Here is a 273499-nt window from a genome sequence, read left to right as displayed (position 1 = left end):
TCACCCACAATTACCCTCACCCACCTTCACCCTCACCCACCTTCACCCTCACCCACCCTCACTCACCTTCACCCTCACCCACCCTCAACCTCACCCACCCTCACCCACCTTCACCCTCACCCACCCTCACTTACCTTCACCCTCACCCACCTTCACCCTCACCCACCTTTACCCTCACCCACCTTCACCCTCACCCACAATTGCCCTCACCCACCTTCACCCTCACCCACCTTCACCCTCACCTTCACCTTCACCCACCCTCACCCACCCTCACTCAGCTTCACCCTCACCCACCTTCACCCTCACCCACCCTCACCCACCCTCACTCAGCTTCACCCTCACCCACCTTCACCCTCACCCACCATTGCCCTCACCCACCTTCACCCTCACCCACCCACACTCACTCACCCTCACACTCACCCACAGTCACCCACCCTCACCCTCACCCACCCTCACCCTCACCCACCCTCATCCACCTTCACCCTCACCTACCCTCACCCTCACCCACCTTGACCCTCACCCACCCTCACCCACTCTCACCCACCTTCACCCTCACATACCCTCACCCACTCTCATCCATCCTCACCCTCACCCACTCTCACCCACCTTCACCCTCTCATACCCTCACCATCACCCACCTTCACCCTCACTCATCTTCACCCTCACCCACCCTCACACGCACCCATCCTTATCCACCCTCACCCACCCTCACTCTCATCCACCCTCACCCACCCTCACCCACTCTCACCCACCTTCACCCTCACATACCCTCACCCTCACCCACTCTCATCCATCCTCACCCTCACCCACTCTCACCCACCTTCACCCTCTCATACCCTCACCATCACCCACCTTCACCCTCACTCATCTTCACCCTCACCCACCCTCACATGCACCCATCCTTATCCACCCTCACCCACCCTCACTCTCATCCACCCTCACCCACCCTCATCCCTCACACTCACCCATCCTTATACTCACCCACCCTCATCCACTCTCACACTCACCCACCCTCACCCTGCTCCCACTCTCATCCCCAACCACACCCTCACGAAGGAGCCACATTCCCGGCCTGTCAGGTTGGGTTATATAGTGAGCTGCGAGATGATAATGATCACAGAAACGTTCCCTCACACACACTCCCCACTACCACCCAACCCACCAAATGGCAGGAGCAGCATGCTCCACAGCCTGAATTCCCACTTTAACTCTGTATTTTGAACACTGCTGTGCGCAATTAGCTGCTGCGTTTCACCCGCAAAATATAGTCCGTTCACTTTACAGTATATTGAATACGTGATAAGGCGCTATAATATATGCAAGGATTATTATTAATATGATTATTTTGGGGTAAGGAGCCAGGCAACAAAGCTGGGAATGAGAGGGAGGAATGGGATGGGGAGGGGAAGCTGCCTGAGGTGCTGAGGGAGGCCATTCACAAGGCAATTATACAGTCACTACGCACTGAGCTTTATTTTGTGACTTTAATCTTCCATTAAAATAATTGGGGAATTATCTCAAGCCAGATGATTTCAGAGAAGATTTGGGGATTAATGACCAGTGAAGTTGTAACCATGATGATGCTGTGATATCCACCATGTAGAGCTCTCACACCCAGCGTCACAGAGAGAGTCCACACATAGCGTCACAGAGAGAGTCACAGAGAGTCACAGAGAGAGTCACAGAGAGCGTCATAAAGAGAGTTACACACAGTGTCACAGAGAGCGTCACAGAGAGCGTCACAGAGAGAATTATAGAGAGAATCACACACAGCGTCACACACAGTATCACAGAGAGAGTCACACTCAACTGCTGTTAACCTTGAAAGCCAAAGCCTTAATGGGTAGGATGGACTTAGCTGGACAAGCAGAATATCAACAGCAACACACAATCCGAGGTCCCCAAGCTTTGGATTTTGACAACCTGCGTGTAATACTGTCTGTAATTAGGTAAGGAGGATGCATCCCTCCAGGGAGAGAGAGGAAGCGCGAGAGAGAGAGAGTGCTCATTCCAATTAAAGGCGCACGAAAATTTCCACGTGTAGGTGGCAGACATAGAACTCTGTCTAGTTTGAAAACTTGTAAGGAGAATGAGGAGTGTTTATCAGAAAGACCTGGAGCCTCAGTGAGACAGGACCCATGACTCCCTGCTGTGAGCCCAAGGCTGGTGCTTTGAGCGAGCAATCGCAGCTGGAACACTTCCAGCTCAGCCGCGGTTAAAGATTCATGGCTGCCCCGCCTTCCTTCTCAGTGAGGCTTTATCGCTTCTGACAACGACGCGGAAACAAACACAGAATCCTTCAAACTACAGAGAGCGAAGGACATCAGAGGGTTACAGCCGAACCTTCCAGATTCCGAGAATCAAAAGAGTAATCCTAAAATACCGAAGAGTTATAATAATAAGAATATTTGATATTGCGCCTAATCATGTCGTTGACACATCTCAACGCACTTCACAGGATATAGTGTAAGTGCCAATGTATTTTGTGGGCGAAACGCGGTAGCCAGTTACACACAGCAATGTCCCACAAATAACCATGGAGTAAGCGACTGATTTTATTTAGGGGATTGTTGGCCAGGACACCGGGAGACAGAAACTGCCTTCTGTTTTCGAATAGCGCCACAGGATCTTTAACATCCACCTGAACAGGTAAACGGGAGGGATTGATATTGCTGTCTGGCAAGCTTTCCCGCTGCTTGTCCAGCTCAGTTTAACATCTCATACGAAGGACGGGGAAGATAAGTTTGCGGGGATATGGGGGAAGAGCGCAGGGGAGTGGGGTTGATCAGGGCTATGCGGAGAGAGTTGGAGAGTGTGGTTGATCAGGGCTATGGGGAGAGAGTGGGGGCGTGGGGTTGATTTGGAAGCTCTTTTCAAAGAGCAGCACAGACACCATGGGCCGAATGGCCTCCTTCTGTGCTGCATAATTCTATGATTCGATGATAGCATCTCTGACAATCTCAGATCCCCAGGAATGCCCTGGAACATCATCTTAGACTAGGTGATTCCAAGCCCCAACATGAGGCTTGAACCCACAACATTCTGATTCTGTGAGAGTGCTACATTGACTTTATACGGACGAGGAGAGGTCTGAAGGTGCACGGTTTTAATGCACTGCACTCCATTTTATTTTACGCCCGGCTTCAATAATGTAGCGTTTCTTGGGAGCTTGGTTACTTTGACGTGTGTAAGAGTAGATGTGAGGTCAGGGCTGAGAGAATCTGATTTGATTTATTGGGATTTGGACCTGATTCGCACTCTGAATTGATGAGTTTTTGTCGAGTTGATGGAGAGAAACGATTTCCATTTGGTGAGTCAGTGACAAAAAGGACATCAATTCAAAGGGAGAGATTAGGAGGAATATAACACAGAGAGTTGTGAGGTTGTAGCATGTCCTGACGGGTGCGGTGGTCGAGGTAAGATTCATATTAGTTTTCAAGAGGGATCAAGACAGATATATATAAACCTGAGTCATTTACAGGGGTTTGGGGAACATAAGTAACCTTCTGTTTGTCATAATAATAATCCTTGCATTTATACAGCCTTGTCCTGCCATCAAAGATGTGATAAGTATCACATGCGAGGATTACTATTATTATTAAGCATTGAAATAAAAACAGAAGTTGTTGGGAACGCACAGCAGGTCAGGCAGCATCTATGGAGAGAGGAATATTAGTTAACATTTCAGGTCAATAACCTTTCGTCAGAACTGACCTTCCTTTTGCCTTTTGTATTAAGCATTGAGTCTGGCTGCAGCAGAGGTTCCAGAGAGCTTTAAAAGGTGGGTAAATAATAATAAAATAATGACAACAATAATAATAAAAGGGTCTAATAGATCGCTCTCTCAGAGTAGCATAGATGTGATGGCCTTTTGGCTGAAACCCTTCCCAATCCATTTCCTGCTGTCAACATCACTATCCCCAAATCCCTTCGTCTCACCCCCTCCCTTGCCTCCTTCAAAGTTTTCTCTAGACCTTCCACTTTGATCGCACCTCCGGTCATCCTCCCATCACCTCCTTACCCTACCCTCTACCTCTCTTGAGTCCCGCCCGCTCTCAAGTCCGAACCCTTAACTGTCCAGCGCTTTGGGACGTTCTCCTGACATGAAAGGCGCTGTGTAAATGTCATTTGTGTTGTTGATATTGTTAGGAAAGGCCGGGGGGTGGGGGGGGGCCCTCCAAGTCCTGTGAGTGAGTGAGCAAATCTCTCCAAACCTGGCCTTCTGTGATGGTCTTAAATCCACTGACACTGAATTCCTCTACAACGGGCCAAATGGCCTCCTCGCCCTGCCCTGGCTGTCGTTTCACCCAGTCAGGACAACACAACGCAATTTACATTTAGATTAGAGCCTTTCACGTCGGGAGGATGTCTCAGAGTAAAGCCAGGCAGCGTGAGTGACAGCTGCTGCAGGTACATCGCCAGGTCTGGTGTTGTCTCTCGGACATTGTTATAAATAACAAGCCTTTTCCACAAAGGTTTGAAGATGTGTGTTTTTGTCTCAGGCTTTGGCTGCAGAGATACTGAGTTTCAGAACCTGGCAATTGTCAACCAGGTGCGCTCTCTGTATATTATCTCTGTGCTGCTTTGGGCTGATCAGACAACTTAGTGAACACCGCCCTCTGAGATCCACTCACAATAATATTCCTTGTGTTTAATCCAGTGCCCTTAATGTCACAAGGGTCTGCTGGCAAGTGGTTGGTGACTGTGTTTTAGTAGGCAAACACAAGAGTCAATTCACACACAGTAAGGACCTCACACACAGCAGTGAAGAATAATAATAATCCTTGCATTTGATACAGAGCCTTATCATATCTTCGAGTCGTCTCAAAGCGCTTCACAGAATATACTATAAAGCAAATTGACTGTATATTTTGTGGGCAAAACTCGGCAGCCAATTGCGCACAGACGAAATTATCACGCCCGGAAAAGTGATTCGCCAATCGACTAACAACTGGGTTCCGACTTACTGCTAGGTAAACACAGGAGGACTTACTGTTAGGTATGTGGAGTAAGGAAACTTAGCCAACGTTTTGCCCTGTCCAGGAATCAAACCCAAGTCCTCTCACTTGCGAGGTGAGTGCTCTAACCACCACGCTACTGCACATTAATGGAGGGGATAGTTGGTTAAGACACCGGGTGAGAGAAACTCCCTTCGCTTTTTTAAAGAACCGCAGGATCTTTAAAGTCCATGTGAACAGCCATAGAAGGAGATCTTGGTTTAACATTTCATCCAAAGGACAAAGCCTCCAACAATCAGTGCTTCCCCCCGGCAGTGAGCTGAAGCGTCAGCCTAGACTGTGAGCCTGAAGTCCCCGTGATGGAGCTTGAACCCACAACCTTCTGACTCAGAGGTGAGAGTGCTCCCGACGACATTCACCAACAACATTTGTATAGCGACTTTCACATCAGGAGGGCGTCCCAAGGCGCTGGACAGTGTAGAGCATATCAGACCTGAGCTGCGGTCGGGGGGGGAGAAGGGAGGGGAGGGGAAGGGGGGTGGCCGATGGCATGGTCAAAGAAGAGGGTTTTGAGGCAGGACTTGAAGGAGGCTAAGGAGGAGGCGAGGAGGAGTGATTGGAGGATGGAATTCCAGAGGTTGGGGTGAAGGCTTTCCCACCAATGGTGGGGTGGGTGGGTCGGGGGTTGTGGAGATGCCGGAGCCAGCTGAGTGGAGGGAGTGGGTGGGTTGGTAGGGGGTAAGGAGGTCGTAGAGGTAGGGTGGGGTGGAGTCATGGAGGGCTTTGTAGGTGAGGACCAGGATCTTGAACTGGATCCTCTGAAGGATAGGGAGCCAGTGGAGTCGGGTGAGAATGGGGGAGATGGGGTCACGGAGTTTGGTGCGGGAGAGGACACGGGCTGCAGAGTTCTGGATTATCTGCAGCCTGTGGAGGGAGGAGTTGAGAAGGCCATTAAATTAAATCATTCAGATGAGACATTAAACCCTGTTTAGGTGCCTTAGCACAAAATGGCCTCCGGGTTTGCATCCCGGCAAATCACTGACAGATCTTTTGACGTTACGGGTGCTGGATAACAGGCGAAGAGTATTATTATTATTAATTTGTCAGTTTTTTGCCTGTCACTTAAACTGTTAACGCCAATGTTTTAACCTGTTGCATTTTCTCTCCACTTTACACAACCTATTAATGTCAGTTTCAAAAGAGCGTTCTATCCTTATAAATCCCTGTTGCCACCAGCACTCGATTTATATTGATTTACACCAGGGAAGAGGTAATTTATTTTATGTTTGCAATAGCTGGACATTCTGCAAACACTTTAGCAAGAGTGACATTCATATTGACTCTGGTACAGTGGAGAGAGACGTGTAACAGCCGTGTTTGTCAGAGTGTTTGCCTGTGCAGTAAACCATGTCTTGATGCTCAACTGTCATGCATTAACTGCAGCTTGACCACCCGTGAGACCCCAACAGCAAAACGTGGCCAATAATAATAATATCCTTGCATTTGATACAGAGTCTTGTCATGTCGTTGAGACTCAACTGCATCACAGGATGTACTGCAAAATGTAGTGACTGTATAACGAAAGTGGCTGAAGAAACAAGGCAGTTATGATTATGTTTGCAGCAGGTTCTTGTGTTAATTAGCACAAGAAGTGAGATAAGGAATGTCGCAAATTTGCTCCTGTGGCTTGGCATTCTGGAGAGAGACCGGGAGCCGGAGCCCTGGCTGGTTCCTGCCTCCAACAAGTCACTTCCCGAGAGCCTATTGTCCACATTTGTGTTTGTACATGGTTTTTATGACAGTAATAGTCTAACCAGCAGGTAGATTTAGTGTCTCATCTGAGGCATGGCACCTCTGACAATGCAGACAGTGTCTCAGGATGTTCCTCTTTAACCATGCCTTGAACCACACTCTCACCCCATCTCCCCTACCCTCTAACCCTCTTGATTGTAACCCCCAGCTCGGGTGCAAACCCTTAACTCTTTGGCTCCTTCGGGATGTCCTTCCGACTTGAAAGGTGCTGTAAATGTAATTTGTTGTGGTTGTTGTTGCTCCTCCCGGAACCTCGCTGGAGTGTCAGCCTGGCTGGTGGGCTCAGACACCTCCCGTCCCAGGTCTCTGTGACAGGAAAGGCACCTTAGCCTCAGCCAAGGATCCCTGGTCAGACTTGGCTCAGGCACCTGGTGTCTGGAACGTTTTGGCAACAGAACGTGAATCATGTTTGTTGGAACAAGCAATTAGTTAATTCGAGCAACCAGGACGCTTAAATCCACACACATTGCTTGTCACTCTTTAATGTATTCAGATGGATGGTTATTACCATCATAATTAGTTCTTGCAGATTTCAGTCATCGATTTTGTTGCTTTGAAGCAAAGGCTTGGCACAAGTAAACCTGCGATTGTTGCTCAAATGAATTTAGGGAGGTCCAACCTTTTGGCTGGATTCTGTATTTGAGAAAAGTTTGAAAAATAAATATATAAATCTATGTGCAAGGACGGTGGAGGGAGGAGAGAGTGAGCAAGATCTTAAAGTGAGCTGGCACCGGCCTTGATAGGCCGAATGGCCTCCCTCCCTCTATGCTGTAAAATTGTTGGATTCTATGGTGTGAAATTTGTGACATTTCTTAATTATCACAAGGGATGTGATGGTGATAACCCCTGCTACTGTAATCTCTGCTAATGATGCCTTGAAGACGTGATAAGGTGCTATATCAAATGCAAGGATTATTATCATTATTATTAATAACACCAGTGTGGGTTACAGCTCCCGGGGAAAGCTGCCTCCAAGACGATGGTAGCGAAGGCTGACGTCCGTCACCCAGTTGATAATAATAATAATAATCCTTGCATTTGATATAGCGCTTTTCACCGTCGGGAGGACGTCCCAAAGCGCTTCACAGAACACACTGTAAAGTGAATTGACTGTATATTTGTGGGCGAACGCGGCAGCCAATTGCGCACAGCAATGTCCCACAAACAGTCGTAGGTTGACAATGACCAATTTATTATTGTTTTTGGTTTTGGAGGGATTATTATTAGGGCTCTGTGTGGAGTAAGGAAACTTGCCCGAGGTTTCGCCCTGTGCCTGGAAATGAACTCAGGTCTCTCACTTGCAAAGTGAGTGCTCTAACCACTGAGCTACAGGACTCCAATCACCATCTCCAATCACCAGTTGATCACCATCAACTGAAAACATCTGTAAGACATCGAACTCTGACCTTTGGCATCAGCTTCCCTCCCCCCACCATCCACACCACCAGAGCGGACCCTGGCGTCCCTGCTTGAGCTGTGGCAGTTAAACAGTTAACCAATGAACTTCTGCAACAGCAGCAGCATTGAGACATGGTAAGACATGAGTGAGGTGTCAGCTCTGACCAGCTGAGTGTTGTACATTCACAATTCCTGACATTCGGACACGGACTGACAACACTCTGCTGGAGACTGAGTGATTTGTTAGCTTTTAGCCAGTGAATGTTATACCTGAGGGACACTCTCTTTTCTCTCGCTCTCTCTCTCGCTCTGTCTCTCGCTCTCTCTCGCTCTCCACCAGCCCTCTGCAGGTTACATGTTGGCAATAAGGAGTTTATTTATTTTGCAGGTTGTTATGTTCTCATGGCTTGGGTTTTAAGCTGTCGGGACCATGGTTCTCACCAGCCTGTGGGAGTTGTCCACTCCAAGCAGTATTCACATTCTGTGCTTTGACATCCATTCTCTGGATTTATCACAAACCGCACACCATCCATCGGTGGCTGCTCATATTCTCCCCCAATCTAAATTCACCCCCGATAATTCATTTCATTTTGATTACTGATTGCATCGTGTCATCAAGTTGTCAACCCGGCTCAGTTGATCTCAACCCTCACCACACCTCTGAGTCAGAGTTTGTGGGTTCAAGATCCACGTAATGACTTTGAGCTCACGATCTAGGCTGACGCTCCAGTGTAATGCTGGGGGTAGTGCCGAATTGTCGGAGGTGCCATCGTTGAATTAAGACATTAAACCGAGGTCCAGTCTACCTGTTCAGGTGGACATTGAAGATCCCACGGCACTATTGGAAAAGAGAAGGGAGTTTCCCTTTCCTGGTGTCCTGGCCAACAATCCCCCCAAAATAAAATCGGTTGCTCACTCCGTGGCTGTTTGTGGGACATTGCTGTATTTGTCGACAAAACACACAGGCACTATACTCCGTAAGTTCGGTTTGCTTTGAGACATCCTCCTGACGTGAAAGACACTATATCAAATGCAATTACTGTTTTATTGTAATTCATTTAAGAGGAAGAGAAAAAGGCGGGAAATGAGTTGAAGCAAGGATGTGCCGCAACGGTAATAAAGTGGGAAACAGATGGATGGGCTTGTTCTTGATCACATGATGTCCGAATGGTCAGATATTTATATAAGAATCATTGGCACCTAACAGGAGCTGGAATAAATTTGATGCGAAAGACAGGAATTGGCTGCCGATAAATCTCTAGAGCTTTCTGCATCCATAGTCCTGCTGGCTGTAACAACATGCCAGGCATCAAGCTGGGCACTCGTGAAATCTCAGTCCTTCTCAGGTTTCCGGCAATCACAACGGACATCAAAGACAGAGATTTTTTCCAACAAAAATCACTGAAATCACTAAAAACATTTCACTTTGTTAAAAATATTCCCCCGGCACTAGACTCCAAATGTCACCATTCTGCCACAATCAGCAGTCGCTACAACCAAAATCCTTCGCTTCAAACAAATCAGAATTTATTTTTCTGCAGCGCTTCAAAAACAGTCTCAAATCGCTTCGCTGGGAATTATTGTTAAGGGTAGTGATTGTATTAGGAGGCTAAAAAGGGGCAGCCATTTGTGCACAGCAATGCCTCAGTCTGGCTCAGTTGGTAGCGCTCTCACTTTGAGGTAGAAGGTTGTGAGGTCAAGCTCTATGTCAGCAGCTTTGAGCTCACAGTCTCGGCTGACCCTCCAGTGCAGTGCTGGGGGGAGAGTTGCATTGTTAGAGATGAGCCATTAAATCCTTTCAGATGAGCCATTATAACAAGGCTCCGTCTGGGCCTGTTCAGGTGTACATTAAAGATCCTGGAAAAAANGGAGGGAGTTTCTTCTGGTGTCCTGCCCAACAATCCTCAGATAAAATTGATCATTTACTGTTCACTTCATGCTGCATGCAAATTGGCTGCCCCGTTTACCGGCAAATGCACAGTCACCACACTTTACAGTAAATCCTGTGAAGTAAGTTAAGACCTTACGACAGTCATAGAATCACAGAGTTAAAGAATATTCCAGCAGCACAGAAGGAGGCCATTCAGCCCATCGTGCCTGTGCCAGCTCTTTGCCAGTTGCCGGCTACTCAATCAGTCCCACTCTCCCACTTTTTCCCTGTACCTCTGCAAATGTTTCCTCTTCAAGCACCTGTCTTATTCCATTTGAAAGTTGTTATTGAATCTGTTTCCACCACACCTTTCAGGCCCGTGCATTGCAGACTGTAACAACACTCTGTGTAAAAATATTTATTTTCATCTCCCCTCTGGTTCTTTTGTTCTTTTGTACTCAACTCCAGCCAAGAGATATCGATCGCCCAGATTTATTCAACATTCATTAGACCGAGACTCTCCCCTCCCCCCACCACCTCACCATTCCCCAACCCCGAGCACAACATTAATAGTCGTTCACACAACATACAGCGGGAATAAAGGATTTAGCCTTGAGCAAAGTTCCTGACAACTGCAGTGCAAAGCGATGGTTGGATTCAGGCTGACTTGGGAGCTATTAGACCACAGATCAGCAACCACTCCAACCATTAACAAGCCAAGTGCTGGAGGCCCCTAAATTCCCTCTCGTCTCAGCCTGAGAAACCATTATCAAAATTTAAGGCGTGGGTTTGTGGAAAAATTCTTAAATCCAGCGGCAATTTGTCAGCCTGTTACCTCGTGGTGAAACCATTTGAAATGGTGAAACCATTATGTTAATCGCGGTCAAGAGAAATAACACTTATTTTCACACGGTGAGGTTGCGAGAGATTGCCAGCCACGACACCAGCAGAACTTCCCTCCTCTTTCCCAATAGAGCCACGGGATCATTAACATCCGCTCGGTTTAACATCTCTTCCAAAGGACGGCACCTCCAACAAAGCAGCATAGGCTCCCCCCAGCACTGAACTAGAGCATCAGCCTAGACTGTTGGGTCAATGTCCTGAGGTGGGTCTTGAACCTATGACCTCCTGACTCGGAGGCGCGAAAGCAAGCGACTGACTCACAGGTTGACATCTACAAGGCTTTAGAGGTAAAATCACTAATTTCAAAAGCTCTTTGAATGTCTGAAATAACCTCTATTATTCATAGAGAGCTTTGAAGAGCTCACCGCAGGAGAACCAGGTGTACTCAAGTGAAATTCTATAATGATACAGGTTTGATTTAGACTTTGGAATTACTCAAAGCTTTTTGCAGCTGCCCTTCGAGAATAGAGAGCCTGAAATATTCTCAATTACCACATCAAACCAACACAGCGCTCAGCACAGTCTGCAGTCAAGCTAAACATGGGCGAGGAGGGAGAGAGAGACCGTGTGGGGAATGGGGGAAGGTGTGCGTGTGTGTGTGTGTGTCAGTGTGTGTGTTTGTATGAGAGTGTGTGTATGTGTGTTCATGTCAGTGTGTATGTGTGTGTGTGTCAGTGTGTGTCAGCGTGGGTGGGTGTCAGTGTGTATGTGTAAGTGTGTGTGTCTATGTATGTGTGTGTGTGTGTGTGTGTCAGTGTCGTCCTCCCAATGTGAAAGGCGCTCTATAAATGTAATTTTGTTGTGTTTGTGTGTATCAGTGTGTGTGTCAATGTGTGTATGTATCTGTGTATATGTCAGTGTGTGTGTGTGTCAGTGTGTGTGTGTGCTCTTGTTCTGTTTATTATTTATTCCCGGAGATCATTACAATACTGAGGTTAAGTCCATTCAGAAGCACGGATTTGGGTGCAGTTTTTATAGGATTTCTCAGCAAGAAACAGGAGCATCAGTAATCCAGGTCTTCCCGGTCTTGCTGGAAAATTGGGGAGAAAACAGTAGCGTTTGTCAGAACAAAACAAACCAGGTTCTGCAGGTTATTGTTGCACCAAAAAATCATCAGGTTCTTGGCATCAATCACTGTCTGTCACCACAACGAGGTAGAGATTCACCTGGAAAATTCTGTGAAATCAGGGATGTGGAGAGGGGGTAAGTTCTGCTGACGTCAACATACTCCGCTCACTGAGTGACTGGAGACCGACAATTTGTCTCCAGCTCCTGGGTTTCTGATGTCACTCACACTCACGCTCACACTCCACTCACACTCACGTTCACACTCACGCTCGCACTCACACTCACGATCACACACACTCACACTCACGATCACACTCACTCACACTCACGTTCACACTCACGCTCACACTCACGATCACACACACGATCACACTCACTCACACTCACATTCACGCTCACACTCACGTTCTCACTCATGCTCACACTCACGCTCACACTCACACTCACGATCACACTCACTCATGCCCACACTCACGCTCACACTCACACTCATGCTCACACTCACTCTCATGCTCACGCTCACACTCGTGTTCCCACTCAGCTCCCTGTGGCTCGGGGCTGTAATCAGCCCTCCCCACAGCCTGTCTGAGTCACACACACACACTGATACATTGACACCCACACTGACATACACACTGACACACACATTGATAAACACACTGACACACACACACACACACACACACACTGTCATACACACATTGACACACGCACATTGATACACACACACTGACACACACACACACACACTGATACACACACACACATTGACACACACTAATGCACACACTGACACTAACACACACTGAAACTCACACATACACAATGACACACATTGACACACACAACACATACACACTGACACACACATACTGACACACACACGTACACATATTGACACCCACACCCACACACTGACACACACATACTGACACAGACACACTGACACACCCACACACTGATACACACACAAACTGAAACACACACATGCAGACACTGACACACAAACTGACACACACAACCCACACACACGGACACTAACACACATGACGGATGAAGTGATTGACCAACTGACAAAGACTATATCACAAAAGATATTGCACATTTGCCTCAAAAACCTACGTCAGGCTCCAGAATGTCCCAACATTAGCAAACAAGCAATGCTTCACATCAAAGCCAATTCATGTGCTCATCTGCTGTTTTTTAATCTCTCTGTACATTGTAATCATTATATAAGCCTTATATTTCACATCACATTGTTGAGACGGCTCAAAGAGTTTCACAGGATGTAGTGTATCAGACTGTAGTAATAAATCTTACCCAACATTTTTCATGAAGAAAAAAATCTCAAACACTGTGGGTACCGAATAATGAGCGTTGCCATTTGAGTAGTGCGATCTCCAGCTGTTGTGTGAATACTAAACAGGGTGTGTGTTACCTGCCCAGCCTATACCTTCTGAAACTCAGACCACCTCTATGCTCCTGTAAAGCGTAGTGACTGTGCGTTTTGGAATTGAACGAGGCAGCCCACAAGCAGCCGTGAAGTCAATGCTAAAATTGATTTGGGGGATTGTTGGCCAGGACACGAAGATGGAAGAAACACCCTTCTCTTTCCCAAGATCTGTAACACCCACCTGAACAGTGGACAGCACCTCCAACAATGAGGCATTCCCCCCAACGCCCGCCCCCCCACCTCAGCACTGCATTGGAGTGTCTGTCAGCCTCGACTGTCAGCTCAACTTGTTGAGTTGGAGGTGAGATTATTGATGGTGCCCCTGTCCTACACAGTACACAGCTCCCCCATCCTCGCCAGACCCAACTGGCTCTGCCCCCATTTCCATCCACCACCCTCCCTCCCGAGGATCACTTCATCTTATATATCTTCATCCCCAATCCCCTCTGTACCTTTTTTTCTCACCTCTCTTCCAACTCGGGGCTAAACCACTCATCCCTGGCTCCCTCCCTCCTGCCCGCCATCTGTCACTATGCCCCCTGCCATGCTCTTTCCTATGGCTCCATTATTGCCGCAAGTTTTGAACCATTCCCTTTGTTGTTGTGCTGTAGGCCCCGCTTCAAGGCTAAGCTCTGTGAAAGGGAAAAACAGTGTCTGTTTTCTCCTTGCCAAATATCCACACAGCGAGATCTGGCTCTGAAATCTCTCACTCGCTCCAGTATTCAGTGCAAATGAGCCTGCTTTGCTCCAGGAGTCACTGGCCTGCACCAGGCTTGGCTGAGTCACTCTCATCACAAGCTGAATAGCAGTGAGACTGGCAGAAAATAATTCTTACCAAACAGTTTTCACAAAGAAAAAAAACTTCTACCGAAGCAACGTGTGCTCTGAAGAATGAAACGTTGCCTTTTGGGTGTTGCTGACCACCAAACTGTGTGTGAATAGTAAGCGGGGGTTGTGTTTCCTAGGAGTTCTGTAGCATGTTGGTTACAGAGAGCGGGAGGACCCGGGTTCAATTCCCGGGCAGGGTGGGACCTTAGGCAAGTTTCTTTACTCCACACACCTGTTTACCTACCAGTAAGTAGGAACCTGGTTGTTAGTCGATTGGTAGATCGCTTTCTGGGGGTAATAATCTCTTCAAAAAATAATAATCTGGTCACTCAATCCACGACTGTTTGTGGGACGCTGCTGTGCACAATTGGCTGCCACGTTTCACCCACAAAATATACAGTCAATTCACTTTACAGTATATTCTGTGAAGAGCTTTGAGACATCTCAAAGACATAATAAGGCGCTGTATCAAATCCAAGGATTATTATTATACTCTTAACATGGTGACGGAGTTCCACTTCTGTCAGACACCCGGACTGACCAGAAGTGAAATGTGAAGAAAACCAGTGTGTTGCAGCACAGAGCAGACTGAGCACCAGGTCTCTGTACTGGAACACACTGGGATCTATCTGATGATTGTAAATGATTAATCTTCTGGAGATGCCAGCAGTGACAGGAGAGGGTTTTGTGCCTGCTGAACTGATGGAGGTGATGGGTGAAGACGGGTTTCACGACAGGCTGAACATTGCGGTACTTTGCTGGTGACTCTCAGGCACTTATGGTGTCAGAAACAGATTTGAAATGAATACAGCCCCAGTTTTATGAGAATCACCAAGCGTGGCCTGACCTGAAATGGGAAACTTGGCTGCAGAGCAGAGCAGTTGCATTCAAGGCTTTGTCCAATGACATTAGAAATTAAATCAGTTTCAGTCAGGAAGAAAAAGGGGATCTCAGCCTATTACCCACAGTCAAGCTCATCGGGCGTTCACAAAGCCCTGCTCGCAGTCACAGTCAGTCAGCCGGAGTCAGTCCTGCCTTACACTGCTCAGAACTACAATGTACCCACCTACAGCTCCACAGCCTCACTCCATTCCTGAGCTCAGCCCTCATCGAGTGAGGGGACGAGAAGAGTGTGGGGACAGGGGTCATATCAGAGAGAAGAGTCATGTCCACAGTTACCCCACCACCACACCCCAATCCCAGGTCGGGTCACAGGTTGTTAACACAAAATACACAGTCACTCCACTTTACAGTATATTCTGTGAAGCGTTTTGAGAAGTCTCGAAGATGTGGTAAGGCGCTATATCAAATGCAAGGATTATTATTATTATTAGACATGCATACACTAGAGAGAGGCAAGGCTTGAAGGGGATAAGGCGAGGTGATGGGACTGGACTGATTGCTTGCTCTAAGAGCCAGTGCAGACTCAATGGGCCAATTGGCCTCCTCCTGCGCTGTAGACTTCCAGGTTTCCAAGTTTCTAATCTCACTAATGCTTCACACACCACGTGAGATTGTTTTGATGTGAAATCTAATTTAGTTAATGGAACGCTCTTCAGAAATGACAGTAATTGTGTGCAGCATTCAAACCAGTCATCGAGATCGAATGAATTGGAGGATAACCTTTATACCCAGGTCAGGTGGCATTATGCAGCGTGATCAGTGCCTTCTGCGTGCAAGTCACGAAACAACAGCATTGCTTGGTTACTGACTGAGATTGACGCTCTGTCACTGATTTCCCTGCGCTGATATCAAGCAAAAGAAAATTTCAATATTGATCTGCCCAAGTCTCACTTGTGATGTTTTTCGCCCACAGAACACGCAGTCACTACAACAACAACAACAACAAGATTCCATTTATAGAGCGCCTTTCATGTCAAGGCGCTGTACAGTTGGGTCAGGACCCGAGCAGTGGGGGGAAATGGTCAGGGTGAGGGGAGAGAAGGGAGGGGGCGAGGAGGGGGGAAATGGTCAGGGTGAGGGGAGGGAATGGAGGCAGTGAGGAGGGGGTAGAGAGTTGAGAGGGGAGCTGAAGGCACGGTCAAAGAGAAAGGTCTTGAGACCGGCCTTGAAGGAGCAAAGGGAGGAAGCGGCGAAGGCACTGGGGGATATAGTTCCAGAGCCTCGGGGCTGAGAGGCTGAAGGCCCGGCCACCGATGGTAGGGCGGTTGGGGCGGGGGATGTGGAGCAGACCGGAGCCAGAGGAACGGAGGGTATGGGCAGGTAGGTAGGGGGATAGTAGGTTGGAGAGGTAGGAGGGAGCGAGGCCATGAATGGCCTTGTAGGTGAGGATGACGATCTTGAATTTACAGTTTACAATATATTCTTTGAGACGTCTGGATGATATCATAGGAGGCTATATCAAATGCAAGGATTATTATTATTATCAGTGCGGCCTCACAGTCCAACATTTCACCTCACATTTAAGTTATAACAACAATAATAATCCTTGCATTTGATATAGCAGTTTAACACAGCTTTGAGACGTCTCACAGCGCTTCACAGAATATACTGTAACGTGAGTTGACTGTATATTTTTGGGCAAAATGCGGCAGCCAATTGCGCACAGCAGCGTCCCACAAACAGTCGTGGATTAAAGTGAGCAATTTATTATGATTTATTTTTTGAAGGAATTATTAACCTCAGAAAAGCGATCCGCCAATTGACTAACATCCGGGATCCTACTTACTGCTAGGTAAACAGAGGCGTTCGGAGTAAGGAAACTTGCCCAACATTTCACCCTGCCGGGAATGAAACCCGGGTTTCTTGCTTGCAAGACGAGTGCTCTAACCGCTGAGTTGACAGAAATGGGAATTTGGGGTGGGGTGGGTGTGGGGGGATTCAAGCCACAGCTGAACCTGAACGGACCTCACAGTCAGAGGTGCTACCCTTCAGATGAGACGTTAAACCAAGGCGCATTCGTCTTTGTCCATTCGGGTGGACATTAAAGATGTCATTAAAGATGACATTAAAGATCCTGTGGCACTGTTGGAAAAGAGAAGGGAGTTTCTCTCTCTCTCTCTCTCTCTCTCTCTCTCGGTGTCGTGGCTGACAATCCCCGAAATAGAATTGTTTCCCCCACTTTAATGGCTGTGTGTGAGACACTGCTGTGTGCAAACTGTCTGTCTCCAGATAAAATGGACCTGTAGCTGAGACACATTGACGATATTGGGGCTATAAAAATCTGAGTGCCTTTTCTGTACGAGCGGAGAGTTCCAGCGTCGTTGCAACATGACCCGACTCTGTGCATTGCTCGTGCGTCGGGTTGGGACATGTTGCAACGAGAGTGTGAGCGAGAGAGAGAGAGAGAGAGAGAAAAAGAGAGAGAGTGAGAGAGAGAACAAGCGAGCGAGCGAGAGAGCAAGAGAGAGAGGGAGAGAGAGCAAAGGATCATGTGAGGAGCCAGTGAACTATGTGTAGAGTACAGATTTACTCGGGCCACAAATTGCCATCATTTTCACTTCACCATGAACGGGTGCACAGGGACGTGCAAGTGTTTATCAGCCGCACACACACGAGATGAGGTCACATAACAGAGCAGGCAGGCTGCAGAATTCCTTCCCTCAGTCTTTTCCTCCGTGCACAATTGGCCGCCGTGTTTCACCCACAAAAAGACCGTCACTACACTTTACACTGTATTCTGTGAAGCGCTTTTAGAGGTACCTCAAAGATATAGGCACCTCCCTATCTCTCCGACCTCCTCACTCCCCAATCCACCACCCGGCACCTCCGCTCAACTGGCCCCGGCTCCTGCTCATCCCTCGCACCTTCACTCATTTTAATACGCTTAATCTTGGTGATGGGATTCTCTGTGTGTCTGTGACTGAACCCCAAAAAAAATTCATCTTTGAACTGAAGTATCCCCTCTCCTACACCCCTCTATTCCTCCAACCAGCCCTATACAAAGGGGGGAATTTGTGACATTTCACGCAAGATTGATGATAATTATCACATTGGATGAAATATATTCTGTAATAGAATTTCAGCCAATAACTAGACCTTTTTTGTTCAAATGAACCAGCTTCCTCACATACATGATGGAGAAGGAAATAGAGGGGTGTGGGAGAGGGGAATAGAGGGGTGTAAAAGAGAGAAATAGACGGGTATGGTTACAGATGAGGGAATTTTTTGTTTGGTCTGACACATGGGGAAACCCATCACCAAACTTGAGAGCATCTAAACTAAACTGCCAATTGAATGCATCGCACTGATATGGAAATCCCAGAGATAGATTGTTGGAATAGAATGCGCACTCCTTTCCTGGAGGGACACATCCTGCTTACCTACTTAACCTGGAGTGTTAGGTGCAGGTTGGCAAGAGCTTGAGTTGGGTGGGGGTCTCTAGGCTGTGCGTTGGGAAACTGCCAGTTAAAACTACATAGCTTGTCATTGAGAGCATTCTGCTATTGATCTTCTGATGACTAGGGGTCATTTTATATGGATCAGGAAGGACATCCCCCACCCACCCCACACCATTGGCCTTAGTGCCCGCTCTTGCTAATCATATTATATTCAAGAAGGTCCACCTGAACAGACACAGATGGAGCCGCGGTTTAACCTGGTTTAAAACTGTGAATCAAATCTCAAGTGTCGTTATTTTTCAGATCTAATCAACAAATGGGAAACTAAAGTGTAATTAGCTGGAATAGAGTGATGGGGGTGAAGCTGTTTCTGTAACTAACAAATTTTTGTGCTTGTGGAATCTGCTGTCATGTTCATAAATCTGCTGAGTCCATCACCAACAGCTTCACACCGGCCATCTCATTACCCTTCACCTTCACAGTGTTCACTTCCCGACGTCAGAGCGAAAATCACAAAGTCCCGTAGCCAACTATCTCCCCAAAAAGGGCTCGGGATTGCTGGGGGTGTCGATTTGTGTGTCTGTTTGTGTATGTATGTGTTTGTGTGTGTGTATGTTTGTTTGTGTGTGTGTTTGTGCATGTGTGTGTTTGTGTATGTATGTGTTTGTGTGTGTTTGTGTATGTGTGTTTGTGTGTTTGTGTAGGTGTGTTTGTGTATGTGTGCGTTTGTGTGTGTTTGTGTATGTGTGTGTTTGTGTGTGTGTGCGTTGTGTGTGGTGGGGCGAGGTTGGAGCCAATAAGCATAAAACATCCACGCATTTAAAAGTTGCCTGGCTTAAACGGAACTTCATAAATCAGCTACGAGGGATGTTAATGATAATAATAATCCTTGCATTGGATACAGCGCCTCATCACGTCGTTGAGACATCTTAAAGTGCTTCGCAGGATACACTGTAAAGTGGAGTGACCGTATATATTTTGTGGATGGTAAGCATCAGGAACCATTCAGGGCTGGGGCCCAGGTGGGAAATTTCCCGATTCCCCGTATTTACCCAGTCTGCCCTGTCAGTGTCGCGGAAACAATTCCAGGGCGAAGGCGAATTTGCGATGCGTAATGTGATATCATGGGGTAGGGAACTTGCCACCATTTTGCTTCACTTACGTAACAACAAGAGGTTGCTGAATACTTCTCTGTCCTCTGGAGAATGGTTTTTCCAACAACCAGCAGCATTTTATCCTGAAAAGGGGGGGGGGGGGGTTAGATTTTTTGGGGAAGGGATGAGAAACTCAATGTTTCATAACACATTCCATACGCAGCGTGGATTCATGTGGTGTGAGTGTTACACAATCTGTTGGGAAACGTAACGCTTTTTTTCACCCCTCCATCATCATGGCCGTTGAGTTTGGAGCCATCTTCGGTGCCGCCATCTTGGAGTTCCACTCAAAACCTTGCGGGAAAAGGCTTCAGTTACGCTCTCTCACTCTCTCCTGAGGCTCCTCTGAAACTCTGTAACCACCATCCCCCATCTCCTCCTCCCCGTTCCATCAAAGTGAAGTGGCTGCTATTTTGGTCCTGAGGGGAATCCAAGACGGCTACACTTGAGATCTTGGAAGTGTTTTTTTTTTGGGGGGGAATCCATTGTGCTGAAGCCTAGAGTGGGGTGGGGTGGGGGGGGCAGTCTTTAACATTATGGGGCTGAAAACTCATGCAGGTGTATCTAAAATTGGATTAGCCCAACTGATATTTTAGAATTCTAAAAATGCAGCCAATACTTGTCCTGTGGACCTGCTGTAGAGGTTGGTGTGGGGGTGGGGGGGGAGTGGGTGTGAGGTTCTTGGTTGACATCTTACGTTTATGAAGCCATATCGTTATCACTAATTAAGGAACACAAAAGTCCTGGGCACCCTTAGGAACGGAGCCAAAGCCAGTCTGGGTCCACCACGCTTGCTCAGACAATGAACGATAGAGCTTTGTAGTAAGTACAAGGATAATTCCGAAGTTCAAATGATGTCACAAATCTTCAGTGGAGCATTTATACAGCGACTGTTGAACCTAAATTTATTAACTAGCAATTAATAAATAGCAGTTAATGATGATTAACTGCCCATTGCTCTGTTCATTACCACAGTGAGGAATGAACTCAGCAACAGGTCCCACCACCTTACTATACGCTCCTCCCCTGAGAATCTTGTGTTCTCATTAAACAGCCGCCACAGTTTTGCGTTATTTCTTGACCGATTTCTAAATTAAGAAATCCAAGTTGGGTTACTGATAGTCGCTCCAAATAATAATAATAATATTCATAATAATCCTTGCATTTGATCTAGCGCCTCATCACGTCGTTGAGATTTGGGGTTCAAGCTCCATGTCGGAATTTTGATTGCACAGTCCAAGCTTTGATCTGCTCCAGTGCAGTGTTGGGGGAAGAGCTGAATTATCAGAGGCACCGGCCTTCAGATAAGAAGTTAATGCTGTCAAAGATTCCCTGGAAAAATTGGAAAATAAAGGAGAGTTTGCAATCCTCCATATCAATTGAACATTTCACCGGGTGCCTGTGAGAAATCCCTGTGTGCAAAATATGTGTTGTTGTGTTTGCCGACAGGAACAGGCTGATGCTGATGCAGGGCTGATTTTGAGACAATTTGACATGATAAAAGTGTAATAAAAACAAGCTGTTTCTTCTGTTACACTCAAAAGGAAGGGAATAGAATGGAAGCTTACAAGGATCGAAACTGTGGATTGAGGTCAAGCAAAAAGTGCGATCTTTGCTGAGGGGATAAGTATCTGAGGAATAAGTGCTTTGAAGCTGTGAGGGTTACCTTCTAACCTGGAGAGAATAAAGACTCTCCAGGCCTGAGCCGTGCTGCTAAACCAACATCTCAAGCCGTCTTCACTTCAACAAAAGTGCACCTTAAGTTAGCGGTCACGGTTTACCGCAGCCCCGTTGCTGTCTTGGCTAAAAATAATGGCGGCGGGGACACAAGACCATTTTGCTAACGGCCTTTGATAGGGCGCACATAAAGTGGAAACAAAAATAACTTGTGTTTATATAGCGCCTTTCACACTGGTAGCATCCCGGAGCGCTTGACAGTGGCGGAGTTTGACCCTGAGCCAGGAAGAGAGGGAGGGGGGAGGTGACCGTAAGCATGATCGAAAAGGAAGGTCTTTAGGGAGGGATGGTGAAAGTGGGGAGAGAAGGGGGCAAGGCGGGGGGATTGAAAGAGAGAGTTCCAGAACTTGAGAAGCATCTTAACATGATTGTTTTTAAAAGCAAATGTAGAAACCAATTTGTTGTCAACGAGATTTCCCCCAAATTCCCTCAAAGTGAATGATGAACTTGGAGGATTTTCAGATAGAACACCAGGAGAAACTGCATTCTCTTTACCAATAGTGTCATGGGATCCTCAATGTCAGTCCCTCCAAGTCCTGCCAATGAGCCATCAACAGTGCCCTGGAGTACTGCAGACCCTCACCAGATTCACAAACCAAACTAGAGACCGCCACAGAGGGTGGACTCAATTCCAACATTCTCCCAGGTCACCTGGGAGCCATATTTGACTCCACACTAGATGGAAAGAGAGTAGAACAAGAGGAAAAGAGAAAGGCAGAATACAGCAGATGTTGTAAATCTGAAATAAAAAAAATTAAGTGGCTGGGAACACACAGCAGGTCAGGCAGCATCTGTCGAGAGTGAAAAATGAGTTAAAGTTTCAGGTCAATGACCTTTCGTTAGAACAAGAGGAGACAGGTTTAGAGTTGCAAAGGTTCAATTTCAAGACAGACACCAGGAAGTGTTTCTTTACCCAGAGGGGAATTAACGACTGGAACAGATTGATATGGAGAGAGATTAAGGCCAGGACACTGGATTCATTTGAAAAGCAGCTCGATGCTGTGATGGGAAAACGCTAGGGTGGCAAGTCTGGAGGGATGAGATCAGATTAAAGTGACCAATTTTTTTTTGAAGGAATTATTACCCCACGGAAAAGTGATCCACCAATTGACTAACAACCGGGTTCATACTTACTGCTAGGTAAACAGAGGCATGTAGAGTTTCGCGCTGCCCGGGAATTGAACCCAGGTCTCTCGCTTGCGAGGCGAGTGCTCTAACCACTGAGCTACAGTCACCTCGTTGCTTGATCCTGGATTTTGCAGAGGAAGTCCCTCTGCTCCATCCCAAGGAGCTTGGAACCAGAGAGGAGAATTGCTTGGACAGATGTCTTTAAGACCGCAAACTATGGCTAATGCTGAGTTCATCTCCAGGTCATCGTAAGCATTGCACATATTTTTTTCAGACCCGATTAAAAGTAACCAGCCAAGCGTAGATATCTGTAAACACATTAAACACAGTCCTGTCGGTATAATAAATGAGCATGATTAGTTTGTAATTCTCTTTTTATTACCACTTTGAATGTTGTTCCATCATATGATCAAAACCCAGTGATCTCTCTCACAGAACCGTGGCTTCCCTAGGTAATGGGTTTGTCAAATTGGTCTCAAAGCTCTTAACAGTTTAGAGAGAATTGTTCAAAACCATCAGCAATTAATGCTTTGGCATCTTCTGATACGATTGAGGACGTTGTTCCTCTATTTCCCTGATATACCTAGCAGTAAGGAGGAACCCGGTTGTTAGTCGATTGATGGATCGCTTTCCAGGGGTAATTATCCCTTCAAAAAAAATGTGGCCACTCAATCCACGACTGTTTGTGGGACATGACTATGTTCAATTTGCTGCCGCATTTTGTTCACAAGATATGTAGTGAATTCACTTTGCAGTTTATTCTATGAAGTGCTTTCAGACATTTCAATGCTGTGATAAGGTGCTATATCAAATGCCAGGATTATTACTATATTATTATGTATGAATGGTCTAATCTTACTGTTACTTTGATATATGTAATATACAATATAGGGTTAAACCATCCATAACAGTGAACTTCTGATAGCTCATCACTCCAAAGGAAAAGTTATTCTGAGCAGCAAGTTAGGCGTATGTATAAATGCATAAATAAATGCGGCCGAGATATTGCCAACACGATGACTTAAGTGGTAGTGATACGTTAAGTCAGAGTTCAGTTATCAGGAATTTACTATATTAGGGTAATTTAAGCGGTTTGAGATGTTCCCCCCAATGTGAAAGGTGCTCCATAATAATAATCCTTGCATTTTCTGCATTTTATAAATGCATTATAAATGTAAATTGTAAATTGTACTGTATATACAATACTATCTCAAGTATTTTGATTTTGATTTCAAGATCCTCATCCTCACCTATAAGGCCATTCACGGCCTCGCTCCCTCCTACCTCTCTGACCTACTATCCCCCTACCTACCTGCCCGTACCTTCCGTTCCTCCGGCTCCGGTCTGCTCCATGTCCCCCGCCCCAATCGCCCTACCATCGGTGGTCGGGCCTTCAGCCTCTCAGCCCCGAGGCTCTGGAACTCTATCCCCCAGTGCCTTCGCCGCTTCCTCCCTCTCCTCCTTCAAGGCCGGTCTCAAAACCTTCCTCTTTGACTGAGCCTTCAGCTCCCCTCTCGACTATCTTCCCCCTCCTCGCTCCCTCCCTTCCCTCCCCTCACCCTGACCATTTCCCCCCCAATGCTCGGGTCATGACCCAACTGTGCAGCGCCTTGGGACGTCCTCTGACGTGAAAGGCGCTTTATAAATGGAATCTTGTTGTTGTTGTTGTTGTTGTTATCTCACTACTGTCCTGATATATTAACGGTCTAATCCTGGCAAGAATGGGGGTGATGGGCCTATGGAGCCTAGTGTAGACAGGATACAAGAGGTGGAGTCCGTGAAGTTGTGGAGAGAGGAGTTGGTGAGGCCGGTGAACAGGGGGTTGCATTAAATTGCAATAATAAAAATAATAATTTGATCACTTTGTGGGACGCTGCTGTGTGCAATTGGCTGTTGCGATTCGCCCACAAAAATACAGTCAATCCACTTGGCAGTATATATTTTGTGAAGCGCTTTGAGATGTCTCGAAGACGTGATAATTATTATTATTATCATCATTATTTATTATTATTGGATCTGAGGCAGTGATGGAGTGATGAGTGATGGATTATTTGGGGTTTAACACCTCATCTGTAGGGCAGCACCTCTGACAAAGTAGTCCTTGCTCCTCCAACCTCTGCCCTGCAGGTTTCAGCCTGACCTGACAGCTCATGTCCTGATATGAGCTTAGGATCTCATTGACGTTCTAACCTCACACAGTGAGAGCTGTGTGACTGAGCCACGCTGCCATCTTTCACCATGTGTGAACGGCCAGAGATTGATGAGATCACTGGTTTCCTTTGCTATTAACTATGATGTGAGTAAGGAGGTGTTTGAAGATTTATAAACAATTTGTAATTTTGCAAACTGTCTTGGATAATGTGTTGCCATCGCTTCAGGAAAACAGTACAAGAAAATGAAAATTACATTGTGGCCAGCCATTTGTTTCAGCTGCTGACTACAAAGCATGTTACCTCTGTAACTTCTTGTGTTAAACAGAGTTTAATACTGTATAGAGATACATAGAATTACATAGACAGCGTTAAATAGAGAAACATGGAGTTCTCATCGAGCAACTTTTTTACATAGTTACATAGAGATACACAGAGATAATAATAATCCTTGCATTTGGTATAACGCCTTATCATGCTGTTGAGACAACAACAACAACCACAACAAAATTACATTTATAGACCGCCTTTCACGTCCCAAGGCACTGGACAGTCAGGGGTCAGGACCCGAGCATGGGGGAGGGGTGAGGGCAACTGAAGGTACGGTCGAAGAGAAGGGTCTTGAGACCGATCTTGAAGGAGGTGAGGGAGGAAGCGAGGCAAAGGGACCATGGGATGGAGTTCCAGAGTATGGGGACAGAGAGGCTGAAAGCCCGGCCACCGATGGTAGGGCGGGTCGAGCGGGAGACATGGAGCAGCTGGAGCCTGATGAACGGAGGGAGCGGGCAGGTTGGTAGGGAGTCAGCAGGTCAGAGAGGTAGGAGGGGGCGAGGCCATTGATGGCCTTGAAAGTGACGACGAGGATCTTGAACTCGATCCTCTGGGGGATGGGGAGCCAGTGGAGTTGGGCGAGGGTGGGAGTGATGGGGTCACGGAGGCTGGTGCGTGAGAGTACATGAGCTGCAGAGTTTTGGATGATCTGCAGCGTGTGAACGGAAGAGTTGGGAAGGCCGATGAGGAGGGAGTTCCTGTAATCGAGCCTTGAGGTGACGAAGGTGTGGGTGAGGGTTTGGGCAGCCTGAGGGGTGAGGCAGTGGCAGAGTCTGGCAATGTTGCGGAGGTGGTGGTAGGCAGTGCCGGTCATGGTGTGGATGTTGGGGAGAAAGGACATTTCAGGGTCAAACAAGACACCCAGGTTCCTGACCGGCTTAGTGAGGTTGAGTGTGCGGCCGATGGAGGCTGATGCTGCCAGTGCCCAGGGTGCGGAGGCGCTAGTGCGAGCCAAGCAGGAGGGCCTCGTCTTGCTGACATTGAGTTGGAGATGTCGCAAAGCGCTTCACAGGATACACTGTAAAGTGAATTGACTGTATGTTTTGTGGCGAACAACATAGATAGTAACATAGAGAACATACATAGTGACATAGAGTTAATAGTGACACAGCACAGAAACAGACCATTCAGCCCAACTAATTAATGCCAATGTTTATATTCCACTCCATGCCTCTATTCTCCTCTCCTATACCCCTCCATTCCCCTCTCTACACCCCTCTATTCCCCTCTCCTACACCCCTCTATTCCCCTCTCCTACACCCCTCTATCCCCCTCTCCTACACCCCTCTATCCTTCCTCTTCATTTATGCATCAGACTTTCTCTTAAATACATTGATACTATTCCCTTCAACTACAGTTTCTGGCAGTGCATTCCACATTCTCACCATCCTCTGTGTGAAGAAGTTCCTCCTGTAAACCCCCTATTAGCTCTGCTACCAGCTCGCTTGTATTTATACCCTCTAGTTATGGGCTCAGTAATCAGTACTGTTCTCGTACAGAGACTTTCACATACGATGAGCATCTCAAAGTGCTGCACATAGATGACAGGAATCAGAAAAGAAAGGGGTTTAAGCATTTAGTGCAAAGGAGATATGTTTATCTGAGGGTTTTGAAGATGGTCAGAGTAGGCACAGTGTGAAGGGATTTGGTGCTGCCGAGATCGAGGCATAGTGGCTGAAGACTCAGTGGGTCAGTGGTAGAGGGGAGTTGGAAACATTCAAAAGGGAATGGGATAAGCAACCGAGCTTCTAACCAACAACAGCAACAAAATTACATTTGTTTAGCGCCTCTCACATCAGGAGGATTTCCCAAAGCGCTGGACAGTCAGAGTTTCAGACCCGAGCTGGGGGTCAGGATTGGGGAGGGTGGAGGGCGGGGGGGAAGCTGGGAGATTGATAGCACAGTCGAAGAGGAGGGTCTTGAGATGGGTCTTGAAGGAGGGAAGGGGCGAGAAGGAGGGACTGGGGGATGCACTTTCCTCTCCTACACCCCTCTGAAGAGACCGATACAGTCTGGAATTAGATAAGCAGGATGTGGCCCTCCAGGGAGAGAGAGAGTGCACATTCCATCCCAACAATCTATCTCTGGGATTTCCATGTGTAGATTGGATGCCTGGAAATCTCAGCTTGGTTTGGATACTTTTAAGCAATGGTGATGGGTTTCCGAGAGTCGAGGCATGATCCAGCCAGCGAGCCAACGAGCTAACCATCATCTCTGGTTTCCCAGCCTGTAATGCAGTGTTTACTAACACCCCATGTGGTGTGGAGCACAGGGTATTTCCCTCTCAATGCTCCCATCATTCATCGTAATGAGCATTGAAATAATGTCACAGCACATTACTGAGCGGCGTTGGGACTGACAGGGGAAAAGACAACAGTTGAGTCAGGAGCCAGACGAAAACTGACATTTTGTGTGTCTGACTGTATCAAACAGCAGGACTCCAAGTGATCTCTTAGATAACTAGCACGGCACCAAACATCAAGATCTACTGTATTCACAGTCTTGGATTGTCACAGTGACGTAACATTGATTATTTTCTTAATGAAGCAAAGTGTTTGGAACAGCTGTCTCTGTGTCCAGGAGAGATTTTCAAGCTCTCCGTTTACAATCTGTAAGAGAACACTGGGTTACTTTGAAAAATAACTTTACCCTTTTTCCCCACCCCATTAACCCCATACCAGCCCCAGGATCTGTTATAATCTCATCTCTCTCAATGCCGCAGCAGACAGTGAGCGATGGAAGAAGTGAATTTATAGCTTTACGGCATTTTCTAAATGTCTTAACATGGTTCACGAGTAATTATTGTCAGGTGTAATGACTGTAGTGATAAGGCGCTGTATCAAATGCAAGGATTATTATTAATAATATTATTGTTGTAGGAGAGCTGCCGTCTTTTAGATGAGACACTAAACCAAGGCCCCTGTCTGTGCTCCATCTCCCCCATTTTCGCCCAACTTCATTGGCTCCCTATCCTTCAGAGGATCCAGTTCAAGATCCTGGTCCTCACATACCAAGCCCTCCATGGCCTCGCCCCACCCTACCTCTGTGACCTCCTAACCCCCTACCAACCCGCCCGTTCCCTCCGCTCAGCCAGCTCTGGCTGCTCCACGTCCCTTGACCCACCTGCCCCACCATTGGTGGAGAGCCTTCAGCCACTCTGCCCCCAACCTCTGGAATTCCATTCCCCAGTCACTCCGCCTCTCCTTAGCCTCCTTCAAGTCCCACCTCAAAACCCTGCTCTTCGACCATGCCATCGGCCATCCTCCTTCCCCTCCCCTCCCTTCTCCCCCCCTCACCCCAGCTCAGGTCTGAAATGCTGTACACTGTCCAGCGCCTTGGGACGTCCTCTCAACATGAAAGCCGCCATACAAATGTAATGTTGTTGTTGTTGTTGCTGTTGTGCCTGTTCAGATGGATGTTAAGGAGTGCGCGACACTGTTTTAAAGGAGAAGTAAGTTTCCCTCCCTGTGTCTTAACTGACAATCCACCAGATAAATAGTCAAGCATCTCCAGGCTGCTTGTGAGACCTTGCTGTAGGCAAAGTAGCTGCCACATTCCTTTCAATGGCTGACATACCAGCCTATACAATATATAAATAGTCGCTATTAATTACTGTGAAGTGCTTGGAGATGTTCTGACAGGATAAAGAGCTATAAAAACGCTCTTGCTTTGAATGCTGAGTAGACCAGAGCTGTGTGGTCAACTACAGCAGGAACTGGCTGAGAGTCAGATCAAACTCATTTATCCCGGGAGACTTCACTGCCAACAGCCTGGTCTGGATTTAAACCCAGCTCCCAGCACTGCCCGCTCACAGTGCTACTCAGCAGAGTCTGGCTCCAGTTAATCACTGGCACCCTGGTCAACGAAGATATCAATAAGAAGTTTATAATTGAAATCGCACACAGCTAGTGCTGAGCCCAGTTCTCATATCATTGAGTGTTTCTGTTAATGTCACAGGTGCATGAACAGAGTTTAAAATCTCCCACCTCAGCCCCGTCACAGACACAATCTACCTGGAGATTCGCGTTTCCTCTTGGGGCTCTCTAGCGCTTTTCCCATCGATAGACGTCTCTCTGTCATGTCGAGGGTTTGGCTTCAATCGTCAGTTTGATGTAGTTGGTAATTATAAAAATAATCCTTGATTACGGCGCCTTATTACATCATCTTCTGGCTCAAACGCAAGAGTGCTACAACTGAGCCAGGCTGTGGGTTCAAATCCTAGCTCACAGTCTAGGCTGACATACCAGCGCAGTGCTGTGGGAGTAGAGAGGTTACGTGTGTCGTTCAGATGAGATATTAAACCGAGGCCCTGTCTGTAGCTGCTCAGGTGGATGTTAAAAATTCTGTGGTGCTATTCAAAGAGAGAGAGGAGTTTCTCCTATTGTCCTACTCAACAATTTCCCAAATTAAATCACTCACTTCAGGGCGAAATGTTGGGCAAGTTTCCCCAGCAGTAAGTAGGAACTCGATTGTTAGTCGGTTGGCGGATCGCTTTTCCAGGGATAGTAATCCCTCAGAAAATGATAATAATTTGGTCACTTCAATCCACGCCTGGTTGTGGGATACTGCTGTGCACAATTGGCTGCCATGTTTCGCCCACAAAATGTACACTCAATTTGCTTTAGAGTGTATTCTGTGAAGTGCTTTGAGACATCTAGAAAACGTCATAAGCGCTATATCAAATGCAAGGATTATTATTTATTTTGTGGCATGATGTGTGCAAATTGGCTGCCACGTTCACCTATAGTAAACACTCTGTCAATATACTTCATCGTAAATCCTGTGAAGAGCTTTGAGAAGTTTTGATGACATGATGAGGCACTGTATCAAATGTAAGGATTATCATCATTATTATTCTGACTGTGCGGGTAACATTTCACAAAACGTATCTTTTTGGCCAAGTTTCCACCTCTCGTTCCCCTTTCTCACCCGCTTTGAGACTCCCTCCTGGTGTGTAAATGTGAAGAGTAACGTTTTTCACGGTGACTAGAAATTGGCAAATTCAGTAGCAGCTTTGAAATTGTTTTCCTGCAGCTCTTAGAAGAAGCTTACAGAAAACTGGCTCCAATATTAATAAAAAAAATTATTAGAAAATTTAAGAACATGCCAAATCCTCGATGCTCTGAAAGGCTTCATTAATGGAGTAAATCTGGACCCTGGTGTTTTCCTCTCCACTAGAGCAGGGACTGGTGTGCCGGAGACTGGGGAACATTCACTGTCACTTACAGGACAAATCAATTCAATGAACTGTTCTGATCAATTATTTTAATTGCAATCCAGTTACACTGAATTGAATAATTAATTATTTTAAAGCTGTTTATACTCCTGCGATAATTTACTTGTATATCTCAGTGAGAGAGCAAGAGAGATTCCTGACGTTTCATTGGATCCCATTATGTCTTGTGCTCCTCAACTCAACTGACTCCATACTCAGGGCCCCTCCTCATTATTCTCATCTCTATCATGAAGAAGACCCTTGAGCCTAATCCATAATCCCTCCAGTACACTTGACTAGCACCTCCCACCCCCCCCCCCCCCCCGGCCCCCCCCAGCCCCCACTCTATCCCCACCACCCACAAGATGGAGCTGCTATTTAGATGAGTCCAGTATCCTGATCCCAAGATTGTCCTTACACCAGCCACCCGCTGCCATCTACCTCCATGAGCTTTGTGCTTGTGCCCCCCTGCCTCTCACTGAGCCAGCAAACAGCTGTGAGACTTGCTGGAAACATCTGCCTTTTCCTTACAGCTGCCAATTGCAAATTGCTGAGAGCAGTGACACGCTGCATTTCAGGACATGATACCAGTTGGCACTCGCTGGTCATGGAGATGTGTGGGTATGTGTGAGGGGGGTGGAGGGGAGAGGGGGGAATGGAGTTTGGGGGGAAGGGCAGTGTGTGTGTGTGTGTGTGTGTATGTGGGGCGGGCTGGGGGGAGGCGTGGAGATGACATTGGAGTAAAAGCCAGCCTGGTTTTCACATCCTAAAGAGTGATCCAGAGAATCCTGCGATCAATACAAAACGTCTAAACCTGCGGTGGCCAACACAGAGCCCACAGGCTGAAATGAACACTCTCCCGAGTCTGAGTAGGTCTGTGGTCGTTTGGTCTTGTGTTTTCTAGGTTTTTCTTGATTGAGTCAACGTGCCATGAATCAGGAAATACTCAACGAAGAAAATGTAAGTTGTTGTCTAGCCAAACAGGTCAGTCACCACAGGTCTAAACCTGCAGCCAATGGCATGGCACTGCCTTCACTGTTCGGTGTGACTGACCGGCCTGTGCCACCACCAGACCTCACAGAATGAGTCGCGCTGGTACCAAGCTTTGCTTTCTGTTTTCACTGTGTGTGGATCATGTTAATGAGCCTTACATTCCATTCCCCTCAAGCCGAGGTGACGGGAGGTGAGGAGGCTGAGATCAAGACATGAGCGTGGATTTGAACCAAGGCGAGGGTGCGACCCAGATTGACTTGGTTGATCTCTTGGGTGAGCAGGATGGCTTTGAGCTGAGCTCAGAGCTTGAGATGTATCTAACCTCTTGTCCATAAGTACGCATTGACTGGGGTTAAAAGAAGCTCTGCTGAAAGGGCCAGAGATATGCAAAGTGAACCTTACCCCTCAATCAATTCCAACTAATTACACATGCTTCTCTTTCTGAAACAGATAAAACGCAGCATGACAGAGAGAACGGTACAAAGACTATAATTATTACCACGGCTGCTGCTGTTTGTAAAAATAAAACCAATTTGCTGACATTTATTTGGGGCCAAGCGCGTGCAAGTCAACTTTCTGTCTCTTTTTTAACTTTTTTTACTCCCGGCGATTTAAAAAAACACAATCTGCTTTCATGTGGGCGGACACGGCAACATCGAAGATCTCAAAGTACTTTGCAATGAATTGCTGTCAAGTGTAGTGCCTGTGTAATAGTAGACTGTGTAATTATAGTCACCCAGCGTGAAGGGCGCTATATAAATGCAAGTTGTTATTGTTGTGGAAAAACTCGGTGGTAGACGTGTCATTAGAAAACTATTCCTTGCAATTGATCCAACGCCTTTCATGTTGGAAGGACGTCTCAAAGCGCTTCCCAGGAATAATGTAAAGTTCAGTGACTGTGTGTTTTGTAGGTGAAACGCGGCAACCAATTTGCAAGCAGCCACGTCCTAAAGCAGCCATGGAGTGATTATCAAAGGACACCGAGGGAAACTTCCCTTTTCTAATAATGTCCACCTGAACAAAACACATAGGCCCTTGGTTTAACGTCTTATCCAAAGAACAGAGGCTCCGTGTAGTATATTGGAATGTCAGCCTGGACTGCGTGAGTCTAAAGTCCCAATGTGGGCTTTGAACCCACATCCTTGCACGTAGCAACTGAACTGTTGGCCAGGAAACTGGGAGAAACCCCTTTCTCTATTAATCATGGTGATGGTTTAAAACATTTTTGTCTTTAAAAGCAACAAAAAAGGTTTTCTATCAGGCGGCTGGCGTCACCAGTGGGTAGGCAGGGCAGAGGTCAAGGCACTGAATCCCGAGCAGGTGACAGAGAGAGAGAGATGGAGCAAGGAGCCTCCTCACTCTGTGTGTAATTGCCCTGGTCTGTGTGTGAGAGCTGGCACACCAGGGGCTGTGTTACACTCTGGGCTGTCAGGAGGTGAGTGGATCCCAGGTCCAAGAAATACACAGTCAATTCACTTTATGGTCTATCATATGATGTGCTTTGAGACGTGATGTGATAAGGCGCGATATCAAATGCAAGGATTATTATTACGCTGCACTGTCCTTGGCTGGGCCACGCCGGGGGTGGTGGGGGTGTGGTTACACAGCAAGATTGGTTACTTCCAGGCTTTGCTGAACAGTTCCTGTCCCCTTCCCCCCCTCTCTCCCCCATTTCCCCTCCCGGGCATCGTTAACCGCCTACTGCTGCCCGGGTGACTGACACACTCAACTGGAGAACTGGCTATTGGGTTATTTGACTGTGGTGATGGCAATCCTGAGCCCGACCAAAAGCAATCCCTCAGACCCATTTACCTACCTTTTCCCCAGATTCCTATGGCTGACTTTTTTAGCTATTTGTCCAGGTCCCGCTTGAAGTCCAATATGGATTCTGCTCAATCACTGCTCCTGGCAGGCCATTCCATATCCTAACTGCTCTCTGCGTGTGAAAAATCTTCTCCTAACCTCCCCAATTGCTCGTTTACTATAAATTAATGCCCTCTAGTTGCTGACTCACCGATCAGTGGAAATAATTTCCACCCTATTGACTCTGGTTTACCATTACCTATTTGGAGTTATATTCGAAACCCCTATTTATAAAACCTCAGATACCATTAGTGTTTTTGACAGCTTTGTCCACCTGCCATCCCACCTTTAAGGATTTATATCTTATAATAATTATAATAATCCTTGCATTTGATATAGCGCTTTTACATGTTCTAGACATCTCAAAGCGCCTTACAGAATATGCTGTAAAGTAAATTGACCATATATTTGTGGGCTAAATGCGGCAGCTAATTACGCACAGCAGTGTCCCACAAACAGTCGTGGATTCAAAATTACCAATTTATTATTGTTTTTTGTTTGGGAGAGATTATTATCAGGCGTGTGGAATAAGGAAACTTGCCCAAGGTTTTGCCCTGCCGGGAATTGAACCCAGGTGTCTCGCTTACAAAGCGAGTGCTCTAACCACTGAGCTACAAGACTTAAAGCACTCCAGGACGCTATCTTACATGAAGGAAGCTATATAAATGCAAGTTGTTGTTGTTATCTACATTAACTACCTTCCCCCCCCCCCCACCACCACCCTCCCGGCCCTTTACTCTTTCATTCCTTTTAATATTTTACCCCAACATATACTTGTTCTCCTTTTTATTCCTCCCAAAGTGTATAAGCTCACATTTTGGGAGAGAAAATTATTTTGTCAAGACAAGACTTGCCATTAAGAACTCCATGCTGAGTGTCTTCAATCAACCCATGCTTTGATGCCTTTAAACAAAGGGAGGGAGTGAGCGAGTTGGAGGGACTCGGGATGGAGTTCCAGAGAATGGAGGCAGAATAGCTGAAAGCCCACCCGCTGATGGAGGCTGGGTAGGACAAGGGAGATGAAGCAGGTCGGTGCTCGTTGAGCGAAGGGAAAGGCCGGGTTGATGTGGTTGCAGGGTTAGAATGGATTGGGGGATCTCTTCACCTCTGACCCTGGTCAGGCCCCCTGCTCCAGTTGGTCAGTGCGCACCAGCAAAGACACAATGATAATAATAACAAAAATCTTTGCATTTGATATCGTGCCTTATCACGTCTTCGAGACGTCTCAAAGAATATACTGTAAATTCTCTGAATTCTGGAACGGTTCCCATTGATTGGAAGATTGCAAACGTAACACCACTATTTAAGAAGGGTGGGAGAGAAAAGATGGGGAACTATAGACCAGTTAGTCTGACATCAGTGGGAGGGAAAATTCTTGAGTCCTTAATTAAAGATGTCGTTATGGGATTCCTGGAAGACCATAACAAGAATAGGCAGAGTCAACATGGCTTTACAACAGGGAAGTCATGCTTAACTAATATTTTAGAGTTTTTTGAAGATGTATCTGCAGGTTAGAGAGGGGGGAATCAGTAGATGTAGTATATTTAGATTTTAAAAAGGCATTTGACAAAGTGCCTCACAAAAGGCTATTGCACACGGTTAAGGCCCACGGGTTTAATGGGAACATATTAGCATAGATTGAAGAGTAGCTAACGGGTAGAAAACAGAGAGTAGGGATAAACGGGTCATTCTCGAATTGGCAGGAGGTGACTAGTGGAGTGCCACAAGGATCAGTGCTTGGGCCTCAGCTATTTACAATTTACATCAATGATCCAGACGCGGACATTGAATGTAACGTATCTAAATTTTCAGATGACACTAAACTCGGTGGGAGAGTGAGCTCTGAGGATGATGCAAAAAGATTGCAACGGGATATAGATAGGCTTGGGGGGTGGGCGAGTAGGTGGCAGATGGAATTTAATGTGGGGAAGTGTGAAGTTATTCACCGAGGTAGAAAAATAGAAAAACAGATTATTTTCTAGAGAAGGAGAGATTAGATAGTGTTAGTGTTCAGAGGGATTTGGGTGTCCGTGTACACCAGTCTCAAAAAGTTAGTTTGCAGGTGCAGCAGCAACTAAGAAGGCGAACGGCACATTAGCGTTCATTGCCAAAGGTTTAGAGTACAAGAGTAGGGAAGTCTCGCTGCAACTGTACAGGGCCTTGGTGAGACCGCACCGAGAGTATTGTGTGCAGTTTTGGTTTCCTTATTTAAAAAAGGACGTACTTGCCCTCGAGGGGGTGCAGCGTAGATTCACTCGGTTGGACTGACCTATGAGGATAGGCTGAATAAACTGGGGCTGTATTCTCTAGAGTACAGAAGAATTAGGGGGATCTTATTGAAACATATAAGATTCTTAAAGGGCTGAATAAAGTAGACACTGAGGGTCTGTTTCCCCGGTGGGAGAATCTATAACCAGGGGTCACAGTCTGAAAATTAAGGGTCAGCCTTTTAGAACAGAGTTGAGGAAACAGAAGGCTGTAGATGCTCAGTCCTTGATCATCTTCAAGGCTGAGACTGATAGATTTTTTTAAAAATAGAGGAATTAGGGGATATGGGGACAGGGCAGGTAATTGGAGTTAAGTCAGAAGATCAGCCATGATCTTATCAAATGGCGGGTCACAGGCTCGAGGGGCCGAATGGCCTACTCCTACTCCTAATTCTTATGAATTGACTGTATATTTTGTGGGTGAAACAGTCGTGGATTGAAGTGACCAATTCATTTTTTTTAAGGAATTATTACCCCCAGAAAAGTGATCCTCCAATCGACTAACAACCGGGTTCCTACTTACTGCTGGTGAAAGTTGCCTAACATTTTGGCATGCCAGGAATCAAACCCAGGTCTCTTGATTGTGAGGTGAGTGCTCTAACCACTGAGCTACGGGACTTCACAGATGGGCTGAATGGTCTCCTTTTGTGCCATAAGTGTTATAGGATTCTCCTGACAGGGCCTCTATTCACAACCTCTGCAGCTTCGGGACATTGAGTGACCTTGAATTCAGTGCGAATTTCTTTCGCTCTCTTGCTCTGAAGCTAAAGAAGGCTATTAAGAGGCAGGTCTTTCCCAGCTCCATAAAAACAAGTTGAGAGAGCTATTAAAGAGAGTTATATGAGGCCAATTATTCAATTACTTCTCTTCTCGCTCTTCCTCCTGCTGAAACCTCTCGTCTTTTCCTGGCAGCTTACCCACGTGGTGAGCTGTCCCTGATCTCCCCCCTCCATTCCTACCCCCCCCCCCCCCCACCCAGGGATGGACGGAACAACACAGGAATGCAACATGAAAAAAGACCAAGGTCCATCCAGTTATCTAGTTTGCCTTCTACCATCCTGCCAGTCACATGCACGTGTCAAATCCTACCGCTCCGTCCTCGCCTCCGCTAAATTGTCGTTCTACTCCAAGACAAGGCTAAGGACAACCCCAGGCTCCTCTTCTCTATCACGAGCCAATTTCTCCGCCCACCCTCTCACACCTCACCCATCCTCACCTCAAATGCCAACTGTGAGGCCATACTGGACTTCCTCGAGGGAATCCGCTCAGCTACCTCCGCCACTGCATCTGCTACCCCCTCCCCATCTCCTCCTCCCACCCTAGCCCCTCCACATCTTTGAACCCTTCTCTCCCTCCTCTTTCATTAACACTATAGTGTTATAACCCATATGAAACCCACCACCAGCTCCCTCGGCCCTATCCCTACCCCACTCCTTACCCCATCCCTCAACACTCGAACCCATCCCTAACCCACTCCTTACCTTCCAGCTCCACCTTCTTGCTCCTCTACTCACTGACATCGTTAACCTCTCCCTGTCTGCTGGTACTGGTACTGTTTCCACCCCTTTAAAAACACTATCATCACTCCTATCCTTAAAAAACCCTCCCTGAACTCTTTACTCCCAAACTACTGCCCCATCTCCAACCTCCCTTAACCAAGGTCCTGGAATGAGTTGTTGCTTCTCAGCTTCTCTCCTTCCTCTCCCACCCCCGCCTCTTCCTTCACGAGCCCCTCCAATCGGGCTTCCGTGCCATCCACAGCACAGAAACCACCCTGGTCAAAGTGACAAATGACATTCTGTCCATCTGTGACCAGAGCTCTCTCTGCCTCCTCGTCCTCCTTGATGTATCTGCTGCTTTTGACACCGTTGACCACTCTACCCTCAACCAGTGTCTCTCCTTTCACCTCAATCTCCACGGCGTTGTCCTTGATTGGTTCAGATCGTACCTCTCACGCTGCTTGCACTTCATCTCCTCAAACGGCTTCTCTTCCATCCCCCGCACTGTCTTGTGTGTCGTTCCTCAGCGCTCTGTCCTTGGTCCCCTCCTCTTCAACATCTATATGCTCCCTCTTGGTGACATCATCCGCAGACATGGGGTCAACTTCCACATGTATGTGGATGACACCCAACTGTACCTCTCTGCCTCCATCCTTGAATTCCAGGACCACTGCTGTCCTGACAGAATGTCTGTCAGATATTGAGTACTGGATAAACGTCAACAAGACCGAGGCTCCTGATTGGCTCCCATCAGCGTCTCCTCACCTCAGACGCTGACAACATCACTATCCATGGTTGCACACTCCACTTTACTAAGCCAGTCCGGAATCTTGGAGTCTTGTTTGACCCTCAACTATCCTTTCTAGCCCACATCTGCACCATGACCTTCCCCCACATCTGCAACCTCGCCCGGCTCTGACGCTGTCTCACACCACAGGCCACCAAAACCCTCATATATGCCTTCATTACATCGAGGCTCGACTGTGCAAACTCACTGCTTGTCGGCCTCCCCAACTCCTCCCTCCACAGGCTGCAGATCATCCAGAACTCTGCAGCCCGTGTCCTCTCCTGCAAGAGGCTCCACGACCCTATCACCCCCATCCTCGCCCGACTCCACTGGCTTCCCATCACACAGAGGATACAGTTCAAGATCCTGGTCCTCAACTTCAAAGCTCTCCACGGTCTTGCTCCCCCCTATCTCTCTGACCTCCTCACCCCCTACCATCCTGTTCGCTCCGTCCGCTCAGCGGGCTCCGGCCTGCTTCACATCCTCCGCCTCGCTCTGCCATTCTGTACCCACCCTCTGGAACTCCATCCCGCAGTCCATCCATTTCGCCCCCTCCCTTGCCACCTTCAAGACCCACCTCAAGACCCTACTCTTCGACCGTGCTTTCGATCTCCCTGCTTCCCCCCCCTGCCCTCCATTCTTCCCCACCCCGACCCCCAGCTCGGTCCGTAACTCTGTCTGTCCAGCGCCTTGGGACGTCCTCCCGACGTGAAAGGTGCTTTACAAATGTAATTTTGTTGTTGTTGTTCCCCTGAAGGAAAACTAATTTGCATTTGAAAAAATTGACACTTTCTGCTACCACAGTCTCCCAAGGAAGCTGTTCCTTAGATTATTTGAATCAGATTCTGCCCTGATTTTAGAATCCTATGTTTACAGTGCAGAAGGAAGGAGGCCATTCAACCCATTGTGTCTGTTCTGGTGCTCGCTCCCCACTGGAGCTCTCTACTCTAATCCCATTCCCCTGTTTATTAATACATTGTAAGCAGTATTTATGAGTCTTCCTAAATTGCTGCATCTGCCCCTTTCTGCATTGCGTAAATTCCTGGGCTTAATTCTCATTGAAAAAACACATCAAAATCCAACACTCTTCTTGTTCTTTTTTCAGAAACAATAAAACATTGATGCGGTTTATATGAGTCTGAAACCCATGAGAAAAAGATTCCATTTTGCTCTTTAAGAATTCATAACCCTCAGGTGGACGCCTGTCTCCCTTCAGTCTTGCAAATCTTCAATCTTCCCCTTTGCTTTTATTTCAAATAAGAGGGAGCCAGAACGGCCTTGATATCTCCAGCACTTTAGAGGCTGTGGGATTGTCAGCACATTAATTGGGTTCGGAAGCATCACGCGGTTTTACTGCTTCAGCAAGTGGTAATTTTCTCTGCCAATAACCTAGGCAGGTTAGAGTCAGCCAGCCTTGTGCCGGGTGTCAGCCTGGCTCAGCGGGTTTCTGGCTCGCCCCTGGCTCAGGATGTTATGCGTCAAGAGTTGAGCTTGCTTGACGATGACAACTTGCACTTGCACAGCGCCCCTCACGCAGGCCAGCGTCCCAGAGCTGGTTGCAGAACACAATGTTAAGCCGTGGGGAGACGGGGGAGGTGACCGTAGGCACTGGTCAAAGAGGAAGGTCTTCAGGTACAATCTGAAGATGGGGGAGGAAGGGGGCGAGGAGGGGGTTAGAGGAAGAGTGTTCCAAAGTTTCGTGGCACAGAGGCTGAAAGTGTGGCCACCAGTGGTGGAACGTGGACACAGGAGACATGCTGGAGGCAGGAGCCAAATCCCCAGCGACCCTCCTGTGGGTGTGATGAAGTCCTGCCTGCCTTTCTTAAGCGGATATTGTACAGAGTGGAAGAGAGGCAGACAGCTTGCCTCTCCTCACCCTGATGACATCACCAGTCAGCTGTGCTTTGAGATGTCCTCCCTACATGTAATTATATAAATTGTGTTGCATCTTCTTTTTCGCACAAGACTGTTTCCAACACGCGGCAAAACCCATGGCCATGTTTAAGAGTCTCCGCTCTAGGTGCGGCCTGACCAGCACACGATACAGTTTGAAAATGATTTTTCTGGGGATCTGAACTGAACCGATTTGGCAACACTCTATAGAGCCCAGTATTTGCCTTGTTTAGCGCTACCCACACTGTTTTGAGCGACAAGTCAACCCAACACCCTGAGATCTCTTCCAGGCTCCTCCATTCTACCCATCAGTGGAGTATCTGTGTCTCCTATTCTTACTCTCAATCTGCATTACCTCTCCTCCCAGGGTCCTGAACCCCTATAATAATAATAATCATAATAATAATCCTTGCATTTGATATAACGCCTTATCACATCTTTGAGACATTTCCAAGTGCTTCACAGGATATACTGTAAAGTGTAGTGACTGTATATTTGTTGGGCGAAACGCATTGTCCTGGCTCGGCCCACTCCGCAGCAAGGCGATGGTTCTCTGGAGCTTTGCCAAATGCAATGAGGCACCAAAACAATGAGGACATGTGATCATCTAATCGAGGGACATTTTACAGAGAGCCCGTAGTTTAGAACGTTTCAGGGGAAAGAATTGATTTATTTTTTGTCTCAAATCAAAATTCGGTGGGATGTTAATGCTATGTGATAATCAGGGAGATAAAACGACAAGTTAGCTCTCCGCTAGAGCAAGGAGTTCAGCCGCCAGAGGGGAAAGGCACGGTGAACCAGCTTCCTGCTCTGACAACAGCCCGAGCAAACCCCAATTCAAACCTGAGACAAAAAGAGAACGATTCTGAATGAACGGCAATTAGCATTCCACTCTGTCATTGCTGTTTTCATATAGCTTCAAACCCAGTGCGGTGTGATCAGTGTGTTCCATCCCCAATCAGTTGCCGCTCATAAAAACCACTTAGTTTCACTTTGTTTCCCTTATAATAACCAAACATACTACAATCATCTTTCATTCATATCTCCCCCTCCCCAAATGTGAGGCTTAATATTTTATTATTTGAGCCATGCCCGGTGATCGAGAATATCACCAATATCCCATGATATACAGGGTCATTGCCTTAAGTCAGATTGGCTCACACAGACTCTCGTCTCAGGTAGTGGAGGACTTCATTCATCTCTTCACTCTCAGTTGTGGAACTTAATTCCGACTAATGCGAAATTGCCTGCAGAGTTATAAATAGGGAGTGGGCTGAGAAAAAAACATTGCTACTTCAGCTGAGAAGACAAGGGCTCTACAGGTTCAACCTCACAACAAATCCCATCACCGGCATGTAGCCTTTTTTTTGTTCAAACCACAAATCAAAGCCACATTATTAACTGTAATCGAAAGGCTTTATGTTAGTCCACCTCCTGGCCAAATGGGTTTAACTATTGTGGATGTATTACAGCAGTGAGAGTGTGTGTGTGTGTGTATTGGGGCTGTGAGCTTCACATTATCAGTGTGAGCCATTTAACGTAAAACTTGTATCTCCACTGGATGGGGGGTGGGGAGGGTGGGAGGGAAATACGAGGCTCGATAGCAATCTGATAATATACTTTAATCTTTTCATCTTTAATCTTATTAAGATGTGTATTTGGCCGATACCTCTCCCAGCCAACCGATGTATCCTTCAGCCTGGCTCGGTCACCTGCGCTCTCGTCTCTGGGTCAGAAGGTTGGCAAGTCCACGGCTTACAATCCAACAACAACAACTTTCATTTATACAGAGCCCCTCATGCAGGGTAGCGTCCTGGACAGTGGCAGAGCACGACACCGAGCCGGGGGGTGGGGGGGGTGGGGGTGGGTGGTGACTGTAGGCACCGTCGAGGAGGAAGGCCTTCAGGTACGACCTGAATGTGAGGAAGGACGGGGCAAGGCAGAGGGATAGAGGAAGAGAGTTCCAGAGTTTCAAGGCGTAATGGTTGAAAACGCAGCCAATGGTGGGGCGGAGGCCACGAGGGACATGCAGGAGGCCGGAGCCAGTCGAGTGGAGGCATCGGGTAGTGGGTCCAGGCTGATGTTCCGGTGCAGTGCTGGTGGGACACACTGCATTGTCGGAGGTGCCGTGTTTTAGATGAGACGTCAAACTGAGGTGAGGGCTGCACCTGTTCAGGTGGACATTGAAGATTCATAGATTCATAAAATGTTACGGCACAGAAGGAGGCCATTCGGCCCATCGAGTCTGTGCGGCTCTTTGACAGAGCGTTACTTTCACTAACCCCAATCACCAGCTTTCTCCCCATAACTCTGCAAACCCGTCCTCCCCCGATACCTATCCAGTTCTCTCTTAAAAGCTGTTATCGAATCGGACTTCACTACCCTTTCGGGCGGATCATTCCAAATTCCAACAACTCGCTGAGTGAAAACATTTCTTCTAACTTCTCCTCTGCTTCTTTTGGTAGATATCTTAAGATATCACAAAACTAATTGGAAAAGAGAAGGGAGTTTCTCTTTCTCCAGTCTCTCCAGATTTCCTGGCCAACAATCGCCCAGATAAATCGCTCATGCAACTTTATGAGCAAAATGGCCACCAGTCTTGCCTATAAAAAGTCACTGAATTTAAAGGTCATTATTGCAAAGTGATTTGAGATATCTCGACATGATAATGTGCTATAAAAATGCAAGTTCTTTGCTGTGCCTATTATTCATCTCTGAGACTTGGCGTTCCATATTGCGATGAGATTTGCCTCCGGGGGTGTGAGAAGGTGACAGCCCAGTGAGGGGGGCAGGAAGGGAGGATGCTTTTGAACTCAGACTCAAAAAAAACAGTAGTCCAGAGGTTTAGGTTCAAAATGAACTCAGCAGCTATGTGTTTGAATGGACGGGCTGGATCTCAGAGACACACAGGAGGTAAGATGTCACCCAATCTTTCTGTGAAATACTTAGAAACATCCTCACAATGTGAAAGGCAGAAGATCAAATGTGTGGATTCATATTAATAATTATAATCCTTGCATTTGATATAGCGCCTTATCACGTCTGCGAGACTTCTCAAAGTGCTTCACAGAATACACTGTAGAGTGAATTGGCTGTGTATTTTGTGGGCAAAATGTGGCAGCAATTTGTGTACAGCAGCGTCCCACAAACAGTCGTGAATTGAGTGACCAAATTATTATTGCTTTTTTTCAAATTGATCATTCACCTCATGGCTATTTGTGTTTTTTAGCTGTCATGTTTTAGGAAATTGGTTATAAAATGACTGCAAGCCAAAGCCCTAACACATAGGGTGGTCCTAGCTTGGTAAGCAATGGAAAAGATTGTCAGACAGTGATATCAATGGCAAGCTATGCGGTTTTAGTTGATTAGGCTCTAGTAGTTACCCCAACAACAACAACAACAACAACAAGATTCCATTTATAAAGCGCCTTTCATGTCAGGAGGACGTCCCAAGGCGCTGTACAGTTAGGTCAGTACCCGAGCAGGGGGAAATGGTCAGGGTGAGGGGAGGGAAGGGAGGGAGCGAGGAGGGGGGAAATGGTGAGGGGAGGGAAGGGAGGGAGCGAGGAGGGGGAAGAGAGTCGAGAGGGGAGCTGAAGGCTGAAGGTCAAAGAGAAAGGTCTTGAGACTGGCCTTGAAGAAGGAGAGGGAGGAAGCGGCGAAGGCACTGGGGGATGGAGTTCCAGAGCCTGGGGGCTGAGAGGCTGAAGGCCCGACCACCGATGGTAGGGCGATTGGGGCGGTGGACGTGGAGCAGACCGGAGCCAGAGGAACGGAGGGTACGGGCAGGTAGGTAGAGGGATAGTAGGTCAGAGAGGTAGGAGGGAGTGAGGCCGTGAATGGCCTTATAGGAGAGGATGAGGATCTTGAAATCAATCCTCTGGGGGATGGGGAGCCAGTGGAGGCGAGCGAGGGTGAGGGCGAGGGCGGGGGCGGGGGCGAAGGTGGGTGTGATGTGGTCCCGAAGACAGTACACGAGCTGCAGAGTTCTGGATGACCTGCTGTGTGGAGGGAGGTGGCGGGAAGGCCGGCGAGGAGAGAGTTCCCATAGTCCAGCCTTGAGGTGACAAAGGCGTGAACCAGGGTTTCAGCCGCGTGAGGGGTGAGGTAGTGCCGTAGTCTGGCGATGTTCCGGAGGTGATGGAAGGCGGTGCCAGTTGTGGTGCGGATGTGAGGGAGAAAGGACAGCTCAGGATCGAACAGAACCCCGAGGTTCCTGATGGCTTTGAGAGGTGGAGAGTGCGGCCGTGGAGCTGATGGTGTCGGCGCCTGAGGTGCGGAGGCGCTGACGTGAGCCAATCAGGAAGGCCTCGGTTTTTCGCACGTTGAGCTGAAGAAAGTTGTCTCTCGTCCAAGACTCGATGTCGGACAGACAGCTGTCAGGACATCGGTGGTCATGGAGTTGAGAGTAGAGGAGGAAAGGTAGAGTTGGGTGTCATCCGCATACATGTGGAAGTTAACGCCATGTCTGCGGATGATGTCACCACAGGGGGAGCATATAGAGGGTGAAGAGGAGGGGACTGAGGACAGAGCCCTGAGGGACACCACATGAGACAGTACGGGGGGTGGAGGAGAAGCCATTTGCGGAGACAAAGTGAAGACTCACACTCCGCAGTCCCCAAGCCTTGGCTCTTGTCAACCTGTGTCTAATACTTTCTAGAATTAGGTAAGCAGGATGTGTCCCTCCAGGGAGCGAAAGCGCATTCCATTCCAATGAATATCTCTGGGATTTCCATGTGTAGGTGGGATGCATGGAAACCTCTGCTTGGCTTGGATACTCGTAAGCGATGTGGTGATGTGTTGTCAGACACACGGCTGACCAAAATAGATGTAAACAGAGACTGATGTTTATCCAGAAATTGGGATGGTGGAAAATAGACCCTGTTTACTCTGTGTCCAAATTTACACACAAAGCCTGTGGCTGTTCTCTCTGAACAAATTTTCATTTCAAATAAGATTGGACGCTGACTGCGAGCGACCACAATCCCGCCGATAATGGAATGTGCTGACATTTCCTACACGGTTGTTGACCTGTGATGCACCAGCCATTGCTGTAAAAAATTGTGCAAGTTTCAACTTACTAAATTATATATTTCTGTTCTGCATAAGAGCCCGAGCCAAAGCTTTAATACTGCATAAACACAATAATTCATTATTAGTGGAATGTCACGGGAACTGCTGTGTGTGGTCTGAAGATCACTACCAATAGGAAATATAAAAAAAAACATGTAAGATTTGTAATGGGAATGGGTCGCTGTTAACCCCTTCAGCACCCACTGAATAATAATAATAATAATAATGATAGACCTTGCATTTGATACAGCGCCTTATCGCGTCTTCTAGACGTCGCAAAGCGCTTCACAGAATAGACTGTAAAGTGAATTGACTGTATATTTTGCGGGCGAAACGCAGCAGCGTCCCACAAACAGTCATGGATTCAGTGAGCAATTTATTATTATCTTTTTTTTGCACAAATTATTAACCCCGGAAAAGCAATCCGCCAATCGACTAACAACCAGGTTCCTACTTGCTGCTAGGTAAACAGAGGCGTGTGGAGTAAGGAAACTTGCCCAACGTTTCTCCCGGCCGGGAATCAAACCCAGTTCTCGCGCCTTGCGAGGCGAGTGCTCTAACTAGTAAACTACAGGACTCCACAGTTCCACAAAAGATTGCAGACACAGTCAGTACATTCAGTCATAATATGTCATTTGTAACCACTCACAGGGAATTGCAGTGCGAAGTAGTAACTGTGTATTTGTAGAAAATGTGGTGGCAACCAATTTATCCCACAAATAGCCATGAGGTGGGCAACCAATCTGTTGGCATTGCACTAGAGAGTAACTACCTGGGAAAAGCTTGAGAAATGAACATTCGTTTCTTTCTTTTTCTTTCCCTCCCTCCCTCCTCTTATTCAAGACCTACCTCTTTGACCGCACTTTCGGTCATCTTTCACTTACCCTCCCCACCCCCTTCCCAGCTCCCACCCCCAGCTCAGGTGCCCAGGCAGTTCTGTTAAGGGCTTTTGTTCAGACATCTGCCTGACGTGAAAGGTGCTGTATAAATTATTTTCCTATCTTTCTCTCTTTTTCTGTCTCTTTTTTCTTTCCCCATTTCTCTCTCAATTTCTTTTTCTCTCTCCTCTTCTCTTTTCCTATCGCTCTCTCTGTCTCTGTCTCTCTCTCTCTCTCTCTCTCTCTTTCCTCCCCAGTAGTTTAGGATGCATTATGTACCTTGAGGTTTGATGTCCTCGGTCTAGCCTATAAACTCTGCTCCTCGATCACTGATGGCCATGTACATACCCACAGAGTCTGGTGTTGCACTAAACCAGACAGACGAAAAGATCACAGATTGGAATCTCGCTCAATGCTAAACTACTTTTTCTCAACAAGTTGAAGTGGGAGCACCATTAGACATGAGCAAATACTGGACCTGTGAGATGACAACAACTGATAGCTATGTGCCAGCCTGGCTCAGTTGCTAGCACTTTTACCTCTGAGTCAGAAGGTTGTGGGTTCAACCCCCCGACGTTGGGACATTGAGCTCATAACCTAAGCTGACACTCCAGTGCTGTGCTGGGGGAATGCTGCAAAATCAGAGATGCCATCTTTCAGATGAGACGCTAAACCAAGGTCCCGTTTGCGCCTGTCCAAGTGGACCTTAAAGATCCTCTGATTCAAAAAGAGAAGGGAGTTTCTCTCTCCTGGTTTCCTGGCTAACAATTCCATAGAAAAAAATTGACATTCACCTGATGGTTGGTTGGGAGACATTGTCGAGCGCTAATTGGTTGCGACATTTTCAGTAAGAAGAGGAAATGCTAGACGAACAATCACAGTACATCGCTGTGAGAAGTCTTCCTGACATATTACAGCAAATGCGAGGATTTTTATTTACTGTCAGGAGCACTGGGGCCAGGCTCAGTTGGAATGATCGGCTGACGAGGATGAGCAGACTGTAACTCTGCCCAGCCTGGCTCAGTGCACAACACTGTGTGTCTGAGCGAGGGGGGAGGAGGTGGGGAGCTGTCTATGTCTCACACCTTGCACTCTATGTGTCCAGGTGCCCATCAGGAGAAGAAAGAAGCAAATAAACAAAATGCATTTTAATCTCACAAAAACTCTTTGTGTTAATGGCACCTGCCTCCCGAGACAGCCCCATTCTGAAGGCAAACAATGAGCTAATCACAGTCAGCAGCAGATCCAGCCACAGCACTGAGCTGCCAGATACTGAGTTATCTACAGAAATCAGGAGATCAAGTCAATAACTCCCGTCAACGACACTTCCCTATCTCCTCCCCACTACAGCCCCCATCCCCTACCCCCATCAGCCTCCTCCTACCCTCTAACCGTCATCCCCCTCCCCCCTTATAGTAAATCCACAGTAAATCCTGTGAACTATTTGAAACATTCTCCTGACGTGAATGCACGGATTATTATTTAGTAGTATTGGTAATGAAGAGACTAACGGGACCATTTAGGGACAGACAGGGCCTGTGGAAAAGCAGGAGGCTTCAGCTGGTGATGGATGGAGACCAGATAGCTCAGCACATTTCCACAGCCACTTCCTCGGGAATTAGTTCCACCATTTCAACCTTTTCTTTTATGCAACAGTTAAACTCCAGTCAAAAAAAATCAATTTCCAATTCCATTTTAACTGTAACAACTTCAAAGACAAAATTAAAAAGGAATGTCCAGGAAATTACTTTTTTAAAACTCTACAAATTGTCAGCTCTAATTTATATAATAACACCTGCACTCAACGCTGCACCTAAAATATCTGAATGCCTCCAGGCACTTTAACGGCAATCGCTAGTGAGTGAATTTTTTTGGGTCTGACACATTGGGGAAACTCATCAACGTGCTTAAAAGAATGAAAGTCCCATACATCCCAAACTAAACGTGGAAATTCTCAAGATGTTTCATGGACTGGAATGCACATTATCTCCCTGGAGGGAATGCATTCTGTTTACCTAATCCCAGGGAGTATTTGGTGCAGGTTGACAAGAGCCAAGTTTTAGGGATCCCCCGAATTGGAGTCTAACCAGCAAAATCCACATCGAGAGTGCTGTCTGGCAAGCTTTTCCGCTGCTTATCCAACTAAAACTATCCTACCCATTAGGGCTTTCTTTGGCTTGCAGGGTTAACAGGAGCTGAGTGGGATGACTCCCTGCCCCCAGTGACTTAGTCTGCCCTTTAAGGTCCTGCCAATGAACCAGACTGGGCTGGGCTGTCATCAACGGTACCCTGGAATACCACGGAACCCGCCTGGACTGGAGACTGTCACAGAGGGTGAACTTGAATCTGACAATTCATTGCCAAACGGTCACCATTCTAGCTCCTAGGAGAGAGTGTAGTGACTGTAGACAAACGTTGTGGCTAATTTGCAAGCAATAACATTTTACAAACGAAAGGCAACCACAGCGTTTATTTAGTGCCCTCTATGCAGGAAAATGTCTTGGAGCACGGCACAGCTGCAGATTCAGATGATGAGAATGATCAATTTCATCTTGGGGATTGTCGGCCAGGACACCTGGAGACAGAAACTCCCTTCTCTTTTCCAATCGCGTTGTTTGATCTTTAAGCTCCACCTAATTTAGCATTGAGCAGGATTCCGATCTGTGATCTTTCAGTCTAACATCCACCTGAACGGCCTCAAATAACAGTTTGGTTTTATTGTCTAATTAACAACAACAAATAATACTTGTATAGCGCCCTTCAGGTCGGAAAGACATTCCAGGAAACATCTGACGCATGTCACCTTTGACAATACTGTACTCCCCCCAGCACTGCACTGGAATATCAGCCTAGACTGTGAGCTCAAAAACCCACAACTTTCTGACCCAGATAACTACCAATAGAGCTGAACTGACTCACCATATTTTGAGGAAAACCTTTTGGAAATCTGTTAGCACAGTTGGGTGGTTTCAGGCATGTAATCTTGGAGCCAGTTCAGCTCCAAGAAAACTCCACCTTCTCCCCCCTCCCCCCATATTGCCCCAAAGTAAGGTAGTCACATTGTATTGGAATGAGCAGAATTCCCCTGACATTGAGTTTCTGATGGCAAAAGACTTTTAAATTAATAATAATAATACAGTGCCTTATCACGTCTTCAAGGTGTCTCAAAGCGCTTCACAGGATGCACTGTGAAGTGAATTATCTGTAATTTTGTGGAGCGGATTTAGTGAATTGATTCTTGGGGGGAAAAAATTCCTGTATAAAGCCCACGAGGGATTAAAATGCTGAGCATAGCCAAGAAGCAGCTGAACCAACACATCAGCAAAGTCCCAGGTTCAATCTCTGAGCTCATCTGGGTTAGAAATTAGCTTTGGCTCTTGCTCATGATCGCTCCCAGTGGCCACTGTGTGATGGCACAGATGGTCACTGAGACACCACCACCACCCCGATCAGATCCAAAATCATGGAGAATCCTTAAATCTGGTCTGAATTTGGAAGCAGCTTTCTTGAGAAGGGCAGCAAATAAACAGCTTCCAGATTAAGAACTGAATTTAAGAAGGTTCAACTAATCTTGGCCATCTTAATTTAAATTGAAGCGCTCACCAGGCGCTCTGTGCACTCAATCCCTGTGAGTCAGGGGGGGGGAAACAAAATTGAGAATTCGAGTGGAAGTGGAGCAGGTCATAAAGTGATCTTTCACTCGGGGGTCAGCGGACACAACCAGGGCGGTGAGATGGACATGTTATGGGCAGAAAAAACTTGTTGAATATCATTAGTTGGGGATAGTTTCAGTCAGTGAGACTCACACTACAAAACCCATAATAGTAATAATAATAATAACAATCCTTGCATTTGATACAGCGTCTTATCACGTCTTCGAGATGTCTCGAAGCACTTCACAGGATACACTGTAAAGTGTAGCGACTGTATGTTTTGTGGATGAAATGTCTCAATTTTGTTGTTGTTGTTGTGAGTGATTGGCTGCTGCTTTCCGGCCACAAAATATACAATAGTCAATTCACTTTACAGGATATTCTGTGAAGCGCTTTGAGATGAATCCCAGGCATGATAAGGCGCCGTATCAAAGAATTATTATTATTATTACTTTCAGACCCAAAGCAACGTCTCAGAGGGACTTTATAGAGGTGTGTAAGAGAGTAAACAGGAGCGAGAAAGTAAACCTGAGATGGTCAAACAAGCAGGTACTGAGTCATGGGTGTGAGGGGCAATTTGAGGAGAGGGATCAGGAAGTATTTCATTACCCAGAGGGGAATTAACCTCTGTTATGTGTGATGGGAAGGCTCAGGGAGTGACTGTGGGAGGATGAGATCCAATGCGCTAAAGGACTTCTTCATCCAAATTAATCCTGGGATCTGCTGTTATTTGTAATTGCCACAACTTTGTGCTAATTAGACCCAACATGCAAATGAGTTCCTTTAGAGAACATAAAACTGTTGGTTTGTACTTCCTATCTCCTCGCGGGTACAATCATCGGAGCTCTCAAGGGCAGAATAATGAATTAGGTTAATTAGGAGTCATTTGTATATGCAAAGGTAAAAAGAGAGGACGTTTTTAAATATCTCAATGAAGTCAAACACAATAGTATTAGGGATAAACTGGTTACAAATTGAGTTAACTTTATTCCAAATGAGATTAGCTGAGACTTGAGTCACACTGACAATTTGTAGGTTACCAGCCAGTCATTCAGATCAGTTTGTGTCTCCTCCTCACTGCTTTTGGTCCCTCCCGTTACATAATAATAATCCTTGTGTTCGAGACAGTGTCTTTCATGTCAGGAGCACATTTCAAAGTGATCCATATGATTTACTGTAACATGAAGTGCCTGTATATTTTGTAGACCAAGGCGGCAGGTAAGTTGCCCACAAAAAACAATCACCACATTTAATAGTAATTAGGCACTTTTAGACAATTCGGTGATACGGTGCTGTAACAGCAAATATTCCTTCTTTCTTTAAAACCCAGGTGGAAGGGAGGATGAGGGGAAGTAAGTACAAGGGTTTGATGCTATCAGGGATGAAATACAAGTGGAATAAAGCAAACGCCAGGTCAGAGAGCTCAGTCCCATGACTGTTAATAGCCAGAGGCTCCCCCAGAAGTCTACCAAGGTTAATAGTGAATTTGTCTTAACGGTAACAGACCTTAACTTGGTGCTTAGGGTCACATCACTTCACATGCACGTCTAGCATAGCTTTGAACACCTTGAGGAACCTCTTTGATTTAAGCAGCAACGCCTCCCCCAGCTTCTCCCATCCCTCTTCCAGCTTGAGTTCACAGCCAGCATTGCTTTGAGACGTCCTCCTGACATGAAAGGCGCTGAATAAATGCAAATTGTATTATATTGTATAACCCAATCAAGCCTGTAACCCAAACACTGCACTAACAAGGATCCAACAATGTGTCAGCCTGGCTTAGCCGGAGGTCCTCTGGCTTCTGAATCAGAAGATTGTAGGGTCAAGTTCCACAACAGGGACTTGGAACTATAATATCATCTATCTATAATGATGCTCCAGTGTGGTGTAGAGGGAGCGCTGTATTATCGGAAGTGCAGTTCCTCTGGATGAAATATTTAACCGAGGTCCCGTCTGCCTGTTCAGATGGATGTTAAAGATCCTGCGGCTCTATTAGAAAAAGAAGGGAGTTTCTCTCTCCCCGTATCCTGGCCAACCTTCCCAAATAAAATTGCTCACTCACCCTCACGGCTGTTTGTGGGATGTTGTTATGTGCAACTGGATTGTCTTGTTTGCCTCCAAGGTAAATCCTGTGAAGTGCTTTGAGATGTCGTCCCAATGTGAAAGGCACTGTATTGAATGTAAGGATTATTATTATTATTATTATTATACACTGACAGACTTCCACGGAAGCCGCTTCCCCTGGTTTGGGATAATAATAATAATAATAATAAATAATAATCCTTGCATTTGGATACTACGCCTTATCACATCTTTGAGACATCTCAAAGCACTTCACAGGTACACTGTAAAGGGAATTAACTGTGTGTTTTGTGGGCTTAACGAGGAATGCTTGAAATCAGGAGCAGAATCAGATCACAGTTAGACCTGGGTGGTAACTGTCCTTAGTGTTCACATTCACCCTGTGTATAAAGATGGTGCAGGAACAATGAGGAAAGATTCTGTTGGGTTTGACCCTTCCAACTCTATCCCATCAGCGATGCCTACAAGCTCCACCGAACTTCACATTAGTTCTCCTCAGTCTGGCTTTTCCCGAAACAACTTATTTCATGAGAGAGAAAAAAAAACACATTTCTTCCCACCTTGGAAACAGCATTCCTTTTTTTTACATTGATTTGAATTTCTACAGATGATGTTGAGGTTTATTTTAATTTGTCTTTTTTTCCCCCCATTTTCATCAAGGTTTTCGGAGTACAAAAATGGCCGCCCTTTGGCACGTGAAGTAAACCATTACTCACAAGTCAACGACAACAACAACTTGCATTTTCACACAGCGGCACTCACTCAGGAAGCGTCCCAGAATACTTGATAGTGGCGGAGCTTGACGCCGAGCCGGTGGGGTGGGGGGGGGCAGTGCGGGGGATTGTGTGGGCAGTGAGTGGGGGAGGTAACCATAGACATGGTTGAATAGGAAGGTCTTCAGGCACGACCTTGAAGGTGAGGACGAAAGGGGCAAGCCAGAGGGGTAGAGGAAGAATGCTGCAGAGTTTCGGGGCGTATTGGCTGAAAGCACAACTACTAATGGTGGGATGAAGAGCACGAGTTACATGCAGTTACAGCGCCTTATCAAGGTGGTGGGAGTTGCTCAGCCCCAGACAATGTGACTGACACGATTTAGCAACGTTTTCCGTGGAGTTCATGAATTTCTTTCTGAATTATCTCCCCCACTGATTCAGGAGGAAGGGCATGTGCTTCGGAATACTGTGGTGTTTTCTGAACAAAAACTAAACACGTTCGTCCATTTTGCCTCCAGGGATTGTGTGATCTTTCGGTGTTTTGCTGTTGCCTCCTGTCTTTACATGTACAATACTTACCAGCTCTGGACTGTGTTTGTAAATCAGTTGATTGTTACAGTTAAAGAGCGGATTATTCCCCGTAAACCATTAATCCTGGTTATTACTAGAGACCTGAACAATAGAGAGCAACAAAATAAACCCAGCATTTCACATCATTAAAAAGAATACGACTGATCTCACTCTCTCTCTCCCCCAGCCTGGACCTCAGTCACTCTCACGTCCAGCCCATTCAGAGTGTGAGTGACCGATCCACAGACAGTGGACAGTGACAATTAAGTCAGAAGGTTGTGGGCTCGAGCCTCAAGTTGGGGCCTGAGCTCACTGGGCAAAGTGGGCCCTGCTCATGAGATATTAAACTGAGGTCCCCTCTGTACAGGTGACAACAAATCAGTCATTTTCCCCACTTTTAACAGCCTGTCAGAAGGGCTGAGAAGGGGTTGAGGAGAGGTGGAATACTCCAGGGGGTTGTCAGGGGACAGTTCCTTCTTAAAATTCACACTCAAAGCCGGATCAATACAATTTGCAATTAGTCAAAAGGGAACAGGATAATAAGAGGATCAGTCAACACACTGAGGGATTTATAAAGGAAATTAGATTAATAAAGGAAAGAGTTCAGATAAAGAGATGAAAGGCGTGAGCTATCTGTGCCGAGAATGGCTGATTGTAACATTAAAGCAGACAGGCTGGAGGCCGCACACCATGTGTGGGCAGTGGGCAGTTGCAGTGCCAGTGCATGGCACGTGGTACATAACACAGTCTAGGCTGACACTCCAGTGCAGTGGGGGAAGCGCTGCATAATCAGAGGTGCTGTCTTTTGGATGAGACATTAAACCAAGGTCCCACCTGTGCCTGTTCCAGTGGATGTTAAAGATCCTGTGACACTATTCAAAAAGAGAAGAGTACAGAATGCAAGGGTTATTATTATTATTATAAACTTGATATCTACAGATTCCCATTTTATAACAAATAAAATAATAATATATTCAAACCACTGGCAACAAATCCCACCTACAGGTTTCCGCAGGGAAGGGGATTGTAAACCAGGACACTGGGAGAAACTCCATTCTCTTTCCAATTAGGTCACAGGATTATTGACATCCTCCTGCATTGTGGAAAATCAGTTTCAACACCACAAATAGTGAATAGTTTTAACTTCTCATACAAAGGATTTCCTGCCTGGACTATGAGATCAAATTCCCTGATATAGGGGTTCAAACCCACAACCTCCTGACCTAGAGGCGAGTGAGCGAGCGACCAAACCAGGCTGCAAGAGGCTCAGTAACTAATAATAATAATAATAATCATTCTTACCTTTGATATAGTGCCTTATCACATCATTGAGACATCTCAAAGCGCTTGACAGGATATATGGCAGAGTGAATTGACTTTATATGTTGTGGGCAAAACGCAGCAGCCAATTGCGCACAGCAGTGTCCCACAAACAGTTGTGGATTGAATGACTAAATTATTATTATCGCCCTGAGAGGCGCCGAGCGAAGGAATGTGAGGCTGAGAGCCGAGATGGAGCTGTGAACAAATACAGATTTTGTAGCATCTTGTGACTTGGAAAAATCTCATATCTTTGCAGTAATTAGATTGTGTATTTGTGAGGGAACGTGGCAGCCATTTTGCACACAATACAGTCTCAAACCAACCATGGAGTGAGTGGCTGATGTTTATATCTGGGGGATTGTTGGCCAGGACACTGCAAGAGAGAGAGAAAAACTCCCTTACCCACAGAAAGCGATCCGACAATCGACTAACAACCAGGTTCCTCCTTCCTGCCAGCTAAAGAGAAGCGTGCGGAGGAAGGAAACTTGCCTAAGGTTTCGCCGTGCTCAGGAAACTAGGAACTTTCAACAGAATTATTATATTTGCTTTGTTTTATTTTATAACGTGTTTTTATTTATTTATGGATAGAAAAAAAGTCCACCCTGAGTGTGTCTGTGAGTGTGTGTGTAGGGTGGGGGGCTGAGGTGGAATCAAATTCAATTTACATGGGGGTGGAGGAATACATTAAAATTGGATGCCAAATTTCATCCACAATGTACAATCAATTCACTTTACAGTGTATCCTGTGAAGCGCGTTGAGGCATCTCAAAGACGTGATAAGGCGCTATATCAAACCCAGGATTATCATTATCATCATTATAAAATCGATGGATCTAAATTTGCTAGATTTAGATAAATTTGAGACAAAATAAAATAAATATAAAGTTCTTTTCAGGAAACGCCAATCCCCACCTCCCCCCACCAAAAAACATTTTTTTTTGCATTTTGTTTCTGGGGGGGGGGAGGGGGGGGAGAGGGGGTAATTGGCGAGTCCTGAAAGGATTAAATAATTACAGCTTTGCCTGTGTTGGGACCATTAGCATTCTTATGGTCTGCAAAGCGCTTTGAGGGGGAGGGTGTCTAGAGGACGTGATAAGGCGCTATCCGATGTGAAAGGCACTATATAATAATAATAATAATAATAATCCTTGCATTTGATATAGCGCTTTTCACGTCGGGAGGACGTCCCAAAGCGCTTCACAGAACACACTGTAAAGTGAATTGACTGTATATTTGTGGGCGAACGCGGCAGCCAATTGCGCACAGCAATGTCCCACAAACAGTGTATGTATATATATAAAAAAATATATAAAAATTATATGAATGTAATGTTGTTGTCGTCGTTAAATCAAATCCGAGGATTATTCTAAGGATCAGTATTATATGATCCGCCTTGAACCAAAAGTAGATGGTGCATTGGTGGTGTGGAAAGAGTTAATATTTTGAAGGGAGACACAGAGAGAGAGAGAGAGAGAGGGAGAGCTGCACTGGGAAAATCGGCTTAAACACCACAAATAGTGAATCGTTTTCAGAACTGGGGCTGTCAGTGAGGATTAGACAGGTTCACTACTGAAACACACAGAGAGAGAGAGAGAGAGAGGCTGAGAGGAGAGGAGAGGAGAGAGGGAGAGAGAGAGAGAGAGTAAAGGGGGAGAGATTTTGCCTGAAATGTGACATCTTATCCTCATCCTCATCTGCAGGTTCCTACCTGAACACATGGATGTGTCCCCCAAAAAATTAACTTGATTTTTTTAATTGTTATTCCCCTCCCCATCCACCCTCACTCCATCTCCACCCCCACCACCAGCCCCTGAAGAAATCTGTCTGTGATTGTATTGGAGTTGCTGTGGGGGATTGGCATTGAGTTGCAGCGATGTCAGTGTGTGGCGTGTGGTTTGGGATGTCACTGGACCATGTGTGGAGGGAGGAGAAGACTGACTGAGTTTGGAAATTGTCAGCAATTAAAATGAACTGGAAAGAGAGTCACTTACTGCTGCTCACTCTGCTTGATGTGGCTCTGGGTAAGTCTCCCTCTCTGTCTGTGTCTGACTGTCTGTCTGTACCTGTGGGTGGGGGGGGGGGGGGGGGTATGTACAGCTATAGGAGAGTGTTGGGGATTAAATACCCCGAATGCACACATTAGTGGAACAGCACAAAGTGTGTGTGTCTATTTTTTTCTCTCTCTCTCTCCTGGTACAGCAGTTCATCCTTTCACAATTGCATTGACTGTACGGTGTAGTGACTGTGCGTTCTGCCGGGGGATTCAATGCAGTAGAATCTCCATCCAGCATAACCTGTGCTCAGTCCGTTAACTCCAAATTCTCTCTCTCGCTCTGTTTCTCCCCATCCCTCGCTCTCTCTCTCTCCCCACACATCTCTCTCTGTCTTTTCCTCTCTGTCTGTATCATTGTGTTCATCTCACCATCCACAGTATTCTTTGTAATGAGTTAGTTCTATTTGCCCTGAATTTGTTGATGGATTTTATCACTGATGAATACTGGACTGTGTGTGTGAGAGAGAGTGTACACTGTCCTTTGCTGTGTGGATGAGGAGTGAGAGATGAGAGTGAAATTAACCCTTTGAGAGTCTGGTCACTCCGAACATTAGGATTCAGGCAGCCCTCAGCCTGTAATAGTCCACATTATAGTCTAACACAGACTGGGATACTGACTCCCAGTCACAGGATAAGTCCAGTGATGAGCAGTTCTGATAACAAACACCAGACCTCTTCATCATAATCCCCCTGACTCCTGTCTCCAGCCTCCAATGAGGGGGGGTTAATCTCTGATTGTATGAGATAAGGAGGGTGGGTGTGCCAGGGCTGGCGGACGGTGTGCCAGGGCTTGGGGGTGGGGTGGGGGTACGATTTTGCACTGCATGGTAAATACATCAAATGCCCGTCTTTGTTCACAACAGCCTGACTCACCCACTCACACTCTCGGCTCCGTGAGACACGAAAGATCTCATTAAAAGGCACTATTGTAAAAGAGAAGGTGTCCTGGCTGACAATCTCCCAGATGCAACCGGTTGTTTACTTCGGGTTGCTTGGGGGACATTGCTGTGCGCAAACTGGATGTGCTCCCGACGTGAAAGGCGCTGTACAAATGTAATTTGTTGTTTGTTGTTGTTGACAGCTGTGTTAGTCAAATTTGCCAGTCACTACACCTGACGGAAATTTGCCTGTGAAAAGCTTTGAGTTGATGGCACTAAATCAGATGTTGGATTGATATATTATTTATTATTATTATTATTATGACGAATCTTTCGATTCCATAATGCGTGGTCAGTGAATCCCTACTGAGTGACACAAAGATTCTCACAGAGCTGAGCGGGTTCTCAGTGGAGCGAGAGAGGAACATTACTCTGGGTTATAATAACCATATATCAGTGTTTATTATAATAATAATCCTTATCGTGTCTCTGTGTATTCACAGAATACACTGGAAAATGAATTGACTGTACATTTTGTGGGCAAAACGCAGCAGCCAATTGCGCACAGCAGCGTCCCACAAATAGTTGTGGATTGAATGACCAAATTATTATTATCGCCCTGAGAGGCGCCGAGCGAGGGAATGTGAGGCTGAGAGCTGAGATGGAGCTGTGAACAAATACAGATTTTGTAGCATCTTGTGACTTGGAAAAATCTCATATATCTTTGCAGTAATTAGATTGTGTATTTGTGAGGGAACGTGGCAGCCATTTTGCACACAATACAGTCTCAAACCAACCATGGAGTGAGTGGCTGATGTTTATATCTGGGGGATTGTTGGCCAGGACACTGCAAGAGAGGGAGATAGTGTTATGGGTCTTTATCAGATGAATCTTGGTTCTATTGGTACCTTCCTTGGTAAGTGTTCAGAGCATGCCATTCGGTGTGAATATAATATATAAATACAAGTTGTTGTTGTTGGAAAAGAGAAAAGGTCATGGCCAATATTCCCCCCAGCTATCAGTCACTGAGGGAACCTTGCTGGGCACAAAACAGCTGCTGCATTTGCCGACTCAAAGCACAGTCACTACACTGGGCGGCAGGTACCTTTGAACCACCTTGAGATGCTCTGATGTGATAGGACGCTGTAAAAATGCAATGGTTTTCCGATGAAACCATTTGGTGCTGGTGGCATTGTGTTCAGATCAACAATAATCCGTACATTTTATCAGCGATATGCACATCAGGAGGGCTTCACAGAGCACTTCACAGGAGTGTTTTTTCTTGGCGAGTCGGGTGTCTGAGATGTGCAGAAACCCATCACTACTCTTAGGATTATCCCAACCAAGCTGAGAATTCCATGCAGCCCATCTACATGTAGAAATCCCAGAGATAGATTGTTGGGATGGAATCCGCTCTCTCACTCCCTGAAGGGACACATCCTGCTTACCTAATTCCGGAGAGTAATAGGCGCAAGCTGGCAAGAGCCAAGGCTTGGGGACCCCCAGAGTGTGCATTGGGGTAATTGCTGGAGTCTAACCAGTTAAACCCACACATAGCTTGCCATTGATATCACTGCCTGGCCAGCTTTCCGCTGCTAGTCCAGCTAGGACCACCCTCCCCGTTAGGGCTTTGGCTGCAGGTTAACGGGAGCTGAGGGGGAGGATTCCCTGCCCCCAGTGACTGGTCTGCCCTTCCTGGTCCTGTTGATGACCCGGGCTGGGCTTTGCTGTCATCAGCAGTGCCCTGAAGTAAAGTGCAGTGACTGTGTGTATTGTAGAGAAATTGATAAAGAGTGGGATAAAGATCCCGGTTTGGGAAAGGGATAGGAGGCTCCAGAGCCAGGCAGAGACTGACAGGAAGATCCCGCAACAGCAGCTGGATTGTTCTTGTGGGAAAATGTCGGGAAGGGCTGGAGAACGATGATGAGAGAGCAGGGCACCCCCACCTAATCCCTTTACAGCTACAGTACATTTAGAGCTGCTTAAGATTCCTTCGGCCTCTGCGTTGATTCCCCAGGTTCCCCATGCTCTCAGCTTCGGCCGTGTGATCATCAGTGAGAGAGATGTTGTGGTCACCTTTATTGTCAGCCTCACACTGAGGGCATAAGCCCCCGAGACCCCCGGTAAGGGGTGTGCAGGTGAGCGGCAGGGGCAGAGTTGAACACTGGTGTCACTAACCCATGAAAACAGCAGCTTTTTCAGAAGTTTCCCCTCTATCGCAGACCCTGTGCCCGGGTTACATAAATCCAGCATTTTGTTAAACTCTTGTTCACTCGTTGTTACCTCGTGACCAGGTTTGATGATGCACAGCTCGCTGCTCTCCCCAGGTATACTGTCCACAACCTCCGCAACTGTGCCCCCCCTCCCCCCCGCCCTACACCAACTCCGTACGCCATCCTTGCCATCCTTGTTATCATTGCCATCCTTGCCAGTCACCGGCTCCCAGCGCCTCCTCCTCACCCCCTCACACCTCCCTGTCTCTGTGACCTCCCATCCCCTCCCCCGCCCTCCGCTTAGCTAACTCAGACTTGCTGCACATGACCACCCCCCACAACCCGCCCCCGCCCCCGCTCCCGCCAACCACTTCCTCGCCCCACGCCTTGCCCCCCCAGCTTCACACTCCCGCCCTGCCTCGCCCCCACCCACTCAGCTTATCCCCCTGCCTCGCCCCCTCCCTTCCAGGCCTCACCCCCCCCCCCCACCCTCCACACACACACACACACACATGAACACACAGGGGCCCAGGTGTTGCCCCCATTGTGTGCGTAAGCCTCTGTCCCTGGGGAGGGTGGGGCAGGGAGACAAAGATCAGGTGGGTGAGTGTGTGGGGGTGGGGGCTGATACTGGCTGATACCTATGTGTCTGTGTGTCATGTGTGTCAGGGTCAGGCGTGTGTGTGTAGACAGGTGGCGTGATCACACTCACTGATGTGTGCGGTGCGTGTGCTGTGGCCCAGCACGGGTTAGTGACACCAGGAAATGAAAGTTAAGTGAAGCTGATCCATCAGCCCGACACACACGGCACTGCAGCAACACGAACATTACATTTCATCTCAAAGCAATTTTACTGTCTGTCAGCGAACAACACACACACTCGCCCTCACACCAGCCCCTGAACCCCACCACAGCCAACCCCCATCACAGGAACAACAGGAGAAGGCCATTCAGCCCATCGAGCCCGCACCACCTGTTTATGGGCTTGTATTAACAATAATATTATTGAGTCACCGATACGTCTCAGAGCACTTCGCAGGAGTCACGGTAAAGCACTCTTAGACCCTACCCCCGCCTGAGGAGCCTGATATGAACATCATCGTTATGAAGTGTGTTTTGGCACCAGATCTTTGAATCCCATTACCTCGCCTTTGCTTCCCACCCTCTCAATCCAAGCTTTTCCTGATCCCCAGGCTCTCTGTATCTCACTATGCTGTGACCGTATGTTCTGCCCCCACCCCATTTTGCCTCCCCCTTCACTGCTCTTGGGGTGAGGACACAGTTACTAGTCTCTCTCTCTCTCTCACTTTCTCTGACCACCAGAGCTCGACTGATGGGTGACATCCCCTGAGTTTGGATCCTGGGGAAGAGAGCTCAGCGATGTAGCCAGTCACACAGCCTGATCAAGGTCAGCCTTTAGCCTTCACCACGAAGGCAGAGGGAGATGTGAGGAGGGGACACTTGACACTTAGCCAGCCTTAAACAAGCGCTAAGGATAACTGCCCTCGGTGTAATCTGGGGCCCAGGAATAGGAGTGACCCACTCAGCCCCTCAAGCCTGTTCCACCAGTGAGGCCATCCAATCATTTGGTTGGTTGTGAAGACAGGCTTCATTGTCCTTTGACAACTTTGGTGGGGGTCTGTGGTGGGGGTCTGTGGTGGGGGTCTGTGGTGGGGTTGTGTGGTGGGGGTGTGTGGTGGGGGTATGTGGTGGGGGGGTGTGGTGGGGGGCTGTGGTGGGGGGAGTGTTGGGGTTTATCTGCAGGGGGGATCGTTTGTTCCCTTGAGGAACGTGATTTGATGAAGCCTGTCCTCTTACACTCAAACAAAAGTAAAATGATTTTTTTTGAAGAATAAGTTGAATGAATTAAACATCTGACATCGCATTAAATTGAAATAATACAAAATATTCCCGCAGGTTAGCCTTTAATATTTCAGCGTCTACACAGCCCGGCCTGGCTCTTACTTGAATCTAAAACTGCTCCGGACATTTCGTTTGAGTTTCACATTGATAGAGTCATTCAACCTGGCTCAATCAGTGGTTTTCTACACATCAGCCACCCACACTCATTCCATTCTCCTGCTTGCCTCCCCCCCCCCCACACCCCGCCTTTATTAATAATAATAGTATTACTTGCAGGAGATGTTCCTTGGTTGAGACGAGGTCCCGTCTGCCTGTTCAGGCAGACGTTAAAGATCCCTCGCACTACTCAAAAAGAGAAGGGAGTTTCTCTCTTCCGGTTTCCTGGCCAACAATCCCCCCAAATAAAATGACTCACTTCACGGCTGTTCGGAAATGGACTTTACCAAATGTGTACCAACTGACTACCGCGTTACCCCACACAATACATAGTCACTACACTTCGCAGTCACAGGAGACATCTTCCTGACGTGATAGACGTGATATCAGATGCAATAGTAATAATAATCTTTACGTTCGATATAGCTCCTTATCACATCATTGAGTCGTCTCAAAGCGCTTCACAGGATATATTGTAAAGTGAATTTTGTGTATACTTTGTGAGCGAAATGTGGCCGCATTACTCAATCCACAACCGTTTGTAGGACACTGCTGTGCACAATTGGCTGCTGTGTTTTGCTCATCACATGCAGTCAATCCACTTTATAGTATATTCCTTGAAGCACTTTGAGATGTCTCAACAACGTGATAATGCAAGGATTATTATTATTATATATATTCTCCTGCCTCCCCCATTAATCTCTCTGTGTTTACCTTCAATTTATGCCTCGCTTTGTCACTTAATCGTCAACCAGTGGACATAAATATTGGGAAAAAATAGCTTTTTAATATTCAAGATTCCTGTGCTGCAGATTCCCCTGTGCAAAGAATCTCAACAGCTTACAGCATCTTTCGCCTCAAATAAAACCTCATCGGGGGTTCGCTCCTCACATGAAGTAGGAACCCCGTTGTTAGTCGATTGGCGGATCGCTTTTCCGGGAGTAATAATCCCTTCAAAAAATAAAGCTAATAAATTGGTCACTCAATCCACGACTGTTTGTAGGACGCTGCTGTGCTCAATTGCCTGCCACGTTTCACCCAAAACACAGAGTCGTATAGTTACACTATATTCAGTGAAGCGCTTTGAAACATCTTGAAGATATTTATGTTCTGTGTCTCTGTTCTGTGTCCTTGTCTGTGTCTGTGTCTGTCTTGTTCTGTGTCCGTGGTGTCTGTGTCTCTGTCTGTGTCCATGTCTCTGTCTGTATCACTCTCTGTATCGCTGTCTGTATTGCTGTCTGTCTCCATCTGTGTCTCGGTCTGTGTACCTGTCCTGTGTCTCTGTGATGTTCAGAGTGTCCAGACATCCCTCAGTTTGGAACTGTTTTGACTGTAAGTTTCTCTGAAAGCTGCAGAAAAAAACGGCTTTAAAGTGACAAACATCAGAGTTCATCAAGTTGCACAATTCCGGACTACCGGAAACATTATAGAAAGAGTGGAGTCCTGTAGAGCACTCATCTTGCAAGCGAGAGACCTGGGTTCAATTCCCAGCAGGGTAAAACCTTGGGCAAGTTTCCTTATTCCACACGCCTGATAATAATCCCTGCAAAACAAAGCAATAATAAATTGGTCACTTTAATCCAAAACTGTTTGTGGGACGCTGCTGTGCACAATTGGCTGCCGCATTTCACCCACAAAATATACAGTCAAGTCACTTTACAGCATATTCTGTAAAGTGCTTTGAGACGTCTCGAAGACGTGAGTAGTGCTATATAAATGCAAGGATTATTATTATTAAAGAGGCTGGAAGAGGCTGGACCCCAAGGATGGGGGCAATGGAGAGAAGAGGACCCTAACCCTCTCTCTCTATCTCATATCTTGTCGTGGAGTCCAGTAGCTCAGTGGTTAGAGCACTCGCTTTGCAAGTGAGAGACCTGAGTTCAATTCCAGGCAGAGGGCGAAACCTTGGGCAAGTTTCCTTACTCCACACAGAGCCTAATAATAATCCCTCCAAAACCAAAAACAATAATAAATTGGTCATTTTCAATCTACAACTGTTTGTGGGACATTGCTGTGCGCAATTGGCTGCCGCGTTTGCCCACAAATATACAGTCAATTCACTTTACAGTGTGTTCTGTGAAGCGCTTTGGGACGTCCTCCCGACGTGAAAAGCGCTATATCAAATGCAAGGATTATTATTATTAGTCGATTCGCAGATCACTTTTCTGGGGATAATAATCCTTAAAAAAAAATTTGGTCACTCAATCCACACGTGGAACACTGCTGTGTGCAATTGGTTGCCACGTTTTGCCCACAAAATATACAGTCACTACACTTTACAGTATATTCTGTGAAGTACTTTGAGGAGGCTTGAAGACGTAATATGGCGCTATATCAAATGCAAGGATTATCTGGTTGCCGACAACAGAGAGCAGTGATGTGAAAAAATGGGGTGTTTTATCTCTGAATATTTTCCATGGATATTTGAAATTTTCTGCACGATCATGAGCTCAGGGTCTTAGACCTGTTGTTTGTTTGTTTTTGTGACTGAGGTGAGGGGAAGATGGCTGCTTGTGAAGCCCTTTCTGATCTCCTAACAGTTCATTATTTCGCCTCGTTTGGCAGCAAATCTGAAATGTTTAAATAATAAACCCGACGAACATCCATAAAACTGGGTGAGAACGAGATGATTTTCATAAATATTAAACAGGCCACATCAATTCCAATTACGTTCAAGATCTCGATAATATTTCTAATGTGATTTGCTTTTCAGCCCGGCTCCGTCTCTCATGGTCTGGTCTCTGTGTCAGGCGGTTGTGCATGTGAGATGCTGAGATTGCACAGACCAGGCTGACGCTTCAGTGCAGCACTGGGGGAGAGATAAGGTGCTTTGTCCCGAGTACCGACATAATAATTTGGTCGCTCAATCCACTACCGTATTTGTGGGACGCTGCTGTGCGCAATTGGCTGCCGCATTTCATCCACAAAATATACAGTCAATTCAATTTACAGTGTATCCTGTGAAGTGCTTTGAGACGTCTCGAAGACGTGATAAGGCGCTGTGTCAAATGCAAAGGATTATTATTATATTTTTATTCTGTGCTGTCTGCCCACTCAGGAGCACATTAAAGATCCCACAATCGCTTTGGCAAAAAGATGAAGGAATTTCTCACTTGTGTCCCATCCAGATTCATTTATAATTATAATAATAATAATAATCCTTGAAGTTGATACAGATTCTTTGAGACGTCTCAAAGTGCTCCACAGAATATACTTCAATGTGAATTGACTATATATTTTGTGGCTGAAACGTGGCAGCCAATTGCGCACAGCAGTGTCCCACACTGCTGAGTGATCAAATTATTCTATTTATTTATTTATTTTGAAGGAATTATTATCCCGGAAAAGCAATCTGCCAATCAACTAACAGCCGGGTTCCTACTTACTGCAAGGTTAACAGAGGCGTGTGTGTGGAGTAACAAAACTTGCCTAACGTTTCGCCCTGCCTGGGAATCGAATCCAGGTCCTCTCGTTCTGAAGCGAGTGCTCTAACCAATACACTACAGGACTCCACATTTGCTACGGTTCTCCCCCTCTCTGCTCCGCCCTGTCTTTACCAACTTATTTATGTACATCGATAGGGATTAATAAAGTCCCTTTGCTTTTCCGGTCTTTTTCATATTTTACCATCTAACATATATTTGTTCCTCTTATTCTTCCTTCCAATCAGCTAATTTGTCTTTGTCCCACGAAGGTACTTTACAATCTTCTTCACTGTTTAGTTACACTCCCTATTTTTGTGTTAAACTTAGAAACTGTGCCCCTCCTTGCCTAGCCCAGTCCCTGCCCAGTCTTTTCCCCCAATCCCTTCCCCCCAGTGACCCTCCTTGCTCTGCCTTGCCCCCATTAAAGCCCATTTGCCTTGAAGAGTCCTGCTAACCTCTGGAGTTGTTGGTGAGAGATTAATATGTATAAAATATTCATACGATTCAGACAGAAACTCTCTGCTATCAGCCAACGAGCCAATTAGGCAGTTAGATTTTTTTAGGAAGCTGCTGTAAAAAGAGAGGCGTGCGGTTTTAGGAACCTAATTGTGTTGTATTAAGAGGCTCAGGTATTAAGAGGTACTTGTGTGGAGACAGGGAGAGAGCGTTCACACTGGAGTCGAGATCAGATTACAATCGCTAGAGGCAAGTAGAGTGACCACCAGCCATTAGAGTCCTATAGTTTAGTGATTAGATAAACCAAGAGTCCTGTTGCTCAGTGGTTAGAGCACTCGTCTCGCAAGCGAGAGAACCTGGGTTTGTTTCCCAGGCGGGGTGAAACATTGGACAAGTTTTGCTACTCCACACGCCTCTGTTTATCCAGCAGGAAGTAGGAACCCGGTTGGATCGCTTTTCTGGGGGTAATAATCCCTTCAAGAAAAGATAAAAAGAAAAATAATTTGGTCACTCATTCCACGACTGTTTGTGGGACGCTGCTGTGCGCAATTGGCTGCTGCGTTCCGCCCATAAAATATACAGTCAATTCACTTGACAGTATATTCTGTGAAGCACTTTGTGATGCCTAGAAGACGTGATTAAGGCGCTATTGCCTCTGTTTACTTAGCAGTAAGTAGGAACCCAGTTGTTGGTCGATTGGCGGTTCACTTTTCGGCGGTAATAATCCCTCCCCCTCAAAAAATAATAATTGTTCACTCAATCCACAACTGATGTGGAACACTTCTGTGGGCGTTTCACCCACAAAAAGCACAGTCAATCCATTTTCCAATCTATTTTGTGAAGTGCTTTGAGATGTCTCAATGCTGTGATGAAGCGCTATATCAAACATAAGGATTATTATTATGATTATTATTGTTATTTTGAAAATCCCACATCTCATCTTTACAGAGGACGACTGGTCTCCTCCACAGAGAGGGAATTTCTTTGGAGCTGTGGTTGACACAGCTGCTGGCTGTGCTGTGACTGTTGCTGAGTTAACAAGCCTGTGCTCTCTCTCTCTCTCTCTGTGTTGGTATCGCAGGCTATCTGACTGTCAACATTGAGCCGATCTCCCCTGTGGTGGTGGGTGAGGCTGTGACGTTGAAATGCAACTTCAAAACAGACGGGAGGCTACGGGAGATTGTCTGGTACAAGGTAAGTGGCTCAAACCCCGGGACACTGGGCTGCCAGACTCAGCTGAGTGCCTGAGGACAGACAGTGGTGTGAGGAGATACACCCAACAACAACAGCAAGAAATTACAGGTGTAGAGCGCCTTTGGGACCTCCCAATGTGAAAAGCGCTACACGCGTGTAATTCTCTTGCTGCTGTCATGTCGGGAGGATGTGCCAAGGTGCTGGACAGTCGTGCAGGACATGGTGGGGGGGTTTAATGAGCAGATGCTGTTGATGTGTTGGCATTTCTCCCGACTCTGGCTAATTGTCAAGTCTCCGTCCTTTGGAAAGAGTTTCTGATTGAAAGCACCATGCGGGCGGTGGGGGCGGGGGAGTGGGGGTTGGGTGGGCATGTGGGTGGGCTGGGCATGTGGGTGGGCTGGGGGAAGAAATTGTCGGTAATTTTAATTGAATTACCATGGCTCATCTGCCCTGCTGATCGTGCTGATCACTGGCTGCTCACAGCACTCAGTGGCCTGCCTGCCGTGGGCGCAGGAGCAGAGCTCGGTGTGGCAGTCCCCCAGGATTCCCCCACCACCCCCAGCCCAGCCCAGCTCCCCCCCAACCCTGCCCCCTGCCCTGTGGCCCCTGCTCCCTGTCCCCCCCCCCGGTCCCTTCCCCCTGCCCCCTGGCCCCTGTGACCTGCCCCCTGCCCCATGTGCCCTGCCTATACCAATTTCCTGGTCACTCACTCGACCAGAGTGGGATCCTGAGGAAAACATGTCAATATTACTTGGCACCGAGGGGTCAGTGGGGTGGGTTCTGGTAGCAAAGAGCACTGGTACTGCACGAATGTGTGTGTGTGCGGTGTTTTCTGGGGGTCCAACGGATGCGCACTCTCTCCCTTGGCGGATGCATCTTGCTTACCTAATTCCGGATAGTATTAGGCACAGATTGGCAAAAGCCAAGGCTTGTGGACTCAGAGTGTGCGTTGGGGTAACTGCTAAAACTGGTTGGATTCCAGCATTTGCCATTAAGAGCACTATCTGGCAAGCTTTCCCTCTGCTGTGGTTAATTATAATAGACCACCTCAAACTGTTTCAAAGTATTTACTATAAAGTGTAGTGACTGTGTGTTTTATAAACTGCCCATAAAAAGTCATGAAGTGAGTGATTGATTTTATATGGAGGATTCTTGACCAGGACACCAGGAGAAACTGCTTACACTTTTTGAATGGTGCCACGGGATCTTTAATGTCCAGCTGACCAGGGAGACAAGACCTCGGTTTATCATTGTAATTACATTTGATACAACATCTCTCAAGTCAGGAGGACGTCTCAAAGTGCTTTGCAGGATCCACTGTAAATTGCAACGACTGAGTATTTAGACGGTAAATGGTTTAACATCTCATCTGAAGGATAGCACCTCTGTCAATGCAGCGCTCCCCCAACACTGCACTAGACTGGCCTAGACTGTGAGCCCAAAGTCCCTGACTGTGGGAGCTTGAACCCACAACCTTCTGATCCCTGAGGCGAGGATGTGAGCGGCTGAACCGAGCTGACCCAACAAGCATTAAAGGCCAGTGATAAACGACAGCAACACAAATGTAATTTGAGCCTTGAAGGAAGGAGGGGGTTGGCGAGGTACATTATAGCACAATGATGGACAGTTTGGTCGCTGCGTGTGTGAAAACCCTCTGTAAAGGAGTGCAATAGCCAACAGGCTCCGCTTGTGAGATATTACCTGCAGAATCCGCCACGCTTGTCAAAGGCAAACTCTTTCATTGGACTGATGAGGGAGAATTGAAGTGCTGATCAATGCTTAGACTAACTATATACTGCAGCCAACCACACCAATTATCCTGTGCCCTACAGTCTGTTACAGAGAGCTGGGGAGGAACGGAAGGAAACCGCAACAGGCAAAAAAAGGAAGGAGGAGCATAAGGACCTGGCTTTAAATAAAACTGAGTGGAAGATAAAGATCTGAAGCATTTTCAATATAAACCCCTCAGTGCGGTGAGACCCATGCACAGAGCAGCCCTCATTAGCATCTACATACATGTTTCTAGAAGTTGGCTCGCAATCCGTTTTAAGAATATATGTCAGGCTGTCAGACGTTTGTAGGTTCAAGCCCCAAATCGAGGACTTTGAGCTCTAAGCTGACGCTCTGGTGCAGTGACCTGTGTCCTGCACCCTGCCACTTGCTACATTGTCAGAGGTCCCGTCCTCCAAAAGAGATTAAACTGAGCTCCCATTTGCCTGTTCAGGTGGATGTTGAAGATCCCATGGCACTATTCGATAAGAGAAGAGAGTGTCTCTCTCAGTGTCCTGGCCGACAATCCCCCAATAAAATTGATCACTCACTCCATGGCTGATTGCAGGATATTGTTGTGTGCAAATTGCCTGCCACATTCCGCCACAAAATACACAGTCATTCCACTTTACAGTAAACCCTGTGAACCACTTTGAGATGTCCTCCTGATGTAAATGGCGTTGTATCAAATGCAGGATAACTGTAAGAAGAGAATGGCTGACCAGGTAGCGGGAATAAGTACAGTCCCTTAAAACTATTGAATCGTTTTGTTTCCTTATTCTGGGCATGTTGTATAGAATAAGGAGGGTTCAGGACCTTGTTTTTTCAGTGTCTTGTGCAGAGAATTTTTACAATGCGGAAGGGTGCTATTTGACCCATCGTGTTTGTGCTGGTGCTCGCTTCCCCACTGGAGCTCTCTCCTCTAATCTCATTCCCTGCTCTCTCCCTCTCTATGGTTCTCTGGACACCGGGAGAAACTCCCTTGTTCTTTTCAAACAGCGCCATGGGGTTTATACCATCCACCTGTTCTACCATCCCAACTGCACTGGGCAGCAGCCTAGACCATGAGCTCAGACATGAATCAGAAATACAAAACCATCCCCTTATGTGGAGTCCTGTAGCTCAGTGGTTAGAGCACTCACCTCGCAAGCGAGAGACCTTGGTTTCATTCCCTGCAGGGAGAAATGATGGGCAAGTTTCCTTACTCCACACACCTGTTTACTTAACAGTAAGTAGGAACCCGGTTGTTAGTTGATTGGGAGAATCACTTTTCCAAGGATAATAGATTACAAATAATTATAAGAAATTGTCCACTCAATCCACGACTGTTTGTGGGACACTGCTGTATGCAATTGGCTGCCGCGTTTCGCCCACAAATATACAGTCAACTCACTTTTCCAGTATAGTATGTAAAGCGTTTCGAAATGTCTCGAAGACGTAAGGCGCTATATCAAATACAAGGATTATTATGCCCACTCTTGTCGCCGGCTACTCCCTTTCACCCACAACATTCTCTCTCTCTCTCGCTCTTCCCAATCCAGGCATCTCTGCCACTCAGCCTGTCTATCCCATCCCTGAAATCTCTAACTCTGTTGTGGATGGAAATGAATTGAGGCATTATCCACCCACTGGCCTATTCCACATGGCCTCAGTGTGGGTGGGGAGGAGGAGGAATCCTATCTAATCTCCGGTCTCACTGGCTCGAATGCATTAATCTCTGCTTCAGCTCTGATGGTCCGAGTCGAATATTGACCTCATCCGCCTCTCATCATATTAAAGATTTGGATTATCCCCAGAGAATGGAAATCAGAGGCTGTGGGAGCCACGTGCTTCACAAAACCTTCTCACACTCATCTGCTTAGTGATGTCAGTCTGAGAGGTGGGCAGCAAGGGTCAGTCAGTCATTACCAGCCTGTGCTCACAGTGTAACTCACATTCATACTGTGTAACTCACACTGACTGTTGTGTAATTCACACTAGTGCGTAACAAGTTCGTCCCTTCAACCCATTTGTGATCACATAATGCTAGATCCCCCCTCCTCCCCCACCCCCAACCCCCACCACACCATCCTCCCATTACAGCATCCAGCTGTTTCCTAAATGAGCCTGACCCCCACTCAACAACAACCACAACGAATACTTATACAGCACCCTTCACAAAGGATAACGTTCTGAGTGCTGGAGTTTGGAGTGGGTTTGGGCGCTGAACGAAGGGGGAAGACGGGGGGGGCGAGGTGACCATAGATGCACTCGAAGAGGGAGGTTTTAATAATAATAATAATCATTGCATTTGATATAGTGCCTTATCACGTTGTCGAGACGTCTCAAAGCACTTCACAGAATATACTGTAAAGTGAATTGACTGGATATTTTGTGGGCAAAAAGCAGCAGCCAATTGCGCACAGCAGCGTCCCACAAACAGTCACTGACTGAAGTGACCAATTCATTATTTTTTTTTAAGGAGTTATTATCCCCGGAAAAGCGATCCGCCAATTGACTAACAACCGGGTTCCTACTTACTGCTGAGTAAACAGAGGAGTGTGGAGTAAGCAAACTTGCCCAACCTTTCGCCCTGCCCGGGAATCAAACCCTGTTCTCTCACTTGCGAGGCAAGTGCTGTAACCTTTGAGGTACAGGACCTCACAGGTGGGATTTAATGAGAGATAAAGAGGGGGCGAGGCAGAGTGACTGAGGCAAGGAGTTCCAATTCTCCCATTGAACCCCTCCATTCTCAGGCATTCCTCATGTCCCTCTTTCCCACCATCAATAGCTGAGCTTTCAGCCACTGTGGACGTTATCAAACTGAAAGTGAAAATCGTGTATCTCAGTGATTGGTCCCCAAAGTCTTGGCCTCGGTCACCCTCCCCACTAACCCCAACACAGACCAGGAACTCCTACCTTAGATTCTCAGGCATTCTTGCATTTGATAAAGCTCTTTATCGCATCGTTGAGGTGTCTCAAAGTGCTTCACGGAATATACTGTAAAGTGAATTGAATTGGGAGTGATGGGGTCACGGAGCCTGGTGCGTGAGAGTACATGAGCTGCAGAGTTTTGGATGATCTGCAGGTTGTGAAGGGAAGAGTTGGGAAGGCCGATGAGGAGGAAATTTCCGTAATCGAGTCTTGAGGTGACGAATGTGTGGGAGAGAGTTTGGGCAGCCTGAGGGGTGAGGCAGTGGCGGAGTCTGGCAATGTTGCGGAGGTGGTGGTAGGCAGTGCCGGTCATGGTGCGGATGTGGGGGAGAAAGGACAGTTCAGGGTCAAACAAGACACCCAGGTTCCTGACCGGCTTAGTGAGGTTGAGTGTGCAGCCGTGGAGGCTGATGCTGCCAGTGCCCAGGGTGCGGAGGCGCTGGCGTGAGCCAATCAGGAGAGCCTCGGTTTTGCTGACATTGAGTTGGAGAAAGTTGGCCCTCATCCAGGACTTGATGTCGGACAGGCAGTCGGTCAGGACTCCAGTAGTCCTGGAGTTGAGGGTGGAGACAGAGAGGTAGAGTTGGGTACCATCCGCATACATGTGGAAATTTATCCCATGTCTGCGGATGATGTCACCAAGGGGGAGCAAGTAGAGGGTGAAGAGGAGGGAACCGAAGACAGAGCCCTGAGGAACACCGCACAAGACAGTGCGGGGGTTGGAGGAGAAGCCATTTGCTGCGACGAAGTGGAGGCGGTGTGAAAGGTAGGATCTGAACCAGTCAAGGACATAACCTTAGAGGTTGAGGTGGGAGGAGAGGCGGTGGAGGAGGATTGAATGGTCCACAGTGTCAAAGGTCGCGGAGAGGACAAGGAGGCAGAGGGAGCCCTGGTCGCACATGGTCAAGATGTCATTTGTGACCTTGACCGGAGCAGTTTCCGTGCTGTGGGCAGCAGACTCTCGGCTCTCTCAAGGACCTTGGATAGGAAGGGGAGGTGCAAACTGCTCTTGGTGATGGCCCAGTCAATAACTGTTCCTTCACACACAATACACAAACACACACATCATCAGTGTTATTCAAAAGATTACATCCAGCTGCTTGCTGCCCAGAGATCCAGGCTTAAGGCACTCTGTCACATGATCCCGGGTCAATTAAACTGGTTTCCTGATTTTAACCGCAAAAATTCATAGCTCACCAGAGTCACAGAAGATGTTGATAGGAGCCGAAGAATATGGCTTCCAACTTGTCGCTATTTAGTTGTAGGAAGTTTGCGCTCATTCAAGCGCTGATGTCTGTCTGACAAGCTGTCAGAACGTCGGGGGAGCTGGAGTCACAACTGGAGGAGGAGAAGTAGAGTTGTGCGTCCTCCACATACATGTGGAAGTTGACCCCATGTCTGCGGATGACATCGCCATGATGGGGCATGTAGATGAGGAAGACGAGGGGGGCCAAGGAAGGAGCCCTGGTCACACAGCTAACCGGGGGGGGGGGGGGGGGGGGGGGGGGGGTGCGGGAGGAGAAACCTTTTGAAGAGCCCTAGATAGAATTTGGGTTGGGGTTAGCTAGGCCTGTTTTGTCTCTTGCTAGTTTGTGTGTGAGGATCAGATCATCAGGGTCCTGGGGAGGGTTTGAGCCTGGATCTCCCGGGTCAGCGTTATTGGGATAAAGATTCCAGAGGAAGAAGGCAGCAGATGCGGCCTGTCAACTTGGCCTTTCTCGGCATGTCATCAGCACAGGGATGTGAAGCGTGGTCAGAAAAGAATTTTGTGCTAAAAATAATCTAATGGAATCAATTACCAGAAGTGAAAGATGCTCCCGTCACACACAGCCTGGCTACCTCAAGAGAGACAGAACCAGAGGTGATGGAGAGGTCTCAATGGGCAGCCTGATGACTGGGAAATGGGAACTCCAAAGGCCTCTGCTGAAGTAACACATGAGAGACTCTGTAAGCGAAGTGGGTGTCAGATGTCAGCCTGACTCTCTCTCACCTCTGAGTCAGTAGACTCAGTAAAGTCCCATATTGCTACTTTGAGCTCACTGTCTAGGCTGATGTTCCAGGACAGTGCTGGGGGGGCATTGCATTCTCATAGGAATCATCCTTCAGATGAGATGTTAAACCAAGGCCTGATCAGTTGTGTGTTTTGAGGGCCAACATAGCAGCTAAGTTACACACAGCAAGGTCCCACGAACAGCCATGGAATACATCAACAATTTTATTTGTGAGATTGTTGGCCAGGACACTGGGAGAGAGAAACTCCCTTTCTCTATTCGAATAGCACCATGGGATCTTTAATGCTCTGCTAATGTGGGTGAATTTCAATGAGGAGTGGAATATAAACTGAGGGAAAATCTCCCAGTCTTTCTATGAAATAATGGTAGTAGAGGTTGGGTGGGAGTTGGGGAGTATGGCGGCAGAGTATCAGTGGAGGGGTAGGGTGTGTGTGTGTGTGGGAGCCCGTGTGTGGGGTGGGCAGAGTGTGTGTGTGGAGAGGAGCGTGTGTGGAGTGGGGAGTGTGTGTGGAGGGGGGGCAGCGCGTGTGTAGGGGGAGTGTATGTGTGTTTGGGTGGGCATGTGTGTGTGGGGGTGGGGAGCATATGGGGGTGTGGGGAACGTGAGATGTCCTGAATCACAATCGGGGGAGACATGAAGCCAGTGAGGAGCAATGGTGACATGGCTGTGTTTAGTGGAGATGACACACAGATGGAGGGCGGATAGGTTTGTGAGTGGCGGCCTGGCTGGGCCGGGCTGTGATGAGTGTGAGGTGATAACAAAGATGGAACATCTTTGAACTGAAAAGATTTGTGTCTTTGTAACAGAGATGACACACAACTGGCTGGGATCTAGCTGCGGTTTCATAGGCATTTGGTACAGATTTGAACTGCTGTCATCTGCTGCCCCCCTCCCACCTCCTCACCATTAGATCCACCTCCAAACTTAAAGGCCCCAAATTTACATCCCCCTTTCTCACCAATAAACACACCCCAAGGGGGAAGGAGGAGCTAAGGTGAGAAGCCTGGTTGTAACCCTGGAGCCTCTGAGGTTGGAAATGTATCTAATCTTCTCTGTCAAGTAGAATTAAGATCATTGGATGGAGTCAGGCTCCATTAGTCATCGCAGACCAATCTGCAAAGAGCTGTGGTTACAACGTTCCTATTTAATGCATTTAACTACAACCCTAATCCAATGTTAATGGGCTGGGTTGAACTCACAGACAGGGAACCATTCTTAATCTCGTCTTGATTGTATTTGGAGCCCAGCGTGTGCTTGTACCTTCAGCCTCTTTGCCCTCATGCTTTGGAAATTCATCCCAGAAACTCCTTCACCTGCCCCCACTGCTTCTTTTGACCACGCCATTTGTCACCCTCCTACCCGCATCCTCCCTGACCTCCAACCCTCTTGATCCCAACCCCAAGCTCGGGTGCAAATTCTTGACTGTCCAGCGCCTTGGGATGTCCTCCCAATGCGGAAGGCGCTGTGTAAACGCAATTTGCTGTTGTTTAAACGTTTGGGACGCTATCTTGGGTGAGGGACTCTATATAAATGCAAGTTGTTGTTGTACCAAACGTTGTCAACTCCATCACTAGCCATCACCCCATTGTATCAATAACCATAAATAATACATTTATACTGAGCCTTTCAAGAAAGTATTTCCTGGGATGTACTGTAAAGTGTAATGACTGTGTGTATGTAGAAGAATGTGGCAGGCAATCTACACACAGCCATGAAATGAGTGAACAATTTTATTTGGAGGATTTTAAACCAGGACACGAGGAAAAACTCCCTGTAAAGTGAATTGACTGTGTATTTTGTGGGCGAAAGGTGTCAGCGAATTGTCCACGGCAGTGTCCCACAAACAGTTGGGGATTGAGTTACCAAAATTTTTTTGAAGGAATTATTACCCTGGGGAAAATGAGACCAGGGAGAGAGATTGTAGAATTGAGAGTCAGCTCAATAACTGACTGGGGCTGGGTTTGATGGAACACAGAAGAGGATCTAATTGAAGACTTCAGAATTCTGAAAGGTTTGAGAGGATGTATTGAGAGATTATGACTGCTGGTTGGCAAATGGGTAACAAGGGGCCAAAGACTCAGGCTCGCTGTTGCAAATTGGAGTTTGAAGCAATCTCTCCACATAGCGAGATATTTGCACGCTTTGCTCTAAGTGGCTATTGAGATGAAATTCCAGCAACATTTAAACGGAATTGGATAAGTGTTTAAAGAGGGACATTATAAAAGGGCATGAGAGGATTGTGGGAGAGCCGACACCAGTACTTACTCAGGGAAAGGATGGAGGAGTGGGGCTGAATGGCCTCTTTTTGTACTGTAATTTCTACGACTAGCATATGGGCCGCGTTTCACCCACAAAATATACAGTCAATTCACTTTACACTATATTCTGTGAAACCCTATGAGACGTCTCAAAGATGTGATAAGGCACTATATCAAATGCAAGGATTATTATTATTATTACTATATTTTTAAGGCACCTCAACATTCCTTGATCTGATTCCAAGGGGCATCGCTCAACATACTGGGGAGAAATATTGTGGTCCGTGATTATCACAAGGTTCAAAATTTATCCTATATTTTGGGCCCAGGACTTAACAGGAGAATGGCTGCTCCCCTCCAGCCAAAATCACCATCATGGATTTATCCACTTCATTGGTTTAATCTCAGCTGCTGCAGTGATATTTTAACTTCCGCTCACTTTGTTCTGGAATTATTTTGCAGCCATTATCTGGCACAATCGCGTTTCCCATAGCCCTGATTAAAGACTTTTCAGCTAAATATCATCACCAATAAGCTTTAGGTAGAGTGGAGCTCCTCTGAGGGCAACACTAAGCTGGGGGGAGTGGGGGAGGAAAGGGAGGTTAGAGGTGTTGACCAAGGAGAGAGGTGTTTACAGGGGGTTTAAAGCTGGGGAGAAAATAATAATAATAATAATCCGTGCATTTGATATAGCACGTTATCACATTGTTGAGACGTCTCAAAGCGCTTCACAGAATATACTACAAAATAATGATAAAAATGATCAATGTATTTGATACACGTGATCAAAACTTCACAGGATTCTGTGTAAAGTGTAGTGGCTGTGTATGTGGTGAACGCAGCGCCAATTCGCACATGGCAACATCCTCATAAACAGCCACAAAGGCAGTGAGGGAGTGATTTTATCTGGGGGATTGTCGGCCAGGACCCCGGGAAAGAGAGAGAGAGAGATCGAGAGAAGGCACGAGACAAAGCGTTTTTGTTGGAAACGTTTTGCTTCTACTACCTCAGGTTTTGATATAGTTATCAGTGGGACAGTTTTAAGGAGATCACGAGAATAATAATACTAATAATCCTTGCATTTGATACAGCACCTTATCACAACTTCAAAACGTCTCAAAGCGCTTCACAGGATACACTGTAAAGTGAATTGACTGTATATTTAGAAGGAAGATATGTGACCTGAGCTCTAACAGGAAGCAGATTGCTCCTGGTTGGAGAGGTTAGAGTTGTGCAATCGTGCTCTGGCAACATCTGCCTGTATTTCATTTCAAACATTACATACCCCCTCGCCTCTAATCTCACCAGGCCGACCGATAATTCTAACCCATTTGGGTCATGCAAGCCTGCAGCAGAGAATCTGGCAGGCATGTTACTTGTTACTTGTGCAGTCCTATAGCTTAGTGGTTAGAGCACTCGCCCCGCTGGCTAGCGTGAGTCCCTGTGTTCGATTCTAGGGCTGGGTGAAACATTACACTACTTTTCCTGCTCCACACTCCTCTGTTTACCTAGCAGTAATAATAACAACAACAAAATGATATAGGAACCTGGTTCTTAGTTGATTGGTGGATTGTTTTTCTGGAGGTAATAATCTCTCCAAAAAAAAGTGAAAAATAATAATAATTTGGTCACTCAATCCACTCCTGTGCGCAATTGGCTTCCACGTTTCACCCACAAAGTATACAGTCAATCTGCTTTGCAGAATACTTTGAGACGTCTCAAAGACGTGATAAGACGCTGTATTAAATGCAAGGATTTTTATTATTATTATCATAATTGTTACAACTCGAGTTCGTGCCACACGGGAGACAGAGGAGATGGTGTTGAAAGGATTGCGGTTTTATTTCTGTAATTGAAATGTTTTGAGCGTTATTTCCTCTTCATTGCAATTTCTCTTCCCTATCAGACAACTCCAGTAAATAAATAGCTTCTTCCTCAGATATCCCCAGGCAGCAATTCGCGAACGGCGTCACTGACAATGAAATAGATACATAGCGTTTCCAATCCAACTGCCAGTTATCTTAACCTGCCTCTATCCCTGAGGAACCCTCAGGGACAGAGGCAGGTTAAGATAACTAGCAGTCGGATTGTGAAATGCTTAGATTTGAGAGATTAGTCTGTGAGTCCCGCGATTTTAGCTCACAATCCAGGCTCATGCTCGGTCCCAGCATTTTGTTTTGGGGTCAGCCGGGTATCTGACACAATCGGAAACCCATCGCCGTTGCTTAAGAGTCTCCAAACCAAGCTGAGAATTCCATGCCTCCCACCTCCCATAGATAAAATCATTGGAATGGAATGCTCTCTCTCCCTGGAGGGACACATCCTGCTTACCTAATCCTGGAAAATATTAGGCACAGGTTGGCAAGAGCCAGGGCTCTGGGGAGGGGGAAGCCCAGAGTGTGCATCAGGGGCGGGTGGGGGGTAACTGCTGGAGTTGAACCCGCTGGACTTACGACTCGCTGGTAACAAATTTATTTTCACATCCTACCATGTTAGAGAGCTGTTCGGAGGCAAGAGAATGAGGACAGGGTCCAGAGAACCTCTGTTACACGCCGTGATTACAAAATCTAATTTATTGAGACAAAAGCTGTTTTATCTGTACGTTAATAGAAGTTTAAAACGGCTTTGAATTAAGCATCAGAGGAGGACATTTCCATTACTTAGAGTTTAGACTTTAATGAGGCGTGAAACTGACTGGCTTCTGTGGATGAGCAATTAACTGATTAGGATTTACACATGTGATGATCCGCTCTTGGCTTTCGCAGATTCCCATCACTTGGCCCGGGCTGTCGTACAATCCCTCCCCCCCCCAGGCCTGCTTCAAGACCCGCGCCTTACCCGCCCCACCATTGGAGGGCGGGGTCTTCAGCCTCTCTGCCTCCACCCTCTGGAAGTCCGTCCCACAGCCCCTCCGCCTCGGCCCCTCCCTTGCCTCCTTCAAGGCCCGTCTCTGAACCCTCCTCTTCGACTGTACCTTCGGTCGCCCTTTCACCCTCTACCCACAGCCCAGCTTGGCTCTTCAGCAGCATCTGGAAGAGTAGAGCAAACCATGGGGTGTAGGAGAGGGGAAGAGAGGGAGGGGTGTAGAGAGGGGAAGAGAGGGGTGTCGGAGAGGGGAATAAAGGGGTGTAGAGAGGGGAAGAGAGGGGTGTAGGAGAGAGGAAGAAACGGGTGTAGAGAGGGAAAGAGAGGGGTGTAGAGAGGGCAAGAGAGGGGTGTAGAGAGGGGAAGAGAGGGGTGTAGAGAGGGGAAGAGAGAGGTGTAGGAGAGGGGAAGAGAGGGGTGTAGAGAGGGGAATAGAGGTGTGTAGGAGAAGGGAATAGAAGTGTGTAGGAGAGGGGAATAGAGGCGTGTAGAGAGGGGAAGAGAATGGTGTAGGAGAAAGGAACAGAGGAGTGGGGGGAGCATAAATATTTATTTAAATATTTATGTGGAGCATAAATATGGAGAAATTATGTGGAGAGACGAGATTGTTCTTAGAACAAGGCCAGAGAAGGTTGAGAGGAGATTTAATAGAGGTGTTTAAAATTATGAGAGGTTTTGATAGAGTAGATAGGGAGAAACTGTTTCTTCTTGTGGGTGGGTCAGTAACCAGAGGACACAGATTTAAGAAAATTAGCAAAAGAACCAGAGGGGAGATGAGGAGAATATTTTTTACAGAAAGTTACAGTCTGGAGCGCATTGCCTGACAGGGTGGTGGAAACGGATTTGATAGTAACTTTCAAAAGGGAATTGGATAGGTACTTAAAAAGGAAAAATGTTCAGGGCTATTGGGTAAGAGTGGGGGTAGTGGGGCTAGTTGGTAGCTGTTTCAAAGAGCCATCACAGGCATGATGGGCTGAATGGCCTCCTTCTGTGCTGTAAGATTCTGTGATTCTCTATAACTAGTTTCTGATTGGAGTTTGCAGGCACCTTTTTTAAAAAAAAATACACCGGTAAATTACGAATTGTGATGTGATAATTATCACATGGATCGAAAATGGGTTCCAATTTTTTTTTAGCTGAACCTCTGCTCCTGCAACCGTGAATACATCCCCCCCCCACACACACCCTATTCCACCCCCCAACCCCCAACCACCCAGCTAAATAATAGCAGTGGTAGCATTCTGTCTGCAGAGGTCTGGGCAAATTCATTCTCCCCAATTTCTCCAAATTCATTCTTTCCCTCTCTACAAAAATGGGAAAACTGTATCAAAGTGATAATTTCCCTATGTGACATGTGATGAACACAGGCTTGTTACAGAGCTAAGCCTGTTCAAAAGTGAGATCAGACAGCATTTCCTCACACAGAAAATGTGGGACTAACTGCTCGAGAGAGAGAGACAGCAAGAAAGCGCAAGCGTGAGTGAGAAAGACAGAGAACAAGAGGGAGAGACAGAGAGAGTTAGAGAGGGAGGGGGAGAGAGGACGAGAGAGGGAGGAGGAGAGGGAGGGAGAGCGAAAGAGGGAGGGGGATTGACAGAGTGCGCGTGAGAGAGGGAGTGGGAGAGAGAAAGAAAGTGAGAGAGAAAGAGTAAAAGAAAAGGATAGAAAGATTGAGACACCGAGGTATGGGAGGGAAATGGAGAGAAAGCCCTGCCATGATGTAGTGAAGTCGTGGAGCGGGCTCGATGGGCTGAATGGCCTCGCTGTGCCTGGCATTCTGTCACTGTGTTATTGTCTGACCGCAGGTGACAGAGGGCGGAGCGATCAAACAGAAGATATTCACCTATGATGCGCTTTTCTCCACCAATTACACTCACATTGAGGAGTCCTTGAGGAGGGAGGATTTAGTCTATCAGTCCACTGTTCGGTAAGTGCTACTTTATTTGCTGACGCTTGCTGCACCACAGACAATTCACTCCAGTGGCTTTGCCAGTGTCGCTCTTAATCCACTCCATCTGTGGAAACAGCAGGTCTCTCACAACAAGAGGAAGGTACAGCACAGAGGGAGGCCATTCAGCTCATCTGCCTATGTTGGCTATGAAGAGCTCTCATTTAGATCTACAACTGTATTCACCCATCCTTACCCCCCCCCCCCCCCCCCCACACACACACACACAAACACATATTTTCTCAGTTGTCTGTCCAGTCCTGTTTCCAAAGCCTTTGCTAATTTTGCCATAACCAGCGTTTCTTTGGGGCGGCAGACAGATTTGAATCCCCCTCCTCTTCCGCCACCTCCCCCCCTCCTCTTCCCCCACCTCCCCCCCGCCTCTTCCCCCACTTCCCCCCCTCCTCTTCCCCACCTCCCCCCTCCTCTTCCCCCACTTCCCCCCCGCCTCTTCCCCCACTTCCCCCCCTCCTCTTCTCCCAGCTCCCCCCCTCCTCTTCCCTCCCCCTCCACCCACATCAGGATTGCAAAGAGGAGGGAGTTTTTCTCTCTCTTTCTCTCTCTCTTTGTCCTTGTCTCCTGATCAACAAACCTCCAGATAGAATCATTTGCTCACTTAAAGGCTGTTTGTGAGGTATCAGTTGGTATAAATTGGCTGCTGCATCGCCCTAAAAAAATACACATTTCTTGCACTTTACCATAAACCCTGTTTTAGTTTTTTTTAATGTTTTCCCGACATGAAAAATGCTGTATGGAATGTGAGGATCACAATATTATTATAAATTGATCATTCTCCTCACAGCTGGCGGCGGGACATCGCTGTGCGCAAAGTGTCCGTCACGTTTACTTCCAATCCCCAGCCAGACCACCGGTCAATACTGCCAAACTCTTAGCAGCGCTAATGGCTGTAAATATACAGACTCTTGTCATCGTGAGACATCACAGGGAACTCTGATGTGTATCTGTCATCGTCCATTAGATCTTTCCAGCCCCACAGCGCGACAAACTGATTGCAGAAATGAGCCTCTGATATTCTTCAATCACTGGTACTACAGTTTAATAGCTTCAGCAGGTCCGTGTATCTGTCTCTGTCCCTCTCGCTCTCTCTCTCTCTCGCGCGTGCTCTATGTCTCACTTTTGTGCTCTCTCTCTCTCTCTCTGTTTCACTCTCACTCCCTCGTTCTCTGTCACTCTTTCTCTTTCTCTCTCTGTCTCTCTCTCTCTCTCTATCTGTCTCTCTCTCTCTGTCCTCTCTATCTGTCTCTCATTCTCTCCATCTCAATGTTTTCGATCTTCCTCCTGAAGTGACCCTTTCTTTGACAATCCTTGGCTTGTTTTGTGCCTGAAACAGCGTCTGCAAACCCCTTGACCTACCAGTGTCTCTCCTTGTCTCTCTCTCACTGCCTTCATACCGGGCCTTGGTCTATGGAGGAGACGAGTGGTTTAAAAATCTGCTTTTCTCTCTTTAGATCCACCCAAACCCAGAGGCATTTAGAATAATAATCCTTGCAACTGATAGAGAGTCTCTCACATTGGGAGGACGTCTCAAAGCGCTTCACAGGATATACTGTAAAGTGGAGTGACTGTGTGTTTACAGCACTGAGAGAAAACTTGATCCGTCACTCGATGACCGTTTGTGGGATGTTGCCATGTGCAAATTGGTTGCCATGTTTTGCCCACAAAATACACAGTCACTAAACTTTGCAGCATATCTTGTGAAGTACTTTGTGACATTTCGACATTGAAGGTATTGAATCAAATACGAGGATTGTTATTATAATTAATTAAGTCCATTTTTGTTAGGGGCGGGGGTCAGCCGGGCGTCTGACACACGCAGAAACCCATCACCTGGCTTAAGACTATCCAATTGAACTGAGAATTCCATGTATCCCACCTAAACAGAGAAATCCCAGATTTCCATGTGCAAGCAAGAGGAACTGCGTTTGATTCCCGGGCAGGGTGAAACGTTGGGCAAGTTTCCTTACTCCACACTCCTCTGTTTACCTAGCAGCAAGTAGGAACCCAGTTGTTAGTTGATTGGCAGATCGCTTTCTGGGGGTAAAAATCCCTTCAAAAAATAATAATAATTTGGTCACTTCAACCCACGACTGTTTGTGGGACGCTCCTGTGCGCAATTGGCTGCCATGTTTCGCCAACAAAATAAACAGTCAATTCACTTTACAGTGTAGTTTGTGAAGCGCTTTGAGACGTCTCAAAGACATGATAAGGTGCTGTATCAAATGCAAGGATTATTATTATTACTGTTATTATTGTTGTTGTATTCTGAAAGGTCACATTTCCTCTTTGTGCTGTACAAATCCAACCCTGGTGTCTTCCCATTGACTAAATACAAACCTGAACTGAACAAATATTGCAATCTGCACTGTGGGCCGTGTGTTACACTATACAATCTGTGTTGTGGGCCGTGTGTTACACTATACAATCTGTGCTGTGGGCCGTGTGTTACACTATACAATCTGTGCTGTGGGCCGTGTGTTACACTATACAATCTGTGCTGTGGGCCGTGTGTTACACTATACAATCTGTGCTGTGGGCCGTGTGTTACACTATACAATCTGTGCTGTGGGCCGTGTGTTACACTATACAATCTGTGCTGTGGGCCGTGTGTTACACTATACAATCTGTGCTGTGGGCCGTGTGTTACACTATACAATCTGTGCTGTGGGCCGTGTGTTACACTATACAATCTGTGCTGTGGGCCGTGTGTTACACTATACACCGGCTTCTTTGGGGAAATGTGCAGCGAGGCCTGAACACTGAGAATCCACTCGGAAATGTAAACGGCAGAGCACAGCACAATTTAGTGGTTTAATCACCTCGGGGCAAATCCATGCCTTTGTTTACAAATGTTCTGGGGATTTTGTTTGGATTGAATTAGCGAGTGAGCAAGCGGCAGAGCCCCTTGTATCCAGTTTAGCCGAACCCAGGCCTCAACACCCAGGTTATTGAAGGCTGGATTGAGATAATAATAATATTAATAATCTTTGCATTGATACAGCGCCTTATCGAGTCTTCGAGACGTCTCAAAGCGCTTCACAGAATAGACCGTCAAGTGAACTGACTGTTTTGTGGGCAGATCGCAGCAGTCAATTGCGCACAGCAGCGTCCCACAAACAGTCGTGGGTTTAGAGACCAAATTATATATATATTTTTATGGGATTATTACACCCGAAAAGTGATCCACCAATCGACTAACAACCAGGTTCCTACAACAACAACAACAACTTGCACTTATATAGCGCCCTCCATACAGAGTAGCATCCCAGAGCGCTTACTGCTGGGTAAACAGAGGCATGTGTGTGGAGTAAGGAAACTTGCCCAACGTTTTGCCCTATTTTGAGATGTCCTTCTGATGTGAGGGTCGCTGTAACAAATGCCAAGGCGTTATTATTATTTTGAAGCCTTTAAATGAAGGATGAAGAGTAGGAGGGGGTGCGGAGGGGAGTGGAGAGGCTGCAAACCGAGGGTGAGAAACTCAATTCACTATACGTTGTATCCTGTGAAGCGCTTTGAGACATCTCAATGACGTGATAAGGCGCTGTATCAAACGCAAGGATTATTCACATAGCATTTCACAGCGTCCACAGTTTGACAAGTTGCTAAGTTTGGAATGAACTCTTTTTTGTGGTTCTTAAAAGAAAATTGAAAATTATTATTATTATAATAAACCCAGGAGCTTGGAGATTCCACTCCCCCTCCACACACACGCGCGCGCACACATCACACATACGCACACACACACACGTGTGTCTCCACCTGACAGCAGTGAAAAGTGAAGCACTTTTCGACATGATCAGATGCTATAAAAAAATGTGAGTAACTTCTCTTTCTTACAAGACATTGATGAATGGAGGGACAGAGATGATGTGATGGGTTATTCAAGCTTGGGATGATGTTTAATGATGTCTGAATCTCTTCCATGTCTCACTGCTGTCTGACTCACTCCCAGCGATTTATCTTCCTGCGCAGAGCATATATAAAGCTTCTGAACCTCTCGACGCCTGGCAGTGCGAGAGATTTGAATTAATATCAGTGAGGAGAGAGTGAATAATCCAGCCAAGCTTTAGCAGTTAGTTCAATACAATGCATTGCCTGGGTAACTTAGTTCAGCTCCATCACCCTATCCCCAGCATGCATCCACACACACACATTGCTCTCAGCACCCACTCTGCTCGGTGTCTTGTTTCTATTTCTCTTTGCACTCAGGTGATGGTAATGCTTTCTTCACCTTTAACATAGTAATTTGTGGGTTCGAGCCCTCTCTCTCTCTCTCTCTCTCTCTCTCTCGCCCCACAGTGCTATTCTTCGGATGAGACATTTGTTTGTGGGATATCGCTGTGTGCAAATTGGCTGCTGTGTTTGCCAATAACACACACTCACTACACCTTACACCTGTCCGCCTGTTCCCACGTGTAACTGGAATTCTCAGTAGGTTGGTTTGGAGGCTCATAATCACGTTGATGGCTTTGCACGTGTGACCGACAAAAGAAAAGCTTCCGTATCAAATTCTATCCCACGCAAACAGATTTTGAGTGTTGTCCCTCTCTGCAGCGCTGAACAAAATCCATGAATCATGTGAGAGTCAAGCAATAACACAGTGAAAACGTGGTCTTTCAGAAGCCATTCATTGTGAAATTAACAACAGATGAAACCTACTCGTTAGTTATTAGGCCCTTCCCACCCTCTCCCCAAACCCCCCCCCCCACACCGGCTTTGTCACAGCCTTGGGGTCTGAAGAGTCACAAACCTTTCACGGCAGCTGAGAAAACAGGAGAGTAGGGCCGAGGTGAGGGTTGACCATATGGATGGAGGTGTGTGAGATAGTGAAGGGAAATGATAGCGGAGACCAGGAGACTCGTTCCTGTGGTTGTGGGCATCTCCAACAAGAGGACACGAGACTGATAGTCAGAGCCGCGAGTAATGATCCTGATGTTCAATACAGTGCTTTTTCCATCACGAGGATGCCTCAAAGCGCTTCGCAGGATTTACACGTGTGTTGTGTCGGTAAAATGCTGAATACCTGGCTCATAAGAGTATTTGGATAGGGAGAAAGGCAGCAGGATTAGACTGGGAATGAGATTCATGCCAAGATGGAAGCCATTCTCCCAGTTCCCGCCAGCGTCTCCTTCCCTCTCAAATGCTCTCCGCACCAAGTTCCACAATTCGCAAGCTCCAGCTCAGTCGCCACTCCACCCCATGTCCTCCTCTCTCAGACACCGAAACTCCGCAAGCCCATCACCCCAATCCTCACCAGGCCCCACTGAACTCCTCCCCCTCTCCGAAATGATCGACTTCAAACTCCTCATCTCAACACACAAATAACTTCACCCAAACACCTCTCACTTGCTCTGACCCACACGTCCCCAGTGCCTCAGTCATGCCTTCAGTGTCTGTGCCACCCAACCTTCGGAAATCCTCCTTTCAATTCCCTCCACCTCACCCCTGCTTTGTCTTAGCTTTAAATTCCACCTAAAGCGTTGCCCCCTTTGACTGCACCTGTGGTCACCTGCCACTTCACCCTGGCTCACGGTCCAGCCTCCAGATAATACCGTGCTGTATACATAAATGCAAGTCACTGTTATGATGGCGTTCTGTACAGAGCGCGTGTGATTGAGCAGTAACGGTGTCTTGGTGTCGGGAACCTGATCTGGAGGTTCAGATTGCAGTTTGCAAGCTCAGCTGAACCCCTTAATTAGATTTTGATTCATAGTAATTGGGAGACAAAGTCCCTATTTATAATGATCAGCCATTTGTTCCCAGATTCTCAGCCATTCACTGAAACATTGCCTACACCAGAAACCTCCTGCTCACAATGGCTTTGGGGACGGGTGTAATAGCCTTCTGAACACCAGATAAAAACTAATAATTCAGCGCTGTCTAACACAGTGCAGGGCTCACATCTCTCAGTGTCAAACCCTGGCCTTGAGTCTGTGTGTGCAGTGTGTGTAGTGTAGTGTATGTGCATATGTGTGTGTGCATGGGGGTAGTGTGTGCATGTGTCAGTGTTTGCAGTGTGTGTGGGAGTGTGTAGTGTATGTATATATGTGTGTATGTCCCAGTGTGGCAGTGTGTGTAGTGTATGTGTGTGGTGTGTGTGTGTGTGTATGTATGTGTGGGATGTATGTGTGTATGTGTGTGTATGTGTGTATGAATATATGTGTGTGTGTATATATATGTGTGTGTATGTGTGTGTGTATATGTGTGTGTGTATATGTGTGTATGAATGTGTGTGAATTATGTGTGTGTATGTGTGTATGTGTGTGTGTATGTATGTGTGTGTGTATGCGTGTGTGTGTGTATGTATGTGTGCGAGTATGTATGTATGTGTGTGTATATGTGTGGGTGGGGGGTGAATACTATCAAAATATCTCACGATCCATGGCCGGTGCTGTACAGCTCGTGTCTCACTCCGATACAAATCACATCCTATGGGAACGTCGCTGCACTTCAGAATTCCGTCAATCTCGTCCCCGCAATGGAGGATGGGGTGCGGCCTGACATGACCTGACGTGACCTGCTCCCACATTCCACAAGGACTCTCCCCCTTCACATGACCGAGAACCTTCATTGAGAAATTCAACCGACTGGGAGCCGTGTTACAACAACAACAACAACAAGTGCCCTTTACAGAGCGCCTTTCACATCGGGAGGACGTCCCAATTACACTGTATAATTGGGATGTAACACAGAGAGCCGGGGTATGTGCTCTGCTCACTCATTCACTTGCTGGCTCTCTCGGGTAGATCAGAGACTGAGCACGATGGAGCAGGGCTGATCTCGTCACATCATTTATTTAAACCTGTTTTTCAGCTTTGTACTTGGAGTCAAATCTGCAACACAAACACTCTGATTCCAATACCCGCTGTCTGGACAGACGTGCAAAACAGTTATTTGTACATTATTTTTTGCCAAGTATTTGATACAGTGGAAACCCTTCAAACCAGACAGAGTTCCATGATTGTCTGCCTTCCACACGCGGGAATCTCCCCATGTATTGGAATGGAATGTGCACTCTCTCCCTGGAGAGACTCATCCTGCTTACCTAATTCTGGAGGGCATTAAGGGTGCAGGTTGGCAAGAGCCAAGGCTTGGGGAACTACTACACGTGAGATTAGGTAACTACTGAAGTCCTTAAAAAGCACTTCACAGGATTTACTGCGGTTTAGTGATGGTGTATTTTGTAGGCAAATGCGGCAGCCAGTTCGCGTACTGCACAACGTCCCACAAGCAGCCATGGAGTGAGTGAGTGATTTTATTTGGGGGATTGTCAGCCAGTACACCAAGAGAAAGAAACTCCCTACTCTTTTCCTCTAAAATCATGGGATCTTCAACATCCACCTGAACAGGCAGAGGGGACCTCGGTTTAACGTCTCATCCAAAGAATGGCACCTCCGATAATGCTGTGCTGGTCCTTTGAAAGGAAAGGTCCTTTGAAATAAATGTGAATAGGTTTTAAAGAGAAGCTCTTTCTGTATCTTACACATTAATGGGAGTAATTAACTGTTATACAATGACTGGCTTCACATGACCTCGTGCCCAGCTCAGACAGAAATATATCTGGAATGGACTCAAAACGATCATTTTGTTTTTAATTATAAATCGGGAGCACTAGTTATTAAATTAATATCGGCACTGCAGGGAATGAGCGTTGGTGTCTGACTGACGTAAATTTTTAATACGCTGATTAAAAGTGATTTCATTCAACGTGTTGGATTTCAAATCGCAAATAATTGCAAGCAATTTTAATAACTTTTTCTGAAATATTAATGGAACCACAGTTACCAGGGATTATTTCCTCCCCGCCCCCCGGCCCACCCCCGCCCCCCCACCACCACCAACTGACGCTCAAGGAGCAGAGAGGACACAGGACTTCAGCTTCCTGCCAATCCTCCTGTCTCTGTCAGGCAGTCCGTCCAACATCTCACCTGGTCTCGTCCTGCCAGGCTGTTTTGTTTTAATAATAAATATTTCTTCTATTTTCATGTTGAAATGTCTCAAAGTGCTTCAAGAAGTTTTCTGTAACGAGCAGTGACTGTATTTTGCGGGCAAACTTGGCAGCCAATTTGCAAACAGCAGCGTCCCCACAAACAGTCATATCCATGGAGTGAATGACTCATTTTTTTGGGGGGTATTGTTAGCCAGGACGCCAGGAGAGAGAGAAACTCCCTTCTCTTTTCCAATAGCGACCCAGGATCCCCATCCCCCAGAAGATCGAATTCAAGATCCTCAACCTCACCCACAAGGCCATTCACGGCCTCGCTCCCTCCTACCTCTCTGACCTACTATCCTCCTACTTACCCGCCCGTACCCTCCGTTCCTCTGGCTCCGGTCTGCTCCAAAACCCCCGCCCCAATCGCCCTACCATCGGTGGCCGGGCCTTCAGCCTCTCAGCCCCGAGGCTCTGGAACTCCATCCCCCAGTGCCTTCGCCGCTTCCTCCCTTTCCTCCTTCAAGGCCGGTCTCAAGACCTTTCTCTTTGACCGTGCCTTCAGCTCCCCTCTCGACTCTTTACCCCCTCCTCGCTCCCTCCCTTCCCCTCACCCTGACCATTTCCCCCCTGCTCGGGTCCTGACCCAACTGTACAGCGCCTTGGGACGTCCTCCCAACGTGAAAGGCGCTCTATAAATGGAATGTTGTTGTTGTTGTTTAATATCCAGACAGAGTAGAATTCAGTTTAATGTCTCATCTGAAGGGCCGCTCCTCTGACAACAGGAATCTGGTTGTTAGTCGATTGGTGGATCCCTTCTCCGGGGGTAAAAATCCCTTCCAAAAAAATAAGAATAATTTGGTCACTCAATCCACGACTATTTGTGGGACATTGCTGTGTGCAATTGGTCCTGGAGGCATTGAGAATCGTGTTGGGGAAATTGGGTCTGGAAACTTGGGGGCTATCTCCTGCCTGTTCAATGAATACTGTGAGTCATCTCGAAGACCTGTATCAAATGCAAGGATTATTATTATTATTAAACCCTCCCACTCCAATCAGCTCTGTTCTTCCCCGGCCCCCTCGCCCCCCCCCCCCCCCCCACCACCCCCAACCCAGCAAATCATCCCCCCCGTTATTCTTCGGGGAGAGGAAGTCCTTCCAAACCTCCCTCACTCCACTTTTCAGTATATCCTGTGAAGTGCATTGAGACATCTCAAATGCAAGGATTAATACTTAATTAAAACCTGTGGAGCTGTTTGAGATGTCTCGACAACATGAAAGGACCTAGATAAATAAACACAAGATTATTTAATTTGCAAGCTGGATTTCTACAGTGAATAAAAAGAAACCGACTCCCGAATTCAGATGGAGCCAAGGAAGTTGCCACAACTCCCCAGGATTCCAAGCCCCGGATGTGTCACAGGCCGAGACTAAGTGGAATTCCAGGCCCCGGAACGTGAAGAGGGAACGTGCAAAGCTGACAGCCTCCCTGAGCGGAGACAAAAGCCAGCATCACACACTCCCTGTTCTTGATCCGCACAGCACTGCAGGCTGTGAACAGTAAGCAGCCCCCTATGGCAAAGACTTGGGAGAGGCAGCGAGCTCTGTGAGGACTGAAATATAAATGAAGTTGCACATCAATCCTCCTGCCAAGAAAAACAATCCGAAGGAATGGGTATTTAATGGGAACAAAGTCGTAAACATAGATAAAAACTTGAGCACTGATCAGTCCCATCCCCACAGCTCCCTTGACACTGGCTGGGGAGGAGGCCAGGAGGGGCGGGGAGCAACCAAGGGTCAGCTTTCCATACACTCACCACGTCTCGAGTAATGACTGTCAAGTGTGTTTGAAGGTGACTTCGCTGCCAATTTATGTGCCCATAAACAGGTGTGAAGTGAATGGCCAGTTGTCAGCCAGGGCAGCGAGAGAGAGAGAAAAACTCCCCTTTTCTTTTCAAATAGAACATTCACCTGAACCAGGGAACAACAACGAGTAGCGTGTATCCAGCGCCCTTCAACCGCGTTTGAAGGGCACTGGAACATTTGAAACAAGACGGGAGCTTGCCTTAACGTCTCGTCCAAAAGACGGCACCTCTGACAATGCAACAGACCCCAGCGCTGCACTGGGACCGTCAACCTTGACAAATTTGCGCCTGTCTGCGCTTCAACATCCTGCCCCCCCCACCCACCCACCGCCACTCCCCCCCAGCGACACACGTTACCCCAGGATGGGACCGGAGGGTCGCAGACGAGAGTGATGCGGGGTTTGAAGTCCCGAGAGCAGGGTAGCTGAGCCGGGCTGGCAGACAGCAGCCGCCACCCCCGTCCCAGTCACCGCTTTCTCTATGAGCTGCACACACTGAATCCCGCAGTGAAGCAGAGGGAAAGGAAGAAAAGATTAAATATTAAATGGGAACATTTGCTCTCGCTGCCTGGACAAGCTACTAATCACATCCACGGCAAGGTCTGAGCTGCACAGAGTGTACAGCCTCGGGAGGAACGTGCTGCCTGCCATTGCAGCCAGACTCTCGACACTGGGGACAGGGAGTTTGAGAGGCTAGAGCTTTACCTAACTGGCTCACCGTGTATCTCCCTCTTAACTCCCTCTCCCCAAGGGCTGGTACATCCCCTGGGAGCCAGTACATACTTTGGCCCCAACCATCAGTGATAAAGTCAGGGGTCGGCAAGGGAGGGAGAGAGGGAGACAGTCATATTAGTGCTAGCCTGGCTCAGTGCCAGGACTCTCATCCAAACATATACAGTCAATTACGGTGACTCACTTTACATCCCTCCGTGGATGTTTGTGGGACATTGCTGTTTGTGAATTGGCTGCCGTAAAAATACACCTAGAAAACACACAGTCACCACACTTCACAGTAAATCCAGGGAAGCTCTTTGAGACGTCTCAATGACATGATAAGGCGCTGTTTCAAATGCAAAGGTTATTGTTTTGTGTGATGTCCTCTGCCCCTGCACTCAGGAACTCCATTCCTCTGTCCTTCCAACTCGTTCACTTGCTCAATTCTTTCTAGGTCCGTTTTAAGACCTTTCTCTGTGACCTTAACTTCGGTCATCTCCCCCCCACTCCCCCTGTTTCCCACACCCAGCCGATGTCCACCCAGGATTCCAGGGATGTTAGCACCTTGGGACGTCCTTCTGATAGGAACAATAACAACTTGCATTTATATAGCGTCCCAGCACACTTGACAGTGGTGGAGACTGACAACGAGCCAGGGGGAGAGGGAGGTGACCGTAAGCACAATCAGAAAGGAAGGTCTTGAGGTAGGATTTGAAGGTGGGGAGGGAGGGGGAAAGGAGAAAGGCGTTATATAAATGTAAATTGTACATAACAATTCTCACATGTTGTGATTTTCTTTTGACTCTTCACCCCCAAAGCCCAAAGTCCTCTCCCTCAGGGACATTCTCACCTTGCTGTAAACTCTCCTGGTTTCTCTCCCGTCTCACAGAATTCCTGAGGTGCGGATTTTGGACAACGGACCTTTCGAGTGTCACGTTGGGATATACGACCGGACAAATCGCAAGAAGTTTCTAGAAGCTTACGGTCAGGTGTTTCTGAATGTCATGGGTAAGATAACAGAATGTGAAGTGTATGCTAGTCAGTGTATGTGTGAGAAAGTGTGTGTGTGTGTGTTTTTTGTAGGTGTGAGTGTGTGTGGCGTATGTGTGTGGCACGTGTGTGTGTGTGTGGCGTGTGTGTATATGTATGTGTGTGAGTGTGTGAGTGTGTTTTTTGAGAGTGAGTGTGTGTGTCATGGTTGCTGAGGTCCCACCTGTGACGGTGACAGTGGATGTTAAAGATCCTGCGACACTTTTGAATAAGAGGAGTCTCCCAGCATCCTGGCTGACAATCCTCCCGGCAAAATTGATGTCTCACCTCCTGACTGTGCGCAGGACCTGATACACAGTCACTACACGTGACGCCAATTAGCTGTGAGATGTTCTAGCTGCTGGTTGAAAGCCAAGGATTACTCTTCTTGCTCTGACGGGTGAATAGACAGCAAAGCAGCTTGATTCTGTACAACATTGCTTGGCTGGTTCCATCCCATTAGCTTCCACCCCATTAGTTCGCCTGGAACAAGCAACACAGCATCGTCCTCCCTCTCTTCAACTAACAAAGGAGGTTAGCAGCCCAGTGAGTCGGCGCTGGTGCTCACTCCTCCACCTGCTCTGCACTCCAGTCCCAATGCTCTGCTCTTTCCTCTTATATTAATTCTCTGCAAACAGGTCATTCAATTCAGGTCGTTAGATGTGTCTCACACACTCACTCACTAACACTTACAAAACCACACTCATGCACACAGTCACACATACTCACTCTCACTCACTCACTGAATCCCTCACTCACACACACACAGCAATGTCCGAGCTTCCCTTGTCTCTCTCTCTCTAACTACCCTTAAACATACTTCAGTCGTTTGTGTGTCTCAGCCTCATTCAGGTCAAAAACCCAGAGCTGACACATGATGGACGGACGTCCTAGTTTAACCTCGTGAAGAACAGGCATTCTTTTCGAAGAGTTTTTTTTCAAGCCTTTGAATTGCATTCGCCCCACCATGGGCAAGTGCACTTTCAGCCACTACATTCCGAAACTCTGGAACACCCTTCCTCTATCCCTCCGCCTTGTCCCTTCCTTCCCCATTTTCAGGTCGCACCTTCCTATTCGACCGTGCCTTCTGTCACCCTCGGCTCGGTGTTGTGCTCCGTTACTGTCAAGGCCTCGGATGGTACCCTGCGTGAGGGACGCTATGTAAGTGCAAGTTGTTGTTGTGGTTGTTGGGTTTGCCATCTGTCTGCCCATCTTCCTCCCACTAATCAGGGATGGAGTCAAACTGAATATCCTAGAGGTGAAACTACTTCGCTCCCAGCAGCACGGCAAAATAATTATCAAAAGGGGAGAGGAGGAGAGAGGAGAGAAAATAGGAGGGGGAGAGGAGAGGATAGAGGAGGAGAGAGGAGGGGAAAGGATAGAAAGAGGAGGGTGGGAGAAGGGAGGGGGTTATCAGATCAAGCTTGTCATTGAAGACAGGGCACGTTCTGTCCTTGTGATAATTACCACATCACATAGCATAGGTTTGCTCCCCAGTCGCAGGAGTTAATCACACGACATAAGAAAAGGAGACGTAATCCTTATTTCATGAGTTTAATCAGGAGAGAGAGAAACTGATTACCCACAGGGCGGGTGAGAGGGTTCTCATTTCCTTAAAGAGACAATTTGATTTCACCCCCCACCTCCCCCACCGAAACAAAATCCTTAGACATAAAAATTATCATTTAAATGAAGATGGTCTGACTTTAGTGTGTGAGTAACACTGGCCTGATCTGAATACAGGCTGTGTCTGCTCGTTAATAATTTGCTGGAGAAGTGGTAGCTTGGTCATGTCAGCCTCTGAAACGGGGGGGAATATCTGCGGAGTTTTCAGACTTTTGAACCCCTCACATCAGTCTTGACATTTCACCGTTAAAACACACAGTGCTGGCTGGCAACACTCCACACTGTAATCACTCACCCCGAGAGCGAGGCACTTTCTCCGTGTTAAACCAGAGTTAGTGAATCCCTTAGTTAGTGTCCAATGATAATAATAATAATCCTTGCATTTAATATAGTACCTAATCACGTCGTTAAGACGCCTCAAAGCATTTCACAGACTATATATACTGTAAAGTGAATTGACTGTATATTTTGTGGGCGAAACACGGCAGCTAATTGCACACAACAGCGTCCCACAAACAGTAATGGATTGAGTTACCAAATTATTTTTTTTTGGAGAAATTATTACCCCTGGAAAGTGATCCACCAGTAGACTAACAACCGGGTTCCTACTTATTGCTAGGTAAACAGAGGCGTGTGGAGTAAGGAAACTTACCCAAAGTTTCGTCCCACCCGGGAATTGAACCCAGGCCCTCTCGCTTGCGAAGCGAGTACTCTCACCCTGGAAAGTAACCATCTGTGACCCTCCCCCCGCCCCTTCCCTCCCAACTCCCCTCAGCAACCGTGCTTTAAACCATTGAAATTCACATTTATTCTGTCTTGTCAGTTTCCTTCAGTTCTGCTTCGTTTGTAAAATGCCAGAGTTTTTTTCGTGCAAAAAGTTTTTTTTAAATGAAGCCGTTTTGAGTATTTGAGTGTGCGTCAGCCTGGCTCAATTGGTAGCGCTCTCGCCTCTGACAAAGTTAGAAGGTTGTGGGTTCAAGCCCCACATCAGGACTTGGAATTATATAGTCTAGGATGACGTTCCAATGCAGCGCTGGGGGTGTGCTGCATTGTTGGAGGTGCCGGTCTTTGGATGAGGCTTCAAAGTGACGTCTGCCTGTTCAGGTGGATGTTAAAGACCCCGTGGAATTATTCGAGGTGAGAAGTAAGTTTCTCTCACCCAGTATCCTGGCCAACAATCCCTAGATAAAATTGATAACTCACTCCATGGCTGTTTGTGAACTTCGCTGTGCACAAATTGACTGCCACATTCACCCACAAAATATGAAGTCACTCCATTTTATAATATATCTTGTGAAGCACTTTGAGACGTCCTCCTGACGTGAAAGGCGCTGTATGAAATGGGAGGATGATTATTATTATTATTATACAAGACAAAACAAATTTGATTTGATTTTCTGGTTGTGTGAGTCTGTGGTGGGAGAGGAGATGTGCGCGTGAGGGCACATCAGCCAAACACAACTACGGGTTGTATTCTGGTGACACAGCAAATAGGTGCAAACAAGGCCGGTTCAAGCACAGCAAGAATCAGGAGCTCATTTCAAACATCTCCATCCAAGCAGAGAGCTCCTCCACAGCACAATCCTGCTGGCCTAGACCAGGGAGTGAGAAGCAATGAGTCCCTAACCTTAACCCTAACCCATGACTATCTAAGCCACAGACAAGCATATTGCCAGCGGAGCGAGGCTGACAGCCACAGCACTGACGCCTGAGCGAATCCCAGTCTCTGCCTGGATATTAAAGATCATGTGTTGCTATTGGAAAAGAGAAGGGAATTTGTCCTGGCCAACAATCCCTCAAATAATATAATTCATTCACTCTTTGTGGGGACATTGCTCTGCACAAATTGGTTGCCGCATTTGTCTGCAAAACACACAATCACTCCACTTTACAGAAAACGCCTTGGTCCCTTGCTGTGGGGAAGGTAAACTTTCACTGGGACTGGACTGAGTCTCAGGAGACTGGGTGACAATAATTTGGGCATTTTTAGGCCATTCACAGGCTTGCATTTGGTACAGTGCCTTAACTTGTTGTCAAAACGTCTCAAGGAGCTTTGTGTATTCTGCAAGCAAATACAACAGCTAATTTACACATAGCAACATCCTCCAAAGAGCCTGAAAGCGAACAATCAATTTTATCTCACAAGATCACAAGATTGATTCAGATCTCAATCATCAGAAACCCTTTTCTGATCGCCCTCCATCACAGCATCAGCTGCAGTTTAAATGTCCTCCAGATGAACCCTTCTCGACCACCCTTCCTGTTCCATTTGTTAATTACCCCATTGAGTAAAGAAAAACTTCCTGGTGTCTGCCCTGAAATTGCCCTTTGTCGCGCTCTGGGGCGCTACCCTGTGCAAGCAGTGGGGGGGGGGGGGCACTAAATAAATGCAAGTTGTTGTTGATGTTAAAGCGAAGGGAGTTTCTCTTGGTATCTTGGCTAATTGTCAGATGCTGCAAGAGTAAAGCTCAGAGTTCTCAAAGTCACAAACTCTGGCAGCAAATCCTGCAAGAATCATTTGATAAAAGCCGACCCGCTGGTAAGTGGATCGTGATGGCTTCCTGGCTCCGATGTCGGGCAATAAATTCACTTACAGCGGGATTTGCGAGCAACCCATTAGCCACTTTACAAAGCTCGTCTGAGCATCTCTGCTCGGCACAGTCGATACGGCAAAAAATACTGAATGGAAATAGTTGGCAAGGAAAAGATTAACTTTGTAAAGTAGGCTTGTTGTTGTCCTGAGCTGAAATCTGACAGCAAATTAATTGTGTTTCGTCACCCAGCTCAGAGCTCAATTAGGAAACTTTTTTTTCCGCTGAGCTCAGGAGTTCTGCTGGGCGAATGCTAAAGGAAGAGAGTGTATTTTTAGAGATTTATCTTGTCAAACCATTTCGCAGGTAATTACTGTCAGCGTGGTGACTTGTTTTGTGAGAAAAATGCCTCAAACCGATCTCACAAACACCAACCGGCAGGAAATGAATGAGCGATTTATCTGGGGAGAATTGTCAGCCAGGCCAGCACACCGGGAGAGAGAAACTTGCTTCGCTTTTCTGGTCGTGTAGCGAGAGCTTTTGATGTCAAACGCCCAAACAGGGCACAGAAAAAGAGGAGAGAGACGTGGAGAGAGAGAGGGGCAAAGAGTGAGAGGTTAAGAGGGGTGGGGCGGTTTGGGGTGGATGGGAGAGTGAGAGGAGAGAGGGTTTAACTAACAAAGATAGATGTTTGTTTGGTCAGGGTATTATGGGACGTGGGGCAAGGATGGGCAACCTGACTTGAGGTACAGATCAGCCATGAACCTAGAGAATGGCTTGAGGGGCTGCATAGCTTACTCCTGTTTCTATACTAACACATCATTTCAAGCCCTCCAGGAGGCTGCCCCATGTAAAGAGCGCTATATAAATGTAATTTGTTGTTGTTGTTTTTGACACCTCTGTCAATGAGGCTCTCCCCCAGCACCACATGTCGCACTGTGAGCTCAGGGTCCCAGCCTGGGCCTGCAACCCATCATCTTCAAATTTTTAAGGGTTGGAGCGCTCCCGACTGATGTCAGCCTGGCTCAGCTGGTAGCTTCTTGTCTCTGAGTCAGAAAGGAATTTAACAGTGTGCCAGGGGAATAAATAGACCCAAGAAAAAACATGCAGTATTAATAACGCTCCTTTCGTTTGATACAGGAATGGGCGGTTCAAAACGCCTCACAGGATTTACTGTAAAGTGGAGTAACTGTGTGATTTGTGGGCAAATGCACACAATTGATAGCATTGAATTCCGCCTCCTCTCTAATTTTCTGCTCTTCCCCTCTTGAAGGTTATGGCTTGTCTGGTTCCACAGACTTTGGCTGCCCTCCAGGACATTGCCGAGTGTTAGGATAGTCACACTCTTGCATTTGGGTCAGAAGGCTGTGGGTTTGATCACCACAATGGGGGGAGAGCGCTGCATTTTTAGAGGTGTCGTCCTTCAGTTGAGAAGGTGGGTTTGGGTGGCCGTTAAAGATGCCATGATACCATTCGAAAAGAGAAGGCAGTTTCTCCCAGTGTCTGGTCGACAATCACCCAAATAAAATCCATTATCCATCATGGCTGTGACAGTCAAACCACGTTACAGTTATAAGGTGTTTTCTAAACACAACATAACTGTGAAAGAGAAGGGACTTTCTAGCTACTGGTGTCCTGGCCAACAATCCCCCAGATATAATTGGTCACTCACTGCATGGCTGTTTGTGGGGTTGACATGGATCTTGAAACAAGGACCTTGTGTTCTGATGGACTGAACCAAACTAACAGCTAATGCAGCACAATTTATATTTATAGCATGCTTTTCACGTCTGCATGACAAAGTGAAGTCCAACTTTTACTTGTACATTAAGAAACGGTTTAATTATAAGCGATTGACTCTCGCTGTTCACAAGAATCCTGTGTATCTCTGAGCCCCAGGCTGAAGCCCGGGCTTTCTTTAATAATGTAAATTATTTTAATTTTAAACAGCAATATGAATGAATTTTTTTAGGCACACAGCGAATTAATGAGCGGCACTAATTAGATGTAATTTACATATGGACACAAGGTTAATTACTATTGTCTTTCTTTTACAATTTAACCAAACATTTCCTGTCTTTGTTAAACTTTCTGAGTTAATTGACTTCATCAAGGGAAGTTGCTGGGCTGGAGCGTGAGTGAATAGGGCATAAACAGGAAGCATCTCGCTCAGTGTCTCACACATACGGAAATCCTTTGTGTCCTACTTGGCTAATTCCAAAGCGTATTAGGCGCAATTGGAAAGAGCCAACTCTTGGGAGACTCCAAAGTGTGCGTTGGGGTAACCGCTGGAGTCTAACCAGCTAAACCCATATAGCTTGGCCATTGATATCTCTGTCTGGCAAGCTTTTCGCTGCTTTTCCAGCTAGGTCCACCTGACCCGTTAGGGCTTTGGCTGCAGGGTTAACAGGAGCTGAGTGGGACTCCCAAGAATTCCTTGCCTTCGGTGAATGGTCTGTCTTTCTAGATCCTGCCGATGAGCCAGGCTGGGCTGTGCTGTCATCAGCAGAGCCCTGGAATAGTGCGGACCCACCCGGCTCAGGAAGGGGACTAGAGACCGTCACAGAGGGTTGGCTCAATTCTGACGTTCCGTTGCAAAAGCATGTCACCTTGGAGTTCAGCCCCAAGCCCCGACCCCTCTTACCTGCACCCCAAGTCTGATTGTCGCTAGTTTGCACCTATCTTCAAGGATAAACAATGAGTCACAAATGCAAGAACAAGTCACAAATACCTTTTAACTCAAGCCACCAGCTCTCAGCTCGCTCGGTCTGCTGTTATTTACAGTAATTGAAGCCAAAGCCTCTCTAGTTCACTCTGAGCTTTTGATGACAGCTTGAAATGGCCGGCCAGACACCACCCGACCTGATATCAGCCTCTCGTTACCTCAGACTAAGTGTCTGAAAATCTTTTTTGCAGCTTTGCCTCGACTTTCATTAGCTCAGTGAAGTGGCTGTTTTATTGGGTGGAATCACACACTTGCATCTCTGGGGAGAGATCAGGCAGGTTATCTCACCCATGAAGACAGTGTTGGACTTGCTGATTTATTTGTTTTGATCTTTGTGTCCGAGATTATAGAATAGAATCACAGAATATTACAGCGCAGAAGGAGGCCATTCGGCCCATTGTGCCTCTGCCGGCTAATTGGAGGAGCTGCACAATCAGTCCCACTCCCTGCTCGTTCTCCGTATCCTTGCAAATTTTCCCTTTTCAAGTACCTATCTCATACTCCCTTGAAAGTTGTTATGGAATCTGTTTCCACCAGCCTTTCAGGCAGTGCATTCCATATCGTACTTTCCTGTAGGGTGAATGACTCGAAATGAGATGGCCGTGTGTTTTGGTGATGGTTTATAGGGAGAGGCTGGAAGCGGGACCCAGTGGACAATGACTGAAGTCTTGGCCATCAATGTTGGGGGACAGGGGGAGTGAGGAATGAGCAGTAAGCGCATCAGGGAGTTTGGAGAGAGTGGGGAGAGCTGAGTCATGAAGGGGTTTTGAAGATCATGACAAGACATTTAAAGCCAATCACTGGGACTATGACAGGACTTTCAACAACAACTTGCATTTACACAGCATCCCTCACCCAGGTTAGCATCCCAGAGCGCTAGACAATGGCGGAGCACGACGCCGGGGGGTGGGTGGACGGTGATCATAGTTGAATCGGGGTGCAGTGGCTGAAATGTGGCTGCCAATTGTGGAACTCCAAGACGCTACCCTGCGTGGAGGGCGCTATGTAAGCGCAAGTTGTCATTGTTGTTTGTTGACATGTTTCCATTTCTGCGTAAAATCTCCATGGATTCCTTTCAGGGGTATGACAATGTCACTTTGTGAGATATGCAGTCTCTCTCCCTCCTCGGCCTCGTTTCGGTATCGCTATCAGGTGAGTCTGGCACTACCCCATCCTGGAGCTCACAACATTCCTGGGCCAAACTCCAGTGACTGGTTTATAACAACAGGCAAATGCTGTGCTGAGTTTGGCAGACTTGGAGCACTCCTAAAGTTAGCGTTAGTCACTTTTCTCTCTCTCTCTCTCTCTCTCTCTCTCTCTCTCTCTTTCGCTCTGATTGTCTCGGCCAGTAACGTATAAAAACGATCTCTCTCTCTGAACGCAGACTCTCTCGCCCGCATTCTTGTCGCTGGGTCAGAAGCATGTGGGGTCAACGGCCTTGAGTTCCGAGTCGAGGCTGACCTGACCCTCCAGCGCGGTTGTTGGCTCCTTCAGATCTGAGCATTAAACCAAGGTCCCGTCTGCAACATGTTGATCGAGGCTTCTTGTCTTGTGTTTCAGCACCACCTGCCTCCATCTCGGTGATCGCCGCAGACACGCCCGCTGCGTTCAGCCGATACCAAGCGCAGAACTTCACCCTGGTCTGTATCGTGTCGGGGGGGAAGCCTGCGCCCACGGTGAGTCTTATACAGAACCCTGGCTTTGTCCGCCCCCCCCCACCCCCACTCCTCTGCTCGCTTCCGTCGCTGCACCTCTAATCTCTGGCCGTCCCTCACTCTACCTCTCCACTTTGCTTCTTCACTCTACCCCTCTACATCGAGCCCCCACTTCCCCCCACCTCATTCATTTATGCCTGTGGTCCACGTGGGCCTATGTGGGATCTTGTAGCTCAGTGGTTAGAGTGCTCGCCTTGCAAGCGAGAGGGTTCGATTCCCGGGCAGGGCGAAACCTTAGGCAAGTTTCCTTACGCTACACACACACACACATACACAAACACACACAGAGATACACACACACCCAAAGACACACACACACACACACAGAGACACAGACACACACACAAAGACACACACACATACACACACCTTTGTTTACCTAGAAGTTAGTAGGAACCCAGTTGTGAGTCGATTAGCGGATTGCTTTTCTTTAAAAAGAAAAATAATAATTTCTTCACTCAAATCCATGACTGTCTGTGGGACGCTGCTGTGTGAGCAATTGGCTGTTGCGTTTCGCCCACAAAATATACAGTCAATTCACTTTGAGATGCATCAATGATGTAATAAGGCGCTGTATTAAATACCAAGAGAACTTAGCCCAAATTACATGTGTACAGAGCCTTTCATGTCGGGAGGATGTCCAAGGTACTGGATAGTCTGAGATTTGGGCCTGAGCTGGGGGTTGAGTTCAGGAGGGGTAGAGGGCAGGAAAGGTAGGTAGGAGGGTTACTGAATGCGCTGGCGATGATGGGTCAGGCCGGGTGATGGGGAGGGCATGGAACTGGCTGAGTCCGCTGAATGGAGGAAGTGGGCAGGTTAGGGGAAGCAGAAGTGGAGGGGTAGAGTTAGGCGCTGGCAGACTGGGGGTGTGACGGATTGCCCTGGGCTTGTCCTCGGCAGGTCTACTTCAAGCGGGACGGAGAGCTACTGGAGGTACAGCTGGCCTTGGAGACTGGGGGGCGGGGGTCTCCAGGGGGCCGAGGGGCCGCGGGGGCCCGCAGGCCTCAGAACCTCATCAGCCGTGACCTGGACGACACCAAGCTACAGAAGTCCCTGTCGCTGCTGGACCTGGACAGCGCCCGAGGCTTCTTCACTGATAGGCCCTCACCCACCCACTTCCCCGACGGCGAGTTCCAGGCCACCAGCCAGACAGAAGCCATCCCCGAGACGGTGATCAGCCGGGAATTTCCCCGGTGGATTTACCCTAGCGATCCCGAGTACGTGTTCCGCCACACGCAGATCCCCGTCAGCGATGGCACCATCGAGGTCCGTGCCATGATCACGTGGATGTTGAACCCTGACCTGGACAATAACGCCCTCTTTAGCTGTGAGGTCAAGCACCCCGCACTGACCATGTCCATGCAGTCGGAGGTCATACTGGGTAAGTCGCTCTTCTTTGCACAGCAGTCCGGGTGTCTGACACACACACACACACATCATTGTGCTTAAGCATATTCAACTGAGAATTCCATGCATCCCACCTACATTTATCTCATTTACAGCCAGTGGGGGAATGGGGGAGGACGGGGTCTTCAGGAATGGAAGGTAAAATGTTTTTGTGTGCCAACCATCAAATGGAATCTATCACGAATGGTGTTGTTGCCGTTTTGTTGCTGTGTAAGTAACTCACAGACGCTCGAAATCTTCACAGTGAGCCTGTGTGTGTGTGTGTGTGTCTTTATGTATATATGTGTGTGTGTATATGTGTGTGTGTGTGCCTCTGTGTGTGTGGTTATGCGGGCGTGTGTATGTCTGCCTGTGTATGTGTCTGTGTTGTGCTCGTGTGTGTATGTGTGTTTACATGTGTGTATGCGTGTGTGTGTGTATGCGTGTGATTGTGTGTGTGTGTACATGTGTGTGTGTGTGTGCGTGTGATTGTGTGTGTGTGTGTTTGACCCTGGGCAGAGCAATGCTAATTGGAACTAGCGGCTTCAGCCATGCACTGTGTGTCTCTGTGATGTGCAGAAGATTCTAACACCGAGTCACATCAGGGTGACAGCAGCCGTGGCTTGTCTGATGAATTAAACATGCGCTATCTCTGCGAAGACCTGGGTAATGAGAGGGAAAGTGCCCATCGCCGTTCACTCTGCTGTCTTCAGAATGAACCACCACCCAACACAACAACAACTTGCATTTATATAGTGCCCTTCACGGCAGACTGCATCTCAAACCCACCCACCCTTCCCTTGCCCTCAAGAGCTCTGGGACTCTATCCTGCATGAGGGGCACTAGTTGTTGCCACACTTGAAAGTCACACGGAATGACATCCACTCAAAATAAATCTGGTTTAATCTCAAAACAGTCCGTCTCGTGGATCGTGGTGTAGGGAGCAGGCGGGCAGGCAGACAGACAGGAGAGGGATCAGGTGATGACGGCCCTTTTCACCTCATCCGTCCAGAACACCCTGCTCAGATCCTGCCCACCAAGAGCTCTGCACACAATCTGGTTATCGCAATATTAATGGGTCTGCTCAGGCCCCAGAGGCCGGGCAGAGGAGAGCAGTGAGGATGATCCCCAGTGTTTAGAAGAGTGAGCTATCGGCAACAATTAGACAAGCTACAGGGAGCAGATGTCACAGAGGAGACCTCGTAAAGGTATAGGAGATGTTAAATTAGATTGAAAAAGAAATCTCAGATCAATATATCAAGGCAGTAGAACAAGAGGACATGCCAGGAAGGGTGGGGGCGGAGGGGGATGGAGTGGGGGTGGGGGGGAAAGATGACTGAAAGTGCAGTCAAAGACACAGGTCCCGAGACAGACCTTGAACGAGGGGAGGGAGGGAGCAAGTTAGATGGACTGTGGGATCATAGAATCATAAAGCACAGAAAGAGGCCATTTGGCCCATCGCGTCTGCGCCGGCTCCGAAAAGAGCTTCCAAGTCAATCCCACTGGTCCGCTTTCTCACCATAGCCCTGCAATCCTGTCCTCCCCAAATACCCATCCACTTCTCTTCTAAAAGTTGTTATTGAATCGGCTTCCACTACCCTTTCAGGTAATGCATTCCAGATCCCAACAACTCGCTGAGTGAAAAATGTTTTTCTAACTTCCTCTCTATAACTTCCTCTCTATAACAACTATCTTAAATCAGTGTCCTCGGGTTACTGACCCACATGCAGTGGAAACAGTTTTTCACGGTTCAACCTATCAAATCCTCTCATGATCTTGAAAATCTCTATTAAATCCTCTCTTAATCTTCCCTGCTCTTGGGAGAATAATCCTAGTTTTGCTAACCTCTCCTCATAACTAAGGTCCTTCACTCCTGGTACCATCCTGGTAAACCTCCTTTGCGCCCTCTCCAATGCCCTAACATCTTTCCCAAAGTGTGGTGCCCAGGACTGAACACAGTCTCCAACTGAGGCCTAACCAGCATCTTATAAATATTCAACATAACCTCCTGACTTTTGTATTCTATGCCCCTATTTGTAAAGCCTAGTATCCCATATGCTTTCTAACAGCTGTATCGACCTGACTGCCACCTTCAGAGATTTGCTGATGTGGACCCCCAGGTCTCTCTGTTCATTTGCCCCCTTTAAGATTGTACCATCAGCTTATATTGCCTCTCCTCATTCTTCCTACCAAAATGCAACACTTGGCATTTCTCCACAGTCTCTTATGTGGCACTTTGTCAAATGCCTTTTGAAAATCTAGATAATCCTACATCTACTGCGCTACCTTCATCCACCCTCTCAGTCACTTCATCAAAAAATTGTCAGACACGATCTGCCTTTAACAAATCCGTGTTGACTGTCCTTTGTTAAACCATATTTTTCTTAGTGAGAATTTGTATTGTCCCGGATTATAGTCTCCAGAAGTTTCCCTCCTACTGATGTTAGGCTGATTGACCTGTAGTTCTCAGGTTTACCCTTCTGCCCCTTTTTGTACAGGGGGTTAACATTTGCAACCTTGCAGTTCTCTGGCACCATTCCAGTGTCCAAAGAGATTGAAAGATTGTGGCCAGAGCCTCTGCTATTTCCACCCTTGCTTCCCTCAGTAACCTGGGATGCATCCCGTCCGGACCGGGTGACTTATCTATGTTGAGCAACAAGTTCCAGAGTAGAGTTCCAGAAACCGGGAAGAGATAGTCTGATGGTGGGGCAGGAGGATGGGGGTGTAGGAAGCAGACTTCATTCATCTTGTGGCTGGTTGCGGGACGTTACTGTGCACAAAATGGCTGACAAAAAAATAACAGCAACCTCACTTGACAACAATTACGGCGAAGTGATCCAAGAACTTTTCTTGATGTGATAAGACACTACAAATCTGCAAGCTGGCTTTCTTACTTTCTTTCTGAAGGAATGTGTCCCTTTGACAAAGATGAATGGAGATTAAGCAGCACAATGTGTCAGGGATAATGACAACAAGTCTCATTAATATGTTCACACTAACACAGCTCAGCACAGACCAGCTCAGACACACAATCAGGCCAACGCTCAGGCTAATGTGAAGGAATCAGGACAGAGGATTTGCATAGCTCTGCGATGCAGACAAGTGCAGTTGACTATAATTGGACTCAAACTCCTTTACTTAATATTCTCTCAGAGTGACAACTTCTCAGTTTGATCAGGGCTGATTCGCTTTGCTCCGTTTCCGAGTCTATCTGTGAAACACACTGGTCTTCAAACGCTCCCCATCTCTGGTGTTTGTGTCTCTGGAAACTTCTGGCATTGAAGTTGTTGTTATCAAATCGGCTTCCACCACCCTTTCAGGCAATGCATTCCAGATCCAGATATGCCGCTGTGCCACGGGAATCACAGCCCCCTCTCCCTTCCCTCCTCCAGCCGGACGTTCATCACAAGATCACCAGAGGTTCAGATGAAGGAAGCCCTTTCAGCCCTTTTTTCCCACTTGCTCTATCCCTCTGCCTTGCCCCTTCCTTCCCCATTTTCAGGTCGCACCTGAAGACCTTCCTATTCGACCGTGTCTACAGTCACCTCCCCCACTTCCCCAGGCTCAAGGTCGTGCTCCAAAACTGTCAAGCGCTCTGAGACATTACCCTGGGTGAGTGGCGCTACATAAATCCAAATTGTTGTTGTTGTTCCTCCTCGCCCTGAAGATCAGCCTCATCGCTCTAACTCCAACACTAGGGATCAGTGTTCTTTTATTCCTTTTCTTTTAGGAAATAACATTAGGGGATATAGGAGATAGGTAGTTTGGGATATATGGTCATGCGATCGCCAGGAGGTGGAAGGCGAACTAGATGGGCCTTGGTATTTTTTCGTCCAGTATTTCTTACGTTCTTATCTGCCTAATTGCTTCCTGCTCTGCCTTTAAAACTGGAAAGCAGCTCTCATCGCTCTCCTCTAACATTATCATTATTAATAAACATTATTAATAATAATACCATATAACAATAACAATTAACAAACACTTTTTCTTTATGAATCTCAATTGGTTAAAAAAAAAAATTTTCTCCTGAAATTAATTTTAAAAAAGGCACATTGAACCATTCGTCTTTGATAGTGTCTGGCATGATCCTCAATTTCAGGGTAGGTGGCATGCGCTGCGAATGCAGTTATGCCTGTGCTGTGGGCTGAGACGAGGGGTAACAAGGGGGAGTGGGGTGGGGGCAGAAGGGATGATTCTCATCGCTGCTCATTCTCTACACAGCGGCTCCTAAAGGACCACGAATAGACATGTCACCAACAAGAGTTCACGTTGGCGACACTGTTAGAATCATCGTCCAAGGATTTCAGGTAAGAATTATTATTAATAATAATAATAATGCTTGCATTTGATAAAGCGACTTATCAAGTCACCGAGCCGTCCCAAAGCGCTTCACAGGATGCACTGTAAAGTGGAGTGACTGTGTATTTTGTGGGCCAAACGCACAGCAGTATCCCACAAACAGCCGTGGAGTGAGTGACCAAATTTTATTTGGTGCGGGACTGTTGGCCAGGACTCCGGCAGAGGGAAACTCCCTTCTCTTTCGAAAAGCGCCATGGGATGTTTCCATGATAACTTCCACATGAGCAGGCAGATAGGCCCTCAGTTTAAAGTTTCATCAGAAGGATGGCTCCTCCAATAATGTAACACACCCCCAGCACCGCATTAGAGCGTCAGCTTAGACTATGTGATTCCAAGTCACGACGTGGGGGCTTGAACCCACAACCTTCTGTCTCTCTGTAAGGTTGGTTGATGCACAAACTGTAAGCTCGACACACAAACTTACACGCTCACAAGATTGGCCTGGGTGAAGAAGGCGCTTTGGCTCCTCTGATCTCATCCCTGCAAAACCCGCTCAGCCGTCCCTCCACCCCCACCCCACCCCCCCACCACACTCCCCATCACAGCATCCAGTTGCTGCTGGGATCTGTTCCGAAATTGATCTTTTTCCCCCCCCTTTGCGTAGGAGGCCATTTGGCCCATGATGTCTATGTGAGGATTCACTCCTCCACTGGAGCTCTTAACTCTCACCCCATTTTTTCCTGTGTACTTTTATGTTCTTCCCATTCAAATATTTATCCAATTCCCTTTGAAACAACATTCTTTCTGCTCTCAGCCTCAAAAGCTACTTGTCACCAAACCTTCTGTGTTTTGATAACCCTCTGCTTGAAACAACTTCTTGCGTTCACCCTCTTAACACTTCCAATGACAATCCTGAGTTCATCCTGTGAATAACAATAATACGACAATGTGATATAGTGTCTAGCAAGTCAAAATGAATCAGAAGCAATTACTGTCAAGTGCACTGATTGTGTATTTTGTGTGTGAATGTGGCAGCCAATTTGCACAAAGCATTGTCCCACTACAGCCATGAGGTGAATGGGTAATGTATCTGCAGAAATGTCAGCCACGACACAGGGACTGTCAGCCAGACTCCCTTTTCTTTTCCAATAGGAGATCTTTAATGTCCACTTGAACAATGCAGCACTTCCCCAGCATTACTGACCATTCTCCTGGGGGGGTGGGGGGGTGGAGAGGAGAGGGTCAGGAACTGGGTTCAAGGTGACATGCTTAACAATATGGCAATGGGATGTCGGAGTCAAGTCCACCCTCTGTGGTGAGTTTGAGTCTGGTTTCTGAGCCAGGCAAGTCCGCAGTATTTCAGGGCACAGTACAGCCTGGCTCATCGGCAGGACTGGGAAGGGCAGACCAGTCACTGCAGGCAGAGATTCTTCCCACTCAGCTCCCGCTAACCCAGCAAGCCAAAGCCCTAACGTGTCTAGCTGGACAAGCAGCGGGAAAGCTTGCCAGACACACAATGGAATCTCCAAGCCTTTGCTCTTGCCAACCTGTGCTTAATGCTCTCTGAAATTAGGGAAGCAGGATGGATCCCTCTGGATAAAGAATGGCATTCCATTCCAATAAATATCTCAGGAAGTTCCATGTGTAGATGGCATACATACATGGAACTCTCAGTCTGGTTTGGATACTCTTGTGCACGGTGATGGTTTTCGGCGTGTGACTGATCACTGTTACTCTCTCTCTCTCTCTGTTGCTCTTTCATTCCCCATCACTCTCTGTGTTTAGTCTATTGCTTTTCCTCTGTCAATCTCTCTTTCTGTTTCTCTCTCTCTCTCTCTCTCTGTCACGCTCTCTTCCTCTCACTCTGCGAGCCTCGTGTGTGGGCACACGGGGTGTTGAATTAACAGTCTGGTTCAGAAGGTTGGGGGGGCCCGACATCGGAGACTTTGAGCTCACAGTCTAGCCCAACTTTCCAGGGCAGTTCTGGGGACAATCTGCATTGTCAGAGGTGCCATCCTTCAGTTGAAATGTTGAACTGTCTGTGACTGTTCCGGTGGATTTGAAGGCCCCATAGCACTGTTCAAAAAGAGAAGAAAGTTTATCTTGCGGTGTCCTGCCTGATAATCAAGAGATATATTCCTTTTAATAATAATAATAATCCTTGCATTTGATATGGTGCCTTATCATGTTATTGAGACGTCTCATAGCGCTTCACGGGATACACTGTAAAGTGTAGTGTAGTTTCAGAGTGAAACGCGGCAGCCAATTGCACACAGCAGTTTCCCACAAACAGTGATGGGGTGAGTGACCAATTTTATTTGGGGGGATTGTCGACCAGGACACCGGGAGAGAGAAACTCCCTTGTCTTTTCGAATAGAGCCGTGGGATCTTCAACATCCACCTGAACGGGCAGATGGGACCTCTCATCCGAAGGATGGAAAATAAAGCGAGTGAGAATCGCGGTGCGATTTTACTCTCCACTGCGTAACTTTAAAAGTGAAAGTAATGGGCTGGCAACAAAAAAACAGCGATAAGCAATCAGCAAGCCAGCTAATTAGTTATCTTGCTATTTAACAAATGGCATGAGTTTAGAGATCAGTCATCCGTCTGACACAGTGAGTGAACCTCGCGGTGGGGAAAATAAAAGCTGCCTGACTGAGAGATTTTCACACAATGCCAACCTGTGTTCCGTAATGACAATATGGAAATCTGGTTATTGTCACCGCTTACCTCACTGACACCCAACACGGTAATTAGGCACAATCGGGCAGACTATTATTCAGGTAGAATGTTCCAGGGAAAGCTCTCCCCTGAGAGTGTCAACCATCCGAGCTACAAAAAAAAAGTGATTAAATATATTTGTCAAATATTTTTACTGCGCTCCCCCACTTCCCTCCGCTACCCCACTCATCCTCACCCCTCCACCTCCACCCCCCCCCTCCACCCTGCAGCCAGGCTTGTCTTGTTGCAGATTTTAAATTAAATCACAAAGCAGCTGCCGGGAAAATATTGTCCCAGCGAGCAGGTTCCTGAACCCAATTAATGATTTCCTTCTTCTTTCCAATTGGTTCGTATCACTGCTGTAAATGAAACAGCTCATGCGAGGATTGGGGTGTAGGAGGTACACAGCTCAGCTTCACACACTCCAACTTGCCTTTACATAGCACCCCTCACACAGGGTGGCCTCCATCCATCCAAATAATAATAATAATGTGGTCAATCAATCCACGGCTGTGTGTGGGATGCTGCTGTGCCCGATTGGCTGCCGTGTTTCGCCAACAAAATCTACAGTCAATTCATTTTACGGAAAAGTCTGTGAAGCGAGTTGAGGCGTCTTGAAGACATGATAAGGTGCTGTATCAAATACAAGGAATAATATTATTATTATCTATTCAAACATCTCCCAAACCAGTAACCTGACCCAGTACCAAGCAGCCAACGTGCCCGTACTATCGGTTCTGGGTTCAAACGTTGTGGCTTCAAGCCTCCACAATAAATAATAATATTAAGAAATAATAATATTAATTAAAATAATCGTTGCAAAATTGTGCCTTTCACACAAGGAGGACACCTCAAAGCTCTTCGCAGGACATATTTGTAAAATGTAGTGACAGACTGGACTGCCACAGTCAAGCTGCCACATGCCCGTTCAGTTGGACATCAGTGGTGTCCATTAAAGACATTTAAGAACTTTATCGGAAAGGCAGTCATTCTCTTTCTCTTCTCTTTCAAATTCAAGATCCTCATCCTCACCTACAAGGCCACTCACGGCCTCGCTCCCTCCTACGTCTCTGACCTACTATCCCCCTACTTACCTGCCGGTACCCTCCGTTCCTCTGGCTCCGGTCTGCTCCACATCCCCCGCTCCAACCGCCCGACCATCGGTGGCCGGGCCTTCAGCCTCTCAGCTCCGAGGCTCTGGAACTCTATCCCCAGTGCCTTCGCCGCTTCCTCCCTTTCCTCCTTCAAGGCCGGTCTCAAGACCTTTCTCTTTGACCGAGCCTTCAGCTCCCCTCTCGACTCTCTACCCTATCCTCGCTCCCTCCCTTCCCTCCCCTCACCCTGACCATTTCCCCCCTCCTCGCTCCCTCCCTTCCCTCCCCTCACCCTGACCCAATGCTCGGGTCCCGACCCAACTGTACAGCACCTTGGGACGTCCTCCCGACATGAAAGGCGCTCTATAAATGGAATTTTGTTGTTGTTGTTGTTTCTCTCTCTCTCCCAGTGTCCTGGCCAACAATTCGCCAGGTATAATCACTCACTCACATTATGGCTGTGTGCAGGACATCACTGTGGGTTGATGAGCTGCAAACACAGACAGGAGCCCGGCTCAGTATCTGGTCTGAAGGACGGCAGGTTTCCACGGCAGAGATTCTTACACAGAATACCAGTGTGTGTGTGTGTGGGTGGGGGTGTGTGGGCGGAGGCGAGTTCTGAGGAGATGAGGGATTGTTTACCGTCCATTCATTCACTCACTGTTTTTCTGTGCCATTGTCTGAGCAAAGAACGAGGTGTTCCCTGAGCCGCTCTTCACCTGGACCAGAGTCGGGGGCCGCCTGCTGGACGGGAGACAGGACCACGACGGCAAGTTACTGACCCTGGAGCGGGTACCGGCCGAGCTGAATGGTTCCATGTACCGCTGCACCACACAGAACCCCCTGGGCTCCACCGACACCCACACCAGGCTTATCATCTTCGGTAAGTGCAGCCGGATTCTCCCTCTCCCTGAGCAGCCATGAGCGCTGGGGCAGTGAGCACTTTAAGTGCCATGGGATGCTACCCTGCTGTGTGAAGGCAAGTTATTGTTGTGGAGCAGGCGGGCAGGCAGGAGGGGAAGCCACCCTCTGCGTAAAAAGACCATAATTAGCGCATCAACTGGTCACTGGCTAATTAGCACCGTTGGTGTTAATTAACACATCGCACATCACAATTATTCTATTACAAGGTTCTTTCTATGATTGTTTGCAAAGCACACAGTCGCTGCCCTTCACTGCTGTGAGTCTGTGAAGCTCTGGATGTGAAGCGATGAGGGCAAATGTACGGATCGTATTGTTTTCATTGCACACATTTCCACCTCTGCATCCTCCTTCACCCTGACCACGCCTGCCGTTTCCTTCGCTAGGTTGACACTGTCTGGACTCCATGTCGCTCACTCAATCCACACTACCCATCGAGAGATGGCATTTCAGCGGCTTGTTGTGCATTCGCTGGGACTCTGTTCCCATCCGTCTCCGTCCCTCCCCCCCTCCACCCTTTCCCTCTTTCAAGGCACAAACCCTTTGACTGCACTTTTGAACATTTTGTGCCCAAATCACACACACTCAGATCAGCTCTCACCCTCATCTCTGGTGCCCAGCCCCTATTGTTCAGCACCTTGGGCCATCCTCCCGACATGAAAGGCAATGTATAAATGTAAATTGTATTAGAATTATACACTGATGAAGGGAGGATGAGGCAGACCTCATTGGCACATCCAACAACAGCAACAACTTGGATTTATATAGCGCCCTCCACGCCGGACAGAGTCTCAGAGCACTTGACGTAACGGATCCTGGGGCCGGGCAGAGGGGGAGGGGCTGGGGGGAGGGGCTGGGGGCGGGGAGGGGGAAGGGGAGGAGCCAGGGGGAGTGGGAGGAAGGTGACCATAGGTGCGGTCAAAAAGAAAGGTCTTCAGCCGAGACCTGAAAGTGGGAAGAGAGGGGGTGAGGTGAAGGGAGTGAGGAAAGCAGTTCCGGAGCCTCGGGGTGTCTTGAAGTCGATCCTCTCTGGGACAGGACTGGGAGGATCGGGGAGAGGGGTTTGGGGTTGGGGGGAAGGGCCAGGACTGGGGGGATCGGGGAGAGGGGTTTGGTGCGGGTGAGAATGCGGGCGGCAGAGTTTTGAATGACCTGGATTTTATGGATGGTAGTGGATGGGAGACCACCGAGGAGGGCGTTAGAGTAGTCCAGCCGAGAGGTGACAAAGGCAGGGACCAGAGTTTCAGCGGCTTTTGGGGAGAGGTGTTGGCAGAGACAGGCGATGCGTCGGTGGTGGAAGAAGGCGGTGCTGGTGTGGGACCGGATGTGGGGAAAGGAAGAATAATTGGGGGTCGAACCTGAGGCCGAGGTTGCGTAACGGTTCGGAGAGTTTTAGGGGGAGGTCGGGTAGGTGGAGGAGGTGAGAGCCATGAGATTTTAGACGTTGATGAGAGCCAAAGAGTATGGCTTCCGTCTTGTCAACGTTCAGCTGAAGGAAATTTGCACTCATCCAGCCCCTGAGATCTGACAGGCAGCTGACAGAACATCAGGGGACTGGGGGTCGCAGAGAGGTGGAAAAATAGAGTTGGGTGTCGTCCGCGTACATGTGGAAGTGTACCCCATGTCTGCGGATGACATCCCCAAGAGGGAGCATGTAGATCAGAAAGAGGAGGAGCCAAGAATGGATCCTTGGGGTACCCGCAGGTAACCGGGTGAGAGCGGGAGGAGAAGCCATTTGTGCAGATGTACTGCTGGCGGTTTATGAGGTAGAACTCGAACCAGGCGAGTGCGGTCCCACTGAGGTGGATGACGGAGGAAAGACGGTGGAGGAGGATGGCGTGATCATAAGAACATAAGAATTAGGAGCAGGAGTAGGCCATTCGGCCCCTCGAGCCTGTGCCCCACTATTTGATAAGATCATGGCTGATCTTCAGACCTAACTCTAATTACCTGCCCTGTCCCCATATCCCCCAATCCCTCTATTTTTTAAAAATCTATCAGTCTCAGCCTTGAAGATGTTCAAGGATTGACATCTACAGCCTTCTGGGGGAGTGAATCCCATAAATTCACTACCCTCTGAGTGAAGAAATGTTTCCTCAACTCTGTTCTAAAAGGCTGACCCTTAATTTTCAGACTGTGACCCCTGGTTATAGATTCTCCTCCCGGGGAAACAGACCCTCTGTGTCTACTTTATCAGCCCTTTAAGAATCTTATAAGTTTCAATAAGATCCCCCTAATTCTTCTGTACTATAGAGAATACAGCCCCAGTTTATTCAGCCTATCCTCATAGGTCAGTCCCCTCATCCCAGGCACTAACCGAGTGAATCTACGCTGCACCCCCTCGAGGGCAAGTATGTCCTTTTATAAATAAGGAAACCAAAACTGCACACAATACTCTCGGTGCGGGCTCACCAAGGCCCTGTACAGTTGCAGCGAGACTTCCCTACTCTTGTACTCTAAACCTTGTACTCTAGGTGAATAACTTCACACTTCCCCACATTAAATTCCATCTGCCACCTACTCACCCACCCCCCAAGCCTATCTATATCCCGTTGCAATCTTTTTGCATCATCCTCAGAGCTCACTCTCCCACCGAGTTTAGTGTCATCCGAGAATTTAGATAAGTTACATTCAATGTCCGCGTCTGGATCATTGATGTAAATTGTAAATAGCTGAGTCCCAGCACTGATCCTTGTGGCACTCCACTAGTCACCTCCTGCCAATTCGAGAATGACCCGTTTATCCCTACTCTCTGTTTTCTACCCGTTAGCCACTCTTCAATCCATGTTAATATGTTCCCATTAAACCCGTGGGCCTTAACCGTGTGCAATAGCCTTTTGTGTGGAACTTTGTCAAATGCCTTTTTAAAATCTAAATATACTACATCTACTGGTTCCCCCCTCTCTAACCTGCAGATACATCTTCAAAAAACTCTAACATATTAGTTAAGCATGACTTCCCTGTTGTAAAGCCATGTTGACTCTGCCTAATCTTGTTATGGTCTTCCAGGAATCCCATAACGACATCTTTAAATAAGGACTCAAGAATTTTCCCTCCCACTGATGTCAGACTAACTGGTCAAGAGTTCCCCATCTTTTCTCTCCCACCCTTCTTAAATAGTGGTGTTACTTTTGCAATCTTCCAATCAATGGGAACCGTTCCAGAATCCAGAGAATTTTGGAAGATCAAAAACAAACCATCCACTATCTCAGTAGCCACCTCTTTTAAAACTCTAGGATTTAGGCCATCAGGTCCAGGAGATTTATCAGTTTTAAGACCTGATAATTTACCTAAAACCATTTCTTTACTAATAATAATTCCCCCAAGTTGCTCGCTAACATTTTCTTCTTGGTTCCCCTCTATTCTTGGTTGGTTTTCAGTGTCTTCTAAGGTGAAGACAATTGCAAAGACTTGTTTAATGACTCTGCCATGTCTTTGTCCCCCTACTATAATTCCCCCCATCTCTGCCTGTAGCAGACCCACATTTATTCCATTTTCTCCCTCTTAATCACTTTTTTGGTTCTCCTTTGTTGATCCCTAAAGTTCTCCCAATCCTCGGGTTTACTGCTCATCTTAGCTGTTTTATAGGATTCTTCCTTTAACTTTATACTGTCCCTAACTGCTCTAGTTAGCCACGGTTGGGCCACCTTTCCCGTAGCATTCTTATTCCTCAAAGGAATATGTGTTCGCTGGGAATTTTGCACTATCTCCTTAAAATTCTGCCATTGCTGGTCTACTGTCAAATCCTTAAGTCTAATTTCCCAGTTTATTTTGGCTAAATCCTCTCTCATAGCAGCAAAGTTGGCTCTACTTAAATTTAAAACCTTTGCTTCGGACTTAACTGCTTCTCTCTCTAACTTAATGCTAAATTCCATTGTATTATGATCACTTTGCCCTCGAGGAGCCCTAAGTTCCAGTTTGCTGATCACCTGCTTCATTGCACAAAACAAGGTCTAATATGGCCTGTTCCCTGGTTGGCTCCTCGGCATACTGATCCAGGTAATTATCCCTAACACATTCTATAAACTCTTCCTCTATCACATTTTTCCCAATTTGGTTGGCCCAATCTATGCGCAGATTAAAATCGCCCACAGTTAATGTTTTTCCTTTACTACATGCTCCGCTAATTTCCTGATTTATACCTTGAGAGATACGGTGACTGTTGTTCGGGGGTCTATAAACTACTCCCACTAGAGTTTTCTGTCCCTTGTTGTTACGTACCTCTACCCATACTGACTCCACTTCCTGCTTTTCTGATTTAAAATCTTTCCTCTCGACTGTTTTTATCCCATCCTTTATTAGCAGGTCCACCCTCCCAACTGTTTACCACATTGCCTATCTTTCCTATATACCACATACCCTGGAATATTTAGCTCCCACCCTTGATCTCCCTGGAACCGTGTCTTGGTGATGGCTACTGGATCATACCCGTTTGTTTCTATTCGTGCATTTAACTCATCAATCTTGTTTCGAATGCTTCGCGCATTCAGATATAGCACCTTTAATTCTGACTTCAGGCTATTAGTCCTATTCACCAGTACCCTATCCCTGGGCTTCCTTTCCCCACTTGACACCCTTTGCTCATCTCCCTGGTTAAACTGCTCTCCCACTTTCATCAGTCCTAATTTTAATTGTAACGGATTACATGTGATTGAATTTACCACACTCCCCCCCACCCCCTTAGTAGTTTAAAGCCCTGTCTACCTGCCTATTTATTCATGTTGCCAGGACATTTGTCCCAGCCCTGTTTAGGTGGAATCCATTCCTTTGGAATAGCTCCTGTCTCCCCCTCAACTGTGTCGAAATCGGAGGAGAGGTCCAGGAGGACAAGGAGGCAGAGAGAGCCCTGGTCACAGATAGAGAGGATGTCATTTGTGACTTTCACAAGCGCAGTCTCTGTACTGTGGGTGGAAACTGGACTGGAGGGGTTCGAAGAGGAAGTGGGAGGAGAGGTGTGCGCGGAGTTGATTGGCAACAACGCGTTCTAGGACTTTGGTGAGGAAGGGCAGGTTAGAAATGGGGTGGTAATGGCTGGGGTTTGAGGGATATAGGGAAGGCTTTTTGAGGAGGGGGGTGATGACAGCAGTTTTGAGGGGGGCAGGGACTGAACCAGAGGAGAGGGACTGGTTGATGACATCAGCCAGTAGTGGGCAGAGGAGGGGGAACTGGGTGACTAGCAAGTTGGTGGGGAGAGGGTCGAGGCAGCAGGTGGTGGGTTTCATACAGATGATCGTGGGTGAGAGGGAGGAAGGAATGTAGGATGTGGTAGGAGCTGATGATGGGGAGGGTAAGGGGGATGGAGAGGGAGTGGTGGTGGGTGACAAGAGGCAGGAGGATGAGGCTGCCTGGCGGATGTTGATATTTTGGATGAAAAGAAGTCCATGACCTCCTCGTCCAAGGTTCTAACATGGAGGTGAGGAACCAGCCTCGAGTTTGACGGTGGCCCAGAACACACGTTTGCTTGTTAAAGATTCTCGCCTGTCATCACTGCGTTCCGGCCTCCATCATGTACATTTTTGTCATTTTTCATCTTACAGAAAATCCAAACGTTCCTCAAGGCAGAAATCAGAAAAGTGGTGAGTCTGGAGTCCGTTAGATACTGTCCTTAACAATACTGTCCTTAACCTGTGCCGTTCTACCTTCATCCTCCTCCCAACTCAGGCCGACCCCAGCCACCATTGCTACAGGGTGGGAAGCTCAGAGCCACCATGGTTGAGACCCATCTTCATCCTTATTCACAAGCTCACCAGCAGGAGTGGTTGGAGGGCCACTAATGTTGGCAATCCAAAGTTGGGTTTCAGCACCAATTTCCAACCAGTGAATGATAAAGATTTGGAGCTAATTCTACAATGGATTTCACCTCCTCCTGCTTTAACCTGTGTCTAAACAACCCTGACTCAATGGTACCAACAGCCTCCTGCTGCTGATTTCTCCATCTCTAGCTTAAATGTTATGTTTGTGGGACAGGTCAGCATAGAGATACATAGCGTAAAAGAGAGATACACAGAGTTACATTATTATTTATTATCATTGTTATTATTGAGATACAGAGAGATACGTAGAGTTAAAGAGAGATTGGGTTGCACAGAAATTGAGTTACAGAGACATAGAATGATACAACATGGACCATCCAAACAACTCGTCCATGCCAGGATCCATTCTTTACAGAAGCCGCCACCTCTCCTATCCTTCTCTACTCCCTTCTCGCTCGTATAGCATCAAGTTTCCTCTTAAACACATTGATTTTCTTTACTTCAACTACCGAGTCCGGCAGTGAGTTTACACTCTGAGCCCTGCCCTGTGTGTCAGACGTGTGTGTGTGTGTGTGTGTCAGGCTGTGTGCATGGAGATGTGTGTGTGTCAAACTGTGTGTGTGGGGACATTGCTGTGTGTGTGTGTCAAACTGTGTGTGTGGGGACATTGCTGTGTGTGTGTCAAACTGTGTGTGTGGGGACATTGCTGTGTGTGTGTCAGGCTGTGTGTGGGGGACATTGCTGTGTGTGTGTCAGGCTGTGTGTGTGGGGACATTGCTGTGTGTGTGGGACATTGCTGTGTGTGTGGGACATTGCTGTGTGTGTGGGACATTGCTGTGTGTGTGGGACATTGCTGTGTGTGTGGGACATTGCTGTGTGTGTGGGACATTGCTGTGTGTGTGGGACATTGCTGTGTGTGTGGGACATTGCTGTGTGTGTGTCAGGCTGTGTGTGTGGGACATTGCTGTGTGTGTGGGGACATTGCTGTGTGTGGGGACATTGCTGTGTGTGTGGGACAATGCTGTGTGTGTGTCAGGCTGTGTGTGTGGGACATTGCTGTGTGTGTGGGGACATTGCTGTGTGTGGGGACATTGCTGTGTGTGTGTCAGGCTGTTCCTGTCTGTGTGTCAAGCGGAGTCTAACGCTGTTCCCGTTTGCAGGTGGGAGTCGGCCCCCCGGCAGTGTGACAGTCACCATGGCGATGGTTCTCGCAGTCACGCTGGACTTGACGTGATGCCCCACTCAAGGCGGGTGTGGCCGAGAGAGAGGAGTGGGAGCATGGGGCGGTGGGGGAGGGGAGGGCGGTGACAGTTCATAGATGCCACATCACAAGATGTTTTTTATTTTCATTTTTTTTAAGAGTTTGTGATGTTCCATTTCCTATAGCATTCTTGGAGTCTGAAGGTGTGCTGCCTGCTTCCTGTGTTTCTCAATAAAGGTTCTGTCTGTTTAAATGGTTAGCACTCCTCGTGTGTGGGTGGGGGGAAGGGTGGTGGGATGAGGCAGGAGGAACACATGTACCAGTACGGAATTGAACATGGTGGGGAGAGGCTTTGTGTGACTCTTCTGTGTAATAATAATAATCCTTGCTTATTCGAGACGTCTCAAAGCACTTCACAGGATACACTATAAAGTGCGTTCACTGTATATTTTGTGTGTGAAATGTGGCAGCCAATTGCGCACAGCAGTGTCCCACAGAGGCGTGTGGAGCAAGGAAACTTACCTAATTTTTTGCCCTGCCCAGGAATCGAGGGCTCTAAGCAATATGCTACAAATGCAAGTTGTTATGGTTCTGAGTCTTAACCATTCTGGCAGAATGGCAGCTGGCTTAAATTAATGATAATGCTTACACTTGGTAAAGCGCCTTATCACATCTTCGAGACGTCTCAGTACCCTTCGCAGGATATACTGTAAAGTGAAATGACTGTATATTTTGTGGGCAAAATGCAGCAGCCAATTGCACACAGCAGCGTCCCACAAACAGTCATGGACCACCCACCCACCCTAGTCTCAGTCTGCGAGGTGGGTCAGTCCTGAATCAGTCATAATGTACAGGGATGGGGAGCAGTTAAATGGGATTTGCATACTATTCGCCCTGCATCACAGACTTCATTGTGGGCAGCACGTCCAAGCAAACTATATATTCTGCCAGGACTAACCCAGATGTGGGTCTCTCACTCTCAGTATCTGTCCCCCGGTGTCTGTCTCTCTCTCTCTCATTCTCGCTCGTACCTCCACTTGAGGTTTTTCATACAGTGGAGTTCAGAGGTCGGGGATCAGAGGTACAAAACCCCACCGCCGAAGCAGTTTCCCCCCCACCGCCACCTTCCCAACGTAAAGGCCACAGAGGTCTTAAAGGGGCAGCATCCCATTGCAGACTTTTCCGGTCTCTGTTAGTCGCTGCCAGACCCTCACACAGCACACCACCGTAATGAGACCCTGGCACACACTGTGTGAAGGTAGCATCTCTCAGCTTGAGTTCACAGTCATTACATTTCACAGCACCATTCACATGAGCAGGAGGAGGCCATTCAGCCCATCGAGCCTTCTCCAACACACACGTCCCACTCCCCGATCCCTCCACCCGCCACATCCCTCGGTACCGTTTACTCCCCGAGCAGCTATCGCTGTCTAAGATCCCGTGTCCCATCTCTCCACTCTGACTCTCTGGGCTGTGCAGCCTGCAATCCCAGCCCCGCTTTGAGCGACCACCCTTCTAGTCTCCATACTCACCCATTTCACTCTAATGTTAAGGTCATAACCTCTCGTCCCTGGTATAGGCCGAGGGTCCTGAAGGGAGAAGCGAGCAGGAGTCGGGTGGTGGGGGAGTCTCTGGTTATTGCACCATCAGCTTCAGGAGCCTCTCCAGTCAATGGCGGAGCTCACGCCTCGGGGATCCCAAACAAAACCTAGGCTTGTGGAGTCCTGTAGCTCAGTGATTAGAGCACTCGTCTCGCAAGCGAGAGACCTGGGATCGATTCCCGGCAGGGCGAAATATTGGGCAAGTTTCCTTACTCCACACACTTCACACTCTCTGTTTACCCAGCAGTAAGTAGGAACCCAGTTGTTAGTCAATTGGCGGATTGCTTTCCGGGGGTAATAATCCCTTCAAAAAAATGTTATCACTCGCTCTATGAATCTTTGTGGGACGCCGCTGTGTGCAATTGGCTGCCACGTTTCACCCACAAAATACAATACAATACAAAATAGTATATTCTGTGAAGCGCATTGAGACATCTCGAAGACGTGATAAGATACTGTATCAAATGCAAGGATTATTATTATAACATTCACGTTCAGGTTCTCTACTGAACTTTAATCTTCCGATAACAGGGGGCGCTTCTGCTGAAAGTACGTTCAGGATTGTCCTGGGGCATTAGCCTGGCCTGCGAGCTCACAGAATCCCAGCCCCCACCCCACAAGCCCCCTGGTCATCTGACTGAATTCTTAAACAGAATAATTTAGGATCAGTGAGGTGAACAATCAGTGAGATAAAAAGTACGGTATGTTGTAAGCTGGAAACACCATCAGAATTTCAGCATGTTAAATGTGATAATATTGATCGGATGATGAGCTAACTCCTGCAGTTTTAATACTAAATCTCAGAGGATTGCTGAAAGACTTTGGATTATTGCATTTTCACTACTCAAGAGTGCTCCCAGCACTTCAAACCCAGCCTTCTTTTTTCCAAGAAAAATTATATTTCAGAGTATCAGGGAAAAGAGCAGGGAATGGGGTTAGAATAGAGAGCTTCAGTGGAGGAGTGAGCACCAGCACAGACATGATGGGCTAACAATCCCCCCCAGATGAAATCGGTCACTCGCTTCATGGTTACTTGTAGGACATCGCTGAGTGCAAATTCACCTACAAGATACACAGTCAATCCATTTCACAGTAAATCCTGCAAAGCACTTTGAGATACCCTTCTGATGTGGTAAGACGCTGCATCAAATTTGAGGATTATTATCATTATTACTATTATAAATTTGCAGTGCGTAAAGCAGGCGGATATGATAGGAATCCTGGCAGGAGATTAAACGGCCACCACCACATGACCCTCTGCTGTTACTGTGGAGACCCTCTCCCGTCTGATCCGGGCACTGAGACAACCTGGGTTGAAGCCAGAGTCACATCCCAGGCAGATTTGGTGGGAAGCAAATTGGGAGAAAGAGGGATTTACAACCCCTAGCTCAGCAACACCCAAATAAAAGAGAAATAGTTTGAGAAGAAAGAGAGGAGTCTAGTGATTGATTAGACCAACCTCACAATCAATAACACGCTGCCGCTAAACTCTCGATAATGGAATAAAGCTGCCTCACTTTGTTTTATTGATTATCTACGCTAACGCTCACTCTACTTGACAGACTCTCAGCTCCTTCCGTCCACAAGCTGCAGACCATCCAGAACTCTGTGGCTCATGTCCTCTCCCTCACCCATCAACGTGAGCCGATCACGTGCCCACCCCCCACTCTCCCCACTCCCCTTTCACCTGGTTTCACTGGCTCCCTGTACCCCCCCAGCCGATCGAGCTCAAGACCCTCGTCTTCACCTTTAAATGCCACAACAGTCGCCCGACACGTAGGCAAAGGGTACGCTGTCTCACACAGGTTTGATAATTATCCAAAGTGTTATCGAACCCATTACAAAACGTTGCATTTTTCCGATCTATTGCTAAAGACCGGCAGCCGATTCCCTGTGAAGTGGAGTGATGATCCACTCCATCACCACCCGGCCTCTGCTTTGTTAACAAACGGTCTGTGTCAAGATTTGCAGCAACGCAACGAAAGCACATCACAGGGTGATGGATCCAAGAATTAATAAACTGGTGAAATAGACTTGATGGGCTGTGGATGTCTTGCCCTTGTCTCCCTATGATAGCTCGAGGCTAAAGCCCAGTGATTCCACCCCACTTCCGATTGCTGTTAGAACTCAAACTCCTATTGTTTTGCTTACTGCTGTGTTTTTGATGTAATCACTTCTCACAGTGTGGTGGGGTGGGATTGAGGGATTGGGGGGGGCAGACATGCCTGGAGAAGGCCCTGAGGCCGGCCGTGTGGGGCAGGTAGGGAAAGGCGGAGGGAGTGGTCAGGGATGGCACAATCCGTGTGCAATGGAGCATCAGATTAGACTATGTGATTCCAAATCCTGACTTTGGGGCTTGAACCCACAACCTTCTGACTCATAAATAATAATTTGGTCTCTCAATCCACGACTGTTTGTGGGACTCTGCTGTGTGCAATTGGCTGCTTTGTTTCACCCACAAAATACAGTCAATTGACTTTACAGTATATTCTGTGAAGCGCTTTGAGACGTCTCAAAGATGTGATAAGACGCTATATCAAATGCAAGTATTATTAGTATTATTTATTATTCTTACTGAAGAAATGTCAGGTGGCTGTGATGGGAAGACAGTCAAGCAGATTGTTAATTCAAATTGTTATTTTTTTTTCATCCCCTGATGTGTCTCATCCACCCATCTGGTGAGAGACAAACATAGAGACAGACTAAAAGCCCCAGCGTGAAATCCTCCAAGAGTCAAACCCAGGGGCACAAAAGGACATTCGTTATAAATAAATGATAGCAAAACCCTCTGAATTATCCTCAATTAATTACAAAGGACATTTAATTAAAATGCACTTTGCTTCCCTTCGTCCGGGACTCTGAATAATGTAAGCATTGGGCGTAAGACTCTGTCAATATTTAATGAAACTCAAACATCTCACACCCCAACCACTGCAGATACCAACGTCCAACATTCAACATTCAACACTGTTCGGGACACTCTGCAATCAATGGTTTAAAGAAACTTTACTGATCATTTCTAGCTGCTGAAGGTTTCACAGTCCAGGCTGACGCCACTGAAATGTTTTTATTTAATTGCTTGTTTTTTGGTCAGCCAGGTGTCTGACACTTGCCAAAACCCGTCACTGTGCTTGGGGTAAACTGCTGGGAGCCTGGCCAGTGTGGTGCTGGGGAGAAGGTTAGAGTGAGATGGGATTAAGTGAATTAATGTGGTGTAATCTCAATCAATTATAATCACAAATAATCTTAATCCTGTCATTCACTTCATGGTTGATGGCCGAGGTGGGGGAAAGGCAGAAATATGGAGTAGAAAGGATAGTTGAGGGGACCATCTGACCATTTATGAACAACAACAATTTGCATTTAACAATGCGCCCTTCATACCGAGCAGCATCCCAGAGACTTTGTCCAGGAGTGGCCCTGACTGGTTGTATACACTTCTGGCCACTGCCCAAGCTCCAGAGACTGGAGAGCAGCAAGGCTGATCCCAGTGTTAGAGGAATGAGCACTGAGCAGCGATTAGACAAGCTTGAGCTCTTCAGTCTTAAAAAGAGATGTCTCAGAGGAAGCTTTACGGAGGTGTATAAAATGCTAAATGGGATTGAGAATTAATACCTACAGCAACGCTCACCGATAATTCAAGACAAGAGGCCATGGCTCAGAGCTGTCAGGGCCATTTCAAGCAAGTGTTTGTGTCCGCGGAGGGAATGGTAGAATATTTACAGCTACAAACTCACGGATTATAAATCGTGGGAAAAATGCAAGTGGCTGAACCATCGCCAGGCGGGCGGTCTGGCACTCAACGTTGCAGTCCTCACCATCAGCTTTATTGATTACATCTCCACGGAAGCCAATTGCTACTGTCACAGGAACTTTATTATTATTAGCAGCGATTTATGTGGAGATCATTACCTATTAGCCGCCACCCGTGTAATTAGCGTGTCGCAGCCGAGGGCAAGGAGAGGAGCTTGTAATAAGGTAGAGCAGGAAATCAGAGGAGGGATTGTGGAAGGTTTATCTCCTGATTGACAGGTACAGATCTCATATCTCTGCCATTGTCTCCTCTGAACAGCCAAAGCCCAGGGATAAAGAGATTGAAATGAGGAAGGAATGGGAACAGACACAGAGCTCCGCAGCCTTGAAAAGAAACATTTCAGAGGAGAGTCTCAGAGTGTGTGAAGATTCAATCCACGACTGTTTGTGGGACGCTTCTGTATGCAATTGGCTGTGCGTTTTGCCCGCTTTGAGATGTCCTTCTGACATGATGAGATGCTACACAAATGCAAAAATTATTATTATTATCCAATGTTTCACCCGCAAAATATGCAGTCAATTCAGTTTACAGTATATTCTGTGAAGCGCTTTAGACGTCTTGAAGATGTGATAAGGCGCTGTATCAAATGGAAGGATTATTATTATTACAAACAGCACTGAGAACATGAACCCAGAACAAAACTGTCTGATCCACTGAGATAGCAGGACAAGAGGGCAAGGGCAAGGGGTGGTGGGTGTGAAAGGCAATTTTGGCACACATACCCTTCAGAAAGTATTCTTTACACTGAGGGGAATTACCAGTTGGGAATAGCATGAGTAGGGAGGGTGGCTGAGGCCCCAACGACGCTGGGATTCATGAAGAAAGAGCCTGATGCTGTGATGGAAAGGAAGGGAGGGGGATTCAGGGAAGATAATAATAATAATCCTTGCATTTGGTATATCAGCAATATAACTGCTGGAGTCTAATCAGCTAAAACCACATAGCTTGCCATTGATGTTGCTGTCGGGCAAACTTTCCTGCTACTTGTCCAGCTAGAACCACCCTCCTCGTTAGGGCTTTGGCTTGTCGGGTTAACAGGGGCTGAGTGGGAAGAATCTCTGCCCCCATTGACTGGTCAGTCCTTCCAAGTCCTGCTGATGAGCCAGGCTAACACTAACTCTTCCCCCCAAACCCTCCCCCACCCACCACTGCCAATCCCCAAAGAGGACAGTCACTAGTTAGTTATTTGGCATCTCCTATCTTTCCTACCTGCTAACCTTTATCAACCTGTCTGCCTGTTCCATGTCCCCCGCCCATCCCATCCCACCATTGGCGGTCGGGCCTTCAGCATCTCTACCCTCACCCTCTGGAACTCCATCCCACATTCCCTTCTCCTCGCTCCCTCCCTTGCTTCCTTCAAGGCACACCCCTTCAACCATTCCTACGGCCACCCTTCTATTCTCTCTGCCCTCTACCCTCCCTGATCCCAACCCCTTCCCTCCCCCACCCCCACCCGACATCTGCCAATACCTCTCTCCAAAAGCCGCTGAAACCTTAGTCCATGCCTTTGTCACCTCTCGGCTGGACTCCTCTAACGCCCTCCTCGTCGGTCTGTCATCCACTACCATTCATAAAATCCAAATCATTTAAAACTCTGCCGCCCGCATTCTCACGCACACCAAATCCCTCTCCCCAAATCCTCCACTCCACCCTCGGCGGCCGGGCCTTCAGCCACTATGCCCCGAGGCTCTGGAACTCCGTTCCTCACTCCCTTCGCCTCGACCCTCTCTTCCTACTTTCAGGTCTCTGCTGAAGACCTTTCTCTTCGACCGCACCCTTGGTCACCTTCCTCCCCCTCCCCCGGCCCCTCCCCCTCCCCCGGCCTCTCCCACCCCCTGGCCCCTCCCCCTCCCCCTGGCTCGGCCCCGGGATCCGTTACTGTGAAGCACTCTGAGATGCTATCCGGCGTGGAGGGCACTATATAAATCCAAGTTGTTGTTGTTGTTGAAAGGTGCTTTGCAAATGTAATTTTGCATTGTATTGTTTAAGCCCTCACTAGCTGGATGGCAGGTACCAAGAGCTCCCTGTTGGGCAACACAGTTCAGCAAGAAATAATAATAACAATCCTTGAATTTGATGTAGCGCCTTATCATGTCATTGAGATGTCTCAAAGCGCTTCACAGATTATACTGTAGAGTTTCTGTGTATTTTTTGGGTGATATGCAACAGCCATTCGCGCACAGTAGTGTCTCAGTGTCGTGGATTGATTGACCCAATTTTACGGGAGAAAATTCCTATCAGAATGTGGGGCTGCCACTGCTGTGTGGTCCTCGCTGTGAAGCTAAACAATTAGGAGGAACACAGGAACAGTTGGCTGAATGAGAGAGAACCTTGGTATGACACAAATACCATTCTAACTACAGGCGACCTTTCAGCTCACTGACAATTAAGCAGTAATGAATGCATTTGTGATCCGACATCCTCAATCGGAGATAGACCGAGCGATTAAACAGGCCAAGTGTAAAGGTCAGATATTCAGCTTGTCCGCAGGTGACTTAATTTGGCAACACAGTGCCAGCCCAAGTCCATCATTAACACCCCCTGCTCACCTCCTCGCTCCGTCACCGCAGAGTTATAGTTTACACTCAGTCCCACATCTTTCACATCGCACAACTCTCTTACTGGGTACCGAGCTGCCACAACCTGCCTGCCTGTCTGAGCTCAGCTGATGGTATTCGTCCCCAGATGAGACATCAACATCCAGGTCTCAACATTAAAGATCCCGTGACGCTGTTTAAAAGAGAAAAGGGGAGGGAGGGATCATTACACCAGGAAATCAATCTGCCAATCGAGGGCTCAAACCAAAACGCTACAAATGCAAGTTGTTGTTGTTCTGAGTCTTAACCATTCTGGCAGAAAGGCAGTTGGCTTAAATTAATAATAATAATAATAATAATAATAATAATAATAATCATTGCATTTGATATAGCTCCCTATCATGTCTTTGAGACGTCTCAATGCCCTTCACAGGATATACTGTAAAGTGAATTGACTGCGTATTTTGTGGGCGAAACGTGGCAGCCAATTGTGCACAGCAACGGCCCACAAACAGTCGTGGATTGAGTGACCAATTTATTATTTTATTTATTACATAGAAGCGTATTTCTCTTTCCTGGTGTCCTGGCCAAAAATCCCCCAAATAAAATCGGTCACTCAGTCTATGGCTACTTGTGCAAAATTTCTGTGAGCAAATTCTGTGACGCACTTTACAACAATAACAAGATTGCATTTATAGAGTGCCTTTCATATCGGGAGGATGTCCTAAGGCGCTGGACAGTTGGGTTGGGACCTGAGCAGGGGGGAAATGGTCAAGGTGAGGGGAGAGAATCGAGGGAGCGAGGAGCGGGTAGAGAGTCGAGAGGGGAGCTGAAGGCACGGCTGAAGAGAAGGGTCTTGAGACCGGCCTTGAAGGAGGAAAGGGAGGAAGCGGCGAAGGCACTGGGGGATAGAGTTCCAGAGCCTCGGGGCTGAGAGGTTGAAGGCCCGGCCACCGATGATAGGGCGGTTGGAGTGGGGGATGTGGAGTAGACCGGAGCCAGAGGAACGGAGGGTACGGGCAGGAAGGTAGGGGGATAGTAGGAGGGAGCGAGGCCGTGAATGGCCTTGTATGTGAGGATGAGATCTTGAATTCGATCCTCTGGGGGATGGGGAGCCAGTGGAGACGAGCGAGGGCGAGGGTGAGGGCGAGGGTGGGAGTGATGTGGTCCTGAAGCCTGGTGCGGGACAGTACACGAGCTGCAGAGTTCTGAATGACCTGCAGCTTGTGGAGGGAGGTGCCAGGAAGGCCGGCGAGAAGAGAGTTCCCATAGTCCAGCCTTGTTGTTGTTGTTGTTGTTGTTGTTGAGGTGATAAAGGCGTGGACAAGTGTTTCAGCAGCGTGAGGGGTGAGGTAGTGCTGTAGTCTGGCCATGTTCCAGAGGTGGTGGAAGGCAGTGCCAGCTGTGGCGCGGATGTGGGGAAGAAAGGACAGCTCAGTATACTTTACATAAAAAATACTTTACAGTATTTCCTGTGAAACACTTTGAGGCGTCTCGACAACACGATAAGGCGCTATATCAAATGCAAGGATAAATGTTTAATTAAAACCTCATGAAGGTCTTTATTATTATTATTAAGAGAAGGGAGTTTCTCTCTCCCAGTGTCCTGTCCGACATTCCACTCAGTTCACAGCTGTTTGTGGGACATTGCTGTGAACAAATTGCCTGCCGCGTTGGCCTAGAAATATCCAGTCACTACACTTTACAGTAAAACCCCATGAAGCTCTTTGAGACGTCTTGACGACGTGATGAAGTGCTGGATCATTAGTGCCCTGTGGATGTGTGTCACACCGAATTACTGACTCATTGGGTTTTAAAAGTTACCGAAACAGATTAAACAAAAAGTTTGTGTGTGGAGAGTTTGAGAAGCAGAGCGGCTGACATAGATCCTGTTACAATGTAATAATCTTTTCAGGATTAAATATTTATGAGATTAATTAAAATTTCTCCTGCCTGACAGTACCTACAGAGTAAATATTCAGCGGATCACGGGGAATGGCTGGAGAAAATTAACCTATAAATAACTTGCCCTTGATCGTGCAGACCTGAAACATGGACCTAACGATTCTTGAAAAATGCCTTTACAAGGAGAGGGATTCCATCTACCATTTCATGTCTGCTCTTTTCTTGCAAAACGGCCATTTCACCAAACCTTTCCGTCAAAGGGTAAAAATCCCTTCACGAGATAATAATCCCTCCAAAAAAACAAAACAATAATAAATTGGTCATTTTCAATCCATGACTGTTTGTGGGACATTGCTGTGCGCAATTGGCTGCCGCGTTCGCCCACACATATACAGTCAATTCACTTTACAGTGTGTTCTGTGAAGCACTTTGGGACATCCTCCCTACGTGAAAAGCGCTATATCAAATGCAAGGATTATTATTATTATTATAAGGTGCTATGACAAATGCAAGGATTATATTATTTATTATATATAACCTTCCCTGGTCTTTGTTTTGGCAAATCTTCTGGTGATTTCAGTGCTCACTGATTTGAGTCCCTCAGTTGGGGTGGGTTTTGGGGGGGGGGCAACACCCCAAAACCTGTACCCCCCCCCACACCATCACCCACACACATCCACACACACATCACAACTTGTACACCCCACACCCCACCCATACAAACACACACACACCACAACCTGTATCAGACACCCAGCTGATCACGGTGATGGGTTTCAGACACAGGACTGAAATTGTACTCGCTCGTGCCCCATTACTGCCGTGCCTCAATTTACCGTTGTCTGTGCTCAACTCCTCAAATATTTGTTTAATCGTTTACTATAAACTCTGCGGAGGGAGACGAGGCAAGAGGGGTGATGGTTATGGTTTGAGAAAAACATAACACAAGTTAGCGGGTGGATACACTGAGTTAAACCTCAGTAAACCTGCTTTGATGATGTGATCATTCCAGTTCCCAGCGCAGCATTCTTGGGACATAAAGTAAATCAATTCCTTTAAAATTTCCTATGCTGTGACTCTGGGCTCTCACTGCGCTCGGTTTAGTTTAATTCCCCATTAGCAATCTGATTCAATTTTCATTCTCAGTTTCCGTTTATGTGCTGTCTTCAATCACTTTCCTGCTCAGTTCAGGAAAAGTCGCTTTTATTAGCACCCACACCCCCTCCATTGTTGCATGTGTTACGTCTGTAGTTCAAAGGGGCCCCATTTGTGATATGCTTTAGGGCCCCCTTGATCCCTTAACCTTAATCAATTTCTCAATGGGGCTATACCAAATGTAAGGATTATTATTAATTTAAACCTGTAAAACAGCTTGTTCTTTCCTTTGAAGATCTTTTCTTACAGTTTCTTACAGCCTCTGGCCATGGCTTCTCCCTTTGTCTAAATCCCTGTATTATTAAACACCATCTCTCACACACACTCTCTGTCTCACACACAAACACTTACACACACTCACACACACACAGATACACCCTCACACACATACACACACTCACACACTCTCACACACAAACACATATACACACACATCCTCACACACACAGACACACACATACACACATATACACACACACACTCACACACAGCCTCACCTAAGCGCGGACTCAAACACACACCTTTATAAGTCACAGCCTAACCATAAAGGTGACTTATGAAAGTTTAGCAGAACTTTTGTACTCTAGGCTTTTATTTATAAAGCCAAAGATTCCATATGCTTTTTAACAGCTCTATAACCTATCTGATTGTGTATGTGAACCCCCAGGTCTCTCTGCCTCTGCACCCCCTTAAACTTCATCTGCCATGTGTCTGCCCATTTCACCAGCCGGCTACCATCCTCCTCACTGTTTACTACGTTCTCGAGTTTTGTGTCATCTGTGAACTTTAAAATTTTGCATTCTATAACCAAGAGCAGTAGTCCTAATACCACCACTAGGGCACACCACTGTATACTTCCCTCCGGTCTGTAAAACAACTATTCACCACAACCTTCTGCTTTCTGTCTCCCAGCCATTTTCGTATCCACTGACACTTATATCCCATGGGCTTCAATTTTGCTAACTAGTCTAATATGTGGCACCTCATCAAACGCCTTCTGAAAGTCTATATACACTACATCAACAACACTACCTTCATCCGACCTCCCCGTTATATCATCAAAGAACTCGATTAAATTTGTCAGATACGATTTGCCTATAACAAATCTGTGTTGACTGTCATTAACGAGCTTATTCTGAGTTACAGTACTGACGAAGGGTCGTGGACCTGAAACGTTGACTCACTTTCCTTTCTCCATAGATGCTGCCTGACCCGCTGAGCATTCCCAGCGACATCTGTTTTTGTTTCAGATTTCCAGCAACTGCAGTATTTTGTGTTTTGATTAATTAGCTTATGTTTTTCTGAAGTGAGAATTAATTTTGTCCCAGATTATGATCTCTAGAAGTTTCCCACCACTGACGTTAGGCTGACTAGCCTGTAGTTACCAGGTTTATTCCTCTCCCCTTTTTTGAACAAAGGTGTAACATTTGCAGCCCTCCAATCCTCTGGCACCACTCCCATATCCAAGAAGGATTGAAAGCTTGTGACGAAATCCTCCACTATTTTCACCCTAACTCAGCTTATTATTTGTACTTATTAAAGTTTTGGCCACAAAATATATAGTGTATCCTGTGAAGCGCTTTGAAGCATCCCAATGATGTGATAAGGCACTACATCAAATGCAAGGATTATTATACTTCCTCCCTGCAACTCTCCCGCTCTGTCCTGCTCTCACTCCGCCCTCCCCACCTCCTATCTCTGCTTGACCACCCCCCACCGCCTCCCTCTGCTCCAGCCTGGGAATCCTCCGCCGGGCTCATCGCAGCCATATCGACTGCCCCATTTCCCACTACTGCCGCAAGCTACCACGGACCCCAGGAACTAACCTCTGCTCCCTCATCTACATCCCCACCCTCCCTCTCAACCAGTCCACTACCCCCTCCCATCCCACACATCCCCCTGCCAACTATCCGCTCCACATGTCCACTTCATCTCCAACAAGACCCTGGCCATCAATGAACTCATCCTCGATGAGAACATTGACATCATGGCACTAACAGAAACCTGGATCACCCCAGGTGACACCTTCCCCCTCACTGAGGCCACACCACCAGGCTACACCTACCACCATGTCCCACGCCCCAATCGTCGTGGAGGTGATGTGGTCCTCATATCCAGGGCATCCCTTGCCCTATCCCCTGACTCCATTGGCTTGTTCTCCTCTTTCGATCACCTTACCCTCTGCCATCTCTCCCACCTCGCTCTGAAAATTCTCTTTACCCCCCAAAATCCTCTCCCACCTTCATCTCTGACATCGCCAATCTCTTTGCTTCCCTCTGCCTCTGCTCCAACCTCATCATCATCCTAGGCCACTTCAACCTCCACTTCACCCCCTCCTGCTCCACCTCCTCAGACTTCTCCTCTTCCTCTCCTCTCTCAACCTCTCCCTCCACATCTACTCTGCTACCCTCACCCACACCCACCCGCTCGACCTGGTGATCACCCGGGGCCTCAGCATCTCGGATGTCACCATCACTGAGGCCATCTCTGACCACCATTTCATCTCCCTCAATTCCCATATCCCTCTCTCACTACCTCCAAACCTACCACTATCTTCTACCGCCTGTGGAAGAAGATCTCCCCACAATCCCTTTCCACTGCCCTGGAATCCTCTGATCTCCTCCCCCTCTGGCCCACCTCTCGCACCAACCCACTCGCTGTGCTCACTCTTCTCCACAGCACTCTCTCCACCACACTCAATGTCCTTGCCCCCTTCACCTCCCGAACTGCCTCCCATTCCCGATCCTCACCCTGGTTCACCAGCCACCTCCACCCGCTTAAGGCCCAGGTGTGGTCTGCCAAACCCACTTGACTCAAATCCAGCCCAACAGTCCACTGCCACATCTGGCTGGACCTCATCAAGAACAACCGCTCCACTCTCGCCTCAGCCAAATCATCCTTCTATTCCAGATTAATCCTGGAGGCAAAAGGAAATCCCAGGCTCCTGTTCTCCACCACCAACCGGCTCCTCCACTCTCCCTGACACGCCTCGCAGATACCTTCCTCTGACTCTCACTGCGAGGAAATGCTGGACTTCCTCGAGTCCAAAATCGATGGAATCCGCTCAGCTGCCACTGCCCTCCCAACTTCCACCCCCTCCCTACCCCCACTCCGCACAATTACCCATCCGACAATTACCCATCCCTCCTTCCACACCTTTGAACCTGTCACCCCCTCCTCGGTCTTCAAAACAGTAACCGCCATGAAATCCATCACCTGCTCCCTCGACCCCATCCCCACCCTTCTCCTTAAATCCCAGCTCCAGCTCCTTGCCCCACTAATCGCCGACATCATTAACCTCTCCCTGTCATCTGGCACTGTTCCTTCCCCCCTCAAACAGCCACTATCACCCCCACCTTGAAGAAACCTTCCCTCGACCCATCAGAGCTATCTAGCTACCAGCCCATCTCAAATCTCCCCTTCCTATCCAAGGTCCTTGAGAGAGTCGTTGCCTCCCAGCTTCGCTCTTTCCTCTCCTCTCACTCCCTCCATGAACCCCTCCAATCGGGTTTCTGTGTTGCCCACAGCACGGAATCTGTTCCGGTCAAGGTTACAAACGACATCCTGACCATGTGTGACCAGGGCTCCCTCTGCCTCCTCGTCCTCCTCGATCTCTCTGCCGCCTTTGACACCGTGGACCACTCAATCCCCCTCCACCGCCTCTCCTCCCACCTTAACCTTCAAGGTTCTGTTCTTGACTGGTTCAGGTCCTACCTTTCACACAGCCTCCACTTGGTCTCTGCAAACGGATTCTCCTCCAACCCCGCACTGTCTTGTGCGGTGTTCCTCAGGGCTCTGTCCTCGGTCCCCTCCTCTTCACCCTCTATACGCTTCTCCTTGGTGATGTTATCTGCAGACATGGGGTAAATTTCCATATCTATACCGGATGACACCCACCTCTACCTCTCTGCCTCCACCCTGAACTCCAGGACTACTGGAGTCCTGACTGATTGCCTGTTCCACATCAAGTCCTGAACCAGGGCCAACTTTCTCCAACTCAACATCAGCAAGACCAAGACTGAGGCCTTCCTGATTGGCTCATGCCAGCGCCTCTGCACCTTAACCTCACTAAGCCAGTCAGGAATCTGGGTATCTTATTTGACCCTGAACTATCCTTTCATCCGCACCATGACCGGCACTGCCTACCACCACCTCTGCAACATTGCCAGACTCCGCCACTGCCTCACCCCTCAGGCTGCCAATATCCTCACCCACGCATTCGTCACCTCAAGGCTTGATTACGGGAGCTCCCTCCACATTGGTCTTCATAACTCTTCCGTTCACACGCTGCAGATCATCCAAAACTCTGCAGCTCGTGTACTCTCACGCACCAGGCTCCGTGACCCCATCACTCCCATCCTCGCCCGACTCCACTGACTCCCCATCCCCCAGAGGATCGAGTTCAAGCTTCTCATCCTCACCTTTAAGGCCATCCATGGCCTTGCCCCCTCCTACCTCTCTGACCTGCTGACTCCCTACCAACCTGCCCGCTCCCTCCGTTCAGCGGGCTCCGGTCTGCTCCATGTTTCCTGCCCTACCATCGGTGGCCGGGCTTTCAGCCTCTCTGCTCCCACACTCTGGAACTCCATCCTATGGTCCCTTCGCCTCGCTTCCTCCATTGCCTCCTTCAAGGCCGGTCTCAATACACTTCTCCTCAACCGTGCCTTTGGTCTCCCTCCCACCTCTCTGCCTTCCCTCACGCCTACACCACCCCTCCCCCATGCTCGGGCCCCAACGACTGACTATTCAGCGCTTTGGGACATCCTCCCAATGTGAAGGGCGCTCTATAAATGTAATTTTGTTGTTGTTGTATCACTATTATTATTATTACACATGTGAATCCTCGCTCATTGCATCTGCCTCCGATTTCTCAGATATGAATGACACCCAGTGATGCCCAGTGACAGTGCCACCCATAGCCTGAGATTGTCCTTGGGAGAGCTGGGCTGGGCTGGGCTCGGGGAAGCTGGGCTGGGCTAGGTTGGACTGAAGGGAGCTGGGCTGGGCTGGGCTGGGGGAGCTGGGCTGGGGGGAGATGGGCTGGACTGGGGGGAGCTGGGCTGGAGGGAGATGGGCTGGGCTGGGGGGAGCTGGACTGGGGGGAGCTGGCAAAGGATGGCTGGGAGGAGCAGAGCTGGACTAGACTGGGGGGAGCTGGGCTCGGCTGGGTTGCACTGAAGGGGGCTGGGCTGGGGGAGTTGGGCTGGGGGGAACTGGGGGGAGCTGGGCTGGGCTGTGGGGAGCTGGGCTGGGGAGAGCTGGGCTGGGCTGGGCCGGGCTGGGCTTGTGGGGGCAGCTGGGCTGGGCTGGGGGAGGTGGGCTGGGCTGGAGAAGCTGGGCTGGGCTGAGGGAGCTGGGCTGGGGGGAGCTGGGCTGGGCTGGGGTGAGCTGGGTTGGGCTGGGGGAGCTAGGCTGGGCTGGGCCAGGTTGGACTGGGTGGGGGGCTGGGTGAGCTGGTGTGACAAGGTGCCTGTGTTGTGAGGGAGAAGCTACAGTGATCAGCACGAGTGGCTGCCCAGTGGCTGGGATAACCTTGCTGTATGAAAATTTGGCAACAAAAAATTTAAAGTTTGACAAACATCACATTTATAGCATTCGGATACAATTTAAAATCATAGTGACTTTCGCAAGCAAATAGTGCGGAATGGAGATTGATGGCAAGCTGGCTTCTTGGAGGATATATATATCTTTTTAAATCGTTGTTAATATCCCAAGTCGGCAAAACAAAGAGACAAAGAGAAGAGCAAAGCGCCAGGGATTGGATCGTGCCTGAGAAATTAAGGTGCTGATGTCAGCGGCTTTTGAGCTGTGAGTCCAGCTGAGTAACGTCTCCTGGCGGCTATTGTTGAGTACTGTGGGCCCACCACACAGCACAATTTTTACAGCGTTTATTATAATCCTACAAATAATCTTGCATTCGATATTGCGCCTTATCACGTCGTCAAGGCGTCTCAAAGAGCCTCACAGAATATACTGTTAAGTGAATTGACTGTATATTTTGCGAGCAAAACGCGGGTCAAAACATTGGATAATAATCATAATAATAATCATCTTTGCATCTCATCAAGTCAGACATCTCAAAGCGCTTACCCTTGATACATTTTATGTCAGGAGGGCTTCTCAAAGTGTTTCACAAGATTTACTGGAAAGTGTAATTACTGTATGTTTTGTAGGTAAATGCAGCCAACAGCCAGTTTGCACACAGCAATGTCCCAAAACCAGCCATGGAATGTGGGGCCAAATTTATTTGGGGGATTGTTGGCCAGGACCTTGGGGAAGAGAGATACTCTGTTCTCTTTTCAAACGGTGCCATGGAATCTTGCACCTGAACAGGTACAGATGGGACCTCGGTTTAACATTTCATTTGAAGGACGGCACTTCTGACAACTTGCACTTGATGTAGTGCCCTTCATGTCAAACAGTGTCTCAGAGCACTTAACAGTATCGGAGCCAGATGCCAGGCATTGGGTCAAGCTGTGTCTGAGAGTGACTCTGGGCCACAATTGCAGCATTGTGTAGATGTCAGTTTAGCTCAGTCTGAGGGAAGTTCACTGGTTGGTTTAGGAGCCAGTTGAACAGGCTCAGTCAGCCTCTGACCGTATGGCTTGCAACCCGTTGAAAACCATTGGCCTGAAATTCCACCCGAAGCTCAGAGAGAGAGAGAGAGAGAGAGAGAGAAAGAGAGAGAGAGAGAGAGAAAAAGAGAGAACTGAGAAAATAGGAAGAGAGAGGGAGCGAGAGAGAGATGGATGAAAAGAGAGAGAGAAGTGAGTGAGATAAGGAAAAAAAGGGAGAGAGAGAAATTAAAGAGAGAAAAAAAGGGATAGTAAGAGAGAGAAAGAAGGGAGGAATAAGATAGAGAGAAAGCGAGAGAGAGAAAGAGAGGAACGAGAGAGAGGGAGATGGGAGAGAGACAAAAGAGAGACGGAGAGCAGAGAGAGCACAGAGAGGAAGGCTGTTGTAGATGAGTAAGACTCACATGGATTAATGCCAAACAGATGAAACAAGGTCAACTGAAACAAAGATGAGGCTGGTAGTGTGGAGGCTGTGGGAACTGGACTGGCCTGGGGCTATGAAGGTTTCAGGGATTTGTACTACGTCAATAACTGAGCAGCTTGTAAAGTATTGCTGTGCGACCTCATCCCAAAGTCAACGGTTCAGAGAGTAGATAGCCTGGCCGGGGGTGGGGGGTGGGGGGGAGCGGGGTCTCTCACCCAAATATATTTTGACACATGTGGGAATAGCAATAAGAATAAGGAATAAGAAATAGGAATAAAAAACCTTAAGCAAATATCCTTACTCCACACACCTCTGGTTCCTAGCATTAAATAGGAAGCCGGTTGTTAGTCGATTGGCAGATCGCTTTCCAGGGGATAATAATTCCTCCACCACTCGCGCCCACCCAAAAATATCTGATCACTCAATCCACGACTGTCTGTGGGACCCTGCTGTGTGTGCAATTGGCGGCCACATTTCGCCCACAAAATACACAGTCAATTCACTTTACAGTATATTCTGTAACAACATGATAAGGCGCTATATCAAATACAAGTATTATTAGTAAAGAGTTTGACCCAATTGTCTTCAAGTACAAGAATCAACGAGAATTCTTAAATCTCGTCTGCATTTTGAAGCCGTTTTGCACTGGTTTGTTCTCTCTGCAGTAATTCCTGAGTCTGTGAAACAGCATTATCTTATCAGCCAAGTTACAACTAAGCAGCATTTGATAAGCCAACTCCAGCTGCACTTCACTGAAGTGTAGAATAAATCATTTAAAAAGACAATTACTGTGGGGGGGGAGGGGGGGGTGCTGTTCATACCGTCATTGCAGCTTCACTAACATTGGGCCCTAACCCGTGCCAAAAGTAGAGAGTGTGAGGCAGCCTCACTGACACACAGCAGTCAATCAATCAACAACAACATATCACACTTGTATAGCGCTCTTCACATTGGAAAGACGTCCCTGGACAATCAGGGGCTTTGGACCCAGGCTGAGAGTTGGGGTTTGGAGGATAGGAGGGTGGGAAGGCATGGTCGAAGAGAAAGGTCTTTAGACGGGACTTGAAGGAGGCAAGAGAGGGGCTGAGGAAGAGGGATTGTGGGACAGAGTTCCAGAGTGTTCGGGCAGAGATGCTAAATGTTCAACTAGCAATGGCAGGGGTGCGGGGAGCCTGAAGCAGGCTGGTGCCGAGCGGAGGGAGGGGGTTATGAGATTATGAGGTTGGAGAGGTGTGGGGGATCAAGACCATGGAGGGATTGAAGAAGAGAATGAGGGTTTTGAACTCAATTCTCTAGAGGGATGGGGAGCCAGTGAAGTGGGGGGAGGGTGGGGATATCAGTCAGTCAATTCATAGAGGCAAAGGCAGAAAGAACTTAGTCATTACACCTTTCATTTACTGTGCAATTTCAAAACATCTCAAAGGTTCACGGTAATCACTGGCAATTGTAGTGACTGTTTCCCTTTGTAGGAAAATATTTTTCGTGCTTCAATTTCATCCCGGGATTGTCCGCCAGGACTCTGGGAAGAAACTCCCTTCTCTTTTCCCAATTTCCCAATTCACCATGGAATCAGTTTAACGTCTCATCCAAATCATAATCATTACATCTGATATAATACCTTTCACATTGAGAGGACTCCTCAGAGTGTTTCACAATATTCACTGTACAGTGGAGTGATCGTAACACCTTGGGACGTCCTTTGACATGAAAGGCACTATACACATGTAATTTGTTGTTGTGTGTTTGTAGGCAAACATGGCAGTCAATATTCACACAGCAATGTCCTACAAACAGCAATGAAGGGAATGGCCAGTTTTATTTAGGGGATTTATTTAGGTGGCCAGTTTCGACCCCCAGTTGTCCTTGCTCCCCCACATCCAAAACTCTGCCACCCTCATACTGATCCGGACAAACTCCACACCCACATCTCACCAGCTCTGGCCCCGGCTTCAATGGCTCCCCATCATTAAACGGATCGACTTCAAGATCCTCTCACTCTTGTGTTCCAATCTCTTCACTTCCTGGCACCTCCTGACCTCCCTCGCCACTTCCTCACTCCCCAGTCCACCACCCGGCACCTCCGCTCGACTGGCACCGGCTCCTGCTCGTCCCTAGCACCCTCCGCCCCACCAATGGTGGTCGCGCTTTCAGCCACTACGCCCCAAAACTCTGGAACGCTCTCCCTCAATCCCTTTGCCTTGCCCCCTCTCTCACCTGAAAACTTTCCTCTTCGATTGTGCTTATAGACATCTCCCACCCACCCCAAACAACAACAACAACAACAAGATTTCATTTATAGAGCGCCTTTCACGTCGGGAGGACATACAAGGCACTGGACAGTTGGGTCGGGACCCGAGCAGGGGGAAATGGTTAGGGTGAGGGGAGGGAAGGGAAGGAGCGAGGAGGGGGTAGAAAGTCAAGAGGGGAGCTGAAGGCACGGTTGAAAAGGAATCTGCACCCCCAGCTCCGCCACTGAGTCAGGCTCCGCCACTGTTAAACGCTCTGAGACGCTATACTGCGTGGAGAGTGCTATATAAGTGCAAGTTGTTGTTGTTGATTGTTGGCTGGGATACTCCGGGAGAGAGAAATTCCTTCACTGAACCCACCACATCCCCCCAGCACAGGGCTGGAGCTTCATCTTAGACTGTGAGCCTATTTGGGCTTGAATTCAGGAGTAGAAGAGTTAAGGGGAGGTGAGAAGAGACGTTATCACACCAAGAGTTATTGGAGCGTGAAAGCCTTTGCTACAAGTGTCTCTTGAAGTTCAGACCGTAACGTTTAAAAAGGAAATTGACAAAGTATTTGAAGAGGAACAAAAGAAAGGAGCACAGTGGTTGGAGAGCAGAAATTGGGATTGGAGTCGTGCGCCCTGTGGGGAGTGCTCTCCAGCCGAGGCTCGATGGGCTGAATGGCTTCCCCCTGTGCGGTAATTTCTACAATCCTATGAAGTGGATGATCCCACTGTGTGCTGTAGCTGGAGGCAGTGATTTAATAATGGCAGAAAAATACATCTTTGAAACAAAATGTGCAGGGGAAAAGTCTGCAGAGAAAGATGGTGTCCTGGTGTCTCCTTGCCACTGATCTCAGCTGTTTTTCTTGAGGTTTGGAAAAGTCCCAGCAACTGCCGTCCACTGAAGGTTGAGAGATGATTCCCTGACTGACCACCCAGCCTTGCTTCCCGCCAGCTCAATCCATACTGCTAACAGCCTGCTAACCATACAAGTTTTAAGGTTACTTAAATTTGTGTCCCCGCATTGAAGTAAGGACTGACGCAAATGATTCAATCAATTGCTATTTATTAATAAAAATTTGTAAAGAAATGCTTATCAAAGTTATATGTTTCATCAAATCAAATTAATGCTTACAACAGGTTAATAAAGTTCACTGCAATTAATTGATCAGACCAAATCCAGTGATTTTGATGAGGAATTGGCTTGTTAATCCATGTTGATTCTGGTATATCCCTCTTTCCTCGAGTTTAGTTGTGATTGGCTGATCCATTCTCTCTTCTCCAATATAACCTGAGCAATCGGTTTCTTTATCCCTTGCTGTTCACACATGCCAGTCTGTTCAATGTGCTTTTAGAAATACCACCTGCAAACCAAGGACTTATCCCACATTGATTTTGAAGTAAACTTTGTTCAGTAAACATGGTTCCACTGTCCTTGGCTTTCAAGCAGCGACAGCTTTCCTGAAACAAAACAGGCTCATGAGTATTCACAATTTTTCTTTAGTTAACACTTTGGTCAACCCAAGCAATCTGGGATTGCTTACAGAGTGTCTCAATGTCCAGCGACAACGACAACAACTTGCACTTATATAGTGCCCTCCATGCAGGACAGCCTCTCAGAGCACTTAACATGGCGGAGCCTGACTCCGAGCCGAGGGGTGGGTGGGGAGGTGACCCACTTGAAAAAGGGGAGAAAGAGGGCTAGGCGGAGGGATTAAGGGGGGACATTGGGAAAGTTTGACTGACCGACCAGGCCAGCCAGGCAACACTGAACCTGAGAATGAAGGTTCGAGCCCCATACGGGGACAAGTTGTGTTTGGGCTGATGCTCCAGCAAGTGCTGGGGACCATATTATCACTTTTTCTTTATCATTTTGCCATCATCTTCCTTCCCACCCTCTGCGCCAACGACACCCCCCCCCACTCTCCCCTACCCCCCACCCCTGGACACTATCAGAAAGAGAAGAGAGATTCCCCCTATGTCACACAAACTGTCATGAAGCAAATGACTACCGCTTTATCTGGGGGATTGTCAAACCTGGACAGACAGACAGGACTTCAGTATGGGACCTCAGTCCAAATGATGGGACCTCCAAGAATGCAATGCCCAACAATCCAAACAAACCAGAGAACCAGAGACATTTATGGTACAAAAGGAGGCCATTCGGTCCATTGTGTCTGTTGGCTGCCTCTTTTAAGAGCAATCCTTTCAGTCCCATTTAGCTGCCCTTTCCCTAGACCCCTGTATTGGAGCATCAGGCTGGACTATATGGGCAGCAAGTCCTGTGGGATTTGAACTCACAACCTTGGGTATGGGATGTGAGAGTGCCAGAGACTGAGCCAGGCTGATACAACGTCAACAAAAGTCAATGCTCGGTATTAAATGCTGGTGATGCGAGTGGAGCATGTTGTGGGTGTCTGGACACTGCCACCTTTTGGTTACAATTGGAACTCTGTGAAGCAGACACAACAGAGTCTTATAGAAAATAACTCAACTCACCCAGCGGCTCGCTGCTCCTGAAGCTGAAGGTATCAGAGGGCTTTAATTGAGGATCACTGACCTGGGATAATAGGAGTAGGGGATGATGGAGCTGGCTGTAAATAATAATCCTTATATTTGATACAGTGCCCATAATGTTGGAACATTTCAAAGCATCACAAGGAATTGCTATCAAGTGCAGTGACTGTGTCACACAAACTGTCATGAAGCAAATGACTGTCACTTTATCTGGGGGACTGTCAATCCTGAACAGGCAGACAGGACTTCAGTCCAAATGATGGGACCTCCAATAATGCAACACACCATGCCCCAGTACGGCACTGGAGAGTGGGCTTGGACTGTGAGCTCAGAGTTGCAGTATAGAATTTAGAGCTGATTACCTTATAATAATACTTGCGGTTGATATAGCGCTTTTCACGTCGGGAGGACGTCCCAAAGCGCTTCACAGAACACACTGTAAAGTGAATTGACTGTATATTTGTGGGCGAACGCGGCAGCCAATTGCGCACAGCAATGTCCCACAAACAGTCGTAGATTGAAAATGACCAATTTATTATTGTTTTTGGTTTTGGAGGGTTATTATTAGGCTCTGTGTGGAGTAAGGAAACTTGCCCAGGGTTTCGCCCTCTGCCTGGAATTGAACTCAGGTCTCTCACTTGCAAAGCGAGTGCTCTAACCACTGAACTACAAGACTCCACCTTCTAACCCACAGGCAAGAGTTTAACTGACTTTGAGCCAGGGCAGGTGTTAGAATTCACAATTATTGAGCTACAAATGAGCTATGGTATTTTCTAACGTCCTTTCTGACATCTTTGTGTTTGTTTGTTTATTTATTTATTAGAGGCAGATGAATTGTAAAATAAATCTGTTTTTAACCTTTATTTAAATGGTCCCCATTTTCCAGGTAGTGAGAGACCCCTTAATCTAATCTCATGTAAAGGAGCCTGACCTCAAGGAGAATAATGCAAGTATAAATGTTAACGCATCTAATAAAAACTTGGAATAAAATAATTAAGCATCGAGAGCTGCTTATCTGCTCCTCTGTGGTGAGGCTGACATGTGGGTGAATACTGCCCCCTCTCCTCCCCACACCTCCCCCTCCCTCCTGGCCCTCCCCCCACTGCCCCCCACGGCTCCCCACACCTCCCCCCCTCCTGGCCCTCCCCCCACTGCCCCCTCTCCTCCCCACACCTCCCCCTCCCTCCTGGCCCTCCCCCCACTGCCCCCTCTCCTCCCCACACCTCCCCCTCCCTCCTGGCCCTCCCCCCACTGCCCCTCTCCTCCCCACACCTCCCCCTCCTCCTGGCCCTCCCCCCACTGCCCCCTCTCCTCCCCACACCTCCCCCTCCCTCCTGGCCCTCCCCCCACTGCCCCCTCTCCTCCCCACACCTCCCCCTCCTCCTGGCCCTCCCCCACTGCCCCCTCTCCTCCCCCTCCCTCCTGGCCCTCCCCCCACTGCCCCCCTCTCCTCCCCCTCCCTCCTGGCCCTCCCCCCACTGCCCCCCTCTCCTCCCCACACCTCCCCCCCCCTCCTGGCCCTCCCCCCACTGCCCCCTCTCCTCCCCCTCCCTCCTGGCCCTCCCCCCACTGCCCCCCTCTCCTCCCCCTCCCTCCTGCCCTCCCCCACTGCCCCCCTCGCCTCCCCACACCTCCCCCCCCTCCTGGCCCTCCCCCACTGCCCCCTCTCCTCCCCACACCTCCCCCTCCCTCCTGGCCCTCCCCCACTGCCCCCTCTCCTCCCCACACCTCCCCCTCCCTCCTGGCCCTCCCCCACTGCCCCCCTCTCCTCCCCCTCCCTCCTGGCCCTCCCCCCACTGCCCCCCTCTCCTCCCCCTCCCTCCTGGCCCTCCCCCCACTGCCCCCCTCTCCTCCCCCTCCCTCCTGGCCCTCCCCCCACTGCCCCCCTCTCCTCCCCCTCCCTCCTGGCCCTCCCCCACTGCCCCCCTCTCCTCCCCACACCTCCCCCCCCTCCTGGCCCTCCCCCCACTGCCCCCTCTCCTCCCCCTCCCTCCTGGCCCTCCCCCCACTGCCCCCTCTCCTCCCCCTCCCTCCTGGCCCTCCCCCCACTGCCCCCCTCTCCTCCCCACACCTCCCCCCCCCTCCTGGCCCTCCCCCACTGCCCCCTCTCCTCCCCACACCTCCCCCTCCCTCCTGGCCCCCCCCCACTGCCCCCCTCTCCTCCCCCTCCCCTCCCTGGCCCTCCCCCCACTGCCCCCCTCTCCTCCCCACACCTCCCCCCCCTCCTGGCCCTCCCCCCACTGCCCCCTCTCCTCCCCACACCTCCCCCCCCCCTCCTGGCCCTCCCCCCACTGCCCCTCTCTCCTCCCCCCCTACCCCCCACTCCTGGCCCTCCCCCCCCACTGCCCCCCCCACTCTTAAGCACAACCCCCACCAACTGAGTGCTTTGTGACGTCCTCCCGACGTGAAAGGCGCTGTACAGATGCAATATGTTCACACCGGCCGCCACTGCACTCCGGACGGCGCTGTGTCTGCAGTTCCTCAGGGCGCCGCTACATTCCAGGCGACGCTTTGTGTGGGTGGGTGTGTGTGCGCACGCGCAGTGGGGGTGGGTCGAGGGCGGTGGGGTGGTTCAGTTGATAGTTGCAGTTCCTCAGATCGCCGCCATACTCCGGGAGGCGCTGTACGCGGAGGTAGACGCCGGGCGGGCGGTTGCAGACCCTTGGTGACGCAGGTTCGGGGCCGGCGTTTTCCCACAGTCAGTGCGCGGCCTTAGCAACGCGGCGGCCAGGCCGGGAAGGGGCCTGCTGGTTGGGCAGGCCGGAGGGAGGGAGGGAGGGAGAGCGAGCGCCATGCTGGAGGGACTGGCGGCCTGGGTGCTTAACACTTACATCGGCAAATACGTCAACAACCTCAACACCGATCAACTGTCCATCGCCCTCCTCAGAGGTAACACACACACACACCTTTCTCTCTCTCTCCCTCACTGCCCTTTATATTTGTATATATATGCCCTCTATATGTTTCACTCACAAAATACACAGTCACTACACTTTACAGGGTATCCTGTGAAGCACTTTGCGACGTCTCGAAGATGTGATAAGGCGCCGTGTCGAATGCAAGTTATTATTATTTTTGCACACAGTGTGGAGCGATATAATATAATATATAAACGTGTCCCTCGTTGCCAGTCTGAGGCTCGGTCGTTCACCCTCAAGTCTGGGTTAGAGGTCACAGGTCGAGCTAACCCCTCCCCCGCGCGGTGGGCACGCTGAGGCTCCAGCACAGCGGTAGGTAGGGGGGAAGTGGGCGAGTGTGTGAGCGAAGCGCTGCATTGTCAGAGACGCCCTCCTTTGGTTGAGACGTTAAAACGGAGCTCCTCTTCCCCACCTGTTCAGGGCAGACGCTAAAGATCCTGTGGCGCTGTTGGAAAAGAGAACAACAGCAACAACAAATCACATTTGTTTTCATGTCAGGAGGACGTCCCAAAGTGCCAAGAGAGAAGGGAGTTCCTGTCTTCTGGTGTCCTGGCCAACAATCTCCCCCCAGACAATCAGCTGATGATTGTAACTGCTTGTTGTTTTGTAAAATAACTGCCACCTTTGGCTGCAAAAATAGTCACTACACTTATCCTTACATGTCTGTGCAAATGGACAAACCTTACATTTGACTTTGAAATGTTGACTGCCTATAAAGTAACCGATTTTTTTTATTTCTCATCTCTTTCCCCCCCCCCACTCCCACTCACCATTACCCAAACTGCTCATGTTTTCATCTGTAAGTCAGACTTTGCCCCTGACAATGGTTTCAGTTGCCATATTATCTCTGCATGTGTACTTTCACTTTCTCTTGTGCTTTTTGAATTGACTATTTTGTTAATAGTTACATTTTTTAACTGGTCACTTGTAGTCTAGTGTGAAAGGCAGTTTTAATTTCAAACCTTGTGTACTGTCTCAAGCTTTTCTAATTGTATAAGCCCCCGCCTTATTCATCAGGGTAAGGATGAAAGGAATCTTGTAATCTCCAGGTCGGTGCAAGAGATGCCATCTGCTCGGCTGTCAAACTGCAGCAGAACAGACCTGTCTGTACTGGCCTTTCTGTTCAGGCCCAGTTAATACTTCTAGTTCAAGTTCCGGTTCTCTTTCGAAATGTTTTCCTTGATTTAGCCCCCTCCAAACAACACATCTCCACGAATGCTTTATGTCAACGTCCTGCGTTGCGGCAGCTGGTTCCGCACAGCAGGGTCTCACAAACAGTCATGGATTAAGTGACCATGTCTCAAAGCTCTTCACGAAATATACTGTAAATTGAATTGACTGTATATTTTGTGGGCAAAATGTTTTTTCTATGGGAGGGAGTTGAAGTAGATTTGGAGAGTTCTCCTTATGGGCACCCAACAACAGTTACAAAAGGAGAATAAAAAAAAGCTGAAGGTATTGAAATAACTCCCTAGCAACGTTGTGTGTTATCATGTTTATTTTAATTTGCCACACTGCTTTTGTTCAGATTTGAGTCTAACTCTGTGTGTTTCCCAGGGTGTGCTCTGATGCTGGAGAAGGGCGTTGTTGTTTCTGTTCTGTAACGTGAGCAACTGATGTCATGTGCCTACAATGTGTGGTTACAATAGTGGTTGTGCAGTTTAAAAAGATACCATCCTATTCGTGTTTTATCAGTCATTGCTGAATTCCAATGCTCATTTCACGCTGTTTCTCCACAAATAATAAATACCACTGGAGTTTAGAAAAGAAGGTCATGCTCGTTTAGTGTCAACAGACAGAAGAAGTGTCCAGAACTAAGGAGGGGAAATCAGGGCTCCTGTCTGATCACTTGTCAATGCTCTTTGCTAGAACATTGTGTGCGCGTGTGGCTGTCAGTTAAGGATCAGGTGGCAGGATCAGCTCAGCTGTGTATGGCTGCACATTCTGACACATGGCAGTGAAACCCACACCCCACCATAAGTCAACACCTTAATGCCAGGATTGGCGGTGAGATTGGTAGGAATGTGCCTACTACAGTCACCTCTCCCCTCCCCCCTGACTTGCGCCATGCTCCGTCACTATCAAGTGCTCTGGGACGCTACCCAGCGTGAGGGGCCGCTATATGCAAATGGTTGCCACCGTTGTGTACAAAAACAGTGACTAGTTGTTGTTGGAAAACCAATGAGTGGAGGAAGGGCCTGTGGAACTTGGTGAGCCAATCGCAACATTGCTATTGTTTGATCATGGCCAGGTGTCAGCGGGAAATGGTGCCGATTAACAAAACCTTTCTGTAGCTTTTGGTAGGACTCGCTCAACTAGTCACCCAAGCAAGTTAACTTTCCCTGCGGTGAACCTTTGATTAATGCAGATAAACAGCCTTCAACAACAACACTTCAACAACAACAACTTGCATTTATATAGCGCCCCTCCCGCTGGGTAGCATCCCAGATCATTTACAATTGTGTGCATTGGGCTAGGCCTGCTGTACGCAGAGGTCATTGTAAACCCTCAGAATTTCCAGACCCCGATGTGAAGGTGATTTGGATTTCAGTGAGTCAGTATTTACTAAGATTCAAGTCCCCAGGCCCTGTGGCAATATCATAGAATCATAGAATTATACAGCACAGAAGGAGGCCATTCGGCCCATCGTGTCTGTGTCAGCTCTTTGAAAAGAGCTATCCAAATCAATCCCCTCTGTTTCTTCTAAAAACCATTTCAAATTGGTGTCCTCAGGTTATCGACCCACCCGCCAGTGGAACTAGTTTCTGCATGTTTGTCCTATCGAATCCGCTCATAATTTTGAAAACCGCTATCAAGTCTCCTCTTAACCTTCTGTGCTCCAAGGAGAATAATCCTAGCTTCTCTAGCCTCTGCTGATAACTCATTCCTGTACCATCCTGGTAAATCTCCTTTGCACCCTCTCAAATGCCTTAACATCCTTCCTAAAGTGTGGTGTTCAGAACTGAACACAGTCTCTAGCTGAGGCCTAACCAGTGCTTTATGAAGGTTCATCATAACTTCCTGACATTTGTATTCTATGCCCTATTTATAAAACCTAGTATCACGAATGCTTTTTTAACAGCTTTATCACCCTGTCCTGTCATCTTCAAAGATTTACTTATATGAACCCCAGACCTCTGTTCCTTCACTCCCTTTAAGATTCTACCGTCTATTTTGCCTCTCCTCATTCTTCCTCTGAAAATGCATCACTTCATATTTCTCCACATTAAACTCCACCTGCCACATGTCTGCCCGTTTTACCAGTCTGTCTATGTTCTCTTGCAGTCTGCTACTATCCTCATCACTGTTTACTACTTTTCCTAGCTTAGTATAATCTGCAAACTTGGAAATTGTACTCCCTATACAAAAGTCCTGATCATTTATATAGATCAAAACCAGCAGTGGTCCCAATACTGACTGCTGAGGGAGACCACTGCACACTTCCCTCCAGTCAGAAAAACAACTGTTCACCACCACTCTCTGCTTTCTGTCTCCCAGACAGTTCTGCATCCATGCCTCCACTGTCCCTTTAATACTGTGGGCTTCTATTTTGCTTACAAGTCTCTAATGTGAAACTTGTAAGCAAAATAGAAACACCTTTTTCAAACACCTTTTGAAAGTCCATATAAACTACATCAATGGCATTACATTCATCCACCCTCTCCGTTACTTCAAAAAAAATCACATTCATTTTCCATTGATGTGTAAACTGATCCAGGTAACTGGAATGAAATGGACAATGCTCTACGTGGATTGGGTTCACTGGGGGAAACCAAGTGTGGCCCGGCACTGAATGCTGCTGTTCTCACTCAAGGAAGCCAGAAAGATCTGAAAACAGGTGCAACAAAGGATGCTGCTTAGAGGTTAACATAACATAACATGTAGGAGCAGAAGTAGGCCATTTGGCCCTTCGAGCCTGCCACGCCATTCAATCATGGCTGATCTTCTAATCTAACTCCAGCTAATAACCTAACCCTGTCTTATCCCCATATCCCTTAATCGCTTTTGCAATAAGAAATCTATCTGTTTCAGTCTTAAATATGTTTAAGGTTGAGACACAGTCGAGTTGGAGCAGTCGTGAGATCTGGGCAAGAAAGAGCTTGAGTCATTAAAAAGTCTTTACAGTAATTACCAAGTGTAGTCACTGTTTTTGTACACAAGGGTGGCAACTATTTGCACATAGCAAAGATCCACAAACAGCCATGAAGACAGCCATGTTGGGATTTCGGGATTTCTAACATACCTTAAGACTGTGAGCTCAAATCCCGAAGTAGGACTTGAACCTGCAACCTTCTCTCCCGGAGATTAGAGAGAGTGGTTGATATTTCTGGAAATACGACCCTAATATTTTTCTGTGCACAACACGTACATGGAGTTTGTTTGTTAATAGCAATGCAGTTAAACAATTGCTGGAATAACTAATATCACTTCTGTGTAGGTGCGGTTGAGTTGGAAAACCTCCCTCTGAAACGAGATGCCCTGAAGGAGTTGGATTTACCCTTCGAGGTGAAGGCAGGTAAAACGGACTTCCCACGCACCAAATCGATTGACCGACTACGGATCATTATCTTAGTCAAAACCAAGCTCACAGCCAGGGTGCGAGTGTGTAAGAAAGAAGAAACAAGACACACAAATTTAAGAATTCATTAATGAATTAAATGGGAGGTTAGAGCAAAAAGTCTTTACACCGAGGGTGCTTGGAATGTGCAATTCTCTGCTGCAAACTCTTGCTGAAGCAGGGTTACATAGAGATGCAATATGATAACAGGTCATTTGGCGCAACCAGGTCATGTTTATACTCCATTTGAGCCCCCAAACCACCCATTCCTCTCACTATACCCATATATTCCCTTGCTCCTTATGTATGCATGGTACTAGCACAGTAATAATAATAATCCTTGCATTTGATATAGCGCTTTTCACGTCGGGAGGACATCCCAAAGTGCTTCACAGAACACACTGTAAAGTGAATTGATATATTTGTGGGCGAACGCGGCAGCCAATTGCGCACAGCAATGTCCCACAAACAGTCGTAGATTGAAAATGACTAATTTATCATTGTTTTTAGTTTTGGAGGGATTATTATTAGGCTCTGTGTGGAGTAAGGAAACTTGCCCAAGGTTGGCCCTCTGCCTGGAATTGAACTCAGGTCTCTCACTTGCAAAGCGAGTGCTCTAACCACTGAGCTACAGGACTCCACGTAATTGATTGGCATCACTGAGCTATCCTTTTTGCCGATTTATTAACGTCCTGCCCAGGTATTCATTTGATACCCCTATTCCTGGACTCATTTGGTAGCACTCTTGTCTCTGATTCAGATTGTTGTGGGTTCAATCCCCATGTTAGTACTGTTTATGGTACATTGCTGGTGCAGATTATCTGCCATGTTCACCCACAAAACACAGAGTCACTGCATTTTACAATATGTCCTGTAAGTGCTTTGGGATGTCGTCCTGACGTGAAAGGCCAAATGTACCAAACGTAAGAATCATTATTATTACTATTTCTTCCCGCCAGTATGAGTCATTCTATTCTTTTAAAAAGGAATTAGAAAATGACAATTAGAAATAATCATAATAATACTTGCATTTGGTATAGCGCTTCATTGTGTCTTCTAGACGTCTCAAAGCGTTTCACAGAATATACTGTAAAGTGGATTGACTGTATATTTGTGGGCGAAACGTGGCCAATTGGGCACAGCGGTATCCTACAAACACTCGTGGATTGAGTGACCACTTTTTTTGAGAGATTATTATGATTTTATATATTGTATTAAATATTGTACAGGAATATTATAAAGGCTGTGTGGGGGAGAGAGTGGGAGTAGACTGGGTAGTTCAAATGGGGAAAAAAAGCTCAGTGCAGTCATGATTAGCTGAATGTCCCATGTGCTGTAGCATTGTGTGATTGTCCTTTTCAAATTGATTCATTTCCTTTCCAAAACCATAAGTGATGATGTCTGTATTGACTGGTGCTTTGTGGGTTTGCATTTCTCAGTTTCCTTTCATATTTCAGGTTTTATTGGAAAAATAACTCTCCAGATCCCCTTCTATCGACCTCATGTGGAGCCGTGGGTCATTTCCATTTCCAGGCTCCACCTTATTGGCGCACAGGCAAAACTCACAGAATTTGATGAAGAGAAGGAGAGCTTGGCGGGCTGCGAGAGAAAGCGAGCAGTGCTGGAGGCTCTGGAGGCCCGCTGGAAGGTTGGTGTCAGGGACGGAGTGTTGTGTTTGATCCCCACCCCCTCTACTCTGCTGATCTGAGGAGCAGTGCTCCAAATGTTTGCTGTAGCTCGCTCGGAAATTTTTCGTACACTATACGTTTCAGGTAACAACTTTCAGAGCATCTCACAGTAATTAGTGGTATCTGTAGTGACTTATGTAGCAAATGCTGCTGCCGTTTTGTGCTGGGAAAGGACTCACAAACAGCATAAAATACATAATTTATCTGGAGGATTGTTGCCCAGAAATCCAGTTCTCTTCAATAGTGTCAGAGTATCTTTAACATCCACCTGAACACCTGATGTAAGCTCATTTTGTTTTCCCATCGAGGGTGGTGCCTTCGACAATGCACTGCTTTGTTCTCTCAGTAATGCACTGAATCAGAATAGACTGAACTGAAACAGCAACAACTTGCATTTATACAGTGACTCTCACGGAGGGTAGCATCCCAGAGCACTTGACAGTGGCAGAGCAGAACCTGACTGAGCCAGGGAGGGGGCAAGGTGGCCGTAAGCACGGTCGAAGAGGAAGATTTTAAGGATGGATTTGAAAAAGGGGAGAGGGGGGGGGGGGCAAGGCAGAGGGATTGAGGGAGAGTTCAGGTGCAACCTGAAGATGGGAAGGAAGGAGTAAGGTGGAGGGATAGAGAAACAGGAATAGAGGAAGAGTGTTCCAGAGTTTCTGGGCGTAGAAGCTGAAAGTGCAGCCACCAATGGTGGAACTGAGGGCACAAGGGACATGCAGAAGCCCGGAGCCTTCTGTTGAGCCCACAACTTCTGACCAAGATATAAGGGTTCCCAGCTTAGCCAAGCTGCCACCTTTGCTCAGTACCCGAGTTGTTGAGTGACTGTTATTGAGCTTCCTTCAGCACATTAACCAACACTGAACTGACCCAGGATCAGGAAGTATTTCCAAAATAAGCATAGAAAGTTTAAAAAAGCATAGAAAAGGGGAAGCAGTAAGATTGCATTCGACCCAATGGAACTCTTTTGTTGCACAGGATTATAGAATTATTTTGAAAAGTAACATTCCTGGGTAAAGTCTGTAATTTACATCAAAAGTCAATTGTTTTATAGTCTTGGTGTGCTTTTTAATTTAAAATACAGTTTTATCAGTCACTCATTTCTTTCTCTTTCATGTTGTTTGTTATTTTCTTTAGTTTCATCATTTTTATTTTGTTGGTCAGCTCCATGTATTTAAATCTCAGCATTGTGATTAGCTGAGCATTGTGATTTTGATGTGAAGTTTGAACCTGTTATTTCAGAATCCTGGGTTGAATTTTGTTTCAGAGTGAACAGCAGCAGAAAGGGGAATCCTACTGGTACTCAGTCACTGCCTCCTTAGTGACCAGAATTATAGAGAATGTGCAGGTGAGTTTCATAAAACTACTTCATCTCCCATGTTTAACATACACGCGAACGATCGATCTATCCACCTGCTATATCACCATCTACTAAAATATTAGTAATCCTTGCATTTGATACAGCGCCTTATCACGTTTTCTAGACGTCTCAAAGCGCTTCACAGAATATAATGTAAAGTGAATTGACTGTATATTTTGTGGGCGAAATGCAACAGTCAACTGCGCACAGCAGCGTCCCCATAAACAGTCATGGATTGAGTGACCAATTTATTATTTTATTTATTATTTTGAGAGGGAGAAAGGGAGAAGAGGCTTGATGGACTGAATGGCTCTTCCTGTCTGTATGTTATTGTTATATGATGAACTAGTATAATAGAGAAACAGCTGTTGGTGTGACTGGAATGTGAGGTCATAATCTGGAAAATAACCCGAGGTATTTCTGCAGCTGAAGGTGCAAGATGTTCATCTGCGTTTTGAAGATGATGTGACCAGTCCCGAGCACCCCTTTGCGTTCGGATTCTGTATCAAGAGCGTGTCTATGCAGAATGCTGAGGACGAGCCGGTGAGTACAGCACGGAGGGCAGCATCACTCCACGTTATATCTACATGACAAGGACAGTCTTTGTTGAAGGGAGTATCAAGTGACTTGATACAATAATAATCCTTGCATTGATATAGCACCTTATTATGTCCTCGAGATGTCTCAAAACGCTTCACAAGTTTTTTTTTGGTAAAATGCAGTGGCTGTGTATTTGTGGGCACACGGGGCAGCCAATTTGCACACAGCGACGTCCCACAAACAGCTGGGGGCAGTCAATGATCAATTTTAACTAAGGGGATTGTTGGCCAGGGCACTGGGAGAGACAACCCCTTTCTCTTTTCAAGGTCATGGGATATGTAACGCTCACCTGAGCAAGCTCAGACATTTCACCCAAAGGATGGCACCTCCAACAATCCAGCGCTCATCCAAGCACTGCACTGGAGTGTTAACCTGGGCTGGAGAGCTCAAAGGCCTGACATGGGGCTTGAAGAGGGAGTTGGATGTTTATGAACAGCAGAAACAATGCTGACACAGTCTTGATAGTGTTAGTGTTCAGAGGGATTTGGGTGTCCTTGTACACCAGTCTCAAAAAGTTAGTTTGCAGGTGCAGCAGCAACTAAGAAGGCGAATGGCAGTTAGCGTTCATTGCATAAGGTTTAGAGTACAAGAGTAGGGAAGTCTTGTTGCAACTGTATAGGGCCTTGGTGAGCCCGCACCGAGAGTATTGTGTGCAGTTTTGGTTTCCTTATTTAAAAAAGGACATACTTGCCCTTGAGGGGGTGCAGCATAGATTCACTCGGTTAGTTCCTGGGATGAGGGGACTGACCTATGAGGATAGGCTGAATAAACTGGGGCTGTATTCTCTAAAGTACAGAAGAATTAGGGGGATCTTATTGAAACATATAAGATTCTTAAAGGGCTGAATAAAGTAGACAATGAGGGACTGTTTCCCCTGGTAGGAGAAGTGGAGTCCTGCAGCTCAGTGGTTATAATAATAATAATCCTTGCATTTGATATAGCGCTTTTCACGTCGGGAGGACATCACAAAGCGCTTCACAGAACACACTGTAAAGTGAATTGACTGTATATTTGTGGGCGAACCCGGCAGCCAATTGCGCACAGCAATGTCCCACAAACAGTCGTAGATTGAAAATGACCAATTTTTTTTTTATTATTGTCTATTGGTTTTTTTGGAGGGATTATTATTATCTTGTTGATACTCGTCAACAAGGTGATGTCTCACCACTGTAATCATAGACAGACTGCAGACATGCACTCGCTTTGCAAGCGAGAGACCTGAGTTCAATTCCCGGCAGAGGGCGAAACCTTGGGCAAGTTTCCTTACTCCACACAGAGCCTAATAATAATCCCTCCAAAACCAAAAACAATAATAAATTGGTCATTTTCAATCTACGACTGTTTGTGGGACATTGCTGTGCGCAATTGGCTGCCGCGTTCGCCCACAAATATACAGTCAATTCACTTCACAGTGTATTCTGTGAAGCACTTTGGGACGTCCTCCCGACGTGAAAAGCACTGTATCAAATGCCAGGATTATTATTATTATTAATCTATAACAAGGGGTCACAGTCTTAAAATTAAGGGTCAGCCTTTTAGAACAGAGTTGAGGAAACATTTCTTCACTCAGAGGGTAGTGACTTTATGGAATTCACTCCCCCAGAATGCTGAGACTGATAGATTTTTAAATAAATAGAGGGATTAGGGGATATGGGGATAGGGCAGGTAATTAGAGTTAGGTCTGAAGATCAGCCATGATCTTATCGAATGGCGGGGCACAGGCTCAAGGGGCCGAATGGCCTACTCCTCCTAATTCTTATGTTCTTATGCTTGTTGGCATGTTCTCACGAATATTTTCATTGTAACAGGAATGAATTTTTCTCATCAAAGGAATCAGTTTTATGGTACCTTTTCACGTCAATGTCTCAAAACTGTTCAGACATAATTATTGTCAAGTGTAGGGACCATTTTGTAGGTGAGCCAACGTATCATCTATTTTAACCACAGCAAGATCTTATGGTCAGCTATGAGGCAAAGGACCGATTAATCTGGGGATAATTGTGCACAAAATCAGGAAAAACTCCTTTTTTGAATAGTATGACAGGTTTGTAGTGTCCATCTGAGCAGATAGACAGGGCCTTTATTTACCACTTGTAAAGAATAGCACCTCTAATAAAGTTGCACTCGAATGTCAACTTGGACTGTGAGCTCAGGTCGTGAGTGTGGCTTCAACCGACACCCTTGTGATTCAGAGGCGAGAGCACCTTTGACATGATCCAAAAATAGTTACATAGCAAATATACAGGGCACATACAGGTCAGTTGAATTTGGTATTTGCCTATTAGGCACATTTGACCCCAAATCACGCAGCTTTGTTATGAAGTCTGATGTGCCTGTTGGGTAAGTCACCTTCCAGTCCAGTGGATTTCTGACACCATTTCACAAGTGGTCCAGATCCCTGGCCTCCATTCTCTTCTTGAACAGTGCCATTGGATCTTAAACATTCACCTGAACAAGCAAACAGCACCTCAGTTTAACATTGTGGAGTCCAGTAGCTTATTTGTTAAAGCACTCACCTCGCAAGCAAGAGAACCCGAGCTCGATTCCCGGGCAGGGCAAAACTCTCCTTACTCTACATGCCTCTGTTTACCTAGCAGTAAATAGGAACCCGGTTGTTAGTCGATTGGCAGATCGTTTTCCAGGGCTAATCATCCCTCCAAAAAATGATCCATGACTGTTTGTGGGACACTGATATGTGCAATTGGCTTTCACTCACAAAATACACAATCAATTCACTTTACAGTATATCCTGTATATTGAGACGTCTCAACGACAAGATAATATATCAAATGTAAGAATCATTATTATTGTTATCTCATCTGAAAGATGGATAACTCTAAAAATTGTTCTTCAGTCCAGCCTTGATTTGGAAATGAGTTAAGGAAACCTTACAAGAGCTGAGGAAAACCAGTTTTCAAGTTGAAACTGAATGTAAGAACTTAAAAAAATTTAAGAGAAAATAATCTTGCAGCTTTAAACTGGATGAAATATCACGCTTTATATAATATGGGGGAATGAAAAGGGCTAAAATATTGAGTCAGTGGGGTCTAATTTACTGTATATCCTCATAGGATTCCTTAATAAGTAATATGAGTGGCACACTTGGAGGCTCCTTGCGCTAACCAATGGTACCTCAAGCCAACTCGCGGAACAAAGCTTTGATGCTGTCGATTTCTGTATCAGCGTTCTCGCAGGTTCATGGGCTATTCCCTAATGAGGAATCCTGTTCAAAAATCCCTCCGATTAGCCCAGTGACATGAAAGGTGCTATACCAATGTAATTAGTTGTTCTACGTGGTACAAATCTTGTTTAAAAGAGAACACTAAGATGAGCTCAGTGTTTGGCTTTGTGTAATCTGCATCATTCCCCCTCAGGTTGAGAAGTCCATGAGGAAGAAGAGGCTCCAGATTGAGGATTTCAGTATTTACTGGGATGTGGACTGTGAATTACTGGGTGACCTGCCTCCCTCTGAAGTCCAGGTTTGATGTTTATTTCCAGAGTTTAAGTAGTTTAAAGTCACCACTTTGATCTGCACAGTGTCTATATACTTTCACCAAATCCATCTGTCTTCACAGAGGGCAGGGTATGTTTGGAGCCCTTCTGTTCTCCAGCTGTTTGTATGGGCAATCCTATGTAGCAGCAGGTCAGGCAGCATTTGTGGAGAGAGAAAAGTGAATTAACGTTTGATGACCTTTTGCAGAATTGTGTGTTTCCAGCGACTTCTGTTTTTATTTCAGATTTCCAGTATCTGCAGTATTTTGCCCTATGTTCCTGGTATTGGAAAAGGTTTTTTATGATTCTAGTGATTGTCACGGGGAATAAAAAGGTTAAAGCTTCACATTGACAGTTTTCTCACTCATTTTTCAGGAGGCAATGGATTGTTGCCTGGAGAACCGAAACCACAAGTATGTGCTGGAGCCTGTTTGCGCCTCTGCCCTGTTAAAGCGAAATTGCTCGAAGGAGTCTCTTCGCTCTCGCAGTACCCCACGCATCGAGTGCAGTGTCAAGCTGGAGACCATCCCACTGAAACTGTCACAGGTAACAAAGGACCTTATTGATTCCTAAAACACAGATTAGATAGTTGTTTTCTTTTAGGAAATAACTTTATGGGATACAGTACATAGGTAGTTCGGGATATATGTGCATGCAACCACCAGGAAGATGGAAGAGAAACTAGATGGAGCTTGGCTTTTTTTTGTCCAGCGTTTCATATGTTTGTATGTTATGTTCTTATGACCTGGACCACACAGGAGAACTTTGTGATGGGATTCTCCTCATCTTGTCTTTCTCTGTCTCCCTCTCTCCCTCTATGTGTGTGTGTATCTCTCTCTCTCTGCTAATTGTCTCTGTCTCTCCTTCTGTGTCTCTGTTTCTCTCTGTCTCTCAGGTCTTTGTCTCATTTAATATCGATCAGTTGGGATTTGACAATTTCAGAGATAGAACAAGAACATTTGCTTACTTGCTAGAACAGGGATGTGACCTGTCAATCTCTGGGTTAGGGTGTGCTACTGCAACCATCAGGTTGCTTGCGAAAGTCTTTTGTAACTCTAGGTACATATGGCTTCAAACAGTCAAATTGGGATGTCAAGTTAGTCAAAAAATAGTCCAGGAGGTTGCAGGTCTGTCTCTTCTAAAGCCATGGTTACTAGATGTTTGTTAACTCATTTTGTTTGTACTAATGGTTTGAGTTAGGGATTTGATACAACAGTTAACCTGGACACAGTTGATACACAGGCTGCAGCTAATTGTGATCTTTGGGCTCAGATTTAATGCAGTTGGGTATTATTAGACTGGGCAAGGGGCTTGTGTGGTTGAATCAGACAGTGTACATGCATTCAGGAGGAAGCTAGACCTTCACATAAGGGAGAATAGAATAGATGGGTGTGGGAGAGAGGAAGGAATGGTTGAGCCAAGCGGCCTGTTTCCATGCTGTTCTTTGTAATATTTGTAATGTTCCAGTTTGATTTGTCAATGCACATTAGTCTGTGTTAGTGTGGCTTGATTTGCGTGTGTTTTCAGGTGCAGTACCAGCAATTGGTGACATTCCTGAAGGAAATGGAGAGGAAAGAGAGGCAACTCCGACTGAGGAAATGGAGGCCAAAAGTTGCCGTTGCAGAAAAGTAATTATCTTTTTAAATGAGGTTTTTTGCTCATTTCACCTATCCTCCTCGCCCCTCTGCCTATCGTATCCTGCTCCCATAGTGTATTTTAGTGTTGTTCCAGTTTTAGTTTCTCAATTCCATTTAATATCTCAAGTTCTCATAAAAACCCTTCATAGTTTTGAACACCTCGATCTGACCTTCTCTTCTCTCAACCTTCCAGCAAACCAACCCCAGTTTCTCCAGATAATTAAAGGCTCTCCTTACTGATCTCACCCTGGTTAATTTCCCCTTACCCTATCCATAGGGTCGTCATCCTTCCTAAAGTGAACACCCAAAACGATGCAGTATTCTATCTGAGGCCGAACCTATGATTTCTCTATTTATGTTTCCTTCTAAATAGTTCACGAGAGTGGTGGATCTTTGCACTGAACGCTAATCTCGCTGAGATCCGTGAGCAGAGGCTGAGATCAAACTGGTCCTTTGTGTTGCAACGAGCAAGGGACGCTGTCTTCTACACAGAGAAATACTATCAGAAGCTGAAAGGGGGTCTGATTACCCCTGAGGAGGAGGTAATCCTGGCCTGGTTGAGACTGCCGACAAGTCGTGCACAATTTTGCATTAAGAACACATGGGGCACTTGTCGGAAGAGAAAGGGGGAAAGGTCACACTGGTCAGTGTTCAGTTATCAGCTCGGTTGGTGGCACTGTTGTCTCCAGGCCTGAAGATTGTGGGTTTATGCCCTACAGCAGGGGTCTCCAACTGGTAGGTCTGTTCTGCCCATTCTGCAAGTAAACACCCAGCTCACAATCCCCCAGATCCTCTGTGCCTGTTTGTGGGATCTTGCTGTGTGTAGAATGGCTGCCTTATTTGCTGGCAAAAGCAGTCATAACACTGGACGGTGATTCCCGTAAAGCATAATGACCTGAAACCTGCAAATGTAAGTTCTGTTTGCTGTGGGGTTGTTGGAAGGTTTTGTTAATGGAATAGTTTGGAAAGCTTTGTTTTATTAGTTGAGTTGTTGCAGGTTTGTACTTTTCAGGTAAGGCTGGGGAAGGGAAACAGCGAAACAGCACTGAGAAATAAAATATTTTCTGTTTATCCTGTACCAGCAATCATACACCTAAAAAAAAATCCAAATATAGCTCAGAAAGAAACCATAGCTGAGCCTTTACGCCAGCGTACAGCTCTGACTGACGGAGTTTGGGTTTGTTTCTCTATCTCTGCAGAAAGAGCTGGAGAGGATCGAGGACGAGCAGACTTTGGAGGAGCTGAAGATCCTGCGGGAGATTGTTCATGAGCACTTGAGGAAGCAGGACGAGCTGGCAGAGGTCTGCACAAGGACTTTCTTGCACAAAATGGGGCTCGTATTTTGGGTCCGTGTGATATGTCTTGTAATGATCCTGGAGGCATTGAGAATGGTGTTGGACGGGGATAGAGGGGGTGTGGGAGGGGACAGGGGTCTGCGGCTATCTCCTGCCCATTTGATGAATATCACCAAGACAGCAAACTTGACCCTAAAATCTGCAAATATAGTATTGGTGTTTAGAGGAATGTGCAGTATGCGACCAGACGGGAATAAAACTGGAGACTAAGTGATGTGGAGTGAGGCATCGCTGAAAAATGAACTTCCCAACAGTGTCTTATCAATGTTTAGCCTTGACAAGAGACATCTCCCAGGGCATCCAGTAGTGTTGTACAAGACAGGTAGCAGGAACGAGGTTATTAGAAGTCAATGAAGGTCTATAGTAGAGAGCTGTTAGTATAAATTTCAGTATACTTTGTGAACGAGTTTCTTTCTCCTGTTAGTCTCTACCTCACCTCTTGATTATCACCCACCCCCATCTGTCATCCCTGAATAATACTTGCAGATACGCCAAGGCAGCAGGACAACAGCACACAGGCTTGTGAAGGTCAATTTTAGAATATACTCAAGGAAGTCTTTCTTCATAGAGAGTAATTAATGGCTGGAATGGGGTCATCAGGAAGGGTGGTGGAGGCTGGGGCGCCCAATTCACCTGATGGTGTAAAGGGGAGATGGTCGTCTCGAAGGATGAGACAACAACAACAACAAGTTGCATTTACATGGCACCCTTCATGTGGGGTAGCATCTCGGAGCGCTTGACAGTGGCGGAGTCAGGGGGAGAGGAGGTTGAAAGTGATCGTAAGCATGATCAAAAAGGAAGGTCTTTAGGTGGGATTTGAAATTGGAGAGGGAGGAGGCGAGGCAGAGGGACTGAGAGAGAAAGTTCCAGAGTTTCAGGTGGAGGCCAAATGGGCCCAGGAGATTTCTTCATTTTGTGATTTTATAAATAAGGAACTTTCAGCCTACTTTAATTTTGCTGGAACAAAATGGGAGCCACAAGATCTCAACCTGCTCCCATTCTCTTTTGCGCCACAGAGTGTGCGTGAGCCTGTATCAGACCCGCCGACGGCTTGCCCTCGCACAGACCCAGTTGCCGGCAGACGTAGCGGAGTGATCAAGTACCTGCAGTCCTGGTTCCCTGGGTGGGGTGGGTGGTACGGCTATCACCACAACCCTCAGCAGGTGGGCGAGGGCATCACCATTGAGGGCCTCACAGCCGAAGAGCAGCAGTGGAACCCCGAAGAGGTGCTCGGTACGTACAGCGAGACATTATTTAATAATGATAATAATAATACTTGCATTTGATACAGCGCCTTATCACGTCTTCGCTGTAAAGTGAATTGACTGTATATTTTGTGGGCGAAACGTGGCTGCTAGGTAAACAGATAGTGTGTGAGTAGTAAGGAAAAAAACTTAAATGCAAATGGTATTGTAATTATATTTGATCCACCAAAAGGGGCTGACGAGACCTCAGTTTAATGGTCCAATAAATGATCGAGTCTCAGTAATACACTAAAGTGTCAGCTAGCTGGCTCCACGTAGTTCCGTGCTTATATTGTGCAGACTTCCTTTTAAGAGTGCAGTGGAAAAATATTTAAGTACCAGATTGGAATTTGAATTCACACTAGACTAAAACTCCCAGTTGAGTCCGGGAGAGAGCGCCGCATTGTTGAGCCTCTTTTGGATAGGGCGGTAAACTGAGGCCCGCTCAGCCTGCACAAGGGACTTTCCCTTGGTCATCGTGCCCACCATCCTCCAGATACCTTTGGTCATTTCAATCACAGCTGTTGTGTGACTGCTGGGCACAATGGCCGACAGAGCAATCGCTACCTGCACAATAATAACACTGGAAGCTCTTTGAAAGGTTTTGTGTTATATTATATAGACACACATTCTTCTGTGTTATTAAGTAATTAACAGGATTTTGTTTGCTTTATTTTAGCTGCTGATGAGATCTTTGACCCAATGGCTGACACATCGAGTATGAACACAATCACGAGAAGGGACCACGTGTTTGCTAAGCTGAACTTCTTGCTGCAGAGTGGCACCGTGAGTCTCCTTCGACACGTGAAGGAGACCACACTGGACGTCAAAGAGGCAGCTTTCGTGGAACTGGAGTTCTCAGGTTAGCTGGCCAGAGGCTGATATATGCTTGCATAATAACCCAGTGTCTATGATTTTCACATCAGGAGGATGTCTCTCAAAGCACTTTACTGGATATACTTTGTATTTTGAAGACAAGTGCATCATTATTCAATTAAACTGCTACCACTACACCCCAAATATAAGGCGCTACCTGCCTCAATTTCTCTGGCTTGTCCCCTGTTTGGCCGTGCCTATAGTTACCTCCTTTCTGCCAGAATCGGTGTCAAAAAGTCCACCATTGTTCAGTGCTCCAAGGTGCTAACTCATATGAAAGACACTACATAGTTAGGCAAGTTTCCTTATTCCACATACCTCTGTTTACCTAGGAGTAAGTAGGAATCCGGTTGTTAGTTGATTGGTAGATCGCTTTTCCGTGCTAATAATCCTTTCGAAAAATAAATTAATAATAATAAGTTGGTCACTCAATCCATGACTGTTTGTGAGACACTCGTGTGCGCAATTGGCTGCCGCGTTTCGCTCACAAAATATACAGATAATTCATTTTACAGAATATTCTGTGAAGCGCTTTGAAACGTCTTGAAGACGTGATAAGGCGCTATATCAAATGCAAAGATTAGTAATAATAAAAATTGAATCACTAGGAATAGCCTGATGCCTTGTAAATGCAGATTCACAACATATTACTGGATATTGTAATCTGAGGGGAAGTATTTGCAATGTATTTTTAAGTCTTTTCTGTTTAGGAGTGAAGATTGGAGTGGAGTCTTCGCCTCGCACAGAATCCACTCTGTTCTCAGTCCAGCTAGGTGGTCTGTTTCTGCGAGATTTGGCAACACAGGGAACATTATTCCCTGTTCTTGTCTCTCCCAAGCCGGTGAGTTCTGATGTACAATAAAGCTCAACTGTATTCATTTATCAACCATAGTTTCTGCCATTTCGCCCAAATATATAGTAAATTCACTTGACAGTATATTCTGTGAAGCGCTTTAAGACTCATGGAGTCCTGTAGCTCAGTGGTTAGAGCACTCGCTTTGCAAGTGAGAGACCTGAGTTCAATTCCAGGCAGAGGGTGAAACCTTGGGCAAGTTTCCTTACTCCACACAGAGCCTAATAATAATCCCTCCAAAACAAAAAAAATAATAAAATTGGTCATTTTCAATTACAATTGTTTGTGGGACATTGCTATGCGCAATTGGCTGCCGCGTTCACCCACAAATTCACTTTACAGTATATTCTGTGAAGCGCTTTGAGACATCTAGAAGACGTGAAAAGCGCTATATCAAATGCAAGGATTATTATTATTATTAAGACGTCTCAAAGAAGTCACTCCGAGTGATTGACCGGGAATCCTAAATTTCTGTTTCTCTTCTGGGCTGACCAGATGGATTGCCTGCAATAGTCTTTTTCAGTCCTGTACATTCAAGGTTTAGTGCTTTCCGTCGTCTCTGCCCTCCCCTCGGGTGCCCAGTCAGCCACGTCAAGCGCTTTGAGACATCCTCTAGATGGATGTGAAAGGTGCTGTAGAAATGTCATTTGTATGTAAATATATTGCAATGTTCTGTTCTGTTTTGAAAGGAAAAGGATGCTGGGAGCTTATCACAAACCCTGGGTCTGCACACTGCTTCAGCTGAGACTCCCAGTCCCAACCCAGGTGAGGCATAGTGTCAGGCCATTTCGATTTCTTTTGTAGATAAATCTCTTGCACTTGTTGATTACTGTTTACTCAGTTACCTGTCATAATTGTTTCGAGGATGTACAGGAAGTATTTTAGATTGCTTTCATTTCCTTGTCCTGTGTTCTGGCTTCTGGTTCTCCAGGCAAGATGCCTCCTGTCTTCGAAATGATTTACGAGAAGAATCCAGTGCGGAGTAATTATGAGAGGAGGCTGGAAGTCAGCACTCGACCCCTCAATATTATCTACAACCCCCAGGCGATCAAGAAGGTGGCTGACTTCTTCTACAAGGGCAAAGCGCATTCCGCAGGTCAGGAGACGGGAGAGAAAGTGGAAAGAAACTCATAGGGACCTTTATTTCCAGATAATCAACCCTTCCTCAATTGAGTCGTCAACTCAAACAGTCTGTCGCACACTCTAATTCAGTGATGCGAGTGTGCTGTTAGTGGTGCTGTCCTTTTATTGAGATACTAAACTCACGTCCTGTCTGCTTATTCAGGTGAACAGCAAAGATCCCATGGCACTATTTGAAAAGAGAAGGGAATTTCTCCCGGTGTCCTGGCCAACAATTAAATTGTGCACCCCAAAATATAGTCAATTCATTTCACAGTATATTCTGTAAAGCTCTTTGAGACGTCTCAAAGATGTGATAAAGCACTATATCAAATGCAAGAATTATTATTCACTTGATGGCTGTTTGTGTGCCAATTGGCTGATGCGTTCACCTACACGCTACAGTGTACTTTCCAGGGAAGTACTTTTGAGAGTTCTCCCGATGTAAATGGCACTAGATCAAATGCAAGGATTGTTAGTATCAATTTCTATCTATCTGTCTTGTGATTTCAGATGGACGTGAATTTATGTGACTGAATGATGTGAACCTAGATGGGACATTTACTGGGGCAACTTAGCTTTCGCCGTTGCTGCATTAACGTTAACTTTTCTAATTCATCTCGTTCTGTGAAATACTTTGAGCGATTTCCTTTACATGAAGGACACTTTATTGATGTCAGTAATTGCTTTCCTGAAACTTCAGATTCCTCTCACTCAGACCTTAAGATTTCATATTTAAGATTGTGCAGAAATTTGGAAAATTCTGAACTTAAGTCTTAATTTGGAAATCTTTAAAGTGCCTCAGAAATCCAAAAGTGCCAGTTCCCTTAGATATTTGTCCTGTCTCTCTCTCCGCCACACAGTGCCAGTTCCTTAGATAGCTGTCCCATCTCTTATCCCCGACACAGTGCAGGCACCTAATATATAATTTTCTCTCTGTCTCCACAGTACTACTGTCTCTCCCTTACGAGAGGCTAGTTATCCAGCTTGCAGGTATTGGGTGCCTGTCTGAATGTTACAACACAGAAAGCAAAGAAGTTTCCTGGCTGTTAGGGAACATAATCTTCTGACAGTTCCTCCAGTTAAATCAATTTAAATGAAATTTATAGAATAGAACAACTAGAATGGGAAAGCAGTGTTTGCTGGGTTTTTTTGCATTTAAAATAATAATATCCTTGCATTTGATATGCCGTCTTATCACATCTTCGAGATGTCTCAAAGTCCTTCACAGAACATACTTTAACCTGAATTAACTGTGTATTTCGTGTCTGAAATTTGTAAGGAAACAAGAGTTTTAAAGTAATGGTGTACATGGTGACCGGCAATGAATGGCATCATTCTAAAGTGATTTGTCCCTCTCTCTGACTACAGGCTTTGCGTATCAGTCGGAGCTTGAGCTACGGGTGGCAGAGGCTGCCAGGAGACAATACAACAAACTGAAAATGCAGACAAAGGCTGAGATCAGGCAAACCATTGACCAGTTGCTGGAGGGAGAGTTCATTGTAAGTTTGACAGCCATTCTGTAAAATTCTTGTGTTGCGTCGCTTTCATTTTTCTTAAAAGAATATGGTGTGATTTTCTGGTGGAAAGTAATTGAAATACTAGGTTTCATCCACAAGAGGCCATCAGTGGCTTACGTAAAGAGCAACAGCAAACTAGTGTAATGAGCTCCCAATTGGCTGAGGGCCCAACCTGCTTTACGCCTAAGTTGTACAGTTGACATTTACAACAAAGTAGATACTTGATCCCCGATCTATGGAAATTGGTATCTCCTAGACTTGTAGGGTCTCAGCTAGACTTTTCCTGCCCTCTGGGTCAGAAAGAAGCCTGTGGGTCACACCTTCACTTCTGGACCTGATTCTTCGAGCCAGCTTGTACTGGGGAATTGTAGAAGGAGGCCATTCAGCCCATTGAGTCTGTATCAGCTGTGCGAGCAAGTTGCACTTTCAATCTCGCTACCCTGCCCTATCCCCACACCCCCTCTCAAGCCTCTGTCCTTCATGTCCTTGTCTACTTCCCTCTTGAAACCCACAATGGACTCTGCCTCTACTAGCTTAGTCGTAGTTCCATGATCCAATAAATCTTCTTTTGCTCTTATATTTATGTCCCATAATCACTGACTCTCGTACCAGTAGAAATACTTTCTCCCTATTTAACATGTCAAAATCCCTTATCATCTTGTACACCTTTATCGGGTCCCCTTTCAACCTTTCCCATCCAATAAAAAGAAACCCAACTTCTCCAATCTGTCCTCATAACTATAACTCCTCATCACTGGTATCTCATAAGCCACCTCGGTAACCCCTCTAAAGCCTTAACATCCGAAAGCAATATTAAACCAAGATCTGCTCTTTTGTGGGTAATGGAGATCACATGACAGAAAGGACGTTTTTCTCAACCAACAATCCTCTAGATAAATTGATCATTTACCTCACAGCTGTTTGTAGAATTTGGGTGTGTGAAAAATGGCTGCTGTATTTGCCTACAGTAATAATTACTATAAATTACTCTGAGATGTTTTGTGAGATATAAGAATAGAGTTTCTTCTTTCTACAGCTTTTTCATAAGGGTTTCAAGTACAAGATCTAAAATCTGATCCAAAGATCTGCAAATAGTGTAAACTTTTAATTTTGCTTCCTACAGGAGAAGGATAAACGCTGGCTTATGAAGTTGGACATCTCTGCTCCTCAGGTGATCTTCCCAGACGATTTCAAATCCCCAGATTCTGTACTAGTCGTCATGGATCTCGGACGAATACTGCTGACAAATTTGCAAGGTAATTTCCCTAAAAGTTCTTCCCAAAAATCTTTAGTTTCTCCTTTAGTGCTGTAGGGCAGATCATGGTTTAATATCGCTCTGGAAATCCATCCCCCAGTCACGCCGCCTCACCCCTCGTTAGCCTCCTTCAAATCCACCTCAAGACCCTCTTTAACCATGCCATTGGCCACCCCCCTTCTCCTCCCTCTCCCCCCTGACCCCAGCTCAGGTCTGAAATGCTGTATTCTGTCCAGCGCCTTGGGACGTCCACCCGACGTGAAAGGCGCTATACACATGTAATCTTGTTGTTGTTTCGTTGTAATAGCTCATGCCAGTGTCGTTGCTGTCTTAGGAACGTTATGCAGTGTGAAGGGCACCATGTAAATGCAAGTCGCTGTTGTTTTACACAGCTTTTAAATAATAAGCCAGGCTCTAGAGGCAAGTCGTAAAGCACCTAGTATTCCTGACTCTGGATCTGGGAAGATCCAACCTCAACCAGATCACCTGATTCCTCCGCTTCTAGTGAAAGATGGCGGAGTCAGAGCAAGTTGACCCATTAGTGAACTTCTTGATCTCTTTACACAAGTATCACGGTGATAGCCACACGCACATAACACCGAATTACCCTATAGCAGAAATGCAAAAAAGCCATGTGCCAAGACCCCTAGATTTTCAGATGTTAGCAACTTTGGAAGTTTTTTTTCTGCCTTCCCACCCCATTCATCTTCCCCCATTGTCTTACAATGAAATCATCTGGCCCTCATGTCTTCCTGTCCTCTTTGCAGAGGAATCCAAAGTTAAAGCCAAAACCAGGCTGTCATTGAAAGAAGATGAATTCAGTGATGATGAATACCAGACCCCGCTCGCCACACCACCCAACACGCCTCCCCCCGAGCCCACCGCCAAGACTCCCAACATTGTTGGCATAGGTTTCACTGAGGAGCAGCTTCAGGAACGCTTTCTCAACAATAAGCTTTACGAGAAATACTCGCTATCCTTCATGGACATGCAGATTATGGTCGGGCGAGTGAAGGACAATTGGAAGCACGCTCAAGATAGCGAGGTTGGGCCAACGCATGTTGTGGAGAAGTTTAACGTGCTGCTGCAACTAGAACGGAGATTAATGTACACCTCAGATCCAAACCGCCCCAGCGCCATGCTATCGGGGACTCTGCCCGATCTCAAAATCCACGTAAACGAAGACAAAATCGTAGCTTTGAGCAACTTTTTGTCCAGGATGACAACGGCCGAGACGCCGCAGACCTGGGCAGAGCCGCAATCGTTGAGGCGAGAAAAGATCTTCACTAAAGAGGGGCGTCAGGGAAAGCTGCTGGACTCCAGGATGAGCCTGACTCAGAGCGTGATAGCTCTCGAGCAGCACACCCGAGAGATGCTGGTGGAATCCAAGCTACTGCTGGCCGAGTTCAGAGTAAACTACATGCAACTGGGGGTGGAGAGCTGCGGTCGGTACATCTCGGTGCTGAAGGTCTTTGGCATCAACTCCAACTTTGTGAAGAGGCCCTACGACACAGAGGTGACGCTGACCGTACATGGGCTGCTCCTGGTGGACACCGTCCAGACGTACGGCTCTGACTTTGACCTGCTCATGGCATCCCACAAGAACCTGAGTTTCGACGTTCCCACCGGAAGCCTCCGGGATAGCGGGCCGCAGTCTCCCGCCTCCCCTCTCCTGTCCCCTTTCCCTTTGCTCAATACGGTGCTCAACAACACCATCTCGCCGGATAAGAGCAAATCCTCCCAGTTGCCAGGTGAACAGGTCCCTTCAGTATTTTTTGCTCAGGACCAAGATGTCCTGATCAAACTGGAATACCAGTTTGTGAGCTCCGACTGTCCTTCCATGAACCTTGACAGTTCTCTGCAGGTCATGTCCCTGCAGGTCAATAACTTGGACATCATCCTCAACCCAGAAACCATGGTGGAACTCATCGGCTTCCTACAGAAGTCATTTCCCAAGGGGAAAGAGGATGCAAGTCCTCAGCCACTATTGAATGATGCGGAAATGGATTTTGGGGACAAGGAATCCATTCAGTCCACCTATGATCAGAACACTGAGGTGGCCGTTGAAATCCATCGGCTTAACGTACTGCTCCTCCGGACCGTGAGGTTATCAAGCGGTGAGAAATTAGGGCGGAAGATCGCAACCGCGAGCATCAACGGCACCAAGGTCAACGTGTCTATGGGTAGCCGGTTCGAGGTCAATGGATCTCTCGGCTGCCTCCAGCTGGTGGACTTGACCCAGGATGATGTGAAGAACCACTTTGTGGTGAGCATTGGGAACACCCAAGCCTACGAGACTGTCAGCGACTTTGGTTTCTTTGGGCCTGTCTTCATGAGACCCGAGAGCGAAGGGAATCTCAGTGAAGCACTGAGCTTTAAGCTGCTCGAGAAATCCCAAGAGGAATTCTCGCTGAATCTGCACATGGCATCTTTGCATTACAACCATTCGCCCAAGTTCCTGAAGGAGCTCAGCTTGTCCATGGACGAGCTGGAGGACAACTTCCAGAACATGCTGAAGAGCGCGGCTTCCAAAGTCTCCACCGTCCTGGTGAACAAGACAGCAGAGTACAGTGAGATGGTCATGCTCTTCGAGCTGCCGCGGAGGTCCCGGGAGATGTTCACCTTTGATTACGGTGAAGAACTGACTTCTGGGATGGAATCCCCGCGGCAGAAACCAATCAAGCTCATCTTAAACATCAACATCGAGTCGCCGGTGGTCGCTATCCCACGGAGGCCAGGCAGCTCAGAGCTGCTGGTGGGTCATCTGGGCCGAACGTCCATCCAGAACTTTGTGACGGGTGAGGACGACTCTGAAAGGGATCGGCTACAGGTGGAAATCAAAGATATCAAGCTCTACTCTCTGAACAGCAGCACTCTAGGTGGGCCCCGTGGCTCCAGGGGAGACGGCAGTGAATCGTCACGGCCAGGCTCGGGATCTGCCAGCATCTCCAGCCAGGAGGAGGTCCACTTCACCCGACAAGACTTCTTTGAATCCGTACACAAGGGTCAGGGTCAGTTCTAAGAGGAAACATTCGATAACTTAGTGACAGCTTGGCTCAGTCGGTCACTCTCCAAGTTCATCTTTGTCTGAGAAGGGTGTGTGGATTCCAACCCATGTTGGGAATTTGCGGGTCCACAGTACTCCAGCTGATGACACCACAGCCAGTCTGGCTCATCAGCAGGACCTAGAAGGGCAGATCAGCCACTGAGGACAGGGAGTCATGTTAACCATGCAAGCTCCTGTTAACCATGCAAGCCAAAGCCCTAGCTAGACCAGCAGCAAAAAAGCTTGCCAGACAGCAATATCAATGGCAACCTATAGTTTTTCGCTGGTTAGACTCCAGCAGTTACCCCATCGCACACTCTGGGGTTCCCAAGCCTTGGCACTTGCCAACCTGCGCCTAGATTTTGTAGAATTAGGTAAGCAGGATACGTCCCTCCAGGGAGAGAGAGAGTGTGTGTGTGTTCCATTCCAACAATCTCTCTATGGGATTTCCATGTGTAATTGGGATGCATGGAATTCTCAGCTTGGTTTGGATACTCTTAAGCATGCTGATGAGTTTCCGAATGTGTCAGATTCCCGGCTGACCATATGTAAAAAAAAACGCTCTGAGACGCTATTCCATGTGAAAGGCGCCATCTAAATGCTATATAAAAGTTGTTGTTGTTAAACTGAGGTCCCATCTGCCTGTTCAAGTGGACGTTCAAAATCCAAAAAGAGAAGGGAGTTTTCCCGGTGTCCTGGCCAACAATCCTCCAAATCAATTGGTCATTCACTTCATGGATGGTTGTGTGACCTTGCTGAGCACACAGTGGCTTCCACATTTACCTACAAAAATTACATTAATTACTATAAAGCTATTTGAAGACATGATTGTAAGGTGCTACGAACACTTATTCATTGTTAATTTTCTAGCCTTTCACATCCTGAACAACACTACAATCCAATTTATCTTGGAAAAAATTCCACTGGAGTTGGATCAACATCTATCCTTCCCAAGTCTGAGCTCTCCTGACTCCTATGAGACCACCAGTAAAATGAAGATCGAGGGGAAGTTCGTCAATCCTCTTAAGGTGAAGCAACAACATTCTGTTCTACAGATTGGGGCCAGGGTCAGAAGAGCTCCCAAGTGGAGGTACATGGCACAGCACTGGGCTTTGTGCAGTCATTTAGCCCGGGAGAAAAGGTTGTTCAAAAAGGATTGCATTTCCCCATTGTCTGCAGTGTGTGTAGAGCAGAAGGATTAGGAGAGACATTGAAAGGAATTTCTTCACACCCTGTTTTTAAGTTGGGGTCTTAAATTCATCATCGCCTGCAGCTATAGAAACATTCAAATGGGAAACTAAATAAACAGCCTAAAATATTAAGTGATATGAGGGAAGGAGGTGGGAAATTAGATTAACTTAAAGATAGGAATTAGAAAAACAGGAAGCAGGGGCCCAGGCAGGAAAGGCTGAATGGTTGAGAATTTTGATGGTTCTATTATTTTTCCGATGCATGCCAATGGGCCTTTCCCTGAGTGCTTCATTGGGGATGATACTCAATCGGTGCTGACACTCCAGTGCAATACTCAGGGAGCCACTGCATTTTCCATCGGAGAATACATTCAACCAAGGTCCCTCTGACTGCTCAATTCCCTATCTTAATTGTTCCCCTAAGGTAGGGCATTGCACTGGAGAGTGTCAGCACCGACCATTTTCACCAGCACGCCTCAAGGAAATGGCTGCTAAATTTGTCTTCATAAACGCTGACTACACTTGAGTTTTAATAATCTCTGTGTTTGTTTTCCCTTTGTTGTTTGCAGGTGACGTTTGCAAAGCACGTTTATGAGCAGGTGCTGCAGACATTGGATAACCTGACGTACAGTGAGGAGCTCAGCAAAATGCCACACAGCTCGGCTGCTGCCACGCCAGACCCGCTCAGCACCTCCTCAGCACTGAGAAGCCCCAAATTCTCGGACCTCCAGCGGGAGTGGAAAGAGAGCGGGCTCTTCGGCCGAGTCAGTTACCCATCGACGCCGGTCGACTCGTTCCCAATCCCAGAGTCCAGATCCTTCACCCAGATTCAAGCCAACTTCTGCATCCCGGAGCTACAAGTGCAGCTGTGCGGAGATCTGACCCTGGGAGCTCAAGGCCTGATTAGTTTAGTGTTCCAGGACTTTGAAGTGGAATTCAGTAAAGATCAGCCTCACACACTGTCCATTCAGATCGCCTTGCGTTCCCTGCTGATGGAGGACTTGCTGGAAAAGAACCCCAACTCTAAACACAAGCGTCTCATGGTGTCACGAGGGGCCCCCAAAGCGTCCAGCTTCACCCACAAAGAATACCTCTCACAGTCCTGCCCGTCCACCTCCAACGCCAGGTACCCAGAGATGCCACGTTCCCTGCCAGCCCACGTAGAGGAGGTGCAGAATGTCTTCCAGTTCTACCAGAGACCAACGTCCACAACCCGGCGGAAGCCAAAGGAAGAGCAGGACGATTACCCCTTAACCCCGCCACCTTCCCCCACCTCGAGGAGCTCCAGGGCCCCCGGCAACCCAACCAACTTTGACGATTCGCTCGTCCACATCAACATGTTCCTGGTGGACAGGAAGCACCCAGAATTTGCCTCACGCTACGGCAGGATCAACCGCAACGTGGACGTGGACTTCAACTGCCTGGACGTACTGATCACTCTGCAGACCTGGGTGATGATCCTCGATTTCTTTGGCATCGGCTCAACGGCCAACAACCACGCAGTGAAGCTGCCCGCTGAGGAGCTGCACCAACTCAGCAAGTCAGAGGCCAGCCACGTCCTGCCAGCCCCAGGCCAGGAGCCCAGCAACACCAAACTGGACTTGAAGGTTTGAAGCTTTTTTTGTTCTTAAAAAAAAGTGAAACGTGATTGGATTCTATTCCAGTGTGCGTGAAGTCACAGTGTCAGGCAGCAATAAACGGGGCTAATGACAAGCTGAGCTGCATTGCTCTGTTAGGTGAATCTTGTTGCCTCTCTCTCTCCCAAACTCATGCTCGTGCTGTGTAGGTTGGTCAGGATGCACCTGCAGTGCCGTGTGCAGGTTTGGTCTCTGTGGCTTCAGGGCCTGTTGCAGATTGATTTCAAGATCTTCACACTCTCTGGCACCTCCCGATGTCTCACACCTGCTTACATCCCACTCTTCTACCCGCCACCACCTGTGCTCAGCTGTCTCCAGCCTCCTGCATGCCCCTCGCCCTCTCCCCTCCACCATTAGTGGCTGTGCTTTCTGAAGACCTTCCTCTTCCAATGGGCCTACTTCACCTCCCCTCTTTCCCTGGTTGGGCATCAAACGCCACTGTCAAGCGCTCCGAGATACTGCCCCGCATGAAGGGCACTACACAAATGCAAGTTGTTGTTGTTTTGCCACTGACTTCTTGCTTAACTTTGAATGTATAAAACAAAGAGCTGTAATTAAGTTTTATGAGCGGAGACTTTAAAATCGCACGGTTAGAAAATTTATCTGATGATCAAAGTGAGGTTCTGAGCATCAGGAAATGTCCAACGCCTTGGGATGTCCTCCTGACGTGAAAGGCGCTATACAAATGTAATCTTGTTGTAAAGAGGCTTGTGGGGGGGAAGGGTGGTGTTTGGTGTGCCAACAAACTCCACAATTTCCTCAGGTTAGAATTTATTAAAAAGCCAGTCAATTTGAGGCTAGGACAGTTTGATCTTGTCATTGCTGCTTGTTCACGCTGAGTATAATTAGAGCAATTTGCTCAGTGTGATTGCCTGGGGTTCGCTCAGGGTGACTGTAGTTCATATGTCACTCCTGTTCTTGCTCACACTTGCTGTACAGTGATGTGATGGCTCTCCCTCCAGGTTCACTCGCTGTCTCTGGTGCTGAACAAAAAGACAAATGAAATTGCCAAAGCCAATGTGTCCAAGCTTGCCGCGCACCTGGACTTGATTGGTGAGTTTTGATCCGCGTCTCTCATTCCCTGTTTGCTTCCTAGTGAATTTAAATGTCGAGTTAATGTGTCCATCCGGGGCTGACATAATTCTTCCTTAATACAAACTAATTTGACTGTTTATGTCATTGTTTCGCATTGAGGCTTTGTACAGTTGTACCATTATATCTCATTGGTGCAGATCAACTGCACGTTTTGGTTCATTCCTAATGAATCTCAATCTGCATAACACTTTGGGACATTTCTTTGAAATGAAAGGCACTGTGTAAATGTAAGTTCTTGAGTGTAATTACCTATAGGCAAGAAGGCTTGATAGGCCTGGCTGTGAAGATAAATGCATCTTTGAGAAGATGTAAATTGGTGTCAGCTTGGCTCAGTGGTAACTCTCTCGCCTCTGAGTCAGAAGGTTGCTGTTTCAAGCCCCACGTGAGGACTTTGAGCTCACAGTCTCGGCTGACAGTTCATTACAGTGCTGGGGAAACACTGCATAGTCAGAGGTCCCGGCCATCCTTTGATGAGATGTTAAACTGAGGTCTCGCTAAGTGGCAGACTGACTCCTCAAAAGAACTCGGGATTGTTATAGGAAAAGGGTGGGAGGCATCTATTCGTGGGGTGGGGGGGGTGAGGGTCAGCGAGAAAGCATAAAACAAGGCACAAATGCCTTCCCCGCCTACCATAGAGGTATTACCCGAACCCTGGCTTGCGGTGAGGGTGTGCACAGCGGCAGATTGCGAGCACAGTTATCATCCTCTTGGCGGCGATGGCAGCAGCTTTCCTCTCCTCCAGGCTCCTGGTTATCACCCCACGTGCCAAGTCCCGGTGCGGAGCGTGTCTGTGCAGGGAGAGGGGTAGCAACATCTGCGCCTGTGCTAGGCCAGACTGCCCCATTTGGACCTGGGCGTAAGTGCCTATAATGCCGATGTGACGACTGTGCCAAGGGTAAGTGTGTGTGTCACTCGATTCCTGGGGACCCCGTCAATGACAGCTATTTTCACGAGGCTCTCGGGCAGCGGGGGGCACTTACCATACCAAATAGCCAGCACCCCCACCGTCCTGTCTGCCTGTTTAGGTGGATGTTAAAGATCCCATGGTTTGGAATGGGAAGCAGGTTTTTAGCGACAATTTGGCTGATAGTCCCCCGTCTAAAATTGATTATTCATTTTGTGGCTTTGTGTGGGACAGATAGTAGGTGTGCATCTACAAATATACAATTACTTCCCTTTACTGTCTCTGGTGCTGCACAAAAAGACAAATGAAATTGCCAAAGCCAATGTGTCGAAGCTTGTAGCGTACCTCAACCTGATTGGCCTTCTGAACTGTGTCTTTGTCATTCCCTCTTTGCTTCCGAGTGAATTTAAATGTTGGGTTAATGTACCCGTGCGGGCTGATATTACTCTAACTTAATTCCTTTACTGTGGATCCTATCAAGCATTTGGAGATGTTTTGATGACCTGATTTTCAAATGCAATGGTTATTTTCATGTAAAAAGGCTCATTGAATTATGCCACTAGGGGTCGCTAGAGGCCTGCTAGAATTTCTTCTCCCGATGTGAGTGGGTTGCATCGTTTTGCCTTTATTCTAAGGTTATTGAATTGTTAAACTGTAAATGAGCAACATATCCAGGGTGGATAAGAACTGGAACTAAGTGTTTTGTGGACGTTTCGGCCGTAGTATACAGACAATTCACTTCACAGTATGTTCTGTGAAGCGCTTTGAGACGTCTTGAAGATGTGATAAGGCTCTATATCAAATACAAGGATTATTAATATTATAACGAGAATTGTTTGTATAATTTATAAAAATATCTCCCATGTGCAGCTCAAACACTATCCATTAGACCCAGCATGTCCACACTTGCGAAAGGATCATAGAGTTTACTCATTACATTACAGAATTCAGGGGCTGGTGGGGGAGTACTGGAGGGAATGCAGGAGATTCTGTAGATGCAGAAGGATATTTGACAAACTATTGGAGCACAACTGGAGAGCACAGGTTTAAATGATTAAGCTTTGAGCAGATCTTGAGATTAGAAGCTTTTTTTTCCTTGCAGAGAATATGTGGCAACACACAATCTGCCAAGCTGTCCGTGCTCCCATCAATGAACCCTTTCAAATGGTATTTGGATACGTGTCTGCCTGAGAAAAGGATTAGATAATATAAAGCGAGATGCAGATTAAAATGCAGATTCTGTACTGGGGCAGGAGACACGGAGGAAAGCTTGTAAAACCTTTACCCTCACAGAAGTAGAGAGAATGGATACTAAAAAGTCACACAATAATGGGAATTCATGCCATTCAAATAGGCTGATTGAAGATTATGATAATGATCCCTATAATTGATATGTCACCTGTAATATCGAAAGGTCTCCCAAGCCACAATCCTCTCATTGCCTTGGGACATCCTCCCAATATGAAAGGCTTTGGAAATGCAACTTGTGGTTTCAAGGATCTTCACAGGCAATTGCTGTCAGATGTAATGATTGTGTATTTATAGGTATTTTATGGACAAGGTCCAACAAACAGCTCTGAAATGAATGACTAGTTTTTGAAGGATTGTTGGCCAGAATACTGCGAGAAGATTCCTTCTCTTTCCAAATAGTGCCATGGGATCTTTCGTGACCACCTGGACAGGCAGATAGGACGTTGGTTTAACGTCTCATGCGAAGGACGGCATCTCTGACAATGCAGTGCTCCCCCCAGCACTGTGCTGGTGCGTCAACATCTGAGCTCAATGTCCCAATGTCTGGAATTAATTACTGATATTACACAAACTTACCGTCTCCCTGTGTGTTTGTGCTGATTGTGATTGAACTGTCTCCTTGTTCTACAGATGGGGACTTTGCCCTGCAGGGAAGCCTGGGGAGCCTTTCACTCAGTGACCTGACCCCTCATGGCGAGCTGTACAGAGAACGCTTCACCACCAGCGGCAAGGAGGCTCTCGTGTTTGACATTTACAAGTGCGTATTTAGTACTTCCAGGATTACAATGTCACCCAGTGACTTCCTGCCCAGGTTCCCTGCAGTGGAAAGGATGGAAAAACTATGATGGTTGAGCATCTCTTTTTCAATGGAAACTAAAAAAATTACAAAGACAAGTGGAAGGCGCACTCCCATTCGTGAAAAGGAGTTTTGTCTCATTCTTTTCTTTAGCTCAGTGGTTAGAGCGCTCGCTTCACAAGCGAGAGACCTGGGTTCAATTCCCAGCAGGGTGAAACCTTGGGCAAGTTTCCTTACTCCGCACACCTAATAATAATCGCTCAAGAAAAAAAGAATAATAATTTGGTCACTCAATCCACCACTGTTTGTGGGACGCTGCTGTGCGCAATTGGCTTCTGCATTTCGGCCACAAAAATGCAGTCAATTCACTTTACAGTATATTTCTGTGAAGCGCTTTGAGACGTCTTGAAGACATGAAAAGTGCTATATCACATTCAAGGATTATTATTAATAAAAAGGCCAGGTTGGTTCGGAATGAGGCAATCCTGCCTAAGGGCCTGTGTGTTTAGTTATAAGCCAGTTTTCCATTAACTGTCAGTGAAAGGCTAGCTACGTGTCTGCAGCTCTCACAGTATAACGTCATAAAGCTTTATCGTGGGATCTGACTGTACTGAGCCTACCTTGAGCACCCCTATCACGCCACCCCTTACTCTCTCAACTCTTGTTTAAAAATAGGACCCATCTCCTTCAGTCTTCTTAATTAAAGCCCTTGTCCCTAGTAAAATCCTAGTGAATGCATCCTGCACCACTGACCTATAACTATGACTTGTAATCCAATTTCAATTCAGCTCCCTTTGTGCTAGGTGTAAATGGAGTCTGACATCTAGGGATCTTTGCGTGTTATTCAGCAATGGAGAGCAGTTCTTTACTTGAACCCAGGTACGGCAAAGCGGATGCCAAGCTGAAGCGGGAGTGTGACGTGCGGGTGAGTCTTCAGATGGCGTCAGTACAGTATGTCCACACCCAGCGTTTCCAGGCCGAGGTGGTGGCTTTCATTCAGCACTTCACACAGCTACAGGACGTGCTGGGACGGCAGAGAGCTGCCAGCGAGGGACAAGCGGTAAGTTTGTTTTATTATAATAATAATAATCCTTGCATTTGATGTAGCAGCTTATCACGTCTTCGAGACGTCTCAAGGATACACTGTAAAGTGAATTGACTGTATGGTTTGTGGGCGAAATGCGGCAGCAAATTGCCTGAAGACCTTCCTGTTCAATCTTGCCTAAGGTCACCTCCCCCTGCTCCCAGCTCAGCATCATGCCCCGTCACTATCAAGCACTCTAGGACTCTTCCCTGCATGAGTGCCACTATATAAATGCAAATTGTTGTTGTTACCACCACTGAAGGCTGAGATCTGAGAGCCAGAAACCGACTACCTATTTTTTCAGTCCTTTCATTTGTTCTTGAACAATGGGTAACAACTTCATAAGTTTAGGTCTGGTGAAGACCCTGTGGCCCCATCTGACCTCATTCTTCCAGAATAGCTGCTCTACATCACAGCATTAAACTGCTTTTTAAATAAGTCTAGTGCCCTGGCTTCAACCACTGTTCTTGGCAACACAATCCAATTGTTAATTAGCCTCTGAGTAAAATACTTCCTGGAGTCCATCCTGAAATCTCCATTTGGCGTTTATATATCCTGGTCAGTCACACTGCCACCTCGCAGTCAGAAGTTTGTGCATTCAAGCCCCTTATTGTTGGACTTGAGCTCATGGCCAAGGCTGACATGCTAGTGCAGTGTTGTGGGAGGCCTGCAATTATAGCAAGGTTGTCTTTCAGATAAACTAAGGTTCTCGGGTGTTTTCAACACAACAAATTGCAATCTTTTGGACATTAATCCTCCAGATAAATCGGTCGTTCACCTCATGTTGTTTAGTGTTATCCTTGCCGAGCACAAAATGGCTGCTCTGTGTGCCTACAGAAACTGTCACTACACTTACCTTAAAGCATCTTGGGATTTTTTTATATTGTGCTCCAAAAATGTTTTTTTTATTCTATCTGTAAAATCACTTCAAATCCTTCAACTAACTTGCATTGCGTAAAACAAGTGTAATGTGTTGTGATGAGAGTGCCCGACTCCATTGGCTCCATATTCTCCCTATCCAGTTCAAGATCCTGGTCCTCACATACAAACCCTCCATGGCCTTTCTCCACCCTACCTCTGCGACCTCCTTACCCCCTACCAACCCGCCCATTCCCTCCGCTCGCTCCACGTCCCCCAACCCACCTGCCCCACCATTGGCGGGAGAGCCTTCAGCCACTCTGCCCCCAACCTCTGGAATTCCATCCCCCAGTCACTCCGGCTCTTCCCCTCCTTAGCCTCCTTCAAGTCCCACCTCAAGACCCTCCTCTTCGACCATGCCATCCGCCACCCCTCTTCCCCCCGAACCCAGCTCGGGTCTGAAATGCTGTACTCTGTCCAGCGCCTTGGGACGTCCTCCCGACGTAAAAGGCGCTATATAAATGTAATCTTGTTGTTGTTGCATCTACAGTTTAATGTCACTCATTCCAGGGCTGTTTGTGAGACGTTGCTGTGTATAAATTGGCTGCTGCGTTTGCCCACAAAATGCACACAGTTGCATGACTTTACAATATATTCTGTGAAGCGCTTTGACGCTATGATAAGGCACAATATCAAATGCAAGGATTATGATTATATTATAAAGTTTGGCAAAGCAAACTGCACTCCCAAAGGATTAATGGTTAACAGTAAAACTTTCATAGAACCATAGAAATGTACAGCACAGAAAGCCATTCGACATATTGTGTCTGGTCTGCTCTTTGAACGAGCAATCCATTCAATCCAATTTACCTACCCTTTTCCCTACTTCTGCGCAAATGACTCATTTTCAGATTTCTTTCTTGTTCCCTCTTGAAAGTTATGAGGGATCCAGCATCCATCATTGCATCTGGCAGCACATTCCACAGCCTAACAGCTCTCTTGTGTAACAGCTCTGTGCAAACGGAAATCCTCCAAATCTCCACTTTTGCTCCTTTGTGAATTGTTTTAAGTTGATGCCCTCCCATCACTGATTCACCAAATAATGGAAAGAAATTCTCCTCATTGACTCTTATCAAAACCCTCATCATTTCAAGAACCTTGATCAGGTTTCCCCTCAACCTTCCAAAGCTGGAAGGCTGCCAGCTGCAAGTGATTTTGCAATGTGAATGTTTATTGTGCTGTGAGATTAGTCAGTTCTCGGTTCCATACCAGCCTCAGTCTCTGCTCCCATAAATTGTTCTGGGTCACTTCATACTCAACAGTCAAGTGGCACCAATGTGGAATTTTCCATTACAGTTGCTGGGAGTTTCACATCTGGGTGGAATTCTATGATTAAAACTAATAAGAAACCGATGGGATTCATCACTTGTGTTGAATGAGTAGACTCCCTGTACCCTTATAGGCCACTCAACACAACAATAACCATCCTAATGATTAATGTATTGGTGTATTACACCCAGCACCTAGATTTACCAAAAAGTGAATTTGGAACATAGGAACTTGATGTGGCCATTCAGCCCATTAAGCCAGTTTCATAGTTGTATTAGATAATGCGGGATCTTTTAATCCTAGTTCCCTGCCTCCTCAGCGATCACTAACTGATGGTATTGTTTCAGTGTTGTTGCTATTAACCTTTCAGTAATTTAAAACCCTCCGTTTGACCTCCTCTTCTTCACTTCTACTTTTGCCACTCAAATTGAACAAACCTCCATGATGATGATGATGATGATCCTTACATTTGATGGAGCAACTTATCACTTAGTTGAAATGTTGCAAAGCACTTCTCACAGGATTGACTGTGAAGCACTGCGGCTGTGTATTTGTGAGGGAACGTAGCAGTCAATTTGTGCACAGCAGTGCCCCGCTGCTGAAGTGAATGATCAATTTTTATCTAGCGTATAGTTGGCCAGGACGCCATGAGAAATTCCTTTCACTTTTTGAAATTCCCAGGCACAGATGGGATCTGTTTAACAACTCATTCAATGGATAGAATCTTCAACACTGCAGCATACCCCCTGCACCGTACTGTCAGCCTAGTCTGTGAGCTTAAAAATTCCAACATGGGATTTGAACCTTCTCACTCAGAGGTGAGAGTGCTACAGACTGAGCTAGGCTGACATTTGATTTTTTTTATTTAGCAGGTTCTTTGATAAGAGCCATTCACCAGCACACCCTGAGCAAGGGAACAATTTTCTAAAGAATGTCACCCAATGGAAACCCACTACCTGCCCCACCTGGGCTGCAGAACAACAATAAAGGTGTAAAGCTACTTTATTTAAAAATGTAGATCAAGTGGTTTTGTGCTGAGTGGGTGATGGATTATGGGCATCTGATACTGAAGGTTCTTAGTGGAAAGATCCTGGGCTCGAACGAATGCTGAAGCTAATTCTACTGATTAGTAGAGAGGCAGGCGTTATCACATTTGTGGAGTCCTGTAGCTCAGTGGTTAGAGCACTCGCTTTGCAAGTGAGAGACCTGAGTTCAATTCCAGGCAGAGGGCGAAACCTTGGGCAAGTTTCCTTACTCCACACAGAGCCTAATAATAATCCCTTCAAAAACCAAAAACAATAATTAATTGGTCATTTTCAATCTACGACTGTTTGTGGGACATTGCTGTGCGCAATTGGCTGCCGCGTTCGCCCACAAATATACAGTCAATTCACTTTGCAGTATGTTCTGTGAAGCGCTTTGGGACGTCCTCCCGACGTGAAAAGCGCTATATCAAATGCAAGGATTATTATTATTATTATTATTGAAGCGGACAGCTCCAGCAACCTGCTTCCTGGCGTGTCGCTTGCACGTATGTTTTTCAGGGCAGCAGTGAAGACTAAAAGATAACAGTTCACAGAATTCATAGTTTAATGACCTGAAAATTTGCTGAACAGTGCTATTGTGGATGGCAGTCCCAGCTTTAGAGACAGTGCTGTGTCAAGATCCTATGTGAAAGCATTCTTCGTGGTGCCATCCCTTAACCGCGACATCTCCAGCCTTGTTCTCCTGCCACTCCCTCTGCTCCGTACCTCCCCCCCGCTCCTCCATTCCACCATCAGTGACTGAGCCTCTATACTCCAGCTCTCTGAAGCTCTCTCACCAAATGCCTCTGCCTCCCTTCTCCCTACTTTCAAAACCTTCCTTAAAATGCTTCTTGTTCAGCCTAGCCTTGCTACCCTTGCTTGCTCAGGCATCTACGCACCCCTGTAAAGCACTTCAGAATCTTATCCTCTACACGTTCTAGAAGTTTGTTGTTGAACCAATATCCTGTCTGCCCGTTCTTAAGGTGGATATTAAAGATCTCTGGCATTTTTTGAAAAGAAAAGGGAGTTTTTTTGTTGATGTCTGCCAACAACCCTCCCAAATAATTGGCCATTAAGTAGCCTCTGTTAAGCGCTCCGAGACACTACCCCATTTATACCCCCTATAAATGCAAGTTGTTGTCATTCTGTTAAGGGGGATCTTGCCTTGTGAAAAATGGTTGCCACGTTTACTTACAGAAAACAGACACTATAACTTTCAGTAATTACTGTGAAGCACTATGAGGTACTTCTGTAGTATAAGTTGCTATAAACTTTCCAAGTATTTTTTCATCAACTAATGTAGAGGGGCCTTAAGACAACTCTCCTTTGTTTACAAATAGTAAACCTGTGGAACAGGCTCCCTAGGGAGCCGGTTGAAGCAGGAAATGTCAATTCCTTCAAATGCAGATTAGATAGTTTTCTTTTAGGAAATAACAGTATGGGATATAGACAAAGGTAGTTCAGGACATATATGCAGCCAGGAAGGTGGAAGGCGAACCAGATGGACCTTGGTCTTTTTTTCATCTAGCGTTTCTTATGTTCTTATTCTAGGTGCGAGATCGGGCTCAGAGAGCCTCCCGAATTCTCCTGGACATCGAGGCTGGAGCTCCCGTTCTCCTGATCCCGGAGAGCTCAAAGTCCAATCAGCTGATCGTGGCAAACCTCGGGAAACTGAAAGTGAAGAACCAGTTCTTGTTTGTCAGATCACCGGGTACATTCTCCTTGCGAGACAAGGTACAATACAATCACCATGGTTCATAGCTCTTTCTCTCTCCTGGTGAGATTTCCTTGTTTGTTTAAAATTTTCTTTTATTATCATCTTCTGTAATTCATTTCTCATTACCTGCTTTTGCTCGTTCTTACATTGACATTTTGGATGTGCCAGTCCGCAAACCATGTAGGAATTTTTACAATCAGGCTCCTTATCTGTGGACAAGAAGAAGTGAGATGTACAATGTTAGATAGATGGTGGTATTGAGTACTTTTGGGATCAGAAAGTTTAAAATAGCGATTTGCGCTTAGAATGAGTGTCTTGAATCACTTCAACAAGACAATGAGATCAGAGAAGATATTTGGAAATTACATAGAATATATAGCACAGAAACAGGCCATTCGGCCCAACTGGTCTATGCCAGCACTTATATTCCACATGAGCCTCCTCCTGCCCTTCCTTAACTAAGCCTATCAGCATAACCTTCTATTTCTTTCTGCCTCATGGAAATACATGGACAAAGAGCAACGTTTTGAAAGCAGGGAGAGAAGATGCAGGTCAAAGGGTTTTGGAGTGAGATTGGGTTCAAGGGAGTGAAGGAGGAGCAGTAGCTCCGAGTTAGAAGAATGGAGAGCCTGGGCAAAAAGGTCTGATCATCATTTTCTATGTACCTTACAGATCTGAGAGTTTAAATAGGTAAATGTGTAAAGTTTACACACTCAGTCCAGGGCCGGGGTTGTGGATGACTGGCACATACACAGTCATTTCAGCTTCTTATTCCCACTGAATGCCTACATCACATTTTATCAGTTTGTTTGGTCAAACGAGTATGTTTGATATTTGATTTGATGCATATTTAAACGTTTTGTTTGTTTCATTAATTTGATTTTGTTTTTCTTGAGAATCTGATTTTACATGCCAATTCCTACACGGACCCTTCATTCCTGGAGGTACAGAACAGCAGACCAGATTTGTCTTTTGAAGGTTGTGCAGAGGGTTGATGTGGTGGTGTTAGCAATCCTGTGTGTATGTGTGAGATGTGCTTCTCCTGTGCTTTTTTTTCCCCCTCAAGTGTTTCACCTATTGGAGCTTTAACATTGGATTTAAAATAATAATAATCCTTGCATTTGATATAGCGGCTTAAAACGTCTTCGAGACGTCTCAAAGCGCTTCACAGAATATATTGTAAAGTGAATTGACTGTATATTTTGTGGGCGAAACGCAGCAGCCAATTGCGCACAGCAGCGTCCCACAAACAGTCGTGGATTGTGAGACCCCTAATAAACCTCCAAATACTGTGTTGTACTCCAAATATACCCAAATATTAAAAAAAGTTAGATTGATTTAATACCATTATTGAACATATTTAGGATTTAAATTAATTTCTAGTCACTTGTGGAAAATTGGTCAGATCTGTGTTAGAAAGTCATAGGGTTCAATTTGTTTTTTCAAAAATGAATCCAAAGATATTTTAATCTTTGACTATGTTCATTTGGGGTCCAGTAAGAATTCTTCTCCCTGATAGGAGAAGAGAAGGTGAGTGGGGCCTAGCTAAGGCTGAACTGGCATTCAGGTAGGCAACAGCAATCCAACTCAGAGATGTGGACCTATACTCAACCCTGCAAAGTAAAGCCCTAATGGATAGAACTACCCCTGAAGGACAAGTAATGTGCTGTCCTTGTCCCCAATGTTTAAACTGTGGTCTTGAGATACAATCATATGTGATGGAGAGTGTGTGTTCTCAAGTCTGGTAGTGATTTTCTGGTGTGCGCATTGAAATTTTTCAACAATCATTAAGCATGTATTATAATGCATTTAGACCTTGTGAAAGTTTGTTTCTGCATGTGGAACATATCCTCTCCTACCTGCACTGACAGTCTTACCCATGCTGCATGTTTCTATCTTCTTTCCCCGCATGAAAATCACTCTACGCTGTCTGTGAATCTATGAGCTTGTTGTGCATGGCCTTTGGGTAGACCTTTTTACTGGAGTGCCATAAAGACTACCTTACAATATGCATTGCATATTGGATCACTGTGATCACGCACAAAGCTTGTTGCACTCGAGAGAAAAATTTACATAAGCCACTTATACCTGTGGTGTATGAGCAGGTTGTGTCCTGCTTTCAAGGAGCAAATGTCAGGTTTTGATATATGTTACATGTTCTAAGTATATAGAGAGCCAGTGAGGGAAAGGCACTTATCCACAGGGAAGTATAAAATGGATTACGAGTTTTCCTCTTGAGTGGTAAACTTTATACCTGAATATTCCTCATGGCATATTACAGTAATGACATGGAAAGTGTGATGTATGCAAACTAGCCTCTTATTTGATAGTTTTAATTTTTCAACTTTAGTTTGGGACAAGCTAACTCTGGGGTGTTCCTACTCTATATTCAAACATGAATCAAGCACATTTGTCCTGTTGTTGATGTTCAGTACTGAAGCCCTGTATAAACCCTCGTTTATCGAGTTGAGAGTAAAGTTAGCACAGTCCGAGAGCCTGAGGTGTTTATAAAGTATAAATGTGAAATTCCACTGCTGATTTGACATAGTGTTGCATATAATTCAATTTGTTTTGCTGAAAAAAAGACACTTTAATTTTAAATTGTAATCACATACTTCCTCCTCTTCCCCATCCTCACTTTGAAAGTCTTTCCCCTACCTTTCGATATCTTCCTGCTGTCCCTGTTTTGCTGTTAAGCCTGACAAATGTTTTGTAGCCAGGTGCAAGTTAACAGGTCTGTTTTTGGAAGTGTTCTGCCATTTCTCCTACATTCTTCTGATACACTTGACATTTGTAGTTGAAAAGATAAGAGCAATATTGTGCTAAGCCTCTTCCCAATGCCATTGCTAAGATACTCACCAGAAACCATGTGAAATTGACCAACATAAGAATTAGGAGCAGGAGTAGGCCATTCGGCCCCTCAAGCCTGTACCCCGTCATTTGATAAGATCATGGCTGATCTTCAGACCTAACTCTAATTACCTGCCGTATCCCCATATCCCCCAATCCCTCTATTTTTTAAAATTCTATCAGTCTCAGCCTTGAAGATCTTCAAGGATTGACATCTACGGCCTTCTGGGGGAGTGAATTCCATAAATTCACTGCCCTCTGAGTGAAGAAATGTTTCCTCAACTCTGTTCTAAAAGGCTGACCCTTAATTTTCAGACTGTGACCCCTGGTTATAGATTCTCCCACCGGGGAAACAGACCCTCAGTGTCTACTTTATCAGCCCTTTAAGAATCTTATATGTTTCAATTCAATTCTTCTGTACTCTAGAGAATACAGCCCCAGTTTATTCAGCCTATCCTCGTAAGTCAGTCCCCTCATCCCAGGAACTAACCGAGTGAATCTACGCTGCACCCCCTCGAGGGCAAGTATGTCCTTTTTTAAATAAGGAAACCAAACTGCACACAATACTCTCGGTGCGGTCTCACCAAGGCCCTATACAGTAGCAGCAAGACTTCCCTACTCTTGTACTCTAAACCTTTTGCAATGAACGCTAACGTGCCGTTCGCCTTCTTAGTTGCTGCTGCACTGCAAACTAACTTTTTGAGACTGGTGTACAAGGACACCTAATTCCCTCTGAACACTAACATTATCTAATCTCTCCCCCTCTAGAAAATAATCTGTTTTTCTATTTTTCTACCTCGGTGAATAACTTCACACTTCCCCACATTAAATTCCATCTGCCACCTACTCGCCCACCCCCCAAGCCTATCTATATCCCGTTGCAATCTTTTTGCATCATCCTCAGAGCTTACTCTCCCACCGAGTTTAGTGTCGTCCGAGAATCTAGATACGTTACATTCAATGTCCTCGTCTGGATCATTGATGTAATTTGTAAATAGCTGAGGCCCAAGCACTGATCCTTGTGGCACTCCACTAGTCACCTCCTGCCAATTCGAGAATGACCCGTTTATCCCTACTCTCTGTTTTCTACCCGTTAGCCTCTCTTCAATCCATGCTAATATGTTCCCATTAAACCCGTGGGCCTTAACCTTGTGCAATAGTCTTTTGTGTGGAACTTTGTCAAATGCCTTTTTAAAATCTAAATATACTACATCTACTGGTTCCCCCCTATCTAACCTCGAGATACATCTACAAAAAACTCTAAAATATTAGTTAAGCATGACTTCCCTGTTGTAAAGCCATGTTGACTCTGCCTAATCTTGTTATGGTATTCCAGGAATCCCATAATGACATCTTTAATTAAGGACTCAAGAATTTTACCTACCACTGATGTCAATCTAATTGGTCTATAGTTCCCCATCTTTTCTCTCCCACCCTTCTTAAATAGTGGTGTTACGTTTGCAATCTTCCAATCAATGGGAACCGTTCCAGAATCCAGAGAATTTTGGAAGATCAAAGACAAGCCATCCATTATCTCAGTAGCCACCTCTTTCAAAACCCTAGGATGTAGGCCATCAGGTCCAGGAGATTTATCAGTTTTCTTTACTAATATTAATTCCCCCAAGTTGCTCACTAACATTTTCTTCTTGGTTCCCCTCTATTCTTGGTAGGTTTTTAGTGTCTTCTAAGGTGAAGACAGTAGCAAAGTACTTGTTTAATGACTCTGCCATGTCTTTGTCCCCTACTATAATTTCCCCCGTCTCTGCCTGTAGCGGACCCACATTTACCTTTGACAGCCTCTTCCTCTTTAACCAAATTGAAACCATTTCCTCTCACTGTTGATAAATGGATAGATTCCTGGCTCACCTGAGATAAAAGCTTACAAGATCAATTAGTGCCACAGGAACTGTTCTTTTAGATCGCAGCAAATTCTTTTAAATCCAGTTTCTTTGCCTTTTCTCCCCTCAGCATATTGTGCTTTCAGTTTAACAAACTTTGGATTTGAAGTGAAAATCAACAACAAATTACGTTTGTATAGTGCCTTTCTCGTCGGGAGGACGTCCCCAGGCGCTGCACAATTCAGCCATTAATCATGCTTTGGAGTTGCTTGCCTTGGTAATTGTTTCTGGTTTACACAAAACTAAAGGCATGTGAGATTACAGACATTTTATACATCACTTTCTAATGCCTCCTGACTTTGTTTGCGATAGGATCATGAGAGTTCCTCCAAGCCTCCTGAGATGCCAGTACAAAACATGAGGAAGATGACCACTGCAAGTCAGCCTGACCTGACTCCCAGCCACCAGGACAGGATGTCTAGCACCCCCACCTCCTCCAACAAAGCAGGTCAGCACAGGCTGAAAAGTGACTCTGAACTCAGGACGCTGGGTAGGTCACAGCAGGGGAAGCCTGAGCAGCCGCCCATTGTAGATCCAGAGGAATCCGAAGGTAAAAAAATGAAGTGTTTGAAGAATTCTATTCTCAGAGATTCTATTTAAGTTCAGAAACCCTTGAGAAAGTTAAAGTTTTCTTGATACTCTGGCTGGAGTGTGAATCTGTTTAGTATACTATGGAGTGATTCAGAACATCCCAAACAGTAACTTGCCAATAATTGAAATGCATCACTCTGACTGGCCTGAACTCCAACATAGAAATAGATCCTGTCAGAGTGGATTTCCCATGAGTGGACGTGAAAACTTCCCAGTGGCTGGCAAAGCGCATGATTTGGCCCGAGTTTGTGGTAATGTGACCAGCATTATCAGGTATCCTTTTCTTGCTGTTGCAATAAAATTCTAGCAGTGTCGCAGAGACCTTATTGCCAGTCCTCCCGTTCAGGTTCAGAGGAACATGTCTGCCTGCTGGACTGCATCGTGGTTGATCTGCAGGACATGGACATCTTCACTGCAGAGAGACGCTCCAGAGAGAAGGCTGCAGGTGCTGAGTGCAGCATCTCAGATATCTTCTTCCCATCCTATCTTGTGCGCCAACTGGATGGAAACGTGCTGAAAGAGCGATGCTGGCTGAAGCTACAGGTGGAGCGAAACTTGGACAAGTGAGTGTTGAATTTTACATAGAAACAGAAGCCCGTCAAGCCTATTCTTCAAATTTATTAGATCAACCCTAATCTCTTAATCATTTTACTATTATCTTTTCATCCCTTTGTCCCACTTTTCCCTTATAACTTTTAATCCCCTGATTTCCCCAGTGTCTTTGAGATGACATCCCCTTTTCTTGAATCCCTCTACTGGAGGGAAGAGTTGCCAGTCTAGCTTGTCATTTTCATTCGTTGTTATAAATCTCAGTCATATCACCCCTTTAACCCCTTTAGATCTGAGCACTGAACATCTCACCATAGCTAATCCCCTTATCCAAGGTATCAAAGTTGCCCACACACCAAGATTCTACTTGACCTACAGTCACACATGGATGAGCAATTTCCATCTTTTCATCTTATTTTACCTTATGGGATATAGTACATAGGTAGTTTGGGACATATGTGCATGCGACCTCCAGGAAGGAGGAAGGCCAACTAGATGGAACTTGGTCTTTTTTCGTCTAGCATTTCTTATGTTCTTATGTTATGTTCTTTCCAATTTTCCTATTACCTTGTTGTTCTACTGTATTTCAAGTTCAATGAGTGCATGTATAACCACGTGTTGTTTCAGGGAGATTAGTCACGCTGTCCCTGACGTGTCTATCCATGGTAGCCTGTCGTCTGTGCACTGTTCGCTCGATCTCAGTAAATACAAATTGATCCGCGGATTAATTCAAAACAACTTGGGGGAGCCAATTGAGGAGTTCATGCGACCATTTGACCTGCAGGATCCCAGCATCCATGTAAGTATAAAAGAGGGGAGCGCTTGGGAGCCTGGGACCCATTTTGTTTTTTTTGGCGAAGCAGGGCACAGCTGTAGATATTTGTGGAAACTCATCACCATGCTTAAGAGTATCCAAACCAGATTCTGAGTCCCACATGTGTATACCATCTGTGTGTGGAATTGAATGCGCATACTGTCCCTGGAGGGATGCATTCCTACTTACCTAATTCTGGAAAGTATTACTCACAGGCTGGTAAGAGCCACGGTTTGGGTTTGATTCCCGGCAAGGCGAAACGTTGGGCAAGTTTTCTTACTCCACACGCCTCTGTTACCTAGCAGTAAGTAGGGACCTGGTTGTTATTCGATTGACGAATCGCTTTTCCGGGAGTAATAATTCCTTTTTAAAAAACAAAACAAATTGATTACTCAATCCCAAAAAGTTTGTGGGACACTGCTGTGTGCATTTGGCTGCCAGGTTTTCCCACAAAATATATACAGTCTATATCAAATGCAAGAATTATTATTAAGGAGGGCAGTGCTGAGATGCATTGTTACCGCAGAGTGCTCTTCAGTGGTCTTGTTTCCCATTGCTAACTGCTCCTCTCTTTTGCCACGTTCTTACTGTGAAGTCTGAATTCTGATGCTTCTGCAACAAATATGATTTTAGAATTTCTTCCATCTTGAGTCGTGTCAAAGCTCCATTTCATTGAGACTGCTTGACCCACTATCCCCGGTTCCTTCAGTTTAATTAGAGACTGCCACAGATGCCGAATGTGTAAGAATCCTGGGCCAGAATTTCTGTTTGTTTGTGCCTCTAAGCCAAGATACTCTATGCACTTTGAAATGTGGTTTCCACAGGCCTGAAATTCTACATGCGTTGCATTCATACTGTCCTCAAAGGTTTAAACAGTTGGGGAGAAATTCTGAAATTGGATCTTGAAAAGATCTGTTTTTGTCTTGTTTGTTCAAATACCTCTACTTTTCTGATTTATCATTTTGTGATGTTTTAGACGGTTCTCACTGGGGAGGTGTACACATCCATGTCCTTTCTCATTGACATGATGAATGTTAGCTTGGAACTCTTGGAGTCGAAAAGCAAGAGTGGAAATGGTAGTTCACTGGCAAGGTTTGTCTTCCTGAATAAGTTCTGAGTTACTCTCTGTCACTGCTTCCATATTGTTCTATAGCTAGAATGACGACAAGAACAACCTCCTTTTGTATAGCGCCTTTCACGACAAGGCGCTATACGAATATAATTTGTTGTTGTTGTCCCAAGGTGCTGGACAGTCAGGGAACCGCACACTAGCTGCTGGTGGGTTAGGAGGTCACAGAGGTAGGGAGGAGCAGGGCCATGGAGCTTTAAAGTTGAGCACCAGGTTCTTAAACTATCCTCTGATTGATGGGGAGCCAGTGGAACTGGACGAGGATCGCAGAGCCTGGTGCTGGAGTGGACACAGGTTCAGAGTGCATACTGGCTCCCAACCAGCTGCCACTCTGAAAGACACAAAAGACATAAGAGCTATCCAAGGTGAAATAGCCATCTAGGTTCCCTGCCTTTCTTCCTGTCAACCTCTCGCCTATCAATGACTGACACTATTTGGAGTTTCATATATAAACCTGTGTCTCAGTGTTCAGGATCTGAGAACAGTCACTGAAGAGAACGAATAAACATACCACTGCTTTCCCTGCGCCTGATAACTAACTAGCAACTCAGAGCTGATAATCTCAAACAGTGTTGTTCTTCCCCGCCCCTCCCCTCCAGGACACTGGAATGTCAACAACAACGACGTCCCAAGGCCCTGTCAGCCTATCTTTTGAGCCCCAGCTCCCAATAGTGGCCTTTATTCGCAGCCTACTGACAACAACAACAACAACAACTTGGATTTATGTAGCGCCCTCTATGCCGGACGGCGTCTCAGAGCGCTTACTGACTGGTGCGATAGAGCAGTTTTGATGTGTTATTTTTAAAGGTTTGCTGATCACTGTCCACTAGTTTCCCTATTAACTAAAGGCTTTATTCTCCAGGTTTGATTTTAAAAAATCCAAGCTCCTCTATGAGAGTTTTTCAAATGCAACAAAGTCTGTAAATCTGGTGTCGCACTCGATGATGGCACATGACACACGGAGTCCAGGACAAATGATGAATCCTGACCTCAAGCCAAATGTATTTCAGTGCATTTTGGATGCGTCAAAGAGTAGCTGCAACCGAGGTTCACTGCAAATGGAGCTCCATTACAGGTATACAGTCACAGAATGATAAGAATAATAATCCTTGCATTTGATATAGCGCCTTATCATGTTGTTGAGACGACTCAAAGCGCTTCACAGAATATACTGTATACTGTGACTGTATACTTTGTGAGCGAAACGCTGCAGCCAATTACGCACAGCAACGTTCCACAAACAGTCAGGGATTGAGCGACCAATTTTTTTTTCACGAAAATTATTACCCCCGGGCTTGTGCCCATTTCTGTTTCTTCTTTTTAAAATAAATTCTGTTTTAAATGTAACTGGTTTGTGTCAGAAAATTACACATTGCCAGCACCCTCTGTGTAAAATCATTGTTTTCTCTAACCTAAAAGACTATATGTCACTCCTCATCATTTCCCTTTAATTCTATTTCTGATTTATCATTAAATTCTGCCCTTTCATCACTGAGTCACCGACCCCCTGTGGAAATAATCTGTGACTATCTACCCTCTCAGAACATTCATAATCTCGAAGACCACAAAATATACAGTCACTACACAGTACAGTATATCCTGTGAAGTGCTTGAGAAGTTTCAAAGAAGTGATAAGGCGCTGTATCAAATGCAGGGATTATTATTTATTATTATTCCCTACTCTACCCTGGTCTTGTAAAAAGAGTTCCAACTTCTCAAGTCTGCCTTCATAACTGAAACACCTCATACTGCTGGCATCCTAGGGATTTTACTCTGCACCTTTTGCATTGCATGTGTATATATATTCAAGACTATATGTCACTCCTCATCATTTTAAAGACCTTAATTTTTTAACAATATGAATCTTAATATCTAAAAATATAAGACTGGGCTGAATATTGTAGGATTGGTGAACGTACATTCAGTTCCCCGTGTGGTGAGGACTGTGGTAATAGAGCAAGGGGTGTTTAGAACAACAACTTCCCTTATATAGCGCCCTCTATGCAGGGTAGCATCTCAGACCGCCTGAAGAGGAGCCTGAGTCCCTCTAAATCTGCTGCTTCTTTTTGTTGAATTCAAATGCTTTGTTAATTAGAAATCAGAGTTGTGACGGATGGACACTTTGAAACACCTGTGAACTTGGTGCCATTGGAAACCTTTCACCTTCATTTCCTAAGATCAACCAGAGATGCTTCCTGTTTCACCGTGGTCCTCAACAACCTGCGAGTTTTTGTTATATTTGACTGGCTGATGCTGGTGCGGGACTTCCTGCAAACGTCTAGCACTGGGAAGAAGCCAGACACATCCTCGCCGGCCCGGGAACACAGGAACAACTGCAGCGAAATCTTGATTCCTCAAACTGTGAAGAGTGGAATCATTACCAAGAGGTCCTCTGTGCCAGCGCCCAGTGACAAGTACCTGGAAGTCAAAATCAATGTGACTGGTGAGCGATAACCTTCAATCCAGGGGAGGGATGGGGGGAGAGGGTGGGGGGAGGGAGGAAGTATCCAGGATCTCAGGTGAGGTGAGGGCTTAGGGGCCCAATGGAATTTTCTTTTTTAAATTTATTTGCCTGTTCAGCTTTCTGCTCATTTTCCTCCCTCCCATATCACGTCTAATGAGCTTGTGGAATCCACCCCCCAGGTACTGAGTTTGTTGTGGTTGAAGATGTCTCTTGCCTTGACACAAATGCCGTGATCCTCAAGGCAACCACGGTGCTCACCTACAAACCGCGGCTGGTGGATCGTCCATTCTCCGGCAGCTTGGGGGGGATTGAGGTAAGCATCCTTATCGCTTGACATGGGGGAAATGAAGTGCAGGTCAGTGATGCAGGTCAGCATCAGGGAGAAACTAGATAGTGTTAGTGTTCAGAGGGACTTGGGTGTCCTTGTACGCTAGTCACAAAAAGTTAGTTTGCAGGTACAGCAAGCAATTAGGAAGGCTAACGGTATGTTGGCATTTGTTACAAAAGGGTTAGAATATAAGAGTAGGGAAGTCTTGTTGCAACTGTATAGGGCCCTGGTGAGACAGCACCTAGAGTATTGTGTGCAATTTTTGTCTCCTTTAAGAAAGATTGTACTCGCCTTGAAGGGGGTACAACGTAGATTCACTAGGTTGGTACCAGGGATGAGGGGGATGAGTTATGAGTATAGGTTGAGCAATTTAGGCCTGTATTCTCTAGAATATAGAAGATTGAGAGGTGATCTTATAGAAACCTATAAGATTATTAAGGGGCACGACAGAATAGATAGTGGGAGACTTTTGCCCCTGGTTGGAGAAACTATAACCAGAGGTCACAGTCTTAAAATAAGGGGTAAGCCCTTTCGTACTGAGTTGAGGAAAAACTTCTTTACTCAGAGGGTAGTGAATTTATGGAATTCTCTACCCCAAAGGGCTGTAGATGCTCAGTCCTTGTACATATTCAAGACTGAGATTGATAGATTTCTTGTGGATAAAGGGTTTAATGGATATGAGGATAAGGCGGGCGGGTGGAGTTAGAATAGATCAGCCATGATCTTATTGAATGGCAGGACAGGCTAGAGGGGCCGAATGGCCTATTCATGCTCCTAATTCTTATGTTCTATGTTCTTATGGGCTGTGTGATCCTTCCCTATGTTGGGATTTGGAATGCATCGTAGCTGAGGTGAGAAGGCGCTGACAGGAGTCCAGCAAGAGAGTCTCTGTCTTGTCCACAGTCAACTGAAGAAAGTTAGAGCTCAAACAGGCAATCTATCAAGGACAGCAGTCGTCCTGGAATTAAAGGTGGAGGAAGAGAGATAGAGAGTTCGGGGTCATCCACATTCATGTGGAATTTAATCCCATGTCTGTGGATGCTTTCGCTTAGCTGTAGCATGTAGATGTTAAAGAGGAGAGTACCAAGGGCAGAGTCCAGAGGAACGCCGCATGCGATGGTGCAGAGGGTGGGAAGGAGAAGCTGTTGGCAGATATGAAGTGGAGACGTTGGGATGGAGTGAAACCAGATAGGACAGTCTGTGAAGGTGGAGCTGAGAGGAGAGGAGGTGGCGAATGGTTGACAGTGTCGAAGACGGCAGAGGGGTCAAGAAGAATGAAGAGGCCGAGAGAGCCCTGTCACAGATAGTGGGATTGCCTTTCAAAGACGAGACTTGGAGGAGTGGACGGTAGAGGCAGGAGATCAGACTGAAGGAGATAGCAATGGTGTAACTGAGACTAAAATAGGTTCAAGTACTCATTCAGCCTTGTGATGCCTCAGAGGCTGTGTGCTGCTGTATTTAATAAACAAGCGCGGGTTTAGGCTAGTTTTAATTACCTTTACATAATGGCACATAACTGTATTTATCTCTCTTTTTACTGTTATGTAACAGCTGTTTTAATGTAAATCACGAAACAGGTGTTCTCATGCCGACTTGGAAATGAACAGGAGACTGCCTTGTCCATCATCGACCCTGTGAACGTGCAGATCGAGCTGATGGGGAACCCCACCCGCCAGGAGAGCTCCGGCCTGCTGGACGCATTCAGCAGCGATGATTTCCCACCAGTACTCGAGGTGACCTTGCTCAAAACATATTCCAGGAAGCAGTGGTTGTAGTTCAGCGATCAGATCGATTCAACCACAGCTTCAACTTGGGCTGAGAGAGTCCAGCTGGAGTGTTCTGAATCAGTTCACTCATGTAACGAGTTTGAATGCTTTCAGTAACTGTGTTCATCTTACAACAGACCTGCTGTCAGCAGTCACCCATTAATTTCTCTCTAGTTTTATGCGGTTTTGTTCACTTCAGTGCTGAGCAGTCTGGTTTTGAGAGCTTAAGTTCTCTGTTTTTAAAAAAAATGCGCCTTGTCCCTTTTTGTATCTCTTCAGATTCAGTTCTCGACCCTTGACATCAGGCTGTCATACAATGATGTGCAGCTGTTCCTGGCCATTCTGAAGTCCATCCCTAAGCAAACCACTGTAACGCCCATGGCCTCTGATCCCGAGCTTGTGAATGGTGCCTCTTGCTCAGTCCGTTCAAGTGGCAATTTGGCAACAGGATCAGGGAAAAGAGAGACCAAACGCCAAATAGACCCACTTCTTGGTAAGCAGTCAACAGAGAGACGATGCACATCTAGTCAGGTTCCCAAAGCTTTCCACCACTGACAGTTTTTCCTCGCCTCCTGCCTGAGTCTGTTGTAGACTAACTGATTGCCATTATTCATCCACATCTCCATTATTATGTGACTGCCAGGAAAGGATGGTGGAAGGCAAACTAGATGTACTAGATGGTCTTTTTTTTCGTCTAGCAATTCTTAAGTTCCTATGAGGCATTAGCTTGGCTCAAGAATCTCACCTCTGGGATACAACATTGTGTGTTGAAGTCTCCACATTGGTACATGAAGTCACTGACCAAGCTGACGATAATAACAGCAACTTGCATTTTATAACACCTTTCACGCAGATAGCATTGTCATAGGTGTCGTCCTTTGGAGGGGCCATTAAACCGATGGCCCGTCTGCCTGTTCTTCAGGTGCATCTTAAACTTTCCATGTCACAGGTTGGAAAGAGAAAGCAATTTTTCCCAGTGCTCTGCCCAACAAGCTACAGGAAAAAATCGCTGTGCACCTCATATCTGTTTTGGCAATCAGATGAACCCTACGTGAGGAGACTTAGTGTAAAGCATTTAGAGATGTGTCCGTGTGCCCAGGTGCCCGTTTTTCTCTCGTTCTATCACCGGTTTCATTTCTTTTTACAGAATTGCAGCTGGATCGCCTGCAGGACCTGGGCTTCAGTCTGGAAGATTGCCGCAAAGCGCTGCTGACGTGCAAAGGTACAGAATACACAGGAAAGACCTCGTATTGATCCCTGGAGCTCATTACTTTGCGCTTTAGGGACACTGACCTGCTTGAAGGGCACTATGTAAGTTGTTGTTGTTTCATGTAGCACCTTAATTCTTATGAAGTCAGACAAGATGGAAATGAAACACAAAATGCTGCAGATGGAAACGAGCCTCCTTAGCCAGCACTGACGGCTTCCAACACATGAGCCACTTGGCTTTTCACCAAGCTAGTGGCTAGAACTTTCCTGATGCTTTTATCATGGAAAACACAGCCCGCATGGATGTCAGTACAAGGCAAGAGAGAGGGGGAGGGGAGGAGCGGGAAGAGGATAATAAAATTAAAAAGTATAGCATCAAGTCTATTTTAAGCACTCTGAGACGTTACCCTGCATGAAGGACGCTATATAAATGCAAGTGGTGGTTGTTGTATTGAGGCCAGTGAGAAAATTGTTGGAGAAATTTCTTCCAAGTGATGAAAGAGTGGATAAGGACTTTGGTAGTTCAGCTTGAGATAGGAACATAATCGGGCGATGTTCCGGAGATGAAAGATGGCAGTCTTGATGACATTGACTGTTTGTGGGACACTGCTGTGCTCAATTGGCTGCCGACAAAATACACGGTCAATTCACTTTACAGTATATTCTGTGAAGTACTTTGAGATGTCTCAAAGATGTGATAAGGCGCTGTGTCAAATGCAAGGATTATTCTTCTCCTTTTTCTGCAGGTCAGCTGAACCACGCAGCTACATGGCTGTTTAAGAATGCCGAGCCAATGTCAGCTGCCTTGGCTAGTGCTGGGGAGAGCCGGGGAGCCAACTCAGGGATGCTGGTCTCGGGGGTCGAGGTGAAAGCCGAAAGTATCTGTATCTGCCTGATTGACGACTGCATGGACTGTGACGTTCCCCTTGCAGAGCTAACCTTTTCAAGTGGGTTCCATAGATGAAGCGCAGTTTAAAGCAGTGATTGATAAATCTCAGATGGTTCAATGCCTCATCCGAATGACAGCACCTCCCGCCATTGCAGCACATGTCGGCCTGGATTGCGAGCTCATGTACCGATGTGGGGCTTGAGCCCACAACCTTCTATCCCAGAGGTGCAAGTGCTAGCAACTGAGCCTGGCTGACATGTAATAAAGTTTGGTGATTGGTCTTATGATTTCTCTCTTCCAGGGCTGTATTTCCTGCAGAGAGTGGGGACAAACACAGGGGGCTCAGCCCATTTCACCCTCTCTGGAGATTACTACAACCGTGAGCTGTCAGGTAGGATGCTAAATGCTGTGTGTCCTTTATGGGCAAGGTCTTGTGTTGCTCGTCACCGAAATAATGTGAGTTTTTACATGACTTTTTATAGGAAGCATGAAAGACTGAGCATGTGTGTTATTTTACCTGCTGCTTTCATTCTTTCTTTATAAGTGAGTCACAAATTTGCATGGTTAATCTGATCAATACTGTGAGGCAGAAAACTTTCAGGGTCAGTTTCCGTTGGATATTTTTCATGCGTCTAAGTAACTGCACAGACCTGGAATTTGAGCCTGTGGCTTGTGGTATGTATAGTCCTGCAGCAGACAGTGTCTCACTCAGTCAGCCATCAGGGCAGGAAGGTGCTCCCTTTCATGACCCCTATGGTTAAGCAGGTTTGCTGGGGAATTAAACTCTTAAAAGAGTTGTATGTGTGGATTTAACAATGTACTTTGCAATTGATTTAATTGAGTGTTCTTTTTCATTCAGACTTCTCTGAGGAAAATCACACTGGAAACTTGGGAACAATTCTTGTGTTAAACTAAACGTTTAATTAGACCTGGAAAATGTCATGACCCAGAAATTTCTAAGCGTCCATTGTCTTTCCTGTAAATACAGAAAGCATGGGTCCTGTTCTGCCTTTGTCGGCTTTAAAGCTTATTTTAAACCAGTTTATGCACCCCCAATCTGACGTTTATCTGCACCGTTTAAGTTACAATACTGTGGAATGTGGGGCAGAGGAAGCTTAGCGCTTGTTCTATTGATTTTCTGGCTGATCCAGCGGAATCGCCACCAGACTGGTGGGTAGGATTTTCCAGCAGCAAAGCCAGAGCGTCTGTATACACACAAGAAGGCCTTTTAGCACCGGCCAAATCTTTTTACAAAGAACAGAGTGGTTTTATGTGTGTGTCTTTTAAAGAAACGGCTATCTGTATTGGATGTACAGGACACGCTGACAGGGAATCTTTAAAGCCATGTTTATTTATCACTCGGTGATTAAGAGGTTTGTGTGAAAATGTTGTTTTTCACATCCAATCCAAGTACAGCACTAACATTTCTGTGTGAAATAATAATAATAATCCTTGCATTTGGTATAGCGCTTTTCACGTCGGGAGGACGTCCCAAAGCGCTTCACAGAACACACTGTAAAGTGAATTGACTATATTTGTGGGCGAACGCGGCAGCCAATTGCGCACAGCAATGTCCCACAAACAGTCGTAGATTGAAAATGACCAATTTATTATTGTTTTTGGTGTTGGAGGGATTATTATTAGGCTCTGTGTGGAGTAAGGAAACTTGCCCAAGGTTTCGCCCTCTGCCTGGAATTGAACTCAGGTCTCTCGCTTGCAAAGCGAGTGCTCTAACCACTGAGCTACAGGACTCCAGGAAATTAATGATGTAGCAGAGTTTTTAAAAAAAAAATTATAATTGGTATCTTTATTTTGAAGATCACATGACTAGTTCGGATGAAGGTTAGATGTGGAGGAAATATAACCCACATTAACCAGCCGAAAGAGTCTACTTTAATCTGTGTGTCAGCCCGGCTCACTCCCACCTCTGAAGCAGAAGGTTGTGAGTTCAAGCCCCACATTGGGACTTTGAGGTCAAAGTCTAGATTGTTGCTGCAGTTGGAGTGCTGGGGCAGCGGTGCTGCAGTTGGAGGTCCTTTAGATGATACTTTAAACCAGGTGCCCATCTGTGTCTATTCGGGTGGATGTTAAAGATCCCACAGCACCAGTGGAATAAAGAGATGGGGAGGTAAGCGGGGTCTCTTTGGAGCTGAACTGGCTGCAAGGTGACATATCTCGCAATGAAATGTCGGAATCAAGCCAGCCCTCTGGCAGTCTCGGCAGTCTGGTTCTTGAGCCAGGAGGGTCCACAGTATAACAGGGCACTGCTGATGACATCACAGTCAGCCTGGCTCACCGGTAGGACCAAGAATGGCAGACACTGGGGGCATAGAGTCGGCCCAATCATCTATTAACCCTGCAAGGCAAAGCCCGAACAGGTAGGTTGGTCCAAGCTGGACAAGCAGAGGGAAAGCTTGCCAGACAGTGCTATCAATGGCAAGCTATGCGGTTTTAGTTGGTTAGACTTCAACAGTTACCCCAACGCACACTCTGGGTTCCCCCTCAAGCCTTGGTTTTTGCCAACTTGCGCCTAATACTTTCCAGAATTAGGTAATAAGGCTGCATCGCTCCAGGGAGAGAGAGTGCATTCCATTCCAACAATCTATCTCTGGAATTTCCATATGTTGGTGGGATGCATGGAATTCTCAACTTGGTTTGAATACTCTTAAGCATGGTTTCCGCATGTGTCAGACATCCACCTGGGTGACACCCACAAAAATTGGGCTTTAATGGCTTTCCCTTTGTGTAGGTTGGGAGCCGTTTGTTGAGCCCTGGACTTGTTTCCTGAGCTGGCAGCAGCAGGTGGCCAGTCGCCTTCACCCACCGCGCCTCAAGCTGGATCTGCAGGCCAAACAGCGGCTCGACATCAACATCACATCTGTGCTCATAGGTAACGTTCACTGAACATTCAGTCTGAAGCACGTCATCCAACATCCCTCACCAGCCCCACCAACACACTCAAGCCCCGCCTCCTCACAGCACCAGCCCCTCCTTCCCACAAGCGCCCATGCTCCACAAGATCATTTGTTTTATAAACCATAGAATTAAGACCACCGACGTCTGGATTGTTGGGAATTTGACGGCAGCACTTAAAGTGAGGTCCCGCCTGCCTGTTCAGATAAATGGTTAAAGATCTTGTCACCCTATTTGAACGAAAAAGTAAAGCTTTCCCTTGGTGTGCCAGCCAGTAATCCTCCAGATTAGTTCATAATTTACAGTAGGATCTTTCTGTGCTCAAAGTGGCTGCCATATTTGCCAACGAAAGTTACTACGCTTAACTAATCACCTTGAAGCACTATAAGACAGTACAAATATCCACGTTCTTCTCTGTCTTGCGTTACAGAGCAGTGCAAAAGGACAAAGGCCTCCTGGATCGCTGATTACTGCAAACAGGTGGAAAAGGACAGCGGCAGCGCAGGGAGACTCCAATGGAGGACAGGTGTATACATGGATCCATTAATGCTTGGACAGAGTAAGTGCAGGGCACACAGACTCGGCTTTGGATTATTTACGGTGAAGGTTCAGACTGTACAGTCTATTGGGAACGAAAGAGAGAGTGCTGCAACTTTTTATAGAGAAGGAACAGTTGATGGTTTGTGTCAAATTAAACGGGATGTGGACATTAAGCTTTCTATGTCAAAATGAGAAAGGCTAGAGGGAATTATTGTTAGCGTGAGCATTAAGAATCACTTCTTTGGGATTGTTTGCTGTCTTAGTGGCTGCAGTGATCAGTTTAAAACTGAATTGACAATTCTGCTCAGCATCCCCCACCCCAGCGAAGGGGTTTGAGTTTCACAGTCTTGACTAGTAATCTGCCAGTGGGCGACGTGTTCTCCTGAAGAGCACCTCCCGGGATGTTGCACACAGCCTGCCATTCGTTTGGCCCATAGTCACATCAGAGTTGCACCTACTAAGTCAGCAGGGATTGTGTGGGACGGATTAGATTAGTCTAATCAGCTGTAAGAAGTTTTGTGCTCATAAAATTTACAATAGTGTGTCTTATATGATTTGCGTTCTAAGGCCTGAAATTCCACCTGCCTAGTCACCATGAATAAAGACAGTGGGCGGAATGACCATCTCCTGGGCTGTAAATTTCTATGACCTTAGCCTACAAAGACAACTTTCTCTTAAGATTTATGACATCTCAGAACAGTGATCAACTCTGTTCGTCCCCAATCAGCATCATCCACACTACTGGGAAAGATATCAAAGCATCCCTGCCCTTTAAGAAGCTTTTAGACATCAGTCATATGACCCATCCTGTCCAAGCTGCCTATATAGCTGTCACGGTGCTAATCTGTTAGATTTTCTGCGATAGGAAACCGTGCTTTGCACCATCTGTATCCCAGGTGTTTTCCCTTTCCACTTTTAAATCTATAAATATTTTTTAAATAATATTTTCAAAAAACAATTCTCATTCAGTATGATCAGTACTGTAGCCTACTCCACAACCAGAGAGGGACTCATTCACCTTACACATTGTGTTTGCCCTGCGAAGTGTCACTCACAGCTCATGTCCTAGCTGAGGCTTTGGGCCAAGATAACGTCCTCTTCATGGCATGTGATCCATTCCAAGGTTGTCACAGAGCTGATACCAGCTTCTGCCTGTTACATTTTGAATCGCTGGTAAACCTCTGATTACCCTGTGTTTGTTTACAAGCCAGGACTATTTTTGTTTAGCAACTGCACAGTCTCTTGTTTAGCTAATATAATATTCCACACTTCAGCAGGACCATTTATCCAATCAAATAACTGCTGTTTATCTTATCTCTAGCACCACTTTCCCCTCGGAATGCGTTGATAATAAATGAACCTACCATCTCCTTTCCACCTACATCGGGTGTGGGTGAAAGCACCCTCTGATTTTCTGGATTAATGAGGAGTCTGAAAGTGTAACTTCTCAGCCAAGGGGTTTGGATCTGTTGCGGTATAATCTAATGAAGAGGAATGTTTGCCACTGCACTCTGACGCATTCCATGGGCACTTGTCTCATTTCATCTTTTAGAGTAAGATTAAACCACCCATGTTGCGTCTGTGTGCTTGATACTGAATTCTGACCAAGCATTCTAAGGTCAGAAACTGGTCCCAAAAGTCCAATTAAATCTTCACTTAACCAAGAAATTCTGTGAAACTCTTTGAGACTTCTTGAAGATGCAATAAGGAGCTATATCAAATGCAAGGATTATTATTATTGTTAATTTGGAAACCAGTTTTGTTCCTAGAACTGTGGAGTATCGGCCCTACAAATTTCCAAATCTGAAATTAGAAAATGGTTTTGCAGACTAAGGAATTTACTTGGAATTTCAGGGCTCTGGCATCTAAATTAGTTTATGATATTGTTGTGTTAGCTTCAGCTTCTTCCTGTTTCTCCTGTGGATTTTGGCATTCTTTTCCCTTGTCCTTTGCACCATTTCTGTCTCTCTCCCTTCACTGAAAGCTCACGCACTGGTCCTGTCTATCCATTTCAATATCTTTCCTTCTCTGCACATTGACGTTAACCTGCAATAGGCGCAGTACTCATGAAGATCAACTTAAGCTACATCCTATCTAGGCATTGTCAGGACAACATAGGGGTTTAGCTTTGCATGTTACCTTTGACATCTTTCCACAGATGCAAGTTGTTTTTGGGTGATGTTTTCATGACCTGTTTTTCTCCAGGAGTTTGGTGTGCATGTTCCGTTGATGTCTGAATTGTTAATCTTTGTTCTTGTTGTTAAATGGCCTGAAACTCTCAGGATAGCAAGGTATTACACAAATATCTTGTTACAGCACAGGCTCCAATATCCCAGGGGCTGTGTTATAAGGCGAGGCATGGACATTGTCCAACATCTGCATCTTTGGATCACTGCTGACATCACCATCTCTGTGTTGTGCTGGAAGTGTTGCTAACATTTCTTCCCGTGTGTAGTACATGTGTGCAATGCGCAGAAAGTACTCCTGACATCACTACCTTCATGAAGTAGCATTAGTGGTGCTTCCTGTACAGCGCATGTACGTTGTATGCAGGAAGTGATGTTAACAATGCTTCCTGCGCAGGTGTGTGACCTGCAGGAAGTGACATCTGCAGCATCCTGACGACCCGAAAGGTCATCCTATTTTTTGACACGGGCACTGTAACGGTTCCTCCGTGTAATATTTTTAAGGTTGTCGTTAAACCACCTTGAAATTTCTTGGTTCTTACTTTCTTACCTTTCCAGAGCTTCACCTATTGTACCCCCTTGAATGTAATGCAAGTTTGTTCCTTTATGTCCCTGCATGTCTATGTGAGCTAAGCAGTTTCTCTTTTTCTCTAATTGCACCTCTCTTCCTCTGTCAGGCAACCCTCTTGCCTACCTTAGAACTAGAAGCACTGCCAGCCTGACTAACCTAGAACGCCAGATTTTTGCCAGAGGTACTGTACCAGGGAATGATGATCTTGTATAAAATATGTTTTGTGTGATTTAAAATTCACTAATTTCTAGGTTTTATCATTAAAAGTACGGCTTGGTATAGTATTACCCATTTGTATTCTGCTATCTCTCCTGAAAGTGTTTTTGACTCCCTTATACCTGCCACTTTGAGGTACTGTTACTCAAGTGGACATGATCAGGTTGAAGTCTTAACAATCGGTGTCAGGCGGTTGGTTATTCAGTGTGTGGCACGGTGTGGTCGGGGGGGTGGGGGCGATGTGACTGTTTGGCCTGCAAAATATGCAGTCAACTCACTCTACAGAATATTCTGTGAAGTGCTTTGAGATGTCTTGATGACGTGATATAGCACTATATCAAATGCAAGGATTATTATTATTATCTGTTCTCTTGGGAGCAAATCTCCCGAGCACGGTGACTGGATCATGCTGGATCCTTGATTGATGTTTCAATCTCTAATCCTGAGGCCTGTAGTGATGTTTGTACAATCAGCACTCACTGGGCAAGCTCATTGAAGCACTGAGTTATTTTCTCATCAGACCTACTATCTTTTTACTGTCTTTATTTTACAGTTTATTCCATTTGTCTCTTAGACACGATCAGATAGGCCAGGAATCTTCAGCCTTCAAATGGGACTTTTATAAATGCTTGTAAGGTGGCAGCAAGACAAGAGAACATAGGTTCAGGGATGTGAAGGGCAGATATAGGATAGGCATCAGGAAATAGATTTTTACATAAAAGGTAATCAGCTTGTGTCAGTTGGTTGCACTCTCATCTCTGATGCAGAAGGTTATGGGTTCAAGTCCCACGTCAGGTCTTGAGCTCACATTATAGGCTGGCATTCCAGCACACTATTGGGTTAGAAGTCCTTTTGCTGAGAACCCTAACCTGAGGTCTCATCTGCCTTTTCAGGTAGATGTTAATATGGCATGGTGCTATTTGAAGAAAAAAGGGAGTTTCTCCCAGTGGAATGGCCAAAAATCCTCCAGATAAATTTCACTCACTGTGGCCATTTGATGAATCTTGGGTGCATTGCCTACAAAAAACAAAAACACCATCACCACACTTAACAGCATTTTCCCATGAAAAAAGAGCTTTGAAGTGTTTCAACATTATAGACACTATATCAAATGCATGGATTGTTATTAAGTATTCTTATTAATCAACATCTGGAATGGGTTACAAGGATGTGTGATATGGTGGAAACTGCTAATGGAAAGACAAAGAGTGGGTGTCCTGGGAGAGAGAGATCAAAATGGGCAAAGAGCCTCCTTCATCTTCACCTCGCTTGTGATCATTCTTTTATTAGAACAGTTCCAAACTCTCCAGTCCACTCTCCAGATTTTTACCAGCATTTTTTGGTCAGACTGATGTCTGTTTAACTGTATATTTCCAGTCAATGTGAAGACCCATTTGCAAACATCAAGGTAGAGTGGGGCAGACACCGAGAAATATTTGTTTAATCCCCAGCTGCAAAGAGTTTCCAGGAGGCCATTTCACTGGGGCTCCTTTAAAGCACAAGGTGGATGGATAGTCAGGTGGTTGTTCTGGAAGGATTAGACCAATGATTTGCCGACAGGGTGAAACTTTGGGCAAGTTTCCTTACCCCACATGCCTCTGTTTAGCTAGCAATAAGTAGGAACCCAGTTGTTAGTCGATTGGCGGATCTCTTTTCTGGGGATAATAATTCTTCAAAAAAAGCTAATAATAATTTGGTCACTCAATTCACGACTGTTTGTGGGACACTGTTTTGCGCAATTGGCTGCCGCCGCATTTCACCCACAAAATATACAGTCAATTCACTTTACAGTATATCCTGTGAAGCGCTTTGAGACATCTCAAAGACGTGATAAGGCGCTATATCAAATGCAAGGATTATTATTTGATTCATGCGAACTTCTCTCGTGACCTTCCAGTGACTTTGAGCTGGTGCCTCTGAACAGGCACAGAATGAATTGTTTAGTTCTCTATTATAGTTCTTCTACAATGCTTTTCTTTCTCCTTCATGTTGTGCCTCTTAAGGACTAAACTACTTCAGAGGTAATTATTCATTTTACTGTTGACTGTTATCATGGCAAAGAGTTGAACAGAATTTCTAATCCTGTTCATGAATCTTTTTGATTTTTGATAAGCTTTGGTTTAATTTCCATTTCTCCATTGATGACCATAACCCTGGGTTATAATTTGCATTGATATCTCTGGCGTGTAGCGGGAGGATAGGCACTTTCATTCAAAAATGCAAATTGTCTTGAGTTTTATGATATGATCGAGATATATTTTCATCCATTTGTCTTCTCTTTCAGCGGAAAGCAAGATGCCAAAGCGACGGCAGCCATTTGTGCCTTATGCACTCAGGAACCACACTGGTTGCACCATGTGGTTTGCCACTCTAACCACAAGCCCCACCAGGTAACAAACTCACTCCTGTCAGCACTTGTTTCCTCCTCTATTAGAGATGTTGTACTTTGTCTAAAAAAAATCCCTGCCATTTTGGGGGTCGCGGGGGTGGTGGGCTGGGGGAGTGGAGGAGTCTCTTGGGACCTGATATAACTGAAGAGATAGCGAGCAAGACCAGGCAGCTCTGCAGGGACTCCGAAGCATTGTTGATGGTTGACCGGATGTTTGTCTGGCTAATCTATGGAACGTGTCCCTCACCCTACAGGTTTGGCAGCCCAACTGTACGGGTACCAGCTAGGACCACCCAACCCATTTGGGCCTTGACTTGTGCAGTTAATGTGAGCCGAGTGAGAGGATTCCCAGCACCTAGTGACGGGTCTGCTCCCAGCAAGGGCTGACTCCCATTACAAATTGCATCACCAATGGTTAGCTCTGCAGACACAGCAGACCTGTTGGTTTCAGTCGGTGTCACATTAACTGATGACCCTACACAGTGAGTCGACAACATTCATAAAGTGGCGATGTGATTTCAACACAAGTCTGTTGAGCCGTAGATTGTTCTACAGGAGTTGTGCAGTTCTCTGCAGGCACAATCCTGACCATATCTCACTCCATCAATCCAGCCACTGCTTGGCGAGTGGCCTGAGTGTCTTGACTTTCTCCCCCTCCCACAACTGCAGGAGCTTAACATTGCACCCTGGATCAGGGACACCCTCCTTAGCTAAGCTTCGTTCATTCACATTCACAGAATTTAAACTTTAAATAGTCACGTACGTGAGCTAGTGTGTGCCTGAACCAATGAAACTTAGAGTGGAAGGGTTCTTCTGCATGTCCCTTGTTCCCTTCACTCCACCGTCAACGGCCATGCTCTCAGCTATTACGCCATGAAGACTCTCTGTCTCAATCCCTCTGCCTTGCTCCCTCCTTGTCCATCTTCAGATCACACCTGAAGACCTTTGTTTTTGTCTGTGCCTACAGTCATCTTCCCTCTCTCCCTAGCTTGGCGCCGAGTTCTGCCAATGTTAAACGCTCTGAGTTGCTATCCCACTTGAAGGGTTACTTTATAAATGTAAATGTGGTTGTATCTGAGGCCACTGATGTGTGTTGTTGCTGTAATCCATTCTATGTGTTGTAGAGTGGCACTATCACACAGCAGGAGTCCTGGCTACATTCCTGAGACTTCTGGGACAGTCCTTGACGATATGCACAATGTTAGCCAGTGGCAAGAGGTCCTCCCAGGAGAAGAAGTGCCTTTTAAGTTTGAAGCCAGGGAAAAACTACGACACAGGTGAGTGACCAAATTTATAGTTAACACTCGTTCTGTACTCTGTGTGTGTGTGTGTGTGTCTCTCTCTCTGACTAACTTTTGATCTGTCTCTTTTACTCTCTTTCTTTGAGTGTCTCTTCCTGTCATGACAGTAATGTTTGTATTTATATTGACAGACACACTCACGAGCTGAAGATTCACCAGCTTTTAGTCCGCGTGCATGGTTGGGAACAAGTCAGTCCAGTCTCCGTGGATAAAGTTGGTGTTTTCTTCCGCTATGCAGCTCCTGACCGAAACAGCCAGTCTTCCACGGTTAGTGTGGGATGCTGTACGCATATCATTGTTTGATGATATGTACTGACAAACATTTGTTGAATTTCACATGTACACACACTATATAGATGGCATTTCCCAAAGGCATTTATCAAAACCTAAATAGTTCTGAGAGTTCGGGTTAGTGAAGAATTGCTATCCATAACCGTGGTTCAATTCAGCCATTCCTAGTGTAACACTTATCTGTTTTCCTGGCAGGTTGGGAGTCCCATTAGCAAGACCAACATCATACACCCCCATGTCTATGTGAGTATCCATTTGCCATTGAATTTCTAGTTCATCAATAACTTGTGATCGGTGTCACTTTAGCGTTGCCCTGTGTAATTGCGTCAAACCTAAGTGTATCTGATTTCTACTTACCGCCAGTGACCGTACAGTGTGTGTGTGCGCACATGTGTTTGTGTGCGCGCAGGCTTGCGTTTTCACAGACACCTCCTGACATGAAAGGCACTTTACCAAAGATTGTTATTATTGTTACGATTCTGTTGCCTAATATATTGTGATCTTGTTGTCTGTCTCTGTCTCTCTCTTCCCCTGTAGTTCTCGGCTTTGCCCCCGGTGCGGGTGGTGTTCTCGGTGACGTTGGAGGGCAGTGCCAGGAAAGTCATAACTGTGCGCTCGGCACTGATAGTGAAAAACAAGCTGGAGGTGCCCATGGAACTCCGGCTGGACAGCCCTTCAGCTCCAGACAGTAAGTGGTTACAGACTTACTTGTCAGCATATATATATAGTATCATAATAATCCTTCAATTTGATATAGCGCCTTATTAACTGTGTATTTTGGGGGCCAAACATGTTTGTGTCTGTCCCAGTGATTGTCAGACGTGTCACAGTTGAGCCTCATCCGCCCATAAATATACAGTCAATTCACTTTACAGTATATTCTGTGAGGCGCTTTGAGACGTCTAGAAGACGTGATAAGATGCTGTATCAACTACAAGCTTTACTATGTTATTATTATCCTGTCCTTCATCAATCGGAGGTGACTTCATGCATTTTCTAGTTTTCAGCTCTTATTTTTGCTTCAAAACAAATTGTGTAAACTTGTATGTGCCTCAAAACTAATTGAAGCTTCTTGAATGAACAATTGAATTTTTCCCGTTGATAACGTGAAAGCCAACAATACATGAAGGAAGCCCACTGTCCAAGCGATGAAGACGTTACAAACAGAGTAATCTCACTGGCTGTTCCTTCCTCTCCTGCCCCTTTCAGAGCCTGTGGTGCTACCAGCAGTGTTACCAGGAGACTCGTTAGCAATCCCCTTGCATCTAACGTCGTGGCGTCTGCAGACCAGGCCCAAGGCTCTGGGCTTATTCTTCTGTAAAGCCCCCATCCATTGGACCAACGTCTCGAAAGTGGGTGAGGTGAACAGCAGCAAGCGGGAGTGCCACTCTGCTGATTGCGATGACAGCTGCTGCTACAGGTAAACGCTGCTGTGCGGGTGTTGTCGGCTGCTTCAAGTTATTTCCATCCCCAAGTGGCTTTGTGGTCAGCTTGAAGCAGCTATTTGATCCAGACAGTGCTCTCAATGACAAGTTGTGCGGTTTTAGCTGGTTGGACTCAAGCAGTTACCCCGCAACGCACATGCTCGGTTTCCCCCAAACCTTGGCTCTTGCCAACCTGCGCCTAATACTTTCCGGAATTAGGCAATCAGGATGTGTCCCTCCAGGGAGAGAGTGCATGTTCCATTCCAACCATCCGTCTCTGAGATTTCTACGTGTTGGTGGAATGCATGGAAATCTCAGCTTGGTTTGAATACTCTTTAAGCACGGTGATGGGTTTCCGCATGTGCCAGACACCTGCTGGCCAAACAAAATGATGGCGCCTTACATGGTGAAACATGTTGAAGCACATTATGGTAATTAAAGTATAGTGACTTTTTTGGGCAAACACAGGCAAGCCCAGGAAGGTGCTGCAAACAGCAACAGTCATCAGGTGAATAACCAATTGGTCCAGAGGATTATTGCCCTGAAAATCAGCAGAAATTCCTCTTTCATCCATTGCATTGGGATCTTTATCTCTTACCTGCACATGCAGTTGAGACCTTGATTTAACTTTGCATCCAAAGGACAGACCACCACCCCACAGTTCTGTGTTGGAACATATTCCTGGACTGTGAGTTCAAAGTCCTATTGTGGTGCTTTGGAAGTCACACACATCATGCTTTATTGGGAGAATGTCTCAAACTGCTTCACCAGATTTACTCCAAAGTGGAGTGACTGTTTTATAATATAATAATCCTTGCATTTGATATAACGATTTTCACGTCTTCGAGACGTCTCAAAGCGCTTCATAGAATATGCTGTTAAGTGAATTGACTATATTTGTGGGCGAAACGCTGCAGCCAATTGCGCACAGCAGTGTCCCACAAACAGTCGTGAATTGAAGTGACCAATTTATTATTGTTTTGTTTTTTGGAGGGATTATTATTCGGCGTGTGGAGTAAGGAAACTTGCCCAAGGTTTCACCCTGCCAGGAATTGAACCCAGATGTCTTGCTTGCAAGGCGAGTGCTCTAAGCACTGAGCTACAGGAGCTACAACCAAATTATGGCAGCCAATTTGCACAAGGCGACATCCCACAAATAGCTGTGAAGTGAATGACCAGATTTTTATCTGGCACTCTCCATCATTTTTGTTGTTTTTAAACAGTATCCTCATAATCCCACTCCACTGCCAGGCAGTCACACTGTCCACCACAGCCAATCTACTGTCCTTATGGCTGCCTGGCTAGAGTAACAGAGCGGGAAGGGCTCCCTAGGAACCAGTTGGTAATTAGGATACTGACTGGTCTTTCTTTTCAGGTTCTCTCTTTTAAACACACGTTGTTCCCTTTAAAACTGCACTAGTTAACAGAAGGCAGATTATCCAGGCATGCCCCCTCTTCCCCCACACCCCCATTAGCTAGGAGCTAGGGCTGTAGAGCAGCAAACTTACTATTAGTTTTTGAACAAAGTGAAATGTTTTGTGTTTTAAATCTAGGTTTTGTGTCGCTATTAAGAAAGAGAACTACCCTGACTACTTGCCTTTAAACATGGTGTCTGGCAATGCCATGCAGGTGTTCCGACAGCCTGGCCACACAGTCTACTTACTGCCCACCATGGTCCTAACAAACCTACTGCCCTGCGAGCTGTGCTACTACATCAAAGGCACCTCCATCAGTGGCCCGCTGAAACGAGGGAAGGATGCAGTGCTGCACACAGCTGACACCTCACAGAACATCGAGCTCGGTGAGACCTGAGATTGTCCCTTGGTTTTGCATTTCACTTGCCTTAATCTCATGGGAAAGGAGAGAACTTTGGCTTAATTTAAGGGAACCACGATTTAAAAATTATACATAGTTAAACTAACAAAGAACTATTTCCTTATGTTTTTTCACTGGTGCTTGAAAATAGCTTGAAAGAATGATTTGATTTGATTTGATGGGCTCTTATGAGTTATTTCACCCGTATCATAAAGGAAGTTAGTGAAGTTTGTCTGGATGAGCAGTGATTGTGGTTTAGATACAGAATGCTGCTATTAAATAGTTTATTTCACAATGGAATGCACCAATAAACCATATACATTTACTAACAGAAGAAGGGCATTTGGCCAATTGTGGCTCTTTTAAAGAGCAATTCTTTCAGCCCGTTTACAACAACAGCTTGCATTTATGTAGCGTCCTTCTAGCAGGGTAGTGCTTGGCATTGACAGAGCACGACACCAATCATGTGGCAGTTGACCGTAAGCACGGTCAAAGAGGAAGATATTCAGGAAGGTATTCATCTGAAGATGAGGAAGCAAGGGGCAAGGCGGAGGGAAAGAGGAAGAGTGTTTCAGAGGTTTGGAGTATAGTGGCTGAGGTGGAGGTAGGCAGTCCTGGTCAGGGACCGGATGTGGGGAAGGAAGGAGAGCTGTGGGTCGAACTTGACGCATAAATTACGCTCCAGTTCAGTGAGGCTGAGGGATAGGCCAGGGAGGTTGAGGAGGTCGGAGCCACACAACCGAAGATATTGATGGGAGCCAAGGAATATGGCTTCCATCTTGTCGCCATTTAGTTGCAAGCCGTTTACGCTTAGCCAGGCCCTGATGTCTGCCGGACAAGCTGACACAACATCAGCCTTACCTACCCTTTCCCCATACCTCATGCAGGTCCTCTTCAATAAGAAAAACTCATACAAGAAGACTGTTCTCAAAACCCTTGCTTTTTTTCATTCTCGTCAGGAATTACATTGGAAAATTTCCCCACGTGCAAAGAGCTTCTGATCCCAGCAGGAACCGCTAACTACTACGTCCGTATGCGACTCTACGACACCAAAAAGCGGCTGCTGAACTTGAGCATTCGGATCGTGTGCAGAGCAGAGGGCTCTTTGAAGATGCTCATCTCTGCCCCTTACTGGCTTCTGAACAAAACAGGTCAGAACAAAGGGCAAAAACCCCAAATTACAAACGGACACGGCTACAGATATTGTATTGAGATGAATTTGCGGAGAGATGTTCACAGGTCCGCTGGCTGTGATTCCTTCCCCCAGGGCTGCCACTCATTTTCCGTCAGGACAACGCCAAGGCTGACGCCGCTGGGCAGTTTGAGGAGCACGAGCTTGCACGCAGCCTGAGCCCCCTACTCTTCAGCTTCGCAGACAAGGAACAGCCCAACATGTGAGTACACCAACAATAACAACTTGCATTTATATTGCGCCTTTCACAAGGGGTACGATCTCCGTCACTGAGCCGCTTAAATAATAATAATCTTTGCATTTGATATAGCGCCTCATCATGTCTTCGAGACGTCTCAAAGTGCTTCTCAGAATGTACTGTAAAGTGAGTTGACTGTATATTTTGTGGGTGAAGCACAGCAGCCAATTGCGCACAGCAGCGTCCCACAGTCGTGGATTGAAGTGAGCAATTTGTTATTTTTTAAAACACTAGAAAGGTAGGATGAAAAGTTTTTTTTCAGGCAATTTCACAAGCTCCTTGTTTCAATTAAACACTCAAGACAGCAGAGCCCAAAATACACCAAAGCATAGAATAATGGCATGTTTCAGCACAGGATGTCATTAGCCCTGTGTCCGCTCCCTGTAAGAGACACCCCATCTCCTGCCCTTTCCACACAAACCTGTATATTGTTCTTTTTCAGACCACTATTTATTTCCACTTGGTGGTGAGTCCAAAGCAAGGGGCATAAATTTAAGCTAGCCAGTAGCAGATCTGAAAGAGAGTTTTGGACGACTTTTATTTAGACAGAGTGTAGTGAGAATGTGGAACTCACTGCCAGAAGTATTGGCTAAAGCAGAAAGTATCATTGTTTTTAAGAGGAAACAATGCATACTTGAGGGAGGGAGTAATATTAGGCTTGTGTGGGGGATATAAACACTGGCAATGACAGTTGGACCGGGTGCCTGTTTCCATGTTGTATCACTCTATGTAACTAATGTTCATCTAATTCTCTTTTAAAAGGCATTTCAGATTCTGCTTCAACCAGATTCATTGGTAAAGTGCTCACTCCACATCCTAATAAAATTTTGTGTGTGTAAATAAATAAAGAAACAAACAAACTAAAAAATTCAAGTCTAACCTCTCCCTTTCCTTTTTTTATGATAATTTTAAATTGATGCTGTCCAGTTACCAACTAGTAGAGATATTTTTATCCCTATATATCACTATCTCAAAAGCCCTCACTCTGAACACCTCTGTCAGGTAACCTCTTAACCTCGCAGTTCAGATCTTGCAGAATTTCCCGTTACTATATAAGGAAAGCTCCCACATTTTGCCAGGAAAGACCTTACACGACAAACAACAGGGAGGTGCACTGTCTCTCCACTTGTGATTGGATTTATCTCTCCATTCACTTTCACTGTGTACCAGGTGTACCATGCGAGTCGGAAAGGGGATTCATCCCGATGGAATACCCGGCTGGTGTCAGGAATTCTCTCCGGATGGAGGGAGCGGGGTGCGAGCTGTGAAAGTGATTCAGCACGGAAACAGGCCGGGACTCATTTACAGCATCGGTGAGTCTTATTGAGAAAGGTCCCAACCCTCAGAGCATGAGATGTTCAGGGATCATAGGCAGGAGGAGGAGGAGAAGGAGGAAAAAGTTAAGTATAAATCAAAAGCTAATTGCGGAAATAATTTCCTGAGATATTTAACAACAAATTGCATTTATATAGCGCCCGCCTTTCACATCAGGATGGCATTCCAAGGCACTGGAAAAAAATCAAACAATTTTTTACTTCAGTGTCCACCTGAAGAATAAGTAGTGCACACTGGTTTAATATCTCAACACAAGGTACCCACAACAATGCAGCACCTTTGCAGCTCTATGTACTGCACTGCACTGGAGTGTCCTCGTGTCAGCCAGACTGAGCTCAAGTCAAGGTGGAGCATCAACCCACAACCTTCTGACCCAGAGGCAAGACTGAGTCAAAATGACCAACTGATTTTGAGTTTGATAACGCAGAGATCTGCATCTATACACTTTTACCTTTCTGCTTAGGTATCGACATCAGGAAGGGTAGAGGGCGCTACAGAGAAACCAACATTGTGACCTTTGCACCACGGTATCTGTTGGACAACAAATCTTCCCACAAGTTGGCATTCGCCCAAAGAGAATTTGCCAGAGGCCAGGTACGTGTATGTGCATGTTTGTGTGTGTGTGTACACGTGTGGAATGTAGTGTGTGTGCTTCCAGGTTACCATCTGCATCCAAAGCAACATGAGAGAAAATAATAAAACTGCCTGAGAAATAATTATCAGGAGGAAGTCCCAAAGCGCTGGGTTATGAAGGTCTAAACCCAGCACTTTGGGATGGCTTAAAAAAAGAAACAAGAATAAATGTCAACGTAGTGTTGGGACACCTCGCCACGTAAAGTGAGACTCCTGCAGGGAGCATAGGAAGTCTGCGTTGCCAGTTTATTAGATTGTGGCCTTTTTTCCAGTCTTTTAGACCCCTCCATTTCAAAGAAAGGTTTCTGTGTTCAATTTTCGCCCTTCTTTATTTGTCATAGCAGCCACGTGAGCTGTGCTCTGAGCTGAGGCCTTGCAGGTCAGTGTGACACACATCGGCTTCCCTGGAGGAAATACACTTTACATCCCTGGGATCCCCCTGCGAGTCCATTTCCCCAACCAGCACTAATTGTGACCTATTGCATGTTGTTTCAGGGAACCCAAAATCCAGAGGGTTACATCTCCACCCTTCCTGGCGCCAGTGTTGTGTTCCATTGGCCGAGGAATGATTACGATCAGCTGCTCTGTGTGCGCCTGATGGACGTTTCCAATTGCACGTGGTCAGGGGGCTTCGAGATCAGCAAGAACAACTCATTCCACATCAACATGAGGTAAGAACAGAAGCAGGGATTCTCTCCGCTCAGCTCCTGTTAAACACTGCAAGCTAAAGGCCAAATGGCTAGGGTGGTCCTAGCTGGACGAGCAATGAGAAGCTTGCCAATGCAAGCTATATGGTTTTGTCTGCTTAAATCCCAGCAGTTTCCCTAACGTACACTCTGGGGTCCCCAAACCTTCGCTCTTACCAACCTGCACCTAATACTCTCCGGAATTAGCTAGGTGGATGCATTTCTCCAGGGACAGAGTGTGCATTCCATTTCAGACACGGAAATGTCCATGTATATGTGGCAAATATATATAGAACTCTGTCTTTCACGCAGTGATGAGTTTTCACGTGTGTTAGTCACCGGGCTGAACAAAACGGAAAGGACAGAACCTCCCAAGCAGGAGACCCGAGGGATTCTGTTTTGAAAGAAGGTTTAAATTAGTTTCTCTGGCATCTGAAGCCCGAAATTCCTCATGGTACAGGATTCCTTATTGGGTCTTGTAGCGTATTGGTTAAAGCATTTGCCTCGCAAGCGAGAGGACCCGAATTCGATTCCCCGGCAGGGCGAAACGTTAGGCAAGTTTCCTTACTCCACACACCTCTGTTTACATAGCAGGAAGTTGGAACCCGTTAGTTAATCGATTGGTGGATCGCTTTTCCAGGGATATTAATCCCTTTTTAAGAATATAATAATAAATTGGTCACTCAATCCATGACTGTTTGTGGGACACTAATGTGCACAATTGGTTGCCGCGTTTCAAAATTTACACTCAATTCACATTACAGTATATCCTCTGAAGGGCTTTGAGATATCTTGAAGCCTTGATAAGGTGCTAATATCAAATGCAAGGACTATTATGGTTTTAGCCATACTCGTATTGTCATTGAAGGTTACAGCCCAAAAATGGCCATTCAGCCCATCAACTTTGCTTCAAACTTTTGCAAAGAAAAAATTATTTGGTGTTAAATTCACACTCAAAAGTGAAGATTAATTCACTATCTAACTGATTGTTTGGGGATGTTCCTGGTGCAAATCAGCTCCTGCTGTGTTTGCCTCCAGGACAACATTGATTTCATTTATGATTGATTTCATACAGTGAAGCACTTTGAGATGTTTCTTTTATATCAAAGTCATCAAGTAAAAAATGTACATTATTATGGTCTTGAAAGAGAAGAAATCACAGAGACAAACTTACAAGAACCCATCAACAATCTTGGCCTGGATAGATGTCTGAAGGCTGTTGACCTGTAGAACTGTGTTTCTGTCCTCCTCGTGTTGGTTTGCTCGTTGCTCAGTTTCCGCCTCAGTCGGGCGCCTAATCAGCTGCTAATTGTTGCTGTTTTCTGCAGAGATACTCACGGAAACTGCCACTTCCTGCATGTTGAGATCACGCTGAAAGGAGCAACGTACCGGATCGCCTTTGGGGACTCAGAGCAGCTGCCCCCACCATTCCGCATCGACAACTTCTCAGAGGTGAGGAACCTTACAACAACAATAACAACAACTTGCATTTATATAGCAACCCTCACACAGAGTAACATCCCAGAGTGCTTACAGCAGTGTTACAGCGCTCTATCTCCATACAGATCTCTATCAGCTCAAACAGGTGGAAAACTTGGAATCTGATGTGAAGGTTTATACCATTGCCAAAAAGTAGGATTCCAACCTGTGTTTAGTTATCAACAGAGTTTGAAGTGAACACTTCCTCCCCCTCCTCAAGCCAAGACCTCCAGGCCATCATCTCTTTTGTGTTGCTCAGTCACTATCTCTCAGACCTGCTCCGCACTCATTGAGTTTGGTCGGTAGTTCATGCAGCAGGACTGAAAGATGCAAGGTGCAAACGTAGGTGGAACTCAAAACCCTGTTAAAACTCTTTTTGACTGTGCCTTTAGACAATGCTCTCAATCTCCCCTTCCTTCTCTTCCTGCCTGATGATACCCCATCATTGAATGGTGAAAAACTTTGATATTCACCCTCCATGTTTATCGCTGAATTCCGTGTTTTGACTTCTCTATTGTGTTAATTTCAGGTCCCAATTATTTTTAACCAGCATGGGGTAGCGGAGCCCAGACTGAAGACAGAGGTGAAACCAGCCACCTCACTAGACTACGCCTGGGATGAGCCCGTCCTTCAGCCTTTCATCACACTGACAGTGAAGGGGGCAGGATCTTCAGAAATCACCTGCGACATGAACGACTTCAAAGAATCCAAACAGCTCTTCTATGAGAATTTCATCTACATTGCTGCTTCTCACACCTTCTCAGGGTATGAGTCATTATTTAATCTTCTCCAAACCTTTCAGAGTTCGGAACTCAGGGAAATGGGGGGGAAGCACAGCAGTTTGATGGTTGAAGGATAGAAACAAACAACTACAAATTACATTGTCTGGAGGATGTCTCCCGCCTGACCTGTCCTAGCATCGGTGGCCGGGCTTTCAGCCTCTCTGCTCCCACACTCTGGAACTCCATGCCACGGTCCCTTCGCCTCGCTTCCTCCTTTGCCTCCTTCAAGGCCGGTCTCAAGATCCTTCTCTTTGACCGTGCCTTTGGTCTCCCTCCCACCTCTCTGCCTTCCTTCACCCCTACACTACCCCTCCCCCATGCTCGGGCCCCGACACTTGACTGTTCAGGGCTTTGGGACGTCCTCCCGACGTGAAAGGCGCTCTATAAATGTCTTTTTGTTGTTGTTGTTGACGTCCCAAGCGCTGGGACGTCAGAAAGCAGAGAGAAGGGCTAAAAATTAGTTTTTTTCCAGTTGGAGCAAGATAGTTAGTGGGTTGCCACAGGGGTCTGTGCTGGGGCTTCTTTTCAAAATACTTTTTTAAACTTTTACCTTTGTTTTTTAAATTCAGAGTGGAGGAACCTTCCGGAAGACCAGTTGCACGAAGCTCGGGAAATAAAAGCATCAGCCGGGCAGAACTGGTCCTGGACATCGTGTCTAAAACAGGCAGAGTGATACTGAAGAAAAAGGTCAAAAACAACAACAACTTGTGTTTATATAGCGCCGCTCACGCAGGGGATTTTCATGAAAAAAGGGGGTGGGCACTGATTCGTGAGGTGTGCCAACACCAAAAAGCATAAAACAAGGCACAGCGACCCTCCCGTATCGGTATCTCCAAAGTCTGATATGGCCCCTTGTGGCGAGGGCACGTGGGGGCAGAGTGCGAGCACGCTCACCATCTCTTGGTGGCAGCTTTCCTCTCCAGGCTCTCAGCGATCACATTGTATGTCTAGTCACGGTGCGGAGTGTGTCTGTGCAAGGAGGAGATAAGCTGTGACTGCGGTGAGAGGATGATGTTTGTGAGTCAGTACCTATACGGCTGAGGTGTGGCTAAGCTCAGATCAGTCAATTCATGGAGGACCAGTTCTGGCCATCACTACAGAGGCAGGGCGGGCAGGAAACATGGAGCAGGCCAGAGCCTGCTGAGCGAGGGAGCGGACAGGTTGATAAGGGGTTAGCAGTAAGTGGTTGGTCAGGGCTGGTAACGTTCTCTCTTAATTCTGGTAACGTGCAGGAGCCGGGGAAAAGATCACAACTTTGGCGAATGACTGTCAGCGGGACCCTGTGCCACGAGGGCTCATCTCCTCCTCACAACCCCAACAAACCCTCCTCCGGTAGACACAGTAACTCCGGGCTGGTGCTGGACATTGCCAGCCTGGCGGGAGTTACAGATAACAGGTAACTTAGACGGGCGAGGGTGGGGTGAGAAATACGAGACATTGGTTCCTATAAGAGCAAGTTTCTTTATTAATCATACTCTTCTTTGATACCATCTGTGTATTGATGGGAAAACACAAACATAAAGTGTGCAGTCAATTCACGTTACAGTCTATTCTGTGATGCGCTATGAGACGTCTCGAAGGATTATTATTATTATCTACAACGCTTTTCTACAGTTCATTTTAAGAACCTTGTTAGCATATCTCAAATTGAAGAATTACAGATTTTTACACTAAATTTTAAGCGTTAATGCTAAAACCGGAAGAAATTCTGAGGCCCTTTCCTTGTCTGTATGTCTTAGTGCTACACCCCATAAATATGTTCTTAACCCATGAGAGGATTCTGCTTTGGTTTTGTATTCACGTAATGATACATCGTGTTAGCGTATTTATAATGAGCTGGTTTCTCCCGTTCTATCTTCCACAGCTGCGAGCCTCTGGTGCTGAAAAAGCCAGACAAGCGACGAGGCTCCACCCAGACCTGGTGTTTCCGGGATGGGCAGCTTGCCTGTGGTATGCCAGGAATGGTGGTACAGGTGAGACGGTGCCATGGATACCTGATGCTGATATATATAGATGCACAAAGTTTAGAAGCTGCTTTTTTTTTTGCACCTAAGTGTTTGAGCCGGTGGTGGAGATGAGAGAAACGCAGGGTGAAGATGGGGCAATGGGTGGTGGGACACGTCACCGTAATATTTATCCTGTTAAAAAGTGCTACCCGGTTTCTGTGCTCTTACTTATCCAGGCAAAGGGCAGGGGTTCAGGCCTGTACGACGGGGCCGAGGTGGTCCTAGGCCCCGAGCCCTCCGCCGGGCTGTTAGAACCAGTACCAGCCGAGCAGCAATTCAGCAACCAGAAACTGAGGCCGGGCTCCGGTGTGCTGGCATTGAGGGTTATTCCTGATGGTCCAACACGAGTTTTACAGGTAACCCAGCTCTGATCAACCACTTACTGCTAACTCTATATCAACCTGTTCGCTCCCTCCGCTCAGCAGGCTCCAGCCTGCTTCAGGTCCCCTGCCCTCCCCACCATCGGTGGTCGGGCATTCAGCCTCTCAGCTCCATCCCATAGTCCCTTTGCCTCACTCCCTCCCTTGCCTCCTTCAAGGCACGTCTCAAGACCCGCCTCTTCAACCGTGTGATCGGACACCCTCCTACCTTACACCCTCTGTTATCCCACCTCACATCCCCAGCTCGGGTCCAAATCCCTGACAGCCCAGCACCTTGGGACAGCCTCCCGACGTGTATAACATTGCCGTATAAATGTCATTTTGTATTGTACTGATTCCATCACAGTATTTTTACAGCACGACCACTAGGGATACTCTTTCCAATAGAGTCATATGAGGTCCCATCTGCCGCTTCGGGTGAGCTTAAGAAGAGACCTTCAAGTCATCCAGAGAATAGAATCTCTGACAAAAGAGTCGCACCACCAGCACTGCACTGCATTGTCCAGCTAGATTGTAAGCTCCAGGCCGATGCAGGGTTTGAGCCTACAACCTACTGGCCCAGAGGCAAGAGTGTTACCAACCTAGCCAAGCTCACATGTAAATGTAGTTTTGGGAGGAGGGTTTCATTCAATTTGTGATTGCAGAACAGCACTGACTCCCATCCTTGATCCTGTTCAATACTTTACTGCTGATTTTTTGTCGTTGATCCAGATTACTGACTTACAGCAGCGCAGAAGCAATCGTTCCCTCACAGGAGCTGAAGACTGTCTGACACCAGAAATCAGCGAAGTTAGAAAGATGAAGAATCTGGAAGCAAAGCAAGAGCTGGAGGTGCGGTACAGCAATGGTTTACATGTGCATTGTATGAAGGCTAAACACCAGGGTTCCTTTATTTGTAACTTCTGTGAGTTTTCAGGTTTTGGTGAAACTGGATGGAGGGATCGGCTTGTCTCTGATCAGCAAAGTCCCCGAGGAGCTGGTGTTCACCAGTTTAACAGTGATAGACATTCATTACACACAGACTGTGGGCAGCCAGATGCTGGAGCTCAGCATTCAGGACATCCAGGTAAAGGCATCTCTCAGACCACACTGACCATCGTGGAGGGAGGGGCCTCTAAATGTTAGCATGTCGTTTCCCAGAACCTCAGTAAGATCCCACACGATCATGAGGTTCAGAAGGCTCTTCAGACCATTTGATTTTGTCCTTCCAAAATCCACATCCTAACCATCCTCCCATTAAAGCAATGAGCTGTTTCTTGCACAAGTCCAGTAACCGAGCTTCAATGACCCTCCTTGGTAACCCTGCTCCAACCAATGATTACCGGGGACAATAGAAAATTGCGGAAATATTTGCTAAAAATTGCAAGGGTTGATTCATGCTGTTGAGGGGTACATTTTAATACTAACTTCCACTTTTTCATGTTATTGATAAAAGTAAAACATGAATAAATAGCACATAATAGATTGTTTCAAAAAGAAATTATTAATTCTTTCTTTAACATGCAGACCCCCAGAGAGAAAGAGATGTAGACACACACACACACGCTCACAGACACAGAATGAGACACACACACATTCACAGAGAGAGAGAGAGAGAGAGAGACAGACACTGAGAGACACACAGACACAGAATCTCATCAGTGGGAGCGAAGCCCATTTCCTGACCAGGCTGCTAAATAGAGACAATTTAAAAGGTTCCAGGGAAGAGCCCCCTATTAAATGTGATTTTTGCATTGAGTGACACAGTGACGTGGACAAATCTCGTCAGTGCATCTTTGGTTGATTTGAGTAAAATAGCCAGGCGTGTTTCATTTATTTTATTGCATGCTTTTAAGATTCTTCTCTTTCCTCTCTCAAGATTGATAACCAGCTCTTAGGAACAACACAACCTATATTGCTGTCCCTGACGCCCAATAGTGTGGAAAATGAGACGGATTATGTGGAAGCGGGACCTGCCGTACAGATCAATGCTATGCAGATCCCCAGCAAGAGCCCACTCACAGAGCTCTTCAAGGTGAGGCTTCACTGAACTGCTGTTCAGGTTCTCTGCCACCTGCAGGACAATTTAGTGGGCAGCCTGGCTCGGTAGCATTCTCACCTCCCTCTGGTTAGATTTTCTCTCTGTCTCTCTCTCTCTCTTTCTGGATTCCAGACCTGCATTGGGAATTGGTTATCTCTGAGACTGCAATGCAGGGAGTAGCTGTGTCTCTGACACTGTAATGTAGTGACTGTTTCTCTGACACTGTGATGCAGTGAGTGGCTGTGTTTCTCTCTGCAGCATCTGATGATCACCGTGCGGAAGCTGTCGGTTCAGATTGAAGAAAAGCTCCTGTTGAAGCTGTTGAGTTTCTTCGGTTTAGGACAGCTAGACCAAGGTACGAGACAAAAAGAATCCTTACATTTGATACAGCGACTTTCACGTCGCTCAAAGCACTTCAGAGAATGTATTGTAAAGTGAAGTGACTGTGTTTTATAAGCAGGTATTTTGCACACAGCAATGTCCCACAAACAGCCATAAAGTGAGTGACCAATTATACCTGGACGGTTGTTGACCCAGGCCATCGGGAAAGAGAAACTCCTTGGGATCTTCAACATCCATCTAAATTCGGTTCAATGTCTCATTAAAATGACAGCACCTCTACCGATGCAGCAACCCTGCTCCCCCCACCGCATGCACCCCCCCCCCCCCCCCCGTGACTCATTGCACTGTCAGCCTCGACTGTGTGAGCTCAAAGTCTTGAGGCTGCATTCTTCTGACTCAGAGGGAAGAGCCAATAAAATGAACCTGGCTTGTTTGCCACACAGTGCTCTCAATTGCAAGCTGTGGTTTTAGCTAGGCAACTTGAGCGGTACCTCCAACCCAGACTCTGGATTGTTTAGGGTTACTGCTGGGTTTTTTAGTGCAGAATTGAGGATAGCACTGATTCTAAATTACCCTTATAATAATATAATAATCCTTGCATTTGATATAGCGCTTTGAAACGTCTTTGAAACGTCTCAAAGCGCTTCACAGAATATACTGTAAAGTGAATTGACTGTGTATTTATGGGTGAAACGCGGCAGCCAATTGCACACAGCAGTGTCCCACAAACAGTCGTGGATTGAGTTACCAAATTATTATAGTGTTTTTATGCTTGAGGGATTATTATTAGGGGTGTGGAGTAAGGAAACTTGCCCAAGGTTTCGCCCTGCCTGAAATGCTGTACACTGACGTGAAAGGCGCTATACAACTGTAATCTTGTTGTTGTTGTTGCTGGGAATCGAACCCGGGTCTCTCGTTTGCAAAGCAAGTACTCTAACCGCTGAGCTACAGAACTCTAAACCCTACTCTTGTATTAATGTCCACATTCTTGTGTCCCAAGTGATCTACCTTGCACTCAATCTGCTGACGCTCTGCTCACTGTCTGATCTGCCTTTCCCTGTGTGATTTTCTGTTCTTTTCACACTATATTAAATGTTCTATTCAGTGCCAGCAACGACATTCTGCATGGTTTCAGCTGGCAGTGCACCTGGGCTTCTTGTGTGCTGGAGGAACAAAAGATTGCGACACTCGCCACCCAAGTGAAATAACTCTCAGTTGATTAGGAAATTCTGTGCTTGGTTACGGAAGACGTTCAAACAGCTTTCGGGCTGATTGAAGAGATAATCATTCATTTTTGCACCCCCAGTCAACCAGGTGCTGAACTGGGGTTCAGCAAAACAAGCAGCATCAGGGATAGTTATGGGACCGTATCCTGGTGAGGGGCGCTGTATAAATGAAAGTTATTGTTGTCGTTTGACTCCTTTCTCCCCTACCCCCATCTCGCCAAAACGATCAGAGGTAAAGCCAACACCAGACAGGGCAGGGCTCACAACCGTAGCCGAGTGAGAAATGAAGATGTCGAAAGTGTGGAAATATAATTAGCTCCTGTGATATTGGAATTTGCATCACTGCAATCCCAGGGGCAGTGAGAGAGAGATAACACTCAATATTCCTGTAATAATAATCCTTGCATTTGAAACAACTCTTTATCACATCTTCGAGACGTCTTTAAGCGCTTCACAGAATATACAGCAGTGTCCCACAAACAATCATGGATTGAAGAGATTATTACGCCCGGGAAAAGCCCATCCGCCAATGGACTAACAACCAGGTTCCGACTTACTGCTAAATTCAGGATTTGCACAGTTTTCAAATGACCCTCAAGCTGCTCTGCATTCCACAGAACAAATCCACAGTGAATATTTAGTTAATTCTATGGAACATCATAAATACAAATCTCTGTAAATATATAAATCCAAAAGTATACCCAACCCATGAGATGTGTTTCACAGCTTCGTAGCCTCACCGTGTGTGAACGAGGGTGCGGAAGTACCACAATGCTGGTGAATTGTACATTTCCACCGTGTTTTCTGGGGTATTCAAGTACGGCTGGGTGTATTGCTTGTTTACTATTGTATTTCTTTATACCACCAAAAAACCTGATAACTTTCACTCCACCACCTTCCGACATGAAATGCGCTATACAAATGTAATGTTGTTAATGAAATCGAAGAGCTGAGTACCTTGGGCAAGTTTTCTTATTCCACACGCCTGATAATAATCCCTCAAGGAAATAAATAAAATAACAATTTGGTCACTCAGTCCACGACTGTTTGTGAGACACTGCTGTGCGAAATTAGCTGCCATGTTTCGCCCACAAATATATACAGTCAATTCACTTTAGTTATTCTGTGAAGCGCTTTGAGACGTCTCAAAGATGTGAAAAGCACTATATCAAATGCAAGGATTATTATTATCATCGCTCAGATTTCCAATGGAAACGTAATTGCTATGACTCCTGCCTCTGTACCCTCTCCCTTCCTCTGGTAGATGTGGAAAAGCCGGATGAGAATGCCCTGGAGCATCACAGTGACCAAGGGGGAACCCTAAAACGCTACTACTTCGAAAACCTCAAACTCAGCATGCCACAAATCAAGATGAGCGTTTTCACTTCCAACAAGCTACCGGCCGACCTCAAGGTGAGTTCCTGACGTGGAGAAAGAGGATGATTTAAACGTTAAATCCCATGGGTGTCCATGTCAGGCAGTTTGTGATCATGCTCACCAGGGGTCGCTATAGTCCTTCTCCTGCAACAGGTCAAATAATCCTGCTAAGTGATGGCTATAGGGAACACCTCCAAGCAAGAGGCAATGAAAGTGCAACAAGCTGGTTTCTTATAGAATCTGTTTTACAGCCCAGGAAACGGCCACTACGCCCGTCCAGTTTTATTCCACCTGAGCCGTCCAATCATAAGAACATAAGAAATGCAAGATGAAAAAAAGACCAAGGTCCATCAAGTTCACCTTCCACCTTCCTGGCGGTCTTACTGTATCCCATAATGTTATTTCCTAAAAGAAAATGATCTAATCTGTGTTTGAAGGAATCAACACTTCCTGCTTCAACCGTCTCCCTAGTTCAACAGTCCAACCCGCTCTCCTCATCCCAGCACCATTCCCTTTAATATTTCAAGCAAACTAGACTAGACAAACTAGACAATGCATTGAAATTACTAATTCCTTTCATGCTGGGAGGTTTTCTCAAAGCACCTCACAGGATTCACTATAACGTGTTGTGACTGTTTGTTTGTAGGCGAACACAGCAATATGGCACAAACAGCCATGAAATGAATGACAGATTTGATCTAATTTTATATAATTCTCATGCAAAAGAATTTCCAGGCTCTGCCCTAGCAGTGGTTTGAATAATTCGTTTGTGTTATTGTCATCAGAAACCCATGAGCAGATGGCATCCCAGAAATTACTCCAGAGATTTCTGTTATTTTCTGATCATATTAAACTCATGATCGATATTTTTTTCTCTTCCTTTCATCATCTTGTGTTTTTGCCCTTTCAATATTTTGAACTTTCCTTCTCCTGTCCTGCAAATGTTAGTGTATTGAGTCCTGGCCAATATTCCTACCTGGTTTAAATGTGTGGTAAATTACTCAAAATTAATTTGGCTTATCTACATGACAAGTCCAATGACCTTCTTCTGTGCTGTAAATTTCTAATTGTTTGCAGGATGTTGCTGGTGTAGGTTAGCTGCGTGTTTGTCTCCCTGATAACATTCTATATTGAGAAAGTTTATTATTTAGTTCCTGATTATAGGATAAAATCAGTCATTCACCTGGCCGTTTGCTGGCAATTGCTGATGCTATTGCTGTGCCGTTTGTCCATAAAAGACAGTCACAACATTTTATGGCAATTAACCAATGAAGTTTAATGGTGTTTCAATGCAATTCAATGCTCAATAATACCGCTTTCTGGGATGAAGTCATGTTTGCGGGTGTGTGGTTGGTATCCATTGTGCTGTTACTCTGTTACAGGCTTTAAAGAGCGTGCTGGGGATCCGCTTGATCCGATTTGAAGATGCAGTGATTCACTTGGACCCTTACACCCGAGTGCACCCGTACGAGACCCAGGAATTTATCATCAGTGACATTCTCAAGCACTTTAAGGAGGTGGGTGTCAACCCGGACCAGCGGGTGGACAAGGCCCGCAATGCAGTCAGTGAGAGTTGAGTTACGTTGATACGCTGTGGAGCAGCACCTCCAACAGCTGATGTTTTAAGCCTAAGAAATGATCGTTGGGTATCAGACCAACAGCAAGGTCCACGTAGATAATCTCAAATTGTGGAAACATATCACCACTTTTTTACTGATGGCTCTGGCAATGCTCAGGTCTTATTATAACCGTTCACCTAAATGCAGGATTTCTCAGTAAATTCCCGTGAATCATAGAATCGTACAGCACAAAAAGAGGCCATTCGGCCCATCGAGTCTGTGCGGCTCTTTGAATAGAGCAATTAATGTCAATCCCACTCCCCGGCCCTTTCCCCATAACCTGCAAACCTGTCCTCCTCAAATACCCGTCCACCGCGTTTTTAAAAGTTGTCATCGAATCGGCCTCGACTGCCCTTTCAGGCAATGCGTTCCAGATTCGAACAACTCGCTGCGTGAAAACATTTCTTCTCCCCTCCCCTCTGCTTCGTTTAGAGACTCTTTTGAATCTGTGACCTCGAGTCACCGACACACCCACCAGTGGGAACAGTTTTTCTCTTTCCAACCTGTCAAATCCCCTCATGATTTTGAAGCCCTCTATTAGGTCCTCGTAACCTTCTCTGCTCCAATGAGAATAATCCCGGCCTCTCAGGCCTTTCATCATCATCACGGTCCCTCATTCCTGGTCCCATCCTCGTAAATCTCCTCTGTGCCCTTTCCAATGCCTTAACATCCTTCCTATAGTGCAGTGCCCAGAACTGGGCGCAGTATTCTAACTGAGGCCTAACCAGTGTTTTGTATCGGTTAATGATAACCTCCTGACTCTTGTACTCTATGCCCCTATTTATAAAGCCTAGTATCCCATATACCCTTTTTACAGCTGTATCTACCTGTCCTGCCACCTTCAAGGATTCATTTACCTGCACCCCCAGGTCTCTCTGTCTCTCTTCACCCCCCCCTTAAGATTGTATTACCGCCTATATTGCTCCCCTCATTCTTTCTACCACAATGCATTGCCTCACATTTCTCCACATTGAAACTCATCTGCCATGTGTCGCCCATTGTACCATTCTGTCTATGTCTTCCTGCAGTCGGCTCCTATCCTTCTCGCTGTTTACCCCCTCCCTAACTTTGTATCTATGAGCTTGGTTAGCTTCAAGTGTGACAGTGGACTTGCAGCACAGTTCAGGCTGACGCTCCAATGCAGGGGGAGAGCTAAAATGTTCGAATTTCCATCTTTCAGGCATCACGTTAAGTCGTGGTGCTGTTTGCCTGTCGTGGGCATTTCAGACATTTAATACATTTGTACAGCGCTCTTCGCACAGGAGAGCGTCTCGGAGCTCAAGCTAGCGTTCCACAAGCTAAATGGTCTTTTCGTTTGAAATCTAGGAGTTGATGAGTCAGGCGACCCGAATCCTGGGCTCGGTTGATTTCCTGGGGAATCCAATGGGGCTCCTGAACGACGTGTCGGAGGGCGTCACAGGACTCATCAAGTACGGGAACGTGGGAGGCCTGATCAGGAACGTTACCCACGGGGTCTCCAACTCCGCAGCGAAGGTACGGCACACCAGCAAATAAAACCATGGCAACTGAGGCCTGAAATAGTAATAATAATAATCCTTGCATTTGACTTAGTGCCTTATAATGCCTTCTAGACATCTCAAAGCGCTTCACAGAATATATTGTAAAGTGAATTTACTGGATATTTTTTGTGGGGCAAAATGCCTCTTGGTTTGAGATGTTTCAGTGCGTTGAGATGCTATGACAGACACATTTTCTCTCTAGCTTGTTTATAGTAGCCTTAAGAACTGTTGACTTAACATTTTTAAGATCCTCCTGAATTTTGGGAAATTCTTATTTTGTCTCGATTCGGAAGCTGGCTTTCCACAAGTCGTTTAAGAAACCAATTTCCTAGTTATGATTAGATTGAAGAATTGTCCAAATTTCTGAACAATTTCAAATTTTATAAAATAATAAGAATTTGCTAGCTGGAAAAAAACAGGTCCATCTAGTTCACCTTCCACCATCCTGGCAGTTGCTTGGCATGCCCCAAACTATATACTGTTCCTGAGAAATTTTAAAGGCTTTAATAAAACCAAATAGAATTTGGGGCCTCTAATGTCGTATAAAGTAAATTTGTTAGTGTACAGATGTTTGTTCTAATCTACGGGATGACAGTTCAGCACAATACTTGGGGGAGGAGGCGTATTGTCTGTCTGATCAAGTGGGTGCTAAAGATCTCGCTTCACGATTGGAGAAGGAGTGGGGGAGCCAACCGGATAAATTAACCTCATGACTCTTTGTGGGAATGTGTTGTTGCAGATATTCCCTACACAGCAGTCACTACACTTGATAGTAATTGGTGTGAACCACTTTGAGATGTTTTCATTGTGATAAGATGCTTTGAAACACAAGTATTTCCAGCTGTTTTATGATCCCCGTGGATTCTGATGCATAATTTTAATGGTCTTAAAGACAGGGGTGCCACTGCAATGATCGTGAGCTGATTCCCAGCAGCTGTCTGATGTAAGTCACACTTGTGACAGTTGCTCGGGTGAGAGATTTTACAGTAGCCTAAGCATACACTTACACTGAAACACTAGACGTGATTGACTGTCATTTGTAGGGAAAATAGTTCATTATTATCCCCAATTTAACATCTTGTGGGCAGCAGTGATCAGTGGTGGAACAAAGGCTATTCAGGGTCTGGAATGCAGCAAGCTCGCAGACTGTCCCCTGGAGACCTAGAGTTCCAATCCAACCCACACTGCTGAAATGAAAGTATAGTAAGCAACGCTGATCTGCACACCAAATCATTGTCTCTCATGTTACTCAGATAGCTGTGCTGGGATGTTGTGAATAGGATCTAGGATAGGCACTCGTGCAGAAACTGGCTGGGCCGAATGGCCTGTTTCTGAGCTGCACCTTCTATGAGCCTACACAGGAAGACACACATACATATATAGAGAGTTGGAGAGCGAGACATGTTTGCAAAGACAACAAGGAAAACACACAGAGGTGGAGGGAGAGAGGAGAGCGTGTGTGCAGAATAAGAAAGGGAGAGACAAACACACAGATACACAAGCAACAATGCGCATTTTACAAATTGCATCTGGTTAAAACGTCTGAAAACAAATGCTTCTTGAATTGTGTTTTCTCAGAGCCAAAGAGCTTATGAGTATTATCTGTTCTTGTCATTTGGGGGGAGGGTAGCACACTCAGGCATTGGGTAGAGCTTTAGTTCATATAAAGTATAATTGATTTTCCATTTTGTCACACAGCTCGGAAAGGTAAACTCCTGTTTTAAGCTTAACCCACGGAGAGCAGTTCAACATATTTATCTTGGCACAAAGTTGAGGTTGAACGAGAGTTCACGTCAGCTGGCTCTGCACTTGTCCTTTTGGTAAACTGTCTTTAGGTTAAAAAGTGCTTTGATCCTAAATGTATTCACAAGAGAGCAATGATTCCTTTTCCAGCCTGGGCATTAAATATTCTGTTAGCTGTAATTTCATGACTTGTATCTAGTGGCAAAGATGAACTGGAGGATTGAGTGAAGTTGGACTTTTGTTGCTCAAGCAACAAAAGTTTTGTCCAAAGCGGTTTTAACGAGCCCTGTATGTTGAGGCTCACACAGTAAGCAAGCAACTGGCCTGTTTTACACTGGATCAACAAGTGTTTTGTTGTGAAATGGCTTCAGTGGGTCACGTCAACACTGTTTGTAATGCACTGTTGGCCTGCAGCTCACACAGAAATTGCTCGGAAACCAATTGCAAATCGTGGGCAAAGGATCCGCAACAGTTTGAAAACCGCGGCTTTATTATCTGAATTACCTGGAAAATGATTTAATCTGCTGGAGATGTAGTGAAGCCTGTGACCTTAGCCCCCTGCTGTACTTAGTGCTCTGCGCCTGGTCTGCAGCTTGTTTGTGTTGCCAAATAGGGAGAAATCGATTTCAGTGTAAGACCTGCTCTTTAGATGACTTTAACTGATGTTTCTTCAGCTTTGAAGGAGTTAAACTCTTGGGAGTATTTAAACGTGTCGACTCTGGAGCCATTCACTTACTGCACTTGCTGGTGTAGGACGTGGGGTTTGTTTTTACACTGGAATTACCATACGCTGTGAATAGGACATTCATATACACTACACTTTGGCAGCTATTACCTGCAAAATACTTTCTAGGCACCGTATCAGATACAAGGCTTATTATTTATTATTTACATTGTTGAACCCAGTGATTGCATATCCCAAACCGGGAGTATTCAGGCAAAGGGTTAGTTTTGTAATATGTTTGACATGTCATGTTTTTCAAAGGACGACTGTGATTCCAACCCCGTTTAAAGTTCGGTTAGAAGTTAACCCAAGCTTGAATTGAAACCCGCCCAATAGCACGTCACAGTTTTAATCCCGACCCCAGTGAGGAATTGTTTTGTTTTGAAGCGGTTCTGGGTGATGATGCTTTTAAAGTGGGGAGTTTCTGTTCTGTTCTGTTTAGCCTTTTAACCGGTACCGGGGGCTGTGCTACAGCAGGACTGAACGGGTTAAATGGTTTCATCTACTTGTTGCTATCTGGGAGAGTATATAGGATCTGAGTAACAAACTGTAGTTGGCCTCTGGATGAACCTGCGGTGGAGCCAGAGTTGGGGTCATTCCAAGTTCATACCGTGGACTTTTGACTGCCCTGCCCTGTGTTTGAACCGGTCGGGATCCCTACAGGGATCAGTCACTCACACCGGTAACACTAACCAATTTCCATCAGGCATCGGCATGGGGTAAATCAACAGGAGGTGCTCCAGGGAGCTCCCAACCTAATGGGGAATTTTTGGAGCGAGGCCAGCAGGGTGCCCCTGGGCTAGCCAGCTAAACAGCCATCCACACAAACGGTGGGGGGAGGCAAGGGGAGGGGTGCTCTTAGGCTAAATCACCAACGTGCTAGTGTCAGAATGCATTACTGCCCCCCAGCTAACGACGGAGGGGAGCTGATTAAGGGCTGGAGCTTAGAGAATGCGACAGGAAAAATAACAAGGTCTTTGGGAGCCTGGAAATAGCCACACGTTTGTTCAGTCATGCCTGGGGAAAGCAGTAACTCGGCCATTTGTTCCCTTCCACCAAAACAGCATGGCTGAGGCCAGCCAAATGTCCACGGAGAGAGGGCAGGGAAGCCTCCGTTTTCAAGGAGTCAGAATACAGAAAGCACAGTCCATACAGCCAGCCACAATGTTTGTGTACATGCTCTGCTGGTGATGGATGTTTTTCTGAACAAGACACCTAATTCTGAGAAAAAGAGTGCCATTTATCATATCAAAATATCTAAGAACTTGACGGGGAATTACTGGCAAGTGTGGTGACTGTTTTTTGCAGGCAGACACAGGAGCTGTTTTGGACACATAATCAGCAACGAGATGAAGGCTTATCATGGGGGATTGTTGGTCAGGACACATCAAGCTTCCTTCTCTTTTCAAATAGCATGTCAAATCTCTAACATCCACCTGAACAGGCAGATAATGCTAATGACAAATCTGCTAATGCAGTCTCTTCCCCCCACACGCCCCCACCCCCAACGCTGGCCTGGACTGTTGATTTCTGAAGTGGGGCTGCAATCTCTTAACTGTCCAGCGCCTTGGGACGTGAGAGGCGCTATACAAATGTATTTTGTTGTTGTCGTTGTTCTGACCCATAGGCGAGTGTGCTGTTGGCTGAATCAACAACAACAAAATTACATTTATAGAGCGCCTTTCATGTCGGGAGGACGTCCCAAAGCGCTGAACGGTCAAATGTCAGGGCCCGGGCATGGGGGAGGGGTGGTGTAGGGGTGAGGGAAGGCAGAAACCAAGCCATGGTATAGGTTGAAGCCTCCACCATGCAATTCCATCTGCCCATGAAAACTAAGCTTGGTTTTCAGCTCAGGTCTCCCAGGTTGACAGTGCACAGCAACGAGGGATAGTTAGTGCCGGGTGACTGATGAGAAGAGAAGATCCATGCTCTGTGTGGCTGTCCCTCACAATGAGTGATGGCTGACAGGTCTGCTGGTGTAAATGAAACTTCTGTCAGCCTTTCAGAGCAAACGTGCACCAGTGCCTGACATGAAAGAATTTCAGACGTTGACCAAAATCATATATGGTGTGTGACATAGTCGATCACGCCATCCTCCACCGCCCTTCCTCCGTCATCCACCTCAATGGGACCGCACTCGCCCGGTTCGAGTCCTACCTCACAAACCGCCAGCGGTACATCTGCACAAACGGCTTCTCTCGCTCTCACCCGGTTACCTGTGGGGTACCCCAAAGATCCATCCTGGGCCCCCTCCTCTTTCTGATCTACATGCTCCCTCTTGGGGATATCATCTGCAGACATGGGGTACATGTCCACATGAATGCAGACGACACCCAACTCTATTTTTCCACCTCTCTGCGACCCCCAGTCCCCTGATGTTCTGTCAGCTGCCTGTCAGATCTCAGGGGCTGGATGAGCGCAAATTTCCTTCAGCTGAACGTTGACAAGACGGATGCCATACTCTTTGGCTCTCGTCAACGTCTAAAATCTCACGGCTCTCACCTCCTCCACCTACCCGACCTCCCCCTAAAACTCTCCAAACCCGTACGCAACCTAGAGGTCAGGTTCGACCCCCAATTATCCTTCCTCCCCCACATCCGGTCCCTCACCAGCACAGTCTTCCTCCACCACCGACGCATCGCCCGTCTCCGCCAATAATAATAATCCTTGCATTTGATATAGCACTTTTCACGTCTTCTAGACGTCCCAAAGCGCTTCACAGAATACAATACCTCTCCCCAAAAGCCGCTAAAACTCTGGTCCCTGCCTTTGTCACCTCTCGGCTGGACTACTCTAAAGCCCTCCTCGCCGGTCTCCCATCCACTACCATCCATAAAATCCAGATCATTCAAAACTCTGCCGCCCGCATTCTCACCCACACCAAACCCCTCTCCCCGATCCCCCCAGTCCTGGCCCTCCCCCCCACCCCCAAACCCCTCTCCCCGATCCCCCCAGTCCTGGCCAGACTGCACTGGCTGCCTGTACCAGAGAAGATCGACTTCAAGATCCTCACCCTATAATAATCCTTGCATTTTGATATTTTTTGATATTCACCCTTGTATTCAAGTCCCTCCACTCCTCTGCACCCCCCGACCTCTCTGACCTCCTTTCTCCTCAAAACAGTACCCGCTGCCTTCGTTCCTCCGGGTCTGGCCTCCCCCGAGTCCTCCCCTCCACCCTCGGCGGCCGTGCCTTCAGCCACTGTGCCCCGAGGCTCTGGAATTGCCTTCCTCACTCCCTTTGCCTCACTCCCTCCCTTCCTACTTTCAGGTCTCGGCTGAAGACCTTTCTTTTCGACTGCGCCTTTGGTCACCTTCCCCCCCCCCCCCCCCCCCTCCCCTGGCTCTTCCCCCTCCCCCTGGCTCGGTCCTGGGATCCGTTACTGTAAAGCGTTCTGAGACGCTATCCAGCAAGGAGGGCGCTATATAAATCCAAGTTGTTTAAGGCCCACAAAAAGCCTCAAGTACAGTCTAAGCTAACGCTTCAGCACTGTGCTCCCTTCTGTGTGTTCTTCGGGTGGATTTTAAAGACCCCAGAACACTATTGGAAGACAGAACGAACCTTTTCCCATGTCCTAACCATAATCTTTACTGAGTTGTTAGTCAATTGTTTCATGGCCATTTGTGGGACTCTCATGTTTTCCTAAAAAAAATCACTTGACAATCACTCGGGAACTCCATCGCTTAGAGCGTACCTATCTGTACTTGCAATTACCAGTGAAGTGCTTTGAGATTTCAGTGTTTCTAAGTGCCCATGCAATGTCAGCCCAATTCGAAAAGATACCAGGAGGCAGTTGGCACTCTTGTGGACATTAACTTCAGTTTTCTGCGACGATGATCAGTGGAAAAGAAAACTCACATTTCATTATGTATTACAATGTCGCAAAGGACTTCCCAGGTGTTACAATCAAATATACTGGCTGTGTGTGTAGGCAAACACAGCTGGTAATTTACATCTAGAAAGCTGGCTACTCTTTTGCCATAGTATCACAGGATATTTAGCATCCACCCAAGGAGGCAGATGGAGGAAGGAGCAGAGCAAGACACAGCCGTGCAAACGCTGTATGGAAAACAAGAAATGGTTATCCAATCAGCAATGATTATGGGGAATTGTGCTGATTACTGAAATGACTGAATAAATCACATTAACTCAGTGAAGATAATTTATCCACCTCTGTGGCTGGATATCAGACCTGTAAACGTCACCTCCCATACCTATTCCCGGAGGCTGCTTGAGACAATCTGCCGTTCTAGGTGTGCCGCACCCTCTCCTACCCTCTCTCCACCTCCTGGCAGTATGTTTACACTCTCTCTCTCTCTCTCTCTTGCCCTCCCCCTCTATGGCTATGTCCTCACAAACCTCAGTCCTCACAAACCTGACCCACTTTATTTTGTTGCCACTTCCACACCCTCCAACACTTTTTATTTGCCGCCAGTAAACCAACCACTAAAGTGTGATTGACGATGACCTGGCCCAAACCCCGAGTGAAACTGGGGCGATTCCCTGCCCCCCCAACTTCCCCATCAACCCCACTCCGAGAGGACAATCTGCCACCCTAGGCAGCTGCCTGATTTGCTAAAGTGGCCCCTACCTACTCCTCCCCTACTCCACTTCAAAGTTGCCTGTGGGCCTGTAAAGAAGATTGTTTCTGATGTGGACGCTGTGAGTATGAAATGCTCCAATGTTCAGCCCACTCAGTCGCTTCATAATGTTTAAAATATAATTTCAGGTGAACTTTGAGTATCTTTGGTGACATTAAACGCTTGTTAGAAACTTCCAGGTGGCTATTTGAAGGCCTTGTGTTGTCCACACTTTAAGCCTTGCTTGCTTGCTACACCCATCTTAAAGCACCCCAGGGAGTACAAGTTGTTATTGCACTTCTACAACGTATAAAGTCCAATAAGTCTAAAGTGATGTTCATCATAGAAGGAAAGGACTAGCAGATTACAAATCGCTGCATTAGATGTAGAGCCTTTCACATTGGGAGGACACCTTGAAGAGCTTCACACGATTTACTGTATATAGTGTGTATTTTGTTGGCAAATGGCCACAGAAAGAGCTTTAACCCAGGTGTAACTCTTTCATGTTGAAAAGTCTCAAAACACTTTACAAGTAACTGCTGAGTAACTGTTTTTGTATTTAAATATGGCAGCAACTTTCACCAGCATTAATCTGGGGGTGTTGGCCATGACACTGGAAGAAACTCCCTTCTCTTTGAGACATCTCGATAATGTGATGGGCGCTATATCAAATGCAAGGATTATTATTAGCAATCCAGGATATTTAACGTCCACCTGAACAGTGAATAAGGATGCCAGTTTAATGACTCATCTGAAGGACCGCGCAAAGCTTCCCCCAGACTGTACTGGGAGCGTCAGCCCTTGACTGACCTTGCAACCTCTGTGCTGGAGGCAAGAGTCAAAATCACCATCTAAACATGCAATGGGAATTCCTGCAGTTGACTCATTCTGTTGCCGTGAACGGAATGGTTCTTGAGTAAGTCTCAGCCCTGTGTATAGAGATCTCGTGTGTCAGCAATCTGGTTTAATTACAATTAGAGGAGAGTTTTAACAACCTGTCTTCGGGTGTGGTTTGACACATGAACCTGGTTCTGAATCTGCAAGAGAATTGCAGTTGACAGTACAGTTTGTGTATAGCAGTGAAGCCAGAATGAGGCCAGGGCACTTGCTGGACTTGGTTTTTTAAAATAACTGTTGATGCTGTGAGGGGAAGACTGTTGGGTGTCTGGAGACATGAGATCAAATTGGCCAATCGACCTTTTTCACCCGAAACAATCTTGTGACCACAACATGACTTCCTGCCTTATATCGCTGTTACTGTTACAATGCCAGGTGTCTCTTACTGCAAAATGGCCAGTTTCTCCAGCTGTGAATCTCCCCGAGATTTGATCAGTGGGACCTTCCATTGCCTCTTCCCATAAGGATCAAACTCTTTAATGGGAATGTGTAGACCTGCCCATGTTCACCAGCTGTGCCTCCGGTGATAATAATAATTTGGTCCTTCAATCCATGACTGTTTGTGGGACGCTGCTGTGCACAATTGGCTGCTGCGATCGCTCACAAAATATACAGTCAATTCACTTTACAGTATATTCCCTGAAGCGCTTTGAGACGTGTCAAAGACGTGATAAGACACTATATCAAATGCAAAGATTATTATTATTATCTGGGGCCAGCCTGTAAAGGCGGCGTTGCTGCAATTGCCCCTGGATCCTAGTAAGATTCAACGGGTCATAAAGATTAGGTAAGTCTACAAATGCTTGAGATCTGAAATGATTTAGATAGATAGCAGCTGAAAGAGTCAAATGGGTTAGCATCAGTCCTCAAATACCTAAACACAAATTTCTCTCTTAAGTTCAGGCACGGGATCCTCTGTTGCCTATTTCCAGCTTTGTGTGTCTGTGTGTTTGAGGGGGGCTGTGGGGGAAGATTCACCAATTTTCTATCTTTCAGGCAATGTGACTTTTTTCAGTTTGAGAATTATCCACTTGTGAGCATTGACAGTGAGGATCATTGAGCTATTCACCACAGGAGGCATCACAGCCCAGCCTGATCCTATCCACACACAGGAACCCCCAGCAGTGACCATTCAATGACAGTAAGCGCCTTGGGACGACCTCCCGACGTGAAAGGCGCTATACAAATGTAATTTTGTATTGTAATAAGGAACAGGAATTTGCCATAACCGTGGGTTCGACTGCCCTGGCTGAGAGCTGGCTCACTGTAGACCAAGGGATTAAACCTGCGGCCTTTGCATTCTCTTCAGCTTAGCTACTTTAGCCTCATCTATTTATCTTCTATTTATATGTTGTGTTTCCTCCTCGAAAATAGATTTGTGGGTTTCTTGTGTGTGTGTGAGTAGTGTGTCATTGGTTACAGGCGATCTCGGGCCATCAAGTTGGCCATCAACTTCGCGCACACCTCTCCTCCCACTCCCTCTTCGAACCCCTCCAGTCCAGTTTCCACCCACAGTACAGAGACTGCGCTTATGAAAGTCACAAACGACATCCTCTCTATCTGTGACCAGGGCTCTCTCTGTCTCCTTGTCCTCCTGGACCTCTCCGCAGCGTTCGACACAGTCGATCACGCCATCCTCCTCCACCGTCTTTCCTCCGTCACCCACCTCAGTGGGACCGCACTCGCCTGGTTCGAGTCCTACCTCACAAACCGTCAGCAGTACTTCTGCACAAACGGCTTCTCCTCCCGCTCTCACCTGGTCACCTGCGGGGTACCCAAGGATCCATCCTTGGCCCCCTCCTCTTTCTGATCTACATGCTCCCTCTTGGGGATGTCATCTGCAGACTTGGGGTACATTTCCACATTTACGCGGATGACACCCAACTCTATTTTTCCACCTCACTTTGCGACCCCCAGTCCCCCGATGTTCTGTCAACTGCCTGTCATATCTCAGGGGCTGGATGAGTGCAAATTTCCTTCAGCTGAACGTTGACAAGACGGATGCCATAGTCTTTGGCTCTCGTCAACATCTAAAATCTCACGGCTCTCACCTCCTCCACCTACCCGACCTCCCCCTAAAACTCACCAAACCCGTACGCAACCTCGGCATCAGGTTCTACCCCCAATTATCCTTCCTTTCCCCACATCCGGTCCCTCACCAGCACCGCCTTCTTCCACCTCCGATGCATCGCCCGACTCCGCCAATACCTCTCTCCAAAAGCCGCTAAAACCCTGGTCCATGCCGGTCCATGCCTTTGTCACCTCTCGGCTGGACTACTCTAACGCCCTCCTCGCCAGTCTCCCATCCACTACCATCCATAAAATCCAGATCATTCAAAACTCTGCCGCCCGCATTCTCACCCGCACCAAACCCCTCTCCCCGATCCCCCCAGTCCTGGCCCTCCCCCCCACCCCCAAACCCCTCTCCCCGATCCCCCCAGTCCTGGCCAGACTGCACTGGCTGCCTGTCCCAGAGAGGATCGATTTCAAGATCCTCAAACCTTGTCTTCAAATCCCTCCACTCCTCTGCACCCCCCGACCTCTCTGCCCTCCTCTCTTCTCACAACAGTACCCGTTGCCTTCGTTCCTCCGGGTCTGGCCTCCTCCTCGTCCCCCGAGTCCTCCGCTCCACCCTCAGCGGCTGTGCCTTCAGCCACTATACCCCGAGGCTCTGGAATTCCCTTCCTCACTCCCTTCGTCTCGCTCCCTCTCTTATTTTCAGGTCTCTGCTGAAGACCTTTCTTTTCGACGGCGCCTTTGGTCACCTTCCTCCCCCTCCCCCGACTACTCCCCCTCCCCCTGACTCCTCCCCCTCCCCGTGGCTCCTCCCCCTCCCCTTGGCTCCTCCCCCTCCCCCTGGCTCAGCGCCAGGATCCGTTACTGTAAAGCGCTCTGAGACGCCATCCGGCGAGGAGGACGCTGTATAATTCCAAGTTGTTGTAAATCCAAGTTGTTATCAGGACACGTGTCCAGAGACGGCCAGCGAGAACATGGAGAATGCTGGCGGGTTTTGAGTCAGTGTCAATTCAGCTCACTTGGTAGCACTCTGACCATGAGAGCACTGCCCTGTAGGATGAGATGTCAGCTAAGATCCAGCACATCTATCTGGTCTTCAGGTGGTCATTAAAGATTCTGTCACATTATAGGGAAAGAAGAAGGAATTTTCTCCCCAATCCTGATCAACAATCCTTCAGATAAATTAACCATTCACTTTATGGCTGTATGTGTGCAAAATGCCTTCACTGCATTTGCCTACAAAAAGAAACGCTTAACAGTCATTGCTTTTGAAGTGCTTTGAGGCATCTTAACGAGCTATAGAAATGCATGTTCTTTCTTGCCTCTACACACAGATGAGCTGAACTCTTGTGTTCCTAACTCATTTCTCATTTCTTTCTTTTTGAAAAGGTTGAGTTCTTTAGCTGGAGCTAATATTCACAACAATACAATCCTCTATACCTAGCCAACAATCCAACAACCCCCAGATAAAATCGTTCATTCACCTCATGGCTGTCTTTGGGAGATTGCTGTATGCAAATTCGTTGATGTATTTGTCTTTTACAAAAATACACAACACAGTAAATCTTATCAAGTGCTTTGAGAAGTTTCAACAAATGTCATATCAAATGTAAGGATTATTATTACTCAGTTTAATCTGTTCGCATTTGAGGCAGATGCTTTTCAAATGCTCAGAAGTAAAAAGCTGTTAACTTTAAGTCGAGTGTTTCCTGCAGCTGAAGGTTGTCTGTGTGGATGAGGGTGGATGTCCTTAGCCTCAGGCATTTGGGTGCAACAACAGGCCTGGCAGGTTTCTGAGCTTCAGAGCAAGACTTAATATTGTTCTAGGAAATTGTCAAGCCCTTTTGGGGACTTTTGAGTCAGAACCTCAGTATATTTCTAAAGGATGTACATCATGATGTGAAAATCTCATTTCTTAGTCTCTTTCATTGCTTAGTACAACTGTTTTTTTTCTTAGAGACAGAGATACAAACCATACCCAAGTGGTCTGGTTATCACATTAGTCACAGCTCCCAGCCCCAAGAAATCTGGTTTATGACTAATAGAAATTGGAGCCATTTTACATGGTAATGTTTTAGTTTTTACTAAAAGGGTTAAAACCCTTGTAATTACCATTGGGGAATGCTTTACTTCCCCCTCAGGTGAGCCTGGTCGCCACAGGTAGGGAGCACCTTTACATCTGGTGTTCTGTTTGTACCATACAGATTCAGATTGTGTCTCATCCCATCCTCACATCCAAACCATTCTCACTGCTCCAGGGGAGCACAGAAAAGCTGGCGGTCTATAAAGCGACAATCTATAAACATTTATAAAAATGTAAATATTTTCTGGAATCCAATATCAAAAGTATCACGTGATCTCTGTCCCCTTCCAAAACACAAACTTTTCTGAATCTATAGACGATGTGGTGTTAGGAGAGTGGAGAACCAAAAGGTGGATAGATATTTGCTAGGCCAGGGTATCAAGGGTATGGGAAGGGCAGATAATTGAAGTTGAGGTACAGATAGACCATGATCTTATAGAACAATGGAACAGGCTCAAGGGGCTGAATGGCCTACTCCTGTTCCTATGTTCCTAAAGTGCCCAGGGTGGGGAGTGGAGGAGCACAAATCTTTGTCTTCTACATTGAATAAACCATCAACGTGGCCCTTGACACAGGATCAATAGAATAATTCAAAAAAGGGAACCAGATAGGGACCTGAGCAGTCAGAATACTAAGGGATGCGAGGAGGGATCTGGGGAGCAGGAGAAGTACAGAAGGTCATTTTTTTAAAAAAACAGAGGAAGAGAGAGGTAGCCAAGGCACGGACCCTGAAGAGAGTCGCCTCTCGTGCTGAAAGTTTTCATGTATTTTTGCATGTCAGCCATTTGTTTTTGCAGAGAGCTCAGTGTATAATATTTGCCGTATAAACTATTGAACTTTTGAAGCAACAATGTAGAACAGCTGTTAGAGCAGTAAACGGGGTTGGGGCGGTGGGGGGGGGTGGGAAGGGAGGAACGCTTTCATTGTTGAGCTATTAACCGTGTTCCTTGGAGTGGATCTGTCTGCAAGAGCTGAACTTTTCACCTGTTGCTAATAATATTTTTTTCCTGACTGATTTCGTGGAGATGAAATGTTAGTGTTCTAAAGCATCTCCTGCCAGCCTGGTGTTTGTAGTGACTGACGGCTAGTTTCCACTCAGCCCAGGCACACTGCAATCAGCACCAAATATCCGAGGCTGGCAGTTTATTGGCCTTCTGCCTGCTCTTGAACAGGCTGCAGGAAGCAATATTGCCATGGAACCTAGTGTTGCTTTTACGCTGCTGGTTTGTGACCGGAGGTGACTTGGTCGTATGAGAGGAGGGGTGTTTGGGACTAATCCAGTGCTCTGACCCTATGCTCCATCCACTCTCTGACATCCAGTGATTGGTGCTGCTCTGCACCTCCAGACTCCAGAGCAAAAGTGTAGCAAAGACATTATACTTCCACCTGGATTAACAATAGACTGAAAGTTAGTTATTTCAAACCTTAAAAGAATGGAATTCATCCCATCATGTCTGCGCTGCTCTATCAAAGAGTAATTCATTCAGTCTCCTTTACTTGCCTTTGCTGTGAAACCCCTGAAAATGACTCCTTTTTAGATATCTAACCAGGTCCCTCTTGAAATCTAATATGGATCCTACCTCAACCACTGCATCCAGCAACACATTCCACATGTGGGGTGAAAAAACTCCCAATCTCTCCCTTTAATCCCTTTCCAGCTATCTTAAATTGATGTCCTTTCGTCACGGATTCACAACTAGTTGAAATAATTTCTCCCTGTCGACTCTATGATCTCCCCCTCACTATTTTGAGGTCCTCAATCATATCTACCTTCAGCCTCATTTGTTCCAAGCCCTCTGGGAAGTGAAGGGCACTACATAAATGCAAGATGCTGTTATAGTTCCAGTGAAAATAGCCCCAGTTTCAGCAGTATCTGCTCATGGGTTAAACGACTCATCCCGAATCCAAATGAGACAGGTTAGTTTTACCATACTGGTGATGTGTTGCCTAACACTAGTTACTGGTATAAATTACTTCTATTTCAAATATTTGCGGTTTACCAACAAAAATGGCGAATCATAATGAGCAGTTCTCAAAATTCAAATAACCTGCAGCTGTGCCAATGCTGAGTGCAGGGTTGCAGCAGGATATAATGCTAAATTCTCAGATTGTCCTGGATTCTCGTCAGCAACAGTGATTATGTCACATTTCCGTTTGCTTGAAATCAATCACGTACGTAAGCAGATTGGTGACAGCTCGGCAAGCACATAGCTGGTGCATTTAAGAGCATGAAACTAGTCTGACTGCTCTGGTGCCGTGCACCTGTACACTGGTGTATGGATGTGTGAGTTGTAGACGGAGAGAGGAATCCTGTTCTAAGCAGCAAAAATTCAACAGCCACATGTGCACATACTTGGGCATTATTTTACCCAGGGGGGAGCTGAATATTTTCCTCCGTGATGGAGCCAGAAGAATAAGGAGCTCCCAAGAATTTCAGATTCTCCCAAACTCACCAAACATTTGTTTACTAAGGTGTGTTCTTGTCGTGCCTGTCACGATCCAGTGGGACATTTTTAGCCATGGTCTCAGCCTGACTCAGTCTGTCAAGCTCTATTCTCTGGGTTTGAAAGTTATGGATTCAAACCTCCTGTCAGGGATGGAGCTCACAGTCCAGGCTAAAATCCAGACTCAGTACTGGGGGGAATGCTGCTTTGTCATAAGTGCCAATCTTCGAATAAAGGAAGTGTGTGGCCAATTTTATCTGGGTAATCGTTGGCCAGGCCACCTAGAGAAACTCCCTTCTCTATTCAAATGGTGCTGGGATCATTTAGGGCCACCTGAACAGGCAGACAAGACCTCAGTTTAATATCTCATCGGAAGGACCACACCTTCAATGCAGAGCTCCCCCCAACACTACACTGGAGTGTCAGCAATTCTGACATGTTCTTAAATTTTAACATGAAATGGGTTGACAGGCTAAAACCAGGTGAAATTTCTGGCCTGTGAGTGGATTGATGGTGCAGGTCGTCGATTGCCACGTGGTGGGTTACGAAGCAACTTGCTGACGAGTCAAAGGGCGATCCGAAGAGTGGTGGATCTCTTTGTGCCCTAGCTGTGAACCATTCTCTGTGATACAGCTATAACTGGCTGGCCTGTAAGTGCTGTAAAGCACTTTGAGATGATCCAATGCAATAAGGCACTGTAGAATAGGACGTCTCAGTGGCAGGGTTGAGATTCATGAGCGCTTAGAGACTGGGTTTATTGGTTACTTCTGATATGGCTCAGTGGCCCACACGGGACACTACCCTGCATGAGGGGCACTAAATAAATGTAAGTTATTGTGGTTGTTGCTTCACTTGTTGACACTATAAAGTTTTGTCTCTGTTATTCTCCTGCAGTTCGCTGGCACATTATCAGATGGGCTGGGAAAGACAATGGACACCAGGCACCAAGCTGAGCGAGAGTCCATCCGCTATCAGGCAGTGACTAGTGGTGAGCACCTGGTGGCTGGGATTCAGGGCCTTGCTCATGGTGAGTACAACAACAACTACTACTCGCATTTGTATAGTAATAATAATGTGGTCACTCAATCCACGACTGTTTGCTGTGCGCAACTGGCTGCTGGGTTTCGCCCACAAAACACACAGTCACTCCACTTTACAGTATATCCTGTGAAGCACTTTGAGACATCTCGATACGGTGTTATATTAAATGCAAGTATTATTATATAGCGCCCTTCACACAGGGTAGCATCCGGGAACACTTCACCATAGTGGAGTCTTGACAATGAGCCAGGGGGAGACGGAGGGGGAGGAGGTGACTGTAAGCACGATATAAAAGGAAGGTGGGATTTGAAGGTGGGCGGGAGGGAGGGGCAAGGTGGAGGGATTGAGTGAGAGAGTTCCAGAGTTTCGGGGCGTAAGTGATTACAGGAGGGTAGAATCCTATTTTGTTTGCCTCAGTGAGGGTTGGGGCGGAGGGGGATTCTGGATTGCACCCAGTGAAAGCTATAGTGGGAAAGATATCTGCCATTTTTCTTCTCTATCACACCCTAGAGATCGTTCTATCGTTCTGTATGTGGGAATGGCATATTGTTTGATGGTGGAGGCATCACATCCAGGTTGGGGGTTGGTGGGGAGAGGAGGTGTTGGAGGGCAATTAGAAGCTGGAGCCCTGGCTGATGTGTTTTTCGCCCTCCCTAGCCCATGGGCGTTGAGGCCAGTTTTATGTGCACCGGCAGAATGGGCTGAATTTATCTCCTGTGTATTAAAACACTACGATGCCACCGACCCAACTGAGTTTAGCCAACGCAGCACAGACTGCGATTGGCCTTCTTATCTGTATGGCCTAGAATGGCAGGGAGATTTTTTTTATTCCAGACCTCACAAGCTACTCATTAACTGACGAGTTCCCTCCCTTGCTATTTTGTGCCCTCACTCGCTAGGTATTCTTGGCGGCTTTACCAGCGTCATCACCTCGACAGTGGAAGGCGTGAAAACAGATGGCGGTGTCGGAGGCTTTTTCTCGGGCCTCGGAAAGGGATTGGTCGGCACGGTGACCAAACCTGTGGCCGGTGCGCTGGACTTTGCTTCAGAGACCGCTCAAGCCGTACGGGAAACGACGACCATGAGCAACCTGAGGTAAGCTCAAATTCATCCCAAAACTGCAATGATGAAGTCTTCAGACATGTCTCTCTGGTGTTCTCCCAACATCTTTTTGTCTTGCACTTTCTCTCCTCGCCTCTCCTCATCTCCAAAACCTTCTTAGAAATGTATCACTTTGCGTGTCATGCCTTGGGTCAACACCCTCAAACTTACCCCTTCTTTCCTTCCTTGCACAATGATACTATTGTTGTGGTGAATCGCTTTGAAATGTAAATCTTCTGTGAAATATGCTGAATAAGCAAGTTATGTTGGTGCAAGCAAAAGAAACTAGATTAACAGCTGCATTAGAATTTTAGTAAATGTGCAGTCCCATCAGCCCTTATTAGGTACTTCAATCTGAACTGAAGATGATTTGGCAAAGGAGCAGAGATGTTCGTAGAGTGATTGAAGGTATCTGAGCTATATCAGGATACTCCTAATAATACTGATCTTTGTATTTGATACAGCGCCTTTCGCATCAGGAGAACTTCTCAAAGCGCTTCACAGGTTTCATTGTAAATGAACGTAGCTGAATCTGATTTGTTGTGGAGTCCTGGAGGGTATTGGTTAGAGCATTCGCCTCGCAAGCGAGAGGACCTGGGTTCGATTCCCGGACAGGGTGAAAAGTTAAGCAACACGCCTCTGCTTACCTAGTAGTAAGTAGTTGTTACTTACTAGTTGTTAGTCGATTGGCGGATCGCTTTTCCAGTAATAATACTTTCAAAATAATTATTTGATTACTCTATTCACCACTATTTGTGGGACACTGCTGTGTGCAATTGGCTGCCGAGTTTTGCCCACAAATATACAGTCAATTCACTTTACAGTATATTCTGTGAAGCGCTTTGAGACATCTAGAAGACGTGAAAAGCGCTATATCAAATGCAAGAATTATTATTATATTGTGGGTTACACAGTGAACCATAGAATCATATATTCATAGATGTATACAACACAGAAGGAGGCCATTCGGCCCATTGTGTCATTGAAAAGAGCTACTCAAATCAATCCCACTCCCCTACTCTCTCCCCATAGCCCTGCAGACTTGTCCTTCCCAAACAATTATCTACTTCTCTCTTAAAAGTTGTTATCGAATGGCTTCCACCAGCCTTTTAGGCAAAGCATTCCAGATCCCAACAACTCGCTGTGTGAGTGGTGTTAAGATGCAGTGAGGCTGTGATCTCCACTACTACAACGTGTGCTGCTTCACTGCAGTTAAAGAACAATCCATCACTCCTGTTCCAATCGTGGTACAATCACAGAAGCATATTGTCCATCTTTTCCTACCATTGTACCTGATGCATTATACCCGGCCATAAAATCTGAACAGTCTAAAGAATAAAAACATAATACTCTACATCTCTGAGCTGAGATGACCTTGATAAAATACTTAGTGTTTGTTCACATGGTTTGTGCCATGTGAATTGTTCAATGGGTTTGGGTTCAGATAGTTATAAGAAAGAGAGAACTGTAATTTGTATCGCCCTTTGACACTGATGTCTGAAAAGGCTTTACAATATTTATTCTCAAGTGTTAGAGATTTTTTAAAAAAACTTATTTTTTCCTGCAACCTCCATTGTTCTGCATAGAATAAAATTGATGCAGCACCTGTACAGAACTGCAGACCTGCCCACGTTCAGCCATGCCTCCGGTAATAATAATAATTTGATCCCTCAATCAATGACTGTTTGTGGGACGCTGCTGTGCCCAATTGGCTGCTGCGTTTCGCCCACAAAGGATACAGTTAATTCACTTTACAGTATATACTTTGAAGCGCTTTAAGAAGCCTCGAAGAGATGATAAGGCACTGTATCAAATGTGAGGATTATTATAACATCTAAATGTCTCATTCGCTTCATAGTTAATTGCTGTCAAGTGTAGTGACTATTTTTGTAGATAAAAATAGCTGCTAATTTGCCCAAACCAAAGAGAGGTGCCACAGAGGGCAATGTAGCAAATGACCATGTTATCTTTGAGGATTGTTCATCAGGACAAAGGAAAAGTTATCTTCTAATAGTGTCATGGGATCTTTCAGCGTCCATCAAACCAGGCTAATTGGACCTTGGTTTAAAGTCTCAACCAAAGGTGACACCTCCAACAATGCAGCTCTTACCCCTACCCCCCACTATTGCACTGATGTGTCAGCCTGGACTGTAAGTTCCATTCATGGGTCTTAAATACACAACCTTCCAACCCTATTGTGTAATATGTTGTTGCAGATGGTATTATATTGCTTTTATTAGTTAAGGTTATCGAGCCACACAAATAGCTATGCCATGGTAAAAGATTCCTAACACAATGGCAAGTATAGCGGTCCGGGTACCCTTTTCTTCAGAGTAAGTCACACACAGCTCATGTGGTCTTTATCTCCACTTGAGCCATTGTACCTAATCTCACTCTTCTGCTTACCCCCACATCCTCCATTATTTTTCCTCCTTAAGCACCAAATTCCTTTCCAAACAATGGACAGGTACAGTTTGTGGCAGTGTATTCACATTCCAATCACTCTCTCCGTAAATACATTTTTCTAAACACCCTTTCATATGTTTTGTGATTGTTAAAATCAGGCTTCTCAGTACTGACTCATCAACGGTGGAAATAATCTGTTACTATTTGCTCTTTGAAAGGCTCTGTGACATTCCTGCTTAACCTCGGCAACAGGCCAACCCTGATAAAACGTAGCTTTAATAATAATAATAATAATCCTTGCATTTGATATAGCGCTTTTCATGTCAGGAGGACATCCCAAAGCGCTTCACAGAACACACAAGTGAGTGACCTGAGTTCAATTCCAGGCAGAGGGCGAAACCTTATTCCACACAGAGCCTAATAATAATCCCTCCAAAACAACAAAAACAATAATAAATTGGTCATTTTCAATCTACGACTGTTTGTGGGACATTGCTGTGCGTCCTCCCGACGTGAAAAGCGCTATATCAAATGCAAGGATTATTATTATTAGCTTTTGGAAACGTAAACCGAGACCCCGGGTTAAAATGAAGCATAAAATGGCCACGTACTGCTGAAGTGACATCAGTGGCACTTCCTGTGTATCGTACACATGTGCTCACCACATAGGAAGTAACATCAGCAGTGCCCTGACAGCCCAGGAACCAGACATTTTTTAGCACAGTAAGTTCTCTTGTGAACTCCGAAACCGGGTGTGCCACTTTACAGTGCCGGGATTGTCCCGAGGCCGACAACAACTGGGTTGACCAGTATTGAAAAAAAAGGTCTCGCATCATAACCTGTCGTCCCTCATGGCACCTGAGTCAATCTACACTACATCTCTTTTTATTATTTTAACATCCACCCTAATGGATGCCCAAAGCTGCAAAGACTACAATGGTCCAATTAGACCTGGTGTTGAGTACACAAGCTGGTTTTGGACAATTTGCCTGACACACCGTGCTCACATGCAGAGTCTTGGAGTCCACATGAAATAAGCCATACACAGCCATCAGGTTTCCAGGTCCTGTCCAATGAAAAGGTTTATTCTCACAATCCTTTATTCTGTGATCTCCACTCCTCAGATAATGGGACCAGAGGCTGGTGAACTAGCCTAAAAATCAGACCACTCTGCATTTCTACAGCCATCAGATGCAGTGCTTTTCAGCTACTGCACCCGAAACTCTGGAACGCTCCCTCAATCCCTCCGCCTTGCCCCCTCTCCCCTTTTTCAAGTCCCGCCTGGAAAACGTCCTCTTCGATTGTGCTTAGGGTAACCTCCCCCCACACCACCACCCCCGGCTCAGAATCAGGCTCCACCACTGTTAAGCAATCTGATATGCTACCCTTCATGGAGGGCGCTATATAAGTACAAGTTTTTGTTGTTGTTGGTTAGCGTGCGATGTCACAAAAACATCCGTTTACTTGTCGCTGGACCAACCCGCTCTGACTCCGCAACTTAATAATAATAATCCTTGCATTTGATATAGCGCTTTTCACGTCGGGAAGACGTCCCAAAGCGCTTCACAGAACACACTGTAAAGTGAATTGACTGTATATTTGTGGGCGAACGCGGGGGCCAATTACGCACAGAATGTCCCACAAACAGTCGTAGATTGAAAATGACCAATTTATTATTGTTTTTGGTTTTGGAGGGATTATTATTAGGCTCTGTGTGGAGTAAGGAAACTTGCCCAAGGTTTCGCCCTCTGCCGGGAATTGAACTCAGGTCTCTCGCTTGTAAAGCGAGTGTTCTAACCACTGAGCTACAGGACTCCACAACTTTTCACAATTGACCATATGGTGGTAACGGGACTCCAACATGGAATCGGTCTTGAGAGATTTGGGACTGAATAAACCAGCCGTTTTTACAACCTTATTGCCTCTGGAGGCAACCTGGTAGTGTCAAATTAGCTGCCTTCTGATCGCTTTGAAGTCCTCTCCATCATTTACATCCGTGCTTGAAAGGAAAACCTAAGGGATTTGTACTGTATAGAAATGAGAGTTAATTAGCATCATTTGGGTTTGTTGTGGCTGTAAATTCTAAGCCCTCACCCATCAGGAAAGGAGAAAAAAACTGTTTGGGTCTGTGCTGACTAACGCTGCACATGGTAAATCTTGCATCTTTTTTTAAAGCTGCCCCTCCCTCACCTCCAAGGCCCACTTTATTGTAGGTTATCCACTGATTTGGTGACTGAGGTTTGTTTTCTGTATAGCCTTCCAAGTTTTATTGAGTGTGGCTGTGCTCAAACAAGTCTGCCAACACTCGCTTAATAGCAGACAGCAAATCTGGCGAAGTGTGACTGAGTTCCAGCAAGTCGGTAGATTGTGAAGTGGCCTTCATGCATTATTTTAACAGGATGCTTCAAAGCCAACCGCATACAAGGGTTGAAACAGGAAGCTTTAATTGCAAGCAGAATGATAGATGACTCTAGTGTGTTTTAAAAGGGAGAACCAGATTTTCCACAACTGTTTACTGCAGGGATTGTATGCCATGTTACCACCTTCATCTGGTGGTGCTTTGATTTAACTTTGTCCCTCTTGGCTCGTAGAGTCATAAAGTTTACAGCACAGAACGTGTGTCCCAATGTGTTTGTACTGTTCCACATTCCCTGCTCTTTCATTGCTTCCATGCTAGTACTGGCTCCCCCACTAGAACTATCAGGAGCTTTCTATTCTCACTCTCATTCCTTGCGCTCACAAAATATACAGTCATTTAACTTTACAGTATATTCTGTGAAGTGCTTTGAGACGCCTCAAAGACCTTTAACAACAACAACAACAAGATTAGTCAGTCAGAAGGACGTCCCAAGGCGCTGGACAGTGAACAGCATTTCAGACCCGAGCTGGGGTGGGGGGTGGGGGGGGGGAGAAGGAAGGGGAGGGGAAGGGGAGGTGATCGATGGCATGGTCGAAGAGGAGGGTTTTGAAGTGGGACTTGAAGGAGGCTAAGGAGGGGCCGAGGCGGAGTGATTGGGGGATGGAATTCCAGAGGTTGGGGCAGAGTGGCTGAAGGCTCTCCCGCCAATGGTGAGGCGGGTGGGTCGGGGGACGTGGAGCAGCCAGAGACGGTTGAGTGGAGGGAGCTATATCAAATTTTAAGGATTAATATTGTTGTTTATTAGTTGTTTCTATGCCTATGTTAGTTTCTCATTTGAGTTATCAATTATAATCCTGTCACATCTATGCTGGTGCTCGCTCCCCACTGAAGCTCTCTACTTTAATCCATTCCCCTAATCTTTGCCCACTGGGTCTTTACTGGTGTTCACTTCCCCCACTGAAGCTCTCTGCTCTAATTCCATTCCCTTGCTCTTTCCCCACTGTACCATCAAGGTACAGTGGCTCAGTTGGTAGCAGTCTCACTTCTGTGTCTGAAAGATGTGGGTTCAACCTCACATCAGGGATTGGAACTCACATAATCTATACTGACATTCCAATGAATTTGCTGCAATGTTGGAGGTAGCGTTCATCGGATGAAATGGCCAACGTCCTGTTCAGGTAAACGTTAAAGAGTGCATGACATTATTTGTAAAGTGAACTCTCTCCCAGTGCCAACAATACCCCAAATAAAACTGATCATTCATCACTTCATGGCCAATATTTGGTCTGTTTGTGAGAAGTTGCTGCGTGAAAATTGTTTGGCGTATTTGCCCACAAAATACAGTCTACTTAGTCATTCAGAATTCTGCCACCCACATTCTTACCCGCACCAAACTCCGCTCCCCGATCCCCCCAGTCCTGGCCAAACTGCACTGGCTGCCTGTCCCAGAGAGGATCGACTTCAAGATCCTCACTCTTGTCTTCAAATCCCTCCACTCCTCTGCACCCCCCGACCTCTCTGACCTCTCTCCTCACAACAGTGCTCGTTGCCTTCGCTCCACCGGGTCTGGCCTCCTCCTTGTCCCCCAAGTCCTCCACTCCACCCTCGTCGGCCGTGCCTTCAGCCACTAAGCTCCGAAGCTCTGAAACTCCCTTCCTCACTCCCTTCGCCTCGCGCCCGCTCTTCCTATTTTCAGGTCTCGACTGAAGACCTTTCTTTTCGACAGCGCCTTTGGTCACCTTCCTCCCCCTCCCCCCGGCTCGGCCCCGGGATCCGTTACTGTGAAGCGCTCTGAGACGCCATCCGTTGTTGTTAGTCTTCTGAGAGGCCCTCCCAACATGCAAAGCACAACATGAAATAATCAAATGTAGGGTTTATTATTATTATTAACCTTCTAACTCATTGTTATTGTATTTGACCAATTGGCAGAGTGACAGTTATCAGCATTGTCTTCCATGTGTCAGAGACCTTACTCTCCAGCTCATTTGCTAATCGGGTTTGCAAGAGTAGAGCGAGCCCCCTGACTCGAGCAGATCAGGCTGGTGTGTTATCGTGACAATTAGTAATGAGTTAGTAACACGGGACCCTGTGTTTTTCCCTTCTTGTACGGTGCTTTGGTTTAAAAGAAAGAACTTTAAGTTTTATACATCAAGACATCACTGGGCACTTGATATTGGCAGGTGTAGTGACTATAGGCCACATGTTAGGATTAGTGCAAGAGACACAGCAGATCTTTGCCCGCGGAAGGAGTGCTCCACATGGGAGATGTAAGAGATTAACCAGTGAGCAGTCTCCACTCTATGGGTGGTTTTCTACGCAATTGTTCCCAAGTTCAGACCTTGTTGGAGTTGATCCAGGCATTTTCTGCAGCAGCAAAGCACGCACTTTGTGGGCATTGAAATAAAGTGTGCTTTTTTGAAAAAATTAAAGCCAGGAGCATTTTTGATGAAAATTCTGCCAAGTTCATCCCCGTCTTGTACTTGCTGAACCTCAGCCAGGATCAGAACCAGCCAATATTCATTTGTATAAACCTAATGTGGCTTTTAATACATTATATCCTAGTGGGCTTTAATGTTTTGTCTTTGTATTATGATATCTATGATAGCAGCTGGCAAAAGCTTTGTTTATGATTTGGGATGTCTTTTCCTGTATGTTACGTTGCTAATTTAACAGGTCTGTGTGTGTGTGTGTGTATAAATAAATGGGATTGGATCTTTGAGAAAAATCATCTCAAACACAAGTGAAGGTACAGTGGAGTATCCCATATCAAACCACCTACCTGATCCCTAAAACTCACAATCTTCCCTGTGGTGATTCTCTGCATAATGACTCTCCAGTGCTCACGGCCAAGAAGCCATCAGATCCTGTTGATGGAGCCTTCCTCCTGAACTGCATTGTTGCACTAAAGCAACTCCCACTGCGCTTTACACAAATTTGCCTCTGAAGTCGAGCTTGTCTCACAATGTAAGTCGGGCAGTTTTCCCAAATACCGATTTGGCTCTCAGACTGCCTCAAAGGACTGACTGGAAAATGCATCGCCTCTTTATTTTGTAGGCAAATGAGGCTTCCAATTTGCCCACAGCAATACCACTCAAATATCCATAAAGTAAATGACGACATTTATCTGGACGTTTGCTGACAAAGGTACTGGGATAAACTCCCTTCTCATTTTGAGAAGTGTAAAGTGATTTTTTAATAGCCAGCAGAACTGGCAAACAGGATCTCGGTCTAATGTCTCATCCCAAGGAATATCACCTCCAATAATACAGCACTCCTCCCAGCATTGCATTAAAGTATCAGCCTGGATATGTGTATTCAAAGTTCTGAAGGTGGGGGGGGCTGGGTGGGGGGTCCACAACCTTCAGTCTCGGAGGCTCGAGTGCTAACAACTGAGCCAGGCTGATGACTGAGTCATCCTTTTGGAGTCGTTCTGTTTCTCTGTCCTGCAACCCTCAGGCCTGGCCATGTTGGCAATGTGCACAGGCAGTGTCACATCGCCAAACAAGATACTTTCGAACTTTTGCACAAGTCGTTATTGGACATTTATTTTGGTGATGTTCACCCTCTGAAATCGGTGGCACATTGTGAAAAGTGCCACAAGCACATTTCCCTGACGTTGTCCCATCTCCCAGCCTCTCCCCATTGTCAGTCGCAGAGCCGCAGGGTGTTAGCCAGGCTGGGTATTGGTGACTGGAGTTTTTTCTCACTCTTTATTTTGAAGAAGTCCTGTGTTGCTAATCACTTATCAGACCTGTTTGTGTGAGCAGACATGCCTTGTGCAAGACAGACTTCATTATGTATTGTTTTTTATCTATTTGCTTTGTATGGAGTATGTTTAAAGTGTAAAGTCTAGGCTGTTGCTTTGCGCAGTTGACCTTCACACTGGTTCTGTGCGGTTCCATGTCCTTGGAGTGTTCATCTGTAAATGAGATGGAATTGTTTCTGGATAGAATAGAGCAAATCATCTGTACAGTAATGTCTTTGTGGAGAGCCCATGTAAAGGTTCACTCAAAGGAGTAATATATAACAGTCTGGAAACAGGGTCTGTCCTGGTCCTTGTCAGGCTTCCCACTGTGACTGCTGAGGAAATACATAGTAAGTTTCTACACGTTTCCTGTCTTGAATTTTATGGACTACAGAATCCTTATCTTCGAATCCTTTCATAATCTTGCCTCTCCCGATCTGGGCACTCTCCTCCGCCCTGATTCTCCTGTCTGTGCCCTCTGGCTCAGGTCTGTTTGCTTGTTACTCACTCCCTCCATCTCACTAACTGTGACGAAGCCTTCAGCTGCCATCAGCACTCTGAAACTCCCTAAAAATCTCTTCTCCTTGTCCATTCTCACCCAGCCTCAAAGCCCTCTTGAAAATGTACAGTGTTCACTGCTCCTCCTTCCCAACCTGCACGTCCACCACCATCATTACTGCCAGCCACTTCAAGGCATTGGTCCATTATGAAAAATCATAATTACACCGAGCGCATTAGGCCCAGAAAAAAGAAAATCACGCATGTTTTTACAATTTAAATTTAGCATAATACTATCATCACCTCTTCAGAAAGATATGGAGGCCATTTTTCATAAATAGCACAATTATTTATATTTAGCCCATTTTTGTATTTATTTATGATTCATACTCCCAGTGCAGCTCTCTTCCCATCACTCTCCGGAGTGGGAGCAGGAGGTATGAGAGACAGTTCGAGTATATTACACAATATTAAGCCCCTACGTGCAGTGAAACATATGATGAGCGAAATTCCATGGGCGCATAATTGTGGAATTCCCATAAGGCCATTCAGTGTGAAAGGCACTATCCAAATGCAACTTGTTGTTGGGGCACACGGTATCAGGGCAGGTTGTTGATGTACTGCACTAAGTGCAGGCTCAGGGAAATGTTTCAGACACGGGGTGAAGCGCCGAGCACTCTGCTGTGCCATGTAAACAGCCAAAGAGAGAGAGAGAGACATAGAACATGCTGAACTCTTGAGTAGACAAGCGTGCGTGCAGCCAGGTGATCTGACCCTGCCTTGAACCCAGACATTATCAGCAATAGAGCTGTAATGGATCAGCCTCCCTGGTTCAGCCAGAGTTCAGCCAAAGTGTCCTGTTTTTCAAAAATATCCTGTCATGGATCTGTGGGCGTGTTATTTGCAGGCGGCTGTGTGGAGGTGTCGGATTTGGCAGAGAGGGTTTGAGCTGTATAAACAGCAGCAACCTAACAAGGGCAGGGCAGGGCGAAGGGACTCACACAACCACAACCACCTCTCATTACTGCAGCCTCTGTTTGCCTCCAGCAGCCTTCAACACAAAGTTCAGCTCTTGTTGGTCGGAACTTATTCTCATTCTGGCTTTGTGTCTCAGCTATATTATTGGGTGCAATAATTTTTCTCACACTTTTTTGCTCCGGTTTGTACCTGCGGTTTCATTGATGGAAACATTATATAGATCGAACATTCCAGCTCTACAACATCCCTTTATATAACTGTCTGTCTCACATCAACGGAAGCACTTTACAGAATGAGATTAATTTGAAACAAAGTGAATATTATTCGGGAGGTGAAAACGACTGCTCATCTGTTCCCTGAAATCCCATAAATAACAACGGGATGAGCAGAAATAAAAGCAGAAGTTGCTGGGAACACTCAGCAGATCAGACAGCATCTATGGAGAGAGAAGTGCAGTGCAGATAAGCAGTGCGTTTTGGAGGGTTGGGTTGAATAAAGGGGGAATGTGAGCCAAGGAACCCTGCAGAAAATGTATTTGTAATGACATCAGTGGGTGGGTAAGGGGCTTCCACCTGAATCACAAGGCAGACAGACTTGATCGAAATAGGGCTGCAGATCAGGAAATGAACAATAAACATGTATCAATACAGAATGTTGTAATCCAGCCAATCTGCCTGGTTTCCTCCAGATAAATCGGTGGCTGTTTTTTGGGACCTCACTCTGCACAAAAACAGTCACTACACTTGACAATAATTGCTGTGAAGCGCTCTGAGATGCTTTGAAGTTGTAGATGGTACAGAAGTGTTCTTTCTTTCAAACGTGTGGATCACCTGGCTGCATGCACACTTACTTGTTACGGCAAATGATGTGTTTTAACCTAATAATGAAAAACTTGATCCACCAAAGGGACAAATGTAGAATGCTGCCTAGAAAGTACCTGTGGTTTAGCATTTCCCTGCTGTGTGCTTGCTGATACCCGGTTCTGATGCACACGTTTGCTGCAGTCAGATTGTGGGCTGGATTGCTGCCAAGCCTCAGTTTAGTTCCTTTAACTGTTGTTTATTGTTAGTCGCTTATAACCACAAGTGCAGGAATTACGATTTGGTCAGAGACAATAAATATTTCATCAAGTAGAATAAAACGTTTATCCCTGAGCAGCCTACTGTGACGTTCAAAGTACAAGAATGGCCTGAAAACACCGCCCAGGGTGGGCCAAGCCATCCACTCAAATGTTTGAAACCGGTTCAAATCCACTCCCAATTAATGGGCACAGTTACCAGACACTCCCATGTTAGCTGGCATTGATCACTTCCATTTGCCCACGACTCGTGTTTGTAGCCACTGGGAAGAAGGCAGTGTGGAGCAGGGACCTGCTTGTCACCAAGAGCACCACAGTGTGCAGCCAACACAGTAGAATGGACCAACCCCACACCAAATACCAAGACTTTTGCTGGCAGGTTGGGAGGAGATTTGGCTGTTGGGACCTTTGTGACACACACACCTCTGATAACAATAATAATCTTCATTTGATTTAGTGTTTCAGAATCTGAACATCTCAAAGTGCTTCGCACGGAATTCCTGTTGTGCGTAGTGACTGCATTTATAGCCAACAGCACACCTATTTTTCACACAGCAGAGTTCCACGAACAGCCATGGAGTAAATGACCAATTAACCAGCACAATTATTGACCAGGAGAAACTCCATTCTCTCCTTGAGATATTTAACAGCCTCGGACAGGGTCTTGGTTTAATAACTTATCCAAAGGACGGTGACCTCCCCACCACCCCCCCCCCCCCCCCTCCCCTCAGAACAACATAGGAATATTAGCCTGGATATGGGGCTTAAACCCTACCACCAAAGCCACTCATATTAAACTCACCAAAATCTCTCGGAGAGTCCTTAAGTGGATTTGACCGCCCTTATTCAACAGATTGAAACTTGCAAGAGATGAAGTTGCAGGTCAGGGCCACTGGACAGTGGGCAGTTATTTCAAAAGGTTGTTAGTTTGGAATTCATAGAGGCTGCAACGAGAACAAAATTATATTTGTAAAGCGCCTTTCACGTCGGGAGGATGTCCCAAGGCGCTGAACAGTCGGGGATCAGGACCTGAGCGTTGTGGGGGGCAGGGTTGGGGTGAGGGAGAGCAGAGAGCAATAGGAAATAGGAGCTGGATAAACATCTGGGCAGTAAAAACATGAAGGGATGTGGGGGAAAGCTGGGAAGTGGGATTAACAATAAAAGCAATCGCAATGGCACGAACATGATGGGTGCTTGAAAAAGAGGAATATTAAAGAGAGTATGCGGGGTGAGGAGGGGGAGAGCAGGAAAGGGTGACCACACTCAGTGACTCATGTGGAGGAGAGCACCAGCGCAGAATGAATGGTCTGAATGGCCTGTTACTGTGGGGTATTATAAGCTACTCTGACAGTTATCCTGTGGCTGAACAGACTGTGGGCTTGGCTTGTGCACAAGATCGTGCCTCACTGACCTCCCGCTGAACCTGCCTAATTTCCATTTGGATCAAACAATCCCTTGGCTGAGCTAACAATGCCTCAGCCCCCACAGAATAAACCCGTTATTACCCAGTAACAAAGGGAGGCCCAGGAATGCTGCTGTAGCTTTCCCCTCTCCAAATCCCACAGACATGTGGAAAATGGAGAATATGAGCTCCGCAATCGATATGAAAGGGAGCATTTGTCCCACTGATTGTAGGCTGGGCGGGAGCCAGGCCCAGCCTGACCAGCAGCTGAACCATGTTGTTAGGCATATAGCAACCGTGAGCACTGGGCGTAGGGGATGGGGGTGGGGGGGCAACAGGCGATGAGTTACCAGGCTTCAGCCAGGAGTTTACATGCAGAGTGGAGTGTGTGTGTGTGGGCACGTAATTAAGATACATTTTCCTCTGGTACAGAGCGTGTTGATTTGCCTTCCCTTCTGAATTGCACTCAATGAGTATATCTTATGGTGTTTAAATTTAGAAATTCCTCGAGAGTCTGGAGTGTGGATCACACGGGCAGACTGGCAATGCTTCTTCCCTCCCCCACACCCCACCAAAGTCCATGAGGCCAGTCACGTACCACGTCATATTGAGGCTAGATTTCAGTCACAAGGTTTGACTCTTCCAATTAGTAAACTCTGAGCTGCTCCCAGTCAGGTTATGTGTGGTGTACATGTATGGACTTCTCATGCTGGTTTACCTACTCTTAATCATGGTGATGTGACAAGTGTCACATTCTGTGTCAGATTCCCAACTGACCCGCGCGCGCCCCCCCCCCCAAAAAAAAGACGCATTTCCCTTTTAAATGTTTCTTATTTCACTGAAACCTTGATAAGATTGGTATGATCCCTAGAATAATATAATCCTTACATTTGGTGTAGCGCCCTTCACATTGGGAGGACACCCTGAAGGGCTTCAAATTCTAGAGCCTCCTCGATCCTTTCCTCTCTGGCATCATCCTCATGAGCCTAGGCTGCCCTCTCTCTACCACTCTATAATGTGGCCCCAAAACTGGCCACAATATTTCATCCGTGGCCTCAACAATGTCTGATACATTGTTCATCATCTTTATCCAGTGTATGTCACCCAGACCCCTGTTTGCCCTTTTTTGCGGCTTCTCTACCCGTAATCAGTTTGTATTATTCCTCATTAAATGTTAACACAGTTTGTTAACCCTCGGCATTAATAGCCACTTTTGGGAAAGTATTCTATAATTTAATAGTCGGGACTATCACTGGGTGAGTGACTGGGGCTGAGCTGGCCCTGTGGCCTGCCAATGAAAGATCACAATCAAGTTCATTTGCAAAAGCTTAATTTAAATTCCCCCCTAACCTTTCCAGTAATAATTGTTACTCATTTGCCCCTGGAATAATCTTCCACTGACGCTCACACACTGTCACATCAGAGCTCAGGACACCCACAGAGCACCTGCCTTGTGGGCTTGGTGTACCACACAGCCTGTCTGTGAGCACAGAGTGTTTCCTCACACATACAGGAGACCTCCAGAAGCCATTCACTAATCGCTGTGTTCTCTACACAAAGTTTTGCAGTGTTCACCCTGACAGACAGTCAATAAGGCATTTGTTCTTGTGTCATGTCAGTCTGTCATCGTGGCTTTCCTGCTGTTCCAGCTGTGCCTTGCATCAGAATCTCCTTTCCTTCCAACTCCCCAGCCAGCCTTCCTTCTGAGAATTCCTGGGACACATTGGGAGAAAATGGGAAGTTAACCCTTTGGTGACAACCTCAGGAGGTTAGAGGGAATTTCTTAACTCTGTTTTACCAGAGTGTGGTTATTAAGGCTGGATCAGTAGATTTATTTAAAAAGAAGCTGAATAAACAGTAAAAACATTGAAGGATATGGGGAAAGATCTGGGAAAGCGATTAATAATGCAGGGCACTTTAGGAGAGCCCTGCAACAGACATGATTGGCTGAATGGCCACTTTCTGCGCAGAAATGTCTGTTTATGTGGAGTCCTGTAGCTCAGTGGTTAGAGCTCTGCCCTCACAAGCGAGAGACATGGGTATGATTCCCAGGCAGGGCGAAACGTTGGGCAAGTTTCCTTACCCTCACAGCCTCTGTTTACCTAGCAGTAAATAGGAACCCGGTTTTTAGTCGATTGATGGATCGCTTTTCCGGGGATAATAATCCCTTTAAAAAGGTTTCACCCACAAATTATACAGTATATTCTGTGAAGCGCTTTGAGACGTCTCGCTTTGAGTCGGGGAGCGGCGGCAGGACAACGCGGGGAGGAGCCTGGGCCTACTGACCCAGGTACTTAAACACGACGCCGGAGCGAGTTCAGCCCCGGGGGCGGTGTGGGGGCGGAGCGGTGGAACTGCTGACGTCAGAGATTAGTTTTCGGGGCGTGCGCGCGCAACAAAAAAAAAACTCTCTGCGCCCCCCCCCCCCCAGGGCTCACATCAGAGCCCACTATGGTCCTGTTGCGTTTGCTGCCCCAATCTACGGGATAATGCCATCCACCTGACCGCTCGCTCCCGGTCCCCGCGTGCGCACTATGGCTGCCGCTTTGACCCGAGCCCCCTCACCCCCTCCCTCCCGCCCCCCTCCTCTCTCCCCCCAAACCCTCCCCCGCTCTCTCCTCTCTCTCCGTCCCTCTTGCCTTCTATCCCCACTTGACCCTCCCACAACCTCCCTCTGCTCCAGCCTGGGAATCCTCCGCCGGGCTCACCGTGGCACTCGGCGTTGGCTGTCCAGCAGCAGCCACACCGACTGCCCCATTCCCCACCACACTCGCCACCCACCCCGGACACAGACCCGGGGAGTCAACCTCTCCTCCCTCATCCCCATTCCCCCACCCCTGCCTCACAACCTGGACCCCCCTCCCCTCCCACACACCCTTCTGTCAACCGCTCCCTCCACATCGGACTGCAAAATGTCCGCTCCCTCTGCAACAAGGCCCTGGTCATCAACGATCTCATCCTTGATGAGAACGTTGATATCATGGCCTTAACAGAAACCGGGCTCACCCCAGGCGACACCTTCCCCCTCACGGAGGCCACGCCACCCGGCTACACCTCCCACCACATCCCTCGCCCCAACCGCCGTGGCGGTGGTGTTGCCCTTATCTCAAGGACACCACTTGCCCTATCCCCTTACTCCACTGGCTCTTTCCCCTCCTTTGAGCACCTCACCCTCTCCCACCCCTCATTCCTCTCCCTTAAAATCCTCCTCCTCTACCGGCCCCCTAAAACCTCTCCCACCTTCATCTCTGACATTTCAACACTCCTCACATCTCTTTGCCTCTGCTCCGATCGCCTCATCATCCTGGGCGACTTTAACCTACACTTCACCCCCTCCTGCTCCATCTCCACAGACTTCTCTTCCCTGCTCTCCTCACTCAACCTCTCCTTACACATAAACTCCCCCACTCACAGTCACAGCCACCCACTCGATTTGGTGATCACCCGGGGCCTCAGTGTCTCGGATGTCACTATTACCGACAAGGCCATCTCTGACCACTACTTCATCTCCTTCACCACCTCCACCCCCCTCCCCACCTCCACCAGACCCACCACCATCTTCTACCGCCCTTGGAAGAAGTTACCCCCACAATCCCTAACCGATGCCTTGGAGTCCTCTGAACTCCTCTCCCTCTGGCCTTCAACCCTCACCGACCCCTCTTCTCCTCTCTCCCTCCTCCACAATACCCTCTCCTCCACACTCGATACTCTGCCCCCATCACTTCCCGCACTGTCTCCTACTCAACCACAAGACCCGTTTTCCTCCACAACCCGACTCCTCCGTCCCCCCCGCCATCCCGCGCAGGTCATCTCCTCCAACCTTCACTGCGAGAAGATGCTGGATTTCCTTGAATCCAAGATCAAGGGAATTCGCTCCGCGGTCACTTCCCCTCCAACATCCACCAACCCCTCACCCCCTCACTCCCACACTCCGACTGCTACCCATCCTTCCCTACTCACTTTTGTACCTGTTTCCCCACCCTCTGTCACCAAACTCTTCCTATCCCTAAAACCAACCACCTGCTCCCTTGACCCCATCCCCACTCCACTCCTTATCTCCCAGCTCCACTTTCTTGCTCCGCATATCACCGACATCATCAACCTGTCCCTCTCCTCTGGCTCTGTCCCCATTCCCTTAAAAACTGCCACCATCACGCCCACCCTGAAAAAACCCTCCCTTGATGCGTCGCAGCTATCAAGCTACCGGCCCATCTCCAACCTCCCCTTTCTCTCCAAGGTCCTGGAAAGAGTTGTCGCCTCCCAACTGCGCTCTTTCCTTTCCACCCATTCTCTTTTCGAACCCCTTCAGTCAGGTTTCCGTGCTGCCCATAGCACAGAAACTGCCCTGGTCAAGGTCACCAATGATATCCTGACCATCTGTGACCAGGGCTCCCTCTGTCTCCTCGTCCTCCTCGACCTATCGGCAGCATTCGATACGGTCGACCACGCTATCCTACTCCACCGCTTGTCCTCCCACCTCAACCTTCAAGGCACTGTCCTTGAGTGGTTTAGGTCGTACCTCTCCCACCGTCTTCACTTTGTCTCGACGAATGGCTTCTCCTCCACCCCCCGCACTGTCTCATGTGGTGTCCCTCAGGGCTCTGTCCTCGGTCCCCTCCTCTTCACCCTCTATATGCTCCCCCTGTGGTGACATCATCCGCAGACATGGAGTTAACTTCCACATGTATGCGGATGACACCCAACTCTACCTTTCCTCCTCTACTCTCAACTCCACGACCACCGATGTCCTGACAGCTGCCTGTCCGACATCGAGTCCTGGACGAGAGACAACTTTCTTCAGCTCAACGTGCGAAAAACCGAGGCCCTCCTGATTGGCTCACGTCAGCGCCTCCGCACCTCAGGCGCTGACACCATCAGCATCCAAGGCTGCACTCTCCACCTCTCAAAGCCATCAGGAACCTCGGGGTTTTGTTCGACCCTGAGCTGTCCTTTCTCCCTCACATCCGCACCACAACTGGCACCGCCTTCCATCACCTCCGGAACATCGCCAGACTACGGCACTACCTCACCCCTCACGCGGCTGAAACCCTGGTTCACGCCTTTGTCACCTCAAGGCTGGACTATGGGAACTCTCTCCTCGCCGGCCTTCCCGCCACCTCCCTCCACACAGCAGGTCATTCAGAACTCTGCAGCTCGTGTACTGTCCCGCACCAGGCTTCGCGACCACATCACTCCCACCCTCTCGCTCGCCTCCACTGGCTCCCCATCCCCCAGAGGATTGATTTCAAGATCCTCATCCTCACCTACAAGGCCATTCACGGCCTTGCTCCCTCCTACCTCTCCAACCTACTATCCCCCTACCTACCTGCCCGTACCCTCCGTTCCTCCGGCTCCGGTCTGCTCCACGTCCCCCGCCCCAACCGCCCTACCATCGGTGGTCGGGCCTTCAGCCTCTCAGCCCCCAGGCTCTGGAACTCTATCCCCCAGTGCCTTCGCCGCTTCCTCCCTCTCCTCCTTCAAGGCCGGTCTCAAAACCTTTCTCTTTGACCGTACCTTCAGCTCCCCTCTCGACTCTCTTCCCTCCTTCTCGCTCCCTCCCTCCCCTCACTCTGACCATTTCCCCCCTCCTCGCTCCCTCCCTTCCCTCCCCTCACCCTGACCATTTCCCCCCAATGCTCGGGTCATGACCCAACTGTGCAGCGCCTTGGGACGTCCTCCTGACGTGAAAGGCGCTTTATAAATGGAATCTTGTTGTTGTTGTTGTTGTCTCGGAGACTTGATAAGGCACTACATCTGACATATGGACATTTGAACTTACATGATGCACCTCTATTCTGTTTTCTTTCAAACCTGCAAATGTTCGTCGTGCAGCATATGTGTGACTACAAGCTAATAACAGACCCGCAGAGAGACGCTTAATGATTTGTGAACAAGTGATTTGGCTTTCAGCCTGGCTCAGTGGAGCACACTCGCCACTCGCTCAGATGGTTCTAGGTTCAAGCCCAGCTTTGTCGTGTTCACCCTTGGAATCACAGTCTAAACTGATGCTCCAATGCAGTGCTTGTGGGGGGGGGTTTGCATCGTTGGATGCATCGTACTTCAGATGAGATGTTAAACCAAGAATATTAAAGATCTCATGACACTATTGGAAAAGAGAAGGAAGTTTGGCCCAGGGCTCAGGCCAACAATCTCCCCCAATAAAATTGGTCGCCATTCCATGGCTGATTTGTGGGTTGCTGCTGTGTGCAAATTGTCGTTTCGTCCACAAAATACGAGGTCACTTCACGTAACTGTATATCGTGTAAAGCACTCTGGGACGATCTTCCAACGTGAAAGGCGCTTTACCAAATGCAAGGATTATTATTATTATTATGTGGGCAAAATCATAGTCAGCCCAGGTACTCACAGTTGAACAGCAACCGTCACAAAACACAGGTTTGAGGGCCATCCAGAGAATAGATTGTTTTTTAAAAAAAACTAAGTTGACATGCATGCCTGGGGGTGAGCGATAATAATCATAATCCTTGCATTTGATATAGCGCCTCATCACATCTTCTAGACGTCTCAAAGCGCTTCACAGAATATACTGTAAAGTGAATTGACTATATTTGTGGGTTAAACGCGGCAGCCAATTGCGTACAGCAGATTCCACAAACAGTCGTGGATTGAGTGAACAATTAATTATTATTATGACCAACTTATTACCTTCTGACTCAGAGGGAAGAGTGAGTGTTACCTACTGAGCCAGGCTGGCACGTAAAAAAGTGACACATTAAAATAACGAAGGGAATGGTATATGTGGCGTTTGGAGGAGGTTCCAGCCTGCTGCTGTAATGGGTCTAACCAAACCGTCTAACCCAAGCCTCTCTTGTTTGCATGTCTAACAGGACACAGATCCAGCGAATTCGAAAGCCCCGCTGCTGTATCGGACCACACGGCCTTCTTCCCAGGTACTCAGAAAAGCAATCCGAAGGACAGGAGCAGCTCTTCAGGCTGACTGACAACATTCAGGCTGAATTGTAAGTGTCTGGAGCAGGCACTGAGCCTAGATAAAGTCTGTAACCACCTCTGTGTTACCCTTCACGAGTCATTAATACCCCATTTACTCTACCAGCAACCAAGGAACTAATATTGCAACAACAAGAAATTGCATTTATTTCACGCCAGGAGGACGACCCAAGGTGTTGGGTTTGCACCCGAGAGTTGAATTTGAGCAGGGTGGGAGCAAGGAGGGGGGAAGACACGTAAAGAGAAAGGTCTTGAGATGGACCTTGAAGGAGCCAAAGAAGGGGGTGAGATGAACGAATGGAATTCCTGGGGGCAGAGAGGCTGAGAGCCTGGTGGAGAATATGAAGCAGGCCAGTGCCCGCTGAGCAGAGGGAGCAGGAGCCGTGATAAGAGTTTAGCAGGTCACAGAGGTAGGTAAGGTGGAGCAAGGCCATCGGGGGCTTTAGAAGTGAGGACGAGGATCTTGAACTCGATAAAATGCTGCTTTTCCCTCTCCTCATTTCCCAATCCAAGGGTTTGGGAAAATTCTTAAAATCAGTCAAAATTTCGAAGCAGATTTGCCAAAGTTTAGTTCTTAAAAAATAAATTGGGCTTGAATTCAAGAATTTTTTAAAATTTGGAAAAATGAAACTTTCAGAGAATGAGGTTAGGACCATGTGGAATTCAGGACTCTGCTGTGCTTCCTGCATTGACATTGTCCACAGTAAAACTACACACTTGGTCACTCAGCTTCTGCACAGTGAGAACTTGGGTTCTGCTTAAACGCAAACGCTTTTGAATCAGGTCATAGAATCGTGCAGCACAGAATGAGGCCATTCGGCCCATCGTGCCTGTGTCAGCTCTTTAAAAGAACTATCAACTAGTTCCACTCCCCCGCTCTTACTCCATAGCCTTGAAAAAAAATTTAAGTGCCTATCCAGTTTCTCCCCTGTATACTCTATCAAAGCCCATCATAATTTTGAACATCTCTATTAAGTCTCCCCTCAACCTTCTCCGCTCTAACGAGAATAATCCCAGGCTCTCTAGTCTCTCCACACAATTGCAGTCCCTCATCCCTGGTATCATTCTTGTAAATCTCCTCTGCACCCTTTTCAAGGCTCTGACATCCTTCCTAACGTGTGGTGCCCAGAATTGGACACAATACTCCAGCTGAGGCCTAATCAGCAACATAACTTCCTTGCTGTTATGTACTCTACTTATAAAGCCATCGATCCCATATCCCATTCATGCCTGTTCAGGGGGATATCAAAGATCTTGTAGTACTGTAGGGCAACCTATATAGTGCCCCAGGCCCTGTTATAAAGAGGACAATGTCCAGGTTGTCACTGATGTCACTCACTGTGCATGAAGCACGGCTGATGTTCCCTCCATTGTGAAGAGACATGAGGGTGCAGGAAGTGATGTTAGCGGTGACCTGACAAATCCGGAGTTCGTCGATGGCAGGCTCTGGATGGAGCGATTGGGATTGTCAGGTAAGCAAATAATGGGGTCCGTTTTTGAGCTAACACAGGTTTTAGCGAGGGTGCTCTAATTGGGGGGCTGTTCCGCATTGGGCAGAGCACACAATGTTGAGTCTGTGGAGAGGTTGGAATGCTGAAAGCTGGATTTCTGGGTCCGTTGATGCTCCCAGGCGTCAGACAGTTTAGAAAGTGCAGCCACTGTTCTTCCTAATCGATTCCAGATGAACTCAAGTTCAGCCAGCGTTTCATTTCCTGGCCACGCTGCAGTAATTGCTTTCTGCTTTGCTGGAGTAATTCCACACTACCTGGAGGCTTACATCAGGCTCGCTTGCTCTCCGTTCTGTCCTCACTGCACTCGGTCCCAATGCTTGAATTCAGCCTTAATGAAACCTTATTCAACATCTAGAAACAATCTAGAATCAAAATGCTCCAATCTAGCAGCAATCCTTGGGCTGTGCAAAATGTGTACAAATCTGTTGATGTTTAGCCAGTTCTTTGCATTCCCTGGTGAGGTGGAAATTTTACTTTCCCATTCCACGCTTTCCACATATCTCTACCATCGCGCCTGATTGCTCCAGCATGTTTCTTTTGTTTTTAAAAATGTTTCTGTGAGGTTGCTGGTTTCCAGTGACCACACAGCTCTGTGTGTCTCGGGCACTGACTCCTCAGAGAAAAATGGGTAAGAAAGAAATACGTTGCTGTAGTGCTGCACAGCTTTATCACATCGCAACAGCAAAGTGGAGAGGTATTTGTTCATGACCTGGCATCTCCCTATCTCTCCAACCCGCTTACCCCCCAACCCACCACCTGTTGCCTCTTCTCGATTGGCTCTGGCTTCCTGCTTGTCCGTCGTGCCCTCTGTTCCACCATTGATGGCTGCACTTTCAGCCACTACGCCCCGAAACTCTGGAACACTCCCTCTGTCCCTCCACCTTGTCCTTCCCTCCCCATCTTGAGGTCGCGCCTGAAGACCTTCCACTTCGACTGTGCCTACGGTCACCTCCCCCCGGCTCAGCGTCATACTGTCAAGTACTCTGGGACTCTGCCCTGTGTGAGGGACGCTGTGTGTAAATGCAAGCTGCTGTTATCATCTTACCCAAGAGACAAACAATCCAGGTTCCCCAGGGCTGCACTGGACTGTCAGCCTGGACTGTGATCCGAGCTCTAAACTCTTTGCAAACTTTCAGAAATAATTTTTCTAACCAAAATATGTGAAATTGTTTGATGGGGATGGGGGATGGAACCGGCGGCGAGAGGAGACTCATTTTGGTGAATCAACAGGGACAGAGCAACTGGCTGGGGACAATGGGGACTTGCCAGAGGCTGAGATCAGATGTTTGCCCAGTGACTGTGCAGCTGAACCAGCTTGTGTTTTTGCAGAGCCTCGGCACATTGAAACATTTCAAAGCACTTCGCAAAGCAATCAAGTGCGGTGATGGTTTGTGCAGGCAAACGCAGCAGCCAATGTAGGTGCAGTGTGGGAATAACAACCTCAGCCACTTTATCTGCAGGAAACCCGACCTTCCCAATAGTGACATGGTATAGAATGTCAACCTGAAGACAAGACATGGCCTCAATTTAGCAGCTCTTTACTACACTTTAGTAGCCAGATATTTCGTTGTGATGACTCTATAGTTTGTTGGGGTGCAGGTTAAATGTTGATGTAAGTTGTGTACTGATTCTGTTGTGCTTTGCTTGGGTCCAATCCCTCTCACTATCACATCACATTCCTGACTGCAAGTTCTGTATTTTCAGCTTCATTGCGGTGGAGCAGATCGACAGTTACAGTGTCCTCATCTCCTCCAAGGTAGTGTACTTCCTAAATCACGGCAAATACATCGACCGAGACGCCATCTTCTTGGAGGTCAAATATGATGACCTCTACCACTGCCTTATCACCAAGGATCACGGGAAGGCTTACCTGCAGCTGACCAAAAAGGCCGAGAATTCGAGCAGTGGCGTGGCCATCCCAGGGCCGTCACACAACAAGCCAATGGTGTGTACAGTCCCTCCCTCCCCCTCCTCCCCGCGCAGCCCATCCATTTAGTTTTTCCGGGGAGAATAATCCCTTAAAAAATAATAATAATAATTTGGTCACTCAATCCACAACTGTTTGTAGGACACTTCTGTGCGCAATTGGCTGCCACATTTCGCCCACAAGATATACAGTCAGTTCACTTTACAGTATATCCTGTGAAGTGCTTTGAGACGTCTCGAAGACATGATAAGGCGCTGTATCAAATGCAATGATTATTATTATTATAATCTGGGGCTAAATAAGCCAATGTTTTTACCTACAAAAATTGCAAACTTGATGTGTCTACTGTGAATCATTCAAGCTTATTTGACGTTCTTACTTTCTCACTCTCTCTCACTGGCTCTCTCAGGTCCATGTGAAGTCCGAGTCGTTGGCTGTGAAGATCTCCCAGGAAATTAACTACGCAAAAAGCCTTTATTACGAGCAGCAGCTCAAGCTACAAGCCAATGAGAGCCAAGAGCACCTGGAGCTGGACTCCTAGAGGCCTCCCGTCCCTAACCTCGCCCTCACCTGTACCCCATCGCTGGCCAATGGAGTGGGGGGATCCCCAACAAACAGCACCAAGCGACGGGAATCCGGCCCACCACCCCCACTGGAACAACTCCGGATGAGTGTGATGACTTTATTTCCTTTTTTTGATCGCTATTTTGGTGAGCGAGCCTGGAGGAGGGAAAGGGTGAGGGGGATGTGGTGAGGCAGTTTATCACGGAAACTCGATGGCAAAAATTGAGAGGCTTCTGTCCAAATTGTATTTTACATTTTATATATTTACAACACACAAAAAAAATTTATGGCAACAGAATAAGAATTCTTTATTTTACTAACCTGTACATAGGTGTAATATTATTTTCTTGTAAGTATTCAGAAGGATCTCAAGGACACATTGTGTACAGAGGCTGCTGCTGTGTAATGTAATGTTTCAGAGCGGGTGCTGGCAAACTTGGTCACTTCCATGACTTTATTGCACTAAACATTAAGCGGCAATGCAACCCAGTTTGGTCAGGAGGGGCTTCCCCCCACTGCTTTCCACTCCTCTCATGTTCTACCCCACCACCGCACAGGCCATTCGCAAAGGCAATGAGGGGGTGGTGCGGGGGCGCTGGCTACTCTGGGGAAGAGTGGGGGAGTTTTGGGGTCCCAGAGAAGCTGGTAATCTTTATAAAGTGGATGAAAATTGTCACTGATGGGGGGTGTGATAGGGTAATGGGGGTTGGGAGGGGACACTTTTTCCAGTGTTAAGTGAGTGGCCTAAACAGGAAGGAGTGCTGAGAGGAGGAAAAACACCTGCCCAGCCTCGTTATTCTCCATTAGGCTGCTTTGAATGTGGAGACCACCATCTCTATTGTTATCGTGACCTCCCCCACCCCCCCAAACCAGGACGCCCAACCCCCACCCCTAGCCCCCCCCCCCACCACCACCACACACACGTGTTTTGAGTTAAGAGACGCACTGACATTGTAAATCTGACTGGCATTGCTGAGCAATTGACTGTGTGTGTACGTGTGTGGCTGTCTTTGTGAATACGTGTAAGTGGGTCAATTTTGGCTCGTCTCCATGTGTATCGTGTCTTGGTTTGTGTGAGTTGGCTGCCTGGCTGTGCGTGTCTGTGTGGAGGGGGTGACTGTGTGTGTTTGTGGGAAGTGTGTGGGGGCCGAGGGTCAGTTTGAGGGGGGTTGTGTTGAAGCCAGTAGCCAAGTAATTGCTTCTCCACAATAACAGGGAATGTATTCACATACACGGGAAGCGTGTACATGTTTAGCACAAGAACACGAGCAACCCACAGTAGTTAAAGCTCTGTATAAGCAAAGAGTATCTATGTGCAACCCCAGTAATAATCCAATGGGCCTTATCAATGTAACCTGGATACGTGTGGGTGTGTGAGTGAGTGTGTGTGTGTTTGTCGGGCAAATTCCTGTGAAGTTATTTTGTTGGTTTGATTTCTGTCACGAATCTACGACTGAGTGATATGAACAGTCGGATTCTCGAGCGACAGCGATCAATCAGATTTCAGGCTCTGATGGAATGTGTTACAGGGCAGCATCGCTCTGTCTGTCTTTCGGTGTTGATGGAGGGCTCAGCCTGTGTGAGACTTTCCCCTACGATCTGCCTGAAACATCATCACAGGCTTTCTGGTTACTACAGGGGAGGTTTGGGTCAAATCGGGTTTGTATCTTCCTGTTATCTTCCATTTCACAGGGTTTTTTCCCCCCCCTTCACTGACATAAACAGATCTTTTTGTGCAATTTTTAATCATAAAATAAAATGAATTAAAATGCAAAGTGAGCCGAGTGTGTGGCAATGTATCATAGCAAAGGCAGGAGAGGAGTCTTGTCTTACGGCCATTTCTGGTTCCTTACAAGGGATTTACTTAAACCCTCCCCCCACCCCTTTGGAATAGGGTTATTTTTTCAGGAGATCGTTAAAAGATCCCGAAAAGAAGGTACTTTCTCTCTTCTAGTGTCCTGGTCAACCATCGCCCAGATATAATTGGTCATTCATTCAGTGACTAATTTGCAGAACTAAGCATAAATGGGCTGCCGTGTACACTTACAGATACACAGTCACTACACTTCATACAGTCCACTCGAACGCAAGGATTATTATTATTAAACATCGGGTCAATGGGAGGCTGATCCAGTAATAGTCAGGAGGTGGCATTACCCACTGATGTGGGACAACCCGGTAAGGAATGAAAGTCGTTTTGTGAAGTGAAGTCAGTTTATAACACGAGGCAAAGATAAATAGTGTGCGCCGGATTAGGTTACAGTTTAAATGGCTGAGGCCGAGGCAGGGGAATCAATCGTGGGATGTGCTTCTCCTGTTGACCGGTTGAGCAGAGCCTTTCTCTAGTCTGTCCTCACATTCTCTCCATTACTCACTTTGATTGGCAGTTTCATGAGGTTAGGTAGGCTGACCCCTCTGCAGGGGGTAGGGGCGACAGTTCACATCCCATTTACCCCTGAGCTCACACGAGGCTCCAACCCAGGCTCGGGAGACGGTCAGCCTGCGATTGCTATGCCAAGAGAGCGTGATGGATGACCAGCCTGCTCCAGGCTGACACTTAACAACTTAATTCTGATCTAATAGCACGGGACTCCAGTGACCCCCTCCGCTCCCTGCAATAGCATTTCTCTCTCCAGCTGTTTGCTCCAACATTTTTCATTTGATGACAAGAGCAGTGGCTGCCCAGCCCGCCAGTCCACACCGCGGAGGAAAGCTTAGCAACAACAACAACTCGTGTTTGTATAGCGCCCTTCAGGCGAGGTAGTGTCCCGCAGTGCAACGCAGCTCAAGAGCCCAAGGTCAGGATTTAAAGCCCTAATCTGGACTGGGATTCTGCAGCTCAAAAGAAAAAAAAATGAATTTAGAGGAGTTTTTCTAAATTTTGCATTAATTATTAGCCAAGGAGTTTCTCATGGTCAGCCCCCGGAGCGCTGCTTTTCTGCAATGGCTGATCACACATCCAAACACCTCAAAGTGCTTCCCAATAATTCCCGTCAAGTGTAGTGACTGACCATAGGAAAACAAGATGTCTATTTTTGTGCCACACTAAAGAATGGGACGATTTATAGGAGGGCGATGGTCGACTAGGACACCGGAAGAAACCTTGTGTCACGGGATCTTCATTGTCCATCCACCAGTGAAACAGGCAGAGCAGACTCTGGGTTAGTCTGTTCTGAGCGGTGGTCCTTCTGACTGTGCAGCATTCGCCTAGATCACAGCCCGAGGGCCTGTCTGCCCATCGTTCAAACATTAAAAGATCCCACGGCAACGTTAGAGAAGAGACAGTTTCCCCCAGTGTCCAGGCTGACAACACTCTTCCATAATTTGGTCATTCACCGCACGACTGTGGGGCATCATCTACAGATAATAATAAACCTTGTGTTTGATACAGCGCCTTATCACTTTTGAGACGTCTCAAAGCGCTTTACAGAACATACTGTAACATGAATCGACTATATTTGGAGTCCTGTAGCTCAGTGGTTAGAGCACTCACGTTGCAAGCGAGAGACCTGGGTTCAATTCCCGGCAGAGGGCGAAACCTTGGGCAAGTTTCCCTACTCCACACACCTAATAATAATCCCACAAGAAGAAAAGCAAAAATAATTTGGTCACTCAATCCACGACTGTTTGTGGGACATTGCTGTGCGCAATTGGCTGCAGCGTTTTGCCCACAAATATACAGTCAATTCATTTTACAGTATATTCTGTGAAGCTCTGAGACGTCGAGAAGACGTGAAAAGTGCTATATCAAATGCTGTGAAACACGCACAGCAGCATCCCACAAACAGTCGCGGATTGAGGGACCAGTTTTTTGTAAAAGGGATTATTATCCCCGGAAAAGCGATCCACCAATCGACTAACAATGGGGTTCCTACTGACTGCTGGTAAACAGAGGGGTGGGGTAAGGAAACTTGCCGAACGTTTCACCTGCCCGGAATCGAATCCAGGTCCTTTCGCTTGCGAGGCGAGTGCTCCAACCATTGAGTTACTGGACTCCAGATGCACAGTCACTGTTTGCAGTGCGGTGTGAACGGGTGTGTGTGGTATCAGCGCTGTAAGACTGCACGTTCCCTGCATGTGGCCAGTTCACAGCCGGGCCGGGCCGGGCCGGGCCCCGCCACTTCCAATCACTCCCTGGCTCAGTTGACCTGGCTGTGAACCCACCGCAGGCCTCACTTGGCCCCTCGCTCACTGCCTCAGCGGCTGCTGTCGGCTCCCCCAGGCCCTCGGCAGTTGGGAGAGGTTCACAGCCGGGGCACGGAGAGACAGACCCGCCACTCCTCCACTTCCCCTTTAACTTGTCAGCAAGTGGCTTGGCAACCCAACGTGTGGCTCTCACAGACCCTCACAATCACTCCACACACAGCGTGACCACAGGCCAAAAATTCCACCCGGCCTGTCAGACCGGTTCGTGTTAACATGTAATTATGTGGCAAGGATTGCAATAACTCATAAAATCCAGGCTGAAATTCCAGTGGTGCTGGGGGGAGAGCTGCAGTGATGGAGTTGCCGTCTTTCAGACAAGATGTAAAACAGAGGTCCCACCTGTCTGATCAGGAAGTCCTTAAAGATCTTAAACTACCTACAAAATACACAATCACTACACTTCAAAATAATAATAATAAATAATAATCCCTCCAAAACCAAAACAATCATAAATTCGTCATTTTCTATCCACGACTGTTTGTGGGACATTGCTGTGCGCAATTGGCTGCCGCGTTCGCCCACAAATTTTCAGTCAATTCACTTTACAGTGTGTTCTGTGAAGCGCTTTGGGACGTCCTCCCGACGTGAAAAGCGCTATATCAAATGCGAGGATTATTATTATTATTATTACTTGGCCCACAAAATGTACAATCAATTTGCAGGTCACTCTTCTGGGGGGTAATAATCCCTTAAAAAAAAATTTGGTCACTTCAACCCTCAGCTGTTCGGGGGACACTGCCGCTGTGCGCAATTGGCTGCCGTGTTTCGCCCACAAAATATACAGTCAATTCACTTCATATTCTGTGAAGCGCTTTAAGCCGTCTCAAAGACCTGATAAGGCGCTGTATGAAATGCAAGGATTATTATTAATACTTCACAGCAAATCCTGTGAAGCACTTTGAGACTTCTTTCCCAGATGATTATTAATTATGAAAAATTCTTCAATCTGGTCCAAATTCAGAAGTTGTTTTCTTTTGTTTAAAAATATATAAATAACTTCCAATTGAAGAAAATTCTGATTCTGATTGGAATTTAAGAATCTTCCGGATTTCTGACCAGTGTTAAATTTGAAGGCGAGATGTTCATTGCTCTTTAAGCGCTCCGGGACGCTACCCCGCGTGAAGGGCGCTATATAAATGCAAGTTATTGTCGTTTCCTTATCCAGATCAGATCCTGGATCGATGACTCCGGATGTATCACTTTAATACCTGGGATGCATTTTGCTCTTTTCCGTTTTATTTGTTTGCAGAAAACAAAAAAACTCAATGAATAAAGTCTTGTGTATTGTGTTTCCCAGCCTAGCGAATTTACAGCTTAAATATTAAAATTTACAATTCGATTTTAGTCATGGACAAGAAAGAAGAGCCTGGTGATTTGCCACTGAATTTTGCCTGTTATCACTGCACCTCCCAAAGCAGCTCAGGGCCACGTGCTCAGGCCAGTTTCTCTCTCTAAACCCAGCTCTCTGGCAGCGAAACGCTACAGTAAAGGCAGAGGGTATCTGAGTCCCACATCTGTTCTGTGACCAGTCCTGGCTGCCGACTCTTGTTCGGTCTCCTGTTCTCTCCCCGGAGCCCAGCTAAACGAGAGGCAGAGTCTCTGTGATGAGCACCATAATGTCCTAGCCATCACACCTTGTGGTTCCACTTGGTCTCCCCGCTCATGTATCCAGCTTCTCCGTGGGGTAAGGAAGGGGGGGGCTTTGGGGGCGGGGAGAATCCCGCTTCCTATGTCCTCCCCTTCACTGAGTGCATGCAGGTGTAGCTCCCGGTGAACCTGAAGATTTCCTCTAGCGCAGCCTGGGGCAGGAGACTGGAACAAAAGATAGAGAGAGTGTGAGAGAGGGTGAGAGTGAATGAGTATGAAAGAGAGTGAGTGTAAGAGAGTGAGTATGAGAGAGTGAATGTGAGAGAGGGTGAGTGTGAGAGGTGAGTGTAAGAGTGAATGTGAGTGTGAGAGAGAGTGAGTGAGAGCCTCGGTCACCGTATCATATTTTATTCCTTTACAACAACTATAATTTGTATTTACCCAGCGCTCTTCACCCAGTGACCAAATTATTATTATGTAAAGATAACGAGGGGGTGTGAGGTGGAGGGATCCAGAGGTTCCGGGTGAGGTGACTTGACAGGCACCGATTTAGCAGGTCCTGAACCTTGCACAAGGGCTCGTTCAACGTATTGGACCACCCTACCTGTTAGGGCTTTGGCTGCAGGTTAACAGGAGCTGAGGGGAGGATTCCCTGTCCCCAGTGACTGGTCGACCTATCCAGGTCTGCCAATGAGCCAGACTGCGCTGGGCTGTCATCAGCAGTGAGGGCCCTGGAATACTGCGGCCTCTCTTGACTCAGGAACCAGACTAGAGACCGGCACAGAGGGGGGGGCTCGATTCCGACATTCCATTGCCAGGCCTGTCACCTTGGAGCCAGTTCAGCTCTGAGGAGACCCCGCTTAGAGGGAGGGAAAGAGAGTGCAAGAGAGAGAGAGGGGGGTGGGGAGGGGAGGAAGAGAGTGAGGGATTTGGAGTGAGAGAGAGACAGAAAGTGCAAGGGAGGGAGGCAGAGCAATGAGGGGGAGAGAGAGTGAGAGGGGAGCCATATTGACTGACTGACCTCTTCATGATGACCAGCAGGTGCATGGTCCATGGCAGGAGCAGGAACGCTTGGTTGGCCCTCACAGCCTCCACTGTGCGCTGGGCCACGGTTTGGGGCTCGAGTGGGGGGAAGAGTTTGGGGAATCTGTAAACACAAACATCACATTACATGGAGCCTAAGACTGAGCTTGCTTGCTGATGAGAGAGGGAGGGAAGGAGGAAGAGAGAGAGAGTGCACGAGAGAGGAGGATGAAGAGAAAGAGCGCACAAGAGTGCAAGAGAGAGAGAGACAAAGAGAGAACGGGGGGGAAGGGAGAGAGGAAGAGGGGGAGTGCATGAGAGGGATGGAGGAAGAGGAAGTCAGGCAGAGAGAGAGAGAGAGAGGGAGGAGTGAGGGAAGTAGTAACGTGTGCAGTGGCAGAGCGGAGGCACTGACCGTGTCTTCATGCCCTGGAACATGTCGGTGCTGGTGTGGAAGGGCAGCACTGTGGTGGCATTGACACCAGGACAGTCCAGGAGCCCCAGCGTCAGGCTCTCCATGAAGGCGAAGGACGAGGACTTGGAGGTGCAGTAATCAATGGTGCCCGGGATCGAGCACAGAGACAGCACTGAGTTTATACACACGACGTGCCCGTTCTGTAACTCCAACATTCTCGGTAGGAAAGCTTTAGTGGTCTGTGAATATAATACAATAATTAAGTTTTGCCCTTGATACAGCTCTTTATCTTGTCAGGAGGCCATCTCAAAGCGCTCTACGGTGGGGTTTAAAAAGTGTAGTGACTGTGCATTTTGTGGGAAAACATAGCAGCTAATTAACTTGCACGAGGCAATGTCTCACAAACAGCCGTGGAGCGAATGGCCAATTTTATCCGGGGGATTGTCGGCCAGGACACCAGGAGAGAGAGAGAGAGAGAGAGAAAGAAACACCCTTCTCACCCAGCAAAACACTAGCCGGGAATATTGACATTGGGGTGAGGAGGTGGGGGCTGCTCCACAACCGAGACAAGAGTGAGAGCGATTGGGGGTGAGGGGTGAGATGGAGGGAGTGAGGGTGAGATAGTAATAATCCTTGCTTTT

At 46.7% G+C, this 273499-nt stretch overlaps 3 protein-coding genes and 1 non-coding gene across 4 annotated transcripts in view; 2 read left to right on the top strand and 2 right to left on the bottom strand.

Annotated features, from left to right (window-relative positions):
• Window positions 1–33710: 33710 nt before the first annotated feature.
• On the bottom strand, window positions 33711–33782 carry trnat-ugu. Its single transcript has one exon. It is a non-coding gene; the product is annotated as a tRNA-Thr (tRNA).
• Window positions 33783–55665: 21883 nt separating this feature from the next.
• On the top strand, window positions 55666–117681 carry LOC103181340 (immunoglobulin superfamily member 21). Its single transcript, XM_007897752.1, has 10 exons — window positions 55666–55917; window positions 66022–66134; window positions 79759–79880; window positions 91317–91435; window positions 99899–100014; window positions 100954–101434; window positions 105661–105746; window positions 110244–110436; window positions 116012–116050; window positions 117388–117681. The coding sequence occupies exons 1-10, from the start codon at window positions 55863–55865 to the stop codon at window positions 117459–117461; spliced, it is 1398 nt and encodes a 465-aa protein (XP_007895943.1). The 5' UTR covers window positions 55666–55862; the 3' UTR covers window positions 117462–117681.
• A 25279-nt stretch (window positions 117682–142960) lies between these two features.
• Window positions 142961–266508, top strand: vps13d (vacuolar protein sorting 13 homolog D). Its single transcript, XM_042343811.1, has 69 exons — window positions 142961–143075; window positions 147543–147620; window positions 149120–149310; window positions 150618–150698; window positions 151137–151253; window positions 154685–154789; window positions 155178–155348; window positions 156330–156430; window positions 156813–156981; window positions 157639–157740; window positions 158811–159027; window positions 159718–159900; window positions 160625–160755; window positions 161457–161532; window positions 161699–161863; window positions 163258–163388; window positions 164530–164662; window positions 165429–167672; window positions 168578–168735; window positions 169467–170504; window positions 171497–171587; window positions 174415–174541; window positions 175460–175640; window positions 180428–180610; window positions 185654–185891; window positions 186279–186495; window positions 187109–187280; window positions 188272–188387; window positions 189287–189499; window positions 190602–190867; window positions 191068–191201; window positions 192794–192949; window positions 193262–193475; window positions 194130–194204; window positions 194938–195138; window positions 195382–195471; window positions 197830–197970; window positions 198424–198552; window positions 201397–201471; window positions 203791–203896; window positions 205020–205172; window positions 205328–205463; window positions 205683–205730; window positions 206025–206175; window positions 206697–206907; window positions 208465–208712; window positions 209686–209877; window positions 209994–210120; window positions 211327–211469; window positions 211955–212085; window positions 212620–212795; window positions 214139–214262; window positions 214819–215054; window positions 215641–215758; window positions 216304–216467; window positions 216936–217044; window positions 217254–217433; window positions 218169–218288; window positions 218374–218523; window positions 219316–219471; window positions 219736–219832; window positions 222310–222458; window positions 223805–223939; window positions 225368–225535; window positions 240943–241075; window positions 241989–242184; window positions 261505–261636; window positions 264841–265081; window positions 265473–266508. The coding sequence occupies exons 1-69, from the start codon at window positions 142979–142981 to the stop codon at window positions 265602–265604; spliced, it is 13269 nt and encodes a 4422-aa protein (XP_042199745.1). The 5' UTR covers window positions 142961–142978; the 3' UTR covers window positions 265605–266508.
• Window positions 266509–271071: 4563 nt separating this feature from the next.
• The window catches only part of LOC103172070 (short-chain dehydrogenase/reductase 3), a gene marked incomplete at its 5' end in the record, with an annotated part of 3614 nt that continues 1186 nt past the window's right edge, over window positions 271072–273499 (bottom strand). The window contains 3 exon segments of the mRNA XM_042343641.1: window positions 271072–271645; window positions 272442–272567; window positions 272859–273097. Of these exon segments, the coding sequence (XP_042199575.1) occupies window positions 271561–271645; window positions 272442–272567; window positions 272859–273097 (450 nt within the window).

This window comes from Callorhinchus milii, unplaced genomic scaffold (genome assembly GCF_018977255.1).
Source record: "Callorhinchus milii isolate IMCB2004 unplaced genomic scaffold, IMCB_Cmil_1.0 Scaffold24, whole genome shotgun sequence".
NCBI classification, from domain to species: Eukaryota; Metazoa; Chordata; class Chondrichthyes; order Chimaeriformes; family Callorhinchidae; genus Callorhinchus; species Callorhinchus milii.
The sequence above is the reverse complement of the archived record's forward strand: the minus strand, read 5'-3'. Positions and strand labels throughout refer to the sequence as shown.

Excerpts from the sequence above, each read along its gene's own strand:
- LOC103181340 (XM_007897752.1), top strand. The coding sequence starts at position 55,863 with ATGAACTGGAAAGAGAGTCACTTACTGCTGCTCACTCTGCTTGATGTG. Across the intron at positions 105,747-110,243 it reads TCATCGTCCAAGGATTTCAG|AACGAGGTGTTCCCTGAGCC; the intron begins GTAAGAATTATT and ends GTCTGAGCAAAG. Across the intron at positions 116,051-117,387 it reads AGGCAGAAATCAGAAAAGTG|GTGGGAGTCGGCCCCCCGGC; the intron begins GTGAGTCTGGAG and ends TCCCGTTTGCAG.
- vps13d (XM_042343811.1), top strand. The coding sequence starts at position 142,979 with ATGCTGGAGGGACTGGCGGCCTGGGTGCTTAACACTTACATCGGCAAA. Across the intron at positions 156,982-157,638 it reads TGATTACCCCTGAGGAGGAG|AAAGAGCTGGAGAGGATCGA; the intron begins GTAATCCTGGCC and ends CTATCTCTGCAG. Across the intron at positions 241,076-241,988 it reads GATTCAGGGCCTTGCTCATG|GTATTCTTGGCGGCTTTACC; the intron begins GTGAGTACAACA and ends CTCACTCGCTAG.